A 268,479-nucleotide genomic window follows, 5' to 3' on the forward strand; every position below is an offset into this window, starting at 1 on the left:
AGGATTATCAGAGTGTTAGCTTGCTATAAACATCCTAGAAAAAATAGTCGCTGTATAGCTCTCACACCACGAGTCAAGGAAAGGTCAACCGCTCAAATGTGGAAGCTCAAAACAAACGTGTTATTCAAAGTCACAGCAAGATTTCTAGAAAACAGTCACATGATTTGATGTTGGTCATCAAGAATAAGCCTCATAATTCTCCTCATGCAAGAGCCATTCGTACTAAAAGATTTGTTGATGTACGTAGAGTTGTGCGAACAAGGTATTGGGGAGAACTTGCCGTTTTTACCAATTTTCTAATATTGTGAGTTTTTTTACAGGTACAAACAGAATGAATGGGAGTGAAGAACCTGTCGTAGGAATCCCATGAATTTTTGTTCTGTTATTTAAGTCTCTTTGGAACAAAAAAATAAATAAATATATACACACACACCATTTAATTATGTTGACTTGAATTATAATATGGTAAATGTTCTGTATTTAAAAATAGCTTCTCTAGTCTTGATTAACACTCAAAGTGCTGGACAGTACAGATTTTTGCCATTCACCCATTCACCAATTCACCCATTTATCTATGAGGGGCCATTATGGGTTCAGTTTCTTACCTAAGGACACTTTGGCATGTTGGCTAAGACTGGGATCGAACCCAAAACCTTCTGCTTGACTTCAGCTGACACTATATCAACACAGTTTTTTATATTTCCCCAGTGTTTGTCTAAAGCCAGTCCCTTAATTCCACTGCTGAACCAAATAAAGATGACCAACTTTTGTTTTTTGACTTCCAACAGCAGACTGTTGGCCTGTTGATTCCTGTGCAATCCTCAATCAAAAACAAACAGATGAGATTATTCATGTTCACGCAGGTAATTTTTTACGCACTTTTGTATACCAACTGACCATAGGAACAAATGTAATGTTTACAGAGAAATAATAATACAAACATGGTTCATGCTTGAGGCCCATTGCTTTTCACATATCATACCCTCCCCCCCATAGGCCAATCGTCTGCCTTGTTACAGCCACACAGAAAACATCATGTCATTTGTGTTGTTGCATAGGTGCAAGGGAAACCTGCACGTGTATTCAAAGTAAAAAGCTTTTTAAGCCGTATTTTGGAACAAACTTTTGAAGCATTTTGTAACTGATTCGACCGCTGATTCTATACATGCTGTTTTTATTTTCCAGTGACCATTGAAAGTGCACTTGCGGTTGTCTCCAGTCATTTAGACAGTAGCCTGGTCTCGTTAGTCGGAAATAACTGCCGAGTGGTGAGACTTGCCTGTGAGGACGTTGATGCATCTGACAGAGGAAAAGTGGACAGGATGATAGCTTGGCTGCTGCGTGAAAAGGGTGAGCCCTTTGTCCTCTGTGGTCAGCGATGATGGTGCCCTCTACTGCTATTTCTAGACACTGTGGGATTTGGCAGTGATCAGCTGTCACAACCATCAAAGACCGTCTATGCATTTAGTTTCAGCTAAATGAGGAAAGATTCACACAGAGGTTAATGGACTATGGAAAGCTATTTTTTCTGAACTAACTGCTTTTGTGGTTTGAACTGAAAAAGCAAAAATATTTCAGTGGTTTATGTAATAAACTGTTTAGACAGAGATAGACACATATAACCCATCAGAGGCTTCGGATTCATAAACTGTTGTGCTTTTCCCCACTCTCAATCCAAGCCGTCTCTCCACCCATGTCTGTTGCCCCTTTGCACTCATGAACGCAGTGGCACATCACATAAACAAAGGCCTTCCTCTCTGCTGAAGTGGAGCTGGGCTGAGCGAGGGGAGTGGGCAGCACCAGTTTCCTGAGTTCTGGCTGCAGGTGGTGGACAGAGCAGGACAGTCTGGTATCGAAAGTGTCTTGCAGCTAGAGTCCGGTTGCATTCATGAGATGGCTGACATATCATGATACCCATTCATCTAGGTGTCACTGCATTCCACTTTCATGTTGCAGGAGCATAAATAACAGCTGGTGTCAAAACAGTGGCCAATGCCCACCAAATTTACATGTGAAAAGAGGGCGGAAGTAATCAATTTAGTAACTTTTTTAAATTCAATGAAAATGATGATGGTAACTGCACTTGATATTTTTCTTAAAGGATTAGTGTGTAGAATCTAGTGACATCTAGTGGTGATGTTGCGTGTTGCAGTGGAACACCCCTTACCTCACCCTCCCCTTCCAATATATGATAGAGAACCTGTGGAAGCCTTACATTTTCAGAAAAACTCAAAAGGTGTTTAGTTTGTCCAGTCTGGGCTACTGTTAAAAACATGGCAGCCTCCATAGAGAGGACATGCCCCAGATTTGAACTTAATTTATTTAAATATAAACGTTCCATTCTATGGGAAAGAAAATAATTTGTACACTTAAGATGAAACAGACAGGGGTATACATTGCCAGGATTATTTGATATTCAATCTATTTCACCTAGATCTTACACACTGGACCTTTAAGTTGACATTGACATTGTGTACATGCGGCTCCGTCCCTTCTGGGCAAATTAATCCCCAACAGCTTGTACCAACAGCTTACTTTTGTCTGCAGTGGGAATGGATAAAATCAGCACTGACTCCCGGGTCAAATGACTCTGCAGTACACAAAATATTTGAATTGTGCTAATTTCTTCTTATTGTTCTTATTCTTCTCCCTCAATTTGGCAGTCTAGATGCTAATTTTGCACCTTTCTTAAGGCAACGTTAATGAGCGCATTAAACTCCCCTGCTAGCAATGGGAAGGAGGGAATCAACCTTATTCAGTGTGTTTAACCGTGTTTAAAATGTTCGCGTAAAAGAGGAGTAAAATATCCTCAAATGTATGAGTTCACTTCAGTGATGCTCATTATGTCTTAACTGTGTTAATGAGGAGGTTGCTCGTCTTCCCTCAGCAGCCCTGATCTGCTTCTTAAAGGAAGCCATTCCAACTGGATCGCCATCTTCACCTTTCAGCAATTTCCTCAAAGGTCCTGGTAAATGGTGACTTTCTATTTAAAGATGCTGTATGTAATACTTCTCAGTCCTGAGTTAATCTAATATGACTAATATGATCTGAGATGATGATGCATGTGAGAAATGGACATTTTGCTTTGAGCATCACCAAAGAGAGATATTCAGTCAGGTTCAATGTAGAGAATCACACTGAACAGAATTCTTACCAATAGGAACTCCAGCATAAAAACGTAACAAGGCCAATAGCATTGTAAACCATACATTTTAAAATGTATATACATTGGTTATTACAGACCATAAATTGTAAAAGAAAAAACTAAGTTATTGAGGATTGCAATCTATATATGATTCAATTTCATAGCCCCAAACCAACTTAGAAATATTATTTTTTTTTCTTTCCTTGCTGCAGCCAGTGGCTGTACTATGTTGTTGTCTTCTGCAGTTTGTCATGAAAAACGTACTGCTGACAGAGTAATTGACTGTGTACAACAATGGAATTCAATACTTACTTTCATATTTGCAGACTAACCTGTACTTAGTGCCACATGCCCACATTTGTGACTGCACATTTTACAATGGGTTTTGATGTGTGCTTGCAAACGCCCCGTCTTTTCACAGGAACAGGAAATAGTGCCGGTGGTATGGGTATGTTATGTGTTGCCAAGTTTAAATGCCAGCACTAAAAATACCCAGCAGGAATGCAGGACTTGGCAGCAGCGACAGATTGGTGGCCCCTGCTCTGTCGCCACTCTCAGAGCCTTTTTTGACATAAGAGGGTCGTCAGACTGAAACCTGACGCCAGCTCTTGGGTTCAGCTCCGCTTTAATCTTCTATTTTGTTCTTGGAGACTTTTCAGGGGATACTTGAAGAGAGTCCTAGAGTAGATGAAAGATGGATTTAGGGATAGTCCTTACGTAGGGTCTCTGAGAAGAGACCTGAGAGCTTTTCTTTTTTCTTCTTCTTTGTTGGACTTTCAGGGCTATCCACACATCTCAGCAGATCAAACTTAAGTGTGATGCCAACACTTTCTTGTAGGAGAAGGGCATCAGCAATTTACACAGCAAGGGAATGTTCTTTAACAACATACATTTGTCAAGTGACATAGTGCTCTGGCTGTAAAAAAAATGGTGTTGTCCTGCCGAAAGAGGCGGCAAATCAGAAAACACTTATGTGTTATTCATATATTTAAAATATAATGTTGAATTATGAGGACTGGTTGGTGATGACCTGGATGATTTCACAAGCAAACACTGTGATGAAGACCTGCTCAGTCAGACCTCTGTCATGAGATGCCCTGATGTTAAGCCCTGAGCTTCTCCAAACCAAGTCATCCACTGCTTGGTCCCTCTAGCAGGGGTGGATTTAGAGATTTAAGGGGCCTGGGCAGAGCAAAGCATGTGGCCTCCTTTTAACCTATTTTCATTCCTCCCCTAGTTGATAGGGCTTTAGGCAGCATTGATGCATGCAGGGGTTAACCTTGCTGCGGTAAGGTGTTTATAGGAAGCAAAAAGTGCTGCTTTGGAAAGATGTAAGACCAAAAAAGATTTTCTCTGCAGTTTAATATAGGTGATAATCGGACAGAGCACAATCCTGCACTGTCAGTTTGGGTAGTTATTCTTGACCTACTAAGCAAGGCCAATGTTGGCTGGCTGAAGTGATTTAAATGGTCTAAAATACACTGGCCTTCTCGTTTGATCTGACCTTTACTCTTTCCGATGCAAGGCAGATAGAAAGATAGATAGATAGATGGGAGGTGATGTGAGGGGTATAGTCAGCTGCAACATTCAACTTCCCAACTAGATGTCACTACATTCTACACACTGAACCTTTAAGATCTGGCACTATAATATTATCATAATCTAACATCCAGCCACAGGGATCTGATCAGCTCAGGTGTGAACACATCTAAGACGAGGACGAATAGGAGCTCTGATCACTCGGACCACATTCACAGGTGGTCTGGGACGCATGTGTCTGCATTCTTGTGTGGTTGCCAATCGGTCCTGGGCCACATATGAAGGACCACCTACTCAGCCGACATCCTCTGACCTGCAGTTTCACAATGAATCATAAGTAGTTTTACACCTCTCAGTTTCCAAACATTACATTTTTTGTGGTTACCGCCACAGTATTCAAAGTATTGTACATTAAATTGCCTCTTTTTCTCAAATGAACATATTGTTATTCATTATAAAGCAAATTGATTCACTATTTACTCAGCCCCTCCTGACACTGCTCCCTACCGCTTTGCCACACACACACACACACACACACACACACACACACACAAGTATATTTGGATATAAAGAGGGAAAGTCGTAAGCTTTGATCACAAGTTGTCACTGGAGGCACATTCAGGACTCATTCTAATAGCAGGTGTGAAAAGACGTACTTTAGAGTTGACCACTAGTGTTCAGATATCTCTGATGAGGACTGAAATGGGATTGACTGATGTTAATCCAAGCTCTGAACTGGGCCTCAGGTGTTTTCCACTGAGAACCATGGTCTGACCAACATCAGAGACGAATCAGCTCAAGGGTTTAACTTGTACTTTAAAAAGTACAGACTTCAGGCCTGGAGCTGTACAACTGTTAGTTTCTTAGTTAAACTTTGGGCCCAGGCTGAAATAATGCTTTGATCATTTTCAGAAGTAATTCACAGTAGGTTTTGCACATTACCTGAGTCATGGATGTATGGGGAAAGTGGAGCAAACAGACAGAGGATAAACAGACAGATAGCTTTTCCAGCTGTCTGTGAACTGTGCCACCTGACTGGGTTTTAGAAGATGACTTTTCAAGGGGCTCCTCTTCTGGGAACATGCTGCTCACATGCTGCTGCTGCCGCTGCTGCTGTTTATGGGTTTGTCACACGGTGCCGGGTTAACCCATCCTGTATTACTAAATGGCCTCCATATGACTTTAATTATGGCAAACTTCACAAAGCCACCGGATGTTAGGAAGATCAAAAACTGTGAATTGCCGTATGGCAGTAAATGTGACTACAGAGTTACAAAACAAGAAGAAACTGAGAATATTTGGACTTGTGGGTTTCTCCTGAATAAGTCAGAGGGATAGATATGTGTTTTACACCATTAACTCATGAGCCCAGTATTTGCTGCACACAGAGCAGACCTGACCAATGGTCTGGTTCCACATCATTATGGTTCCACAAGTGATTTGGCTGTTTGTTTGTTTAACCAGATAACAGAGTAGTGGAGGTTCCAGATGTCGATATGAATAAGTCTAGTGACACACACTTCTGGTTGGGGTGTGTACAATTCTCCAGATATACAATGGGCGATGTAGTGTGACAAAGGGATAAGATGTTATGAAAAATAGGTTTCAGCATTTCCTCAGCATTTCCTCTGCTAAACGTTTTCGAATGTAAAACAAAAATAATTTGCATATGTGTACATACTTGTGACTGGTGTCCTTTAAAACTTCATCCATTTATTTGATATCCTGTTGTACAGTATGTTATCTACATTTTAAATTATCTCTATATCAATGCTGACTGCCGACCTCACGCTAACATGACAATGCATTAAAATGACAATGCATTACATGTTTATTTTAAGTAGGTATAAACCTTACCTTAGTTTAGTGTGTAAGAATGCTAACATGAGGTAAATGACACTGGATAATCTTCAGCCTCTAAACTTTCATCATGAAGATATGTCTGAAAACACACTGGGTGTTATTTGTTTGTGCAACATGTTATTTGCATTTGTGTGTTATCTTCATAAATATATTATTTTCTTCTGTCTTGTTACAATTTATCCTGAGGGGGGCACACTGCACTACAGTAATTTTGTATTACAATTAAAATTCATTCATCCTCTGGGGAGCATCAATTGAAATCCATCCAGTACATATTCCCACCGGTGTTCCCTGTGTATCTCATCTGGTGGCTCTGATTTTTGTGACAGCCAAAATGTTACACAAATGAATCTCAAAAGAAACATATTATATGTTTTTAAACATCTTTTTCTCTTTCTTCTTTAGAGTGTGCTAACACATCACATCTGAATGGTAAATGAGCTGTACTGTTGTACGGCTGCATACAAACTGCAATGTTTCAACTTGACTTGAACTTACCTGGTCTGAATTTCTTCTCCTTGTTATCAGCTCATGTCTCTGCTTCCTCTTTGAAACAAACAGCGCGACGCCAGAGAGTGAGAGGCAACGTCCTTCTGGGACACCATTCAAAGGGCTTCGGGCAAGAAGGTATTTATTGTGAGAAACACAAAATGCTGCACTTACTGTACCACTTGTAAATCAGGTCCTTGCTGGAATACGCAGTGTGGTGCGTCTCTGTAATTACTGGCAAGAATTTGTAAGGACATCAGGTTAATGTTAAGCATTTTGACAAAGCAATAAATAAATACAAGGTTGAGCAAAGTTTAATGTTAATCAAGCACTAACAATGTTAATTTGTTGGATGCAACAACAAAAAAAAAAACCTGATCATTATGCTACTCTGAGACAGGGGCAAGTTTGTCCTGATGATGACCCTTGTGTGATTTCATGAAATCATAGTTAATGTCTTTGGTGGCAACAAATTCATTTAGACAATGCGGTGTCTTGTGTAAGGCAATTCGTTTTTCTTTGAGGAGCAATTCGGGATTCAGTATCTGGCATGTAGGTCGGGCAGACCAGGATCAAACTACAGACGTTCTGGTTAGAGGATTACCGCTCTACCCCCTCAGCCACAGCCGCCTGATAATGAAAACATAATTCTGAATATTACATTTCTGTGGATAGATCTCTTTAAATCCTGCACACTGGTCCTTTGAATTACTAAGTAAACAAAATGACCATTACCTGTGCAACCATTCATTTCAAGTAGCAGCTGCATAAATCATGATGTACACCAGATGATATACATATGTGCATAGTTCTTTCACATATATTGTTATTGCATACACAATAATAGCAGTTGCCGTTATACTCATCCATGTGAACATGAGCCTAACTCCATTCAGCATCATATAGATAAGTGGTGGATTAAATCATCCAGTCATATTGGTAGTTAATATTGTTAAACCTGTGCTAAAAAGTCTCCTTCCTTAACTGGACAGACATATCCATTAACATTATGTAGTCAAGCACTTCTTTATAATGAAAGGGTGAGAATTGGGTATGACTGAAATGAGCATGAGCCTGTTCATATAATTTCCATTACGTATAATAGGCCTCATTAAACCTAACAATGGTTGAAAAGATAGTTTAGTGAGCTTGTGTTTTAACCACACAATGTCTCTTATACCAATGAATGCAGGGGGGGAAGTCCATCTCATGCAAACACAATAAACACAAGGTGGCTGCAGAAGTCAACTGGAAGTTTCCCATTGTTTTTTTTTCTTTTCAGCCAGAACAATTAGAACAGGATTAGCTGTACTTGTGAGTTTACAAAACTGACAAGTCTGATGATATGTAGCAAGTGAAGCTAACAGTCTATATACAGAAAGGTTTCCTTTAGTTTGTTTGTAATAATTCAATATAGCTCAACAAGCAAGTTGTGGCTGTGCTAAGATACAGCAGTGGAAGGGAGCTGCTGGAAATATACTTCTACGTGTTTACGGTTTGTTGAACATATGATGTGATGAAGGACCAAAACACAGTAGAGAACATTCAGCTTTTTTCTGTTCATCTTGCTGCAGCCCAGTCTTTTAATGGTATTAAAACCCCTGTGTGAACGAAGGGTACATATACAAATTTACAACAATACAATTTAAATTTTCCGAGTAACCTATGCTGCATGTCTTTGGACTTGGGGGAAAGCCAGACTTCCCAGAGAAAACCTGAAGAAGTAAACTCCAAATAGAAAGGCTGCAGTCAGCTGGCAGGTTCATACATTTTATACGTTAGCAGTATCTCAATTCAGGGGCCACATCCTAGTAGAGTCACAGCATTGTGAATAAGCTGTCCCATTTCGACATGCCCTTCACATGTGGAGGGCAAATGCATCCTTCCATCTCCGAGACACAAGGGCTCCGATGGTTGGACCCTTCCCAACCCTACCTTTCCCAGGATTCATTGCGCTTCAGTGACAAACAGTTTCCAAAGAAGTTTATGGCGCCAGTAAGCAACAAGACTTCCAGTGCTTGAGAATCATGCAACAAAGTACACAATTGCATTTAGGGGTGGGATGATGATGATGGTGATCATGAAAAGCCTCAGTAGGCCAGACGGTTTTGGTTCGGCCACCGCTGTCTCAACTGCCCATGAAGGAGGTGGTATTCAGAGTAAGTAAATGCTTGAATACTTCTTTTACCACTAACAACAAGAGCAAATTGTCAGACGGTATCAGAAACTCAGATATAAAACAGCTCCTTTGTGTGTAGATGAGACTTTCTGAAAGTGTTTGTATCCCCATTCATACGATTCACCCCTCTCTAGTACCAGGATTTCTTTAACATAAAGATGTTGCCTTTAGATGTGCTTGGGCAACATATTGTACAACCTGCATGGTTTGTTTGAGGCTCTCGGAGGCCTCTAGAACCAACAAAAAAAAGGTCTTTGGCTGATCAGTACATGAATTCCTTGCTCAATACTTTGAAGGAATTTCTGTTTCTATACCTTCACTTCTGTACTTTCCCCATTGCCTGTCAGCAGAATAAGATATGTTGCACTGATAATAAAAATCCTTGTGCTAGATCCATGAGGACTATCATTTACCTTGTAGGACATGCATCCAGGGGCGGACTGGCCATCGGGAATACCGGGGACATCCCCGGTGGGCCGATGGCCGAAAATATAAATCCAACGGCCCATCACTATGATGTACCGGCCCACGCCCATCATCGCATCAGCCCTACAATGGTTGAAACAGCGGCACAAGCGTAATTTTCTCCAAGAGCTATACCTATCTATTCGCACTGACTGATTTTATACTGCTACTCGCAATCGGTCTTCACACTCATGGTGACTATTTTTCGATTTTTTTTTAAGTGTCTTTTAATATGTGTTTTACAGACTTCGGAAGTCCAAAGTAAGAAAAGATCTCCACCTTATTAATAAACACCTCTAAATTGGTTCTTACACAGCCGAAGTGTAGAGAATTTGGATTTGCATACATACACGCAACGCGGCACCCAGTTACACGCATGCGCACAACCCATGAGGCCCAGCTCTTCGTTGCCTTCGTTGTTTTGGAGAGTGCGAGAGCATGCCGTCGGCACCAAAACGAAAAGGTGGAGCTGAAAAGCTAAGAGATAAAAAGAAAAAATGTCTGGAGAAAGGTGCCTCAAAACATTTAAAAATATCAAATTTCTTTGGAAAACCACCGACTGGTGACAGTGAAAAGGTAAGATAACCCTAACCCCATAGACCGTTACCCTCTCTGTCACACAGGTAGCATGTGAGCGAAGCTTTTCAACCCTGAAATACATAAAAAACAGGCTCAGGAGCTCACTCTCTCAACAGCACCTGGAGGCTTTTATGTTGATGGCTACTCAAACAGATGTTTTGCAGATGCTGGACAGTGAGAAAATCATTGACGGTGTTGCAGAAAAGAGTGAGCTGCTGCAAAAACTACTCATGTAGTGGGCTTATAATAAAACTGTTATAGTATGGAGTATACTGATATTGTTTTTTATATCTATATATATATATATATATATATTTATTTATAACCATATATATATATTTATTTATTTATGACCTTAAAGAACCTGGGCTGCTAGTTTAGGTTCTGTTATGTAACTTACTGTTTTGTTATGCACCTTCAGCACCCCTACACACACAAACAATCACACACCCAGCATGCAACACTACTGATACCACTGATGTTCACACCCCATCGTATGTTCTGTTCTATTCATTTCTAATATATTGTTCATACAAATTCTACCCACTGATTCCAGTTTCTTTATTGTGTGGTCTTTCTCTGCTGACATTCATTCCTTAAGGCTTGGTAGTTATACTTGTATAACCATCTGATACTAGCAAAGAGTTAAGCATATTCATCTAGCAAACTATACCTACCTTGGAGTGTTACAATAGCCAATAATCATTTTATTCCATGTGTCCATCCAGGCAAATTGGTGGATCCAAATGTTATTAAAAAACAAACATACATATATGATGTAATTTCTTTGTAATCATCCAAAATAATGTTAAGTGTATGGGTATTTTTCCCAGAAGGCCACTGACTGTTCGATACGCGCGATCCATTGAGTGGGCAACGCGGCTACTTAGTGGGCCGCGCGCCGTGTATTGAGTGGGCCGGTCTGACAGAAACTCCCGGGCCACTTTTTTCCCCCAGTCCGCCCCTGCATGCATCTGTTGCCCCATACAAGCTAAGACTATCATACAGTCAGGGTTTATGTTCATGCTAAATGATTAGCCAGATACCCAAGTGGGCCATAGGATGACATGGGGCAATCCTCTGAGCCTGCCAGGAGAAAATCCTGTACAGACACAAACATGTTGGTTCTCGTTCTGTTCTCTCTTCAGCAGATGCTCGTTTGTCAAGCTGCCTTCGTCATGATGAGAAGCATTTGGCAGAATTCAAAAATATGGACAATCAAGGGAAATTGGATATCACTATCAGTGATGGGCTGGATTTAGATTTAGGGGGAAATAATCTGATTCTCATGAATGGGCTTCCCATAAGAAAGGTACACATCTTTTTCATTTATCATAATCATGTTGTGAATCCCCTCTGAAGGAATGATTGCTCTATTTCATTATTAATTCCTATAAAAAGTGTGCTATACAAGCAATGGTATGTGGCCCTTCAAAAACACTATGCGCTCATCCAAACATAACAGTAAGTGCTGGATCGATCATTCTGACACAATGCACATTAATCTGCTGCTGTAACACCCTTCACTCCTGTGGTTTCAGTCTTTCCACCAGAAGCTGGGTGCAGAGGATTCAATCCTATTCAGCCACAAAAGCATTGGCAAGGTCAAACACTTATGTTTGGTGATACGGCCTGGCTCACAGTTTGTGTTCCAGTGTTTTGGACGGGATCGAGGTCAGGGCTCAGTAACATTCTTCTATATAAAAGTAGAAAACCATATCTTCATTTGGATGGCTTATGAACTGCTGCCACAAAGCTGGAGGCACACATTGGTCTTAAATACCATTGTATACTGTAGCATCAAGACTCCCTTTAATTACATATATTTGCAAATATCTTGAAGCAATAGTGCTACAGTGGTTATATCAACAAACACGGTCCAATCCAGTTTCCTAGAAACTACTCATATATATATATACAGAGTATGTTACCAAATTGTTTTGCCTAATGACGTTGTCATGGCAAATATAATCATTGCCTGGATTACTTTGGGAGGGCATGTTTTTTCTCAACGCATGAAGTACTGCATGTATCTACTGCAGCGTTGTCGCAGTCATGGTGGATAATGGGCGTACAAAGTGTAGGACCGTGACACCAGAGTCCGCGGCTTGCATCCAGACTCTCATCTGTGGTTTGGTAGAGGGACCAAAAGCTCTTAATTAGGGTTGGTTGGTGGTTCCGGTTAAACATTGTAAACATGTTGTGTCTTGTGCTTTAAGTCATAGTGTGACACTGTGTTTTTCCTATACACTGTGTATATGCACAGTGTATATATAGTGGGGGGCAAAAGTCTTAGACCACACTCTTTAAGTCACTGTATTGAGGAAGGTTTAGGGTATGAGAGCACATGCACTGTGGAAATAATATTCACCATAAGTTTAAGACTAAACCTTTCTGTGGTTGTGTTGGGACATGGTGAGCTGTGAGATTAGAAAATGCTGCATTTCTTTCTTATTAATTGATGATTTACTTGTTATATTTTAAAATAACCATAGCTTGTCTTTAAAAAAAGAACTTTCCTAATACTGGAATTAAGAATCTAATCCAAGCCATGAAACAAAGTCGAGGGCCATGGGGTCTTCAGATACTTTTGGCCATTCACTCTAGTGTTTCTTTTTCACTTGTTCTGTTCTTTTTCATTCTGGTACTTTGACTATTCATTGTTATTTTTTCGTGAATATGAGAGCAGGTTACTTGATCCTGTCTCTGCTGATTCTCAGGATGAGTCAGAGATCACACATCATATCCAGTAAAGTCCTGTCAATCCTGACTCACTGCACACTCACACACACGCACGCGTGCGCACACACACACACACACTTCCTGCTCCTGCGGCACAGCCGAGTTGACCTGGTCCAGCATTTTCAACGTGAGGCATTGGGGTTTGTTTAGACTGCTTTTTGTATCCAGGTGTTTTCTCCATCCCATTGGATGTGTGGATTCACACAGTAGAGTGTCCATGCCCCTTAAGCCGAGGGGCTCGGGGGCCTCGTCCCTCCCTGAACAGCCTTTAGAAGTTCAGACAGAGAGGCTGGGGAAACCATCTGCCAGCCCCCATCTGAAGGAGGATGCTGAAGCAGGCAGCATCTGTTTCAGCACTAAGTCCAGCTCTCTTACTGTATCTATGAACAACTAAGGCAGCGTTGATCATATCCTGTAGGTTCAGGTCTTTTAAGTGGAGTCAGCATCCTGCAGAATCTCCCTCAGTGACCGAAACCTGCATGTTAACCGTCACTCAAGCACACAAGTGTCTGCTCTCAGTGATTCCTCTGACATCTGGAGATGAAGACTGCCATCACAGGAAGATACAAGAATAAATCTCCTCATCATAGCTGAGCACTCTCTGTATTTAAAGCTTTTTGTTCTATAGCTGTGCCCCATCCACTGCATATTCAGATCAAATCAGAAGGAGGAACTTTGCTGATTCCTCTTTCTGATCGGAAAAAAAACCTGAAAAAAAGTTGAAGAGGGCTAATTCAAGGATGTACATCTGTTTCTGTCATTTCCCTGAGGAGGTAGATCAGAAGTTTTTGAGAGTGATTAACTTTGGTCTTGAGCTACAACACAGACATCCTTGTACAGACCTGCCCTACTGACATAGACTGGAAAAAAGAAGAATTATGAGGTGTATGAAGTTTTACAGTCAGGAGATCTATAGAGTAGTTGGACCATTTTAGAAATTTTACAGCTCATTCTCCTTTGACTTTCAATTTCGTTCTTTTACCTTTATAACTGTAATTTCTGAGTCATTAGAATGAATTTATTTGTATTATATTGTATAATAACTCATCAGCGGTTTAATCATACCTTTGTTGAATATATGTTGTAACTTCGTGTTTTTATTTGGGTAAGAAATCATAAAAAAAAAAAACATTTCATTGTGTGTGTGTGTTTGTGTGTGTGTGTGTGTATGTGTGTGTGTGTGTGTGTGTGTGTGTGTGTGTGTGTGTGTATGTGTGTGTGTGTGGGTGTGTGCTCCTGTCCCCACTCTGCCTCTGTGGTCCAGTCCCAGTGTCCACCCTCAAGGAACATTTCTGGTATGTCTGTGAGAGATCACGTCTGTCCCGCTGAGCTATCATGAAGTGCATGAAGTCTCTCTTGCAGATCTCATGACCTCTTTCTGCAAACTCTGTCACAGGGAATTACCCACAGTTCATTGCATTGGGACATGGGTAAAGAAGCCGAATGGCAATGTGACAATAAACAAACAAAAATGAAAGCAGAGACATTGTGAAACAAGTGGTTTTAATGAAGGGACAAAGAAATGGATTTGTGTGGACTCATAGCCAGAGTGTGTGTAGTTACTTGTTCCATTGATTCATCATTTTTGCACTATGATGCCAGTTTACCAAAAATGAACAAATGATTATTTCTATATTACCTTTCATCCACTTTATAACTCAAGAACCTGGAACATGTTGATATCAGCTTAGTTCATCAAGCGTCTAAACAACTTTTTTTTTATAAAGCCCCAAACTCATCTAATTAAGGTCAATCAAGGGAACATAATGTGGTACAACATGCAGTCCCATTCCTATTTATTCCGCTTAAAGCTCTTGTTTCCTTTCACACACAATCATGTACCAGCTGATGTAAAATAAGTCTCGTTCAGCGTTTGAGTCCTTTTGAGGCAGAAAGTGTTTCTTGTAATCATTGTTCCAAATAATGTATTTCTGTCGCCTTGGTTTCCTTTTTGAAATTGTGCTTTTTGTCCCACAGTTCTTTATCCTTCCTACTTGTACTCGAACTCTGCTTTTCCTCAATCTCTCAGAATCACGTGCACTGTGGTTTGTCAGAGTCTGTGTTCATTTATTGAAAGGAACCAACATACTCTTGTTGTAAACAGGAAAATGTGTGTTGGTGGAGGAGGTCATTTCTGTGACCTCCCTGTATAAAATCTGATCCCTGATGGACAATAGTCATCATAACTACAGCTGCCGGAGCACAGTGTAACATTTATGTAAATATACTATATAAATATTATATATTAGGGCATTCACTGGGAGGAGAGTATTCACAGTTCCCAGCCTTTTTTATTAACCTTTTTTAATTCTCTTCTAAACAATATTTTTTCTTCCTCTGTAAAAAAATTAACATGGTCGGGTCATATTCCTGACACTGCACTGTAGGCCTTTGTCTAATAGACAGTGGTGTGTAAAAAACTAAACCCAAATGGAAAGAACAGCAGGGCTTAAAGTTTGACAGGTAGGGTGAAGTTTTCAGCAGGGCCATTGACGTGTTCTCAGAGCGCATGATTTACGCTAATCAAGACCACCTAACTCTATCCTGTTTGGATGAAATGAGCAGAAACTGATCCTGACCCCTGTCCTACAGCCAAAAACGCAACTCGCTGTCCTGCTGCTGCGCACCAGAGGATATACTGACATCTACCGGCTTTCTCTTAGAACAGAAAAAATAGTTTTGACAATAATTAATGCAATACATTTTCAGTAATTTGAGAAAAATTTTCATTAAGGAGAGCATCTTTCATGTTATTTTTCATTTCCAACCTTGATTGTTGCACCAGCCGCTTCATTAAACAGACCCTTGCTCCTAGTATGTTTTATAATTGACTCATATTAAAGACCTAATTTAAGGTTCCCTTTCACCATGAGTCGACCTTTTGGCCAGTGTGTGAGATTCCCCTACAACCTTTTGTTCCCAAAAATGTAAATTCCTTTTTCATATACCTCAAATGTATGATTTCAATAACTGACGGGTCACCAATTCATAAAGATGGATAATTATAATTCCAGACAATAATTGCTTTTATTTTTTCAATGTGTTCTAATTAAACTAGACTTTGTTTAAACCATTTTATTATGGTTGATCTGGCTGTAACTAGTTCTCCATTTAGTGTCACTTTGTAAAGTGGATTACACAAATTGACACTATACCAACAACAACAACAATTATTATTATTATGATTATGATGATGTTTATAATAATTATTATTATTATATTAACTGGCTGCTATCTTTAATAAATGACGACCATACAATTTATTCTTATCTCTTTTTTTTTTATTATAACAACAGTCTGACAGAGCTTAAATATTAAAGTTCCTGGTCTCTCTCCTATTTCTCCCCTTCTCTCTCTCTTATCTCCCTCTTTCCACCCACCTCTCCTCTTTTCCCCATTTTTCTCCCCCCTCCCAACCGGGCGAGGCAGATGGCCACACTGAGTCTGGTTCTAGTTTTTTCTCTCCACGATCGCCAAAGTGCTGCCCATCTTGACTTCAATATGTAAGGCCCCTTGAGATTATGTACGTTATGATTTTGGCTCTATACAAAAACTATTTATTTGAATATAAAAGCTGTCATGCAGATGTGGCTGTTCAAATATGTTTATCCTTTTATTTATTTCTAGTAATTTGGTGGCAAATGTGTTTTCCCAGCTGCTGTTTGGTTTGGTTGAAAGTGAACAAAGAGGTGTGTCCATGTCAGGTTCCTACAGAGGTGGTGTTCTGCTGCCCTCCACAGGCGAATGCTGCCTGCTGCGTGTAATAACATGTTGAAGTTACAATCAGAATCACACCAGATCGACTCAGACATGTGGCCTTTCTTTTAAACTGCTGTAAGAAAATGATTTTGCTGCTGGAGCAGATTCAAACACATCTTACTATCAGAACTTCATAATGCTCTATCACCTGAGCATAATAATAAAAGAGGTATTCATGAATACACACATAGTATTTTGAAGGACATTAGACAAGACCACATAATCTAACAACACCATACTTGATGTGTATTACAATTTTTCACCAGAATTGCAGGAAATACATTTTTTAAATCTTTACAAAGGATATAATATATTTATATTGTGGAAACAGGAAAAAATTATTTTAAGAAGACGTTTGTGTTTTAATCACTCAAATGCACAGCCACCATATTTGTACCATAGCATTGAGAAAACTTAGCTAATAAAGTAATATTTTCACCTTGGGAATGTCACTCAATGAAAGTATTGTTACACATAATTGTCAAATATAATTTGCAGTGCATACTGAAGAAAAACAGGCTCAGCCCACAGAAGAACTATGTTTCAATCTTTATATATTAGAATATATATTATCTTGATGGGAACATTAATTGTTTTTGAGTAAAACCTCGGAAGGCAGACACATCTCTACATTTAAGGTTAGACTTCAAATGTTCCCTTTTTGATAAAGCCTATAGTCAGGCACTTGCACAGACATTTTGGGGGGCAGGTGCTCAAACCCCCAAAAAAAGCCACCCATCCCCAAAATTATTTATTAAATTAAAAATAATAATAATAACTAAATAAAAAACACAGAAGGATATTTTTTTTGTGAGCGTCGCGGAGCATGTCGGGGAGAAATCCTCACAAGAACTCAAATAAATGCCCTGTCAGATATCAAAACACATTTGGGGGGAATTGATGACAGAGCGAGTAATTTTCATTCTTAAATATTGATGAATGAAGAAAAAATTGGGCTCCAGCCGTGGGGCACTTTTCTCATCCAGGGCAAAAGGGCCAGTGCTTGAGCACCAATAGGGGTCTATCTGTGCACAAGTGTTTCTGGCCTCTTTCTCCTTCTCTCCTCCTCTTCTCTCCACTCTTTTCCAGCCATCTCTCATCTCCTCCTCATTTTTCCCTGCTCACCAAAACCGGTCGAGGCAGATGCAGTCTGGTTCTGATAGAGGTTTCTTCCAGTTAATGAGGGAGTTTTTTCTCTAGTCACCAAAGTTTGGCTCTTTGTGGGAACTGTTGGGTTCCTCTATAAATTTAAGGTCTGGACCTTTTATGTAAAGTACCTTGAGATAATGTATATTAGGAATTGGAGCTATACAAATAATATTGAATTGAATCTTCAGAAACACCAAGGAACAATCATGTCTCGGAGTCACTGAGATCACAGTTTTTCTCCATTATGGTGTGAACATTAACCGAAGCTATTCTGACCTGTATCTGCAGAGATTTATTACTGCACTGTGCTGCCACTTGATTGGCGGACTGAATAATTGTATGAAAACGCAGCTGCACAGGAGTCCCTATAATAAAGGGCTTGGTGAGTGTCTTTAAAGTAAGGCTCGAATCCACTGCAGCAGAAAAGAAACAGAGTGTATGATTATTGTTCATGTTGAATATAGCTTATTACTAGGCATCATCAGCTGTCAGACCACAGTCGATTTTACAAAACATGTGCTTATCCCCGTGTTAATGTCCATTCATCTCTTTAGTAATGTCAAGGACGTTTCAAGTAAACTTTTGTCAGAGCAAAACGCATTTATTACACTGAGGTGTTGTCGTGATAAAACAGGAGACAGTCACTCACACGTTGTTGTAAAAAATGTTAAAATCAGCTTTGTTGGCCAAGTACACAAGGAACATGATTGTAGTTCTCTGGTCTAAAGACATGTAAGATTGCTTTTATCTACTGTACTGCTTCACATGAGAGATGCAAAGGTGTATATGAACTCTGGAGTCATTTAATGCAGATAGTATAAGTGCAGGTCATACAGAAGTGATTTACTGTGTTGAGAAATTAAACTGCTTGGTTTGATGTGTACATGTATGCTATAGTGTGTTAGCCGACAATATTTGTGCAATACAGCAGATTTGTCATGATATTACATGACTACCGTGTTATGATCACAAACTATTTACTGCTTACAACTGATTTATGATTAAAACAAATAAGTGTAAGATAGATTATTGAATACTCAAGCACTCCAGTACTTAGCAATGCAGCAGTGCTGTGAAATTAGATAGCATAAGTATGTGGGCCACTTGCTTCACTTCTCGTAAATGCATTAAAGTATTCATCCATCCAAGTATTTTATAACTGCTTATCCTTTGAGCGCCTCTGGGGATGGAGTCAATGAGTTGCAGTATACTACTGATTTTGGGGAAAGTTAGAATAACATACTGTGAACTAACATACTGTGCATGGCATCAGGTCTGAGAGTAAAATATACATTAGCCGAGGGCGAATATGGATTAATATCAATGAGTGCATCAGATTCAAAGCACTGCCAACCACTGTCATTGAGGACTAAAAACTCTTGACTCAGAAAAAAGGGCCAATATCACTCTCTGCCTGCATCAAGACTAATAGCTTAATTAATTTGCATTCTCAATCCAACCCCCTGTCACTTCATGTCTGTTTGTTCTATTATTACAGCGAGGTAACACAGCAGAATAGATGGATCTGACAGGTCTGTAATTATGGTTGCCAACTCCCTGAAAAATAAATAAGGGACACCTCATTGGCAGGGCCGGCCGACCCCATTGCCTTCTCCCTTCCTGGAGTGGTGAATTCTTTAGCCCCTTTTTTTGTGAGTGAAATGATTTTTTAAATATTTGACCCTGAATTGAATTAGATGTGCGCCGCAGGATGAAGTGCGCCACAAGATGATGTGCTCAGCACGATGATGTGCGCTTCAGGATGATGTGCGCTGCACGATGAGGTGCGCCACAGGATGATGTGCGCCCCACTATGATGTGGATGATGTGCGCTGCACGATGATGTGCGGTGATGATGATATGTGCCGCATGATGATGTGCACCGCAGGATGACAGGATGATGTGCGCAGCAGGACGATGATGTGCGCCACATGACGATGTGCAGCGCAGGATGATGTACGCTTCAGGATGATGTGTGCTGCAGGATGATGTGCACTGCAGGAAGATGTGGGCCGCAGGGCCAGCAGGATGATGTGCGCCACACGATGATGTGCGGTGCAGGATGATGTGCGCCGCCGGATGATCCGCACTATGATGTGGGTGATGATGATATGCGCAGCAGGATGATGCGCCTTAGGACGATGTGCGCTGCAGGATGATGTGCACCGCAGGATGATGTGCGCTGCAGGATAATGTACGCTGCAGGATTAAGTGCTCTGCAGGATGATGTGTGCAGCATGATGATGTGCGGTGCAGGATGATGTGCGCCACAGGATTAAGTGCGCTGCACGATGATGTGGGTGATGATGATATGCGCTGCAGGATGATGTGCGCTGCAGGAAGTTGTGCGCTGCAGGATGATGTGCGGTGCAGGATGATGTGCGCCACAGGATTAAGTGCGCTGCAGGATGATGTGCGCTATGATGTCAGAGATGATGATATGCACTGCAGGATGATGTGCGCCGCACGATGATCTGTGGTGCCAATGATGATGTGCGCCAAAGGATGATATGCGCAGCAGGATGATGTGCGCCGCAGGACGATGTGCGCTGCAGGAGGATGTGCAGTGCAGGATGATGTGCGCTGCAAGATGATGTGCGCCACAGGATGATGTGCGCCACAGGATGATGTGCGCCGAAGGATGATGTGCGGTGCAGAATGATGTGCGCCACAGGATTGAGTGCGGTGATGATGATATGTGCTGCAGGATGATGTGCACCTCACAATGATGTGCGGTGATGATGTGCGCCGCAGGATGATGTGCACCGCACGATGATGTGGGTGATGATGATATGAGCTGCAGGAAGATGTGCGGTGCAGGATGATGTGCTCCGCAGGGATTAAGTGCGCCGCAGGATGATGTGCGCTGCAGGACGATGATGTGCGCCACATGATGATGTGCAGCGCAGGACGATGTGCACCGCTGGATGATGTGCACCGCAGGATGATGTGGGTGATGATGATATGCCCCGCAGGATGATGTGCGCTACATGATGATGTGCCCCGCAGGATGACAGGAAGATGTGCGCCGCAGGACGACGATGTGCGCCACATGATGATTTGCAGCTCAGGATGATGTGCGCTGCAGGATGATGTGCACTGCAGGATGATGTGTGCTGCAGGATGATGTGCGCTGCACTATGATGTGCGGTGATGATGATATGTGCGGTGCAGGATGATGTGCGCCGCAGGATTAAGTGCACTGCAGGATGATGTGCGCAGCAGGATGATGTGGGTGATGATGTGCGCCTCAGGATGATGTGCGCTGCAAGATGATGTTCGCCACAGGATGATGTGCGATGCAGGATGATGTGAGCCGAAGGATGATGTGCAGTGAGGATATGCAGCAGGACGATGTTTGCAGTAGGAAGATGTGCCCCGCACGATCATGTGCGCTGCAGGATCATGTGCGCCGCACTGTTAAGTGGGGCGGCATTGCTAGCTCTACGTCCAACCCTCCTCCTTTATCCGGGCTTTTTTTTTACAAATCAGTAACTTGTCCATGGTTGTGTTTGTTTGCTGATAAAGTTGTAATTGCAACGTCGTGGTCTTGTGAGTGTGTTTGTATGTGTGGCTGGGAGCGACTTGCACACGAATAATTAATTAAGCTGTGTCTCTGAGAGAGTGAGCCGGGCGGGGGGCGGAGCCCCGGGACCGGTGAGCTATCTGGGAGCGCGCACGCACACACACACACACACACTCATCGCCCGCTCCTGGTACTTCATGACGGCCTTATACGATGATGTTTAAAACAATTATTGTGACTTAGTCAACCACCAACATTTTCGTCTCCTCTTGTCAACGAAAGTTAAAATAGATTTTGACCATTTTTTAAATCTCACAGTAATACAGGACAATGTGCGTCCCTTTTCAGCTCAATACGTGACGGGTGCTTTTGTTTCTAAATACGGGACGATTCTGTTTTTCAAGGGACGGTTGGCAACCCTATCTGTAATGGAATAGTGATGCAGGTGAGAACTGACGTGATGTTCAACGTGATAGACGACTAATCTCAAGGAAGTTTAGACTGCTGCTGAGATGAATGGAGGGATGAAGAACAAAAGCCAGTAGACTTGTAGGGTGGGAAGATGTGACAGTCAATAGAGGATTGGGGCTGTCGTCCCCCTTCTTTGATCTATCGGGTGAGGCATACAAAAGACAGATCAGCTGCCCTGATGGGATGCTTGGATTCAGTCCCCTGTGATTCCTCTTCTGATGAATCCGTCAGGCTGCGTGGATCAGCTGTCAGATTCACTTCACCTCTCCACAATCTGCATGTCCAACCTGTTAGAGCTGCAGGTTGCCTTCACATGAGGGGAAATATCGAGGTCATTTTAGGGCAACCATTTTGGATCTATCCATCCTCCATAGAGGACATTTCATTTAATGCAGGTTCTCTTTATCATGCTTTCAAACCCAGTGTCATGTTTGTGTGTGAGCACGTCGTGTTCCTTCCAAATAACATGTTTCCTCTTGTAGCCATGTTAAGGGGGCGTTTCACTGAATTCTCCCTCTATTGAATTTTCCCCTTTGCAGCATCAGTAGCACAGAGGCGGCCTCCGACCACACTACGTTGTTCCTGCTCTCCCCTCTGTGTATGTGCGTGTGTGTGTGTGCGTGTTTTCTAAGATTGGGAAGAAGCCAGGCTACGCACACGGACAGCAACTAAACACGAGCCAAACAAAACGCGCCGCCGGTCACCGGAGGGGACTCGTCCGTTTTCCGTGCAGCAGCATCTCGGGGGAGAAAACAGGTAGAAACTACTTGGGGAGGGTTCCTTCATTTTTCATGCCTGGGCTCATATCCGGAGTGACGGGGACGCTCCACTTCTCCACGTCTGGTGCGACTGCACACATGCAGGGGGCTGCTGGAGGGGACGTGGCGGAAAAAGACGGAGGGGGGCGGGCAGGGTTTGTGTGAATAGAACGGCCGTGCTTGTGGTTGATGTCGATGTCGTAGAGGAGCTAACTCAGTGAAGTCCATAATTGTGCAGCGCTAAGAGCTGTCCTAGCTAACATGTACTGTAGCGTCAGCCCCCCCTGCTGATTTAACGCTAACAGTCAGATACACCGCTCCGTGCGTGCGGGTGACGCCATGACAGGACTGTGTTTGATGTACAGAACATAACAATGTAGCTTAACGGTGCTCCGAGGTAATGACAGCCCGGGTACTGTAACGTTAGCCTGCGCGGCCCTGCTCGGTGCTCACGTCCCCGTGCACCGAACACCACACCGCACCGCACACATCGTCATATCCCTCCACCTTTCAGTGCCGGGCAGCAGTGGACTCCTGCGTTAATTGGTGCGCCCGGTCAGATGACAGGTCCGGTGGAGGCCGCAGCTCGGCTCCGCTCCGCCGCTCACTGCTGCGACCGGTCTGCACAGAGCCCTCCGCGACACAGCGCTCACCGCCCCCCGAACCTCCGCGGCCAGCGGCTGTTCAGGCCGTGGAGACCATCCGCGGACATAACGTGTCCTTCATAACACAACACTCCACTTTGTGTACAAACATGTCAGAGCACTTCCTCCGCAAACACCGTGTTAGCTTATCGCAGTGCAAACCGTTCTCAAAGTCTCTCACCACTGTTTATCTCCCGTTTAATCCAACACCCATCAATCATCTGCATCGTTAGAATGCACTTTATTCTGTAAATTATTTATTAACTGTCCATGCTGAAACTTTGATGGAGGAGGCAGTACATTTTCATGTTTTTTGGCAAACTAAAGCTCTCATAATTCCAGGGGTGAAACCACTTGATTGGCATCGATACTAAAATATAAGATATACAACATTAAAAGCGTCAGTTTATCTATAATAAAGTAAATGGCCAAAACAAAAAATGTGTTATTTGTCCGCATGAAATACCGTCTACCAGAGAAAATAGTCCACATGAAAAGTGTCCCCTGCTGTGGATTATCCTGGGTCACAGGAAGTTGTTCTGCCATTGAGAAGAACATGTAAAATTGTGTCAAAATAAAACGTAGAACTATCTGTGTGGGTTGATATGTGTATGATGAATGCTAAATGTATAACTATATATATATATAGCACTGTTCGAGACATTTTTCTAAGGTAAAGTATAGTACAAGTACATTAATTATGGTACAGACTTTTCTATCACCTATCATTTGTGCGTCAGGCATCTTGCCCAAGGACACTTTGGAATTCAGACTGAGGGTGTTGAGGATTAAACCAGTGACCTCCTGGTTAGTGAATGACTCTCCTCATCAGCCACAGCCAATGCTTGATTAGTTTAACTTTAAAGTACAGTTTCACCAGAAACTTACTCAAACATGTGCAGCACTTTGTATCACATGTCTCTTGTCAGATTCATGGCGAATGGAGGAGCAGGGGATCAAACCCCTGACGTTCTGTTCAGTGGATGACCCATTCTACCTCCTGAGCCACATGTATTTGTGTGTAGCTCTGTGCAGGTATTGATGTTAATCACTCATTGGGTTTGTACTCCCTGTGTCCAGAAAAAGATGTCAGCCAGAGGCGGAAAGAAGAAGGCCACCAAGCTGTCCCGCTCGTCCAGGGCGGGCGTCATCTTTCCTGTGGGGAGGATGATGAGGTACCTGCGCACTGGCACGCACAAATACCGCATCGGCATGGGGGCGCCTGTCTACATGGCAGCGGTCATCGAGTACCTGGCAGGTAGGTAGCGTATAAGGTAACACTGGGTTCATTCCTTTACATTGGAATAGTCATTTGACGGTTTAAAGTAAAGTTTGAAAGTATAAACTATGGTTCTAAAACTGAAAAATACAGTTTAAATATCTGAAATAAGTGTTTAGCTCTTTTCAGTGCTATCGATCTGTCTAAAGTATTTATTTGCTCTCAGAGTTTGAAAAAAAACAATAAGAGAGGGTAATAGTAAGCTCAATTAATATAATTACTCTGTGTAATACAGAGTGCAACAGTTTACACGGTATCAATAGCATATAATAGGTCACCATTATAGTGTTCAGTGTATATACATGTAGACTGTAATCATCAGGGACAAAGGGTATTTACAGGTGAAGCATCACATTCTGTCATTATATCATGAAACTTGTAATTATGACACGCAGCTCAGGATTTATTATCCTCTGCTTAAAAGATATTATACTAGGGAGTTTTGTGACATTATATATGATTATGTCCATGTTAATGTGATTGTGAATGCACTGGGAGTTCTAGCAACATGGCTCAGAACTGGACAGACACTTCATACCCATGTTGTATTGAGTGATGTCCAGTATGACCAATGGTTAACACAGATCATTGAGGCCATGTGACTCGTTGGACAACCGAGGAGCACCTGCCCAGCCTAGTCTGGTCTTCCTTTGCTTCCTGATTTTGGCCTCTGTTAAAATTTGCTTTGAAATCCCAGAATGCAAAGCTGAAAGTGCAGATATAAATCCCACCAAAGGGCTGTTGAGTACCTGAAAAAAAGTGTGTTGAAACTTTCATGTCTGTGAATAAACAGAGAATTGCAACTTTGAAAAGAGTGAAGCAATCATTTCAGACATTCAGTCCGATCCTATTGAAATTTTTGTCACAGAATATGAACCAAATTCCACCTGATGTATATATAAATATACTTGTGTCGGACTGAACCCAGCCACCGTCTCCTTTGGTGCTTTATAATCAATGTTTGTCATGTGTCCCATTATTGGGTTTTGCATGTACATTTATTAATGCAGTTATGATATAATAAATCAGTCCCTGATTGTGTTGTGTTTAACATTCTCAGATTTTTGTGTCCATAGTTTAAACGTTTGCTAGATGTCAACACACAACAAAAAGACAAAACATAGACAGTAACAAAGAAAACTAACATTCGATATATTATGCTTCGACAACTATCCCCAACTAGTTATAAACACTTTCATGGACTTTGTTAGAGCTGCTTAATGATACAAACAGGAACAGCGTTCATGATCCCTCAAGACCAATTCTTCTTCTCTAAAAATAACAATTGGAATATAGAAGTGTCCTGGCCTATAACACAAATTCAATCAGAAAAAAGACTATCTATTAGATGTTTGTTTGCTGTGTCCATGTACACCTCTCTGCTGCAGCGACCCGGTTTCCTCACTTGGGAGTTTGGTCTAATCTTCTTGGCTGTTGTGTTGGGCTAGAAACCTGGAACACACACTGCTTGTTTGATGGGTTTCCACACACTGTTCTTTCTCCTCTAAGCTGAAATCTTGGAGCTGGCAGGAAACGCAGCACGGGACAACAAGAAGGGACGAATAACTCCCAGGCACATCAAGCTGGCTGTGGCCAACGACGAGGAGCTCAACCAGGTAATATGCTGCAATGCGAGTGGAGCCAATTGCTCAGAAATTTTCACACTGTGTTGTTGCAGTGAACTTTGTCATTTTTTTGTGAATTAACAAAAAAAATGGCTCATTAAATTCAAAGACAGTTTACAATATGTTTCATTACTAGCAAGCAAATGAGCTGCTGGTGAGAGGACTTTTTTTAATTATTCATATTTTGTTGATACAATTCTTAATTTCTTTTTAATACATCAATACAAAACGACAGAATGATAGCATCGATAAATATGGAAGTTTAGTTGGATTAATAAATATATTATGACTGTAGAAAGTTGATATGGTGAATTGGTTGATAAACTGTTTCTTACTACATCTCTTTCGATCGCACACAATTCATACACTGTTGGAACAAAATGTGCTCAAAATGTGCCAACAGTGACGGGGTGAGTTTGGGATCAGTGTTTGTAAGTGTCGGGTATCTAACCATCAACCATCTGGTAAGCAGGTGACCCTCTCTACCTCCTGAGCCACAGCCGCCCCACATCTATATACATAAGTTCCATTAATCTTAATTAACAATTTGGACAATGTAAATAGTATAGAACAGTGAACAGTACAAACACTGGTTCTTGACGTGGGTCTGATGATCATCAAGGTGTGGAATCATCTTTTAAATAGAGAATCTAAAATCATACGAACAAGTTAAAAATAGGAAATGAAGTAGCAGGCTACAGACTGAATGTAGACTTTGATATGTAATGAGCTCAGTGTGTGAGACCAGAAAGTCGCAGACTTCTTTGTGTCTTCAAGCTAATCACAGTGGTACCAGGTTTGATGTAGTAGATATGAGCTTGAACAGCAACATCAACAAGTGTTGTTTTTTTTGTCAACAAAGTATTGTGTAAAATGAATAAAAACATGTCTCAGTTTGTGTAACAGTGTTTGTGTATTGGGACAGGAATGAGAACACTTCAGTACTTGCCATTCTGTTGTTGGTTGTACTATTATTACTTAATGGTACAGAGCAAAAATGTACTGTAACTGTAATTCAGTTTAATAAGTTTATCTGATCACACAAGTGAAGGCTTTTAAAATGCCCCTTTCCAAAATACCCACATGATTGAGTCGTGAATCTCATCTGCTCTTGTGTATGTTAACTCGTTCTCTGTCCTGAACTTCAACACCTCTTCAACATCTCCCACATATATTTGTTTCCTTTGGCAATTTTCTCTTGGCTATCATCTACTTTGGTGCCTCATACCAACAGAAAGGTTTAAAGGGTTCAAATTCAGTTCAGTCTTCTCTCTCCGTCCAGCTCGGTTTCGGTCTTGATCAGCCATCACATATCAGGCTGTTTGTGTTAATCAGCTGGGGTCCCATTCATGAAACAGTGCGTGGGATTCATACTAAAAGTGTACGTGCACACAGGTGTTTGTTAGTTAGTGGAGGTGAAGGGACAGCAGTGATGTCACTAATAAAGAAAATACACGGATGCTGCTGCTGTAGATAATACAATCTGTGAGAGTGAGTATGATAGAAAGAACGGAGCATGAAATAAAAAATGATCCAATTCAAAGGTGGAGGACAAAAAAAACAAACCTTGAAGGTTCGGTTCTTTCGGTCGATCTGTGTGAATCTGGACTCAGTTAGGCTCAGAGATCACAGATCACAGATCAGTCGAATCTATATCAGCTGATCAGACATCGCTGAACCTTCTCTTCCTCCTCATCCTTCCAGTCACGTGCACACATCAGGCAGAATCACGCAGCAGTGTCACAGCAGTATTTATTTATTTAGAGCATTGGACCGATTCCCTCACAGCAGTGGATCTTAATCTCCACTTTGGGCTATTATTTGGACAGTGAATAGTTTGTCTTCATTTCTTGTAAGTGATCTCAAGGTCGCTCTGTGCGCTCTGTGCGCCTGATGGCACAGTCCCGTTCACTGCAGTGATTTGATGATACACGCACAGTGTTAGAAGACATTATTAAAAACTCTTAATGACTCGGCTCTGTAACTATTCATTCTGTTTAATGGAATCTGAATGTAGTTTGCTGTAAAAAATTGTTATATATTTTTCAATTAAAAGGTTTGTGTGGAGCAGATGTGTTGTGTGAGCACAACAAAAGCTGTTGGTTTTAATGTAAATGAGGAAGTGGATCAATAATCTGCTTTAGTTCACCACCTCACGTCTGAGTCGCCATTTTCCCGTCTCCAAAACATTTTGTATGCATGGGTCAGAGTTTGCGTGGAAATGCGCAAATAGTTCCGTCAAGTTTGTTTTTATAAATCCCAACTTTTGCATGAGAAGGGGGTACGTACGTTTCAGGCCCAGTTTTGTGCGTAGACAACAGTTATAAATGAGACCCCTGATCTCTAACTGTGGCTGATAAAGGGATTTCACATGTGTTTTATATTTTGTGACTTTGAAGGAAATGGTGTATCCATAACAAATGATGATGGGGAATAGTTCTCATTATGTCATTATGTTTATATCACTATGAATGTAGTGTCCTCTCATGTTACTGTGAATAAAGCTTTCCCCTGGAGTGTGAGGCCAATGCATGGTGATAGTAACCGTTTCACCTGACAGACGTTGGAGCAGCTAAAATTCCTGAAGGTGGAAGTGTCCCAGCCCTTTGGTTAACAGTCATTTCACATCTGCAAGAGAAAACAATGTGAGTTGTTGGGAAATTACACCGTCCAACGCTTTCATTTTGACATATTTTTCTCCGTCAGCTTCTACGGGGGGTGACCATATCAAACGGAGGGGTGTTGCCTCGCATCCACCCGGAGCTGCTCTCAAAGAAGAGGGGGGCCAGGGTGAAAGTGGACCAGTCGTCCATCCCTGAGAAACAGGAAGAGCGCTCAAAGAGCAAGAAGCCCGTCAAAACCGTCAAGAAGGTCAAAGGCAAACGAGGCCGAAAGCCAAAGGTAAGTCAGCTCTACATGAAGGAATGGAACACACAGGGAGGTGGGAGGGCTACATCTTATATCTTTCTCAAATCTGTCCAGTCCAGCTTCTCGGTGATCAATGTCCTCTTAACGCAGGGAATTGCCAGGATCTCTGTGGTGAGAAAGAAGCCAGGATCTCACTGAATGTGTCACTGTCACTGTTTGTTCAGTTATTCAGAACAAGTAGAAACAGTCTTCAGGTGTTGCGTGTACAAGAGCAATGAGACCTGTACTGGACCCCGGTACAAACCCAGAGTGGACATGTCTATAACTTGTTTCAAACTTTTTTATGTTGCTGTGTTCACCACTGCTCAAACAAATCGCACCAAGCAGGAAACCAACCAACAGCCTGAGTCCTTTGCTCATCAGAGCTGCCTGATGATCTGATGTTTTTGATTATGGTGGAGTTTTAATGCAGATACAAATTACACTTTAGTTAGTGGCAGTGTTTTTGTACTTTTCTTGAGCTTTCTTCTAACTGAGCTTTTTTCGAGAGCACTTTAGTCCAACTAAGTCCTAGTTCAAGAAGCTTAGAGATCCAGCTGAGCTGAGGAGCTGGACTCGATGTACATACATGTGTGTAGATGAATAAATGTATTGGACTGTCCATCAAGAGCATTTTTATTAAGAGGACAAGATATATTGTTAAAAGTTTCAACTGATCTCATTGGAGGACCTTCATTTTGCTCTGACCAGGGTCAAGAATGAATGTTAAACATATTTCACCTTTTTCTGTTGAACAAAGTACACAGACACAGACAGTGTCCAATTCGTCTGCGTTAAATTAAAAGCTAAATGAAGAAAATTATCATGAAGCTAGAAAAGTGGAGAAACAGGACATTATGAAATATCAAATCAAAGTTGGACCAGAATATCCCCTGTTGATTCCAGTATCAGTTACCAGGTAGGGTTGGTTTAATGTTCATTACTTTGTGTACATCTGCCAAAGAGCACAGACAACGACAAAGAGTCTATACCAAACTCCACAGCTGAGGAGGGTCCTGGAGACGGATTCACCATCCTGTCAGCGAAGAGCCTCTTCCTTGGACAAAAGGTGTTGTGCATTACTTAAAGGCCAGTCGACACTAATCTTCAACATGTATAATGGAGACAGATCAAGAAAACTCACTGTGTGGTTAATGTCGTGAATCCACAGCTTTCACTAACAGAGAGTGAAATCAGTAAAATTGGAACAATCAAGGTGGAAGGGATAATCAACCCGACAAATGCAGAGATGGACCTCAAAGACGGAGTTGGTGAGGACGACATGTTCTTGTGGATTCTGATTTTTATTGAGGACGTTTCCCCCCCCCATCCTGGTTTTGTGCTCACCTGCTCCTGTGCTCCGTGTGTAGGCAACGCTCTGGAGAAGGCTGGAGGCCGGGAGTTCCTGGATGGAGTGAAGGAGCTGCGGAAAGCACAGGGGCCATTGGAGGTGGCATCAGGTAAAAAACATGTGCTCTGTGGCGTCTGCTTTTAATGAAGAGCCACAGCAGCTTGAGGAAGTATTCAGGCCTCTTCACCTTGTTAATAGACCTTTTGTACTGTTGTTGATTGGAACTTTTTTGCTAGATTTATAGAAATAGAAAAGTGAAACCTCTCATATACATAACTTTCGCAATCCTGTTTTATTGAAATAAAAATGGTGTTTGCTGACTATCTGAAAAACTGAACTGATTGGACGCACAGTAGTTTAGAAAGACTAACACCTGTTTATTTAAGGTCCTATGCATTTCAGAACAAATACTAAGCCTTGCAGTCCAGGATTCCTTTTTAGTCCTCTGTAATACAAATGCAACCATTTCCAACTGTGAAATGAAAGAAGTTTGGAACCGGCAGGACTTTTCAGCAGAGTTGACAAACTGAATACTGGACAAAGTAGGGCAGCTGTGGCTCAGGAGGTAGAGCGGGTTGCCTACCAACATGTTGAAGTGCCACTGGGCAAAATACTGACCCTGACGGCTGTGATGATTGAAGTGTGATAGAGGAAGTATTTAAGGACAAAACTGTCACGTTCAACAATTTTGAAAACTTTGATTTGTTAAATGCAAATCACTTTTAGGATTAAAGAGCATTCAGGACTAATGTAATAGAGCTGATGAATGAAATAGCTCTGATCTAAAAGTCGTTGTCAAACTTGAGTTTGTGTGTGTTCGCCCCCTGCAGTGGCAGTGAGCCAGGCCAACGGGATGGCAGCGCGCTTTGTCATCCACTGTAACGTCCCTCAGTGGGGCTCGGAGAAGTGTGAAGACCAGCTGGAGAAGACGGTGAAGAACTGTCTCTCAGCAGCAGAGGAGAAGAAGCTCAAGTCTGTAGCTTTCCCTTCACTTCCTGCTGGACGGTGAGCTTCACTCTGACACGCCTCACTCATCCAACTCACCTCCGACACCTCAACCCCTGTGTGTCTGATCAGCAGAGCTGTTGATGTGTACACTTCTATGTTTTCAAATAAGAAGAAGGTTCTCTTACACTAGGTGTCCAGACAACTCCTCATTGTTTGTCCAAGAAAAGAAATCCGTTGCCTTTCCTCTAACTGCAGAGTAGACTTGCTGTTGACCACAGCATGTGAAGAGTCTTGTGATATATGTTTTCAGTAGTGTTTGTATGGATGGGGATTATTTCTGATACGGAACAAAACTACTTGTCTGGACAGAGACTGTCTTGTTGCAAAATAAAAACACAGATCTGTTGGTGTAGCTGGACTCCCAGGATGAGGAGCTGCTTTCAGTCTGAACGTCCACTCGTTCACACAGGGATGTAAATCTGATAACTGGGACTGAGCAGATAGTTCCAGTCTTTTGGCCACTTTATGAAACTGCCTCCTGCAGCTGTGACCAGCGATTGTCATATGTAGTCACATAGTTGCAGATGCAGCTCCATCTGTTATCCGTCTGCTCACTGTGACACTTCACATCATTATCTCTGACAGTTGCTCTTCAGCTGCACATCCTCTTCATCGCTAATAAAACGTGTACTGTGTGTAACACCAGCTTCTACAGCTCCGCACACACTGACCTAACAGCTCTGTTGAATGTCTCCCGCAGGAACGGCTTCCCAAAGCAGACCGCCGCCCAGCTCATCCTCAAGGCCATCTCCAACCATTTTGTGTCGTCCACCAGCTCCTCCCTGAAAAACATTTACTTTGTTCTGTTTGACAGTGAGAGCATCGGAATATACCTTCAGGAAATGGCAAAGCTGGACGCCAAGTGAGGAGTCCTGTTTCAGGCATTTGTTTTTCTAAGTGTTGTTTGTTGCTGATGGTGTAGATAGGGGACAGTAGGGGTTTTGGTTCTGTCTTGGTTAATGCGGAATAAAAAAAAAATGTATTTGTGAGTGGAGTGTTGTTCACGTTTATGTTCCGCTGTCCCTTCAAGAGATTGCATTATTTCTAGATTAGATAATTTAAATCCGTACAGTTTGCTGTTATGGTTCCTTGTTTCACCGATGTTTTTACATTCCATGTACAAATATAACAGTTTTTTTTCCTGGCCTCTGTAGTTTCTGATACAGTTAGTTTACTAAAAAAATAAAAATAAAATGTGGTTCTCATTTTGCTTTGAAATAAAAACCCAAATGTTTTACACCAGAGATGTACTCAGACATCAAGACCTGCCTCACTTATAATATGCCGGCGACATCATTATCTTTTTCACTGTTTACTTTTCAATGTCCAGACCCAAGTCAACAACTCTCCCAAATTAGAGATCCATTAATTCAACTCATATCAAGCTTGGAAGTAATATCTCACAAACATGTCCTTTTACCTCGTAGAGAAATCGCTAAAGAAATGTAATCCTATGAATATCGCTGCCATGACGGAGATCAGCACCAGCAACACCCCAGAATGTGTCAGTCTGGTCAGCCATCAGATCCTCTGAATGACGGAGGAATTCAGGTCAATGAGAACCCTGAGTCTGTAGTGTGGTGGAGCCAGTCAGCTGTGAGATTTTAGGGTTATTCACAGATGACTGCTCTCCCCTCTGCCTAGAAAGAGCTTCATCTACAAAACTTACAGAGCCAATAAACACATTGGCTGCTACCTAACCTCAATTTCAATGGCCTGCTGTGGCCACAAGAGAGCAGCACATTGCAAAACAAAGGCAGAAGCCAACATCTCATCTTAAATGGGACAGACAGCTGTTAAGCGATGAGATGTCAGGAGCAGGGTTGCCAACCGTCCCTTGAAAAACGGAATCGTCCAGAATTTAGAAACAAAAGCACCCGTCCAGTATTGAGCTGTAAAGGGACGCACTTTGTCCTGTATTACTGTGAGATTAAAAAAATTGTCAAAATTATGACTAAATCTATTTTAACTTTGGTCCGAGAACCAAATAAAATAAAATGACAACAGAAATGAGAACGATAACAGAAATTTAAGTCGCAGGACCAACAGAAATTAAAATTGGTATAGCAACCACAAAGTAAATTAAATTGCATGGCAAACTTCACTCAAGGTCGCCGGACCAAGTTAAGCCATGGTGAGAGCAGGGCCTAGATGTGGAACTTAGTAAAAGGTCGCAGGGACCGAACTTAAATGAAAGGTCTATTGACCGAAAAGAAATTAAGGTCCGAGAACCAAATAAAGTAAAATGACAACAGAAATGAGAACAATAACAGAAATTTAAGTCGCAGGACCAACAGAAATTAAAATGGTGTAGCAACCACAAAGTAAATTAAATTGCATGGCAAACTTCACTAAAGGTCGCCGGACCAAGTTAAGCCATGGTGAGTGCAGGGTCCACTGGACCGAAAGTAAATAGAGTGCATGCGACCGTTGCTGCATGTGTGGGGTCCTTCCGACCTAGCAGGGTCAGCAAGACCGCGTAGCAATGCGCATAGAGATTGCCCGGGTGTGTTACATGAATAGTTTTCTGTATAGCTAGCATAACTCGCACGGAGTGAGCAGAACATACAAACCACCACCAGTTATATGCATGACTTACCAATATCAGGGTTTGAAAATTTGAGACGAAAGAGTGTGCGTTTGTTTGAAGACGGATATAGGAAGTGAAGGCAGAAAACATAATCTCCCAATTGCTCTGGCGGAACAAAAGAACATCTTGGCTGGCTGAAGAGTAGCACTAATATCCTAAATGCGTGAGCTGAGTAGAGTACAGCGATAGTTTGCTTTATTAAGACTCTTCCAGGCTGGTGATAGAGCCACGTTTTGCTTTGACAGAGCAAGTACCAGGATGAGGAATACGGGACAAATGCTAATAGAAGGCTTGTTTTGTAGAAGCCAGTTGCAACTTGGGAAAGAGGGGGCCGCCGCTTACTTTGAAAATCCCCCAAAAACTCACAAATGGAGTGCATTTGTGAATGACTGCAGATAACCAATTATGTTTTTTTTATTTTTATTCTTTTTTTTATTAATCTGTATATTTATTTAATATTTAATTTATATTAAACTTATATATATATATATTTTTTACACTTTATTCTATTTATTTTAATCTTTATATATATATATATATATATATATTTTTTTTTTATTTAAATATTTAAAGCAATTGCATTTAATCAAACCGTGCCCGAAAATATACACATACACACACACACATACACACATATATACATATATATATATATACACACACACATACATATATATCCTCAGGCACAATCCAATCAAACACAACCACTTGTATATCTAATTATATATACATACATATACATACACACATACATATATACACACATATATATATATATACACACACAGACAAATATACACATCTTTTTTTTTTTTTTTATTTATAATTAGATGTATTTTTTTTTTTCGTGAAATTACGCGTCCCATCGATGAATTATTTATTTATATTTTTTTATTAAATGGGCTTCATGAGGGATGATTGGCATCGGGAAGTGTTGTTGAAAGAAGCTGCTGCTGCTGCTTTATGACATCTTTAGCTGCAAGGGAGGATTTTGTGATGTCACGAATATGCTATACGATTTTATTTACTATTTCAATTCGGACCACGGGGCGCGGAGTGATTCAAGCGTTTAGTTGGAGAGGGATGCACCTGACCCTGGGGAACTACCTGGGAATCACCCAGCAGATGAACTGCAGGACCTCTCAGGTACATGCATCTGACAATTTAAAATTAAGTCAGCTGTTGCACTTGCACCTTGGTCCAGCCAAGCCGTGCCTACTATCTCGCCACTGGAGACCGTTTGTATATAATGCATAAGAGAATGGGTCCATTATTATTTATTTTATGTAAACGATAATGTTTTTAATTTTAGAATTATTATTATTTATCTATATATATTTATTTATTTTTGAAATCATAGTAGCAGACCATAAAGTGAAATACAAGGTACGCAAATGTGTTGACATGTGTTTGGTTTCTCTGGTCACGGCTGCTCGGCTCGGAGCAGAACCTGCACTTGGTTTGTGCCGAGAAGGAGTTTATATGTCCTCCTCCACTCTGCTCTCACTTGAACTAATAACCACTCATAGTTACCAGGACCTGATCAGAACGTGAAGTAACTTATGTTATTTGAACTCGTTCAAGAGTTTAAGCGGAGTCAGCCTTTGAACGTCATGAAATTTACTCGATAATTTGCACTCAATACAACACGTGACTCTCACGGTCAGTGAGAAAATGAGCAGAGTGACATGGATTCATGTATTTACCCATTAAACAGGAAACCCTAGCAACAATAACGAAATTGCTGAGAATTTGGCAACTTATTGGTGGTTGCACCTGAAGTCGGGAGCGTTATTCCCAGCGCCGCCAAGGATATATATATATATATGAACTGACCTTATGTCTGCTTAAGGAGGCTAAGTGCCTTGACCTGCAAGTTTATTCGTTAATTTGCTTTGTCGACCGCCTAGGTCTCATTATTCCTCGTGTTGGAGATACGAGACCGCAGACGGGTTGGAGATCAACGCTTGTCTGGCGTTCACCTAGCGTTAGTTTCTGAGTACGTGCACGACTGACTTCCAATGGACTCGGAATGTGCGAGACAGCCATCAGGTGCACGCGCACCTGTACTCAATTAGAAGATATGTAATTCGGGCCAGTTCAGGGAGGAACCCCTGACTGCAGCTCGCAGATCGAGGAGGAGCTTAATTTTCCCTAAATGTGGGCTGGTCTAAACGTTTAAGCAAAAGATCGTATTTCCGTCTGAGTCCATAATACTGCGAGCTTTTCTGCCTAGATGTAAGTTGCCGCTCTCTGTTCGTGTACATTGTAAACTAATGTATGGATAGACCAACAAGTTGATAAATAAAATATTCATGCAAATAACATGCATAGGCCTAATGTTTATGTCATGAGGTCGTTTGAATAATAGCATTTAGGCAGTGTTTTTCCAGCTTTTTTAACCCTTTTGTGCATGGCGTCCACATATGACGACAATTAAATAAACTCCAATATTTTGGGCTTATCATGGTAATATTCTCTAAAACCACATTGGTGAAATATATTTCGTGAAACATTGAAACCTGATTTAAATTTTGCTTTTCCCCTCCAGATTTGCCTACATTGTATCGCCATCCTACCACAGCTCTCACACGCACACTGCACAACCACATTGCACCACATAACACACACATTACAAAACCAACAGTTCTTTTAAGAACTACTGTCTGTCTGTCTGTCTGTCTGTCTGTCTGTCTGTCTGTCTGTCTGTCTGTCTGTCTGTCTGTCTGTCTGTCTGTCTGTCTGTCTGTCTGTCTGTCTGTCTGTCTGTCAGTCACTGTCAGTGTCCTGATTTTCTCTGGTCAGGTAGGTTCACTGCAATGCTTAAAAAAAAAATCATATTTCATATCCAGGTTTATAAAAACAGTAACTAATGCGCTATATTTGTGTGTGTTTCTACCCTATAGTATGTCTGAGAGAAATAAAGAAGGTAATCAATAAATCACTCACTGGAATTAGAGTATGATAAGGCATAATAACAGGATTCCAATATCAACATCTAATGCATAGCCTTATTCTTTGCATAGTGCATTACATTTTGAAATTGGAATTCTGCATTGACAATGGTCAAAATAAATGTAATGAAATACATTCCTTTATTCATTATGTGTGTCCATTTGTTACCCACAGCTACTTTGATTGACCTTGTGTTGCCTTCATACATGTGCGTGCGTGTGTGTGTGTATGTGCGTGACAGGTGTCCCACTGCGGTCCCCCCCGGTACATGGAGCCCCACATCCTGGGCTGGAGGCCTCTCATGCTCAAGCTCAGGCTCATTTGAAGTATCCTCTTCCTGAGACCACCCCGATGACGTCAATGTGGTAAAAAGGATAACAATTTCAGATGGTAAAAGTTATGTTTTAGCAGGGGTTTAAGTGATGCTGTGCCTTTTTAATGTTTATTCTTTTCCCCTCTTATATAAAGAGACACATTACTATACTTATGGATGGTGATACACCAAACTTTAATAAGATCACCAACAGTGAACTGTTCCACTGTCCCTTCTGTAAATACGTGGGTGGAAAATTTAAGGTCGACTACCATGTAAAAGGCCATTCGTCAGTGAAACACAAAAGGTGCTTATCTAAAATATTACACAAATGAATTCCTTTGTATTTTTTCACAAGTATGAATCTTACTCCCTCAATTCCTCTCTTACAGAGTTCACAATAATCAAGTGTGGATTAAGTTGTCGGACGGCAACACATTTTCATTGTTGCTATTGTGCAGCAACACTTAGAAATCGATCGCAATTGGTAAGGCACCTACAAATAAACCAGGAGGAGGTGCAAGCTGCAGCCCCTGTACAGCACTTTGAGGCCCCCACTCAACTCCCTCAGCTCGCCGTGGCCCTCCCTCAGCTCCCTGTGGCCCTCCCTCAGCTCCCCGTGGCCCTCGCTAAGGTCCCTCAGCTCCCTGTGGCCCTCGCTCAGCTCCCATTGGCTCCTGCAGAATGTTCCACTGCCACTAAAGCATGGGTCACGGAGCCGAAGAGAAGGTCTGAAGCTGGCAAGATGAAGCGATGTGTGAAGCCCAGCGAGGAGGAAGTCGGCCTCCCCGTGCGGACACGTCGGGTTCGCTCGGCGCAAGCTCCTGCACCGGCGAACAGCAGAATCGAACGATCTTTTGCTGATGGATCCGAACCTCTTCGGGAGTAATCTGTGTCAGGATCCGACGTCGGGATGAACGATGTGAATAAACTAGATGATCAACTACGCGCGTCACTGAGAGACGCTGACGGTTTCGTGAGACGCTGAATGATGGCAGGCTGAGGGAGAGAGGAAAGGGACTTTTAAAGTTTGACAGCTGCTAAATGACTGGCTGACAGAGCCCGCGCCCGACCTGATTGGATGATAATGCACGCCCCCAATCAGCTGATCACTAGGCAGGTTAAGTCCTCCATTGGGCGTTCCTATGTATAGGAACGCCCCTGATCAGCTGATCGTCTGCAGGTTAAGTCTACCTGACTGAACTTACGCTAGCTTCATTACTGCAAGCTAGACTAAAACTAAGAAGGATAAAAATGACTAAATGTGACTAAAACTACTATGCATTTTCGTCTAAAGACTAAAACTAAGACTAATTTTGTTTATTATTAAAGTGTATTGCTGGATAATAATTGTATAGCCCATATTCACAAATTACAATTCATCTCATAGGGCTTTAACAGGGTGTGACATCCTCTGTCCTTAACCCTCAGCAAGAGTAAGGAAAAACTACTAAAAACCCTTTTAACAGGGTAAAAATACGTAGAAACCTCAGGGAGAGCCACATGTGAGGGATCCCTCTCCCAGGACGGACAGAAGTGCAATAGATGCCACGTGCAGGAAAACATCATCATGATTAAAGTCTTCTAGATTAAAGATTAAAGTCTCTAGCAGCATTTGATGAGGGTAAGCATCCCGAAGGACAACCCCAACATGACATGGACTAGTTTTTCTGCATCTCTTTGCGAAAGGACATGTCTGATTTTCGAGATATTACGCAAGTGTAAAAAGGCGGTTCTAGAAATTTGTTTTAAGTGACTATTAAAGGATGTCATTAAAAAATATGCATCTAATTCAATTCAGGGTCAAATTGTTAAAAAATCGCTTCACTCACAAAAAATGGGGCTAAAAGAATTCACCTGTCCAGGGTGAAGCCCCTCTCTGACCCAACGTCAGCTGGGATCGGCTCCAGCTCCACATGCGACCCTCAAAGGATAAACAGCATATAATGGGCATTATTCTGATGTCAAGAAATGACTATCAATTATATAAGTTCCACAACAAGCAGTGGGGTGTTTAATGTCCACCGTGATCCTGGTTAGGTGTTTGTGTTTGTTACAGTTTTTTTCGATTGCTTAAGCACGATTTTCTAAAACACAACACAATTAGCACAACCACAAACCGAATCAGCAGAGCACCTCAGATCCTTTGCAAAATGAAACACTCTTGTAAAAACTATACACTTATTTAGCAAAACCATATTTTTTTTACCATATGAAACACACACACTTCATATGACTTAATTCTGTTTTAGCCAGTTACACACGGCTGTTCCTAACCTAAAACACTTTTAGCAATTCCAGTTCTCAGGGAGGATTTTTCTCAGCATCCATCTGTAAAACTCTAAGAAATACAGTGAAAGACAAGATTGTGTAGATCAGCATAGGTCTGGAATACAACATCACAGTACTAAAGTGAACAATACATACGTCCACTATGTTTCTAAACCTTCTCCTCCTCCGTGGATTCCCCCTCTCACCCTTACTCTTCCTCTTTTTTGAGCAAAAGCTCAATTTTGGTTGAAAACAGGTGAACTCAGCTGATGCATTTGTATAGTGCTTACACCTGATTGGTGTCTAAAAAGCAATCATGTGTTTGAACACCTGATGGCTGTGTTTAACCAATTGGCTCATAGGGGTGGTCATTTGACAGGCAGTGCTTAGGAATTGCAAGGAAGTGACATCTTGCTATACTTCTGTGTTTAATGTATACAAGTGTGTTTAATATTTTGCAGATCACTGTGTGTATTGTTTTGCAAAAAGTGTGGAGCTGACATTGTGCTTATAGTGGTGCAGATCTGGGCCATGTTTTGCTCCTTGAGTGTCAGGTTTGATAATTGTGTAATACTTTTGATTTTAGTGTTTATGCAATTGAAAAAAACTGTATAGCACATACTTCACATAATAACGTTTGTAGGATTATAATAACTGTAGCAGAGGTGAGGGTTTCCAGCTGATCCAGGGGTTTTACAAATCATTTATTTGGTTAACGAAATAGTTTTTGTTTTAAGGAGACGGATGTGATGAAGATGATGTAGATGATCCTTCAATGCAGGTTTAACAATGGCTCTCTTGGCCTGTGCCACTGACCAATCAGAGGCAGGCACTTAAGACTCTTAGTGAAACCTAAAGCTTAGCTTCAACTTTTAAGAGTGCTTGGAAAACAATCAACAAAAAAAACTAAATGAAGACTTTCTTTACATTTTATTTATTACATAATAAAAAGTACATTACCTTTCATTTATATATATATATTTATATATATATATATACACATTATATTCATGTAATTTCCTGTCAGCTGATATATCTAAGAATCCCATACAACAAATAAACCCACAGCTTTACAACATGTGTCACGTCAGTGGCGCTATAAGGCTGTAGTGTTACCTAGCTGACATACACACACTGCATCTACGTCAGCGGGAAACATCCCTCTCTCCTTCACCTACTTCAATAAATAACATTAACATGAAACATGAGTCCAGGGCCACTGTGAACGGAGGCTAGGCTCCACATCTACAGACTCACAGTCACACATTTGGTATTAAAACGGTAAGTTAGTCCCCACCGGTCTGTCAGGGTAGATGTCACTGTACACAAAACACAGTCAGCATGCAAGAGGGTCGACCCCTTTCAATGTAGAGAAACCGCACCAGGTAAAAAGCTGAAATGCAACAACTGAATCATCACTGTGGACATGTGAAGACCATTAGATGTACAGCACTTTGGACAACATCTATTTGAAGTGTGATTCCTTCAGAGTGCTGCTGCCAAAGAGTCCGGTTTTTTGTTCAGGAGGTAAATTGTGATTTAAAGATTCAACCAGATAAAAAGTGAAGAGGAAGTCGTATGGACTGAATGAAAAAAAAAGGAGGCAACATTACGAAGGAACAGCTACTGCAAAAAAAAGATGGAAAAGGGGGTTATATTCTACAACTGTGAATTGATTTGGAAAAATCCAGTAACATTGTGTTGATGGGAGTAAAAACTTCTGAACTCCACCACTAAGGTGCAGCGCAGCACCCAGACGTCATGCACATGCTGAGAGAGATTGAAGCTTGTTTATCTTCGTTGAATGGGTTAGGGTTAGCAGCAAAGCATTGTTGATTTACTGCAGAGTTAATGAACACGTCATATCCCGTCACCTACAGAGACCTACTGATAAACACACACTGCAGCACTGAATAAGCTCTGCTGGAGCTCACCTGCTTTCACACATGCACTGAACTCCGGATAAACTCCAGACATTCTCCAGAGTAAGAACCCAATACCGATTGAGAGGGTTCAGACTTTCTGCTGAGTTTCTCTGAGCTTCAACCTTGTACGACTGAATAGGCCAATGTGAGAAGGAGATCCTCTGGAGGTTTTACTGCGAGTGAGAGGGTGTGTTGATGTTTCCAACATGCGACAGATGCAAAACTCAGTAAGAAAACAAATGTCTGAGGTTAGAAAAGTGGTGTAGTGCTGTAAACAAAAACATGTAATTTAATTGATATGCTACGTCCTGCCTCTGCCTACTGCTCCACCCTCACCTCAACGCTTCCACACAGGGAGTTAAGTGTGGATGTGAAAGCGTCTGAGTGGACACGAAGCGTCACTGCTGACTCCACTCAGCAGTGACGTCTTACTGCTTCCCTTCACTTTGTTGTGGTGTGAACTCGTTGCATGAAAAGCTGCTGAGCTTCGTTCATGCTTCAAATCCACACGATCTACACCATGAAACATGAGTCTCAGCTCTGATTAAATATATGTTGGATTCATCATGAACCATAAAAGTTGCAGTGTAGCCCCTAACTGCTGTCTGCACAGTGGATCGGGTTCACCGCTCAATCAAGTATCTACACTGTGTAATGTTCCAGATGTGACTTCTCCCATCTGTCTGAGAAAGGCTGCACATGTACCCACGATAGTTTGTTTAGTGGAGGAGGAATTGTTTTTACATTTAGGGATAAATAGAAGATAGAATGAAGAATTGAAAAGTAGATATAAACATTGATTCTCTTTGGACTTTACAGGAGAACAGAATTTGGTCCCTGAAAAAACACCTGACTGATAAATAAATAACTTTGTTTTTTCTCTGTACAGATTTCAAACTGATGCTCGTCAGTGATGAGACAAGAGTGGGAGAATTATTGGTTCTGTTACGACCGAAGTCAAAGCTCTGGATAATCCAATCCTCCTCCATCAACTGCAGCACATAGCTCAAACACTGCCCCTGTCCCTGTGTGAAACTGATAAATCGTGATGGAGCTCAGGCTCACAGGGAAAACCACAAAGTCGTCTCTGTCTTATCAAGTTCAAGTTCAGTGGGTTCTTCCAAACTCACCAGCTTCACGAGATACCACGTTGAATCGGACCTGTGATGATCCCATGTCCACGAAGCCTGTGTTGATATTATAAACTGTTCCACCCTCATGTTTGAAAACTCAGTCAGGAGTCATGCTCAGGAGAAAGTACCTTCCTGCCAACACACCTCATTACAGAGTCAGAGCAACAGTCAATGTCTACTACGAACTGTGTGTGTGCGTGAGTGTGAGTGTGGAAGTGTGTGTGTGTGTGTGTGTGTGTGTGTGTGTGTGTGTGTGTGTGTGTTCAGAGCCTGATACATCTGATTCCTCTGTCACTGAGCTCCATTCTTGATCCAAAACTATTAAAAACAGTGAGTCACTGTTTTGCACAAACATGCACGCCACCCGCGCACACACACACACACACACACACACACACACATTATCTCTCGATTACTTAGACTCCAGATGAAGACAATTATTTTAAAGCCTTCTTCTTCTCACCAGAATCAAGCTGTGGTGGGATATTGTGATCATTTGTTTCAACCTTTGTGTTATTGGAGATATATAATGCAGTGAGTTGGGTTTAAAAATACTGGCATCAACCAGTCAAATTCTCACCATGTGCACAACAATGTAAACTCTCCGCTTGTTGCCTAACAGCCACGTTCGCCCACAGGACATCAGGGTTCTCAGCTTACGGCCCTGCTTGTACTTCACACTTTTAGTGAACTGCAACGTTACCCAAATCATTTTTATTGGAATTATTTTCCTTGAAAGAATTCTCTGAATGTCATAGTATGATGTCAATCTTTCTACGTTAGGTCATTTATCCACAGGAATTAAAAAAAAGTAGCAAACAGAAAATTGGCACGAACAACGTGTGGTGCAGCTGCAGGGTCAGCAACTAACCATTCAAATCAAACGTCATAAGACTGAGGTGTCACATGTCATCTGTCCTGTCACACTTTATATTTCATCACGTCAAAAAGCTGCTGGCGAGCAGATCCTGAAGTTGGAGTTGAAGTCTATTGGGTCCAGTTGTTCAGTGGGGGGTGGGGGGAGCTCTGTCTTACTTGACCTGGTCAGCAGGGCTCATGGGTCTAGGCGAGGTCAGCAACGGTACGGGAGAGCTGGCCTCGATGAGGGCAGGGTTCAGGATGATTGGCAGGGACATGGGCGGGACTCCCACCTGCAGGGCAGAGGCAAGGGGCTGCAGGATGAGCGGTGACTGGCTTAAGGGTGAGTGGGTCTGGGTCGGGGACGTAGTTAACGGCACTGGCATGGGGGGGTTGGAGGGTGGGACTGCAGATGATCGGTCTGCTCCTGAAAAAACAGAACACAGGATTGGAAAGAGGTCAGTAAGTGCTCGACTCGTCACTTCAACAATACAACCAGATCTGTATGTGTATAATTCTCTGTCCTCCTGAGCTTTGTCTCTGTCCAACAGGATGGACATGATACTGAGTACCTGGAGTAAACTATGAATTTGAGAGTTTGGACATATATCTTAATGTGTGTCTATGTGTCTGTGTGGGGCTGGTCGTACCGCCATGTTTCTCTCCAGCTCTTTCACTGGTTTCCTGTCAGCTGGTTTAGCAGCAACACTGTAGTGTATATACTAGCTTCATGTTTGCAGAGACGACCAGAAGCATCGTGAGCAAAGTTGTTAACATGCTTGCGGTGCACTGTACTACGCCTGTTACTAGAGTTTTCCACTAGAGGGCACACCAAATTCTCTGTGTGTTCAATTGAATTGCAATTTGTAAATAAAAACATGGTCAAAATTGTACTGGCCTTACAATGCCCCCTACCATTCCTGTGTGTACTGCATCTCACTGATGCATCATGTGCATGACCAAAGAAACCAAACGGACTGGGCTACGCAAAGCAGCATTGTTCAGTATGAGTAGTAGAATATTTACAGATTTATCTAATCTCCCTGGTCCTCAATTAGGAGAAATGTGTTTCATTTAACTCTCCTGAAACTTTACATCATCAGCCTGAGCAAATATCTCATAGGACTCGGGGTAATCTGGTCTAGGGAATCCACATAAAACTGTCTCTGCTCTTTCTTAAATCAGTCTCTGCAGATGTAACTCAATTTGTGGGAGTTTTAAGTTTAAAAGTGAAACACAAATAGTAGGGGGGCAGCTAAACATAAAATAAACCCTGTCAAACAACATGAAAGAGTGATGTCATGTCACTGGATTTACTGGTGGCACTGGTTGACTGAGACTCCTGGGGTGATGCTGGCCTGCTGGGTGTCTGTGTCTCTGCAGGGGACACTGGGACTGGGGAGGGAGGCTGTGCAGGTGGTAGAGACGTCTGAGGGGATGGAGGCCGACCTGCTGGAGATGAAGGTGGACTGGGTACTGGTTCTGAAAATGAAGAATATACTAGTTAATTCAACAAACTAACACAAACATGTTGTCACTTTGGTAACAGATAAACTAGTCTTATTCAAAGATGCTTGTGTGTCAGCTTTTTACCTGGTATGACAGTCTGTTTAAAGAGCTCCTCCCTCAGGTTAGGCAGGAAGCAGATGATACGTTCCCAGGTGATTTCCCACAGGTCGGAGTATCCTGTCCTGGAGTCAGCACTTTGAAAGATTCCTGCAGTATCCATCACCAGCAGCATGTTCTTCAGAGACTCAGGAATGGCCTCCTGCTGCATGTGCAAACGAAGAGAACATCAGCAAGCTCAGAGTAGCTCTTTCAACACCGGGCTCACGATAATTTAAAAAGTCAGTATTAACACCGTACTCACCAGTAAGTCACTGGAGCCTGCGTGCATGTACCTGTCCATGAAGTCCAGGATGGTGAGCCACAGGGCAGCAAAGGTAGGCAGGGACAGCAGAGGAGACAGGTGCTGGAGGAAAACCTGAGCAGAGGGAAAAAAGTTAAACATCAGCCACTGCCACAACAATTAACTCATTCATGTGAGCAAATGTTTCTGGAACGCTCAGAGGCAACATATTCAGCATCGTTCCTGGTCAAAGCTGGAGCGTTTAAGGGAGATCACTCTTTTTTAATTCTAGTTTGCCATTATGCATATTGTCTATATTAATTGCTAAGATATCATGATGAAGAAATGAAGGAACTTTAAGTGTTTTGTGGACTCAAACACTTCACCCACCCCTCCATCGTTTTAGTGGTGAGTAGATAATGAGTGGATTTTCATTTCTGGGTGAACTATCCCTTTAAGTTAATATAGTTATTATACTAGGAATTAAAAATTCATTATCCAACTGGTTATTGTCAATGTTCCAATTTGATTTTAAGAAGATAACTTCAGGCTCATTGACCTCCAGTACTTATTAAGCTCCTGAACTGAATCTGCAGGATATTAAACTGCTCTGCTGTGATATGTCGTGTATGGGATGCACGTGCTGGTTGTTGGTAGTGAACAATTTGTGAGTGTGTGTTGCTATAAACCTTTGACAGGAGAGTGCAGCCTCTCATTCTGGTCTCCTCCATACCACCCACATCTGCTGGGCTTATGTTGTCAAGCAGCTTAGTCAACAAGGGGAATAGCACCTGAAAACACACACGCAAATGCACATGCACAAACATCAGCAATCTCCTAAAATATGTGGAAATCTACTGACTGTAAATGAGCACAGCTGTAACACAGTAAGTGGTGAAACTTAAACAGAACACAGAAGCGAGTGCAGAAGACGAAATTATTTTGTTCATGTATAATATAAGAGGAGACAATGCAGACATGTAGCTCTCCTCTTTTCTAACCTTATTGAAGCAGGACTCCCACTCAGTGGCATCAAGTGTCTGAAGATCGTGAACAAGCAGCGCCCTCTGGAGGTAGGTGAGAGCCTGCATACGAACCTGTCGCCTGGCATCGCAGCACAGCCAAGCGATACCTAGTAGCAAAACACACATCAGCTGCAGTACAGACTCAAAGTGACTGGAACTTATACATATGTTGAATTCTGCACCTTTCATGAATTGTTTATCAAAAACATTTTTGCGGTTTTTCAAGGATATTATTGTGAACATGTGGGAGAATATGTGAGTGTTGCAGGCAAGAACAAACTGAAACTTAAAATCTTTTTGATATTTATGTTAAGGAAGTAGTATCTGCCTATAAATTATCCACCATTGGTTAATACTGAATAGCAATACTTTAATTTACAAGAAGAGTAGGCCAGGTTTAACGAGGTCCCAGACAGCATACTTACACAAATGTGTCTTATTATATTTTTATGATTTTAACTATTACTTAAAAAGATGAATCCCATATAAATTTATGAAAATACATTCCAACAAAAAGCACCACGATGTCAATAACTTTTGTAACAATTAGGATTGTATTCAAGCTGAGTCTTGTTTCTATATTAGCAATTTTATCATATCCTGCTAATGCACTTGTTCTCTAGCATATACCCTGAATTATTTTGTTGCTAATAATATAAGAATAATATAATGCTCTGCACAATGAAATATAAATGTGATGTAGATGTTTGCTACAGCAGCTAGTGCACTGCACCTCCTGCGTACCTTGCAGCAGCGGACACCAGCAGCTGGTCCACAGAGTCTGGGAGTCGGCCTCGATTTTCCTGCCCGCGGCCTGTAGGTGACGCTGTTCCTCGGCCCAGGAGCTGTAGATGCTGGCAGCCCGGGTGTGCAGCGTGTGCATCAGGTCTAACAGCTGCACGGTCACAAACAACAATAACAATGTCAACAATAACAAAACTCAATGTCACATGAGTTTTGTACACATTAAATTAAGTAGCTGATGAATGTCATAGTGTATCATATGATGTATTACTATAAGACAGCCCCCTTTCAGAAGTTGATCAAGTCGTGTAAACAGGTATTATGTTAGTTTACCATGAAGTGCAACTAACAGGAAGATGTTAAAGATTGTATTGAGAGAACATGCTTAACTTTCACCAGAGGAAAACAGACAGAGTATGTTTAATGGATCTCAAAAGAAAGACTGCTTGCAACCAAATAAAAAACTCTACAGATAAAAAAATTGTGAAGCTCTGACTGTAATTTTTAGGAGAAAAAGGAGTTTGCAGCACTGTCATGTTCCCCTGGATAAAAAATTAAAGGATAACACTGCTGTTATATTACTTTTTGCTGATGCCATCCAAGATACAATTCAAAGCTGTGTTACACCAATTTGGAACTCATTGACAAAAAGGCCAAATGTAATAATAAGAAGTAGAACTGTATTGCAGACTGGAACTGTATATAATTTAGGGAGATAGACTTGACACAATCACTAGATACTTACCAAAAGTTATCAATAAACTATAAATAAATCACTACATAATATATATAAAATTATGTATGATAAATATAAAAAGATAGCAATAAAACTGTTGAAATTGTCAGATATAATGTTTTCTATTGTTAATGTTACGTTCACAAAACTTTTTCTAAGATTTAAATTCATGGTGTGAAAGGGTCTGAATACTTTCTGAAGCCTCTGTACATTACTGGTGATAACTGTGTGTGACAAAAATGACAATTGATGGGACTATGTTTTTCCTTAAAACAGTTGGAAATTCTATATTATGACAAAAGCAACGGCATGAAAATACACTGGTTTTATCCTTTAATGTAGAATTCCCACAGAAAGTCCACATCACAGCAGAAACAAAGAAAAATTCGGATACCGTTAGGAAAGGTGTAATATTAGAACTAAATATTGTAAGCAGGTTTTTAATGTGCAACATTTTTTTATAATATCATATCAAGTTACACCATTCCTAAATGTTCCCTTAAGCGCCAAAGCCATGGATTCCCAAACACATCTTGACATACCAGTCACCCCTTGAAGCAGTGTTTACCCAGCCTCTGAAAAGCCTCGAGTTCTACCCACAAGAAACCTTTGTGAGTAAAACAAAGATGTGTTTGGGATTCTTGGCCTCAAATCAACACAAGGAAGAAGGGTGAAGAGGGCTGTTGTACTTACGTCCTGACTAACCTGTAATGACACCGTGTGGTAACTGGCTGGGACCCCCTCGTCCTCCTCCTCATCGCTGTGGGAACGGGATGGACGCTGGCTGGATGCTCGGCTGCCACCGCGCCTTGTGCCGCCTGCACCCTCCTTTTCCCTCCCGCCTGCCTTCTTCATCAGCCGCGACTTGGGGCCGTACTTGTGGCTCTTCTTTTTGTCGTGATTACGGTAACCTGAGGGAGAAAATTGTTGAAGAATTATTGATCTTAAGATGTAGAAGTTTATTTTATACATGAGGCATTGAGAGTCAAATGTAGTTAGTCAACTGGTAAATTTTTTACAATTCTTTCCAAAATGTTAAAATACCGTAGAGGTCCCTTGACTGAAGAGGGAATTAACTGTTGCCAGTGTGACTTCAAACCAACCTGTTTTAATGCACATTTAGGATATTGTTTATAGGAAGTTGAATTAACTTTAAATGTTGAAATGGATTATTCTGCTGCCCAGTATGTACTACTCCTTGAATAGTTGGTAGATGACAAACACCCCCAGCACCATGTATAACTGTTGGTTTTGGTCACTCTCCTTTCTGCATTTTACAAGAAATTTCTGAATGTGTGCTTAATATTAAGCTCCATGCTGCTTGCTTACTAATGCGTACCCACATTTTCTTGTAAATGTGGGTCTACAAAAAGTGGTAGCCAAAATTTTGTTGTAAAGTCAAAAAACAAAACAAAATGAACTGTTAAGTAATTGAACACTTCTCTTTATCTATCGTCTTACGATCATCTGAAAAACATGTTTAGAAACTATGAAAAGCAGAGTTGGTAGTTTTATTAGCCATTTGATAGTTGAATAAATAACATGGGTTAACTAAATAGTAAAAAACTAACTTCAACTTAAACTAAACACAACAGCTTCCTTACATTGGTTTGTGGTGTTTTTGTATTTGGTTAACTGTTTTCTCTCACAGAGGGAAGTAGTATGAGTTTGTTCTAACTGTTAGAACAACCTCATGTTAGAATCTAACATAACAAAACCTTTCGAGGAGGCAGTTGAAGTCTACAGCAGGGTAAACATTGTGTAAAGTAAGTTTGGTATATGAACTTCTGTTTCATCACAACTGCCAGTGTTGTGTGAACGATATTTAATACTTTTATTTGTTTACATTTATTAAAACCTTGGAGCAGATCAGAAGTCCATACAGCCAGAGAAACATTGGCAATGATACAAAATGTTGAAGTTTGTCTGGTTTGTTTGAACAGCAGTGAAGTACAGTAGAAATGTATTAGTTCACCTAAATGTCATTGTCTGTTGTTTTCGTGTGTTTCAGTGTAATTTGATGGGAGAAAGAAAACTGAGCAGAGGCCCATAGTTAAACTGAGCAGCTGTGGGAAGTTCATGAGAACCAGTGAGGAAGTGAGGCAGAGCAGTACTACTTAGCAAGATATTGCTTATCACAGGTGTAGCTACTGAAGCATTATCGCACGGTTTTACTGTTTGATATCATTTTACATTAACACAACTAAATTATTACATAATATGTGGCTGACCCAAGTAGAACTGAAAAAGACTAACCGCTAAGCCCAAGGACAAACATCAAACAGCGCTACAACTGATTATTGCAGCCCACCCCTGTGTTAAGTGGTACAGTCCATTATTTTGCCCAAAAAAGCAAAAACACCAAAGACATCCTAATCCTCTAAACAACCATGAAGCCGTTTCCAAAAGCTCTCTGTTTATCTCGGATCCTTCTTTAACGCCCTGAGATGAGGTCAGGGCACAAAAGCTCAATAGACTAATAACAGGTTTTACACTTTCTGTTCTTCTCTCACAGGTTAGAGCCATGAATCAGCCCACTGCTTTGATCGAACCATCATTGATGCTTTTGTTAGTAAGTGTAAAGCTCTGTTGACAGCATGGATCCAATGGCCTGAGGCACTAGGAGAAAATGAATAGGGGTTCAGCTGCCACTGCCATGTATCAGCCTTAATCACCTTGTTACTGTAGATCACAAACAGCACAAGGAGGGATGAATGGAAAAAGGGCATGAAGACATGTGATGGGCAGATGACAAGGAAGATAAAGGGCAGAGAGAGGAAGAGGGGAAAGAATGTAGGGAAGGACAGGGGTGGAAACATGGAGGACACAACAAAGAGCAGACTGAAGGTGGGGACAGAGTTACTCCTGAAAGAGGAACAATCAAACTACCTGTTAGTTATAAATAGAAATTAATTTTAGTTTAATTCTAAAGCTGCTGCAACTCTATATTCACAAATCTTTATTTCTTAAAATGTCATCTGGTCAGGAGTAAGTAAAAAAAAACATGGCAAAGATAATTCAAATTTGAGTGTGGTCGATGAATTATACATGCATTTTATTTGATCGGATTTCTGCTCCACTTTGCTCTGGAGGAGATCTGTCAAATAAGGCAATTTACCCCGATGATGTCATGAGTTATCTTTAATGGCATGTCTGAATTACTGAATTAAGTGTGGACATGTGGAGTCTGCCTCTCATTATGGTCAATATATTAATGAGTCTGTCATAAATCTACAGACTTTATAAAAGTGATATATCACAGGAAGACTCCATTAATGAGGTGAGCAGAAATGAGCATTTAATAGTGAACCAATCAAAACTCTAAATCGCAGTTAATGTAGAGTTGCCACAATAAAGTTTGCAGCTTACTTTACTACAAAACTATTTGTAATACTTTCCCCTTTTTGGTTAATATATTATCACTTTATATGTATCACTTGGTTCTTAGTAAATTAAGTTTTTCAGTGGCTCACCTCCATTGAGGCTGGCCTCCACAAACACTCGTATAGCTCGGACACACAGCTCAAAATTATCCGGGGTGACGTGGGCAGCATCTCGGACGATGAAGGACAGTGTTTCCACACATTTGAGGAGAGACTTTGTGTCGTGCTGGCCAAGGTCTTGACCCAGCGTCAGGCTGTACTGGTTGACCAGTGGGTGATTTAGCTGGGCTTTGGTGCTCAAAGGAGGGGTCTTACTTAAGTCCAGGTCATCTTTCCCAACCTGGTAAAAATACAATAATAATAATAGTTTACATAATAAACATAGTCCAATATTTTGTATTTTATTGTATAAAATACATACACATGTGAGATCTGTATCTATTCTGAACAGATATATTAACTTACTACAACCTAAAGTATTCTGTATATTTTGACTTTGACTCTAACACAAATAAACCCAATATAATGTATTTTTTAACATTAGAAGAATAAATGGACTTCTACGTGACACTACTCACGTGACTGAAGTTTACCTCTGTGTACTGGTATTCTGTATGTATGAGTACAAGTGTACACATGCACATGTGTGTATATACTGACCACAAGCCATCCACTGCTGGCTACATCCACATCAGTGGTGGAGCGAGACATCCTGGTCTTGCTGTGCTCAGTATAAACCTCAGAGTCAGACGTGTAGCCCCGGTCTAAACTCACTTCACTGGGATGATGAGAGGTCAGTTCACTATCTGACAGGGCGCCTGTGGACATACAGTAATCAAAAAGATTTCTTCAGTCATTTTACATTTTGTTCTTCCATGTTTACAATGCTTGACTATTTTGTATAAGGCTCGTAATGTGTGACTGTTTACTATGAATTGGATTTAAAAAACATTTGTTTGGCTACAATGCAATTTGTTATTTGATTATTTTTTGATCTTGAATAATCAACAGCTATTTTTTCTCCCGTTTAAAAAAAAAGTTTTATTAGGAACATTATCTTTAACTTTCTTCTCATAGCAATATTCTCAATCTATATATATTAAGTATTTTTTCGTATCCATTAAAACATAGACGAGGTAGTATTTTGCTTTCAAGTGAATGAAGGGAATACAAGAACCAACTAGGACTATGTTGTAGCACTGGCGGGCCCGAGCACACGCACGTTGAAGCCTGTTGCGGTCGGTGGGGAAAACGATCAATGACCAAGCGCACGTCTCCGCGTTGCATGCGTTTTGCGCACTGCGATTTTAAGTCATGATATCTGTGTAGATGTCATCAGGTTATGACTCTTTTCTTACATATCTAGTTTGGACTCGATTGGATCAAATATGTCCGAGATACAGAATCTTGTGTTTGATGGCGTTTAATCAAACTTTGACGCCACAATCACAGGGTGTGACGAATTATCGGTCCATCTTATTGTGATGACACTCATCTCAATTTGAAGTTGATCTGATGAAAGCCCTAAAACAAGTACGTCAAAGTAAAAATGTGGAATATGGCCAAAATGGGTACTAAATAGAAAATGGCGGGCTTCCTGTTGCGTTTTTCATAATGCCCCTGGAGACTTTTTTTCATGACTGGACATGATACAACTGTGTTCCAATTTTGGTGAGATCGGTCAAGGGGAAACCTAGGGGCTGGTTCTAGGGGGGTGCTGTTGAGCCATTTTGCCACACCCAACTCAAATTACTCCAGATTACAAAAATATCTGCAGACTTTGAATTCCCTGCAAAGTTTCATAACTTTTTCAGCATGTCTAGACCCTTAAAAAGCCCACCAAAGGGAAATAACAATAATAATAAAAATCCTAACAATTTCAATAGGGCCTCTCACCATTCGGTGCTCGGGCCCTAATAATAATAATAAGAAAAATCCTTACAATTTCAATAGGGCCTCCCACCGATTTCGGTGCTCGGGCCCTAATAATAAGAATAATCCTTACAATTTCAATAGGTCCTCTCACCATTCGGTGCTCGGGCCCTAAAAAGAGGCGACCCCTGAATTGTATGTGCTCATCTCCTGAATCTCAGACACAAAGTCCATGCTGAAAAAAATGTTTCACCTGTGTCGTTGTCAGTAGTGGTGGAGGAGAGCTGAAAGGAAGCCGGAGGTTTCACTCCAGCTCCGATGCACTCCAGCAAGGAGAAGAGCGTGTACCAGTCGTCTGTACAGTGGATGTTGGCTGCGTTGGTCTTCAGTAGCTCATGAAGGCCGTATGCCACCTCCCTGCTGACCCGGGACAGCACATGAGGTTTCATCATAAGCAGTAGACGCAGGGATTGGAGAACCTGTGGGTGAACAAGGAAAGAGACGATCAGGCTGGGATATAAGGAAGAGGATCTCACAGTAATTTTAATGGATCTTTACTTACTGATTATTAACAAAATAATGGACTCAAAAAATGGTTTCTTGACACAGTTTACCACTTCAGTTTAATTTGAACTTTTGCAAAGTTAATATCAAAATACTGATTTGAGATGCTTGTGAAATTATCCTTTGAGTACTTATTTGATTTCAAATGTTTTAATTTGATGGTTTGTTTCTAAGAGGCGAATAATCGTGTTTCAACATCAACTGGGTTACAAACATGAAAAAAAAACGGGGTACATATGAGGGTACATAGCAGGAGATTGAATGTCTGAAGGGGTATGGGACTGTAAAAAGTTTGGGAACCACTGCCTTAGATGATCATCTCAGCCATCAACTGTGCTGTAGTGATTGTGTCCAGGTACGTGTGTGTATGGTGTACCTGAGAGCTAATGTCTTCTCGTCGGAGCAGACGGATCGCTAGTCGCAAGAGTCCCACCACGGCCCTCTCCACTAGGAAGCAGCTCTCATTGGCGTGGACGCAGAGGTGGCAGAGGTGGTCACGCACAGTCTGCCACACACAGGACACCCGGTCCCTACATACACACAAACAGAAAGAGATGGTAATTTTGTCAAAAATGACTAAGACAAAAACAAATGACCACGCTCTGACTGTGCAGCATTACTGTAATATTTTCCTTCCTACCTATTCTCCAAAACAATACGAAGCAACATCTCCAGGCAGAAGGCTGCATCCTCTTCATCATAGGTCTCTTCATCTGGGGTGACTGATATCAGAGCCTGACGAGGATAATCTAGTTTATCTATTCAGTAATCACACCAATGCATCCACAAACCTCTGTGGTAATAAGAAATGCTAGTTAGATTAAAAAATAGTACCTTCATTAACTCCTGTAGTGACTCCAACTGTAGGAATTTACTCTCTGTGATCAGCTTTTCTGGGTCACATTGCTGCAAAGAGAGAAACCGAAAAATTGTATCAAGAGAAGACTATATTAAATGGTAGAAGAAAAAAAAGGTCAAGTATATATTACTGCATTAATATATACTATATACTATGCAATATACTGCCAACGATCATAAATTAATGAAATCTACAGAAACTGAATATTTAATTCATACATTTAAAATTGTAATACATACAGACAATGTTGAGGCACTATGCTTAATGTTCAGTACCTTTATGCAGAGGATGGAGGCCTGCTTAGCTTCCTGGTTTTCTGTGGAAGGGCCTCTGAGGCCTGACTGCTCGGCTCCACTCAGCGTCAGCCAGTTCACAAAGCTCAACACTGCAGACTCACCACTGATAAGTAACAGAGGAGGAACATTACTTATAAAACATTTGTCATTATATAAGATCAAACAAATTTAGGGTTAGGGTTAGTGACTTGTTTTTTAAGGCTCTGCTGGTCGTGATTGTTCACTAAAATATGTTTCTACAGAAAAAACCTTGCTGGAATGTTGAGCTAAACACACAACTGTAACCATTTCTGTAATAAATAGGCTGTGATAAGTGTCTTACTGTCTTGTAGTGTATAAATATGAGCCCCATGGTGGAAGGGATTTATGATTACCGATTGGATGGCGTTTCCTCTCTCTGAAGTGAAATTTTCCCGTTTGGCTCCAGAAAATCCTCCACCTGAGGCAACAAACACAGTGTCTAAGAACTAACCAGTAGGTGGCAGCAGAATATCTAGAATGCAGTCTCTCTCTCTCTCTCTCTATGACACAGAGGCAATAACACAGACTGTGTCTGCAGTGTTACCACGAAGCAGCCACAATCACTGAAAGAACTGAAAAGAGTGTTGAGAGTTTAAAGATGGAGTCCTGACCTCGACCATGGCTTTGGGCAGCAGCTCGGCTCTGAACAGCTGCAGCATGGAGTCCATGATGTTCTTCCAACCCTCCCTCAGGATGTTGCCGTGCCGATGGGCGAGGTCAAACACAGTCTTGGCTGCTGTCTGCGCCTTACTGTTGCTGCCAAACACTGTCGGGAGGTTTTCCACAGACTGCAGGAAGAGAGGGCATATCAACATGCATTCTTACAGTTAGTGTATTTATACGTCTCAAGGCCGAGCAGTGTCGAACTATGTCATAGATGAAGTATCTTTTTTTGTATTTTCCGAAATCACCTTGCCTGTTAAGCTTGGCAAAATTAAAGGTTCCAAACAATGTACTGTACTGGTTTTTGATATAGGTATTTTAAAGATCTTCTAATACCAAAAAGGATCAAATCAAACTTTTATGGTTATAACAGCTGAGGACAGATGGAAAAATTAATTTATTGACATTTGTATCATTATTTCTTCCATATGTCTTAGCTGCACATACATAAATCCTAGTAATACATTTTAATCATAATTAATCAATTAATGGGACCTGGATGGAGCATTAAAATTACTTGAACAGAGAAGACAACAGGAAACAAAAATGTTGATTTAATAAAGTGACTGGACAGAGTATGAGACTCATTGGGATTCTGGATTCTTTGCACCTGTCACCAAGACTTTATGGTGTTAAAGAGCTTTTCTGAAATCCAGAACTTTAATACCTTTGAATACATTATATGAGGGATCTAATTTCAATAGCTCTCAAAATCTACACATATTGATACTCTTGCACTTTGAACTGCAAGAATTTATTGACAATCTGAATGTCCACTTATAAGAACTCACTTAGCCTCCACATGGAAAATTCAGTTATCTGAGACCCTGCTATGAGCAATGACTTGTCTTTACATAACTTGGTTTTTTTCGTTTGGTGATATGTACATTGGTGTGCATTGATGAGAATGTGTTGCATGTTACCAAAGCATACCATGTTGTGATAATTGTTTGAGCTCCAGTAATCCTCAATAAGAGTAAGGAATCACATTTCTTATTATATTTTGCTTCTTAAAGGATCATCTAAATAAACTCTTGAATAATCCAAATAAATCTAAAGACAACATATCCACTATATCAGAGGGGGGTGTCATCATTACTAGATCACTAGGACCTCAAATTAAAATGTAATATTTAAATATTTATTTATTTAAATATTCACATTGGGCAGTGAGCTTTGTTTTCTAACTTGTCAATTAGCAGTTAAGGGCGGGATCCTGTTTTTTATTTAAAATGATAACATCATTTCACTGTAACATATTCAGGTGTGGAAAACATAAACTAACCAACTTTAACTGCAAACTCAAATCAAACTGAACCACATTAGCATATCAGGTTGCTGCGATTTTATGAACGCACCTCATTGGTCAGAGTAGTGAACTTGCACAGGGAGATGATCAAATTGTCAAAAACATCACTGAAGCCATAGTGAGCAGCGATCATTGCACATTTCCTGCAAAGAAAAAATATACACATAAATATTCATTTCAAAACACAAACACCTCACATGATGGATTCCTAAAGATTGCAGGTATTATGGGCTGGTCCACTGTTGAATATTAATAGGTAGACATTATTACAGTTCACCAACTATTTAGCAAATAAGGGGAAGGGATATAAATCATTTCAATTAAAGGGATAGTTCACCCAGAAATAAAAATCCACTCATTATCTACTCTGCACTATGCCAGGATGGATGGGTGAAGTGTTTGAGTCCACAGAACACTCTCAGAGGTTCAGTGGTAAACATCGATTCAGCAAAATCCATAAAGTTGAATAAATTAGTGAAGTATCTTTAGATCTCTTTAGGGGGGGGGGGGGGGGGTTCTGAGGGACAGCTGGCAAGTCAGGGCTGAAAAGTGCTATACAGTAGGCAATATCCATTATATTACATTACATTTCATTGAGCTGACGCCTGTATCCAAAGCGACTTACAATAAAGGCCGGGCGCATGGTTTTGCAACTGTTGCTGCAACTTTTCACGCAGTTGTGTCTATGGACTCGTTTTAATTTATGGTTCTCCAAGGGTTGCGCGTGTTGCAAAGCCATTCACCGCCAGAACACTAGGTGGAGTAACGTGTTTTTGTCAAAGACGGCTTTCTTTGTGTGTGGCAGTCGTCGTCGACTGTTTATTACTTTTTCTGGAGGACAAATTTATCCCTGATCTTTCTCCACAGCTTCGTACCTTCGTCGAACTGCAAACCGACGTTAGCCGAAATGTCCTTCCAGGAATTGCAGGCCATCTGCGTGTCCTTGTATTCCGTAAATGACTGGTTATACAAGTGGTCATACTTTTGGACCTCTTCTGCCAAACGCTCTTCTATTTGGTACATATTCGTTCTTCCAAATTTTCTGTGGTTTCTGCCGGTATTATGAGGCATGAAACCGGAAATGTGATTCCGGTTGTAGTTAGCGGACCAATATGTAGTTAGCGGACCAATAACAGCCTTGCGGGCCGTGTGAGTCTTGCGTAGCTTTGTCGTATAGTTAAAAAAATTGGGCAACGCATGCAAACAAGCAAGGGGCACGCAAGGGGCTCTTGAGCGTACCCCTTCTTGCATGTCTCTGAAATTGCAGAAGCATGCGCCGGCCTTTAGTGCATCAACCCCGAGGGTACAAACCCAGGACAACAAGAATCAAGAAAGTAAAATTTCTTCAAAAATAAAGCAAAACAAAGTGTTATAAGTAAGTGCCATTTAAGTGCTACTAAATTGTTAGCTTAAAGAAAAAAAAAAAGGGTTAGGTAAAAAATTTTTAACCTAACCAAGTTTGGACACCCCTGCTTTAAGGGCTGGTAAATTTATTACCACTGAATACTGGTATTAAGTCATTTTAAATGTGAGAGGTACCCAAACCTAATAATCCCCTTTAGAAACTCCTGAAATATTCAACCCAGCCATTTGAACTGAATAGATTTCTGTAGATATCTGAGATGAAACTCTCTTGACATCTTCATCACTGCCTTCTGCTCTCACACCGCTTTTTTCAACAGGAGATGAATTTTTTCTTTTGTTTGTTTTTCTTTTTGCCTCTGTCGTGCAATAGAATCTTCATTGAGTTTTGGTGCCTGTCTGAAAGCACCTTAAATGAAATACAGTATTTACATATTAAATAGTGTGCACTCATTTTGAAATGATGAATGTATGAATGAATTGTTACCTCTACCATCAGCGTGATGAGCAAACAGAAAATAATGAGGCACAGTAATCTCTCACTAAATCCAATGATATCATGTTCAAGAACAATACAAGTTAGAGTGACATCTCTGGCTGTACTTTGAAATCCTTATTCAAAGTACATATTGTGTACCTGAAGCCAGTGATGGCCTTCTGGATGATGCTGTCGTCCAGGCTCTTGTCAAAGACGTAGGAGAGGGCAGCAATGGTGGGACCCCAGGTCATGGTGAACAAGTCATGGTCGTAGCTGCCAGGTGGCAAGTGGAGGAAAAAACCCTCAGGTGTGGCACCGCGGTGTAGCAACACGCTCCACACGTAGTTCTCCTTCACTAAACCTGCCTGCTCATCTGGCATCACAATCTCTTCATTCCTGCAGAGGGAAAAACATCTCAGCTGTAAAGTCAGCTCAAGTTTACTTACAAGTAAAAGGCTTAGTGTCCAGAGAGCAACTGATGTTAGCAATTCCTTTATAGGAGGAAGTATGATTATGTATTTTTGGACTATAACAACGCCGCAATCCAACACTTATAAAATGCAATTCAATGTGGAAGTAATCCAAGTATTCAGAATACGTTACTCAGATTAGTTAATGTAACGGAATACGTCACATATTACATTTTTGGGCATGTATTCTATTCTCTAACGGAACACGTTTTGAAAGTATCCTTCCCAACACTGGAAATGTTACTGACTTGGGAGCAGTAAGACACCTATAATTTAAAAAATGTTTTTCTAAATGGTACATTTTGCAAACAGGTTATAAAAAGTTCATGCCTTGTGTTTATAATTACAATGACTTTGATTAAATTACGTAAATGCACACTGATTTATTGTTATTGTTTCTGTAATGAGCCGTTAAATTAAAATGTGGGAAGGATATTGTACAGTTAATGAAGCTAATATTGTGTTGGTCATATTTAAATCATTCATTATGTTTTTTTTGGAGGGATAAAGAGGGAAAAAAAAAAAAAACGCATATTAAATAGCCATCGCAATATTTGGGGGTAAAAAATCACAATTAGATTATTTCCCCAAATCGTTCAGCCCTAGCTTGAATGACAGATGCAGACTAACAAACATCAGGTGAGCTTACTTGATAGCATTGTAGATGTCCTCCAACATGTCCTGGTCAAAGTCTTTGTCTCCATTTACTCCCTTAAGATTTTTCTTGAATTGCTGTTTCGAAAAATAAACAAACAAAAAACACACTAGTTATTGGAACCATCAACTTTTGGGTCCTGGCAGAAAGTTGACTTGAACACCTAACGTGCCCGTCTCCACCATCAACATGTCAGTCAATGCATCTCAACATGGTAGCTTAGCTCAGGCAGCCAAGTCTCTGTCATTCAGTGCTTTGTTAACTGAGCAGCAAATCAACAATTAAAAGGGCCTTGGCTGAGAACACACTCATTATGTGTCACTTAATACACTTTAGTTAAAGCTTTAGGAAAACAAGGATTACTCCTATAAATAAACATAACCGGCTGGTGGTGACTGACTGACTCAAGGCTCAGTTTAATGTCTTGGCTTGGCAGGGTTTGTCCTGTTGGCAGGTATTCGAGATGCGAAACAGGAGCTCCTCAGCAGGAACACACTGAGGAGTCACACCGGCAGAGAAAGACAGAGGGAGCAGGAGGCTACTGAGATCACTCCTCTGTTCGTCATGCTTCTATCAGGGACACGCAGCGTCTCCAACTCGCTCTCTCTCTCTCTTTCTTAGACACACACATACACACACAGTCCCGCTGTCAGACACCAGCTCTCAGAACAGCTGCTGTTCTCGCCAACGCACAGGCAAATAGAGGAGCATGATGTATTTTATGGACACAATGAGCATTATACACCTGACCTCACCTATACCTCACTCATAACATGTCTTATTGTAAAATCCTTGGAGAAAAGGCCTGATTCAGACACAGTGATTGACACATGCTGTGTTGAACGCTATACATTTCAAGCTGCCGAGGAACTCAAGGGCTAGGTGACTATTTTTATTCGCCCTCTGAAAACTTTTGTGTAAGTCCTTGGCTGTTATGTCATCGTGAGCACAGTAATTGTGTCAACATTTTATTTTTAGACAAACTGCAACTGACGTATTGGGAATGTGAGTGTGAGAAAGAGAATGCAAGTGTTTGCGATAATTTGACGACCCACAATCTTTTCACAAGCTACAGCAGACGCTCTGTTTAGTCTTTAGCCCCTGTCAATCAAAGAGATAAATAACAGACTGGTAGACGGGGAGAGAGAGAGAGAGAGAGAGAGCGAGAGCGAGAGCGAGAGCGAGAGAGAGAGAGAGAGAGAGAGAGAGAGAGCTAGAGAGAGAGAGAGAGAGAGAGACCCCATGTCCTTCCCCTGCCCCCATGCCGCCAGACCACCTCTGGCTACAGTTGTTGGCTGCGGGTTTTCTGAGCCGCCAAGTCGCACCAGTGCAAATTCTAGCACTCACAGGGGAATGTCATACTATCAGACACAAATGGGGCCCTTGTCGCATTGAGAGGAAGAAAATAGATACAGTGCGGCCCAAAAGTCTGAGACCATGTATGCCTTTACGAGAATGGGAATGGGGTCTCAGACATGTGGGGCCCGCTGCATATAAATACAGTGCAGCTTATAGCTTCTCCTTTTGAGGAATATACAGAATAAATCTGCAAAGTAACAAGGTGCAAGTAATCTTTTTTACCATGTTGACATAGTAAAAAATTGTGAAGTAAAAAACGCTCGCCGGACAAGCAAGCCGAGCTCCGGGGCGGCGCGGCTCCAGAGCCCCCTGGTCACCTACATGCACATCTGCGAGACGGAGGTGTTACGCATGGGGGTGTTCCTGCTGAGGCCCGGCGCCTCCATACCGCTGCAAGTCCACCCGGACATGAACAGGAATCTACGAAGCTGCTGTTCCGCAAGCTGCCGCGGCCACAGAGCTTAGACAGCTGCTGCTACACCAACTATAACAACGCCGCATTCCTACACGTATAAAATGCAATTCAATGTAGAAGGAATCGAAGTATTCAGAATACGTTACTCAGACTAGTTAATGTACGTTACAGATTACATTTTTGGGCATGTATTTTGTATTCTGTACCGAAATACGTTTTGAAAGTATCCTTCCCAACACTGGAAAGACTTGGGAGCAGTAAGACACCTATAATTAAAAAAAAAAATTCTCAAGATGGTAAATTTTGCACAAAGGTTTAAAAAAACTTTACTTTATTGTACAAAAAATAATATTTTACAGTAAATGTATCTAATATTGTGTTGGTCATATTTAAATCATTCATAAAAATTTTTTTTGGGGGGGGGGGGGGGGAAATCGCAATTGGATTAATTTCCCAAATCGTTCAGCCCTATTGTATGGAGTTTCATTCATGCTGCTGTCAGGGTAATTTTGGACGGCAGCATGAATTAGAACTGTTAAAACTTTTTTAGTGGCGTACCTTTTCATTACAAAGGAGTTACACGGAAAGCTGTTGATGACACCAATCTGCATGGAGAGGGATGTGTTTAGTTAGCGTGAGTGATGCAAGGCCTAACCCTTTTTTTTTTCTTCTATTCCCATTATAATGGGTGTGGTCTTTAATTGTCAGAGAGATGTGGAGTTTTGACGTTATCTGCAATCGTCAATGGGGCTGGGGCTGTTTCTGTCAGATCGGTTGACGGGAGTCGGCTGCCATTTTTCCCCGTTGGAGGGGTGTGGTCAGCTGACCTGAAAGGGGTCGGGTGCTGACTATGGCTGCATCGGATGCATGACCCTCGATATGGCCTGTTGATGTAACAGGGGTCTTTTTTCTGGCAGAGGGGCTTGGTCTTTTTTGGGGGTCGGCTCGATGTCCAAGGACCACTTAAAGTTATTGATGAGTAAGTTGATTGATCAGCCAAATTATTAAAAGATGAGGAAAGAGACATGGAAATTGATGTGAAAAGTGATATTTGGATGGACGGAAGGATGGGGGGGCGAGAGAGAGAGAGAGAGAGAATGAGAGAGATTACAAATAGATATAACTCACCTCTACAGTCATGGGGATGTTCTGCTTGCGGACATTGTTATTATGCTGGTCAGTGTTCAACATTATGACGGCATAGGCCAAGGCAAAGCCTGCATCGTTGGTCATGAATGGAGAGCCGTTCACTTTCTATGAACACACAAATACAGGGGACAAATTATAATGCAGAATAAAGTATACACCATCTGCGGTTCCTTGTGTCTTAACCATAGACTACATATCCTGGATACAAATGCCGCCATCTTGCTCAGTTGGTGCCAGAGTTTAAACAATAGTAGTTCTAGGGATTGACATGGTGGAGGAGCGATTCATGACCTACACTGATGCCAGCCACCAGGTGGCTATTGAGACAATTTGGCTTCACTTTTGGGAGCAGTCATGTCATCCGTCTTAACATACAGTCTATAATCCAAACTGAATCTCTCCTTATACATCGTGCTGACATCAGAGTGACCCCATAGAGTGGAAATCACATTGACAGTGTCACTGTCTAAAATTACTCATCAACTTATTCAAGGCTTGTTTATGTGTGTATGTGGTCGGCCTAAGAAAAGACCTTTACTATGATTAGTTTCCAGGTCACATGGCTCCTACAGCTATTTTCAGAAGTCAGATGTTTTCCCCTGTAGTTTTTCCTTTGTCCACCACCATGTGTGTGTGTGTGTGTGTGTGAGTTTTAACACTTATGTCATCCTACTACAATAATTTAGAGGGTTAATCATGTGAGAGTGCTTGATTTATCACTTCAACACTTTTATTATAGCTAGAAGTATCTGATGATGGAAAAGACCATTTGAGCAGGCTTTATTAGATGGGAAAAAGGTTCTTGTTTGTGTGCAAGGTTTACATAGAAATAGAAAGATATGTGGGGGAGGAACAGTCCTGTAAAAACACACTGCCCACCTTACCAAGCTTCAAAAGTGATTAGATATATTAAGTGTTTCTTGTGCCGTTTGTAAGTTCATTCGCAACAATCTGTTGCACACATGGCTCGGAGTTGACGGGGAGTTACAGATAAGGTTGAGGTGAAACAATGTGTCAATAACAAGGGTGAAGAGGAGACTATGCAAGTGAAGAAGAGTTTGGGAAATTATCCAGACTCCTGCTCAACGTTTTTGCTTTCAAATTGACATACCATTCGGAGTGGCCATTTTGAAAAATGGCAGCCATTTTGAATTTCCAACAACTGCATGTATTATCCAAATGGCCATCACCAAGTATGGTTAATAAATTCGACTAATTGTGTTTTCAATATCATATAATATCCATTGCTGATAACGACATTGTTTTGACAAAAGCAGTTACTACCAGCCATTTTTAAAAATGCCTTAAATGGGATGCGTATAGAGAATTAGCCATGGCTCAATATCCATTTTATTGTGGTCTCTGCTGTTGAAGAGCATCCATCTCCGGGTTGGACGAGTTGTTAATGCTTCTCTTTTCAACACAGACAGTTGCAAAGAGCGGTTATCACAGTCTTTCTGTCAACTCTAGCCAGTCTGACCATTCTCCTCTGACCTCTCAACACAGGCTTTTATTTTTCTCCCAATCTGAAAAAAAACTAATTACAGACTGTTGTGTATGGAAATCTCAGGATATCTGAAGCTTCCGAGATATTCTAACCAACGATCCTGTCAAACTCAAAATCACTTACATCTTATTCTGAGGTTTGCTGTGAATATTAACAGAAGTTCCTTACCCGTATATGCAGGAGTTAATGTTTTGCACTGCTTCTATATGATAGGGCAATAGGATAATTTCTAGTTGGAAAGGTGTTCCTTATAAAGCACACAGTGACCGTATAACAGTCAATGCTGAGAAAATGTGTCTTACATGCCAGTTGTCTGTGAAGGTTTCCATGAGTCTATGGATGACTGGAGCCTCTCCAGGTAATCTAAAGGCCTCCAGGTAGAGACGCAGGGCCTCATCAATACGAAGTCCCTGGAAGGTGAACGTGCTGTGAAAAGGATTCATATTAGTTAAATAAGTCCTCCAAGCATTGTTTATTAGTCAATAAATTCAACAATGAACCTTGGAAATCAAACTCTCTGCACCCTTTATGAGGTGAGGGTACATCATCTTTTAAATGATCAACACATGCACATGCGCTGGAATTTCATCGTACTTCACAAAGCTGTCCAGGAGGTCCATGTTCTTGCGGTCACTGATGTACTCTCCAATCATCTTTTTGTCCAGTCGGGGGTTCTCTCTGAGCCACTGCGCCACCTGGTTGTTGTCCATGGGGCTACTGAGGAGGCCTTTCTCCTGCAGGAACTGAATTCCCTTCTTGGGCTTCTGGTTGAACTGCTCTGAGCCTGTGATCAGCAGCTGGACATACAGCAAGAAACTCATCATGAAGGTGCAGTTGTTGATTTCAGAACTGGCTGTGGATGTGAAATGTTACTACAAACCTTTTTTGGTCACAATCACTTACCTTTTTCTTTCTTCTAATTTCCATCAACTCTTGTGAATCAGGTAAAAATGATGAGAAACGCTGAGGCTTCTTTGGTGCTCTCTTCTCAGCTGCTTAAAGATGAAATAAGGTTCAACTTCCAATGGTGAGGAAGGTTTAAAGGTAAAAAAGTGACTCAGATCAAAGTCTCACCAGCATCATTGTCTCCTTGGTCCTGTCTGCCCAGTTTCATCGTCTCTGCCATCAGATGACCACTGGTTGGTGGACATACTGGTGCACTCGGAGCTTGTGGAACACTCAAACCATTGGTATTGTCAAGTCTGTTAAGATCTGAAAACAGAAAGAATTGTGTTTTTGTTAGAAAACTAAAGACTGGTATGTTTGCACTGAAGTTAGATATTTAAGACAGTTGTGACATTATATTATATCTTTATCTTTTAAGCATTGTAAAAGCCTTAGGAAAAAAACATTTATGCAACAGTCAGATGTCTGCAGGGGTGAGTATACCAGTTGTACTGTCTGGTCCACTATGGCATAAACTTTCTCCCTCTGCCAGCAGTGTTTCTGACTGCTCTTGTTGAGCAGTGTTGTTGAGCACTTTGGCCTGACAGTTAGCCTCAGTGCTGTCAATCACAGTGAGGAGAGCCTCCAGCGACAGGAGGTGCGTTGTGTAAAGCTGCCCTGACACTGGGAACGCATTCTGTAGAAAGAGTACGGAAAAACTGTTTTCATTTAAAATAACATATCATAATCCATTTGACATGTTACAATAGAATACAAATACAATACAATACAAATGAAAAGAAGGATAATAACTTTTCATTAAAGCCAGACTGATATAAGTCATTTGTCTGATTGATATTTGCACTTAGGAAAAACAATATTGTATAATAAATAAATAAAAAACAGCTTAAAATTTTAAATGATTAAATTTAACACTTTATGACCTGTTTAAAGATCGAATTTGGTATCTTTACCCAATAAGACAGTTACAACAGATTCCAATGAATATTGGAAAACACAAACTGTAGGGTCAATTATTTAAGATCCATTATGAACAAACTGTTTAAACAATATGAAACAATGCACTTGGATCAGTTTGTTCTATCTAAAAGGGATTCCTATAAGAATTTATGAGGTTTTCCTCATTACTATATGTATAAATGATCCAGTAAGGGAAGGCTACCTTGGACAGCAGTTTAGTGAGGTCTTCAAACAGATTGGAGCAGTAAAAGTCACAGTCATAGTTAATGTACAGCTCGGTGACAAAGCTGGGGATCCTCCACAGCTGCACCAGAGCCTCCAGAGCCATCTCCTTCATCTCATATGGCATCTTAACGTTCTCTGATGTGATGATGTCCATCATTTTCTTAAGGTACATCTGCCAGTTCAGAACAAAGGGTAATGATTAGGCATTCAGGATCAATTTGACCATATAGTGTGTCAATTGACAATTAAACATAAAGACATATTCATGAGAAAGAAGTACTGATAATAACGTGTTACCTCGAGCTGAAACTTGAGATGTAATCTCATGCTTTCGAAAAGCAAGAAGCAAACTCGTATGGAAGAAGCGTAGAGGTTCATACGGTCAACACTCAGCAACTAAAACATAGAAATCAACAATTTCTTTACAGTAAAGCAATGAATTACAAATGTGAAACAGACAATCAGTCAAGCTTTCTACAAATATTATTTTTGATTTGTTCTTGATGCTAACTCATTCATTTATTGTTACTTGATTTTTGTTGATACTTTGACTTGTAATAAAAAGATTTACAATCATCCTCTTTCAGTTTCTTCACAGACATTTAATGGATGGCACAAAACTAAGTTTAGAAGTGGCCAACATACACCTCAATATCTTGAAAATCTTACTCAAACCAAAGATTTGCAGAGATGATGAATTTAAACATATTTAAGATTCCATAGAAGTGTCAGCTATTTTACCTGGAAGAGATGTCTGCAGAGCTCATCTTTGACTAGACCTAGTAACGACTGGTAGTTAGCCATGTTTCCTGACTCAAGTGCAACAGTCAGCAGCTGCAGGCCCATGTGCATCATTGCATCAGTGTTGTGGCGGTCATGGGGGTTTGTAAGTGAGATCAGGAAGCGAAAAAGTTCCCTCAGACATGGGAGGCCATAAGGAATGAGGGATGCTCCTAAAAGAGGCAAACGGAGGATGGAGATTAAGGAAAAGAAGATCTGACACATAAAAAAACTAAACTATGCACATACTGTTTAGCTCTGTTGTAATGTTTGTGTAAACCTCTCATTCTAAGAAAGAGTGGTATGAAGATACAAGGAAAATATAAACATAAAAACCTTCAATATCCATACCATCTCTTTGTGTGGACTGTGTGAAACGGACTCCTCGGGGGTTGACATAGTCCATATCATGAACAGAGGAACTGTCGGACCGCTCTGTAATAGAGTCTTTGTCCTGAAGAACCTCAGGGATAGACTCCACTGAGGCCGACTGAGATCGTTCAACCCGACTGCCCTCCGACTAGACACAAATGGAAACATAACACAAATCATAGATCATCATCAGAGTTAAAGTCACATAGGGGAGAGCAGGGGTAATGTGAGACATCAGGTAATGTGAGACACCCTCTGTATCTAGGCAACTGTAAACATTTGTGGTCATGTGACCATTATGTTTTCAAGCCCCTCCCATTCCCCCCTTGCAATGAAGGAGAAGTTGGTGCTGGTGCTGTCGAAAGTATGTTTTTTCACAAAAATGTGTTTTTTGCATGTAAAAGTAAAAATATGTTGATGAACTTGCAATATATAAAACCATGTGATTGATGCTAGCTGGAGCTTAGCCTGAATTGCTAAGAGATGTTGTTTTTTCAAAATGTGGGCTGTGTGGTAAAGTGAGACAAATGCTGTGGGGTAAAGTGAGACATGACGCTCAGTTTAGTCTTAAACATATTTTAGTGTAATATTACATTACATATGTTTAATTTTTTATGTCATAAACATTGTGGAAAAGCCATCATGCCAAGAAACTACACCAGGAAGACAACTGGGGGCCAAACACCCCTTGCAGAGATGGAGAGTGCAGCCGCTGAGGTCATGCAAGGAAAGAAGTCCTTAAAAAAAACTGGAAGGGATAGAAATATTGACAAGACAACCCTCAAAAGATTCATAAAGAAAAAAGAGTAAAATTAGTAGCTGAGGCAAAGAGAATATTCACAGATGAGATGGAGGAGGAGCTTGCCAAACACTTGAAACAACTAGCTGAACAGTTCCATGGCCTTGCTCCAGTTAAGTGCCGTGAACTGGCATTTGAATATGCAGAGAAAAACAATATCCCTGTCCCTGCCAATTGGACAGAGAAACAATGTGCAGGTAAGCTAGGGTGTGCAAGATATCACATGAATCATAATAATCATAAATGTGCTTAATTGACCAATCCTCATGATTCTGTTACTAGTCCGATATTAGTTTTTTAATGTTTGGTTGTCAATCTAGCTGTCAGGATTTTAACTAATACAACATGTGTTGTTATGGTAGTTCTTCAGTGGAAAAAGTAAGTGGATATTTACCCCCTTGATTTCTCTGGTCTATCTCACTTTACCCCTAAGCTGGGGTAAAGTGAGACACAAGACTACTTTTTAAAAAACAATCATATTTTCACTGCCCTTTGTCATGAAGACATTCTGATCATTTCCATTGCTAGAAAACATCCTGAATTAATGGGAAATGTGTACATTTGACTGATATATAATTTTAGCTCGCATAGAGGTGAGTAATTGTAAAAAAAAAAAGGTCTCACGTTACCCTCCTCTCCCCTACCAGGGTCTCACTAGATGTCACTTGGGTTTACACACTGGTGTCAGTAACAATACATCATGAGTCATATTTGCAAAAAGAATGCACATCGCATGTCAGTCAGTCCTTCAGTGTTTTATTTCCATGGCATCAGTGCCATAAACCTCTTGGCTCCGTTTTAAAAGCATGCTAATGAAGAATCTGTCATTCGGATCAACTGTCAGAGCTCACTAAGTCTGTGTCCCGCTTAGAAGCCTTCTACCTGTTAGTTAAATACAGTACAGTGCTAATAAAAATAACAGTTAGAATGACACTGAGTGCAGTCCAGTGTTAATATACATTACAGTTATCATAAAGTAGAATACAGTACTAAATAACATTACTTAAAGTGCATGTCAAAAAAGTTAAATAGAGCAATTATATTAAGTTAAATAAAGTAGTGCAAAATAATGAAATAAAGTTAATTAGATTACTCTGTAATAAAGGAAAATTCTAATGGTCTATATTTTTATAGATCTTTTCTAGTGTTGATGACCAGTCCAGTTCATTGTCATTCACAGATACATTCATACAATGCATCTATTTTTTCTATTAGAGGCAACTAGGGGTTTAGTATCTTGATCAACGACACTTCTGCATGCAGATGGGAAAGGCCGGGATCGAACCACCGACCTTCTGGTTGGAAGGCGACCACTCTGCCCCTCAGCCAAACCCACAACATTAACCATATATGTAAAGCTAGTTAAATAAAGTTCACTTCTGATAAAGTTAAATTAAGTACTGTGATCAAGTAACAATGGTAAGTAACCTTGTAATCAATTCAAATAAAGTGAATTAAAGTAGTTAAATTGAATAGATTAATGTGAATGAAATAATTCAAAGAAGAACCACTGGCGCTATTATTATGCAGCCCCCGGGAAAGTAGCAGTTAGCTGTTAGTATTTTATGCAGGAAGTTGATCCGTTACCAGTTGACGCCACTGATACATTTGAGGATTTGTTCACTATAACAAACTGGCGGATTTCAGCCTCTTACTCTTCAACTGCCAGCTTCAACAGGCAAACGGCTATCTCCTGTGCTACCTGTTACTAAAAATCTGTAAAAAAAAAAAAAGAACTGTATATTCCAAATCTTACGTGTGCATCTGGAGAGCTGGGCTCAGGGCCCAGGTTGTTTGCAGACAAGCTGCACTGTTCCAGGTCAGACAAGTCTTCTCTGGAGGTGGCTTTGGAGCAGGTGTCTAGGCCACTGTCTGTGGTTGTAGGGCTGGAAATGGATGAGCCAGCACTGTCTGTGGCTGGTAAGCTAGACAGGCCCTGCTCAATGAAGGGAACGCCACCTTACAAAACAGATATATAAATATGATTTGATGGCGGGTCTCAACATATATCCGTGTTCACAAATGTACAGAATTTGGTTAAAGTGTGGATTATAACCTTCAAGTCTAAATACACATTTTCCATTAATAAGTTAAGTCTCTGTTTCAATAACTGCTGTTGAACCTTGATCTTTGAGGTCAGCTTGTATCTGTTTATAACCTTGATTCTTTGTCCACCTTTCAAAATTCCCTTCTGTTTAGTTTTTTTTCCTGTTGTTTTTCACGTCTGAAGATAGTTCCCGAGTTTCTTCAAATATATTGGATTTGACTGCAACACTGTAGACCCCTGAAGCTCCAAAAGTGTTTTGTGTAGTCAAACACTTCAACCACCCCTCTATCAGCATAGGGGTAGATAATGAGTACATTTTAATTTGTAGGTGAACCATCTAAACCTACACACATGCAGCAATTCTTCACTGTCTGATTTTTACTCGACCAGGATTATTAACAGAAGACAACTTTTTGACTACATCGGCCTCCACTAACCGTACCACTGATGATTGTTATTATATCATTAAAACGGAGGGTCTCTCACCTGAAAGGTTGTTGTTGCTGAGGGTGCTGGACTGGGCTGGGTCCATCTGACCAGAGGGACTTCGGACCATGTGTCGCGGCTGCTTTGGCGAGCGCTTCTGCTTCTTCCATTTGGACGACTCACTCATTCCACCGGCACGCATCTTCAACTACAGGAAACAAGAGCACGTCACTGAGCAAGTCCTGGGTTTAGCTGACCTCTGCAGCAATCTCCTTATCTCTCCACTACTGGCAGGCTGTGCCAAACACCACACCGATAAATGTTAACCGTCAAATTGCATTATAGGTATTGCAGTCAGGCTTTGATAAGGAACAATAGTGTTTGGACCAAAAACGCTGATGCCTCTAGTTCTGCTGCAAAACTAACGGTTCCAACTTTAGTTTTAAACTATCTATCATGAGCCACACAATGTTTATGGGAGTGCAATGTTAATAAGAGTGTTGTTTGAAATAAAGGACAAACTCATCTAAACGGATGCATCTTTTCCCTTCCAAAGCATTAACACTTCTACACACTGAACTGTCTCACGGAAATTTATTGCACTATACTAAACTCTATAGTTAATTATGGTCCTTGGTCTAATTGTCTTGTATAATATGCCTGGAACAGAAGACTAGATGCATATGATGAAATATAAAATAAAACCCCTCTGTTTAGTTGTTGTCTGAGAGATGATGTACTGTAAATGTGTGAAGATACTGAGTGAGGTTCAACAGATAGGAGCCTATTTGATCAAAGCCTGAAATAAACAAGGATTCATAAATTCACAATGCACAGAACAAAAACAGCATAGCATATACATGAACATTGTACACCTGGAAGAGCCTCAGCCACTTATTATGATTTGATGTGGGTTACTGTTAATGTAATTTAAAGGGTTCTGTTTCCTCATGGTGAGGGTTGTTTTTACTTATGCAAAACATTTACAGTTTCAGACACTCTCAAATCTATCTTGTGATGTAATCTATTCTTAAACAAAATACTGAGGCATGCTCGATTAAGCAAAAGATGAAAGGGCTTATGACTGGCATGAGAATGCAGAAGCTGATACATATGCATCACAAAAAATGACAAAATACAATAATATTACAAATGTAATGAGAGCACTCACAATCACAGACTTGTCATAGTGAACTGTGTTTAACATGATACAGACAATTCAGAATTAACTACATTAGACGCTAAGTTTATTTTTTTTTAGATGATTCACTTAAAGCACTTGTCAAGTTCCTGCTTTTAGCCACGTTTACAGTCTAACGGGGTGGAAAGTTAGTGAGTGGTCTTTAAAGATGGACAGGGGGAAGGTTACAGGAAGAGATTCTCCAGCCCTAATACTTGAAGTTATCTTCCTTACCTGCACTCGTTTGTTTTTCCACAAGATATTGTAAGCCTCAGAAGAGAAGGGGAGCGAGCAGTTGCCCGTGATTAGTGATGGGTAACATGTCAGCAGTGGGACCAACACACTCAGGCATACATGTTTACTCTTAATGGTGGGGGAGTGGGACTCAAACAGCTCACAGGGTTTTAAGTGCTCACAAACACACACACATGCAAACGCGCACACACACATATTTGCTCCAATCACTAAAGGATGGGCAGCAAGCTGATGAACAGGCAGAGTGAGTGGATGGAGAGACAGACCATGCAAAAAGCAGCAACTGCTGGAACTATTGATCTCAGCTCAACAACAATATAATATATTTAATGACAGCAATATGGCAGCCATTAAAAAGCAGCTAAACTGGACATTTTAGTCATATATATATATATATATAGTATGTAGCCTCTTTCATTAGTATTAGAGTTGAGTAATTAGTTTTAGTCATAGTCATAGAAACAACTGTTTTTTACTAGCCCTCTCCCTACAATTCGGACTTGTGCTTCTACTCAAATGAGATCCTGAGTGTCCAGGATACAGTGTTGGGCATGTGGGAAGGGAAACGCGCAGACATAGAAAGATGGACGACTTAAACCATACAGTAAATGTTCCAAAAAGCAAAACTGAACTGAAAGGGCAAAAATAAGACTGGAACGGTTGGAAATGGGTGACAGGGGAAAGAGAACCATAGGTTTATCCAGATGTTGATCTTCAAGGGTCATTTTAGATAAGTTGTTTTTAAGTAAATAGAATTCCAACGTGCAGGGATTAGTGCTCTTTAGGACATGTTCATATTTCTTAGTTTTTTAAGTGATGCTATCACATCATTAACTGTTTTTTACAGCCATATACAGAAACCTAAAGAAAAACAGCACAATGATAATGACAAAACCCAAGACTGTAAAAATGAGGGAGAAAAAACAATAACAATAAGCAGGCATATTCAATATCTCAGTCCTGTTACCTTTTTTATGTTGGCACCAACATAACTCTTGGCCTCTTCTTTGAACTGTGGGAGTCTGTAAGAAAAATAACATGCAACTTAGAAAAATTTAAGACAGTGTTGCAAACTGTGAATATTTCAAACAAACTATTTTATAATCTATATTTACTGGCACTCAGTTTAAACAATATCACAATTGTGTTGTGTATGTCATTTCGGCACCATAAGTTACTTAAAGACAGCAAATATCTGCCTTTGCTGCTTTGATTTAGAGTTTTACATCCTTTTGGTGTGAGTCTCGCGTCACTGAAGCGTGTGTCCTAAACTGCCTAAGTGGCAAAACCACAGTCATAATCTCAACATTTTCTACCTGAGCCACAAATAAACTTTTCTAGCATTTTACAAGCATTGCTGGCTGCTGTTCTCAGAGCACCACACAAAAGGTAGGATAGGATTCTGTGGAGTCTAAAGATTTGCTGGAAAATAAGATGTCACCCCATTCGCGAGCACGAGCACACAAACACAGACACACACAAAACCATTTACACACACGCACGCACGCACACACTAGGAGCCAGCAGCCCCCTTCTGACATCAACTCGGCGTTAATAGAGTGTTGTCTTGCGAGCATGATTATTGGATGATCTGTGGGTCCAACAGATTAACATGCCTGATACTTTCAGCAGGCAATCTAAGACTCCTCATGAGGAGCTGAAGAGCGCTGCTGCTCATTATTGTCTGTTGGGGGTGGAACGGGGGGAGGCCCATTCCCATTCAAAGGGTCTTTGTACAATTCAGGGGGCTGGGGGTTGAACATGAGCAAAATGAGATGAAGAGCGTGTGTGTGTGTTTGAGAGATAGAGAGAGAGAGAGAGAGAGAGAGAGAGAGAGAGAGAGAGAGAGAGAGAGAGAGAGAGAGAGAGAGAGAGAGAGAGAGAGAGAGAGAGAGAGACAGAGACAGAGACAGAGACAGAGACAGAGCAGTATCAGAAGGATGGAATAACAAGATGACATTACATTTATATGTAATTTTGCTATTCACATCCAGGGATGTCTCTATTTATGAGTTTGGCTGTCGGGCATTTCTGTTTTTATACATGCACATGCGCATAAGAGAGGAGGTGAATCACACCATAACTTTATTTTGAGCTATGTTTGTTCTCAAGGTCTGCTCCTTCATATTCAGATGAGCAGACAAGTTTTTCTTGTAGCTTATTTTCCTGATTGCTTCTGTCTGGCATCATTGGCAATGCTAGTTTGGTGTGTGTGTGTGTGTGTGTGTGTGTGTGTGTGTGTGTGTGTGTGTGTGTGTGTGTGTGTGTGTGTGTGTGTGTGTGTGTGTGTGTGTGTGTGTGTGTGTGTGTGTGTGTGTGTGTGTGTGTGTGTGTGTGTGTGTGTGTGTGTGTGTGTGCGCATATATATGCTTCTTAGTATTTATGGGGCTGGGAGCTTTGCTGTTGAAGCAGAGACCAAGTTCATCTATATGCAGATCATACGGTGTGCAGCTCTCTTGGATCATCCCTTTGTCTGCGACCGAATGTGACTGGCACTCTGATGCATCTGAATGGGGTTTGTGGAGATGGTGTGTTTATGTGGGTGCATGTGCGTGTGTCAGGCTCTTCTAAATGCCAAAGGAGAAATCATGTTATGACATTAGTAAATCTGTGGTCCATTGACCTTAAGCACAGAGCAAAATTAAATTCATGAGCTTTAAGGGGAATAATGAGGCCTAAGAGAGAAATATATGCAGGAAACCTCCAATCTGTGATGTATCAGTCCAGCCTGCTCTTGTTCTGTGGTGAAATATCTTTAGACTTATGAATGAAATTGCTCTTACAGAATTAATGAAACCGAATAATTAATCGGTGTGAGCAATGTAGAGACCTTCACATTTAAAAGCTAAACGATTGCTTTTTTGATGACGATCGGTTTACATCCATGACATGGCCTTAAATAGTTGATATTTGGCCATTACATGGTAAATTGATCCTTGCTGCTTGCGCTTTATGAGTAGATTAGATGGTTCACCGGAAAAAACAGTCGCTAAATAAACACAATGTTTTCATATATGAAAATAAACTTGGCTTTAAACCCCTCAGCAGTGAACACATTAAATTAGAACTAAACACATCTACCCAAAATCTTTATCCATCCTTCACTATGCTACTTATTTACCTGGAGTAAAGCAGCTGCACCATGTCAACCAGTGTATGTTCAGCTGATTTCCTGAGAAGGTCTGCAAACACGGGAGACACATATATGAGAACCAGGCAGAAGGAAATTAGGAGGCAAGAAACAGTCAAACTAAGAGTGAGAGACCCCCAGACACAGACATTTAGAAGAAACTAAATGGCAAACAATAAATATTAATATATAAATGATTGTGGCAAAACAAAATTTGTGTAAGCAGAGTTGAGAATTTGACTGTAAGTAAAGTGAAACATAGTCATGGAAATAGTGGTTCATGACCGTGTTGCATGCTACTCACCACTAAGGCGCATTTCAAAGCAAATCCTGAAGCAGGACTGCATGATCTCACAAACCGACTCGTTGGTCAGATGGGCCCCGACTGGTGTCAGCAGCAGAGTCCTCAGGACCTTAAACAGATCAATACAACTGTACAAAAATCTGCAGTTGACAACTAAGTTGATAACATTCTGTCTGTTTCAATATAAACACATCTAAGATTAAAATGCATTATTTTACTCCTCAAAATAACTTATTTTCACTATTTTCAAACAAATATTCTGCCAAAAACCTGTACTGTCTACACTGCATTAACTGAGAGAGCTCTAGAGGGCTGTCTGTCTAAAAATTAGACAGACAGACAGACCTCATTGATGAATATCGGGAACACAAGAGCTTGAAAATCATTATTTAATGGTGAGTTAATCTAAGTTGTTAAATTTGTTTAAAAAATCTATATCAATATCATAATGAGCATGATTTTGTGAAAAAATTGAAAAAAGAGAAACCATTTATTAGCCCTTTTACCCAGCTCTACTTGTTTATATTAATATGTATTCCTTACATCATCATAAACTTAAATAACCACACTCTCAAGAGAACTTCCACTAAGAATTTCATAATTTAATAGACACCATTGTAGAATACAGGTCAGAGCATGACCACTTTAATAACAACTATAAAACAAGCTGTGATGTACCTGTAGAATTTTCATGAGGACGACTTCATCACTGGCAGGGTCTGTTCCCACAAATCTAGCATGTGTGACGGCATCTGCCATGTTCTCAATGGCCTCTGCTGCCGCTTCATGGTTTGGATCTTCGAGTAAGCAAGAAAAACAATGTCTTTATCAAATGTCTGACTCCAATTTTCAAACTAACACATACAAGAGCAGTTTCAATAAATAAATTGATGATTTCCCTACACCTCAGTGTTTTTAAGTGTGGAATACATTAACAGGTCATATTTCAGAGCACAACATATTTGATGCAATCAAAAAGCCTATAATGGTCAGGTTGTGGTGACAATGTCACCGCTGTTTAAATTGAATGTTTTTCTCTGAGATTATACCTAACATGCGTTGGGGAGGGAGTGGAGGACTATTTTGGTAATTGTTTCAAGCTATACCCAAATTTGAATGATTTCTTCTATGATGAACCAAATACCTCTTGGTTTTGGACAATTGGTTTGACAAAACAAGATATTGTGAAGAAATTACTGGTCTATAATCAAAATAATTGTTATTTGCAGGCCTGTATTGAATTAAATTACATTTCACAACTGTACCTCATAAAGTGTCCGTTAAATCTACATATAAAGAGAAATGGATTATCTCGGGCAATAAGAAAAAGTGAGTGGCCCGCATCTACTTTACATTACATTACATTACATGTCATTTAGCTGGCGCTTTTGTCCAAAGCGACTTACATTTTTAGAACACTCAGCATTTCTGAGGGGCCATTTTAGGGGTTCAGTATCTTGCCAAGGACACTTAGGCATGCAGATTGGAAAGAGTGGGATTCGAACCGGCAACCTTCTTGTTGCTGAACACCCGCGCTATCCTCTAAGGCCACGCTCTACTTGTAGCCTAGATAGGAATGTGTAAATACTACTTCATGTGACCTCTCCATGAAAGGCTCATAGTACAACAGACAATTCTATATTAACATTACATTAAAAGCTCTATTAACAACTCTAGCATCCTGATCATATCTGCAGCTGCCATGTAGACGTCATCTGCTCAGAGACGACTCTGGATTCAGAGCAGAGTGGTGGGACTGCAGTGTGAAATCCCAGTGGAACAGGATGCCTTCAAGTATTGACAGACTACTTATTTCAACCATCCAGTTTCAGTAAAAATGCAGAGCAGTGTTTAACTAGCTCTACCTGTGCTGCATGTGGTGGAAACACAATCAAACGGAAATTAGCACTGAACATAGATAGTTATGGTGTGATCTGTAGGCTGATTGTAGGGATTGTTGGTCAACTAGGCAAGCACGAACAGCTCCAACAGCTCAACACATAAACACAACTAGACAAGCCTCGTGTGGTCCATCCACATTGTCTTCTCAAAGCCTGGGGTCTAATGACCAAATGTGGTCTTTTGTTTGAGGCCGGCTGGGACAAACTGGCTGTCAGAGCAACAGGAGCCAGTGTTTTTGAAACCTGAGCGGCTGGCCAGCTATCTGCCTGGAGCCAGCCTGTTTTACTTTCCCATAGCCCCCAGGAGCAGTAATCCATTAACTAATAAGCAAAGGGGGGAAGAGAGGGGAGAGGAAGAATGGAGAGAGAAGGAGTTGCAGATGAAGATTTTCCCAAGTAAAACAACAATGCAGCCTGCCAACAAACATTGATGTGTGGAAAAGTAGGTTAATGTAACACTGCAGCTTTCTGTTTGAGCATGTGCTTACGAGTTGACTTAAAATACTTTAAGTTACTTGACAAAACCTAGCAACTGTGGAGTCATTTTACTCATTGTGACAAACTGGAGTTCAAAGTACATCAGTAAAAAAATAGTCCAATGGCTGTGAACTAGTCTATACGTGGTTAAGGCTGTTGAGACACAGCAATGCCAGCATCCCTCTAGAGGCGCAGGCGACAACAAGCGTGGAAGTTGTGCTGAAAACATCCGATGGCCAGACACAGAAACTGGAGCCATGGGGGGACCCGGCAGAATGTCATAAGTGATATAAAACACTAATCCTTCTCTTGGCACAAAGTCTGCACAAGCAGTGTCCAGAGGAGGGGTTGGGTGGAGGGGGCCGCGGCTTGTTAAAATAACGCAGAGGAGAGGAGAGGCTCAACATGTGTGTACGTGCCTGAGGGTATGTGGGCAAAGTCAATAGGGGGTTGAACCAGCTGCCACATAAAGAAGTTTAAGTATATCAAACTCTGGTCGCAAAAATCAAAGACATGGTGTGATTGAGAGTTAAGTGAAAGAGAAAGAGCAGAGTGACTGTTTTTTAAGGAGGGCGACACACAAAAAGCTCTCAAGCTGCACACTGCATAAGGGCCAATACATCTTTAGAAATCAAACAAAGGGACTGACGCATTTTCCATGGTCAGAGAAGAAAATTAGTTTGTTCACCTGTTCATCTTGTGAATAGCACAAGATTATCTTTCAGGCAGGCTGCTCTGCTCCCAGTTTTAGCTGCACAGTAACGGTGTGCGGTGGTAAATACACTGTATGCATACACTTTAAAGTTTTGATTTTCTTGACTATCTGGAAGGGTTGCTGCTTTTCAAAGAGTGTTCCTTGTGGTTTGATTTTGAGCAACTCATTGTCTCGGGAGAATTATCAATTTAGAAATTGGATTGTGATCCCATTCTTCTTATGAAATAACTGTATCTTAAATAGGTAATCTCTATTGTATTTCTGTAAAGCTAAGGAGGGCACAAGGGGGAGATTAAATAAAGGCCAATATGACCCTGATGACAACATTGGATTACTTTCTCATACTTAAAAGAGCACCTCCAGAGCCACAAAATATATTATACCAGCATCTACAAAGGCAGAGCACTGCTCCCTCCCTCGTCATTATATCACAGGGCTGACACACATAAGCTGCTTTTGCAGATTGTCTGTATTTTCTCAGGAAAAATACGGAAGAAAAAATGAATATAAATATCAATACTAATTCTCCTGTCATGTCTGAAAATGACTACAGACTCCAATTCACACTCATATTAAAGGTGACACCAATACCGCAGCCAGCCAGCCCTTTCTTACCCTGGTCATTCTTGTTGTGAGGTTAACCACTGCACTACCGTGCCACCCCAGCCCTTGGTTTCAAAATCAATTGCTGATGCATTTTCTTTAACCATTGGGTGTTGCTTTTTTCTTGAGATAATAAAGATTATGACTGAAAACTGTGTTTTCCCCTGGATTTTTTGTCTGTGGAGGTTGTGTTGAAGGTATTGCTCTTTCCTTGTTAAACCGTTTTACTACTGATGTTAAATATGTTCTTTGGTATTTTATTATAACAGCCATTAAATTTAATGACAATTTATTCAACCTCAGAGTCACAGGCAGGCTACTGCTGCACTCTAAGCTCATCTTTTCTGGCAGTGGCTGCAGTTTAAGCCTCTGCTGAGCCTCGCTCTGAGCCATAGGTGGGCTAGTGACCCATGTGGCTGCTAGCAGCACAGTGAGGGGCTTTGCTGACTGTGCTGGGCAGCAGAAACAGAGGGAAAATGAAGGAGGAACGGGGGAGGAGTGATGAGCTGTGGGGAAAGAGAGGATAGAGCAGAGATGTGGATGTCTGTCAGCACTAAGGCTTAATTTGTCGCTCCTTCCATGCCAGTAGACCTCAGGCCACAGATTTTGAGGAATTACCTCACACTAATAGAAATGAGTGAGTGAAATAACTGTGTGTGTGGGGGGGGGGAAGAGAGAGAGAGACAGACCTATCCCTTCCTTTTAGACCGTACACAAGCCCCCCCCCCCCCCCCCCCCCCCCCCCCCCCCCCCCCCCAAAGAAAAAGGGAGGTAAAGTGGCTGCATTGGACATGTTGGCAGGACAAGGGGGAAAATGTTCAGGGTGACACCTTGAAGGGGAGGATCATATTTAACACAGCACCAAGGATGCAGAGGGACACAGCTGTTTTCTCATTCAAGACTTAGAGAGGCATAATGTGTGTAAACTTAAACTGAACCTCAATGTATACACGCTCCATAATTTGCTGAAAGATCACAAGACATAAACTGGTTACATGAATCATTTAGCGAGGATCACGATCCATGCAGTCATGTCCACTGAGAGAAGCACATCAAACAATGTCTGTCTTATTGCAGGTAATTAAAACAAACTGATTTGTGAAGATTTACACACAAACCTAAAGCTGAAGAAAATAATTTAAAAACATGTAAATCCAGAGGTTCAGGCCATAAAAGGTCTTAGGTGTTGTTAGGCTTTTGAAGTTCTTCTTAGCCAGGAGATGGCAGTACTTGACAACATCAGTGCTGTGCTTTCTGTCCATTTAACGCATCAACTCAACTATCCCCAAAGCAATATATACATATAGACACACACACACATATACAACTTTGAACAACAATTATAAGAATTCCTGCTTATAAATGTAAATAATATTTTATTTGTATAGTGCCAAGTCACAATATACATTATCTCTAGATATTTTACATCGTAAGATCAAGACATTAAATATCCAATATCAATACTAGTGCAATAAGTTGGAATAGGGTTGGAGCATCGTATTGTCCTAGTTAGTTAGAGATGATAGGCATTTAGCTTCCTCTGGAAGCTTCTGACACATTCTTCAGATTAGGTTTTAATTGTCTTTGAACTCGCATTCACTAAAGTTTGCTCATAGCTCCATCCCACCCCCACGAAAAATGGATACATAGCTAAAAAAAAAACACAATGAGAGGTAAGTGTGTTAACCGGCTGCTGGAGACTGATCTGTGATTTATCCTTATATTAACTGAGAGTGACGAGTAGGAGCCTTGTGAGTGTTAGAGTGCTACAGTTGGGCATCCCTTAGAGCAGTGCAGAGAAGTACTGAGTGCTAGTGGTGATGGTGCAATGGCGTCAGGATGGGGGTGGTGGGGATCAAGGGGGGCTGGTGTCAGGGCTGGACTGTCAGGGGCTCTGGGACTCAGACGGCGATTTGTGAGGTGACCTTGCAACAGATATTGCGTGTGCATGTGTGAGCCTGGGCAGACAGTCCTCTTAACTTGTACCTGGAGGAGCTTCAGTGTCAGTCTGAAAGCATCAAGTCCTGCTCTTCAGTTTGAATGAAATTCACAACATCCTCAGTCCTCATCTTTTGTAGAAAATGTCTAACATACACATGCATTATATTTTATCTGGTTTAACACTTAAATTGTAGAAATGAAATACCAAGATATGGAAGGTACTTTTCCTGCAGCTTTTTTAACACTGTACAAGATCCCTGCAATTTTAGGCTAGTATTTAGTTTAGTAATGGTTGCAGCTGTTTTGACACCACTGTAACACTGACTGCTATTTAGACTAACATCTGGTGATGCATTCTTATTTCACACATAACAAAACAACTGGCAGACACTGGGCCATATTTCCATGATGAGGCTAATGAGGACAGGCAGTGCTGTCCATATGCCAGCATAACTTCTCTGCACTTATGATGAGAAAAGACCATTCCTATTCCTGGCATTCCTGCACTGACCCAACATTGAATGAGCAAAAGAATAGGCCAAACTGTAGGTTCCCAATGAAAAACTCCAAACTTTTGAAAGTGCTTATCTTATACATCCTGCATATAAATCCGGATTCAGAGTATGTGCAAATAAATAAGTTGATCTATTAGTTTATGTACAAACACTATAAACTTCTCAAAGCCCCTGTCAAAACAAAAAAAGTAAAGTCTGAGCTACTTCATAGCAAAAAATATAATTGCTACAAAAAGAGTATTAGCTGCTGAGTAAACAGCAACTTTTGAGGAGTCGACATAACGGCCAGTCTAACACTGGTTTGTGCAGTGGTTAAGAAAAGAAGATATTTGTAGAATAATGGGGTAGTAGCACCTGCATACTATCCAGAGATGTAGCGACATCACCTAATATGAATGGACTTACAAGTATTATGCCTTCTTGTGTACCACAAATTAAGACAAGCAACACTAATGCAAGATCTTTGTATTAGACTACTAGGTATTCCTTTTACCTAATCGTATGCATACATGTAAAAAGATAAAATATACAGTACATGTGGGTACTTCCAGGGGAAAAATGTAGCCCAAAAAATGTAATAGACAATGCTAATATTGAGTTCTCTTACCGAGGAGGCCGTAGGAAAGGAACTTGTTGACAGAGGTAAGGGCAAGTCCTGTGATTGGTCCAGTGGTGTCCTCAGAGCGGACCACTTCCAGGAAAGGCCTCAGGAATATGTTGGGTTCAATATCTGACAGCTCTGAAGGAGAAAGATACACAAAACAGTTGGTTATGACTTTGGGCATCCTGGACCTGACTTTAAGTTCCCGAGTCTCAAGAGTTATTAACGAATTTCCATCTTTATTCAACTCAATACTATTTTATTTGTGTAGCGCCAAATCAATATATACACTTTACATAGAAGGTCAAGACCTTTAAAATTGTAAAGAAACCAAGCAGTTCTCACAATGAGCAGCACTTCGGCAAATGTTGAGATAAAAAACTCCCTCATTAGCTGGAAGACACCTCTAACAGAACCTAAGTCCGTGTGGGCGGGCCATCTGCCTCGACCGGCCATCTATATGAAATCTGTTTGTAGAGTTATCACTTGGGTATCCTTTAATTTTGTGTAAAGCCCCATGATCAGGTCATGGAGAAATTTGAACTGCTTTTGACTACATCATAAAAACTGTTTTGTTTAGAGGTGGAACCATTCTCCAGAGCTGGCTCAGCTTTGGTTCTGAGTTTTTCAGCCATTGTTCGATTAATACTTTGTGGTATTTGGGAAAAGGGATCTGCAATTACATGGTTATGCAGACGTGATCACTCAATCATAATTTGACAAAAGAATGTATGTGGCACGTACATTTGAAAGAATAAAATAGGTGTAATGTGTAATATTGAAAAAATCTACATCCAGCCCTAACGTAAATTACCTAATACTTCAACAAACTGTAGCTATGAGTTGAGGTATTGCAATTCTGTTGTCCCGTTTTGTGATACAAGTTTGTGGATGTTTTGTATCTTGGTCTAAATTTCAGAATCAGTAATTGCTAGATTTTGGTAAAAAGGAGCCTCTCATATCAAGAACAGCTTCTATAAAATAAATGGTAGAAAAAGTCCTTTAAAAACAATATATAAATAATCATACACTTCTATACTTTTAAACAAAACTTTAAATAATGAGCCATTATATAACAGACCACAGTGAAATATCAGCTATCGGAAGCAAACCATAATCATGAGCTAAGCCCTACCTATTGAATCCTAAACTTTATTAAACCCAGCTGGAGTTATCAGTTCACAGAGAAAGGCACTTTGCTAGGCCTTCCACTCTGAGAACCACCTTTGGCCAATCCACCCTGACTTCACTGGTCTTGCTTTCTTTCGAGAATTCAGAGAGAAAAAACGGGGTCAAGAAGGGGAAGCAAAAATACAAAACAGGTAAAACAACAATGGGGAAAATTAGTGGAGTCACGCACGTCGCTGGGAAATGTTGTGCCAGAGGAGCGCTCGCCGCAGCAATACCCTGAGGATTATGGCTTTCTTAAGAGAAACTCCACTCCAGACAAGAAAAAACAACTCGGACATCAAAAGCACGGAGGAGAGTGTCCAACCAGTTTCCAAGGTGTACATGTGATGGCTTGGAATTAGTGTGTGATATCCAATATCCCTGCGGCTTTGTTTAGAAATCATATACGATGAAGGGACTATGAAAATTGCCAGTATTTGGCAATTTTCACAGTCCCTTCATCGGCCGCCAGGTCACTCTTAGGCCTCGCTTTCAAAAGTAAAGGATCTCTTGCTTGCTGCTTGTTTTAATATTATGTTCATTTGGTGTTATATTTGAATAAGTGTCTGAGAGTGTGGAGCAGTTTTGGATGAAGGATGACACCAAGTCTAAATTTAGCAACGACGACCCCCCCCCCCCCCCCCCCCCCCCAAAAAAAAAAACAATAAACTTAGGATTTAACCAAAATAAGAATAAGAATCAGCATTAACTTCAGAGAGTGAAACAGCTCTGCTGCTTCAATCTGTCCATCAGCTGCCAGAAAACTTTTTAAATAGGGTTTTAGTGTCCCATTACTTTACAGTGTAAAAACAAAACATGTAGTAAGGGTGGAATGAGGGCGCTCAAATGAATCTGTCAATAGATCCTGATGAAGACTTCATCACAAGCGATCACCCTGTAAGTGCTGTGGCTGCATTCCCAAAGTCCACAGATTAGAAAACTCAATTGTGTTGTATTGATCCGGCCGGCCATCGGTGAACACAGGGCTGACTGGAGCAGTCTGTCGGTGGCCACAACCAATCTTCTTAAATAAAGTCTAAATACAGGCTCTGTACTTCAACTCAATCTCCAGGGCTTGGGGAGTGAAATGAAATAAATAACGACGGCTGCGGCCATGGTGAGGCAATCATTCTATAACCAGGTTGACCTCTGGCTGACATTGACCAAAAAAAAAAAAATGCAGGAGTAAGCAGCTCACTCAGCTGTGCATGTTGCCATCTGAGGGCTGGGCTTTTGGGGTAGCAGTCCTGATTCAAGAGTGTGTACAAGTCCAACTCAAGCTAGCTATAACTGGTTAAAAAAGGTGTGTCAAATGAGACCATTGCCATTCACCATGAGCCCAATCCTATCTACCTTCACCAAGCTAGAGCCCTGACTTTCTGCTTGAAGCTGAAGAGCAAGTATCCAGCCATGTGTGGATTACCTCTCCAAATGCCCCACCAAAGAGTCAGAGAGAGAGCGGGAAGGCGGGGGCGAACCTTTGCCCTGGGAGAACGCCTCAAGATGAGGCAGGCTAACCACAAAGCAGAGGCCATCTTTAACACATGCACATCTATTGGCAGTGGAGCAGAAAAGGCTTAGGACACTGGGAGCAACAACAGGAGATGTATCTGAGCTGCAGACGCACATTATTGTCCACACCACACAGGGGAAACACGCACAAATAACATCAAGAAATGAGACTCACACAAAAAATATCCACCCCAACCAACCACACCATCTCAATTTGTAAAAATATTTCAACGTGGCGTCTCTGCTAAGACCCTGCACTTTCTAAGTAAAGTCAAGAGTTATACAAACAGGCCTTTCTTCCACAGGATCACAGTGTTGCAGATCTGAGCATGAAGAAGCAAGAACATATTGAGTTTTCTTAATGGCCAACACATCACAGAAGAGAAGGATTATATTCTTGTAGTGTTGAAATTGAAACTGAGGAACTTTCTAGTCTTACAAAAAGCATGTACAACAGATAAAAACACAGATTTTATCTAAATAGTACTTAACATTTATAAGTGCCAAGAACTAAAACTTACATATAACATTCTAAAGTTAGACTACTATAATATACATATGTGGTTCAGGTTCTGTTAATAAATGTATCTTTAGAAACTATCTACATATGGCCAAATATATAGGGTCAAATATATATGCAATAGGGCTGTGCAATATTAGGAAAACATACGATATGCAATAATATTGTTGATTATTGCGATGAAAATATGACAAATAAACAGTCTTTCTGCTTTGGTTTCACTGCTAACATAGACCCCATACTGACCACATAGTAGTCTATGCAGATACTGAAAAAGAGTGGAGTCAGTGTGTGTGTCTGCGTTCCTTTCCCTTCAGGTTTTTGGACTATCATAAATAGGCTAAGCAAATATTTTATATAAACAAGTTTCCACAATTTTGTGGGGAGGGGGCTGCAAGAGATTTGACGGAGCCGCCTTGCTTCTCTGTTCTCTCTCTTTTAAGTAATGACGGAAAACCTGTCTATGATTTGAATATATTTAATTTATTATCTCCATCTGATTGATCAAATATATTGACATGCAGAGCGTAAATACATGGCACATGGAACATCATTTACAACAGTCTTTTGCAATATGTAGTGTATATCACGCATGTTGATATCGCGATGATATATCGTGCAGCCCTAATATGCACTGCAGTGTTTGTACAAAGCTTTTCCATTACAGATTAATAAGTTAAAGGACTTAAAAAGAATTGTGTTGTTTTATCCAACAGTACAAGACACTTTTCTACCTTCAACTTCAAGTTTACGATGTCCCCAGAGGGCTCCATGTAACTCACAAAAACTCTCCAATAATTGAGTATTGTGAAGAGGAAATTGACTACAATTAAAAGACATTCTTGTTGACCAGTATAATTTATAAGTATATATCATCAAAACATCTCTCGAGGTATTTTGGACTTCCTTTATTGATGATATTGCTAACAAGGGAGGGTAGAGAAAGCATGAACAACTTTGTAAATGACAGTAAAATGGCATTGTAGATCCATGGCTCTGTGACTGCTAAATATATACATCAATAATAGGGGTTCTGTCCTCGATGAACATAAAAATCAATGTGTCTGTATGTAGAAATCATAAGACGAAATCCACAAAGATACAAATCTGAGATGTCAGTGGAGTACACTGAGACATACTTCATAAGTTCTCAGTGAATACGGACCAAATGAAATGACATCTTCTGTACCGGTGCAAAAGAGGCAGGGAGAGGGGGGGCAGCAGATGAGGGGTGGGTGATCCCTCCCCTCCCCTTTGATCGACGCAGTGGCCCACAACCAAACACTGATGGTTATTGATCTGGGCTTCTTCAGCTACTAAAATTAAGAGTCAGGGTCCTTGGTTGCAATGCCAAGGCTCTTCCTGCTGAGGAGAGAGACAACGCTTTAACAAGACCAGCAAGGCTAAATGAAATCCAGGGAGAATTGGACTGTTCATCTGCTGAACAAAGTCCTGCATGACAGTGTTCTTATCCATCTGTCGGGAGAAGTTTGATGAATGTCAGCCTGCGTAGCTGTCGGCCCCCACCCTTCTTTCATTCATTTTTCTATTTTGCCCTCGGTCCCTATATTCTCCTGAATGAAATTGACACTTGTAGAAGGGGGCAATTAGGATTGAACAATGCTATGGAGCTCCATATGGTCATTTCAATAGGCCACAGTGGTATTTTAAAGATGCTTGGAGCAATGCTACTGCGCAAACTAAACAGGCAATTTGAAAGCCCTAGAGAAATTAAAACTTTTCCAAATGCTTGGGAGGATGGCTGTAATGGCTACTGCAAAAGAACATTTCCTGAAGGGCTACATGGAATATAGTTTGCATTTGTATTTACAAGTACACTCTAACTGGATTTTTCAAGGAGGAGGGAAAGATGAGGGAGCAGAGAACTAATAGCCCTACTGGCCCTTACAAGCTCCTGAAGCCTTATCAATTACCAAGTCAATCAAAAGATGTCTTCATATGCCTTCTTGAAAGAAATCACAGGTGTAACAGCTTAATCTGACTAAAGCGATTTTTTTCTTTCTTTAGATTGTTTACTGTTAACCATAACATTTTCTAATTTCTGACAACAGCATCCAGTTTATAGAGCCAACATTGAACCCAACTATGAAATGGGAAATGCATTATCATGTCAAACAAAGGAGAGATAATACTGCTTTGTTATTTGCTTTATGGGGGATCAGATGGGCATCCATTTACAAATATCCTCAGTAAAGATACACAGGAAAGACGTCCAGATGCCTTAATAATTTAGATTTGTGTTATGATCACCAGTTTTTCTTATTCCAACTCTGATTAGGAGAAATCATAGTTTTCCTGCAAGTTTTGTAAAGCAGATACCAATATTCAGCTCCCTCTCTGAAATATGTTCCTGTCAGGACAGAAAGCCTCTAAAACTACTTGCAGTGCCCAGATCTACAAAAATATCCAACAAAAACAATGATTCTACCTATTTACTTTGTTGGGTTGAAAGATAATTCCTTTTAGCAAAATTGTGTTTCAACAAAAAAAAAAACAGAGCCAGTAAAAATAAAGCAGGTGCCCTCAAACAGCATGACCTCATTGCCAAACCTTGCCTTGGCTGGAGCCTGCTAGCTTGCACCTGTTATCCTGTATATAAAATGTATTTTCTATGCTGCATATTGTGCACCAATGTCCACTTAATATGTTTCACATTAACAGCCTGCTGTCTCTTCTGTGATGGATGAACATACTTTACGGTCAGTCTATTTATGAATTATTGATGTTTTATCATGCTCAATTTAAACCTGTAAGAGTGCACTTGAACATTTGAGTATGAATGTGGTATATATATATATATATATATATATATAAAGCATAAACGTTTTCTTTTTAACTTCTTCCGATGATGCCGAATCATTCCGATTAATCTTGATTGATGTTTACTTATGACAGTTAAGTGCACATCATATTAAGTGATATCTCCTGTCATTACAGACAAACAAACGAAAGCTAAATCATTTGGATTCCATTCTTTAATGAGCAAGAAGGTTAATAAAGACAGGATCAGAGGGGGTAGGGTAGAGGGGTTGGGGGGATACAAGGGAGAAAATGACAAGGCACCTATTTTTAGCTTTCAATTAGTTAAATGTGCTGTTATTCATCAACTGATAATAATTCAGATACCAACTTTATTACAATTAACTTGTACAGATAAAACTTGACAATTGGTCGGACTCTACCACAGATACAAACAGAGCTATTGAGGGCTTTAAATTTTTTTTAAGAAATTCATCTTTCTCTGGAGGAAATAACATCCTGTTTAGAAGAAGACTTTTTCCAATAAAGTGCACCAAAGTGTAAAATGTCTGAATAAACATTTATCTTGGTTACAAAAAACTCTAAAGTAAAGGATGTCAATGAACACTGTTTCTGTGGAAAATTTACTATACGCTGGGAGTTGATGCGAGAAAGCTGGCAAAAATAAGTGAGATATGGAAAGAGAGAAAAAGACTGAGGCAAGGCAGCTAACACAGAAACAAAGCTCTGTGTGTGTGTGTGTGTGTGTGTGTGTGTGTGTGTGTGTGTGTGTGTGTGTGTGTGTGTGTTGTGTGCTTGTAGGAGTGGAGAGTTATCGTCCTTATTTGTTTCACCTGCTGCACTCCTTCAGCTCCCCACTAATGGCATTCCCCTGGGGTAGGAGAGATTCCAGAAACCATGCGCTACACAGACCAACTCTAGTGTGTGTTCACACAAGACACAATATACGACTGCCACAGAGGCTCAAAACACAACTGCACTCTACTGGGAATCACACAGCCACTGTTAGCACAGTGATTTGGTGTTTGAAAAACTGTAGTTGAATGGAATATGGTTTCTTCACATCAAGCACAACACAACCACAAAACGTTATTTATATTAACTGGATTTTTTTATTAAGAAATGTAGTTACAGTGTGACTAAAGCACAGGTACCGAGTCCACAGATTTCGGTACCTGTTATAGACAGTGGCATATTTCCTGGGGAGGAAAGGGTTAGGGTTAACTGTGTAGTTATGAGTATGGGGGGGGGGGACGAGTATGGAAAACACTTTATTTCTATTCTAGGAGACAGACCGTTCAGGGTGATTGAGAGTGGAGGAAGGGTCAGATCCAGGGAGAGAGCCAGGTGACAGGGGCCCAGCATATCATGAGGACCCTATTGCCCCTACCAGCCCAGAGGATAGGGCCAGAGGCAGCTAAGATAATGGGGACCCTTTTTTATATTCTGTAGAACCATGCTTGCCCCATCACCACTGTCAGCAGTCAGAACCAAGTTAGACTTCCCCTCTGCACCCAAGAACTAACCTAGAATTAGCTGTTATTAACAGCAATATGATACAAACAGAGACATTCACTTATTCATGATTTATGAAACTGTATAATAGACTAGAAATATAAAAAAAAATTAAGTCAACATCTGTTTTATTATTTTCATGTCATGAGATCAATATAGCACAACTCGTACAGATGTCATGACATTACAATACCCAGCCACCACCATCCTCATAGTACGAGGAAGACGCTGCAGATCCGATCTAGAATTCCATTACTCTGGCACTCCTCCAGCCCGAAATCCCTCCAGTACTACTACTGAACTGTTTCAGGGCCATGGTCAATTTTCATAACATTACAACCATAGCCTGCTGTACCGTCACTGCTGGCTTTTTAGCTGTCCTTGTGGCTGGGTGTTACAAAGCAGTAAATCAACACATAAGCCCTTAAGTTAAAATAGCCCCTGTGTGGTATTAAGTGAGAGACAATCCAAGTCCAGAAAATGGGTTTAGTGGTATTTTAAATTAAAATGTCCATTTAGTGAAGATCCAACATGAAAATATTGTTTCACTACACTTTTAAAAAGCACTAAACTATGGATTGGTGTGTAACTGAATTTGATATGCAATTTTTTTTACACAGGTCTATGTTATTGACATATAAGAGAGGTGTTCGCAAGATATGTGGAGGATTACGACAAACTTCAGGAAAGCAGGATTCAGTGGAGAAGCCGGTCTTCTCCTTTTATCCCTGTGTCAGTGTGAGGATTCCTCATTTAGATGTAACCACTGATATCATTCACAACACAGCTCATCAGGCCCATCAGTATTAATAGGCTGATACCACTGTATTCAGACAGGATGCTCACTTTATACCCTCCCAGCATTGACAGCAAATCATCTGTGTGTGTTTAATAAATCACAGCAGCTAGGTGGGACCGCTTACTTGCAAGTCACCTAATTATGAGAGACTACATTAAGAGGGATTAATATTAATCTTGGCTGTTTCAGTTTACCCTGAGCTGAAGGGGTGGGTGATCCAAGAGGAAAATGAGCAGTGCCTGTTCCCCTGGTCAAAAACTAGTCAGTTTCTTCCTGAACAGCAAAGTTTTTCTCATTTCACTAAAAGGACTTTAAAGTCAGATAAGCAATTTCTGTTTTGTCCCATCATTTAAGTTACTTTAGCTAGGTTATGGTAATCAAGGCAAATAAATAATGACAGTAACTGTGCTAAACAATACAGTTAATTTGATATTGGTAACTAAATGATACCTCGAAGACAGAAGAAAAAAACAATTCCCGGCTTTTTACTATAATCTTTAAACCTACCATTGGACACTGGATATACAGTTCCAAGAAAAAGTATTTGAAAAATTTGGAATTACCAGTATTGATAAACTTGTCTTACGAATCATTGCATTGTTCTTGTTGATATTGAGTACATAATTCAAACATTCACAGTGTAGAGTTAGGAAAAGTATGTGAACCCAAAGCCTAATAACTTCAGCAGAAGCTAATTGGAGTCAGTGGTGAGCAAACCTGGAGTCCATCGATAAAACAAATGAGTTGTTGTGGCTTTGAGCTACTTTTCATAAAAAAAACAAATGCACAAACATTTGGAGCTTGCTATTCACAAGAAGCATCCACTGATATCGTCCATGCCTTGCAAAACAGAGACCTCACGGGACCTATGATCAAGAGTAGTTGTTTTGCATAAAGCAGAAATGGGTACGAATAAATCTCAACGATTTTAGCTATCGATCAGGCACTGTTCGACAAAGGCTGTCCCTATAAGTACATGTTCAGCTACAATTACTCCACAAGACACAATGCAGAATTCTTAATAAGGTAGAACAGAACCCTAGAGTAACAGTTTTTGGGTTAAAGGGATCATTGGAACTGGTTAACATAAAAAAATGTATAAACAGCATACAATTTGAACAGTCTAAGAGAAACCATTGTAGGAATGTCTTTGCACAATGGAACAAGAGGTTGAAGCTTTCTAAATTTGGTACTACAAATTTTTCACATACTATAATACTAAATACCCAGTGTGGAGGGTCCAGGTTAAAAATTACTGCACTGATCTACCTGAATTATGGATATGACATGGCTTTATAACAACTCAATATCAGCATGGAGTTTTATTCTCCAGACTTACGCTTCCACTGGTAGCAAACATTATTTTGTCATAACTTTATTTAAGTAAACAGAACATCCTCTTTCACTATATTATTGGCAGTGTTGAACTTGATGACCATTTTATACTTCTCTGTTGGGTCATTACTCTCAACTTACGTGTGATGTATTGGACCTTACAGGTCTTGTATTTCTTAATCTGTGTGTGCTTCTTGTGCACATTCAGTTTTAAGATGAAATTCTGTTCCTCTGGAGTCAAGTTTGACTTGCATGTAATGGACAGACCTCAAACTGCAACCATTGGTACTGCGCAAGCCATTGAGTTTGAAAATAGGACTCTCTCTTTCTATACAGAAGATTTCTGCCCCTGAACTCCCATTACTATATGTTTCTCCCTTTTCACCTTTCTCTCCTTATTTTCAGCATTAATGTTTCATCTTTCGAACATCTTAAATGGAGTGCCTCAATCTCTTCATCATAATAAAAAGCAGGGAGAGACTGACTGAACTATGTGACCATTTTACCAGTTGGTTTTACCTGATCAGAGAAGCCCACTGAGCCCTTAATGAGAAAACAAATAAGTGTTCACATATGAGGCATGATTCTCAAAATGACGTTATAGGCAATGCACTGGATGTTATCTGATGTCACTTTCATAGAAGCTCTCCATATGCAACAGGTTGCCCTCTCCATGGCAACACATAGTGACTTTCACACAACAGAGGCCTGTGCGGGGGACATTTCTGACCGCTGATGCCACACAGGCTCCACAGCGGGGAAACATTAAAGCCGATCGGGTTTATCCCCAATGGGGCACTGAATTGCCCCGCTCAGAGTGGCTGGAGATGTCCCGTGCTAGCTTAGCAGACCAAGGCAACAACTGTCATAAATTACTCCCATGTGGGCTTGCATGTCTGCCACACAAGAAACAGCTTTAGGGAAACTTAGGGGCAACAGTGCGAGATTCAAGAGAGCATAGAGCCAGGGATCACCCCCCAATATACTGTAAATAAAGAGGAAGTCAACAAGAAGAGGGGAGTTCTTCGGCTTTTCTTATTTTTAGTTTGTGCAGATTTAAAAAAAAAAAACACATAAAAAACACATATCCCCAATGTTTATGCCTCTAATTAAAGTCACTTCAGAACAAGTTCTACAACAGTGCAACCTTCTCGTCTACTTCCATGACATACAATTTTCTTCATTTTTTTTTTTTAGCTTGTCAACTGGGGAAAGGGGCTGAGTGGTTGAGAAGGAGAAAAAAAAAAAGTCACTTCACTGCTGTTCACATGGCAGCTTGCTTCCACTGATGTATAAAGTGCACTTCCCTAGGGCTTGCTGTTTGTCATAAAACATCTCTCAGCACATAATTTAACCAAACTTGAGTCAGAATGGGAAAAAAAATGGAATACAAACATAATTTACTAAAGTCGTGTTTGAGTCTAATACTGAGGCTGTTTGCCAGGAGTGCAGTAATTCTAAACCATGCTGTAGTAAGTGGCTCCTAAAAAGATACTGTGGAGTAATGTCAGGCAGCTGAGCGAATGGGATGGGATCCAGGGAATGCATTATCTTTATGAATTCATGACAAAATGTTGTGCTGAAAGTGACATGTGAATGTGTTTGTAAACACATTGTCTAGTGGTGTGCTTTTACAAAAGAATGTTGAAGACCAAGTACAGTGCGCAGCAGGCTTTAATGGGCCTCTGTTTGTCCCGATCAACTTCTGCCTGTATTGTTGCTCGAGTGAAAAAAGAAGCTTGGCATTACAGTCACCGTACGCACAGCCCTTTCAGAATTAGCAGTTCCACAATAAAACATCAGGGGCAGAAAAACTGTATCGCATAAAAAAAATAAAAAAAAAAAGGAGCAAAATAACAGAAATGCAAACACTAACTTGCAAAATAATGTAGAAAAAAAGATTGGAAGATGTACACAGCTAAAAATAGTCCCCTTCTTTTTGTATGCTGTATGCTCTTTCAAACATGTAGACAAATTCTTTCCCATAAAGTTGATTTCTGCAGTGTAATGTGTCTCCCACTCACCAAGCTCGTTCTGCACACGCAAGGCTGCGCCTATCCAATCCGACCGGCATCACGGCCATGGAATGCTGAAGTCCACATTTTTCCCATTCAGCAAGGAAAAACGGCCTTTCAAAGCCAATCAGCTAGAAATGTTGCTTTGTTTTTATTTTCGACTGAACTTCCTGGAACCTATTATGGAGCTGTCAGGGATGTATATTTAGCTATGGCAACACAGGGCCTCCTCGCCCCCTTGCGCCACTGGTCATGTCACCTCTGATAAACAGAAAAACAATTGGTTATCCCTTTTGTCACCTTTAAAGAAGATAGCATGGGTCTGTGGGTGTTAAGTGACAGAAACTGTCTGAATTGCTGAATGCAACTTCCCTGTAAACAACAGTTGAGAGCTGCAGCATATGGATTAATCATATACATAAAATTATATCTACTTAATCTACTGGACTCTTCAAAAAGGACAGGGGAAAAAACCAAACACTTCTTCTCACTCACTTATACTGCAATAAAAGATCTATAATGGTTTTCCCTTTCAGTCTGTCCTGCATTGGTCATATAAATCTATTCAGTAATAGCCAATGTGGACTGGAGTTGTTTTTCTACAATTGTACGTCAAGAGTTCACAGGTCATACAGCGGTGTAAAATAAACACACTACCTTGTAGCCAAACAAACCTTACAAATAATATATATAGCCGTACAACACTGTGTACGGCTGCTACACTTTGTGTAATTAAACAAAAACATTAATACAAAGTACAAGTCAGACTAGTAGAAAGGTTATTATTGTAGTTATGTAGGTTTACAGAAACTTTAGACAGAGGATGAAGAGATCACCACAAGACCGAAAGAAAAGCTCTGGAGCAGAGAGGCAGTTTCAGCATTGTGTTCACAGACTGGCTGTATTAGCTCTCAGTATCTGTGTTCAACAAAGATCATTCGTGAGGTATGAACATCGACTTTGTGACACAACCATGCACAAAAGTGCAGTGAGCGATATATCTTTGTCCGATGGATCGGGTCATGTCAGTTTCAAACAAGCAACTTTCAATAGAACTAATGGGCTGCAATATTGGAATAGGCTATGCAGTTCATCCATGAATTAAACAGTTTATCCCAATTCATGTTGTGAAGAAAATAAATGTAGCAAATTATAAAACCATTCAATAGTGGTTGAGACATTTCACTCTAAACCAAAACTTCCAAACTGATGACAGCACTTGATGAAAAGTGATCAATGCCAGACAGATTAATTATTTGGGAACAAGGGACGCTAATACAACATTTTATGACAATCCATCAAATATTAGTTGGCATTCCTATTTCAAAACTAGACTGATTAGAAACAGAAAGATTCATTCTTCTAACAGTGGTGAGCACAACTCACTTTTCTATGTTGCCTCGTTGCCATGTTTCTTTTCTCAAACTGCAATCAAGAATTGAAGCTTGCTCCACAGAGAGTAACAGTGTTCTGCAACAATATTGGGTTTCAACGTATAATTCATATATTAGCAGTAGTGTAAAAATAAACCATGTATTTTAGTATAATCAAAATATGTTAAGTCCTTAATATGTGACAATCAATTAGCAAGCTGTTCTAACTAGTCATATAGACAGATTCAATTATTCTACAGGCTGATATCCTTTTCTCAACACTACAGCCCCTGTGAGAAAAAGTAAAAATATTACACTTGGCTTCCCTGTTTTCTCAGAGCTCATGCACCATAAGACTCAGGCCAATCCATCTGTGGTGTTGAGTTCAGAGGAATCTGTACTTTGAGTCCCGGATTAGTTTGACCTATACTTGACTTGAACAGCAACATTGATGTCCACTAGTTCACAAGTTCATTCTCCCTTGACCTCTGTGTCTGAGCCCCCCTACTACCCCACAGCACACCTCAAGTCTTCTCTGTCACCCAACCCAGAAGATGCCCTCTGTGACCTCTCACCACCCACCAAGTCCTTCCAGGTCATAAATTCAGCAACATTTCACCACTCATAACCTGCTCAGCTCCTGTCTGTTTAGCAGGAATTTTTACAGTTTAAAACTAAGATAGACATATCTGCATAGCTGGGATGGCTGCGAGCTGCCTTGTGCACACAGGCGCTGGTCAGACTGCGTAGAGCTAGACTACAGAGTGTAGCTCCTCTCACAAGGGATTATGAAGTACAATGGACAAATCCAGAGAGATATCTCCGACAGCTATTTATTACTTTATTACCACTTGCAGGGAAACCATAGCGGTATATTTAAACTTTGTAGAGGCAAAAACAGCCAGCACATGGATCTATCTTAAAGTAGAAAAAATACACAACACTATGAGTATAGTCCTCAGAATACATCCATATGATTTTAGTACAGAGTGTTAGTTGATCAACACGCACACACATCACTAAATTAGATTTAAAAAATATTACCTGGATTAACTTTACATAACCACTAATAATAATACATGTATTTCCTTCCATTTCCCGTCAGAGTGCTGTCATGCATTAAGTTTCTATTCGGTAGTGTAAATTGTGCTTAAGTATACTTTTAGGGATTTACATTGTGATACTGTGAAAGAAGATCAATACATAATGAATGAACATAGGAACCATAATTTGGCAGGGTGGGGGGGTGAGGGGGGGCGGGGCACTCAAAACAGGTCTATCTGAGGAGGGCTGTTAGCCTGACGTTGTCATACTCACAATTCTAGTGAGAATGTGAGTCTGATACCGCTCCATTGGGCTGTGATTATGGGGCTTGTTTCAGCCGAACCAGGAAATAAAATTCCTCTTCGCTCAATTGGATAGACCTACAACCAATCAGAGCAACGTAGTATTTGACGTATGTAAAGCGACGCATAGTTGTTGTCAACAGAACTCAGCTGCACACACGCTGGAAGATGTAGAAGATCAGTAAAAACATTTTTTGCCAGGGTAAAAATAATTTGAGGATACACGGAGAGCTTACCAACACGATCAGCATTTTTGAGAGAAACAGTTAATGTAACAGCCCCCCCCCCTCCCCAAACATGACGCAGAGTTTCTCTAATGATGGCACACGGCTCTTTATTGTTCACTTCATCGTAGCCGTAAATACACCGTAAAACTGGAATGACATTAAGTATACGATATTTTAATCCATAAAACCAAACACAAACGTTAAAATATAATAAACAAACAAATCACCACGAGACAAGTCTGATGCGTTAACGTGACATAGCAACTCCTGTTCCGCACTACCTGCAGCAAAATAAATGGGTCCAGCTTCCTTACCTCGTTCCACTGGCGAGGGGTGTTAAACTATAGTTTTTGAGAAATGCCGCACAGCCCGCGTCCGGTCGTTGTTCCTGCTCCTATCCTTGTGCCGGCACTGTACGGCAGGTGTCTTATTGCACTGGTCCGCAAGCGAAAGATCTGGTGCGTCTATTAACATGGTCCGCTCCTTAAACTGCAGGTATTTACGCGAGGGGAGTGGCTACGTGTAAAACTAAATAAACCCAACACAAAATAACAGAATAAAACAGTGTGCATAAAGTGGCAGGTGTAGCAGTCAGTTACAGTAAAGGTGAATGCACGTACGAAGGATTACAGCTCCACAACACATCAAACAAATCCAATCGCATTTGGCATGTTTGTGGAAAACAACGTCAACCTAAGTGCACTTTGATGACGTAGTTGATTACGTAACTGTTGATCATCTGTCCTTCATCGTATAAAGCCCGCCCTGACAATCTGATTGGTCCGGATGATTTAGAACCGGGCATAATTTCTCCCCAACGGAGCGACTCCAGACCGAACTTCCCGACCTCAAATGTTGTGGGCGGGGCTAAGTTCGTCTGGCATCCAGGCTACAGGGCGGTTTTAGACAGTGTAAAAAGGGTGCTGTTTTAAATGATCCAAAAAATGTTAGACATTTCATTAAGGCCCCAAGGAACCATATCAACTGTGGTAAAATGGGCATAATATGTCCCCTTTAAAGCTCGATCATGATTCTTAATTTTGGCTGGTAAATTTGTTTTGGTACATGACATTTTGTAGTGGCATAATTAATGCCCTACAAATAATAGGAGTCCACTAATCTTCTTCCCACATAATAAACCGAAATTATAATATTTTCAATGAGAAATCTTTTAACCCAAGTTCTTTACAGCCATGCAGTCCAAGACCGTGAGCAGTGTACTAGAGAGAAGGGAGGGAACATGGTTGTACATATTGGCAAGTCTATTTTGTTTTTAGAGTAGTCAACACCTTCTTGTTGTCCCAGGTTGTTAGCATGTCTTGTCGTCAGCTGCACTGGGCAACATTGGCCCGCTCGGCTCTGTCCCCTGTCAGCAGGGTGGCTTTTGTCAAAATGTGTTATCCGCAGCAATGATCCCACTCTATTTAAGAAGGGGTGCGTCAACAAGTTTAAAGCACCCCTGCTGCATGTGTCACCTCTTTTTGACTCAATATTTGCGCTATGAAACGTGACCAGTTGTTTAATCACCCCCCCTGAACATGCCTACCAGGCCGCCTGTCCTCCTCTTCCCACCAGTAACCCTCCCACCTTCCATCGAGAAGAAATTTTGACCCATGTCACCTTTACAGCACACACTCCTTCCAAGCTCCCAGCTGCAGCCCAGAAATAGGACAGCTTTTTCTAATTCTGGGTGTCCACTCAGAGGCACAAGGCTCTTGGCCAACAAGACAGGGATGACAACCATACGGATATTGTGGAGTTTGTCGTGAGACTTCACTGAAAGGAAATCAAGTTTCACTCTCATTCACTGATTAAGCTTGAATACTGCGCTCATTGTGTCAAAAAATTGTGATGAGCTTTTCTCATAATGAAAAGTACATATGAAGTTTTTTACCAAAAACATTGCAGTATACAATTCCTGCCAATGATTGAAACGTTAATAAGCTAAAAGACAAGCAAACTAATAAGTGTTTAAGACCACATAAAATCAAGTTCCTCAGTGTGAGTTGTAACCAACAGCTCAAAATGGAAAGTATTGATGACAGCTTGCTCTCAGTTGTCAAGGACTTTTCACCACCTATGGTGCCTATGCCTGTTGATTTAACTGATAAATTGGAGAGCATAGGTCCATGTGCACTGGTTGCTAACAGGCAGAATTTATAGTCATGAGGGAATTACAAATTCCATATAGCATTACCATTGGAAGCAAAAATTAGACAAGTCAAATAGTTGAAACCTGTGTATAGGAAGAATATGATGCTGATATGAGATGATGGTGATACTGTGATGTAAAAATACACTTATATTGTTTTTTGAAATATATTTGATTAGCAAGAGATTGGCAGATGATCGTTGATCGTAATGGTGGATTGTCGAGTGTGATGGTGGATCATGATTGTGATAGTGGATCATGATGGCGGCTGATCGTGCTGATGATTACAAATAGACTGCTTGATATACAATATGCCTACTCACATATTCTACAATCACTTGCAATAATACCTTCAAGTCAATTGTCAATCCTGCTCCCTTAATTTTATAAGACATTTTGTTATTTATTTATTATGTATAAATACGTATAAACATGAATACACCTTTTCATTATGGTAAAAACTGTTTCTTCTAATCAATGTTATTTTGTTGATGTGTTCAGGTACGAGTGGCGTCTATTGCACTTCTGTCCTTCCTGGCAGAGGGATCCTTCACATGTGGCTCTCTCTGAGTTTAAAAGTGTTTTTTTCCCCGGTTGGGGTTTTTGAGGTGTAGGTCTTCCTTACTCTTGTTGAGGTTTAAGAGCAGAGAATGCCGCACCATGATAAGCCCTATGACAAAAATGATTTGTGAATCTGGGCTATACAAATCAAATTTTCATTTCATATGGCTTCTAATTTCTAATCTTAAAACAATTTCCTAAAATAGCTTAGACTAAAAAATAGAGCTATCATTTTTTTACCTTTGACTTTTTTTTCTTATTACTGGTGATATAGATCTTGATGTGTTTTATCACAACATTAAACAACTTGCTGCAGTCTAGATATATCATCAGCCTTAACAGCACAGCAGAACAATAATATGATTCACTTTGACACCAGATAGTGACCAGATATCATGGAAGACAGTAAATTGTGCAATCTGCAAAGATGAATGACTTCTTGTTCTATGAGTGAAATCCTGCTTAAGATAAAAAGCAGTGCTTACTGACCCAAACCTAACAAGAAAATAATAGAATTTTCAGTAGAAGTGAGCATGTAGTATCTGTGAGAGTCCCTGCTTGAGACCAATGTGCGATGTTATGCTTAGCTAATTGGATATGTGTATTACAATCCGTGGTCACAGCACCCTTATGGGGCATGAAATAACAAGCAGCTGTGTGTGTCAAGAGACTTTATGTGTGTGTGCTCAGTTTGTCTGCATGTGCGTTTTTGTGTGTGTGGGAGGGATAGTAGCTGAGAGGTTTATTAACCCAGTCCATCAAGGCATTGTGGGATTCACACTGAGACACCAAAGGCTTAAGGATGTGAGCGCCACACAAGCAAGACAGCAAGTAAGTGTCTCTCCGAAATACTAATATGGGCCCTTATTTTCTACCACAACAACCCTCCCACAACCTCCGCACTCCTCCCCCACTCTGAAAGCCAACACCTCTATACCAGCACTGCCTTCACTTTTAGTGCTGGAGTCTACTTTGATTTGACCAGCTTTACTGTCCTACTGGGGAGATTATCAACAGCAGCCTCAGTTCTATACTGCTAACATGCTGTTTTGAGTCAACCTGTAGAAAATTGTATGATGATGATCAACAGGGCAGTGTGAAGCCTTGTTTACTAGGTTTCACACTGTAAACTAGGCGTCACACTATTACTGGGATCACTTTACCCTATATAACTGTCAATAGGGAGTTAGAGGACTCTGTCAAATGTGCTGCAGATTTGAAGGCCCTTCATAGTCAGTGTTCTCACAAACACCTTTTACAACCACCAGTGTAGCAACACAGCAGAAAATCGAAATAGTGGCGAAGCCATTAAGTAGCCGTGAAAACTACAGTTCTATGACATTGGCATGGTTAGATCCATTTAAAGTGCATTGTTTGTTTCTAACTATAAGTACACACACATAATACACTGTCTACTAACAGTAAAATGCTGTATACAGTGTTCTAACATTTAGTATATTGTATAGAGTTTACTCACTGGAATGGCTCATGAATTCTGACAGGAGAGCACGGTTTTTGTCAAAAATATTTGACTATTTATTGCGCCACCAATGCCGACAATGCATCTTCCTACCCTGGCCACCATTAGAAATGGTAGTCCCTCCCTGTCTGCTACGTAGCCAAGATGCCCACCTTTATTCAGTGTTTCACGCTCAGCTTTTTGATTATTTTGAGTGCACCATCTGGTAATTATATTGCACTTCTCCCCATACTTATTAATGCGAGTGAAATCGTCCACTGAAAATAGAAAGTGTGAACAAAGAGGGAGCCTGGAACTACGTGAACTGAGATGCCGAACAAATGTCACTTCAATGAAAATTGATAAGAGGCTGACATAATAGTCTTAACCCAAAGACTTTTTCCATTATTTTACTTTGGACCTTTCTTTTCTCTTCGGAATAAGTTTATTGAGCTAAATCAGTTCAAAATCCGCCCGTGCTCACCAGAGCCTTTTGTGTGAATGCAAAGCACAATTTTTGTTCAACTAGTCCAGACACCACTCCTCCTCCTCTCTTTTGGGACTTATGGGGGGCTAGTTTGTTTTGCTCACATCTTTCCCACTGTTCCTGTCAGCACATCCAGATTCTCTGCGGCATCGTCAAACCTTAGCTCCCTCTATGTCTGACCCCCCACACCACCAACACCCACCCACCCAACAGACACCCCTGGCGGCATGATTAATAGCTCTCTGCTGGGACTCTCCATCCACTCATCACATTGTTGAGAGGCTCTGAGACAGGACAACAGTTGCATCCCCTCTTCACACTGGGCCTAAGCCTCCCTGTCAGTTCCCTGTTAGGGCGCCGTTAACTGGCCAGATTTACAGCTACTAACCAGCACTAGGTGGCACCCTGTCTGGGACGGTGAGCCACAACGATTAATCGTAGTACACTTGATGGGGAGTTTTTGAACTGGTAGGCCAAAGGCTTGACACTGTATAACACCTGTATAATCCATGGCGCTAGTCAGTCAAGCAAACAATTTGTCACCTAGGGCTCCGTGAACTTGAGACAGCAATCTTTTCTATTTTTTAATACATTTCTGACAAGCTCAAATAATAAATCATAAAATCACTAGTCATGTTAATCATTAGTGGAAGAATATGTCATGTAAGAGGGACAATTATGTATAAGAATTAATATGAAACAACGTATGGTCCCTGTCAAATAAATAAATGGGTAAATGGATAGGATAGGACAACCCCTCAGACACTTGGATGAAGCATAACCTACTGCACATGAATCTAACATGACTAGAGTTACGGTAAAAGTAATATGAATTATGACAATAACTCTTCAAAAGCAACAGAACATGATTTTAAGATATGATTATACATTGTGTGAGTACAATGATAAAGAATAATGTACATATTTGTTGTGAATACCAAATGTCTGGTTTCTTTAACAATCACTGAGGGACTACTAGAAAGAAATACTTATTTGACATATATTAATGAAATCTGAGGTAACATTTTTGCTAATAAGGCCCATTTCGAGGTACTTTTGATCACAAGTGAGCAAAATCCCAAATATCCCAGCCATGACCTACAACAGCAGCAGACTAATAGACTCATTTGTTTGTGACTTCAGATCAAAATGTGTTTGTGATTAACTTCACATGTTTTGAAGTTACAGCAGAATTGGCAACATCGTAGGTAAAACATGAGATTCATAAAAGTATGCAGACTGCCAACTTCTTCACACTTGGTCAAATATATCTGTAAAATTGTAAAGATTAAAACATATTTTTCAGTATTTTCTATTGTTAAAATGTATAATTGGAAAAATGTTTAGTACCATGACATTACCTTTAACCATAGTTTAATTATCCAAGTAGTCACCTGACAAATAATCAGCAATTCTAAAAAATAAATCAATTATTTACATTCTCTTTCAGGTGAAAATATAAAAAAGACCCTCCAGCTTCTTACATATGAAAGCTGCCTTTTTTCCTTTTATGATAAAAAAATGGGATATTTTAGAGTTTTGTTGGAAGACAAAAAACATTTCTGATATAATTAATAGAAGATATGTAATAACATATTAACAAATGAATAAGTAAAATCTCTTCCTATGTGATTAAATACCCAAAGGTATTATTGGATTTATTTTTCCATTTAAAATAACCCAATGTCAAGCTTGACAATAATTAATGTAAGTGACAACTCCACCCACCTAGTTTATCGTCTTTTGAGCGTGTCATAAAAATAACACTGACAGGAGGGCTGAGAAACTGACCCGTGATCTCATACTAAAAGCTACGGGACACCGGGCACACGTGGCAGACGTGTTAAGAATTGCCCTGAGGCAGATTCTCCTTGCTCAGAATGCCTTCATGAGTAAACATATTTGCATAAGTGGCTGAGCGATATGAATTATGGTTCCACTTCCTCTGCAGCTGCCAGCTGCCTACTGCCACTCCAATTGGGGAGTGATATATGAGTGAAGATCAGGTGGCGGGGAAGAGGAAGGGATTGGTGAGAGAAGGAAGGAGGGTAAAAGGTCACAACAAGTTCCCAAGCGCTCAAGGTGCAACCCCTGGAGGCCGGCCAGCGCCTGCCTAACAACGACTAGGGACTGACACAGCACACGCGTGCTTGACCTTGAATAGAGCCTAAGAGGGACACAGCATATGTGCATTTGGTCTCGATGACTGACATGATTGTAAAATATGGTGAATTAGTGAAGTTGCCAGTAGCACATGGATTAGCCATGAGAAGGCACGAAGGCAACAAGAAAAAACCCAGATGACATTGTACTGGAGCCACTCACCACCTTATCTTTGATTTTATCAGATAAAATGAATGCATTGGTGCAATTTCGGGGTCTGAAAATTAGCTAATTAAATATATATATATACTTTTTGTCATAATTCCATTATTCTATGCCAAATTAGCTCTGTTTTGCTTAAGGGAAACCAGGATAATTATTGTAAAAGGTCAGCTGGAGAGAAATCAAATCATCCTCTACAATGTCCGTGCTGCAAATCCACTGCCATGCCCCCTGATATCTACCTCTGGTGCTGTGCTGGTGATTCAGGTCAATTAGAGGTGTGCTTGTGAATTTCGTTAGTGTTTGGATGAAAAGGAGAAAGCTGTCAGTCAAAGGGCCACTCTGGCTTTGTATCCGAGGGGCTGCGAGGGGCTCTAAACCTGTATTTGTATGAATAAAAATGAAGGGATTTAGGAGCAGACTTGTCAAAAGAAAAAAAAATCTGCCCTTTGCTGCAGCAGAGGGGGTTGTTGAGAGAGGAGGGTCGAAGGAGAGAATTGAAGATTTGAGAAGCTGAGGCTCAGTGACTTCTGCATAAAAAAGGCATAAATGCGAAGAAAAAGTGAGCTGGAGAGGAAAAAAAAATGTATGTCAGAATCAAGGGCTCTTCTCCGCCTTCTCTTCCCGTCTGAGGTATAGTCCAGCAATGAAATAAATCCACAGAATTTTTCATCGAGGGACTGCGTCTGATTGATGACAATCCTACACAGGAGAGAACCCCTGTCAATGTCAAGTAGGAGACAAAGACTCAAAAAGCAGCTCAAAACAATGCTACAGACGTTCAAACACCAACAAAAATAGATTCTCTGTTGATTCCTACAATGGCAGCGTCAATTTAAATCTTAGAGCCAATTTATCAATATTAGTGTCTTGTGTTAAATTCCAGTGTAGTGTCTGGATTATACTTAAACTCAAACCACAGGGATATTTATGTCAGTGAAAGAGCTACAACACTGTTAATAATAAATGTCATACCACAAAATGATAAAAAAAAAAAAAAAAGAATCTTCAAAAAAGGTTGAAAACCTCATTAAAATAATAATCAAACTAAGAGGGAATCCTTGATCAATGACCCATCATTATAACAGGACCAACCTTCCTCCCCCTTTGGTCATTGGAACATACCAAACGCAACTCCCTGTTTTAATTCCCAAAGATTTAGTCTGATTTGCCATACAATCTGATTTTTTTTACATTGTACAAATGTACATCTCCTTGCTCTAAATGTCCACCCAGTGGCTATCTGAAAAATGTGACCTTACATTGAAAGCTTTCTGTCCAGATCTATTTTTTTTTTTTATTAAAAGCACAATGTATTTGCCATGTGTCCTACAAGTTTAAGAAACTCTCCACAATTCTTCGCTACCCCATGCACATTTAAAGCCAGATGCTGGCCAGTAAAGTATTGAGAGCAGTCAATTACATGGGTAGAATGAGGTTAGGGATGGAGCATTAGATATCAGGCTCAATCCAAACTGCCCCATTTGAATCAGAGGACGGGCTCCTGCTTCCTGGGACGAATTTGCCTAGCTGACTGAGTGAGATGAAGCTGAGGCATCACGACACATGGTGCATCGTTGCCCTTCTTCAACTGTGCTCTCATTGTTTGGGAGTCGAGTGAGGACCATACATTTTCCAGAAGTTAAACGAAAGTTTTTTCCCTGCTTTCTGAAAAGAGAACACTTCCTTTCCCAGAACAATCTATCTCTCCGCTTGACAAGACTGCCTGCTATATTTACCCAACTAAAATTGCAGATGATATACTTCCAGCTGCACTACTCTCGAGCTCTATGGCACATGGTCCTGTCAATCAGCTTAGTTACAACAGAGCAAGACCGCCTGGGCAGAGAAACCATCGGCCAAACAGGGAAAGAGAGAGAGAGAGAGAGAGAGAGAGCGAGAGAGAGAGAGAGAGCGAGAGAGAGAGAGAGAGAGCTAAAGAGAGAGAGAGAGAGAGAGAGAGAGGCTGAGAAACCTTGTGGGGGCTAATTCATATTTCCTTAACTGGAGGGCTTTTGTTGTTAGCGGGAGCAGAGACCGGCACCAGAGTGAATGAAATTACTGTGCTTTCAGTAAGCAGACAGCTGGGCTGCTGCAAAGCCTCAAAGCAGCAGCCCAACACAGCCCACCCACAATATTTCCTTCCAAAAGAATGCTGTTTCTGAGACACAGCTATAGATCTATTAGATTGTTATGCTGCTGAAAAACAAAACAAATTGATCAGTCCGTCAAGCACAGAATTCAGCTCTACTGTGGTTATTTGAGCTCCATTTGGTCTCTCATCAGGGCATAGAGGTAACATGTGAGACGCTCGCTGTAGAGGGGATTAGGGCTTAAGGATGCAACCAGGCCTTCAAACGTCCTTGACATGGCCTCATTACTTCATGCAAATGCTCAAAAAAGAAAATTTTATATTTGAATTCTGGTCAAATACAATGGCTGTAATGGATTCAATTCAAAAGATGGTCACGGAGGAACACAAGCTTTTTGTGATTTGAGGCCAGAAGGGAAAGGGTTACTGGGAGAGGAAAAGGGTGGATTCCTCCTCAGCCAGCAGCGCCTGTCCGTCTTAGTGGCAGAGTAATTCCCTCGAGTAAGACAGCAGAGGTGGGGGCTCAGACTGCACAGCTCCATGTGTTGCATCTTTCCCATTGCTTACAACTTACACAGATCTAGAGTAGGACTGTGGGAGCTGCCTGGACTGTCATTGCAAAGGCATGACAACATACAGGATTGTCTTCAGAGCCAGCTTGGGCCTCTCAGGAGAGCAAAACACATGTGAGCCATTCTTTGGGAAAGGCAGATATTGTGGGATTTTTTTGTGTTTGTAGGCTCAAGCTCAATCAGATAACGCCATGTCCACCGAAGATGATGAGTCAGGATTATTATTACAATTCTTAACCAATAAGTAAATACATTTACTTTAAGTTACTTTTAATGGTTTGAGTAATTTTATTTTATGTTTCTCTTTCACTACACTATATTCCAGAGGAAAACTAGCTGGGGGGGTATTAGAAATTAGGAATGAGCCCCTTTTCACACAGTGGAGTTTTTCCAAGTATTTAAAGAATTCGTTACAATAGGATAATTCAACCAACCAGTGGTATAATAATAATATTTTTTATTTTTTATTTTACACCTGCAACGCATAAACTAGCATCACCAATCTTTTTTACAACTGCACGATGAAACAGAGGCAGGTGAACAGTGAAGATGAATTTTTATAATACAGGTGTAAAACCGACTGGTTTGCTTTATAGATGAACAACTGAAGACTTTGGCTTGGTTGTTCTCTGTTTAGTGTTTGTTTTTTTTGACAGCATCTGGCGGCAGCACCAAAAACAACATTTATTTCCCCCCTGGGACCTGAGTGTGATCGATCCGTCCTTTTAATGAATCAACATTGGACCATTCAAATTAAATTAAATTTGAATAAGCCCTGTGATCAACCAGCAATTCAGAAATAAGGAATTTTGGACGGGGCGAATGAAATAAACATGATTGGCAGATTCAAATTGCACAGAATAAAGTTGACCAATTGGGTGGGCAGAGTAGAAATATGGGTGGGCACTTCCAGCTGACAAGTGTTGTTTCTACACTCAACAAACTCTGCAGGATGGAAGATTTTTTTTCTGTATGTCAATGTCATTAAAAGCAGGGACTGCAGGCCCTTTTACTCTCTAGAAATAAAAGGATTCCAAAAATACACTAATATGGTATTAATTGTTGTCTTTTAACTAGTTTTGTGCCAATAATTGAGGTCTCTACCAAAAGAGTTTTCCTCCATGCAAAGACAAATACACATTTTAGTGGTATTTTAGCAAGGCCAGAAAAATGTCCATGTCAGGAGTAGATTTTCTTCTATCAGTATCTCGATAATTGAAGTTCAGTGTCATAGGAAATAAAAGACATGAAGGACAAAGATGTTTTCAGGATATTCACTGGAATAAAGGAAATTGTGTTTATCGTAGTGATGCACTGATCAAAGGTTTTTTATTAACCACAAGCTAACAAAAAGTACTTCTGTTTTAAAACATATCTCTGACTTAGTCCACCAATCTGGTTATAAATGGGCTAGCTTCATTTTTCTGAAAAGCAAATCAGTTTTAGTAGTAACTTACAAAAGAAACAAGAAATTGATAAAAAAAAAAGTGTAAATCGACAGATCTCTACAATAATGCATTTTCAATGAGATGTGTTATGCAGACAGCTTTAACAATAATTGAACAAATAGCTAAGAGGCTGAAACCTCATTCGAAGGAGGAATTTGTGAAGAAGTCTTGTTGTCACTTTAGAGCAGCTGGAACTGCACTCACTGAACTCTCCTACTCATCGAGAGCCTGTTGTGATCCGAATATAGTTTTGAGTTTTCAAATTCCCTCAGGCATTTGGCAAGAGATCTCAGGATATGAAAAGTAAACAAAAGGAAGTGAACATATTTGCTATGCTGTTTAACGTGAAACCAGCTGATGTGCCTTACAACCTACAACACAAAAACACCATGTGTTAATTTTCCCAAAGGCCAAGGTCACACAAGTTATGCTTTCCTTCTTGATCACACCGAGACAGGAGACACTGACACTGTACAAACCAAGAACTCCTTTTGCTCTGATCCTGAATCAGCAGCTCTAATAAGTTTGTATTAGAGGACCGTCATGGAAACCCTGTATTCAAAGTTTTAGTAGCCACTGTTTTACATTTACTACCTCGTTCACCGCCTTGTTCAACGCCTCTCCTCCTCTGCTTTAAGCCTGATGTAAGATACTCCGAGTCCGTTACACGCGGGGGGCAGACGGATCGGACGAACTTACGGTTCTCCAAAGGCTGTCATTGCTGAAAACAATTCACCGCCAGAACAGTAGGTGGCGCAGCGGAAGACAAGCTTAGAGGAACCTACCTCATGAGTTCTATATACTCAGAAGAAGCCTCCTCCTGGGTTCCCTCACACACAGTGAACGATGGCAACTACAGACAAAAGCTGTTGATGACGCGTAGAAAGGACAGTTTTTGCTGAAATAAAGTGACACCAAGCGGGTCAAAATGCTTATGTTATCGTTTCTTAGCGCAGCCATTCCCCGGACTTGTTTCCAAACTGCGATGCTAATTCCACGGCTTGAAGCTACACAGAGCTAGCTAGCTTCGCCTCCAGCTTCCACACACAGTCAGCATGGACTCCCGATGCTAACTACTACCAAGTGTTTGCTTTTAACCTGACGGTATTTGAGAAACAGTGTCATGATTGCTGTGAAATTAAAGTCGTGACAGATGTTTTTTGCGCTGTTACCACCGCAGTTAGCATGGTGGCTAGCCCGCTTGCGCCGTTGTGACAGGGCGTTATAACTGCATGTGACCATTAACACATGCTGATAGTGCTCTAACCAGCCACTGTCAGCTGGACAACTCCGCTGGCTTAACACATTTGTCACATTTGTCACATTAATCCTAGAGTCGTAGTTGTGTTTGGGAATTTCATAGGGAATGAAACAGGAAGTTTGAGAAAACTTTATTGACAGAGGGAGAACACATTTTCTACTTGTACTTTATTTACCTGGGCTGTAACTAGACACTGCAGAAAATAAAAGGAAAGGTACATTTCCTCTGCACAAAACTGACATGTCTCCAAATACAAGAAGTAAAGAAGGTGTCATCATTTTATATAAACTATATATATATATATATATATATATATATATATATATATATATATTCTAAATCCTGGGGTTTCTCTTACAGGACTTATTTTCCATTGAATGGAACTACCAGAGAACAACGGATGTTAAAAGTAATACTTCTTAAGCCTGAAACATGCTTCTGCGTTTTCACGGGCCCGTAAGCGCAAGAGCCCTTCCGGGTCCCTTACGTGCTTATGTATCCCTCCTTACGTGCTGACGGGTGTCGACCCCCTTTTCTAAAATTTACGGCAAAGCTCCGCAAGCTCACTCAGCCCGCAAGGCTGTGATTGGTCTGCTCTACATCCCTTCTGGAGCTGCATTTCCGGTTTCATGCCCCATAATACCGGCAGAAATCACAGAAGATTTAGAAGAACGAATATGGACCAAATAGAAGAGCGATTGGCAGAAGAGATCTGAAAGTATGATCACTTGTAAAACCTGTCACTGACTGGCGGATTTGTCCGCCAGAAAAAGGCTACGAGGAGCCGCAGTGGCTATGTAAATAAACAATCCACGAAGAAGAAAGAAGGCGTCTCTAAGGTCGTCTTCGACAAAAAGCATTACTCCGCCTAGTGTTCTGGCGCGGAATTGCTTTGTAAGACGCGCAACGGTTGGGGAAGCATGAATGAAAACGAGTCTTGCTCCACAGCGGCGTGAAAAGACGCAGACGCAGTCGCAGAAGCATGTTTCAGGCTTTAGTGTATCCCTGGTGGATATTGCTCCTCATCATTCACCGTGACGGACCTTTCCCTTGTTTTTGTAAATAAGCTTGAATTCAACCACCAGACAACAATTAACTTTATCGGTGTCTCAAATAAGTACATCTCATTGTTTTTAAGGAAAAAATTGGGATAATGGAAATCTTAAGAAAAGATCCAATGTTGCAAGATAATATTGACAAGTTTGAAAGGCTAAGACATTTCTTTGTTTTCTCAGAGGAAATCTACTGAGCTCACCTGATTACATATCACTTTTCAATTCAGACAAAAGGGTAAAACGAACTCACAGTGCTACCTACCTGAAGATTAGTCATGTAATGAGATAAAACATTGAAAAATTAAAGACAAAATACAGCTATCTTTGATGAATAGTCACATAATGAGAGTATTGACCTTAACTTGATAAGAATTTTGAGTGCTTTTCAATAAAAAATTAAAATACTGAACGGTTTGTTTCATTTACGGTGGTAAGAAGGCTGTCAGTCAGAAAGTTTGGTCGGCACAAACCAAACTGGTATAGATCCCATGCCCTTCCACCCAACGTACTTCATCCCGTTCCCACATACCTGTAATGCTGTTGAGGATTTCTTTGAGGTGTCCAAAGCTGTTGAGTAACGGGTCCTGTTCTTCATCCTGTGCAGAGAAACGTGAGAGAAAATGTTGAGAAGCAAGAAGTCATAGTTGCAATATAGAGTTAAAAACAACCCTTTCTAGAAATAAGTAGTGGGCCAATTATAGAGTCAACTTTATTAAGTATATTCTGCATAACAAATATGGCCCACTCAAAAATACATTCGTTAGACTTATTTTGATATTTTTGCCTCCAAAGAAATACCTAGGTTATTGACTGTGTACAGACAGAGCCCCTTGTTGTATTAAGAGTTTCACATTGAGGGTCAGCCGTTCCTGGCCCCAGCTCAAAGCATAAGACTTAAACTGTTTTATCATGCTGTTAGCAGGGTGATAATATTTATAATATAGAACCCGATGAGAATACTGAAATACAATTTGCCGGCGACAGTTCAATCACAAAGAGATTTCAAACTGGGTGAAAATAGGCCTGATCTGGATGTTGCAAATGAGGAACAAGTTTTTACCAAACGTTAAAAATAAGCGGAATTAATTGTAGCGATAAACTAATTAACTTAATTTTACAACTCAGATATGCCAGGCTTATATTCTTCTGATTTAAACCTGATTTAAAAATAATAAATTCCTTTCCACTTAACACACAACATCTCTTTTAAAATAAATTTGTCCTAACACAATGTAAAATGTAGTGACAGCAATGGAATGTCAAGGACTGTTTTGTACCGTCTACAAACACAGAGCTTCTCTGTTCACATCTGCTGAGAGATCAGCGGCTTCATGATCTGAGCAGAGGCTGCAGGTGGTTTGTACCGAGCTGGAGTTTCTGTTTCCTCCTTCTCCTCTCGGCTCGCTCCTTGTGCTCAGTAGAAAAAACGAGACGTGACGCTCACAGTCAGGACTACTGACACCTAAATCATCCCTTAAAAAATAACCTTAACCAACCCTCTAAACTTGAACTAGTTAATTTTAAGTGTGAACTGGCTCAACGCTGCAAACAGCTACTGGACACCAGTCAGCATTGAGAGGCAGACGTAGTAGGGCTGGATCATTACACTCCTGTGACCAATCCTGTATGAGACTGCGGTTAGGCCCGCCTTTCTCATTAGCATAAGGACACTGCAAATGAAAAGGAAATGTATCAGGGAAAAAATAAATGTTAAAATATATTTAAGACATTTCTTTTGACATTTCTTTTGGTATTAACATATTTATTTATTTATTTCTGTATTCATTTTTTTATTTTCTTTTTTATTTATTTCTATATTTATTTATTTATTTATTTTTACTTAAGTCATGTATGGTCCTCCATATGCCCATGCCCACCTTCTTTAGCAGCCCAAATCCCCCAAAAAAAAAAAAAAAAGTTAGTTCTGGAAGCGATGTCAGACATTGGTGTTTTCAAATAGCAAAACAATTATCAGAGCACATACATGAACGTATTTCGCAGGACTGCGAATGATCTTCAAAAGGATGCAGATGTTAGAGACTGGTCCACCCTCAATTGATTAGACTTAGCTACAGCTTTTGACACAGTGGATGTGGCATCTTGATACTTGATAGATAGAGACTTGAGCTGAAGGTTGGTGTATTTCATTTAGCCTGGCAGTCGAATTAATTGTCTCCTTCTTACGTCTTTAGAACATGTGGTGAGCTCTGGAGCTCAATTTTAGGACCTATATTTTTTAGATGTATATGCTTACCCTTGGTCACCTGGTAAAGACATATTGTTACATTCAATTGTTATACAGGTAACACCGTTGAAATGCATTGCATTATGCAGAGAGATGTGTATTATTTTTTCCAGCCCATTTATATCAATAGCAGTAAGTTAACAGACACAGACATTTTTTCAAAACTTTTGGACAGTGAAAAAGCCCCAACTAGAGATTCTAGCCCCGACACAGACATTAGTTCCTCTAATGAGTCACAGACTCTATTTTATTGCCTTTGAACGTATTTGCACTGTAACTACAGTGCAAGAAAAATAAAGTAAAGTAAGTGGGCCTGTAAATAAAGTGAAAAAAAAAGAAGATCTCACTCTCTTTGAAATAGAAAAAACTAAAGAAACAATTCATGGCAGGGAAGTTTGGAAATAAAAACAACATATTTTACATACATATAAGAAATATTTATGGCAAAGAAAACTCTGGCTCCAGCTCTGTTGGTGAGATTGCCAGAAACAAATGAATTTGCTATCTTAATATGAGCCTGATAAATCCTCATCAAGAGCAGGTCCTTCTCCAAAAAGTCCACCAGGATTCTACAGAAGCCCAAAATGGATCTACTAAACACTAGTTGTAGAGAGGGCCTTTTTCTAGCTCCTCATACTCCTATTACTTTGGACAGTGATGGGGGAAGGATATTCAGTTGGTTTCAATACGCAACTTTATTTCTAAATGCTACTAAATCCTACATTCTGAGCCTTTAACTTTAAATGGGAAGCAGCATTTTTTGTTTCAGACTTGATAAAGAGCTAAAAGCCTAATAGAGGTTCCATGTTGGCTACAATAGGGCTGCTCGATTAATCGAAATTTAATCGTGATTACGATTATGGGGTCAAACGATCTCCAAACTACTATAATCGAGTTGAAACGATTATCTGGCATTTTTTTCGAAAGATGCGCAATTCAGTCCTTCCCCCAAAGCATTCAGCGACACAGCTGACTGGCTCTCACTCTCAAGCAGCAGTAAAGTTAAGGAAGCAAGTTGTGTGTATGGTGATCGGCGGTGAAAAAACAGCTCGAGTGGAAAATCAGGGAGGGCAGCAGCACACCATGAAGCAGCCACTCCGCGCACCGCTATTCTCAAGCGCTCCCGCCTGGCTGTTCAGACCGGTCAGACCGGACTGGCATTTCTCCGCGCCGGTCAGGCGGTCATAGGGTGTTAGCGTTGCCATTATTAAGGGTTTGAATAACCGGGCACCGATATCCTGGTTTCACTGAGGAATAAGACACGCAGCCGTGTTTACCGGAACCGGAAGTGATTACAAAATAAAGCATAGACTTCAGAATAAGGGCACATATTAATAATCGTTTAAATAATCGTGATTTTGATATTGTCCAAAATAATCGTGATTATGATTTTTTCCATAATCGAGCAGCCCTAGGCTACAAACTAATAAGTAGGTTTGATGAAAGTAGATGAAGTGGTCCCTGTGTCTGAGGTGTCAGAAAAAACTGATTTGAACCCAAAGTCTGAGGATGGAACCAAGAACTATAATGGCAGTGCTTAAAAGAATCTTTGCATTGACCTGACACGGTTGTTGGGGTAACCATGCATAAATCTATACAATATCCAACAGGTTTTCTCTTTTCCAGCCATCAGTTATTGCTAAGTAGCTCCCTCGTCAGTACACCATGTTGATGCAAAGTGGATAACCAAATTAGCTTGTGAATTGTCACATTGTATTTCATATTGTACAGGGACAGCATACCCATAAATAAATGATCAGGGTTTCAAAAATGTAGTCAAAGATCTATTAAACATGTTTATCACATAATCATATGGCATGGGGATGTAGTTTTCAGTTTAGAAGACAAAGGATGTGTAAAACATCATTTTGAATATGATATACCACACGGTTGCTTTCGCAAACCTATATTTAATTTGTATCTTACTGAAACAGGTCCAAATTTCTCACTGAAAATCTGACGCAATTTTTCCATTTTAATTATATTTTCATATAAATCGATCTATCTATCCATCTACCCATGTAAATCAATCACATTTAGAGTCATTATAACATTTACAGCATTTATTTCTTGTATGGACTGAAATCTGATGTTGCTTTTTACTGTGTACCCAACACATTTGTCAATTCAGGTAATTTTCTGTGTTCCTCTTGATTCTGTCCCCGCTAAAGCTGAACCATTTTAACCCATGGGTTTCGACTGTGATGGACAGTTGAGAAAATCAGAGAACCAGTTCTATAAACTATGACTTGTCCCTCCAACAGGTTCCCTGACGATATTCGGCTCCTAAATGGTGGAATGAGCTCCCCATCGACATCCGGATATCTGAAAGTTTACACATCTTCCGCCAAAAACTAAAAACACACCTCTTCCGACTATACCTTGAAAAAAAAAAATAAAATACTAACAACTTTTGAAACAAACACATTAGTAGCACTTAAATGGCACTTACTTACAGCACTTTGTAATTTTGCTTTATTTTGAAGAAATTGTACTTTCTTGATTCTTGTCGTCCTGGGTCTGTATACCCTCGGGGTTGAATGCACCTATTGTGTCAGCTAAATGAAATGTAATGTAAATGTCAATTTTTAAAACCATGACAAAGTTCTTTCTACTTTAAGGCCACAGTATTTGACGACAAGATGTGTAGTACTCATCATCATTAGTCAAAGGGACCACTTGAAGTTTCACCAAACCCTCAAGTCCATCCTTTGCAAACACTGTCTTGAGTCTGTGATCCTTTTGTCCTGTTTACTGTCCATGAAGCTGCGCAGGGATCTTTTGGGTTCAGTTCCATTGAGTTACTTTTTGCCATAGCTGGATGACAGACCCTGCAGCTCTTTGAGAAACTGATTAGCCCTGGAAGGATACAAGAGTAAATCTTCAAAACGTTAAGCTCCCAATTATTATTCTATTCTCCAATTTAATAAGGCAGAATTTAGGATTAAGATTTTAGGTTGAATGTAGTATTATAACAATAGGAGAAAGAGGTGGTACTATTGTATGCACTCTTGTGGTTGTCAATTTGTGTTGTTTGTCTTTTTCCCTGCAGCTTCTTGGCTTGTATTTATTGGCCTTTTATATCTATTGCACTTAAAGAGTAAAGAACAGTTGTCGTCTACATGAGTTATTTTCACTTTACCTGTTCCACCCTAGCCTCTTTACTCTGCTCAACCTATAAGCGCATGTGTGTTTTGTCTTGTTTTCTCAGTCTCTCTCCTATGTGCTATCGTTTATTGTACATTTTCCCTTTCCCGACTGGTCAACGCATCAGGTCCACCCCCAGCTTCTTTAAAATGTCCAAATGGGACCCGGACACAGCCACAGACTCTGCTGTCCTACTACCCAGTCTCTGACAGACACATCTTTTGTAAAGCTTTCTAAAGCTGTGTTTGGTGTTCCCTCACTCTCTTTGTTGCCTGGAGAGTCACGCTGCGATTGAAAATTATTTTATTTTGGTAAATTGCCTGTCAAGTTCACTTTCAGTTATTGGGAGAAGAAATATGTGAGAATTGGAGGCCGTTCTTATATTCAAAAAGGTTGCGTAGACAGCTGATAAAGTGCAACCCAACAACAATATCTGAAAAGAGTGTTTTTTAAGTCATTGAACTTAATACCGTCATGGTCCAAAGCATTGGCACCCATGATTTGATGAGTTTCATTTTTCAAGATCTTGAGAAATAAATGCAAATTAAGTAATTTATACGATCGGATTATCCAGTCAATGTCTAGGGTGATATAGGGAATAATATAAATAATTATACATTATATATAATTTGCACCCTTTTGAAGAGTTTGAGTTGAAATTGCAGACATATAAGGCTCACCTGTGCACAATTATCAGTTTTCACAAAACTTGTATCAACCAATAAAATCGAATTCAACACATTTTAATGAAAGAATTTGTTAGTCACAAAACTGTTTATCGCTTCAAAGATGTTGTACTGAGAGGAAACTCAGAAGTCTGTAAAGCTTGGTGCATCTTGTGGAACAAACACCTCACAAGAGATATAAAGAGCTTCAGGCTGACCTGGAGCCATCTGGAGATGTGGTTTCAGTCAGTACCATACACCACACACTAAACAAAGGGCTCCATGGGCATAGTCCAAGTGGGACACCTCTATTGAATGAAAGGCACAAAAAGGCAAGACTAATGCTTGCAAAAAATCTATAATTACGCCACAGTCTTACTGGGATAATGTTCTGTGGATAGATGAGACTAAAGTAGAGTTAAAGTGTCTTTTAGAATATAGTGCATAAGTTTCTTTATGAGCAGCTAAATTAAGCCCATAAGAAAACAAATCACTGCAGAGAATGAAACATGGTGGAGGTTCTGCCATGCTGCAGGGCAGCTTTGCTGTCTCTGCTGGGGGCATTGAATGTGTCAAGGACATATTTGTAAAGGAACCTGTGTAACAAAGTGTCAGAAAACTAGGTATGTGGAAAACCCCCGAAATCACACTTTCTGCAGCTAAAAAGAATGGTTGAAGAAGAAAGGATGGATTGTTTTCACCTGGCCAGTGAGTTCTGACCTAAATTAGTCCCGAGCTAAATTCCAGTAAAAACCTTTCCAGGGCTGAAAACTGCCACTACCAGAAGGTAATGGAAGAGTAGCGAAGATTCAAGCAAACAAGCTTCTATATGGCTGCAAGAAACATTTAGAAGCAGTCACTGATACCAAAGTTTCTAAAACCAAATACTAATGAAGAATTGTTTAATTTAACTTACCAGGGGAGTATGAGTATTCCATCTGGAGTTCCTCTTGATAGCCCCAACAACAGTGCCAATTTCTCCCTGGACGGTGTAGATATTCTTGTCCACCATGCTGCTTTTCTGAGAGAGAAAGAGAAGTGGATATGGTTTTGGCTGAAATTCAAACCAGGGCTGTGCAGTAATTCAGTAATATCACGTATAGTCCCTTTATATTACTTATTTGCTCAAGATACACCTAAGATACATATTTTCAAATTCATGAATATGTTCTTTAGGGAAGTTCACACCAAATAGCTTATGTCTGTCACTCTCCCATCTCTTGAAACCAGAAATGCCCACATTCTTATTTCATTGACTATAGTATGTTGAGTCCACATTACTGGCGTAATTATTCCCTGCTTATAAAATTGTAAATCAAAACTATATTTTTTCTTCAGCAATTACTTATCTTAGGTATATGTGTGTAGAGCAGAGGAAAAGTGCAATGAAACAAGTGAGACCTTTATTATACTTAATGATTAATAATTTATGGCTGTGTGACAGATAACTCCCTGGTTCATTTCTACAATAAAGACTTCCGGAGATGCCAAGAACTTATTTCCATTCATAATGAAATTATTTTGAACATGTTGCAGCAGCCTTCAGAAACTACAGCTTGTTAAACTTTACTATCATGTTTTAGGCTGATCAGCTCTGGAGAACTCACTATAGATTGGTGTAAAAACCTTTGCTAGCTTCGAAACATAAAGGCTATACACAACCCATAATCCAACACTCAGTTAAAGGCCAAAGTTACACTGGTGTTGGCTCCACACAAAAAGAAAATATGTTGCTAGGAATGAGCATGTTGTTTAATTTGTCTAAATATTGTCTCCAACAGTTTCCTTTCTCTCCAGAGCAGCAGAGAACTCAGTTCATAAGTGCTGTCTTATAATGGTTGAGAAAACCCTGTATTCTAAAACATAGATGCTACCCTCAGCTTATATTATATAACACATGCTTGGACTCAGCTTAGTGTGCAAAATATGTATCACTCAAATCCTCTTGTAGAAACAATCTCTTTTCAGGTCATTCCTTGTCATATCATCACACTATTGGTCCACACCATCACAGATCTTCATGAAGTTTGGCATGTTGATTTGGTCATATGAGAAACCAATGAAACCACAGCTTTCTGTATGTGTCAAAGAGTATTGGTTTTCAATATAATGTTAAAGCTCTTTTAAACCAACATATGTATTTTAACAGTACCTTCCATGTAAAAATAACAGCATTAAGAGTGATGACAACAATTACAATAAAATAACTGACTTTACCATTATTAAAGACTACATTGAAGTTGCATATATGATAATAAAATAAGGGGTATTAGAACAAATAACTTACACTGTAATTACATGGTTAACATTAATCACCTTCAAAAATTGATGATTGCACACTCTAATTAAGTATAAGTAAATGGCTTTGGCTTTGTAATTATATAGCGCTTTTCTAGTCTTGATGACCACTCAAAGCGCTTTACAGTACAGGTTTACAATCACCCATTCACACACACATTCATGCAGTGCATCTATTCGCAGCACTTAGTTATTCTATGGGGGGGCCATTCGGGGATAAGCATCTTGTCCAAGGACACTTTGGCATGCAGGTTGGTCAGACTAGGATTCGAACTGGCGACCTTCAGGTTAGAGGACAACCACTTTACCCCTCAGCCACAGCCGCCCAAGTAATGGATACAAAATATTTTAGATATGATAGATCAAATATAAAAACACTGCAAAAGTATATGAAAATCAAGTTCCTAAGCTTAGAGTCAAACTAAAAACAACTACCTTCAAATGAATATAGAAAGACGAAAAAAAGCTAATTTCCATATCTACAATGCTTTAAACCAATACAGATAACCAAACAGAATCAAAATGACATGCTGTTCATATTTACTCTTCAAAATGGTTGGATTAACCTTTTCCTTGTGTCATGAATGGCATGCCAAATAATACTCTTATTATACAAGAAGACATGTGAACATAGCGACTAGTTGAGTGAGGCCACATTCTTTCCAATTCTTGGCAAGCAGCCTGTCCAGATTAACAAGAGGATGAAAGTTTTATAGGTAGAAGGCTCGAAGTAAGGACAGAGAGACGGGCTTATAGCTGTTAAGATGGTCAGATAAATGAGACTTCACTAGGGATGTAAAGATTATATGTTTTAAACCACCAATTCCAATCTGAATTGATGTTGAGCCCTGATCTGATATTACATTCTCCAACACAATTTACAGAGCACACAGACGTTTCCACCTTAACACACTCGGAGGAGAAGTGTGAAAAGGAGATTAAAAAAAAGTCCAAGTCAACAGCTCTGAAGCGGACAGTATTCAGGTGGATTCATCTGATATTCAACAGCTCTTTTATCATGGTGTGCTATTATTTGTTCCAACACAAATTCAGAAAACCATCGATCTCTAGTTCTCACAACTGTATGAAGGAGCAAACTATTTCAATGTACCATCAGGTTTGTCCAGCAGCATTACACTAGTGATGCCACCTAATCTAGTCAGATCAAGTTTAATCATTTAGCCTCAAAATCATCTCTCATAGGGTCTCATAGGGTTTTACAATGAATGCCTAATTTACTATTCAGACGTTCTCATTCTGACTTCTGAAGTAATTCTATTAACACTATATGTCCCCTCAAACAGCAGGCAAAGTAATTAAGAATCCTGCATGTTACGTCTCCCCACCAGGTCACTATCTAAAACTACATTTACCTTAAAGCTCAGGGGCAAAAATGGTTCATCACTATTTAGAGGATTCATCAGTGTTCATTAGTTTATTTTAGAAACAGATTTTCTTTTTTGCACCTGCCCTGGTCGAAGCTTCCCAATGCATAATTCATTGGCATCAATCTATTGGCAACCCCCCCTCCCTTCCCCTCATACTTGGATATCAGTGACAGCCAGCCATTCATGTTGGTTCAAGATAACAAACAGCTGAATGTCACTATACCACAGCTACTTCTGACAGATCTTCAGCTCCAGCTTTCAGTTTCAAGCATAGCTCCTCCATCCCCATAATGCCTTACCTAATAGGTGTTATTAAACTGCAACATAATTCATACAGCCAAACACCTACAAGGGAGACGAGCAAGCTCACTGGCTGACAATTAAGCTACGGAGGTGCTAGCTAGCTGATGAGATGGAGCCAAGAGCGTCCACTCTAAGATAAAGCTAAGAAGCTAACTCCCCGGCACATTGAGATGTCTAAAGAATAGACATAAACAACAAACACAAGGAGAGGACACGTCAATACTTTTTGATTAATCGATCAACGTACTGTGTCACAGTGTTTATAAAGCTGTTGCATTAGCAAGACCACTTACCTCCACAGAGACCTAACAGTCAACCACTTAGCCTAGCTCAACTAGCTAGCATGTCCACTGGCTAAGGGTAACAAGATGTGTCTCCAGTGTTTGCGCTTCGTGACAGCAGTGATGTATTTGTTTCATTTCATAAGCAAAATGCCTACTAACATACGCACCAAGAAGGTTATCTGGATTTACAAAAAACAAGTATATTACCTGTGTGTGTTGTTGCTATTTCAAAGACGGAGTCCTGCTGTAGCCAATGCTATCCTAGCCTGGCCAGCTCGCAGGCTAGTCGGCCAACAGTGAATGAAGATGAGCAAAGTTCAGTTCACTACGACAAACAGACAGAATGGAAACTACCGTCATTCCACTGCTTGATAACACAATACTTCCAAACACCGCTTCTTCGCTCACTCTTCAATTAAAAAGGCCCATAGGTGAATAAATGCAGCAGCTTCCTGCGGCTGTCAGTCTGGTAAACACACTGACGTGGAAAAACTCTGCGCTCTCAACCTAGCGTGATGACATGGGTATGATTGACAGGCCACAAAGTGATGCCTTTAAGCGTCATGCGCACCTCGACACTGTACGTAGATGCCAAATAATTATATTTAACGCTCTATACATATTTACAGTATCGTTTAAATAATATACAATAACTTTGGTTATTAAATAACAATATAAGTTTGAAAAAGAAGGCGGGACCAAAGTAGGATAGTGGAGTAAGTTTGGTTGCGACAGGGTTGATGACGAAAGCACAGTCTGCCTCTCCATTGGAGGGAACACACCCACTCTGACAACATGACAGTGTAATAGACTATGTACTTTCACCTGCCAGGCTCTGGATCTCTGTGAGATACTTCCTTATGGATGAGACTAGGGTTGCCAACTCTCCGAAAAATAAATAAGGGACACCTCATTGGCAGGGCCGGCCGACCCCATTGCCTCCTCCCTTCCTGGAGTGGTGAATTCTTTTAGCCCCTTTTTTTGTGAGTGAATCGATTTTTTAACTATTTGACCCTGAATTGAATTAAATGAATATTTTTGAATGACATGAACACGAGGAAAACAAATTATTATCCACCAATACACTTTAATAATAAACAAAATTAACTGAATAAAATAAGAATCTTTCTTAAACAGACACCTGTCTTGCTTAACTTAAAACTATATACATTAATATAAAACAATAGAGAGAAAACAGAACATCCATCCTGAAATAGTGCATATTTTTAGTGCAATAACAAAAGTGCAAACAGAATGTCTGTAGAAAAATGTAAACATAATTGTGCCTCAAAGGCCATGACTGTACAGTTGTAGTAATACAGGAACAAAAAAAATCATGAACTCAACAGATGTGTGGTGATGATGTGCGCTGCAGGATGATGTCTGCCACGATGATGTGCGCCACAGGGTGATAGGCGGGGATGATGTACGCCGCAGGATGATGTGCGCCGCAGGATGATGTGCTCCGCAGGATGATGTGCGGTGATGATGTGCGAGGCAGGATGATGTGCGCCGCAGGACGATGTGCGCCCCAGGATGATGTGCGCCGCAGGATTATGTGCGCTGCACGATGATGTGCGCAGCAGGATGACGTGCGCTGCATGATGATGTGCGCTGCAAGATGATGTGCGCTGCACGATGATATGGGTGATGATGATATAGGCCGCGGGATGACGTGCGCCACACGATGATATGGGCTGCAGGATGAAGTGCGCCACAGGATGATGTGCCCCCAGGATGATGTGCAATGATGATTATATGTGCTGCAGGATGATGTGCGCTGCATGATGATGTGCGGTGATGATGTGTGCAGCATGATGAGGTGCGCTGCAAGACGATGTGCGCCCAAGGATGATGTGCGCCGATGATGTGCGGTGATGATGATATGAGCAGCAGGATAATGTGTGCCGCACGATGAGGTGCGTGGCAGGATGAAGTGCCACGCAGGATGATGTGCGGGGATGATGTGTGCTGCAGGATGATGTGCGCCACAGGATGATGATGTGCGCCACAGGATGATGTGCGCCGCATGATGATGTGCAGTGATGTGTGCCGCAGGATGATGTGCGCTGCACGATGATGTGCGCAGCAGAACAATGTGCGCTGCAAGATGATGTGCGCTGCACGATGATATGGGTGATAGGACGAAGTGCGCCACAGGACGTTGCGCACCCCACGATGATGCCCAGCGCAGGACGATGTGCGCCGATGTGCGCCCCAGGATGATATGCGCTGCAAGATGATTATGTGCGCTGCAGGATCATGTGCGCCGCAGGATCATTTGTGCACCGCAGGATCATGTGCACTGTTAAGTGGGGCGGCATTGCTATCTCTACGTCCAACCCTCCTCCTTTATCCGGGCTTGGGACCAGCAAAATGAGCCAAAAGAGACTGAACTCAATGACTCATGAGGTGCTGTCATTTGCCTGCACCTCGGCACACAAAACACACTGAGGACGGTGATGGTGTGTGCTGCAGGATTATGTGCGGAGCAGGATGAGGTGCACTGCAGGACGATATGCGCTGATTTGCGCCTAAGGATGATGTGCGCCGATGATGTGCGGTGATGATGATATGCCCTGCAGGATGATGTGCGCTGATGATGATATGCCCTGCAGGATGATGTGCGCTGCAGGATGATGTGCAGTGATTATGACTGCCCCACGATGATGTGCACCGCACAATGATGTGCGCCGCAGGATGATGTGCGCTGCACGATGAGGTGCGCCGCAGGACGATGTGCTCCATGATGAAGTGCGCCGTAGGACTATGTGCACGGATGTGTGCCCCAGGATGATGTGCGCGGCAGGATGATGTGCGCAGCAGGATGATGTGCGCTGCACGATGATGTGCGCAGCAGGATGACGTGCGCTGCATGATGATGTGCCCCGCATGACAATGTGCGCTGCAAGATGATGTGCGCTGCACGATGATATGGGTGATGATGATATAAGCTGCAGGATGACTTGCGCCACACGATGATGTGGGCTGCAGGATGAAGTGCGCCACAGGACGTTGCGCACCCCACGATGATGCCCAGCGCAGGACGATGTGCGCCGATGTGCGCCCCAGGATGATATGCGCTGCAAGATGATTATGTGCGCTGCAGGATCATGTGCGCCGCAGGATCTTTTGTGCACCGCAGGATCATGTGCACTGTTAAGTGGGGCGGCATTGCTATCTCTACGTCCAACCCTCCTCCTTTATCTGGGCTTGGGACCAGCAAAATGAGCCAAAAGAGACTGAATTCAATGACTCATGAGGTGCTGTCATTTGCCTGCACCTCGGCACACAAAACACACTGAGGACGGTGATGGTGTGTGCTGCAGGATTATGTGCGGAGCAGGATGAGGTGCACTGCAGGACGATATGCACTGATTTGCGCCTAAGGATGATGTGCGCCGATGATGTGCGGTGATGATGATATGCCCTGCAGGATGATGTGCGCTGATGATGATATGCCCTGCAGGATGATGTGCGCTGCAGGATGATGTGCAGTGATTATGACTGCCCCACGATGATGTGCACCGCACAATGATGTGCACACTGAGGACGATGCTCAGTCGTGCCAGTGACGGTGAAACCAAACTGCAAATAGCTCTCGTCATATTTGCAAATTGGCTTCTTCGCAACTGGCACATCGGTTGCTGGACTTTTACGAATCAGAAACTTGTCCATGGTTGTGTCTGTTTGCTGATACAGTGTGTGTGATGTTAATAAGGTTGTAATGCAACGTCGTGGTCTTGTGAGTGTGTTTGTATGTGTGGCTGGGAGCGACTTGCACACGAATAATGAATAAGGCTGTGTCTCTGAGCGAGTGAGCGGGGCTCACTCGCGTTTATAACGTATATAAAAAAATATTTATATACGTTTGGGGCATATTGTTAATGATATGTATGCTATGACATATTGTCAGTATATATTGTGTCTACAGGCTACTCTTGAAAATCAGGATTTGACGATTTGGTGACACAAATGTACCAGGTTTGATTTTTGAGCATTAATGTTTATTCTTGACACACAGGGATAAGGCCAACAAGTGCATCAATGGGGTTGAGAATTTGTCGCTTAAACATGTTTTCTTTTTTATTGTTGCCTCTCTTTGTCTTAAACACATACTCTAGCAAAATGAACATACTTGGCCTCTGAACTGTTAACGGTCAAATAAAACTAGCAATTTAAAATGTAAGACTTAGATAAAAACACCACACACTGTTGTGTGGGGAAATCTCAGGAGATAAACTGTCAGATATCCCTCAAACCAGCCAGTCTGAAACCAATAGTTATATATAGTTATGGATGAATAAGCAGATGATAAGGTGTTCCTAATAAAGTACTTGATGAGTGTAATCTGGCTTCTGGACAGTAAATGACCAAATAAACATCCTAGTATTTCACAAAATGTATCCTGTTTATACAAGTAGATATATGAAGACTTCAATATTGTCTGAGTGCCTGATTCAATTGTATTGCCACTCATCTCAAGCATGTGTAAGAGATTTATCGTCACCTTCATAAAATAATGATCTAAGTAATTTTTACAATTTTTTTTTTAATTTCCGAAATCATCTCCTCATGATGTTGGCCACCTCTGGTAAAATTGCCTTCATCCTCAGTTTAACAGATCATGGTATTCTACCCCTGTAGAATTACGGCCCATGTCAAGAGTGTGACTTAGGGTGTTTTGTTTTGTCTAAGACAAAAGACAATGTAACTTAGGCAATTTTTCAAGCTTTTTATTCTGGCGGCTGCATCAAATAGAACAAAAATTTACCTAAAATTTACGAAATCTTCTGCACCCGTGGGTGCATGCACACCACTTTGGGAATCCCTGATGTGGCTTAATACAAGTGACCACGATGCAATTAATGTTTTTCAGAATAATCACACATTTGTGACTGTACACCTCAAAGGGCTGAAATGTTTTTCCTTTCTGGTTGGAGATGGACTTGACAATTCAGACGCCGATCAGGCCTCATCCATTGAGAATGACAATGAGGCTGTCGAAGAGATGAAGCAGCATGTACCAAGACTGTTTCAGATGGAGCAGACAATACCTTAAACATTCCCGTTGATGTTGTTGAAGATGCCAAGCAGACACATCCACACCATGAAGAGGACATATCTGATGTTGATGATGTTGTAAGCGATCCAGACTCCTGTTGCAGAGCACACACAAATGGATTGTGACAGCATGCATAGTACTATAGTACGGATAACTTCACCACGAAAGACTAAGTCATCATACTCCAGACTGCAAGAATCAGGTCATCACCTTACCATGTGAAGGTGCTCAAGCATGATGAGTTCCTGAAAAGGAATAGATCTTACTTCATAAGCATCAGACCAGGCAAATAAGCTGGAGATCCGACTGTGAATCACTTGCGGGCTCTTCAGTTTAGCAATGAATGTTTCAAGCTGTCCTTCTCTGAGGACTCTGCATGGGAAGCACTGCCACAAAGGATACAGGGGCCAAATTGAGAATGTTTCCATGTGCTCTGCCAATCAAGGAGAGAAAGTTCCAGGACCTCCAGACAATGAAACACGTAATTCCAAGTAGAGTGTCATCACTTCTTTGACAATTTGCCACATTAATAGGCATCAGTCAAGCACCCAGCAAAGAAGAGCCGGAGGGAGAACTAAGGAGATGCACATGCCTCCTCAGCATTATGTTTAGTTAGTTTGTTAATTACGCTTTATTGTTGACAGAGTTTAAGGTTTAAAATTGCTTGTCACAAACGCATGTTCAATAATGTACCTAAGTCATTTATTCCTCTTATATTCCATAATTGACAGACATTGTTAGTTGAATGTCAATGGTCATGTACTGTCATAAACTTTTTGAGTGAAACTATTAATAAATATCATAAATTCAATATCTGAAAAACCTGAAAAAATTACTTGGGCCATGGCAAAAATATTGCAAGTTGTAACTTACTTTATAGGTGTCCAATATATCTCCTGCTCATCATGTGTGAGAATCCTCCCTGATTCTTTTTCTGCCATCCGCTGACTCCTGGTTACTGACCTTTGACCGCTCCTCAGTGTACACTGTGAGAGGTTGTGGTCTGGTGTTCACAGACAGCTGATGTTGTCATGTTGGTGCAGTCTCTTGTTAACAGGGTTCTTTCTGCCTCACTGATGTAGTGTTCACCACAGCTGTTACATACTCAGCTGTGGTTGAAAGCTCTGGACAAAACTACTAAATGGCCCATAAATTCAGATTATTTCATCAAACTGCTATTTCCAATGTCAAGAATGAACTTTCAACCATCAGCATGAATGAATGAAAAGAGTGAATGAATTTGAAACATATACATTGGTGTTCATCTAAGCTTGTAAAGTGTCCTGCTTCATCTGGCTCTGAGCTGTCTTCACTGAGCCTGATCATGGATAACTGCTATTATGAAACTGGTTATGTTAAATGGATGAGTTTTTCAATCCAGCTACAAGCATGTTAATTTAAGAAAGGTAGGGTTTTGAATTAGGACTGGATTAAGAAACAAACAAAACCAACATCATTCCAAACCAAAGTTTGAAATTATGTTAGTTTTGTAACAGTAAAATAGAATGAAAAGTCAGTGAAGTGGAAAAGATATATTAATACATCTTGATTGTTGGTCTAACTTGTCTACAGATCTTGGAAATCTGAGCACCCCTCTTGTATATTGTGTACCCCACACACTGCCTTCATGTTGGTTAATAAGTGAAACCTCTACAGTAAGAAATTATGGATGTAATGTGTTCTCCCCTTTCTACTCTTTAGTTTACACAACATAAATTAGGTTGTTAAAAATTTTTTCTGTAAGTGTAATTATTCACAAACACTTATTTATTGATCTTTTCCTAAAATGTCCAGTTGTTGCTCCAATTTACTCCATGGTAGACTGTATTGTGAAGTCTTATGTGATACACATTATAAAGTTAAATAGTAATGGCTGCCACATTAATGAACAAAGTGTTGTATTTATAATCAAGGGTGGTATCAACAGTATGTGGGTTAGTTTGTAACCCACATACATAGTGCAAATGCACGCTCAACATTTTCCACGGCACCACAGTTTTCTGCGCTATTAGGCCACAACAACACTTTTCTTATACAGTTGACATGCTCTTGCATATACATTAACAATGCAATGGTATGAATAATGTCATGTGGGAAACAAAAATGGGATCCCATGGACTTTACTAACAGTCTTAACAGCAACTGTCTAAGAAATCATTGCTAATAACCAGGACTTTGTCCTACACATCCACTGTATCTCTGTCCCCATCTGGCTACATAAAAAATTGCTGGATTCTGGTTGATTACATTTCCTTCATCCAAAATGGAAATATTTATGTAAGCTAGTGTCTTGGACAAGAGTTTGTTCATCATTAATAACAGACATGATAATAAGAGCAGTGCCATCACTTTAATTTTTGCCAGCTCATGTATCCAAAATGTTTAGATCAAAACAGTAGAGTTACATACCGCTGTGTCAGGCTTCGGTGAGTGATGCCTATATGTCATATTGAGTTACTGCTTTGCCTTGTTGTATAGATGTCCGTTGCAAAGATTTCAGCATTTTGTCTTCAAAAGAACATGCAAACAAAACCAAGACAACACAATATAGAGCCTGCTTTGTGTTGTGGAATACTTACGTCATATTTGTGAGTATGCGCTTGTTTGAAAGATGCAGATGTTATAAATTGATTCTTGTTTATAACAAGTTGCTCTAACATTCCATAGATAATTTTAAGCAGTGCTTAATGCATGATCATGGCCATTCAAATGTGTGCATGACATAAGATAATAATAACAATAATTTCCCTTTGCAGTTTCAAAGTGGGAGGGGCAATCAGTCCTGTTTATAGTGTTTCCCATTTAGCGTTAGCATCTATGTTTTTGAATCCTGTACGTTACTGACATTAAAACACAGGAATCCATTGATTGGATGTTTCTTGGCATCTTTAAAACATATAAACTTTTCTCCACTAGTTCAAGTACCATCGATTGACTTTTTATAAAAGAAAACAGATATTTTCTAAAACAATTGTTCTTTTGTGATCATTCAAGTGAAATAGTTTTACTGGTGAAACACAGGGCTGTAAACAAGATTGATGGAATATCAAGGTTGAGTCTACAAATCCCCTAGTTCAGCCTCTTCTAATATGTATTATTAGAGACACTTTTATTTATTTATTTAACTTATATCATTGATTCATTTAGTTACCTACAGCCAATTAGCCTAGCTTATCATACAGAATTAAAAGCTGGGGAAACAGTTTTGCACTGTCCAGTTAAACAAAATGCTTATTTAATCTGTAAATAAATAGCAATGTTAAGATGTATCATCTCGGGCTGCAGCTTTTATAAGCTGTAAGGGGAGAGAGGTTCCCAAGCCCTTATTTCCAGATCAGTCCAAATACAGATTATTAACATGAACACACACATCTAAATTGTGGTTCATTTTGAAGGTTACGTAACCACATACATGGTCCAACTACAACTTTCAATCATCTGAGAGCATAGATATTGTTGGTTGTTAGTTGTGTGACATAAGCAACATAGGTGAAAAAGCACATGTGTACATGTGATTAGAAAACCTCTACATAATGACATTTACCATTGTGAAAGTAGCACAAGCTTAACAAGTTTAACATGTGTCTTTACAAATGAAAACATCTGCAGAGTGAATGATGAATGAAAGGACCTTTCCCTGGCATTTCATCCTTACTACTAACGTGAGATAATAAATTATAAAATGATTTAATTCACCGTGCAGCTAAAATTCTCCCAACAGCTATGAGGAACTTTTAAGGTGGACTGATTTCTTGCATGTTACTCAATGCATGAGTTGATGTTATGTTGTGACTAAATCAGTAAGTCAGAAAAACGATTACACCTGCATTTGAGTTTACCTCATTTTCATACATAGTGTGTCCTGATGGTTGATTACGCAACCCTCTGAGTTCCAGCATCACCAGCACAGGTCATTGAAAGATGACGAATGTGGGCGGTATGTACAACAGCATAATAAGTGGGACTTGTATCTTCTTTGAATCAGTGTAACAGTAAGACAATTACACTCTACCTACATTTAAATCAAACCCCTTTACAGTAAAATTTCCAAGTTTCCTTTTCATAAAATAATTGGCAAAATATTTTATGTTCAGCATTTCAATAAATACTTTACCGATTAATGGCAGTCACTTCACTGAGAAGTCTACAGCCAGTGCTAATACTTCATTGAGGCTGAACACATTGGGGCTGTGAGCTTTACGTCAGCATGTCAACACAGACGATGCTAACCTTAAAATTTGCCATGAGTTATTGTATCATTTGATATTCACTTGATACTGGCATATAAGCCTATGTGAGTGGGTCCTGCGCTCCTGTGGCATGAAAGATGTTCAACACCGCATCCTACAAAATGTCATCTTAATTAGTCAAATTACATTTAGTCTTCCCCTCCATATATACCGAAGGACATTGCGTCTCCAATTAGTCCCATTAAACCAAAAGCTAGAATATCCTGGATACAGATGCTGCCCTCTTTTTGACATCATTCAGAGCCTGAGCCTGTGTGGTATGCAATCGGGGATGGATCTGCAAGAACGAGGTCCTGCTGATACAAGCAATCACTCCTTACAGATGAGTAAACCTAACAACCTGCCGCACTCCATGGCTATTTCAGTATTTTAAGCAAGAAATATTTTGAGGGAAAATACATGATGCAAGTTTTCTATGCACCTGAATCTCATTCATCTTTCCCTTCACTGTGAGAATGCAAGTTTTTGGTCCACACACACAGGCATAACAACAGCTGTTTGTTTTATTTCAATCCATGTGCAACTAAAAAAACATGTTGATGTTTTTGATGAGAGGCGACCAAAATATCTAGTGCCCTGTATAGAGTTTGAATAAAAATACAGCAGATTTCGGGTAAACACTCCACACCAACCCGCACACCAAAGCCTGTCAGGTTGCGTGGGAGAGTCCAGGTACGCAGAGCTAGAGGTGGGGCTGAGGCCGATGACTGTTTTGTTGTGACATCACAAGATGTCCGGACAATTTGTTCTAATGCACTGTTCTCCACACACAGCAGCCATGTGCAGTTAGAGCAATCACAAAGATTTTATTTTTGTGCGGCTCATGAAACATAACATTGTGGTTATGTGCTATGTGGCTTTGACCTTTGGGCCACTGGATGCCCCAGCATCAAATCATTGAATGACAAAAGTCTCTGCACTCTTCATTAGTGAGATTCCACTATTCTGCTTTAAAATCATTAGTGCGACACCTCTTCACCGTGTTGACAATGTGTCAGATAACTATAAAAAACCTGTAAATTAACTCCTGTGCTGTTTCCTTTGCCGTAATAGTCATGGTTGCCATGGTCCCACACCTAGCTCTGTTGAAAAAGCAGAAGCATCTTGAACTCTAAGGTGCATTCACAAGCCGCTAGCAAGGTAACCAGACCGATCAGTGAGCTCATTCACTCTCTTAACCCTGAACCTGGCTTGGCCAATCACAACCCTTTAATTACACATGGGCAGGTTTAAAGTGATTACTGACTGGATTGTGGCTGTGGTATTTAGATAAGAATAGATAAGATCAGATAAGACTTAATTAATCCTGAAGGAAGTGTGCGTGCCAGCTTGCTCTAACATGACAGTAACTGCACAATATGAAAAATAATAAAATATAGTGAATAAAACCATAAAGAATTTATTCTTAAAGTATAAGTGACAAAAACATTAAGGAGAACCAAGATGGCTACCATTGGAGAGTCCTGCGAATCCATTATGGATATTAACAAACTGGACAGTTGTTTTACGTTTCTGTCTCACTTCAGTTGAGTGGAGTGCTGTCTGTGGACACCTGTATTTCAAAGAAGCCAAAGTCCAAGTGCAGCTGTTCCCATCTGAGCATATTTCTCTGTCTTTGTTTTCAGACAAAATATAAATATGATATTGTCTCACAAATACTACCTGGTAGCCAAAGGACAAAATACATAATAAAATGATCAATCCCCAATACAAATATGATACAGTGACAGGTGTAAAAGGCAGAAAAATAGACTTGGATGGTAAAACTAGTCTTTGGTGGTATAACAGGTGTACAGCACAGATGTGTGTAAAAAGCTGGACTGGTTAAAGTTATCAGACATGAGATATGACAACTGAAAAGCCCTCTGTGTAGACTCGCCATCAAGCCCTTCTCAAGAACAGACACAGATGTTCACATGCTTCTGTGTATACAATCAGATGGGTATCTCTCTCCACACATGTGCACTAGAAAACATGATGGTGACCTGGCAGCAGTGAGAAGTAAAATAAAATTAATCAACAAAATGAAATAGTGTATATCAAGGATGTGGGATCCAAAGCATACACAAGATGAACCAAACTATAGTGTCCAGTTTGCTCGCTGGATCCTGCTCAGCTAAAGCGCTCCAGACACTCTTAAATCTTGGGCTGCATTTTGACGTTCCCTTAACTCCTTCCCTCCTAATCGTCATCTCACCATCACAGGTATAGGCTACAAGCAGATTAAATATAAAGAGCATTATTTATAACTACTGCAGTCTGTCATCTTGACTTTTTGACTTTGAATGCACCATCCCCTTCCTAATCTAGTGCTTAGCGCCTCCTGAAACCTTCCAGTGGTGTTTAGGCCATGAGGATCCTTTTGGTCCGAGCATACTGGAGAGGAAACGCGACTGCAGCTCATGTAAGGGATTTCCCATGGTCAATATTGCACAAACCTGTGTGATCCATCCCTCAGTTAATCACTTTATGAGTGATCACAGGATAAAACCAAACCGAATGAAGGTGTGTTTCAGTCGGGGGATAGGCCTGCCTCCGTGGCAGCTGAGAGGGAGCTATCAGCAAAGCCTGAGTTAATAGAAACACAGCAAACTGTCAATATATACAATATAAAAAACACCCTACCAACCCCATTAATATTCATAAATTAGCAGAGTGCCTTGATGTAGCCAACCTCCACTAACAATTTAAAGGAACAGCAGCAGCTACAAATTGTACTGTTTTTTGTAAAGATTCATACTTTCCTATTCACTTTAAGCATATAACATAAAGGGTCAGAGCAATGGTCATTAGTGTTTTATAAATTTGAGTAAAATTAATTTATCAGACTAATACAATTTTTACATGCAAGCTGAAATATATCAAACATCTGTGTAACCCTAAGTGAAAGCAGTGCAGGTAACATAATAAAGAGCTTCACTGTGGAGGCTCGAGAGGGAAAGATGTGTGTGTGTGTGTGTGTGGGGGGGGGGGGGTGTAAATGGTCTGTTTATATAGCTCATCACGGTACAGGTTATTGTCAATTATAGAGTACATATATGGGCAGAACTTTGGGATTCAGTATCTTGCTCAAAGATACTTCAGCATGCAGATGGCGAGGACTGGGATCGCACCGCCGACTCTCTGGGTGGAGGATGTAACCGCTGTGCAAACACACAGAAAGAAAGAGAGACACAGAGAAAGAGAGACAGAGAGTGAGTAGGGGGCCGTCCTTTCAACAGTGGACCTGCACGCACAATATTTAGCATGAAGTCAACCCTCTCCTCCTCCCTCTCTCCCTCTCTCTCCCTCTCTCTCTCTCCCTCCCTCCCTCCCTCGCTATACCCTGCGTGGGGATCAAGCCTCACTCTTCCACAGCCTTCATGTCTGACAACACAGAGGGAAGAAGAAAAGGAAGAACAGGGGGTCTGACTGACTGACGCCTTTTTTTCTGACTCTCTGACGCACCGTGGAACTTTGTGTCCATGTCACTAGCAAACCTGAGGCCAGGACAGCCATCAGCCTGCAGCAGCGCTCTCTGCGTTTTCCACGGATTAATTTAACCAGAGCGGGACACGACGTAAGTGCAAATAACCCCACTCTCTCCTCTTCCACTCGCTGCCCTCTGTCTTATCTCTCAGTTAGTGTTTGCGCATCTGGAATCGATCCAGCAAGTTTTCTTTCGTTCGTTCGTTCGTGCGTAAAAGTTGATAAAACCTCGCTGCGATGTAAATAAGGCTCCTGGTTCCATGGAGGTTAAAATGACCAGCTTTTCACAACATCAGCAGAGCTGGGTTCGTTCTGTCAAAATGAAGGCACAGACACTGTTGAGTTTATAGACTGGAAAAAGAAAGAACGAGGAAAGCCAAAGCGAACAGCAGGAGTTTACTTAAGGGAGAGCGTTCCTCTCAATGAGCAGATAATGATGCTGATGAGAGGCGACACATCACACTAAATAAGTGGCTAGATTTTTTAAAGAATATTTCATCTTACATGCACACACACAAATCATCGTGCTGCTGTGAAACACGTTCCACCCGGCGGGTACAGGCTGCGTAAAGGCTCAAGTTCGCTCAAGATTTTACGCGTTTATCCTCGTTTGAGGCCTGTTGGTAGAAAACAGACCCTTTGCGACCTGCGTGGACCTTCCACGCCCATAATGAAAAATATTCGTCAGTGAATAATGATGTTTACGGTTTGGCTTGCCCCCCCCCCCCCAACAAAAAAAAGTTGGCAGAAACAGACATTTGGGGAAGTGGAGAAAATTGATTGGTGGCAGGTGGTTGTGCTGCGGCCACAGGAGACCACGCGGGGAAAAACAAAACTGTCCGACCTCTACAAGCACACACACACACGCACACAAACACAAATACATACAAACATCAACGCACACAAACACACAATAATCGTTTTTGTGTATAATATATATTATATGACTTTATCTCAATTAATAGTTTGATAACAACAATAATATCAATGACAGAATACCAACAAAACGACAATACTACTAGTGTCCATAATAATAAAACCATCAAAAACAACATCAACAACATTAATAATAATTATTATTATTAATATTATATTAATGCGCATCTCACTGAATAATTGTTTTTATTGCCTAAATATTTGATCCAACTATCAAACAAAAAAGGTATGGCTCAAGGCCCGTTGTAAACTTGCATATTTTTATGGTTTATTGAATTAAAATAAACATAATAAATACACACAAAAAAATGCTTTCGGTTTGGAATTTAAAAAGGATTTAACAGAAGCACTACAATGGACGAGCTGCAACCCAGATGGGCTGTGTTTGGTTTACAGAATTATATATATAGCCTACATTTTTGACACATAAACGGATCTAATTTTACATTGTAATGTAAGGCTTAATATTGTTCATTTTATTTATTTTCCTGAATTTTATTCAACACAATATATGATAAATAAATACAAATGAATCACTGGAGATTCACCTTGGAGGTTTCCTGCAGCAGGCTTTTACTTGCTCTTTTGCATGTGTTCCCAGGTTGGAACACATGAAAATTATAATTGTTTAGTTGAGGTTGACGTACAGTGAAATATAAACTCTTTTCTTTCACGTTTTTCACAGAGGTAATAAAGGCCCCGGCCTGCAGCCCCTGTCACAGCAGTCCAAACACAAAAACATGCTGAAATACTGATACTGTCTTTCAAACATACATTGATGTCATATATTTGCTTTTAACTGACAAAGTGGGATTGAACATTTACATACAATATATTTTAGCAAACCCTGTAAGATGATTAAAAAGAAAAACCTAGTTCGGGATGTGCAGACTTAAATATGCTTTATAATTTAATTCACCCTGATTTAGTTTCATTTAAAATAAATAACCACACAAGAGAAAACGACTGAAAACGAACTTAAATCCATGTTCCGTAATATATCGACGATGTATCAGTTAAAATAAGATCCATATTCACCATATCATCTACTTTTCTTTTATCAGCCTCTGCTGGATTTCCCTGGATTCATTTTTCCTGCTGAAACCATTTGCCGTGAATCCGATCCGTGTTTTTCGCACGCGTGAAATGGAGTAAGAGATGAGTGAAATATATTTTTGATGAAGTGTAATAAATTGTTGATGTGCAAATCGTGCGTATTCATCAGCGCCGAAGCGAATCATCATCTGTGCGGCGGCCGTGCGTCGGCAGCGCCTCGCGCCGGCCTCAGCCGGGCGCCCTCAATCATATGCAAATTTGTTTTATAGCAGGACAGAAATTAACATGTACAAACATTGGACTGAAATTCCATCTGCCGCCGGCTCGAGGAGGTCCTTAATAAGTTCTCAGACAGCAAAGTGACACACATCTTAATCAACTCTTAATCCCGGGAATTAATTCTCCAAGCGTTTATGAATAATTCCCAGGATAATGGCTGCGGCCCGTGGAAATGCAAGCAGTCTGTGTCGAGCCTCCGCCAGATGGACCCAACAATTCCTGAAAATTGAGAGGATCTTTGCAGCCATTATTATTATTGTCTACTATTATTACCAAATATATATTTTAATGAGATCTCTGCCATTGGGCGGCTGCCTATGCAAAGCGGGCTGGTTTATGCAAACCGGAGACTCCTCGTCTTGCTCTTCATTTTCGTCCATTTATGAACAGGAGGCGTAAACACGGGAGTCCCCCATCCCGGCAATGCGTTCTGGGCTTTGGTGCTCCACGAAATAGCCACGGCCCTCTGGTATCCACTGCGCTAAGAAGGCTCAGGTTAATCTTTGATTTCCCGGGGTTGCCTCGCACTGGGACGCGTGAGCGCGGAGGGAAATCAGCATCAACACATGCAGCGTGTGCGCAGCGGAGGGGCTCAGGGATCAGTCTGTCAGCCACTTGTTATCTCAGTGATCGCCTGCTGACCATATTGAGCTCAGGAGGGGAGAAGGGGGGACTGTTCCTTGATATGTATATTTTTTAAATGAAATATAATCATGCTGGTGTGCTGGAGTTCGAAGGCAGGGGCGGGGCGTGGGGTGGGGTCGGGGGGGGGGGGGCACTGACACCTTGTTCTGGGCAAAAAATGACTGGCTTGCATTGGCCGCACTGCCCTCGCTGTCAGGCCTGCCAACCTCTCAGCACCACATTGACACCGCCACCGTCTGTCCATCCATCACTGCCACTGGCGAATATAGCCGCCCAGGTCCTGGCTCACATTCATATTTCTGACCAAAATACTGGACCTTGCAGATACTAGACCAGGGCTCTGCTCTCACAAAAGGGACAGCTGTTGCTCTGTCGAACAGCCACCCTGAGCAGCCACTGTGGAACCATTTGTGGAGTGTCTTTGATTTTAACAAGGCTCGGCAGTCATCTACATCAAAGGTAACACTGATTTAAACAGAATTGTAAAAAATTGACTTTTCATTTTATCGATCTAAACGTAACATGTAAAATGCTTGTGTTGAACTCGTCTCCTTTTTTTGCTCTACATTTGTCCCTCAGTGGGAACCCTCTCTCAAAAGAACATGACGATCTAAACTTTATTTAAAAGACAAATCCTGCAGCAAAGGTGATAGCGTGATGGTTGCTCGTGTTTGCCTCTATGATAATTTGCCCATAACATTTCATCGTGGCAGGATATGAACATGGTGCTTCAGCGCTATCAGACGAGGCTCGCTGAAATGTCAGATCAGGAAGACTCAAACACACAATGAGACAAATGTGACGGCAAGTGTTCTCGTTCAAACATGCAAAACTCAGAGCTCGCAGGAAAGCCAACAAATCAGCTTTAATCGAAATGGTATAGGTCAAATTCTGTTGGCACCACTTTCGAAATCCAAACACAGACATTCATCCTTTGTTACTGAGTCATTCTGCAACAAAAAAAAGGGAACAAAAACTAGGATACATTTGTGTGGTTATGAATAAAGAGATAATTTCTGACCCATTAGTCAACTTTAACCCCCAAATCCATATCAGATTTGTATAACTCCAAACAACACAGAGGCAGTGTGCTTACCAAGGTAATCTCTCTGCTGGGAGACTTGACCTCATACTCAGTCTTGCATCTTTTATTCCAAGGGATGTTCTGCAGTCTGGCGATTTCATGTCTTCTAATCTTTGGTGAAATGCTGCATCATTCTCACGGACGCCAAACAAGGAGCAGATGCAAGTGGTTCTTTAGAGTCTCCAGCGAATGTCCCCTTGTGGCAGTGAACAAATTAAATGTCCTTTCACTTCTGAGAGCTGAGGCGTTGTGTGTCACGGCCAGAAATAAGACGGCAGATGTGTTCGATGGGAGAAAAGGGTGGATTCGCCTCTCAGATGTCACAGATATTCTGTGCTAATAAGGTGCTAAACCTTTAATCAGAATATGCAGGTCGGCTTCGGTGCAGCATTATGTTGCTTTGTCAGAGTGACTGACACAATGTTAAGTGAGGGTCGGAGGATGCTGATGACTTACAGTGATGACACTATCCATTTTTGTGTACTGCTGAAGCCAAATTGTAATCACTGTCATTGAACCCCTGAGAGACTAATCTATGTGGGAACTGGTTAAGTTTATAGTATCTTTTATGAATTTTAAAACCCAGTTTGACTGGATAATACTATTATAGGCCATCACTGTGAGTGTTTAAATTGATTTCGTCTTTTCTAACCCTCTAAAACTGGACCTTCTCACATTCATCAATCCACCCAGCCTCCACCAGGTTTTGAAGCTGTTTGGTCAGTGCACTTTTTCACTGGTTCCCTCCAATACAGATGGAAACACGACACACCCTCTGATGAAACAATACTTTCATTCATCTAAAAAATAAACATACTTTATAGTCTTTTTTTACCATGTGTATCGTGTCAGGCCTTGAACAGAGCAGAGTTCATATTCTACAGCTGTAATAAAATCAAAACACGTGGGGAATTTTGAAGCGTGTTTCTGATTATCTAAGTAATTGAAATTAGAAACTAATAAGAGTGAATAAAGAAGGTATGTATCCGTCCTGGATTGTACGTAAATAAAATTATATATCAATGGATAAAAATATAGTTTTCATGATAACAACGCAGTGTCCCATTGTTGCTGTATTTGAAAGACATTTAGAGGTTGAGTGGCTGACTGGGAAGTGTTTACTAACCTTCAGAGTGTAAATAACTCATATGGTCACAGTGACTCTGGTACAAGAGTTCAACAAAGTTGTACAATGTGTTGTTGTTGTTGTTGATGGTGTGGTGCTGGTGCTGGTGCTGGTCCGGGATTTGTCTGACGCCATGCCATACCCTGAACTGCACCCGCTCCACCCACAGCCACTCTCCCCATCACCGAGGCTTCAGACCTAACCCCATGCAGAAAGTCACATGTGACTGGCACACAAAGCACTGGCATGACGGCCAAAAGACCACAGGGAAACACAACAAGGGAGCTCATTCTCCATGGGGGTGGGAGAGAGGGAGGGATGGGAGGGAGGGGGGAGACAAACACGTAGCCTCTAAGTATAAAGCTCAAACCACAGTGCTGACTATACACACACAAACACACACACACACACACACACACACACACACACGCACACTAAACCCCCTACTGCTCAAACTCAGCGTTTGATTTTCAAGGTTGAGGTATTATCAAGCCTTTTTAAATCTTTGATGACATGGATCGGCTCCATCGTCATCTGCTGCAGCCTTTAGACTTTCCACTGAAGCTGTAAACTTACTCAGTGCTGCTGTGGGAAATGTAAACTAAACAGAGGATCAGGGTAAACAGTGACACCACGCTGAGTGTAGATCGGCCGAGCCTTCACTTTATACTTGCTTTATCCTTTTTATTCCTCTTAGTAAATACCTTTGACATTTTGTTTTTTTTTTATGTGTGTGTTTTCACTTTTATTACCTCTTGTGTATAATAATTTTATAAAAAGAATGTTTTCATGGGATTTTATATCATCACAGTTGAGGCACATGAGTGCATCTCAAGGCTGTGGTTTTTCTTTGGAGCAAAATCTCTGACCTTTAATCTGTGTTCATTCCCTGCTGGTGCCATCAATTGAAAACAATAACAGTATGGATTATTAATTGAATATTATGCTTCTTTGTAAAACAAAAAAAAGAACAGCGTTTTGTAAAAGTCATGCAATAACATCTCTCTCTCCCAGCTCGGACAGAATATACAGTATTTGTCCACCAAAGTTCTAATGATGTTAACTCTTCTCAGATAAATAAACATAGTTCTCCACTGTTTTACTCAACGTACCAGCTAGAATTTGGCCTGGAAATACTTTTTTTTACAACCATAACTCTGTTGGTCTCTCCTTGTATCCCAAAATAGTCTGTTCAGGCACAGGTCTAGTTATAGCTGCTTATGTCAGGCTCCTGTAAAGGGATCAGGATTTAGACCACATCCAGGGGTGAATGGAAAGATCGAGGAGAAAATAGCAACAGAGTACACCAACAGATTGGATGAATGCACACAAACCCATTTTGCATGTAGTCCGTACAGTTTTTCAAATGAAAAAGACTCCATCAAAACATCCTCACAAATAGAAACCAAACATATGGAGGAAAGAACAAGATGTAGATTTGAGAGGGAGTCAGTGAGGTCTGGTGTTCTTCAGAAAGAACCAAATATATTACAACAATCATGGTATACTTATTAAACTGGTAAAATACTGTGGATACTTAATACGTTATTGATTCAAACTTTATGATCGATCCTGTTGTTATTGCATACTTAGGAATAATTTCCTTTTATGCCTTATCTTTTTCAAGTCAGGAGAATATAAAATATTTTTTGTAACATAACATGTACATAGTGGCAAAACAAAAACAAATGTTTTTAGACCTGAGTATTGTCTTAGGTTATAGGAAATAAAACATATAAAAAAATAAGCACTTAGTAAATGACATTTCATTAATGTTATGTTAGATATATAAATATGATACAAATCGTAATTATTGAAATTTTATAAAATAAAATAATACAAAATATATACATTTGTAATGCAATAGTATTATTATTTTAATGTTGTGGGTGTGATTAAATGCATTAAATAGACGAAATCGGCAGCATGCAGAGTATTAAACGATGATGTCTGATGATGTTATAGGAGGCTTGCTCTTCACTGTGTCATTGTGAGGATGAAGCCTGACCCTTGTGTGTGTGTGTGTGTTTGTTTGTGTATGCAGAGCCTGGTTATGGATTTTAACCTGCTGACGGACAGTGAAGCCCGCAGCCCGGCGCTGTCGCTCTCCGACTCCGGGACCCCGCAGCACGACCAGGGATGCAAGGGACAGGACAACAGCGGTGAGTCCACACTCTGTCTCTGTGTGAGTGTGTGCGTGTGTGTGCGTGTGTGTGTGTGTGTGTGTGTGTGTGTGTGTGTGTGTGTGTGTGTGTGAGTGTGTTTGTGTGTGTGTGTGTGTGTGTGTGTGTGTGTCTGCAGAGAGGGTACCGCGGTCCGGCCGATGCGCGTTGATAGATGCGTGTGTCGCGCGCACCACTGGATCAACACCACTGATGTAGAGAACGAAAGAAAACGAGCAGGCGGAGGAAACGAAATGCTAAACTACCGAGGCCTCGACTATAATAATGAAAACAGCTCCATTGAGTAACTGTAATGAATGATGGACGCAGCGCAAACACAGTCATTATCTCTCGCTTTAACATCAGGTGGTCGAGCAGGAGCTCCTCTAATCAAAGACAGCAGTCTATTAACGAGCCTCACTGTCTCTGCTTGTAATCGACTTGAAGAGGAATTAAATGCGCACACAGAGACACTGATCCAGCACCAAAGCCTGTTTAATTCACTGGCTGCTGTGTGCCAGCCTCTCCCCCGGACTCTGATCACACACCACTCACTTGACTCTAAATGAAAATCTACTGCAAAAGAGCATAAGGGGCGTGTGACGCTCTCTGGAGAAAATCAGGTCCACAGAGAATCAAGAAAAAGGCTTAATCAGACTTAATCTTATTCTATAATTTATAGGCTCTTGGGTTGCTCTGTATATAAGAATAATAACATTATTTGTGTTTCATAATGACAAAAAGTCAATTAAGTGCAAAGTGCTGTGACATTTTCCAACTGGACTTTACTGTATAAAATGAATTTCTTCAGGGACATTCATTCACATCAGGGCTTCATCGGGACCGAGTGGATTGTGCTGATCTGTCACAGAGTTGGCTCATGTAGTTCAAGTTGACACCAGCCTTTTAATCACGTTCAGTAAATGCTGATTGGTGGATTGTCAGTGATAACTCCAGAGGAGGAACAGATGGAGGAGTAAGAGATTCACTCTCTGCTTCTGGTAACTCTTTCCTAAAGTGACCATCTGAGCTTACTTATACACAGACGTAATGTGACACGTGTCACTGTATATGACACAAATTCAGCTGGGTGGATTCTCTAACAACTTCTTCATGCAACATCTGAACCCTCATCTATCCGTCTATTCATATCTCTGAAGTGGTGTGTGTGTAACCCAGTCTAATTGATGTGGTTTAGAAATCCAGTCCTAACAAACTGACGAACGCAAACTATTCTAGAAAGAAATGTGGTGTGAAAATGTTTTCACACGTCTTCGACTGCACTATTCTTTATTAAGGAGGTCTTCATTTCGTCTTGAAGGGTTTTATTCTAACGAGAGATATATTTACTGCCTGTAAACTGTTTCTCTAATGGGCCTAACTGTCAAATTGATTTTATTAAAACACATCAAGATGGTGTCGGTTAGCAGTGAGAGAAAAAGAAAGACATGTAACATCAATGTTGCATTATTTATGTACCATTCAATAAAGCTGTATTAAAATATTAATAATATTTATTAAATACTTTACAACGTTTTTTTCTAATCTCATTTAATATAAATTAGGATTCACGTTTTCTCCCCAAATCGTATTGCTGCTCAATGGTGGGAAAGCTGAGGCTACAACCCTCCTCAACTTGCTCTTGCACAAAAGATTCCAGCAAATAGTCCAATCCCCTTAAGAAAATGTTGCAAAAGGACTTTTATTGATGAAGGACAATATGAATATGTCTTCTCCACCAAATTTTACTACAACATGCTGAGTAGAAACTAGTGCTGAAAGATGAGACTCGTCTTTAAAAATATTAACATAAATAGATCATGTTTTCATAAATTGTTGGCTTTTGTTAAGAACGAAAACAAAGCTTAAATCTGTATTCAGTTATACTGCAGTAGCTGTAATATGGATGCCACACCTAACCACACCAGGTCGACGCCCCTGCCACAGGCACGGACAAGTGAGCTACCTCACACCCATGAATGAATGACCTGAGTTTGTTTCCTCTCTCAGGGAAAAAAAAGTGCAGCTCCCATGAAAACTTGAGTTATTTACTCCTGAAAGCTCTGACCTGACCACAACATAGTGTGTATTTGATGCTCCCGCGGTCATTATTTTCATCAGTGCACTTTGATTCTGGACTTTGCCTCTTGTTGTCCTCTTCCAGATTAAAATCCTCTGAGAAGCTGACCTGGAACAACTCTGTCATGTCGACGCATTATCAGTCAGATTGCTCCTATTGTTGGTCAGTGCGTGGCTTTAAAAAGGTCTGCCCTTTCCTCTGTATTGCGTTATAGACTTTGGCCTTAAGTGACAGCTTACCCAGTGTCAGTTTACTGCCATATAACAGCCTCGGCCTGGCCCTTATTGGTTTTACTGGTGGCCCTGCGGAGCCTCTTTTTAAATCCTGCTGATCATTTTGAACTGCTCCCAGAGAGCTAAGCCCTCGCCAAACAGAGCCCAACCTGTCCCAGTCACAAAAGCTTGATCCAAAGGATTAGCTGGCAAACTAATTTCACTTCTCTCTGTGAGGTCCTCAACTGTGGGAGTCAGATGTGGCAGCGAAGAGCCCTGGCAGACATAACATAGTCCTTTAAAAAGCACTGCGCTGGGGGCCAAATGCAATCAGCTGCTGCTCCTGCACATCTCTGAACGGAACGCAGTGTTTGGATTTATACTCTCCTGGCAACACCCTGCTTGTTGTTTTCCAGCCTATGGTACGGTGGGGATTTCAGATGATGTTTGATCTAGTCACTCTCAGCAGGGATGGGCCAGTGTTGGTCCAGGGTGAAAGGTGTCAGAGTGATGTGCTGTCTAACAGATACTGGTACAGATCTGAGTATTGTTTCTGATCATGTTCATGTCTTTATAGTCACACTTTTCGTCCTCTAATGTCTAACAGCAGGATAATGCTCCATGTCACAAAGTTAAAGTCTCAATCTTAACATCAGTGGCCTCCACAGTCCCCAGGTGGGAATCCAGTCTGCTATACCCGACTGATGACATCAAACTGGACTTCCATCCAAACTTGGAGGAGAGACTGTGTTCTAAGAGTGGGAGGAGGTTGACATTAACCTGTTGTGGACAGATCCAGACATGAATACATAAATGTCCAATCTACACTGAGCCTTGAGACAAAGGGCTCAGTGATACGTGTTTCTGCTGGTATTTACCCTGGGTAAAATAGATATATTTATTTTACTCCAAAACAAGTAATATTTAAATGTAAATTTGTATGCAAAGCACCAAGTTCCAAATGTGCAAAATCATTTTCAGTTCAATATTAGAAATAAAGTAGCATGAAAGGACAACGACTCAGCAGTACAATTAGAAATCAACACTCACTCAGCTAACACTTTAAGAAATATGGAGAGTATTATTAAGTTTGTCAAATATTAAGCGGTTCAGCAATATTTTATTTTCTCCACTGGATAGAGGCAACTAGGATATTTAAACATATATTCACCATAGTTATATTATCAAAGACCATTTACTATAAACACCATAGTTAAGTGAACTTTATAGTTCCCTTTGATGGTAATTCATATTCATACTCTAGCACTTTTCAGAGTGAAATATTGTCAACAATAGTTAGGCCGGTTAAGAGCTTACATACTAAACAGACTGATGAGATCAATTATTTTATTGTGCAAATGCCACAATTTCTGTCTTAGAGCAGTTTGTTTAGCACAACATGTGTTGTTACTAAAAATACATGTTGGTGGCAAAAAATACACAAGATTACTTCCCCCTTTGAGTACTACAAAAAAAGAAATCACAGATTTTGTGGTAACATTTGTTATAATCCCAGTTCTGGTTTACTTGTTTAAGATGGACTGGTGGCAATTAGTATTCATCGGTTCAATTAATTGGTTTTTGTTTCATTATGTATTATTATTATGTATCAGTGAAAGACATTATACACTGAGAGTGATTAAGGTCCTAAGGCCAAATGTTCGTTACAAACTTGAACTATCTTAGTAATATTGTTGTTATGTCTAAAAATGTTAATAGAACTTGATAAATAATTCATTATTTTTAATATAACCTAGCACATTTTGCTACTGTAAAATATTTTAAATCACAACTGTGCTAGGATTAATAAATCTAACTATAACTTTCCTCCTACTGGTAGACCACTTGTCACCTAAGCATGGAAACTGTGGTCATAGCATTTATTTATGTTTATTTTGTTTGAAGTAAAAACAGCCCTTTTCAATCAATGAATCAAATTTATTTTGCTCATAGTCACAAATCACAATTTTCTTTTGTTCTCATGGATGTATCTTGCTTAACTGTCTACTCTTATCTACAACATGTTTCTACCTAAGTAGCCCCTCCTGATTTCACCATGAAATAAGTGTCCTCTCTGTGTTTTTTGACAGACACAGAGAAATCCAACCACAACCAGCTGGATGAGTCCAGCGCCGAGGACAGTTCTCTGAAGAAGAAGCAGCGGCGGCAGCGGACTCATTTCACCAGCCAGCAGCTCCAGGAGCTGGAGGCCACCTTCCAGAGGAACCGCTACCCCGACATGAGCACCAGGGAGGAGATTGCAGTGTGGACCAACCTCACCGAGGCACGGGTCAGGGTGGGTACATGCACTCTCCCATGGTCCCTCCCTCGGGAGCATACGACCCTGATCATGTTCTTATACAGCGGCGGATGTCAGTAATGAGGTTCTCCTAGCTGGAGGTGTTCTAATCAGGGAGATGTAATATTTGGTTAGAAAGAAAGCTTGCAGAATAATATTAACTTAATCACTCAGAGCTAATCATATCATATTAATAAAATATGAATAATAAAGGTGTACATTTTGTCAGCCTAATACATACTGTTGGTCGGATTTCCATGATGGTCACAATAGATATTTGTGGTGCCCTCCAGGTGAGCCTTTTAGTTGGGCCAAATCTTCCACTTCATCCAAAGCAATCCAAAAAATGCAGTGCAGATATGGAAAGATATTGAGGGGTGCACATAGAGGAAATCTTCCCCTCCAGTGCAAAGGTGACACATTTTCATAGCACCAAGCAAATTCAACTTCCGAAAAGGGTTACCCTCAAACTTAACATTTTGAGGCCTACTTCTGGTAAAGCAATGCTCACTCTGATTATAAACATGGATTTTTTTTAATGCAGCACTGTCAATCATTTAAATGGAGTCGGCCCATGTGTGCAGCAGGGTGCCAAAGCAAACGTTGTTACATAAAAGCTGCTCCTCTGCTGTTTACCTGATGATCGTTGTGATGGGAGATAAAATAGTTGTCACTGTCATAACTTTCCAGAGCTTTAAAATCCTATCTAGGATTATTACAAACCAGTGTTCTGGCTCTGACAAGCCTTTAATCGCATTAATCTGTCACTCCAACTGTACTTCCAGAATCAAGTTTCATTGTCTCAGTGGCACAGAACACCCCCACCCTCCCTCAGCAGCGCATGGATATGCTGCCAATTTGTTCAAAAATTGGCAGCATATCCATGTGGCATGAAAAACATATCTTATATCTATATCTGGGGATTTTTTCATTATGTTGGATTAAAGAGGATGACGACCACAAATTGCAAACTCAAAAAATCTTCCAATCTGTGTATTACCTTAAAGATAATGTAAAATTTGAAGAAATTACACTATAAAGAAATTGTAATGCTATGGCCACACCAACTAGAAACCATTGAAATATTATTGTCACTATACCCTAGTATATTATTTCTGTAAACATTTTGAAATATCAAAACTTTATCCATTGTACATTTTATGTAGTGAAAGACACAGACAAAGTGTTATTGAGCAAGGCAGGTATGAAAGGGATAAACTACAAAATTAAAATTACAAATATGTTAGAACAATAAAATCAACTAAATAAACCGACAAAAGAAAGACAATTAAACAAGGGGTGCAAGTCGGCGCTGAAATATGTTATGATCATTTCCAAAACATTCTGTCGTCACATAGTTACGTAAATGTAATTCCTACATGGTAAAAAACAATACATGGATGAAATATCTTTTAATGAGCTCAGTAAGATGTTTTATTACCTTCTATCACACACTAAAGCTAAATGTCAGAAGTGCAGGACAATGTGCCCACGCCCAGTGGTTTGGTCAGTGTAGCTATATGGAGCAGGAGGACACACATTCTGATGGATGACAATACAGTTGCTGGCCTGCCTGACAAGTAATGGATCAAATTAATGTTGGCTGGATGAAAGGTCACATAGCGCACACTCCTGGTTGTTATTTTGAAAGGACAACAGACTTTGCATTGTCTCTTTCCTAATGTCCATCAGTGGCCTTTGTAACCCCTGCATGTAGGCAAATTCTTACATGCCCAAAATACTTCACCTGTCGACCTGATTCATAGCTGTTGTTAATCATCACAGCTGCAGCCCGCCTCTGACCGAGGGTCTCGGGATAGGGGGGTGTAATTTTCTTTAAATGTGTGTGATTTCAGAGAATATACAGTATATTGTCTTTATTAATGGTAAATGCGCACTGCAAATTTGCAGCTTCTTGCATTTTTGACTTTGCATGTGACTGCATCTCATAAAAAATGTTCTTCACATTCATGCAAACTCATATCTACTTTGCTGCAGGACAGGTGACTTGAACACCATATGTGTCATGAATTCAGTATTTTCATAACCAGGTATCTTATGAAGAAAAGTTCGACTGGCTCTTCGGCCTGAAAGCTAACTGTTAGCATACTGACACTTAAACTGTGGGGTGACTGGACTGATATCAAGGGCCAAGTAAATGTATTTTTGCAAATGTTCAAGTTGATGTTGTGTAGAACACGATATACACGATATATATCCCTACGTCATTGATTGACCTTTAATTGCTTGATTAAGATTAATTAATGGTAAAGAGAAAGAAATGAATCTTAAAAAAGAGCCTCTATCAACCTGTTTTCTCCCACGTCTTTCTTCGGGTAACTCGGACACCATATTTTTTAATGTATTTATCCAGTATTATGATTAAGTTATTTATTTAGTCTTCATTCAATATTTAATAAATTAACAAAGTAGATGATGTGACCTGAACAGTCAATATTAAAGTTGAAAATTAAATGACGTAAAAACCATCAGTGGTAAGGGCTGTGGCTACAAATCGAGTCAAATCAGAGCTCTTAGTCAGCTGAATGTTCCCCTCATTCCAGAAACTATTTATCAATCCACCTCCAACAAAGATGTATCCATAATTAAAAACCAATCTTCCTTTAAAACTTTCCATATTGTATTTTCATATGCATAATTAATGAAGATATATTTTTTTCTAAAATCATAATTGTAGGCCTTACTTTCTCCCCCTCTTGCAACCACAGAGGTCATGTAAATGAGGCTGCAGATGAGCCACTGTATGACCTTGAGCTTCGGCCTTTTCCACAAACCTTCAGATAGCATTGACTCTGAGTCACGCTGAAAAAATTGGTTAGCTGCTGTTGGTCAGTGTGGGGCTTCCCCTGCCGTCACCGAGTTGAATGGAAAAGTCAGAGTCATGCACTTTACAGTCATATTAATGATCAACAGCATTCTGTTGCTATAATAACAGAGGATTAGATGATACACAGCATGTGTGCCGAGTGGATGGAGAGACGGATGAAATGCCTGTAAAAGTTTAATGAGGATTAATGACATTTGATACTAAACTATGTTAATATGAAAACTAACACACAAGTGTGAACAAATGACCAGGAGGCTTCTGGATGTATTTCCACAAATTAAAGACTTCTGTCTGATTTAGAGCAAAAGTTTGTCCAGAGTTTTACTCACAGAGGCAGTTTTCATTTCTAAAAACCCTCAATTTAGATTTTCCTCTAAAGCTTTAATTCGTTTCATATCCTCAAAATATAGGACCATAAAAAGACAAATGTGAAGATTGCCCTCCCCTGACATTTCTTTCACTGGGAACTCACTATTCAAATAAGTAAATGATTAGTTTTAATAAGCCTTGCTTAATATGACTGTTTGATGATACACTTCAATTGACTTTCATGGGATCATAATGTCAAAAATTCACACAAATATTACTGAGAGGAGTCAGGATACTCTGACTGGATGGGTTTTAAAATTTTAAACTTTATTGACCCCTGAATCTTCCTGGTTTCATTTGAAAATAACTTTTTAGTCTCTATTTCTAAGCTTGGTGTGGGAAAATATTATCAATCCAAAGTATAAGTGAAGCTTGGAAAGTGAAAATTATTCACTCCACCGACATTTGAGCATTTCTGATTTGCTGTGGGCAAACCAACTTAATTTTACACTGCCATTTTCAAACCAATTTAACTTCTTCATCTATGAGTTTCCAGCAGTTTGTGATGATGTGTGTACACTAAGTCTGTCTCCATAACAGCAGTCTAACACCTGATAGATACACTACTGCTTTCGTGATTGCAAATACATATTACACACAACACAAATATTAGCTTTATGCTAGAATTTTTAAAGTTTAAAGAGACTTAAAGGTTCAGTGTGTCGAATTTAGTGAGATCTAGTGGTGAACGTGCATGTTGCAGCTGAATACCCCCCACCTCACCCTCTCCTTCCAAACATGAAAGAGAACCTGTGGTAGCCTTCAGTTGTCATAAAAACCCATAAGGAGCTTAGTTTGTCCAGTTTGGACGACTGTAAAAAATATGGCGACTTCTATAGAAAGGAGCTGCTCCTGATTTTTAAATTTAAATAAAAATATTTAAATAAAAATGCCCCATTGTAGTATAATGAAAACAACAATTAAGATAAAACTCACTAGTGAAAACATCACTAGGATTATTTTATATACAATTTCTACCAATAGATCCCTTTCACCTTAATCTTACACACTTGACCTTACATCTTTCAAAATATAAAGATTTGCATAATCAATAAAGTCATAAAGAAACAAAAAAGATTTGTGGCACTGATGCCAAATAGAGTCACAGATACTTTTGAGCCTGAGGGCTGATGAATCGTCCTACTTTTTAGTGATTTGGATCCTGTATGAACACATAATAATCAGCTAAAGATGTTGTTCCAAATTAGCAATATCTATATTTCTTTTTTTTCAGAATAATTAACCAGACTGTTCCATATGTAGTCGTGCATATTTCATGTTATTGAGAAATCAAAGTGATAAACAGGTTTTCCCAGCTATAAAGGGAGTTACAATTTCCACTCAAAGTCTTTGTCTTCTTTTGTCTTCCATAGGTCTGGTTCAAGAACCGACGTGCCAAGTGGAGAAAGCGGGAGAGGAACCAGCAGGCAGAATTATGCAAAAATGGCTTTGGTGCCCAGTTCAATGGACTCATGCAGCCATACGATGACATGTACACAGGCTACTCCTATAATAACTGGGCCACAAAGAGCCTCGCAAACAGCCCGCTCTCTGCAAAGAGTTTTCCCTTCTTCAACTCAATGAATGTAAGCCCCCTATCATCCCAGCCAATGTTCTCCTCTCCCAGCTCCATCCCCTCCATGAACATGGCCTCCAGCATGGTGCCCTCAGCGGTCTCAGGAGTTCCCACCACTGGACTCAACAACCTGGGCAACCTCAACAACCTCAACAGCCCCGCAGCGCTCAACTCAGTAGCAGTGACGGCAGCCACTTGCCCCTACGCCACCACAGCCAGTCCCTATATGTACAGAGACACCTGCAACTCGAGCTTGGCCAGCCTGCGACTCAAGGCCAAACAGCACACCAACTTTGCGTATCCGGCAGTGCAGAACCCTGTGTCCAACCTGAGCCCCTGCCAATACGCAGTGGACCGGCCGGTATGAAGAAGTAGCTCCGACGTGACCCCTGACCCAGCCGAACAGCTGTAAGACCACTGTTACCCAACTTCACAACTCTTCAACTCCATCTCTAAGCTACAAGATGTGCTGCAGACTGGCAGATCAGATTTTGGTGGTGAGGACAATCGTCAAATGGACTTACTCAGATGGACCACCACTCCTCACAGGAATTATACCCCATGTGTGAGACTGACACTGAACTGACCAACTGCTTCAAAGGATTTCTAAAGATTATTATCCATTATCATTTTTTTCCTTCTTTTGAACTGCATGATTAGAGTAAACGTAGAAACCAAGGGTAAATAAATCATGGTGATTCACCTGGACTGGTGGTCAACATCTTGGCCCAAGAACATCATTGCCATTGTCACAGGAAAAGGGACCTGTGGCTCCAATGCAGGAGACTTGGAGGATGTATATATTGGACTTTTTCTGTTTTGTATGTGACAAAAAAAAAATATCTGAAAAATGTAGTACTTTTAAGATGAGAAAAAGCATGTTCTTCAAAAGCAAGGGCCCTAAGTCAATGTACTACGAGTACATCTGTCAGGAGCTAAAAACTTTGTTGTGAATTCCTCACCCCTTGGAAGGTCATAGGTCAAAGGTCAGCTTGGGTGGGTGAGAAGAGGGCATTACTGGAAAGTGAGCACACCCTCAAGCGGTTTAACACAAAACCCCCCAATTTACACTCATACACCAGAATATCAGCAAGATTTTTCAACTAAACCACTAAAAAGCCATCGAGTATATAGATTTGTGTGGTGTTATACTGTACAAAGGGAGTCCATGACTGTAAAAAATGTATGTAAGAGTGCAGTTGTTATAAGAAAAAAATCAAGCTTTTTTTCCTGGTGTAGCCTGCTTTGTCTCATTAAAGAACCAATTAAAAGATCCGTTTTTCTGAACTACAGATGGACTTTTACATTGAACCAAACACCTCATGTCCTGCAATATCTCTGATCTACAGCCCATCCATGTGACCCGGGCTAAAACACGATGTTCTCACAACAACGAGTGCAGCACCATGGAAACTACGTCTCACTTCCATGGCAACTCTTACGCAACGGTGAACAAGAGTAGTAGGTTGTCGGGAGAGCGGTGGGAGGAGATATAGATGTTCCCAATTAGCTGCTCGCTGATATCTTTGACCTACACTCCGAGTGGTAACTGCAGGGTATCCAGTAACGCAGCAGGAATTCACAGAGGCCGAGGCTGAAGCAGCACCAGGATTACATAAGGGCCTCAAGGAGCGAGGTGTCCCATCGGAGCCACAAATGAGGGGTTAGCAGCCCATCAATCCCTATCAGCCCCTGCAACTGTTTATTGCTCTGACATTTACACTGTGTGCTGGTGTGTGTAAGTGTGTTTGTGTGTGTGTGTAAGTGTGTTTTAAACTGGTTTCCTAGTTAATTTTACATTTTTAATCACAAAGTTCTCCCCTAAAAATCCTTTCATGACAGTGGAAACTAAAGGTCTCCACATTAAGACCAATCATCACTGAGATTCTACTACTTATGCAAGTATAGCTCCTGCTCATGAAATTTGTTTTATCCTTTGCTATAAAACACAGAAAACTAAACAATTGAGCAAGTATTTTCAAAATGTATGTAAAAAGGAATATTCATATTGTGATAAAAAAACTAAATGAACAAAAAATGGAATTTGACTATTAATTTTTAACTTGAAATCCACGTAAACTAATAACCTTCAAATTAAACCGCAGGGTCATGTAAACATTACTAAATTAACACATAAAAAAGTAATTTGGTGCTTCTACACAATCTGACTGATGAACTATACAAATTGAATACTTAAGCATAATATTCTAAACTCAGGGTCTGCTTGACAGTTTTTGCCCAATAGCTTTCAGGTAGAGTTCACATTTCACATTTCACTTTTTCTCCGTGAATAGAGTTAGTTTGTGGAAAGTAAGAGGTTGAAATCAAACCAATTAAAAAGACAAAACATTGTGCCTCGAAACCAAGAAAATCATAATCTATTAACGTTGTCTCAAATTGTTTCTTCAACTTAGTGCATAATTGCAAAATTCTCACCGTGGAGACTTTTTGAGGATTTATTCTAGAATTTTTATTAAATTACAGACTCATAAACCAGAGATTTCCAAACATGGAAGTCCTCCCCACACTGCAGTGGTTTGGGAATACAAATCCTATTGGAAGAATAACTGGTTTAAACATACTTAAACCAGCCTAATATTTTCTTTAAACCTTTTTATTGGAGGTTTCTTCAAAGGTAACAAAACTACACTACACACAATTCTGTAGTATACGATTAAAATCTGTGATTGGTGGAGCTCGCTGTTACCATGGCAATGTTTACCCCAGTTGTGAAAATCTTGTCAGCTCTGATAAGATCATTCAGCGTTACGTTATGTTAGCAGCAAAGCAACCATGATTTCCCTTTGTAACATGCTGTAATTTTGCTGTTGCTTTATGGGATATTTAGTTCCTCCACTCTTAAAATTATAATGTAAACAGTCTTTTACGTTTTTTTGTTTTGTTTTAATTTTTTTTTTTTTCTTGCTCTGAATCTGGTTGGCCAGTCTTCAAACTTTTGGGTTTCCGAAAATCCTTATCTTAATAAGGATACTATTATTATTTTAATAAGGATTTTGTGAAACACCAATTGAGTCAATTTCTTACAAAAATAAAGATTTTTCTGAAATGGAGAAATTTAATGGGAAATATACTTACAGAGCCATAGCTGTTGGCAGCCACTGTAACCACAAACAAAACCAATAGCTACAACCAAATACAAATGTCTTTTTAAATACATATACGATATTTGTGTGATGATGTTGATGTTCAAATTCAGTGAATGGCAGACTGGGGTGAGAGAGGAACTGGATGTGTAGGGAAGAGCGGGGTAATGTGAGACATCTTTTACATTTGCTCCCCTCTAGGCGTGCTAAAATGATATATCCGTCAAATGTACACATTTCCCATTAATTCAGGATGTTTTCCAGCAATGGAAATGATCAGAATGTCTTCAGGAAAAAGAGCAGTGAAAATATGATTGTTTTTTAAAAAGTGGTCTTGTGTCTCACTTAACCCCAGCTTAGGGGTAAAGTGAGACAGACCAGAGAAATCAAGGGGGTAAAGTGATCCACTTGGCAAGCTCCTCCTCCATCTCATCTGTGAATATTCTCTTTGCCTCAGCTACTGCACCCCAGGCTACTGATTTTACTTTCCCTTTCTCTTTTTTCTTTATGAATCTTTTGAGGGTTGTCTTGTCAATATTTCTATCCCTTCCAGCTTTTCTTAAGGACTTCTTTCCTTGCATGACCTCAGCGGCTGCACTCTCCATCTCTGCGAGGGGTGTTTGCCCCAGATTGTCTTCCTGGTGTAGTTTCTTGGCATGATGGCTTTTCTGCAATGTTTATGACATTACAAATAAAATATATGTAATGTAATATTACACTACAATATGTTTAAGACTAAACTTAACTTGTGCTTCATGTCTCACTTTACCCCACAGCCAACATTTTAGAAAAAAACACATCTCTTAGCAATTCAGGCTAATCTTCAGCTAACATCAATCACATGGTTTTATATGTTGGAAGTTCATAAACATATGTTTTACATGCAAAAAACACAACATAATTACCACAGCACCAGCTCCAACTTCTCCTTCATGGCAGGGGGGGAATGGGAGGGGCTTGAAAACATAATGATCACATGACCACAAATGTGTACCGTTGCCTGGATAGAGTGTCTCGCATTACCCCGCTCTCCCCTACCAACAGTGAAGCATGTAGCAACGTCCAGCGGGACAAGAGTGGACCAAAACCTCACAGTAAATAAATCAACATGGAGAAGTAACAGTTAAGTGTGTGTGTGTGTGTGTGAGTGTGTGTGTATGTGTATGTGTATGTGTATGTGTATGTGTATGTGTATGTGTATGTGTATGTGTATGTGTATGTGTATGTGTATGTGTATGTGTATGTGTATGTGTATGTGTATGTGTATGTGTATGTGTGTGTTTGTGTTTGTGTGAGAGAGAGAGAGAGAGAGAGACAGCACTTTGCAGTTATCTCTGCTGAAAACACAGTGTTATTAATGTCATGAAGCAGAACAGATCTCTATTCTCTGTAGTTGAAACTGACATAGTGAAGATTTCTCTTCTCTTGTTTTAAAACTTCAGAATTATAAAACACCAGGCCAAGTTCACAGCTTGAGGATCCAAGGTTTTAATTTTAAAATAACATCAGTGCAGGCTGGAGTGTGATCAAAGTACAGTGTGCTTGATACTGATCCATGTAATATGATATTCATCAGAAATATCCATCATCCAGAGAGGCCAAGTCTACTCTATTTATTAGCAGTTCCAACTGTTTCAGGATTGAGATTAAATGTGTGATGAATTCATCAGACATAGAGCAACAGTTTTTTATAATCTCACATCTCCCTCATCAAGAGAGGTACCGTCTCACTACAGACAGCTGAGAGCTTTCCAATTCGACTTCCTGATCTGACAGCAACTCCTCTCCCAGTGGCCCTGACACAAACCTACTTTGTGGAGTGAGGTGAGTGAAGCGGTCACAGTCTGTGCTCTTCACCACCACGCCATATCAAAGAATCAATATTCCACTGGAGGGGAGACGTGTGCCGGTCCCTTTTGTTTACTCACACTACAAAACTACAGTGAGCGAGGAGGGAGCACAGACCGTGGTCTGGAAAAGAAAATACAAAGCCTGTGGATGTTCTAACGATTACCTCAGAGAGTAGAGAGAGACAGAGAAGAGACAGACAAGAGAACGGATGAAGGAATTAGAGGTGGCAAGATTTGATTCAATGTCCATTGTTCTGTATGACACCTAAAGAATAATTACCATTCCATACTGCAAACCATAAATATGAAGTAAAAATAATTGGTATAAAATATTTAATTCAACAATTAATTGATAACATATGCATGTGTTTAAAAACAGAAACAATATTATAATGGAATACTCTGGGTCACAACAATAAACAGATATACATAAGATATAAGATTAAATGAGGCATTAATCTGTACAAGGTCTAACACAGATCCAATGGAGAACCTGCAGCCCCAGGGCTTATGTGTGAAGGAGAGCATGGCCTAGGAGATAGAGCGGGTGTTCTGCAACAAGAAGGTTGCTGGTTTTAAATTCCCATCTGCATGCCTAAGTGTCCTTGGCAAGATACTGATCCCCTAAATGCCCCTCATAAATGTTGAGTGTACTAAAAATGTAAATCGCTTTGGACAAAAGCGTCACCTAAATGACATGACATGTAATGTAATGTCTTGTTTCTTGGTCAGAGAGCTACTTCTAGTAAAACACAACCATTTCAACATGCACTGGAGTGTGCCAGTCTGCAGAAACATTTACAGGTAACACTGTGGTTACTGTTCCACGTCCGATGATGTCTCCACAACTGTGACCATGTCATCGGCGGCGTCCACATCCACGACCATTTGTCTGCTCAGAACTGAAGTGTTTGCTTCGGAGCCAGAACTCACTCATGGTGAAGTGGATGACGTTGGAGCAGTACACGGCTGGGCACCTGAAATGTAGTGTTCTGTGTCGTAATCAGATCTAAAACAAATAATATAACGTTATATTATTACAAGTAAGATATCATAAATATCATGATATGAGACGGTGAATACCACATTTATCAAAAGAATAACCTCTTACCATTCCTGTAATAAAAGCCTAAGATGCGTGCCTAACGCCGGGTTCACACCGGACGCGGAAGCGACGCCTAAGCGCAGCGCCAAGCCAGAAAAGCCAGCTTGCCCCCATCCACTCCCATGTTAAACCTTTGTGCGGTTCACACCTGACGCCTAGCGTCGTGCAGCGATTGTTTTGACTCATAAATCGCAGTTTGTCAGTGAATTTTTTTTTCCTGAGTCTGTAAATCAGCCGCCAAACTCTGACCCATAGCCGCCCATTTTGCGTTGAGTGCTTGCTAGTATAGTTAGCATGCTTTGTAGAAAAGTGACGGCTGATGTTGTACTCTTTGAAAACTGCGACAGTTTCTCGGCATATCAGGCATCAGGCACACAGCCTTCGATTGGACTTCAGTGAAAAAGTATTTTGTTGTCCAGTATGTGTTAAACACTCGGCACTCCTTGTCAACTTTTCGTTTCCTTGATCCGCTCATTTTACAGAAAGGCTCACAGGGCAAAGCGAAAACGTGAAGGGAGATCATGTGCCCTTTCGAGCCCTATACACCACACTCCTGGTCAAATTAAATTAGCTGACCCTTTTATCCAAAGCGACTCACAATAAGTGCATTCAACACTGAGGGTACAAACCCAGAACAACAAGAAGCAAAAAAGTACAATTTCCTCAAAAATGGAAAGTAAAACTAAAAAGTGTTATAAGTAAGTGCCATTTAAGTGCTAATAAATTGTTAGTTTCAAAACAATTTTTTTTTTTTTTTAATTTTATTTGAATATTTGAAGTACGGCGGGCCGGATTGAAAAGCCCAACGGGCCCTACTTTGCCCATGTCTGGTGTAGAACCAGAATCTTTTCTGTAAGTGTTAGTGACTTTAATTTCACTCTGGCCGCCATGAGGTTGGCAGTGGAGGTTGATGAGCAGCAGCGTGACAAGGGCCCCTTTAGGCTGATGGAAGGTTTTCGGTCAGAACATTGCCCACAGGCCTGACTTCTTCCCATAACACATAGTGTTGTCATCACTTCCGATGGTAAATGATGCCAATTCACCCAAATGTAATGTAAAAGAAAAACAGTTCACTGACACTCACATTGAAGCACTTTCGGTGGTGGATAGTGGTCAACACGGACACGGATATGGGATGCAGCCCCATAAACAGCAAGCTCCACCTTCTATCACAGCCACCATTAAGGCCTTTAGCTATTTGTGCAACTTTAGCTCATCTGTGGGATTAAACCACATGGGTGAACCTTCTCTGCCCATGCACATCAATGAGTCTCGGGTGCCTGGTTGTCCTTCCCTGGACAAGTTTGGTAAGTACTGACCTTGCTTTCTGGGAACACTCCACAAGATCTGCTGTTTTGGAGAAGCTATTACCCAGTTGTTGAGCCATCACAATATGACACTTGTTAAAATCACTCAGATCTCTGTGTTCGCCCTTTTTCCTGCTTCCATCTCATCAACTTCAAGATCACTGTTCCCTTGCTGCCTCATATATCGCACCCTGTCACAGATGCCAGTGTAACCAGATGATCAATGTTATCCACTTCACCTGTTAGTGGTTTTAACTTTGAGGCTGATCAGTGTATATCAGCTCAACTGAGCCATCAGAAACGTCTGGACATTTCCCTTGTGGATCATTTTGTACCAGACACTTCCAGAGTCCGTGCACAAGGATAAAATGAAATAACACTTTTATTACTTCCTTAGAACTTGATACAAACGTCGTCACCTCAGCACCAAGCCAAAACTCATAACTGACATGCTTCTGTGCAACTGGATCTGTCTGTAACCTGTCACTGCAGCTTCCTGGGGACCAATATCACTTTTACAGAAAACAGTGGATTTGTGTTAAAGCAGTTAACATTTACATCTGTTTCCAGTCTGTGATATACACCTCCACTGACATGGAGAGAGATTTAAGTCAATATTTGAAACTGTGTTTCACAGATATTTGAATGCACCAACATGTCACACCCCAGAGACATTAAATTAGCATTGCCTTGACAAAGCAGCTTTGACCTGCCATTTGTAAACAGCCTTTTTAAATCCCTGCAGTTACAAAAATCACATAGCTGATTTAGCTAAAAAACTGATTATATTATTCTTCGTAGATCTAACACTGAGGATATGTGTATTATTCAAAACGACTGGGTGTCATAGCCATAAGGGTCAGTTTACTGACTCATCTGTGCTTATCTGTGCCCATAAATATGATTGTTGCGTAAATTATCTGGTTATAATTCAAGGTGTACAGTCTATTTGCATTTCATTATTCCTCTTTGATGTGATGCAGATCATCGTCTTAAAGGAGGTGGATTACATGAATGGGAGGATTGTGATGAATATATTAAGACTCAAGCAGAAAACACATTCATGGTAATTACTGTTGAAAATACAGAGTGTAATTCAGCAGACTCTTCCTTTGTTCCTGGTAGGAGATTAGAACATTTTTAACCGGCTGATACAACCTTTTGAAAGTTATTAACTAAACAAAACGACTTCTGGTGATACTTTTGATGAGCTGTTTGCAAATCCTACTTAAAGGGGGATAAATCTCAGGAGTTAATTAAGAACATTGATTCAGGAAAAAGTTTTATGATGTGAAGAGAAGATAAACAAATTCATATTGTTGGCACCTCTGAACCGCAGGATCATAATCAATAAAACAGCATAAAAAAACTGATATAACTTTAATATCAAATAAATTTGTTAGGGTTTAACTATTTTACAACAGAGGAAAATAAATTAGGTAAATTGAAAAATGCTGCTGTGCTATTTCATACATTTCTTTAGAAATTAAACCACAAATGATTGGAAATTTAATACATATTGTTTCGTGTAAATATTTTGGTTATAATTTGTGGACCAACACGTTTCTGGTAAACAGGCTTTTCAGTTTAATCTGAGCCAATATTACAGGTGTAAAGGGTTCCTTGGACCATGGTCCTGGGCAATGACCAAAGTATAGTCCGACCTAAGGAGGTGCTCCCTTTCCGGATCAAACTGAACCATGGTTCTATTTGTCTGGTGTGTGAAACATTTTATATGGATAGATCAGACTTTTAGACCAATTGCAAGGAAGTTGAGACAGCATTAAACAATAGAAGAAGAAAAGGATCGGATCACAGGATTGGTTGTCAATATCAGGTTTGAATGATGAGGTCTTTCCTTTTGCTGGTAGTTTTATCACAATGATATTGCAATGGCATTGAGATGAGCAAAGTGAGCCTGTTCATTCAAGTATAGGTAGACACAGCACATGTAGATGACGATGACAGGACTTAAATGTGTCACATGTCTTTATTCCGCTTCCTACATTGCAATCGAAATCAACACTATCCAGGTCCAATGTAAATTAGACAAAGCAATAAAGACAGAGTAATAGCACTGTAAATAGCAATGGACCAAACTTTCCTCAGCACAAATGTGTTTTTGTTTTTATGTCATTATCTTTGACGTGCCAAAGAAGAAGTAGAACCTCACCAGCTTGTTTGCAGATGTAACAATAGCATTGAAATGTTTAGATAGCATAGAATACAGCTGGAAAGGGACATTCGCATATGACATGAGAACCAAGCATAGAGGGAAAACATTCATGTATACTCTCTGTAATTGGACACACAAATCAGTAGGAAAGCATAGTTTGTCTTTATTTTACCTTCTCAAAGTAACAAATTACTGTCGTAAGAAAAACTGGAAGAGGATCATGAAATCAGGGACGGTGCTCGTTGACAAAACAAATCAATGTGGAGTGTTGAAACAAAAGAAATGAGAAACACAATTTCTGGAAGACAAGTGGAACATCTTCAATGAGAGGAGCTTGTTTCTGTATCAGCCTTGTTTTACAGCCTATATTAGCCTCACTGTAATTTAGACAGTGCCCTTCACCTCCCAGCAGGTGTGAGCAGCTACACAATAGTGTTCCCTGCAGCTGACAGCCAGTGGTGCAGCAACACCTGTCGGGACGTAAGAAGCACACACCTTGTTTGGGGTTTAACCCAGAACAAGCCGCCTTTAATCAGTAACAGGACAGACAGTGTGCAGCAATATTTCAGACTGATATAAACAACAATATTTCTGACGACTGGGAGCAACAGAAAAAGAACTCCACAAACTTTAAAGGTCCATTTTTGAATAAATAAGAATTCAACAGTGACGTTGCACAAAACAGTGTCTCTGTTAAGTTGATCATTATACCAAAGAAATTGTCCCAGTTAAACTATGAACAGAGGGTTATTAGGAGTAACATAATGGAAGCTACTGTTTTGGGAGACATAACTTTTTTTTTTTTAAAGCAAGGCTTCGTCATTCAGGACAATATAGAATGTTAGTTTTCTTTTTCCAAACATGAAGATCTGTACCAGTTTCATAACAGTTTATTAAGGCCAGATCCACACTACGTTTTCATTAAACAAAATTGATTTCTAACATTTTAGCAAAAGTAATCTGAGTGCATACTAATACAGCCTCGTCATGTGTGTGCCAGAATCAACAGGAAGCTGACTGTCTGCTCTTTACCCGACGGAAATCTCTATGCTAAAAAAAAATGATATGCATTTTATGATATATAATAATAAATGTAAATATATATATTGATAATAATAATAATATGCTTAAATTCAATTTTTTAGAATTCGTGTAATTTTGCTTTTCAGCACAGACTTACTGTAATTGCATTCAGCTGTAAAGTAGTAATGTGGAAGCATGAATAGGTCGTGGAGATGAGCAAACATTTTTTTAGGGAATTTGTCATAATAGTCATAATAGAGACAGTGATGGGTGTGTATAGTGTGATTTGTTTTTTCCTGAGGGTGTCTGGACCACACACACACACACACACACACACACACACACACACAATGTGGTGAACTTGGGGAAGAGTAAACCGCCAATTTAGACTGATCTCAAAACTGAAAAAGGTTCTTTAGCTCAGTGTTGTTTTCAGGGATTTGGTGATATGTATTGTTCATAAACCAGGTGGCAGAACACACACATGTACTGACACATCAAACACATCAGTAACCATTTGGTTCTGCTGTGTACCTCTACACCTTTTCTTCATTTTTCTCCTCTTCACTTGGGCCCCTTTCTATGTTTTTGTCTTCTCCACTCTCACCCTCTCTTCTTTCTCCTCTTCTACTTATCTCCTTCCTCCTCCTCCTCTTCCTCCATTGGCTCTGAAAGCCTGGTTCAGCTTGTGGTCATGCTCTTCCTCCAACTGTAATATATTAGGAGGCTTAACATTCCTACAGTAAGCCACTGCAGTGCCGACCCAACCTACTGAGCTTTTCTGTCCCACTCCCCAGCCCTTCCAGCTTGCACCGTCTTGCATGTAATTTCCCGTTTGCCTTAGGACTCCCCCACCATCCTAATAATGGACTCTGACATGCATGCCACTCACACAGATTGCGGTTCTATTTGTGAGTGCGTAGCACAGGTATACACACAGGCACAGTGGTAACAGCCTGGATCCCACCTGATTTCTTTCATATGTGGGAAACCAACTCCTACAATTAGCAGGGGAAGTTTTTTCAATCGTATCAATATTTTATTATGTAACTATTATTTTATGTTCCACTGTAAAGAACAAAAATGTAAACGATTTAATCTTCTTCATTCTCATGTCCTTATTTTCTCCTAGATCATAAAAGCCATACAAATCAAGGATAAGACTACTGTTACTCCATATTATTTATCATTAATAAATCCAAAGAAAATCCCTGTCTGCAGCACTGAAGTCTTAGTCCACTGGTTCCTACTGTTGGTCAAAAGCTTCACTCCGTGCAATGTCTGTAATCAATATGTTTGACTCATTCATCAGCTGAAAGCACTCACTCTTGTTCTCTTTATAAAGGAAATGAAACAAAAAGAGTATGTCCCATCACTGTTACAGAAGTTCGTATTGTGTCCTGTTCATTTAAGCAGCTCTGGTTAAAAACTAATTTAATATACAAACCAAGCATCTCCCACTAATCTAAGTCCCCCATTTTTACTGCGATTTGCAGTGCAAAGCTCTTTTAGAGGTCGATAACACTGGAAAAGCCACTATGAATACAGACCATTACCATAAAAGAAGACAGGATAAGAAAATACAATTCACCTGGCGGCCATTTTCCTCTAGCACTACCCTTCAGGATGTGAAGCACATATTCTCCATCACTATCCTCCAGGCTGCAAGTCATATACATATACTGTCAGCATTTCACTGATTCTGGACTGATCAGGAGGTTTCACGTATTTAAATCGAAAATCATCTCACAGAGAGATGTCAAGTTGGTCTCTTTGGAGAAGCATCTTCTTCAGGACAACATGGCCGGCTGAAAGAAAGATGTTGTTTCCTTCCCAGCTGAAGTGCACTCCGTCAGGTAAAAAAGGTTTCGTTATAACCTCATACCTGGATGTACCATTTCAGTTAGACAGACATGTGTGGGGGACTCTGTGTGAGTGTGTGTCTGTGTGAGAGAGAGAGAGAAAGAGAGAGTTTAAGTGAAAGCAAATAATGATGTGCTTCCACAGTAATGACGAAACATGTCTAGCAGTGGAATAGTATGGCTCATCAATTTATTTTTATTTGCTTTTGAACAAGAGGAAGATATACAGTTCCAGGTTTTGGACACACACACACACACACGCATACAGACTCACACCGGCTGCAGCAGCAGCAGCAGCTTTTGTCTAAAACCTATTCCAGACACCTCTAATTGGCTGGTATTTATCCAGGAGCCCAGGAGAGCAAAGTGCACGCAGGGCTGTTTTCACATGGGATTAACCCAGGTCCAAATCCTAACACACTTCACAGAGAAAACCCCAACACTCGCACTGCATCCTCTGGCAAAGATCGGCCCCCATCGTCCTGTTTACCCAATCTAACCGGTGTGATCTGGCCCAGTGTTTCTCAGCTGCTGGTCTGCTGGCAAGCGATGGGTTGAAGTTGCTACATACATTATTTTATTAACAAAAAGACCTTGGGCAGGCAGTAGAAATTACATTTAACACAACATCACTGTGGGTAGGACATAAATGAATATGAAAATCAACTTACTATCAGAATAACAGAAAACTCAGGCAAATTTGGAGATTCCATTTAGAGAATCAGCTGCTCTAACACTGAACCCAAATCTAGACAGGGACCTGCTGAACATGGGTAAAGCTTGACAGTTGGAAGTAAAGACATGCTTATGTGTAGTGGTGTCCTTCAACATCACACTCATAACTGGAGTCAGCTCGTCAATATGGTGTAACCCTGTCTTGTAGACATGACCTCCTTATACTGAAGCCTAAACTCGGACATCCTTTTCATGGTAATAAATAACAATATGGTCTTAATCACATTTCCTTCAAAACGCAAAAACCTGTTGCAAATTAGTCGTGTGTTAAAGTCACGTCTTACTACAATAAATAAAATCCCTCTGGTCCCAATGTTACGAAGCGCTAAGACACACAACAACATCACAAGAGCAAAACACACACACTGATCATTGCTTGTTTACACAGATCATTTTGAACTTGTTTTGATGTCTTCGATGTTATGCTTTGCTAATTTAGTATGAATAGTGTAACACTGGATTGTAACAGTATCAGCCTTATGTCTTAGGTAGTTAGGCTGTAACAAGCACAATATGATATGACATGGTCTGCATGCATCAACACAAATTACCTCTGCACATTGGTACTAGTACACTTCACATGAGGTCTGTACAGAGGAAGGCTCAAAAATAAAAATGAGCTCACACAGCTGCATGCCTCAATTTACTTGCTCTCTACTGCCACCTATTGGACACACACACACACACACACACACACACACACACACACACACACACACACACACACACACTCACACACACAATATAAGACAAATGAGACATTACCGTGTTGACATTGACTTCTAAAAGTGGACTGCTCTGGGGGAGAAGACAATGGAGTCAGATTTTTTATTTTCCATATGCAGATATGCAGACACCATATGATGTGTATTCTGAAAAGACCTCCAGTTATGATTTTCAGATTAAGATTAAGAGTTTATTTAATTCCGTTCTCTAGATAAATTGATGGGTAATCTTTGTTACCTCTGCTACAATATCGTCACACATCATCATTTTGACAGCGATTATTGTTTTTCTGTGTGGTGTTTATATTCACACACTGTTCTGATAATTTACTGAAGAGTTGTGAATATCAGCAACTCTTAGGCTGCTGGTACAGAAAAGACCTGATATTATGAAATCCTGCTGAATCAAGACATCTACATAACAAATCACATTTATTATTACTACAATGATTATTATCTGGTTCTATCATCAATAACATCTTAACCTTGTGAGGTTATTGATGTAGAATTGACCATGTGCTCTCCCACACAAGGTGTAAGTGTAACAGAGTTAAACATTTACTGTACAAGCACTGTGGGAAGTTAAGGCGGCAGCTGATTATGGGTTATGATTTCACTAGATGATTAGATATACAATATGCCTATAGCCATATATTCTACTATTATTAGATAAACCTCTATTATTACACTCTTCATCACTGCCTCCTTCATCTCTGTCAGACATTTTCTTATGTGTCAATACATAAACATCGATACACCTCTTTTCTCATGAATGCTGTAAATATCGTGATTTTGTTTACATGCTCTGATCTGACATACAAACTGATTATTGCATGTTTTCACAGATCATTGTGAACTTGTGAACAAATAAGATTGAATTGAATTGAATGAAACTAAAGTCGTCCACATATTGTTCTAAAAACCTCACACACATAAAGTGAATACTTTCACAAACACAACTAAAGGGCTTCCACATACAATGTGCTCTTATGCACACATATTCAATGATATACTACAGCCTACTGAAAACCTCACACAGGTAAAGGTACAAAGCATTGAAGAATGCAACTGGAAATCCGTTCTGATAAACATAAATCCGTACAAGGATTTCACTTTTATCGTTTTCTTGGAGACAGAAGAGACCATATTAGTACGAGAAGGTGGAGCTGAAAAGGAACAAGGGGTGCATACGTGTCCACATATGGCAAATATTACATATATGAAGAGCAACCTTGTGAGGTTATTGAAGTAGAATTGACCATGTGCTCTCCCACACAAGGTGTAAGTTTAACAGAGTTAAACATTTACTGTACAAGCACTGTGGGAAGTTAAGGCGGCAGCTGATTATGGGTTATGATTTCACTAGATGATTAGATATACAATATGCCTATAGCCATATATTCTACTATTATTAGATAAACCTCTATCATTACACTCTTCATCACTGCCTCCATCTCTGTCAGACATTTTCTTATGTGTCAATACATAAACATCGATACACCTCTTTTCTCATGAATGCTGTAAATATTGTGATTTTGTTGACATGCTCTGATCTGACATACAAACTGATTATTGCATGTTTACACAGATCATTGTGAACTTGTGAACAAATAAGATTGAATTGAATTGAATGAAACTAAAGTCGTCCACATATTGTTCTAAAAACCTCACACACATAAAGTGAATACTTTCATGTACACGACTAAAGAGCTTCCACATACAATGTGCTCATATGCACACATATTCAATGATATACTACAGCCTACTGAAAACCTCACACAGGTTAAGGTACAAAGCATTGAAGAATGCAACTGGAAATCGGTTCTGATAAACATCAATCCGTCCAAGGATTTCACTTTTATCGTTTTCATGGAGACAGAAGAGACCATATTAGTACGAGAAGGTGGAGCTGAATAGGAACTAGGGGTGCATACGTGTCCACATATGGCAAATATTACATATATGAAGAACAACCTTGTGACGTTATTGAAGCAGAATTGACCATCTGCTCGCTCACACACGGTGTAAGTGTAACAGAGTTAAACATTTACTGTACAAGCACTGTGGGAAGTTAAGGCGGCAGCTGATTATGGGTTATGATTTCACTAGATGATTAGATATACAATATGCCTATAGTCATATATTCTACTATTATTAGATATACCTCTATTATTACACTCTTCATCACTGCCTCCTTCATCTCTGTCAAACATTTTCTTATGTAACAATTCATAAACATTGATACACCTCTTTTCTCATGAATGCTGTAAATATTGTGATCTTGTTGACGTGCTCTGATCTGCCTTGTCAGTCAGCTGTGGCTTTCCCACACCTACATGGCCATAAAAGCATCTGGGTTTCAAGCAGTGAAGGATCACTACCTACTTGTCCTGCCTGAAGGTAAGTACACGCCATGTTTCCATTAATATATCTGTATCATTTCTCTTCAACTAAGACTTTTTGTTGAACAGATGTTACAGATGTGGGGTTTGGGTCTGTTCTGCTTCCTCGTTGGATCATCATATGGTAAGTTTAAATCCTCCAGTCAGTTTTTTTCAAGCAACAAACTCATTGAGCAATATATTTAAGTTTCATTGTTGATTTCAGGCTCCTGCATTTTAAAAGCTCTAAACATGAAGATTTCTGCTTTTGTTTTCTCTTTAATCAGATTATTCCACCCTAATTATAATAGCCTGCCCTAGCTTTCCATTAAATATACAAAGTGGAATATTGAGAAGACTCCACGTCTGTTACGGCTGCAGCACAAGTCAATCATAAATATCCGAATTGTTAGGGCTTTATTTATCAACCCACATTTAAAAAAAACGTGAGACATCTGGTATTATTCACAGGAGTTTGCAATAGCTGGCCACTAATCAGGCTGCTTCTTGAGCCAGGTAATGTTTCTGGACAATAATCAACCCTTTTTTCAGAAGATGGGGCGGCTTTTAGATGACGTTATTGTTTGATTACTAGTTTGACTAGCACAGTTATTATCAAACTTGCTCGAGTCCTCTGATAGCAACATTAATTAATTATTACTTAGCGAGTCCACCCAAATTAAAAGATGTGGATGATAGAATTGTTTAAACAGGGATATGAATGACATGGTCAAACATGCTCCATTCTCTAATTTGTCATGTTAAAAGTCAAAGCCTAAATTCAAAAACAGAGTGTGCATGTCAATTATAGATAACCAAAACAGGAAACTTTATCTAATAGTTATATGGAATAAATCTAACTTTCATTTCATTTCATGATCTGATTTGTTTTAATTAATTTGGAGACAAAACTTGCTTTTCAAGAAAACTTGAATCAAATAAAATGGAGATAGTTCTTTCCTTGGCAGGAAAATCATTTTAAGTCCTTTCCAAAACGCTTTTGCAGGAACATTTCTACCCAAGAAAGGTCAAATATATATAAAGTATGAAATTAAAGTATAACGATATGTTATATCAGAATCTTGTCTTGACAAAAGCTTTGGTTCTCACTGGGTCCCTAAATCAATAATCAAATAAATCTTTAGATTTAGACAAATTAAGTAGATAACACGTTTCTCTGGATTTACAGTCTTCAATCGCCAAGATACACTGACTGAAATTATTATCTAAGGTTCAGCTGTCATTTCATTCTCAAAAGTATTTGCATCTCCAGCCATCCCTCTGTCAAACTCCTGAAGTTTGCTGACGACACAACCCTGATTGGATTAATTTCCAATGGGGACGAGGCCGCCTACAGAGAGGAAGTTAACACCCTGGCTTCCTGGTGTGCAGCCAGAACCACCTGGAGCTGAACGCTTTAAAAACTGTAGAGATGGTAGCAGACTTCAGGAGGAGCCCAGCCCAAACCGCCCCCCTCACCATGTGTGAATCCCCAGTTAAAACAGTGGAGTCTTTCCGATTCCTGGGGACTGTCATTTCACAGGACCTGAGATGGGCGGAGAACATCACCTCTATCATCAAGAAGGCCCAGCAGAGGATGTTCTTCCTGCGGCAACTGAGGAAATTCAACATGCTGCTGAAATTGATGGTTGAGTTCTACACAGCCATCATTGAGTCCATCCTCACCTCATCCATCACCGTCTGGTTTGCTGCCTCCACTGCCAAGGACAAGGGCAGACTGCAGCGGATCATTCGGTCAGCTGAGAGGGTCATCGGCTGTGACCTGCCGGCTCTCCTAGACCTGTTCCACTCCAGAACCAGTAGGAGAGCAGGCAAGATCATTGCTGATCCTTCCCATCCCGGTCACCACCTGTTCCAGAGACTCCCGTCCAGAAAAACGTTCCGGGCTACCAGGACTAAAACCTTGCGTCATCTGAACAGTTTTTTCCCCATGGCAGTGGGGCTCACAAACAAGCCCCCTGCATCACACTGACTCTGCTGCCCCCCCCCCCCGCACATAATTTATAACTCTATATTATTGCCATTATCACCAATCTCTGCCCCTTAGAACCGCACGTAACTCTCTTACTGTATATATTGTTGTTCAATATTGTTGTTGTTTTTATATTGTTGTTTTTATATTGTTGTTTGTACAGTGCATCAACCACACCAAGGCAATTTCCTGTATGTGCAAATATTCATGGCAATAAAAAGAATTCTGATTCTGATTCTGATTGTACTGTATGTATATGTTCACATGTATATATCCGAACTGTACCTGATGTGCTCCTGGTGATGTGTTCACAGCAGCAGAGATATGTTTTGATGAGCTGGGCTGCTTTGCTGACCTGCCTCCCTGGGGGGGCACTATCGAGAGACCAGCCTCCATCCTGCCCTGGAACCCTGAACAGATCGGCACCCGCTTCCTGCTCTTCACCAAGAAGAACCGGTACTTCCAGGTAAGAAGGACGATTATTTATGAACTCATTTATTATTACAGATTCTCACTTTGCTAATTTCACTTTTGATGAAACTCCTTTGTTGTTAAAAAGAAGAGCCGAACTTTGAATATCTGGTTTATTTTTTCAACCCTGAAGGCTAAAGCCTCATGTTACCATCAGCTACATTCTTTTTTGCATAAAACAAGACTTTTATCTTGCCCCTCATTACTTACTTATAATGTATCAATGTACATTATAAGCAATGTTTTGAGGTGGACCTGTGATGTGATGAATGTGAATCTTAATCTGAGTGTCTTCATCACTGCTTTCTTATTACAATCGTCAGGAGATCCGGGAAGACAGAACCGTCCATTCCTCCAACTACAACGGAGTGAGAAAGACACGATTCATCATTCCTGGCTATTTGACAGCAGAAGATGAGAACTGGCCACAGGAAACGTGTAAGGTAGGAAGGAAACATTATGGGATGTTCTTTGAAGAGATACTAAACTATAATTTTTGTAAGAGCATCATTTAACCTTAACATTGATGTTGGCTTCAGTAGATGAACACACAAATGTGGGCATCAATGACCTGAGATAAAATAACATGTGATGAAGCCACTGAATTTATATCTGAATAACTGTGAACATGTTATAATTCTGAACATTTCTATCAAGAGTTGTTTTTGCTCTTTGGTTGATGTTATTTATTGTTAGTTTTGTTTTTCAAATGGGCTCTATGTATGAATATGAAGTACAAAACGTTTTTTGTGAAACTTTTAAACCTTATATTCATCTGATCTTTGTCAACTAACATTTGCTCTGTGCAGGATATGGTGAAGTGGGAGAGTGTGAACTGTGTTGCTGTGGAGTGGACGACAGGTGTGAAGACAAATTACGCCCAGGCTGCCAATAATGCCAGGGTGGTGGCTGCCCAGGTGGCCTCCATGATCAAGTTCCTCATGGTAATGTAACCCATAGTCCAATACGTGCACAAAACAGAGGATGGTCAAAATTGTGGGGATCATTAGATGTAGATGTTTGTTTTATTGTCTGTGAAACTGGGTTAGATCAGAAGTTCCAAATAGCTTAGGGTCCTCCTCCTCCTCCTCCTCCTCCTCCTGACACTCTGCACCAGTGTCTCCAAGGAATAAGCGATCAGCCCGTTGTTGTTCTCCCTGTTGACCCACAACTGCATGGCCACGAAGAGATCCATTACCCTGCTCCCTCTACCTGGCCTCTTAGGGTTAGGGTTAGCTGAGTGTGGGCTGCAGGAGGCTGCAGGAGGCTGCAGGTCTCTGAGGCTGTGGAGACGGTCAGATGATTCAGATGATTCAGATTCTTTGAGATCCACCTGGTCAATCTGCACAGGTGAGGCAATGAAAGCGGTTAGACAGCAGCTCTTTTACAGGTGTAGAGCATCCTGACTCTCAGCATCACGGCCTGGTCCAGCAACTGCTCCTCTCCCGACAACTTATGACACACCTAGAGGACTGAGCTGACCTCCAGTCTGCATCCAACTCTGCAGGAGGAAAACACAACAGATCCTCTCCGACCTCAGCTACAGGTCTTTCATGCTTTAGGCCTTAGTTCATGTTGTCGAGTAAATGACAACAAACTTAAAGCCCCAAATTAAGTGAAAATTACTCAACAGAGGTGGAAAGGGCACAGACAAATAAGATTGGGAGCAGAGAAGTTATTCTCATACACACAGTAGTGCATAATGTATGTTGGACGAATGGTTTTTAATATTCATGTTGCATCACACAGCTCAACTACAAGCAGAAGGCTGATAAATTCCACATCATCGGCCACAGCCTCGGGGCTCACGCTGCAGGGGACGCTGGGAGCCGGCTCACTGGACTTGCACGCATCACAGGTACATGTGCTGGAGCAGCCACACTTGAAAATGGACTGTTAGCTGGTTGGAGGGGGAGCTATCAGCAGTAATGGATTATAATGCTCAGTACTATGTTTTTATCAGTGTATAATTAGGTGAGCAGCTGTGTTTGCATCACCTCGGAATGAGCTCTGGGTATCCATAGGAGGAGCGAGTTCTTTTCCCCATATAAGATGTGGCAAACTATAATGAGTACAGAAGATGTAGGGTGAGCAGTGCGGCTGCTGTGAACAAGATTGCTGTTGTACATTTTTGGGACAACTTTCAGACATGTGAGAAAAATCCTTTATCATTCTAGTAATTGTGTTAGGGGCGGCTGTGGCTGAGGGGTAGTGTGGTAGTCCTCCAACCTAAAGGTCGGCAGTTTGATCCTCAGTCTGACCCATCTGCATGCCTTAGTGTCCTTGGGCAAGATGCTGACGACTGCAGGGCCCCCCATAGAATAACTAAGTGCAGCGAATAGATGCACTGTATGAATGTGTTTGTGAATGGGTGAATGTAAAACTGTACTGTAAAGCGCTTTGAGTGGTCATCAAGACTATATAAATACAAAACCATTTACCATTATTATTATTACATTTTGTGAAGCTGTGTTTTAACTAATGTTTAATTTTAGGGACCAAGATTAAAGTAGATGAAATGTTGGTACAGATCTGAAACAGTTTTCTCTAACATTGCGAGATACGGCCTTGTTTCTCATTTTCACAGATTTCCCAGGGAATCATTCATGGATCCTGATGAAAACAAATCTGCCATAATTAGAGGACAGATATTTATTTTTCTCCTTTTTAATTCTCACTTTTTATAGAGCAAAGAATTATCCTTGTCCGACACAAGGGTTTTGGTTTTGGTATTTTGCGAACAGGTGAATCTTAATGTCATCTTAACTTGGGGAAACAATGCTGGTCTTTGTTGCAGTCCATCTTGTGATTTGGTTGCCGAGACAGCTGAGCTGGTATAACTTTAGCCGCAGAGCCTTCGTCTGATCTTTCTGTAATTCAATACCACTCTTTGTCTGCGTAGGACTGGACCCAACTGAACCTTACTTCCAGGACACTGATGCGTCTGTGCGTCTGGACACCAGTGATGCTGCCTTTGTGGATGTCATTCACACCGATGGACTTCCTTTCAGTTCCAAACTTGGTACATATCACCACTGATCACGATGGTGTTCTCACTGTACTTTGAAACACTACAGCACAGATTAGTAGTTAACTGAGCCTGGAAGGAGCAGTAGGTACAGAATCTGAATGTAGTTAATGTGAAAAGTGTAAAATATATATGTTCTGCGCTCTTATCTTTTATGGTAGGCCCACTAATAAGCACAAAAATAAGGGAAATAAAGTATGATCATCTTCTTTTGTCAAATATGAAAAATTAAATTAGTGTTGCCCTCCTCCTCTTAGGTCTTGGGATGTCACAGGCTATGGGCCACATCGACTTTTATCCCAATGGAGGAGAACTGATGCCCGGCTGCTCCGCCAACAGAGGCAAACCCACTGATCTGGATGCTATCTGGGAAGGTGAGAGGATTTAAGACACATAAACTCATCTTAATTGAAAAAGTGAAAATCAGTCCAATTATGTTGATGATTTTGTTGCTACTTTTTTGACAACTTCCCTCTCTGTCAACTCTGTCAAGTATTACATTTATGACCATGTTGAAAAGAATCTGAACTGAAAAGTGCAGGTGAGCGCATCTCTATATTGATCACATCATGGAGTCTGTCTCTTATTTATACAGAACAGTAGTAATTGATGACTTGAGTATATTCAGTGGCATTGCGTTTGCAAGAGGTGGAATGTTTTTATCCTGTAGGATGAAGGTACGTCGATGAGTCTCTCTCTTTGCTGTTCTCCTCGTATCCCTTGTCTCACAGGGGTATCCAAAGGCAATGGTGTCCTCTCATGGTGGTCATTAGAACTGCGTTATTTTGTCCATCTGGAATATCACCTCAGACTGTGAGTCACTGCCGCAAATTGATTAGCAAGCCTCATTGGGCAGCAAGACTGTAAAAAAAAAAGTAATGAAATCTCAATAAAATGTCTCAATATGTGTTCTGATTGGTCTCAATCAGCTACGGTTGTTAACTCACAGTTTTACTTAGAGAGTAGAAACAGGGCTCATAATGGTGTGATCCCATTTGACACTGCTTGCATGTGCTCTACACACTCAAGACAACAGGCTCCATCACAACCGCTCCTCCTATACATAACACAATGAGTCATGCATCCTTATTTTCTCAACCACGCAACTTACAATGCGGAGCCCCCCTGTGGAATATTGGAGCCGTCCCAACGGAAAAATCGTAAAGAAACTGCAGGCAGGGTTATTCCTGCTGGTCCCATCTGAGCAAACATTTTCTAAAATGAATGACGACGGCTTTCTTTTGAAATGTGCTGCTGAGTAGCGAGGCTCAAGTGGCAGCATTGGTGCCATGCCTGGGTCCGGGGTGGGGGGTAGGGGGGTGTTGGCACAGCTGAATATGCCACTTTTGATCCTACAGATAAGAGAGGGAGAGTTGGAGCCAGGGCTGCATAGCTGGAGTTCTCGGAGCGCCTGGTGTTTGCCCTGCACTGGAGGAGAAAACAACAGAAGCCATGACCTCTCTCTATGTCTGTCTCCAACCAGCAGCGCTCCTCTGTCTCTCCGTCTCACATTCTTACTCTGAACATTCTCCTTATTGTTTCACTGGTGCTGAGTCTGACTCATGAACAACGGAATTTAATCCTGTTTTCTGTGATTCTCATCTAAATCACAGCAAAGCGATACTCTGATCACTTTAAATATGCACTGATCAGCCGCATTATTAGAACCAGTCACTATTTCTAATGTTGATTTTGTAAAGTCGGTGCATAAACAACATTTAAACATCACATTATACGTGAGAAAACATTAAAACTGGGAACTGTTTATAATGTTGCGGCTGATCAGCGTAATCCTCCCCTTCAGTTGACAGCTTCTCACTGGCTTTACTCAAAAGGTCAGAAGTTTGTATTTAGCCATCTGAGAATCAGGACTATAATAAGCAATCAGGTCTCTTCTCTTATTCCTCCTTACCTCTTTTAACACCACGTCCCTCTCACTTCTTGTCCTCTCCCCTGTCATCACCTGATCCAACCTTTGCCAGGTACGAAGAAGTTTGACGGCTGTAACCACGTCAGGGCCTACCAGTACTACACTGAGAGCATGGTTAAACCCCAGGGCTTTTTGGGATACCCCTGCCCCAATAAGGACAGTTTTGCAGAAGTAAGTCTTCAAGGTTCTACAGAACCATGTGATGATACCTGCTTCAATGGTGCTGATATAAATGCAAAAATAAATGTTTAGATCAGATTTTTGCGAAAAATGTATTTAACATGTAGCCGAATTAGTTTCTTTAGTTTATTCCATGTCATATTTATTAACATGGAGGAGAGAGGATTTATGACCTATACTTCAGCCAGCCACTAGACGGCGATTGAGAAGATTCGGCCTCATTCTTGGAGAGAGGTCATGACCTCCATCTAACAGTCTATGGTACTGTGCCAGCTTGCTAACTGGATCGGTCGATGAGAGATGACTACATCAGCTCAACAGAACAGGTTACATAGAATTAGATGATGCAGCACAGCTAAAATGAGAAATTCCCTTTTGGACTCTGGTAACAAAAGTCAGCTGCTCAAAAAATGTCAATGCTCTTGGTCCCAATGGGTGGCGGGCTCCACTGACGTGGGGTCTTGGAGGCATCCCCTCTTATTCCCTGTAAAAAGTGACATGGAGCTATAAGATTGACTCAGACAAGAGAAGTGCTGGAGAATATCTCCAACATCCCAGCATGAGTACGGGGATGCCACCTGTTGCTGCTGCATGACACTGATATGGCTGTGAACCATTTCTCTGGTTTCAGAAGTCAGTTCGGCAACACTGCATTTGAGTTGAGGCGGACGTGAATGGGCTTCCCTCATGTGTTCCATGGGGAGGGCTTGTATCTGCAGCTGTTGGTGTTAATGACAGTTTATCCCTGCTTTGGACACATGTCCCGATCAAAGGAGGCCCGGGGAGCTCCAGGCATGACCTCATACGACTATGCTCTTGTTGAGAGATGACAGCACCTCCTTGCCGCTCACCTCGTAAAAGCTCTCTGGTGTTATTCCTGCGGCCATAGCTGACAGCCACAAAGTCGCCATGCTCCCACGCTGTAACTTACTGCACAACCACTATCACTCTCTGCCTTCATATTTTTAAAGTGGCAATCTGCAACAAGGTCTACGGGGTTGTTACTTTCCCTTGACTCTTTATTGACAGGCGAGGACTCTCGCACTCCATCACACGATGAGCTCAGTGTTCACACCTCACCATGTCTCCGCAGGGAAAGTGTTTCCCATGTGGAGACGGCAAATGTCCTCTGATGGGCCACAACGCTGACAGGTTCACTGTGACTGATGGTGTTTCAAAGACAAACTACTTCCTCAACACTGGCGATTCACAGCCCTTTGGTCGTAAGTATCCTGTCCTCACAACACATTCACTCTCACATTGAAACTTTTCATTTTGATATTCATTTCAATTTGATTTGTATCGCTCCAAATCACAATTTACATCATCAAGGCAGTTTACATAGTAAGGGGGAAAGGATAGAGAAACCCAATAGATCAGAAAATACAGTGCATTTAGGTTACATAATCTGAAACAATAGCATGGTACCAGTCAGCTTTTCCCCCTGTGTTTTTCAATCAACCCCACCCATGAAAAAGTATGCAAGTAACAAGGTATGATGACACTTTGCCATAATTGGTGAATAAAAAGTGGTTTTCTACTATTTCTTTCCACTTCTAGGTTACAGCTACAATGTGTCAGTAACCCTCGATGCTCCGAGCTGGTCCACAACAGGCAGCATGTATGTGGCACTCATCGGAGACAGCGCCAGCACCGAGGAGCACAGGCTCAATAGGTAAGAACATTATGTATCGTCTGTGGAACACACTGAGGGGACATTTGAGTTCTTCGTTTAGGATGCTGTGCTTCTTGCTTCCAAGTGTAATCAGGGTTAGAAAAGCTGCAATGCAAGTTGTGGGATTGGATATTTATTTTTTATATCTGCTTGAAGAAGAGTCAAATCCATTTTTTTTTTTTACATTATTCTGTTTTATGTAGAGTATAAATAAGGACAACACATCAGAGCCCTTTGTCCATCAGCCGCTCCTTCCCACTCCTGTCACATCTGGTGCCATCTCGAGGTTGCCAACCCTCAGCCCTTAAAGAAAACTACATTAAACTCCATTGAGAAGAATTGCAGCAAAACAAGAATATTTTGAAGCTGGGTGAATTACCCCTTGCCACTGCCTTGGCTCACCCCCTAAACAAACATCTGATTAAGAGGAGGGAAGCAGGCGAGAGATCAAGCAAATCAGCAGATACTGTACTTCTGTTTAAACCCTCTTACAAGGTCTGAGGTTTTCTTGACGGCCTATCTCGGGGCTCTTACTCCAGTACCTGTCATAGCAAGTAGAGACGCTGAGGAGATGAGAAATAAATGAGAAATAGACCAGTGGCTAGGCTGACAGAAACGACAGAGATCAGTGAGTATCCACAATTGACCAAGTCTGTGAATTAGACACCAGTGAGTTAGCTGAGCAGACGAGAGGAGGAGGGATCACTCAGGCCTGGCCTGTCAGAGTAAGTGATCACACAGTCACTGTGTATGTGTGTATGGTAACTGCAACTAAAGTCTGTAAAAGTATTGAAGCTCAGATTGCAATGTCAAAGTGAAGCTGAACGGTGGTTTTATACTGTGTGTGGTTGAGCATTTAATTTCACTGGGAACTGTGATGTTTCTCCAGGGGGTCAATGGTGTCTGGGCGGACCTACGAGATGCTGCTGGACGCTGAGGTGGCTCTGGGAGATGTGACAGAGGTGACGTTTAGATGGAACAACTACATCATCAACCCATTGAACCCCAAGTACGGAGCATCTAGAGTGGAGCTGCAGAGTGGACAGGACAACAAGATGTAAGTTGATTTTTGCTCTCTGAGGGTTACGGCCAGGTGGCGAATCGACAACTATCATTTTAATAATCAGCCAGTTCCAATAGAGAAGACAAATACATTCAGTCTGAGTCATATCACTGCAGCTGCTTCACCATGATTAGTATTTGAACCAAAACTTAATTATAAATTGTTATTGTGATGTATGGGTGTTACATTAGGATGATTCTAACTGATTCAAACTGATTATGAGTTCACAAAGAACAACACACCCTGGTCACTGAGAGCAATGAACTTCAGGGTCTTTAATCTAACAATAGAAAACGAAACCAAGAAACAATTTAAAAAAGCTCAACTTAAAATACCATCTGTTACTTAGCTTTGACTGACATTTAACATTCAGTTAGACAAATTATAGAAATAGTAGAATGTTTTACCATTATTCATATTTATGTATTATTAATTATAAATTACCAGAGACTGATGTTACTTCCCCACTGTAAATGTCTCTGTCCTCTATCTTCCAAGTTTGTGTTTTATTTGTGCTTCATGTTATACACCTCTGGAAAATCAACAATCACCACATTAAACATATTTCTCTTTTTTCGTTTGACAATGAAAACTAAACATGTGGAAACAACTGAAGTGCGAATCTTCATATAGTTTGTGAACAGATTCACTGGTGACTAAAGAAATTGTGGTGCATCAAATAGGGAAATATTTGTTTCACATGTTGTGTATAAATGGGTCACATGGGTGTCAGTAAATGTAAAATGTATCTTTTGTTTGGAAATCTAAATGGGACCCGTACGAGGTCCAGGACCCAGACAAACCATCTGGGTGGAGCATTTTACCACAGTGCATGGACTAACTTTAGCCACTAGATGGCAGCATGGGACTGGTGCCATCTAGAGGTGAGGGGTTCAGGGAGCTGCTGAAGTAGAGAACATTCTGAAGATTCCTCTATTATATGATATGATATATTATATATTTTGTCAAACTTTTTTTACAACATAAATAGAAGCTCGTGATCAGAACCAGATTTTTCCGCTCCTGACACAAATACAGAATTAATTGTTGTTTGGGGATTTTTTTGTACTGATATATATTCTTCAGTACTAACATGGAGCAGTTTAAACCAATATGTTCATCTGGAATGTCTCCCTCAGTCTTTAATCTCCTCTTCCTCCTTCACAGAGTCGTCTTCTGTGGAACATATAGCGTGGAGGAGAACAAAGTCCAGTCTGTGCTTCCATGTTAACTTTAAAGACCAAGTCTTTCAATAAAGATTTTGAATTCTCACAAATTTGTTTCTAATTATTGATATGATAAAAGGGCATCTATCACACCTTATCAGCAACTTTGTAGAGAACACTAAAGAGTTCAAATATTCCAAAAGATGACCTTTCACACTCAGATTAAGGAGGAAATATTTAATAAATTATGAATTTGTTCTCTAAAATCTCAGAAAAATAAAGTCCATCATAATTTCCAAAGAGTCGAAAGTAATGTCTTCAACAATCTTGTTTTGTTGAATCGATAGAATCATAGGAGACTCAGGTAATCAGGAAATATTTGAAAAAATGCAGTAGATTATAATTTAATAATTTGATTTATCAAAACATGGTTACAAAGAGCTTAACAAAATACATAGAAATAAACCAAATATATATTTTTTTATATTTAAGGTCTTTCCTAAAAACATATGTTTATATGTTTAAAGAGCTGAAGAGTTTAAATCCAGAGCCTCTGGACCTTGATGGCAAAAGCCCGGTCACCCCTGGTTACCAGCCTTGATTTAGGAACTAGTTCAAAAAGTGTTGGTTTAAAGATCTTACAGCTTGGACCATGGGGAGTTTGTAGTTCTGTAATGAACCAGACGACCAGACTATGCTGATCTTTAAAAGTTAAAAGATCTTAAAATCAATCCTGAACACAACATGCAGCGTTCTGAATCAGCTGAAGCCCAGACCCTGAGGATTGACTGGTTCATTTGAATAGTGCATTGCAGTAGTGCAGCAATGACAGAAGAAGGAACAAGCACGAATAAGCTTGTCTAGGTCAGGAAAGGTAATTTGATTTCATATTTCTTAGGTGAAAATCACACGGTTTCATATTGACGTGGCGTCAGGAGCCTGGAGTATCCTAAAAAACACACAATGTGTAATATCATCTGTGACTCTATCAGTTTTTCTGATGGAAGTAAGGTGGATAATGCAGCTTTAAAACCCGAAAACAACAATTGTACTCACTCAAGTTAGCAAAGTGTGAGAGGGAGCACTGCAAAACTCTTTACCTGCACGTTTACAATCTTTAGTCGTTATTTATCAGTCATTACACCCTAAGGGAATTCACATAAATGTACATAAAACCTAACTACAAAGTTATTAACCCCCCACTTTAAAGGGCTAAACAAATGCAAGGGATACTTCCGAGTCTGTGAAGACAACTGCTCCTGTCTGTCTCTTCAAAGCCAACTGTTCCTTACTGTCAGGAGCAGGAGAGAGGATAAATGTTACCCACATTAATATTGAGAGACATCAGGCTTCCTCTGTGCAAACACAAATCAACAGTAAATTACATGGGGAGCTCGCTACTTTCTCCTGCTCATTTGGATATGGAATGGTCCCGGACCAAATCTTGTCTAACGTGTCACATATATCTGTAATTCCAAGAGGCTGCTGCATGTACGTATGTGTGTGTGACCGTGTGTGTCTGCAAAGCTCTCATTAATCTGTCCCTGGCCTTTCGTTGGCTTATGAAGTCCTGATTGTGCGTCATTGTTTGGCTTCATTTATTTGAACACACACCCTGTAATCACGCTTGTAAATACACGGCTTTAAAAAGGCGAGCTGCCATTTTCATCATGGCGCTAACAAAGTGCATTTGAAATCATTCTTCCCTTGAGCTGAGCCATCAGTGCTCACACAATACCAATCAGAAGGGGAAAAAAAACAAGCTTGACTACATTAATAATATTAATAAAACAGGAAATTGAATGTGTGGGCTAAGAGGTGGGGGGAGAAAGTGTCTTGAAATCCTCTAAAGACGTCTGTCTTTGTCTCTGACTAGTTTCTCTTTTCATTATTGGCTCATTGAAAGTGAAGGCTAATGACAAAATAGCAGGCTAATTCCTGTAATTATGTGAGTTTGTCAGAGGAAATTTTGCAAATGACAGCGCCTCTTTTTCAGATCTTCGAGCAAGTAGCTTTGGGGGTGGCATTGTTTCTAACAAAGCATCTGCAGACAGGTCATGAATTAGTGAGGTATACATGTAGGTGGCAAGAGAAAAATAGCTCCCCTGGGGAATGCTTGCACAACAAACTTAACCCCTGGCCGTGAGGTAGGCCTATTGTATGCTGTCATGAACAGAGAGGTAAAGAATTCACATGCATATTGTTGCAAAGTTGGAGCAAACGCAAGAAATGAATGTCATTTAATCAACATTTAGCTTTATCCTTAAGTTTATTTGTGTTGCACATTTCATCAACAAGGCAATTCAAAGTGCTCTACGTAAAATATACAAGGCAATAGGACAAATTGTAAAAGCAACATGAGACAATACAAAAATAAGCCTTTGAAAAAAAAAATTAAGAGTTAAATTCAGAATAAATAAGATAAATGAATCAAATAAAAGAGTGAAAATAAAGGTGCATTGATTATGATTAGTAGTTATATGATTGAATAAAAGGCAGTGGCAAACAGGAAAGTCTTCAGCATATATCTAAAAGAATTAAGATGAGCTGGAGTGATGTCATCCATTGTTAGGTTTAGTGATGACACGAGCAGCCGCATATTATAGTAAGGATAGCATTTAATATAAAATAGTAACCTTATTAGTAAGGTGCCTTGCTCATGGGCACTTAGATACTGGGATAGGGAGAGGAGTGTCCTTTTATAACCTATCTTGGACAGATCCCTTTTCTGGTCCATCCTCTGGTCCAATGTCTCTCTTCTCTAACCACTAGTCCACCACCGCTCAGAATGAAACTGTTTTGAACAATGCTACATTTTTCAACCTTCATTATATTTCATAAATGGCTACAGCAGTAATATTAGAATAGACAAAGGAATGTCTTATAATGCGCAGGGGGAGGTTGAATAGAGGCAAGTGGTTCAAACAGGAGTCAGTATGGTATTTGCAAGGCTGCTGACTTATTAAAGCTGAAGTAGGTCTGCATACAACTGTTGAGGTGTTTCTAAGTTTGTGACTCTGTAAATGTTTACTTTGTTCAGTTTGAGGCAAGGCCTCATTCTCACGACTTGCACAGATCCACACAGGGTTTAACACCTAAAACTTGCCATTAGTCAGTTAGAGAGGAAGAAGCCTTTTTGGATGAAAGGTTAAACTGTGCTTGAGTTGTTGATGTACATTTGTACAACTCCTGAAGATTCCACAACCTAAATCTTCACAGATACATTGCCACCACTTCAGATTAACAAGGCTGTTGGATCATGATTAGCAATCAGGAGATAGAGCGGGTCATCCCCTAACCAGAGGGATGGTAGTTTGATGCCAGCTAGCGTGCCTTAGTGTCCCGGGTTCAAAATAATGACACCAAATTGGCCCTTACGGCTGAGACGGCAGAGTGTGATGAAGTGCTGCACATAGTTAGACTGTATGAATATGTGTGAAGGTCTGAATGGGTCAGAATCTATACCGTAAAGACCGTTGAGTGTTCATCAAGAGTAAGGGGTATTATGAATGCAATCTATTTCCCATGTGATGTGTCATTGTATCTATATTTATTGAAAGAGTAGAATGTCTTTTGGTTTGACAACAGAATTTGTGGAAATATGTTAGTTGCCTAAAGGACAGTCCTGGAGTTTTAAACTCAAGGTTTCAAAATGCAGCTCACAAACCAATGGGTGATGTCACCGTGGGTCATGGCCACGTGATGAGAGCACAAACATTTGTTTGCCACATTACCGCCGTGTGTGTGTGTGTGTGTTCAAGTGTTCAGGCCGACCTTTACACCTGAACGCTTGAGCGGGTTAAATAAATATTCCACTCAAACAAACAAACATGTGAACTTACATTCTGCCTGTTTTCAACCAAGTGAAGCTTGAACAAGCACAGAGTGTATCGAGCTCCCTGTTACTATCCCATGATTTCATTGGTTAGTCATGTAGCTCTGAACCCTGCCATTAGCGCTAAGAGAGCCTGTATGTGGGAGGGCAGCAGAGCCAGTCGCTGAAGGGCCACTTGGGGAATGCGAGTCCCTCCAGATTGCCGTAGCAACTACTCTATTATAGCTATTTGAGGTAAATCTGCCACACCTACCCCACCTTCTCAACCCATCTCTTCAGTCCCCTTCCCCTACCCCCCCCCCAACACACACACACACACAGACGCACACACACACACACACACACACACACACACACACTCACACACACACCGCATCCAAGCTAAAAACAACCTTGCCCTATAAAGGGTTGAGTGGCTCTCTACCACCACTTGTGTGAGAATAATACACTCATTGTGTAAAAGTATTCTGGTAACTGAATAAGTGCTTGTGTTTAGTTTCATATTCCCCTGTGTGAATCACCACTGTTTTTTTTTGTAGAAATTTGTTCAAGTATGTTTGTTTTTATGACCAAGTAGCGATAGAATAGTTTTTTCTCCAGAGGGAATGTTTGTTAAAGTTTAAATTGCTGCTACATGTTGTTTCCTAAGATGTAGTGGGGTAAAGGCATCCTTAGCAGAGGATGAAGGCCAAGTGTGACTCTTTGTTATTATTTACAGTTGTTCTGGAGTTCATATTTCATGCCCTATATGGTGGAGTCTTTGTTTCCCACAATGCATGGTGAAAGTATAGTACAGTCGATGGTCACTAACATATAAGTATGTGTAGCGGGAACATCACTTCAATACATGTGAGGCAGTTTCTCTCCAGTCACCAAAAGGTTGCATATAGCGGGAAACGGTCGTCCTCTAACCAGAAGGTCAGCGGTTTGATCCCAATCTTGCCATCTGCATGCCGAAGTGTCTTTGGGCAAGACACTGAACCTGAATGGCCCCTCATAGAAAAAGTGCTGTCCATAGATGCACTGTATGAATGTGTGCGTGAATGGCAACAGGCTGTCTTGTAAAGTGCTTTAAGTGCTCATAAGGAACACAAAAGTGCAAATATAAATACTGACCATTTAACATTTTCACCTTTATAACACACACATGCAAAACATATTTGTGGAATGTCTCAGATTTATTCTAATCCCACTATTCTAATCACATTATCATCCTAGAGATGTCTTCACAACTAAACCTAGAAAGCTCTTCTCCATACAAAAACAGAATGTTCTTTTAAACATCTCTCAGAAAGAGAGTTAAGATCCATTTCAGAGTACCAAGATCTCTAGCTCTGCATTCCCAGCTTTTATACGACGCCTACACATTTCCTGGGTCCTTGCCTGCCTGCCTTGTTTCTGTGTTAGTGAACTAACAACAACATAATGATAATAATAATACATTGTATTTTATATATAGGAGGCTTTAACAGCACTCCAGGTCACCTTACAAGGCAGAGATCAAAACAGAACAAAAAACTATGTATCAAAAATATCAATCAAATGAAGTCAATGGAAAACAGTCAACCTGAATAGGCCAGTTTGAAAAATGGATAGGTCTGCCTTGTAGACACCTGAGTCAGAGAGTTGCTGGCTTGTTATAAACTTGATTCAAAGTGTTGCACTTTTTTCAGAGGAAGCTTCTCAGTTTGGCGTTGGATGTTGTTTCACATCCCACTTCAGAGAACGTTGTGGTGTCTGAATGAATCTTTATAGTGTGAAAATTCTGTCAGGGTGATAATTTTGATGACAGAATTTAACTCCAAGTTGACTACTGATACTGGACCACAACCATTAACACTGAATGTAATAAAAATGTATATATATTAAATAAAGTAATACTATATATAGTATTACTTTATTTACATTATTGAAACTTTTACACTGGAGGAAACTATTAAAAAAACTATTTGATCTGAGAATCTGAAACTGTGGAGGTTTCAGCTAAGTGATAACACTTCAATAAAGTGTGTTTTTATGAACATAGAAGTGTGATTCAATAACACCAACATTTTCACGACCTTGTTTTTGACGACACACACACACATCGATTATGCAGCATCAGGAGCAGTCAGGGGTTCAGTGTCTTGCTCGAGGACACTGACTGGAGGGGATCAAACCACAAACAGTCGTCTTGTTTAGGATCCATGCTGTCCCACTGCTGGATGACGTTGGTGCCGTCCTTGACTCACTGTGAAAGTGCAGGAGTCTCCTTGCTGCAACCTGAGTTCTGCTTCATACTGACTCTGTGCCAACACTGAAAATCCAATTGTTCCTATATAGTCACGATGTACTGAAAACAGAAGCTGATATGTGACTTGTTTCATCATCATCCACAGTGTTAAATACAAGATCAGAGCAGAGCAGAGCAGATTGGATGGTGATTCATGGTTTTCCATGTCAAAGATGACACATTTCAAAAAGATGCATAGCTCATGATTTTGAAATGTTTGCTCTTAATTATCTTTTTAATTATTATATTATGAATTTAAAATGTCTTCTCCTGCAACTGGGTGGGAAAAAGCTGTCGTCAATCAACTTGTGCTGGAGCTCTTGGCTGCTGTGCACGTTTCTTGCCACTAGATGAAGCCGTCGCTCCTCCATTAGCCAGTCAGGGTTTTTAAAGCAGATTTATTCTTCTCAACACAACACCAAACAGTTATTGTGCACATAAATAATACGCTATTTTATAATTGGCATCAATGCTAACAGTGTCGTGGAGATGACATTAAGTCAGAAAAGCTTTTTTAGTGAGAGCTGTGACTGGTTGTCAAGCTGCAGCAGTTTGTCCTAGGATACGTCCTTGAACCTGATTGGTGAGTCAAAGAGGTCCCGCCTCAGGAAGAAGCAGTACTAATCAAACATGTGAAACTGTGTATCCTCGTCTTTTGATGTTCAAGAACAACAACAATGTGGAGCTGATGAGTTAACTGATGATATACAGCTGTAAATGATGTTGTGTAAGGTGAGTGTGATATCCGGACACTTCTCACATTGACAAGGAGCATGGCGATGACAAATCAGAAGAACAGATGTGGAACCTCAGAGTTCAATCGTGCAGAATTGAAGTGTTCAGATGTATAAAAACAGATGGATTTGTATAATACAAAGTGAAGAATCCTCCTGTGTTCTTCTGTTTGCCAGTGTTCTGTTCTGTTCTTTTATTTAATTGTTTAATTTGTGATATTTTTTAAAGCTTTGACGGAAAGTTTCTTCCTCGCTACCTTTGAAGTAGAACTGACCGACTACGCTACTGAATAACAACACACGCACATTTTAAACTGTAACACTTTGACTTATATTAAACTGGAGGTGCCACTGATTTTGTGGATGCCTGATTATTCAAGGAGCCTCTGCAGGGGAAAGCTGTTTCCACTCCTCTGCAGGAGATCCAATCTGTCAGGAGTAAACATGTGTTGTGCCTCAGCCCTCGTGAAATGCAGGAGCAGAAGTGGCCTGGCCTTTGCCAGATGGTAAAGTAGAGCAAGAGCTCTTACTGCGGCCCTTACTATGAAGGTCAATGGTATTAAATAGTCAATACAATGATACAGTCTTCTAGGGCAGAGGACTTCACACCTTGTTAATGCCCTAGGAGACAAATAGTGATTTGTGAATATGGGCTATATAAAGATAATTTGATTGATTGTCGGATTGATTCTAATCTATGTTGTAAATATTTTGATTTTGATGATATGAGGCATCTATTGCACGTCTGTTCATCCTGGGAGAGTGATCCCTCACAGGTGGCTCAGGTTTCTACGTTTTATTCCCCTGTTAAAAGGTATTTTTGGTAAATTTTCCTGACTCTTGTTGATGGTTGAGGACAGAGGATGTCACATCTCGTTAAGTGTGTGTGTGTGCATGTGCAAGGGTGTGTTTATGTGCACAATCCAGAACTGAAAGACATACATATTCATAGCAGAGCAGCTTGGTGCTGAGTGGGATTGGATAGCCCCTGAAGGTGAACCCCGGCTCAGAGGACACAAACAACATGCTGGAGGATGTGGACTGATCTAACTGAGGATGCAGCTCTCACTGAGCCACACATGTTCATTCTTGCTCATGTTTTTCTCTTCTGATTAGCTGCGACTCTCTCTCTTTGATTAGGTGTGTAGCTCTGTTGCTCTGTGGGAGATCCTGCTGCACTATGATGAGCAGAGTTTTTTTTTGCCGCCAGACACCAGAGTCAGCTGATTAAAGGGAAGTTCAGCTTTCCTATAAGAGGCAGGAGTTCCTCCCAGTGCCCAGATGGCTACCACCTGAATGAGAACATTTCTGTCAGGCTCTGTGATCCACTTCAAACCCAAGAGGAGGGAGACTGGCACATTGTTCAGATGGAATGTTATTTTTGATCTGAAAAATCTGAAAATCTGACAAATCTGTTCATTACACCACCCTACCCAACCATTCTTTGAGATGCAGAGTGGGTGAGGCAGGAATCGAACCATTGTCCCTCAAATTAGTGGACGACCTGCTGTGTGTTGTATGTTTTGTTCTAATCTACATTACAATACTCATATTACCAAAAATTATACGCTCAGAAAATGTGTGGCAGTAAGGCCTTAGTATATGTGTTTAGGTCAGGGTCATTCTGAGCATGAAGGTGCGAACCCAAGCAGTTTAAAAATAAATGATCTACAAACACGAAACTGGTATAAGGTAAGTCAAAGTCAAGGCCTAACATGACAAAGTAGATTTTTTATTTATATACATATACATACACACAGATTATATAATATAATATTAAATTACCAGAAACTATTGGTGCTTGAACAGCAACCTCAGAAAAATTAATGTTTAGCCGTTAAATCAAAAAAATTGATGACCTCTAAAACCATCTTTTCTTTTTGTGGAGTAAAGGATTGGGAGTCATGACCAGCATTTGTCAAATCCTTCCTATGCTCATGCACAACAGGATCACTAAATGTTCCTTGTTGCCTCTGTCTGTTTAGTTGGACTTCCATCCATCCATCCATCCATCCATTATATCTACAGATTGTCCCCTGAAGGTAGCAGTGGAGGTGAAACCATCCCAGATGACCTTATAGGCGAGTGGCAGGGTCCACACTGGGCAGGTCTCCAGCGTATTCCTGGGCTGACACACAGAGACAAACTACCATTCATGCTCACATTCACAATGATTCACACCTAAAGGCAGTCTGTGGTCTCCAGTTAACCTGCAACCTGCTGGATTGTGAAAGGAAGTGGAGTAACTGGAGAAGACTCTCAGAAAGAAACTGGTCTGGCTTACTACTCAAACTTTTCCAGTTTGAGCAGAGACCATGTTAGGTGGGCAGAAGACTATCAGGAAACACAACAAAGACAGAGTGTTGTTTGAAATAATCATACATTTTATTGGTGACAGTCTGACAGTGAATACCTGGCATTTATCAAGAAAAATATCCATTACATTGTGAAGATTGAAAGAGAACAACACATTTAAGTAACTGAAGATAAAAAAAAAAAACACAAATAAAACTCCTTTGCATCATCAGTAAAGGCCAAAAGAACAAAGTTTACATTGTGTTAAGTTCCACAGTGGCTGAGAGGATCCTAACTACAAGCTCAATCAGTTTAAATGCCATTTTTTTTAACCTATTTGCTATTATATTTGTCTAGATAGTGTAAAGCAGATACTTGTACATGATGCAAGCTGCTACCTCAAATCACACCCACTCAAATACTCCACCTCTGGCATCAGCTGCCTTATGTGCCAGCAACAGAAAGCTAATACATGTCTTCATATCATTTTATCATAGCTTTACTTATAAAGCTGCTACAAAATTGCGTCCTGTGCATCGTGTAATACTCAAAGCCAAACAAAATACAATAATGTCATTATCTATCCAAGGACGCAAACAGACCGTGGTGTTATAATAGCTTTCCACTTGAGATCCATCAATAGTCAGAGCAGTGAAGTGTAGTAGGAATCAAAGGTTATAAGGTTAGTCATCATCAGTACAGTATGTGTGGCCCTGCTATGGGCGTTAGGAGCTGCCATCAGTAACATTATCTACAACAGCTCAGAAAGCAGCCGGGTTTTACACACAACCAAGACCGCAGTTTCCATCTTCATCACCATCTTCATCGTCAGTAGTAACCCTAACTTTGTGTACTAGTAAAAGCGACGTGTTGTGTAGTCATTCCTGTGTGACACATGCGAAACATGCATTGCAGACAGTGCCGGTAGGAGTGAAGAGCATTGAAGCTTGTGCATAATTGTGCACAGACACTGAGCGAGACAACTTTCCATTCACAGTTAAAATAAGGAATCAAAGGAAATGGCTTTAAAAGTGGTTATAATCCAGAACACTGCAGCATATAATTACTAATATATCTGTGTGGGTTGTTGATCAATACCAACGACTCAGTGATTACTTGGTTTATTGTTCTTTAAGTATTCATCATGGTGATATGTTGCCTCTTTATGTTTCATGTCCAGCTCTGCAACATTTCACCAGCTAAGAGTCTGTGTGACACGTGATTCCCCACTGATCTGTGTTGGGCTGTGGGGACACATGGTCATGCATTGAACTGGATGCACAGTCTCCCTCTGGATCTGCTGAACCAGGAAGGAAAACCAAATGCAACTTTCAGACCAAGGTCCTCGGACACCGCAGCATTTATCACAGGAATGTTTTTGAATGAAATCTGTGTATTTAACTGCAACCGGTGCAAATCTTTTACTGGATTATGGAGGCAAAGTACATATGGACATATGGGCATATTTTTCTACTTTTCAAGACAGATAACCTGCCAATCAAACCCACTTTACAAAGCAACTGGTGCATCACATCTACTTTGGTCACACCAGGAAAGAAAGACGGCCGGACAGGACACTCCCCTGAAAGTACTCATTTAGTCAGTTTTGACCTTTAAAGAATCAAACCCCCCTTAGAGGCACAACAGAGGACGCTTCCATGCTAGCTGTCACACCTTCCAGTCGTTAAGTAATCCTGCTCTGCCGAATGAGAAACAAACCATCCGCCACCAGCCGCTACATGATGTATTACGTTATTACATCACTGAGCTTGAACAAGGTTTTCCACCAGGGTTCCTTCTCCTTGCTGCCAGCAGGGTTAGGGTTAGAAGATCAGAGAGAACTCAGTAATGGCCCTTTAACTCAACCTACACACGTACTTTCACGAGGACGTTAGATGAGCGTGTTGATGTTTGGATCAGTGTGATTCTCAGTGATTAAGTCTGAGCTCACACGTATATAAAGCTTCAGTATATCGTCAAGAGGGTGAAGGAACACACCGCATGTTCCGATTGGATGAGTGACTCCCGACATCACAATTTCTTCACACTAGGCACTCTTTCAATTAAGACTTGAAATGTTAACCTTCCATAGCCATGTGGAACTGTGGCTTTTGGCTCGTGTGACTATGCCTCAGCTGTAAAACACAAACAAACATGTTTAATATATTTGACAGCTCTAGTTTTTATTTCTTGGAAATAATTAGTTGCTGAATTTGCAATGAATCACAATGAAATCCCTGCAGAAGCTGTGCTGCAGGGTGGATGGGAAGGGGGACTGGACACATTCAGATCCTGCTCTTTTCAAAACTAACAGCAGACCTGTTCACTCAAAGGACAGAGGTATTCAAGTTTCTTCATGTTTGCAAAAAAAAAAAAAAACTGGCAACACATTAAATCTCTCATTCTGAATGAACAAGGCAATCAAACCTGCCTGGGCCTCTCATGCTTATGGCTGGTGTGGAAATAAATGTTGAGATGTTCATGAGAAAGCACACGCACTCACACACACACACCAACACACACAAACTCAAGCACACACACACGCTCTTGGTTCTAAAGCTGCTGAAACAAGGCTATAAATCTGTACAATATTTAAATACTGTATTTACAGAAATAAACACACTTCATTCTCTCGACTGGAGTCACACATGGCTTCAAAATATTCAAGTGAGCAAGTGGTGTTTAGTCCACATCTATTAGTCACAAGCAAAAAGAAATAAAGGCAACAATTAAGCACATCTGATGGCTGCACTTGATTTTCAGACTGAGCTCACAGCACATTCCTTTAGAACCAGACTGGTGGCTTTGCATGATTGAAAAGTTTTACTGGTTGGTTTGAGTTTTAAACGCTGTACCTTTGTGGTAATATGTGATTTTCTTCAGTACCTAGTCATTTAGGAGGGTGAATAAGAACCTGAATCTATAAAGTTGGCATTTTCCTCTTGAGCTGTTGTGTATTTAACAGCTCTAACTGGACTAAAACAAATACTTCCTGTATGTAACTGTTAACCCTCGTTAAGCCAAGTATCTTCATTATCATTATTTCCCTGTTAACAAAAAGGTTATTTGTCAATAAGCTGCAGTTTCTCCTCAGCTCTACAGATTTTAGCATCTTTAAGCGAACTGTTTTGGTTTTACTATTTTACAGGTTGTTTCAGTCTCACTGTCTTCATCACTCGTCTGATAAACCCACAGACCAGCAGCAAACAGGAAACAGGTAGCTGGTGGACAGACTTAAATAGGAGAGGAAGCATTGATGCTAATGTCTCCATACAGGTCTCATGTCCTCCACATGTGAATAGTGGGGTATTTGCTAACACGTTAACCATTTCATCTTTATTAGGTGAGAACATGACACCCACAGTTAGCCTTTGCAACAGCACTACAGCTAAGGTAACTAAGAACCTGTTCAGAGGATTTCTATCGATATGCTGTGTGTAGCTGTGTTACGTGTTAATGGTTTACAGAACGTTCAAAGGAATAATGAAAACCACTGGAATGGCCCTAAGAACTGCTGTGAAGTACAGTGGAAATCAGAATCATTGATGAAATACGATGACCTGCTGCGGCAATAAAGAAACTGAAGCATACAAAGACGTGTTCTGAATGTTTCCACCATGGTTGTGTTGGATTATTATCAGGTTTGACTCATTTTGATAACAAGCTCCTAAATCTGACCCTGTGCAGATGCATCTGTGTCCTAAGGGGGTAATTGGGTTTGTTATGAGTGTGTGAACACTGTGGATCTTGTCAGCAAATTAACTACTGGGACGGACGTGAATAAACAGACCTTAAAAGGCATGTTTTCTTTTCAGATTCTACAGTTGACTGTAATCCCGCGTTTAAGTTTAAGAATGTTCATGGGCCTTGAGATTGAATATCCTTAAACACTTTCAAGTAAATATCCCCAGCTTGTTGGCTCTGTATGTGAATGTGTGTGTATATATGTGTATGTATGTCTATGTGTGTATGTGAGTAAGCTGTATTTTCCATTTCGTATACTTCCAATAATTCTGTTACATTAGCTCTCACGGTCTACTTAGTGGCTGAGGAAGTCAATGCTAGCTTTGACAGTGCGTCCAGTGGACACATCCACTGCCATGGCCCGAATCTCTGTGTCTCCAAACTGCATGAGCGTCTGGATCTCACGGCGTGGCGCTGTGCTTTCCGTTCCACTCACATCCAAACGAAGTGTTCCGCACTTCCTGACCCCGGGCTCGCTGATGAACCCAGCCCTCTCCTTCTCCGAGCAATAGACGTGGATGACGATAACCTGCTGGGAAGGCTTGGCCGGCGTGTAGCTCCGTTTCACCATCTCACCCAGTGCCACGGACTGGTCTGCAGCGATGAAGGTGTCAAAAACGTCAGTGCACCATCGGGTGCCATCCTTCACCAGCAGCTTCTCTGGTGGATGCTTGCCCTCAACAAAGCGGTTGAGGACGCCCACACCATATGTGAGGGGCGAGCGGCGGACTTTGATAATGCTGGGGTCCAGGCCGAACAGCACAGCACCTTTCAGAATAGTGAGGCCCACGTCATGTGGGATGATGATGCGGCTGCGGCCCTGGAGCATGTTCTGGACGGCATGCTGTAGCAAGGGCGACTCAGCAAAACCTCCCACTAGGAACAGGAACTTAATGTCGCTCACCTCTGGCTTCTCAAATAGCTCGGCTGGAAGAGAGACACAGAGAATCTCAATGAACACAACCCTTATTACTATAACTTGACGAATGAATGAATGAAATACCTCCGGCAAGGAGGTAGAATTTTCGTCTGTGTTTGTTAGGTAGTTAGTTAGTCGGATTATTCAAAAACTAGTCAACCCATTTCTATGATAGCTGGAGGAGGGTCGGGCATGAACCAAATAAGAACCCATACATATAAACAATTTCGTCATTTTCATGAGACTAAATTCATGGAGTTTATCATATCTGGATTGATATTTATGTACGCAATTTGCTGCAAATCTAAAAAGAAATCAGAATTTAGTTTTAGTAAATGTGATTTCATAAGGGGACTGTAGGGCCTTGGCAGATGTTTGCATGCTGCTGAGCGCCTTTCTGGTTGGTAGTATTTTAAAGTTGTTCATAGATAAAAAGTGATTGCTAAAAATCAAGGGCAAAAAGTACAAACTAAAAATCGAAATATAGCAACCACCAGCAACAATCTGAGCGGAACAATTCATGCTAAAGTAATGTGACCTATTTTCCACTGGTTAAGGTGGTTATGAATAATGTAGGTTTACTGATTTTAGGAGGAGACCAACCCAGAAACACATCCCTTACAATCTCATAAACTTCTATAGAGTGTATTGTATATTGTATAGTATACAGAGTGAAACATATAGTTATGCGTGTCTGAGGTGTGTGAGTTATGGGTGTAGCTTACTGAGATGCTGGATGATGTGATCTATGGTGGGTTTGAAGAGGGAGTTCATAGCGTCTGGACTCATCCTCAGCATCCCTTGAGACGACCATTTAACAAAATCCACACTGGAGAGGAGACGAGAGAAGATCGGTTACATGTAGTCGACTAAGTTCTGTTAATGTAAAGTCATCTGAAACTAGAGCTGGGAGATATGAGTCAAACTAACACGACAAGGTTATCAATATATAAATCACTTTAGCTCAGTACTCTATACTCGGTTTCACTTTCAATCTGCTAAGAATCTTTTACATAATTTTGTAAAACGATATAAAAGTATTACTAAATATAGCTCAGCACTATCTGCAACACTACTGAGGTCCGGACATATGATGTTTGTTACAAATGGGATAAAAATCCTTGATATGGGTCACGTTTTTCAATACACATTAATTTGATACATTGTGAGTATTAGGGCCATGTTGAAGAAAACAAAGAAAAAACATTGTAGGAAATAAGCAGGTAAGAAAACCAATGTTGAACTCTTTCTGGATCCAAATCTTTTATCGATCTCATTGTGAAAATATGAAACCTCTTTGAATATCACATGAATTAACAAACAATATACAGTCGACCTCTGCAATTCCCCTCAAGTCTATGAGGTTTATTCTTCAGAATAAACTCAGTTAATAAGACACATATATTAAAGTAGAACTTAACAAGATCCTCCACATTCCTCATTTAAACGCAGGCAACAGATTGATCTTCTGACCCCCCCCCCCCCTTCAATGACACCTACTCTAAAATTATGATAAACTTTACAACTTTTTCCTGTAATATTATGAATTTATTCACAAAAGCTCAGTACTTTCTCAGTACTTTTTTAATAAAGAAATATTCGTCAACTGGATTATTTTAAAGGGATGATAAACCAGGCTCCCCCACTGTGAACCAGCCTCTTCTACAAACTGTTGTGTCTATTCACTACATTGACCATAGCTTGGAACATTGTGTTGGAATATTTCCCTTTCAGCCATTTTTTCCAGTGTGAAACCCAGTAGCACAGACCAGTGACAGCCCAGGCTCTGTGTGGAGCTCTGTCATTGATTTATTTTGAAACTGTCTCGCTCAGTCCTGCCTGTATCTGCTGCCGTCTGCCATACCTAGACATCTGCAAGAATCCATAGTATCCATCTGACTGGTTCCCATGAGTGTGATCAGTTGTGATGTGCACATGCGAGGGTGTGATGTCTACATACTGTGTGTGGGATAGTGTTAATGTTGGCCCCACCCAAGGCTTTCCAGCAAATTGAGGCAGGCTGAGCACTTCCAGTCAGTCTTCAGAGGAGCCTGGAGGCCACTAAGGGCTCCAATTTCAGCCATGGAAATCTTTTTTAATGTCACACACCGGGATTATTAAAATCCAGACAAAACAGAGCGACTAAAGTGTAGTCTCCATAGTGATCCCAGAAGTCAGTTGTTGTAGAGTTCTAATGGCCAACATTGAAAGGATATGTCACTATTCATATTTTCTCTGTCTACCACTGATTTCTGATGCTGTGTTTAGTATTTTTCTTCCCTCAGTTCAAGTGTGTCTGCTTTAACTGGAAACTAAGAACCTGTCCATACCAGGTATTAACATCTGTCCTGAGACATCGAAAGAGTAGACAGCTCAAAATATGATGTTCAAAAACTTGATTCGATCTCAATTCCCCATTCTATACGCAAATAATAAGGTATATCATTTCTGTACGTGAAGACCAAATAATGTTGATTTATCCAGTCTGAGTTAGCGAAAGTGTTGGTCGTCAATGTGTGTGACACAAAAGTAACTGATGGGTACACAATCTATTGTTTGCCAAGAAATAGTCCAAAGATATTGTTACTTAATTTCTGTTTCTGCAGGTTGTAAAGAGATACAGCGTGTTACTATTTGATCTTCAGATATGCTGATCGATGTTCTTTTTGACTTTGGACAGACTAACCAGCTTTACCAGCTCAACCTTCTTCAATGCTAGGCTAGGCTAACCAGACCCGCATACAACTTATCATTTCACTATAAAAATATAATATAATAATACTAAACTATTACTGTGTCAACTCTTAAAAACTATATTTATAATTATAAATTTTAAAAAGAGCGGCAATCACTCTTTCCAGTATTTTTATTGTGTATTTTCTTTTCTCTCTTGGTGTTTTATTATTTTTTCACAGCTGAAAGTTGAAATAAAAGTAATGCAGCTGTTAAATATAATCTTCTTTCCAGTTCAGGGTTCGGCCCCTGGTTTTCTGGTTGCACTTACTTGCTCTTGCGTAGGGCATGTTCCACGGTGTGGCCCCTGAACTTCTTGTAGTAGTCGATGAAGGAGAAAGGCAGATTAATATTGAGGGGGTTGGTACGTTCCGGGGCCGCTGCTCTCTTCCGAGACTCGAACGCAATCATCAGGTCCACCCAGGCGGCCGGCCTCTTGATCTTAAATTGGTCGATGAAATCCTGACCAAAGATCTTACACAGCAGCTTCTCAAATTCGTAGTCAATACCGATAGAGCCGTAGGGGCCACCTGGGAAAAGAGGGGATTGTGACTGATCAGAACAATTCGTCAAGGTAAGACCGTGTGCAGGAAACAGAGCAAAGCCACCTTGTGTTACACTGTGGGTCTTTTTACCTGAGGCCTTATAGAGCTCCTTCAGATGTCCCTCTGGAAGACGGATCTGATGAACAGTCAGGTCCACTGTTCCTCCACCACAGTCCACCACTACATAACGATCTCCTGCACAGAAAACACACAAGAACAGAATAAAGAGTTTGCATGAGCTCAGGCACCGGGCACCTGGAATGCAACTTATCTTGCAGCATCTTTCCTGACAGGACTCATTGCCTTGTATTATATATATCTACATCTGCTGCTTTCAGATTCTCAGGGGAGGATTGACTTGACTCCTCAGCTTCCCAAACGGAGAGAGGACTGCTGACAAACATTTCTGTGGCTGTAGTGTCAGCAAGCTCACTCGAAGAAGTGATGATAGGAGATTAACTGGACATGGTAAATAGTGAAACTCATGGACAACAGACGACAGTTTTGACATCAGACGATGTGCAAATTAAAAGATATTCAAGGTCACATTTTAAGCAACTACATGCAACAGGAAATATTAACTAGAGATTCTTCCTTTACGGGGTAGTGAAATAAAGAAGGACACCGGGCCTCGGATTTACAGAGCAGAAGCTTTCAGCTGGACTTAGATTTCTCAACACGGACACGCATCAGGTTTCTTCAGGTTCAAACCAAGTCAATGATTCATTTTGTGTATTTGTACATTTGATTATAATGCACTGAGGGACAATATTGTGACCTGAGTGTGTCCATTATTTCTGTCAGTTATAATAACATTGGATTCAGAGTTTCAAAGCTGAAATCTGAGAGATTAATGATAAGACAACAGTGAAGTCAGGCAATCAGCCTGGTTGTAGAATATCCAACCTCCTTTTTTCCAAGTAAAAAAGGTCTCTCATCAAACTGCGTGTGCATGACTAAAGTAAGTACGGTAGGAAACACAACATCAGTCTGTGTAGTGGGATGGATGTTTACAACAGATGTTCATAACAGTTAATTGTACCAGGAAGTTTGTTGCCGACCTATCTGATCCTCTGCCTGCTCCATTTGAGTCCACTGTCTAAAGCAGGGGTGTCCAAACTACTGCCCCTGCATCAATGTCTTAAAATATAATATATAAAAAAATTAAGAAAAAATAAACTTTTTGAAACTAACAATTTAGTAGCACTTAAATGGCAATGACTTATAAAACTTTGTTTTGCTTTATTTTTCAGGAGATGTTACTTTCTTGATTCTTGTTGTGCTGGGTTTGTACCCTCGGGGTTAATGCACTTAAGGCATTTTTAGAGACATACAAGAAGGGGTATGCACGCACGCAAGAGCCCCTTGCCTGTACCTAATATGACAGATTTGCAGCATAGCAAACAGCAAGAGCAGTTACCCTCTAAAGCAGTGATTCTCAAATGGGGGTACGCGTACCCCTGGGGGTACTTGAAGGTACTCCAGGGGGTACTTGAGATTTTTTTTTAATATATTTAAAATTAGCATCCATTCAAAAATCTTTGAAAAATTGTTATTTAACAAATATACAATAAAATATAAGTGTAAGTTCATAACTAAATTGTATGTTCAGTAGGCTCTGAGACTCTGTTTTTTAATTATCCTAAAAAAACAGAGTCTCCCCCATACCGATGGTTTGACCCAACCTGGCACACGCCACCTGTCATCGCCTGTCATCGGTAATCACCTGCCTTGAAAACTTCAACAATGGAGTCGAGTTGAAGTGCAGGAGCAATGCTGCTGAAACACGGAGGGACAAGTACTATAGAAGGCGAAACCAGAGCAGAGAGCCTTCCCTAAACAACACCGTGAGAGTTTGTGCCTCTTCGGAGGGGCCCTAAAACGTAAAAGTTTTCCGTTGTGAAATTAATGATTCATAACAAGAAGTCCGCGTCTCTACCGGTACCCTTTCAAAATAAAAGCATGTAATACAAAAGCGGAAACGAAATTGTATGACCTTAAAGCGAGCAAATATTTCACAATAAAATAACAGAAAGACACTTCAATAATATTAACAATAACATAGATTGGGTTATTTACACTTTTTGTTTTTTTCTGTGGGGAGAGATTAGCCAACAGTGGCATTAAGCCACCATATCTTCAGCGGTATCTCCAGACAAAACATGAAATTCATATTGGTAAGCCACCTGAGTTTTTTAAGAGGAAACTTTCTGAATTCAGGTCCTCTCAAGACACGATGCGAAAAGCCTCCCCAAAGCAAACGGAAACAAGCTACCTGTCAGTATTCTTTTCGATCTTTAAAGAAGATATTTTAAGATGATAAATATTAAAAAAATATGTTTTGAGCTAATCTTTTATTTAAAATTAAGTTAATGATTTATTTTTTGTGAAGAAGTGTTTAGCTATAATTAAGCTCATGAGTTCAGTTTGAGAACATATCTTTATTATGATCCCAAAAGAGGTCACTTTAAGTTGATAATTATTTTGAGGTGCACAAATCTTTATTTATATTGAGATAATAATTATAATAGTTATTTTTATATCTTTTTATTTCGAAATAGTTCAAGAGAGACCACTAAAAATGAGCAATGTTATGGACATTGATGGAGTTTTAAATTTGAATGTGTCTAGTTACAAGGCTTAATAAATCACATTACATCTTTCTTTCAACCAAAAATGCTTTGCGCTGGTTAGGGGGTACTCGGCAGAATTTTTTCTTCGAAGGGGGTACGTCACTGAAAAAAGGTTGAGAACCACTGCTCTAAAGAAGGAAAGAAAATCACAACAGATGAGTAAAAGAAGTTACTCTACCTTCTTCCAGCTCCGACCAAAGCTCCCCTATGACATTTTCCACCAAAAAGGTGCGGCTCTGCCGGTTGCGCCGAACATGCTCCTTGGCTGGTTGTTAACAGAGAAAGAATGTTCTGGTGAGCGTGATGAAGGCGTGAAGCTCTGCTGTGTGTGTGTGTGTGTGTGTGTGTGTGTGTGTGTGTGTCCGTGTGTGTGTGTCTGTGTGTCCGTGTGTGTGTGTGTGTGTCCGTGTGTGTGTGTGTGTGTGTGAGAGGCAGCAAGCAGCAGGCTGAGATGCACTTGTATCATGTGAGCAAAAGCTGATTCCTATAGAATTAGGCATGGATCATTTAAGTTATTAATAATTAGAGAATACACACACACACGTACGAACACAGACACATGCACACACAAATAATGTTCCTCACAGAGTGAACATGCAGTAAAAGAAGAGAACAAGACACTGCCAAGCAATGGCACATAAATAGGGTTTACAAAAAATAAGATTTTAGAAATAAATGCACACACGTGACTTTCTAAAGAAAACATGCCAAGGAGGCAGTATGACAGACCATGAAATAAAAGATGAATAAAAGTAACTATCTGCACTATAACTGAACCCTTAGTCCAGATCAGCTCATCCAACATCGACTCAGCAGTTCTTTTGTATTCATTTACTTCCTCTTACAAGCACAGTCTACTACAGGGTGTTTAACCTGCATGACAGTCAGGCCATGTGAACTGAGTTTGACTGGCTAATAGCAGGAAGACCTAACCATGTTAATAAATCTTAATCTTTATAAAATAAAGATTTAGGTTAAACTGTTGTCTCTAATAAATTATACAGACCAGTTGAATCTGAGTCAATGATTATCTTCACATATAATAGTATAAACCAAAAGCTCCCTTGTGAACCTGTCTTTTTGTTGATGATGAACAAAAACATTTGCACAAATAAAGGTGGAAGAAGGAGGGAGAGGTGGGTATATGCTGTTGCTGCTTGACATGCTGCTAAATACCAGCTGTCCCTCTGAGGTTTTACCTTTCCAAAAATTGTATCTATATCTTTATAATTGCATGTGTTCTAAACGTTTGCATCAAAATTTGTAAAAATGTGAAAAAGAGACGGGAATAAAGACCAAAGACTTGTAACAATTATGTTATAGTTAGAAATGTAATGATTTTCCTTAATGTATCTTGGTTTTAAATGTTTTATTTAAGAAGAGGTAATAAGCTGGAACTGGTCAAATGAATAGTCCCGTGTTACCTATAGTTTAGATACTGCACTGACTCTCTCCTGTCGGTTTGTTGTATTGTTAGATTTCAAAGTAGGTCACTTTTTGAAATTTGAAAACAGTGTGCCTATATTAACCATAAGTTTTTGATAATGCTCCATGGTGGATGTGGAAAGCGGACACAATATAATCAGGGAGCTGCAGACACATGCACATTACACACGTGCCTACTAACGACAATAATGGTGACCTGACAAGAAGAAGGAGAAGAAGAAGAAAAGCTATTTTTTTTGTTGTGTTTGGCTGAACAACATGAAAACAGTATGTGTGCAACTGCTTAATGACCATACAGGATATTCAAGCATCCGAAGGAGCTTCCAGTTCAGTTGGTGCACATGCAGGGTGGACAGTGCACACTGATCCAAATTTAAGGCTGCATACAGAGTCAATCTTTCAAAGCTCATGCTGAGAAATGCTAAATCTGTGACTGCTTTTAAATTCCTCCTTAAAGAGCTTTCATTTCTTTTTGTCAATTTATTTTATTATTTTTTGTTGCAAAATGTTGGCCATGAGATGTGCTGCGGATCTCTACAGGGTGTCTATATGTGTACATAATGGATGGATTGTTCTATTGTTGTTTGACTCTTGATTTTATCGTTTTGTGAAGCACCTTGTAATGTTGTTAAGAAAGGTGCAACACAAATAAAGGTTATCACTAGTTAGGGTTGGTTAGTCACTGTATTAATCAGTGTATAGGCTGACAATGTAAAATTCACACTCCCATCAGCACTGAGCTGTGAGGAGGTCTGATCCCTGCAGTAAAACCACAGACACGAATTATCGATTAATGATATTTTGTTGTTGTATAGAAGTGAATCTCAGAAAAAGAGGCCAGAGCAACAGGAAATGTGATGATTGGAAAGAAATAAAAATTCAATGTGCTTTTAAACCCTCATGCACTTTGTATTTGAATGTAGAAATAAGGCTTGTTTACCATGATCTGAAGAAAATATGGAAGACATGACATTCATCAGGAGGCAATAAATACACACACATTAATAAAGATAATCAGTATGGTGGCATGCATGATTAGTTATAGACGAAGCATGGTGAGAATTGTTGAGTGGAAACATCATCACTGTATCAAATGAAACAGCACCACTTGATGTCAGTGTTGATGGGACATACCTTGGTTTGTTGCACTCCCTGCATTGTCAGTGGGGCTGAAGCCATTCTGGGTGGTCTGGGTGCCCAGGTCCACCATCTGGTGGAGGCGGAGCTTGCGGCAGTAGATTGATGCTGCCTCGGGTTCTAAAGAGATGATCAGCTGCTCTGGGTTTTCACGGCACACCAGACCAGACTACACAAGGGCAGAAATCAGAAAGGAAAACACATGGTTTAACTTTTAACATAAACTATTGTTCTTCTCAATTATCAACACCCCCCCCCCCCCCCCCCCCCCCACACACACACACACAATTAAAACAGCTGTATGACAGGCGACTGGTTTCCATCTCAACATGTTGTCCAAGCAACTGATTTCCTGAGGTCTAAACTAGCAGGCAGATAATGTACTAATCCTACTAAGTGCAACAATACAAACATGTGAGAAAGCCAGGTACACTTAAACATGAAACTAAGTCATTATACAACATACAATAATACTGTCTTCATGAATATCTGCAATTGAAAAGCTTTGGCAGGAAGAAAACTAGTGATTGTGGTTAAAGCTGGAGCCTATATACATTTTTTTTATGTTTCTAAAAGTCAGTGACAGTGTTGGTTATACACTAACGAAGTAAAAACCCTCTAACGTCTGGATTAGTCTTCAGTGTAAAGAGTGCAAACAGCACTCTGTCATGGTCAGATGACACTGCATTAGTCACAAGTATTTACTTGCACCGGCTCTGGTCATCGATGATGGAAACGACAATTTTCCACCGTAAACATAATCACTGTCCTCCAAGCTACTTTCTTGTTTACTAACCCTATTTTCTGGTGTGTTCGTAGCACTGAACATGAAACACAAGCAGAATAGAAGAAGGGCAACTGAGGATAGAAAAGGGGTCAGTCTCCTTTTCTTTATCAATGTTTAAAAACCTGTATACACACTTATTTTAGTGCAAAAGGCCTCTGGGAATTGGCCTCCTACTAATGAAGTTACTAGCTTCTGTTCATACAGTAAATGGCTGAATTATATAAAGCTTGTTATATGATTATGTTTATCACTACAGCCATGACATGTTCATATAAGGCTGCTGTTGATCATGTGTTGCAGCATAAGTCACAATAGCCAATGAGAACCTGTCTAAATGTGTGAGATGAACCTTAACTAAATTAATCAAACTTACTATGATGGAACTATTGATGTTAACATTATATGCAGAGTTTCATGTAAAAATATAAGTTAATCACAGTACAGTATGGGTGAAATATGATGTGTATTTTCCTTGGTGATAGCAGTTTAAAAATGTCTGTGACAAACATGAAATCTAGATCCAAGCCTGAATGAATAACAAGGTTTGTTTGAGTACCACAGCTAACAGCAGTTATAAATGACACTGTGTCACTATAAACAACAAATCCCTGCAGTGATCATATTTCAGATGTGGTGTGTGTTTCAGATTTACTTCAGTCTCTATGGTTCCCTTTAACTCATATTTCTCAGATGACTTGCCTTGTTTTGCACCTGAATAAAGATCATGCCTGAAGAAGCAGTGCTGCTTTTATAGTGAGTCAAAAGCAGCCAGAGAAGAAATAGTGCTGGGTGTGAGGGATGCCTCAGAGACGTGGGTTGTGTCATGGCTCCTGGAGAACTACTCTATGACGTGAAGAGAAAAGGTGTGGTAACAGTGTACTGGCAATCGCTTGGTTCCTCCATAGCCAATCCAATGATCTACACTTAATGCTGAGTCACTGCAGATGCCCGGCTCCTCTTTTGCTCACATTCTCTCCACCTCTGTGATTTATTACATCTTCTCCCTTTCAGCTCATCCCTCCAGCCCCACTGCAGATAAGAGCTAAAGTCCCCTCCCCCTCCTTCCTCCTGTAGCATGCACACCAGGGATGTGACCGGGGCAAAAACAATTACATCACTGGAGGAGCCAGCAGGGAGCCAGGAATCTGAATCTGTCCAAAGGCATTGTTCAAAAACTCAATGTATTAATTTGGCTCCCGATTTGAGACGTATTAGGATTTCTGAAAACAGCAAATTTCCTCTCTGTCCAGTCAAATGAGAGGACTTATGTTGAATCATTTCTTCCATCAATACTTCTACATGATCAATGGATCATATAACAATGCAAGCATGAAGAGCTACAAGTTTATGCCAGGAGTTGGTGGAGACTGAAACAAAACTTTCAGTCTGAGTATTACTGGATCTCAATTCGAAAGTTGACCAGAATAAGCTGTATTACCGGACCAACTGGAAAATACAATGGAACTTAATGGCACCATATTAAACTGTTTTTATCCCACTTAAAGGATGACAATGAAACCTATGTGAGTAATACTCTTCCAAGCACATCAACTTGTTTTTAGGACTTGTCAGGATTTCCTTGCCCCTTCCCCTTGTTTTCCTGCTGTTTTCTCCTTTCCTGGTGTGTGTGGCTTTTCCTCATTTTGCTTGTATTTCTGTGTTTTTGTCACAGTTTTCTGTGCCCCTCGTCCTCTCTCCTCTCCTTTTTCCCGCAGGTGCTGCTCGTCTCACTAGATGACCCGGCTCACCAGGCGCACCTGCACTCATCAACTGCTCCCTATATCTGCCCTGGCTGAGCACGGAGTCATCGCAAGTTCGTCCTTGTCACTACAGTGGTAGTTTCGCGTTCTCGGCTCATAGTCATATCCTCCTGTGATTATTCTCCCAGTTAATCCTCGTGTCTGTTCTCCTGTCCTCCAGTTATCCCGTCATCCTGCTCACCTGATTCTCCTTCCCGCTGACGAACTCCCGGAGCCATCAGCTACCCCGTCATCCTGCTCACCTGCTTCTCCATTTCTGCTGAAGAACTCCCGGAGCCATCAGCACTCCCTCGTCCTGCCCTCCTGCCTCTCCCCTGCGCTGAAGAACTCCCGGAGCCATCAGCACCCCGTCTATCCACCTTGTCCCACGTTAAATAAACGTCATTGAACGCACCACCTCAGTGCTCTGTGTTTTGCCTCCGCTCTGGGGTCCATCCGTCTCGTATCGTAACAGTTTTTTCTGTAAGAGCATGATTTCCTGTTTCCTGCTGATGCACATGTACACCTGAGTAGGTCTGAACGATTTGGGGAAATAATCTAATTGAGATTTTTTTCCCCCAAAATTGCGATTGCGATGTGATCGCGAACACAATATTAGATACATTTACTGTACAATACTCTGTCCCACATTTTTATTTAACTGCTCATTACAGCAACAAGAAAAACAAATCAGTGTGCATTTAAGTAATTTAATCAAAGTCATTGTAAGTATAAACACAAGGATTGCAGTTTTTTTTTTATTGTAGGTGGTTTACTGCTCCCAAGTCAGTAACATTTCCAGTGTTGGGAAGGATACTTTGAAAACGTATTCCGTTACAGAATACATGCCCAACCAATTTGAGTAACGTATTCTGAATACTTCCACATTGAATTCATTTTTATAAGTGTTGGAAAGCGGCGTTGTTATAATCAGTGGAGCAGAAGCAGTTTAAGCTCTGTGTCCGCGGATGCCGCGGGCCAGCTCGATGCGCTGGAAGGGCAGTTTGCGGATCAGCAGCTCCGTAGATTCCCGTTCATGTCCGGGTGGTCATGCAGCGGTATGGAGGCGCCGGGCCTCAGCAGGAACACCCCCATGCTGAACACCTCCGTCTCGCAGATGTGCATGTATGTGACCGGGGGGCTCTGGAGCCCCGCCGCCCCGGAGCACGGCTTGCTTTTCCGCGGAGTGATTTTCAGGTCCGCCGCCCGCACCGCGGTCAGCAGCGGCATGCGCTCGCTCTGTGAGTCCGCCAAGTCGGCCGAAGACTTTAGAACCCTGTAGGTGATGCAGGCTTGCTTCGCTATCTTCTGGATCAGAGGAGTTTTGTGGTCCCGCGGCACTCTTGCTGCGGGTGAGGACAGCAGCCCAGTGCCCTACTCTCTTTCGCATGTTTTAATCGCGCACGCTGCGATTAGAAAAACGCGTTTTATCAAATCGCGATTTTATCGCAAATGCAATTAATCGTTCAGCCCTACACCTGAGCTACATTCTGCCATCAACACAACAATCCTGCCTTTGTATTTGAGCACCATTTGATCCCACCAGACTTCAGCAGATCATACATTCACATAAAAAGTGGTAATTATGCTATGCAAGTAGGGGTGGGCTATAAAAGGATAACGATAATTATCGCGATATAACTTTTCCTCGATAGAAATTGAAGACATGTCGATATAACTTGGATAGGACTCATTCCTTCCATGTTTTGACAGACAACGCGAACACCCAATGATAATGAGAATAGCACAGCGCCGAACCAATCACCTGGCTGGAATAGAGTTACAGCCACGTCAGGTTAGGTTGACACACACAGCACAGAGTGTAGGAGGAGTAGCAGCACACAGGCAAATGTTTCGGCTCCTGCATAGAGGTGGACGACTGGACATTTTCATGTTTTTTGCTACGATCAATGTTTCATCAGGTTTCCACCGCTGCTTCAGGACCAGGACAGCGCTCAATAAAGGTCCTGTCGTCCTGTGCCAGAGTCTCTGTCAGAGTCTGCATCCTCCTTACTCCCCCACTGACCTGTGCTCACTTTACACTTTAACAATAAACACCATCAATGATCACAAGTTATTAGGACACATGCAGGAATGACGTTAACTTTCTGTTTGTTTGATTCGCTGCTAGAGTTTGAGACAAAAGTTTAAACCTGCTACACAATACAAGATGTAACGTGACGGCACACAGTCAGGAGATCAGGGTTAAAGTGACAGGAACGATCAGGAGTCATGATCTGACATCATTGATTAATAACTATTTTAGAATATAGGACTAATATGTGAACATCCCATGTGACTATCAGATGATTGAAATATAAGACAACAGAATTAAAGAAATCAACTCAACTGAAAATGCAGTATGCACATTGTAATACACTATTTTACTGTAGTGGTTTGTATGAAATTATCTAAGTAAAGTGAAGTGGCACAGGGTGATTGTAGGAGCAAGTAAAAATCGGGTTTGTTCATAAGAAAAACCTTTGTACATAAGACGAACATTATAAATATATACACATAAATGTCAAAGAAGTTGTTTGATTTATATCAAGATATATATCGATATCGATTGATATGAAAAAAGAGTATTTTTATCATATCGCCCAGCCAAAGTATTTGGTTTCTGCTTGTTTGGATGTTAATATTGATAATGTACATTTTTGTAAACTCTTCAGCCTGCACAACAGAAGTCTATACTTGTAAATACTGCTGAATTTATGTTAAAACACAAATGTATTACTTTATGGGACCATGTAGCGTTTCACCAGCCCATCATCAATATGGTGTCACATCTCTTCCCACCTTACTCTCCATCAGCAGATTATTGATGTAGAAGAAGATAATGAAAAAGCACTGACAGACATGAATCAACAAATATAACAAACACCAGCCAACAGCACATGTTTGTCTGTGTGATTACTTCAGAATTTGAAAGGAGGGCAGAGTTACTGTCTCTGTAAGCCTTGCATAGCACTACCAGAGGTGAGAATTAGTTTGAGCTAATTGGTTTTGCTAAAATCAGCTGTAAGTAGCATCATCATCATCATCATCATCATCTGCCACAAGATGTTTCTCCAAAGAGAGGCAGATCCAGTCATCACACTAGAGAAGTTAGTGATATTGATTTTCAATTGAGTATGATCCTCAGAGGCTGTAATAATAATGTTTTATGGCCCTTGATAGGAGGAGAGTTCTGCTCCTCTGTGTGAGTCTTGATTTACGCTAAATATATAAATAAAAGGTAACCATCCGGTTTAAATGTGAAGCTTTCCTGTCAATTGCCAAAGATATTTATCAGTGAACATTTGACAGACCACACATGCATACAGTGGTGTCAGTGAGGCCATGACACACTGTAACACTTTTAGAGAACCTTATGCTGCTGTACTTAAACAATTCTGTATGTTTACTTAGTATTAGGAAATGTCTTGTGTTATCTGTTGTGCCTGTGCACTTTATATGTTTCACTGTGGGAGAGTGGGAAACGTCGTATCGATTCCTTGTATGTTCTGAACATGTTAAGAAATTGACAATAAAGCTACTTTAACGTTTAACTTTAACTTTAAATGCCATGGGTTGTCTATTGATTATATAGCTTATATAGCTTATTATTAATGTCAGTACTTGAATGCGATGAATCTGCAAAAAGTCCTTAGTCATGTTAGTACTTCATCAGAGATAATTTCCTACATATCAGCAATTATTATTATGAATCTTGCCGGTTTATAATTTAAAAAAACGCAGCCGAGTTCACCAGTCTCCTGCCTAAAAAAATTGACATCACTATCTCTCTCTCATACACACACTCTCACACACACACAGCTTTCCTCTGTCTCTCTTCCTCAGGCCACTTCTCCACTGCAGGCAGCCACACCCAGTGACCACATACACTGATGGTCCTTAGAGACTCATACGTTCAAGATTTAAAATTCCTACTGGCAGGGACTCTCCTTGCACAAGACTGCAAAAATAAATGTAACACACAACCACCAAAGTCATTGTTACCAGAGGCTACAACATGACTGCTTTTGTTTTAACTTTTGTAATTCGGTGTGTGTAAGGGGTGTGTGTATGTGTGTGTGTAGGGGGAACAACAATAACTTTGGACATTTCAATGTTTGCTATGAGACTGTCCAGTTACGGTTTTCTGCAGTAACTGGACAGTCAAATGAGGAAGTCCTCTGTCTCTGCAGTCAATGCAATTCTTCTTCATCTGTTTAAATCATGTACAGTCAATCATGTCATCAATGTGCTTGAAAGGAAGCCAAATAAACACCACCATTGTTATTGCTTGAGAAAACATAATTTACTGAGCTGAAAAATTATCAGACTCTTGTCTTGTGTACAAGGTTCTTCACAGAGTGGCTCCTCCTACTCTTGGTGCTTTTATCTAGGTCATTGGTAAGAGGGGATTGTATAACGCCAATGAGGAGGACGAACTTTGGCTAGTCAGCCTTCTAAATTAGAGAAGCTCACACATTTACAGTCTGCCAAAATCCATCAGAGACTGTGCTACATCTCGTTCATTTAAAGTTAATTTATTATGGTGAGTCTACGATGGAATAAATAACTTCAGTCAAAATATTTCCTTAAATTCTTAACTTGCGTCCACAGCACAGCACAACAGTAAGCCAGATGGTTTATTAAACATGAATGTGAACACCTCAACATGAACAGTGACTAGACCCGATCAGACACCACACCTCATAATCATGGTGGATGCATTTATCAGTAAACTTAACTCAACTTAAAACTATCCCAAACACAGACATAAAAACCATATGAACCAAGTCAGAACACCAACACAACAATACCAAAATAGCTGTGTAGCTGTAACGGCTCATCAGCTGCAACAGCATTGTATTTGTCCTTTGTAGCTATTTTCACGTCTGCCCAGGGACTACAGTTGAAAATTAGGAAGGCTAAACTAGATTTTCTTGTTCATCTGAGCCATTCTGATTGCTTGATGAGGAGCATGACTGCAAACCACAGGTGCAAACTGGATGTAGTGAAATCATTTGACTGGAGCTACTCAGCCTACCTTATAGGCAGCTTCCCTCATGAACTGCTTCGCCGGCATTTTCCAAATGGCAGGAACTGTGATCACCCATCTCACATCGTTGTTGTCAAAGTCACCACCTGTCTGGTCACTCAGCTCCTGTAGGATGAACATTCCAACACACTCCCTTTAATACACAACTCACTGGCATGGATATAGTGACACTGTATTTTATTAAAGTGATTTTAGAGTCAGAATATGTAATTACTAGGTCAGTGTGAAAGATTTGTCAGTGCTATCAATATTTGATGAGAAGTTCAAAATGGCACAACCTGCTCTAGTCAGATGACATATTTTACTGAGCTAAATTAAAACTGTCTAATTATGTCAGCTAAAATATTTTACAGAGTAGTTTAAAGAATATCAACCAGAAAATAAAACATATTTCATATGCAATACAGCAGAAAATGTAGTGCTGAGAGATGTCTGTTACCTTTAGTGCTTGCTCCTTGAAGAAGGCCAATGCATATGCAAAGATATCCAGAGCTTTCACTCGCTTCCCGTTGGCTGCATGGAGGTCTGTTTCAGTGGACAGATTCTGGTTGCAGAAATAAAACATATAAATTAGATCTTTCAGTAATATTGATAAGATAAGATATATGCTATTTTTTCAAAAAGGACAAATGTAAGTGTTTCTGCAATTATTAGTACTATAACATGTTGATTATGGTTGGATGAAAACTCGGATTGCCCTGAGAGTTAATGACAAACCAGCAAAACCAACCAACAGGCTAAAATGGTGTTCTCATAATGCTGTGAGTCTTATTGAACACAGCACACTGCTGATGGTAACAGCAGATCATGTTCAGCACTGAATTGTGGGAAGTAAAGGACATTGGGTCGACAGCTAGTGGCAGAAATGCCTCCCAATGACAAGAAAAAGGAAAGAGTCAGCGAAGTGCTGAAGTATCATTTCAGACTGACAAAGCTGCAACACAATATTTCTCATCAGCTGAGGTGGGACGATCATTGAGTGCTGCGGAAGGAGTGAGTCAGCAATGCTACTTTGCATACATGCTAGTAGAATAAGCAGCAGAACTGTGATGCGTTTATTATCTGTGTTAACAGTGTGTATGTTGGTGTCCTTACAGCAGTGGTGTGGAGCTTCATTTTGAATTTTTCTAGGTAGAGCCATTGTTTTGACTCGCTGGGGTCAAGGTCATGGTAGAAGTCGCGAGCAGCATAGCCAAAACTGTGGAACTTCCTGTCTGGAGTCAGCAGGATTGTGGTTGGAGTCTTCTGATTGGACACACCAGGGTCTCCGCCTTCCCAACGTCTAAAAAAGGTATTCAAATAAAAGAGAACAGACAGAAGTGAGCTTTAGCTGGCAATTAAGTATAAAAGCTGCAACAATTTAATTTAATTCTCAATGATTTATCAGTTATAGATCCAGGTCCGGTTCATGACTGTGATGCCCCCTCATATTGGCCCTTGGCCTAAGAGAAGGCAAGTCAGTTATCAACACATGTAGAATCCACGATTTCTGCTTTTGTAGTCATCATATCTAGACATGTGGGAATGTTAAATAATTAAAGTTATTAATTTCCCATGTTAAGCACTATTCAAACATACTTTCATCAGTTGCATCTTTTACAGGCTAGAGTGTATGCAAAAATGTGCACGATAGATACAATACAGAGATGAGGTTATTATACGTCATTATATACTGTGAGAAAATCTATCTGAACTCTTCTAGGTTAATTGTGCTCCCACAGTATTTCTGGACAAATGGAGGGCAGCTATTATTGGAGTTGCCTCTGCTCCTTGGGAGAAGTGATGGGATTACAGTGGCCACCAGACTAGGAGTACCTGGTGTGAGGAGCCACTAATTTTGGAAATATGGGAGAAAAGGATGGAACCGTCTTTAGCTGGTAAGAATAATGGAATTTCATCTAATTCCATTCTAAAATCATCATGTGGAGATTTTTTTCCAACAATTGTTCTGATTCTGACAATTGTTGGCTCAATGTGTGTTTTGTAGGATTCATGTAGGTATATTCTGTATTATGTTATGACAATTATAATGCCAGGTTTGTCTTTAAAGTCAGAACATAAGCCAGACCGTGCTATTTAGACTGGAGAGTAGATTACTGGAGCCTGGCCTCAAATCATCCTGAATAGTCTGCTCCAAATCATTCAAGCGAGCACAGACTGGTGCTGGCCTATCAATAATGAAAGCATTTTACTGTGAGAATATTTGGAAGCTGCATCTCTGTGTGCGATCGTTCCGGTCCTGAGCAGTAAGGCTCCAGCTCCATTTGTGTGAGGAGAGCTGGGTAATGTTCAGTCTGCAGGGCGAGGAATGTCTCTACACCAGAAACACCCCCAGCTCTCTGATGAAGCTATTCAAGAATCCCCTGCTAAAAAATCCTGTGTCCAGGCTGTGTTTCAGTACAGAGTTCAGCACAGAATGTTCTCAAGTAACCAAACAATCTGGAAGATGTGGATCTGTTTTCACTGCAAATCTAGTAGGACTGAGTGAAAGTATTTAAACCATTTTATCTGATTGTTAGAGTTAATGACAGTTGAGACAACGCCCGCCCAAAGACACGTTTTTATGGTCTGAGTTTTTTCAGGCAAAAATCCAGCTCTGCTCTCCAGGGATTGTGAGACACACCACAATTCCTCTTGAGTTCTCTAATACTAAACATTTAAACCAATCAGATCACTGCTGTTACAATACTGATGGTTAGGTCAGTACTTAACAATGACTTCAAACCCCTATTTGGTTAGGTGACTGGTCATTTGGTAAAGTACAGTAACTTCCACACCACGATCAGTTGATTGTCTGTTTTCTTTGCAACTACTGAATAATTAATCAATAATAATGAAAAAAGTGTTGTAAAGAGTTAAGATAGACATTGGATTGATGTTCACAGGTGTTAGGGTGGAGGAGCCCATTGTGAGGATTGAGTTTAGGATTTATCTAAAAAATGTGGAGTCATACACAGGGAAAGTCGCTGATCTTGACGTGTTAGTAAACACACTAGTTACAAAGGAAACCATGCATTCTGTTGCCCTGGTGACAAACATACAGTTAGTGAAGATTGGTTCAGAGAGGGAATCTGTCAGTTCCAGAGAAATTCCGCAGACCAAATGATTTGTTTGAAGAACCTGGTTCAAGGTCATGTTACTGATGCTCATGACATATGCAAGTTTTAACATATGCACTGTCAAAGCGGAGGACACAGATGTCAGAGAAAAGCTCAAGGTCTGTTTGAGAGTCTTTCAATAATTAAATAAGATTAGGATTAGGGTTGACTTAAAAAATATGTTTTAACTGTGCTATAAAAAGCAATAATAACAGTAATTCAAATATGATCATTACTCTGCCCTCCTGGATGTGAATGAGTAGATTAAAGGATTTAAGGACACACATTGATTTGAGCACACTCAAAACTAGTGGAGCAGCTTTAAACAGCAATGCCAGGAATGTGAAGCGTCACGCATAAACTGGTCAACTTAAACACCTGTCAGCCTGTGATGGGATGGAAGCTGTTAACCCCTGTGGAGCCTGGCACTTAGGACCACAGAGTTGACCTGAGGGGTCGCAGGACTTTCAGGGCTGGACTAATGCCTCTTAGTGTAACATATCGGGAGTAGTGGAGAGCAGGGTAATGTGAGACATCGGGTAATGTGAGACACCCCCTGTATCTAGGCAACGGAACACATTTGTGGTCATGTGACCATTATGTTTTCAAGCCCCTCCCATTCCCCTCTTGCCATGATGGAGAAGTTGGTGCTGGTGCTGTGGTAAAGATGTTTTTCACAAAAATGTGTTTATTGCAGGTAAAAGTAAATTGTCTTGCTTTGAACTTAATCAACTGTTGTGTCAAAACAAATTGATTCAGGTAGAACAAATGCTGGTGGGTAAGTGAGACATGAGGCACAAGTTAAGTTTAGTCTTAAACATATTTTAGTGTTAGATTACATTATATATGTATTCTTTTTAATGTCATAAACATTGTAGAAAAGCCATCATGCCAAGAAACTCCACCAGGAAGACAACCTGGAGCCAAATACCACTCGCAGAGATGGAGAGTGCAGCCGCTGAGGTCATGCAAGGAAAGAAGTCCTTAAGAAAAGCTGGAAGGGATAGAAATATTGATAAGACAACCCTCAAAAGATTCATAAAGAAAAAAGAGAAAGGGGAAGTAAAATCAGTAGCCTGGGGTGCAGTAGCTGAGGCAAAGAGAATATTCACAGATGAAATGGAGGAGGAGCTTGCCAAACACTTGAAACGACTAGCTGACCAGTTCCATGGCCTTGCTACAGTTAAGTGCCGTGATTTATCTGGTCCCCCGCTTATGGGTAAAGTGAGAAACAAGACCACTTTTTAAAAAACAATCATATTTTCACTGCCCTATGTCCTGAAGACATTCTGATCATTTCCCTTGCTAGGAAACATCCTGAATTAATGGGAAATGTGTACATTTACTGATATATCATTTTAACTCGCCTAGAGGGGAGCAAATGTAAAAAATGTCTCACATTACCCCGCTTTCCCCTACCCTAAAGACTAAAGACAGTAGACGATCAACCCACTTCTTCCATGCAAATCAAAAATAATGCATGTTTTGTTATGATACTAATTTTTAACCATATTGACATGATTTATCAACAAACCACATTTATATCCAAGAAAGGTTTCTTCAAATGTACAATTTTGTATGTAGAAAAATTTGCAAAATTACTGTTTGAGCTAAGGACTGTGCTGTAGGAGATGATTGGACTGGGAGCAGGTAATTAAGAGCTGACCTGGATGTTGACAGTTCAAACTGTGCTCAGTCAGTCATGGAGGCACTACTTAGTCAACATCAAACAGCTGTAACAATGACAGAGGCTACTATACCTAAGTGAACCGATTGGAATCTTCTCTATTTACGTAAAACTTTGTCTATGCTCTTCATCTAAGTTACAATACTGAACAAATTTTTTTTTACAGATATTATTGTGTTGACCTTATTTGTACAAATAGGTTATCAAATCTCGGATGGACCTCTTTCTATGTTGGAGCTTTGTTGCTAGGGTTATTTACAGAACCTTAACACCACAGCTCCAAATAGACCACAATGGTTGGATTACGTAAATGATTCTGTTAACAACAAGAAGACTTGACACTCATCAGACAGTATATTTAAAGCTGTTAATTAAATTGCATAATGTGTGTTTTAAAACAAATAATTGTTACCAGTGGCAAGAAAACAGATTTTCCTGTTTTCTTGCCACTGGTGGTGGTCGCTCTGCGAATTAGCTCCGCTGCTAAACACAACTGTTTCCCTGTAGCACTACGGCTAAAATCACCGGTCTGTAGTTAAACACTCGCACATACCAACGCTTATTCTATCGTGCTTAGTGATTCTGTGTTCTGTCTGAGCTCACCTTCGTAGCTATATAGCAGCGATGTCTTCTCTCTCTCCCTGTTGCTCTACTGCTCTCTCTTGCTCCGAGTGTCTAATGTTTACCTACTCCTCTGCCTCCCTTAACAGTAGTGGTACATGTAATAAATGTAGTGTGTTGATAGCGATGGAGGCGAGGCTTAGCGACTTAGAAGCTCGGCTCAGCAGCTTAGAAACTCCGTTAGCTGTAGTTAGCCGGCTCCCGCTAGCCGCGGAGCCACCTAGCTTAGCACGTAGCTTAGCCTTAACGAGCAGTCCCCAGACTAGTCCCGTGCAGCCGGGAGCCCAGGGCAGATGGGTGACGTTCCAGAGGGGGCATAGTGCTAGACTTAGAAAGCCCTTGATTAAAGAGCCACCAGCTCACGTTTCAAATAGATTCTCTCCACTCAGCGAGGCACCCGCTGATAAACAAACTCTGATTATTGGCGACTCGGTTCTGAGAAACGTCAGGTTAGCGACACCAGCGACCATAGTTAATTGTATCCCAGGGGCCAGAGCCGGCGACATCGAATCTAAACTTAAGTTAATGGCTAAATCTAAAAAAGGTAAATACAATAAAATCGTAATTCACGTCGGCAGCAACGACTCCCGGCTTCGTATGTCGGAGGTCACTAAATTGAATGTTGAGTCGGTGTGTGCTTTTGCTAAAACGATGTCGGACACAGTAGTTTTCTCTGGCCCGCTCCCTAACACAACAGGTGATGACATGTTTAGCCGCATGTTGTCTTTTAACCGCTGGCTGTCGAGGTGGTGTCCTGTAAACGGCGTGGGCTTTATAGATAATTGGCTAACTTTTTTGAGAAAACCTGGTCTTGTTAGGAGAGACGGCGTTCATCCCACTTGGGATGGAGCAGCTCTCTTATCTAGGAATATTACTAAGTCTATAACATGACAACCCATAGTTGGGACCAGGAAGCAGAGCTGCAGTGCTAAACACTTCTCTGCGCTCCCTCTGGATCAGTCACAAAACCCCATAGAGATTGTGTCTGTTCACCGTCCGATTAAATTATTGAAATTAAACAATAATAGAACGAGAACTCCACACAAAAATTTAATACAAATTAAAACAACCTCTGAAACAATACAGGAAACCCAGACTTTTAAATGTGGTCTTTTAAACATTAGATCACTGGAAAAAAAGGCTCTTTTAGTTAATGAAATAGTCTCTGATTACAACATAGATTTATTGTCCCTCACTGAGACGTGGCTGCATCCTGATGATTATGTCAGTCTAAATGAATCTACTCCCCCCAGTCATATCAATTCACAGGTTCCTAGAGAAATTGGGCGAGGAGGTGGAGTTGCTGCTATTTTTAACTCCAGTCTATCAATTAATCCTAAACCTAAACTCAGCTACAAGTCATTTGAATGTCTGGTTCTTAGTCTTCCACGCCAATCAAGGAACCACCAACAGCCAATCATATTTGCCGTAGTTTACCGTGCTCCCAGGGCTTATACTGAATTTTTAAAGGAATTCCCTGAGTTTTTATCAAACTTAGTCCTAAAGACCGATAAAATTATTATTGTTGGTGACTTTAATATTCATGTTGATAATAATAAAGATTGCCTTAGCGTAGCATTTATTTCAATACTAGACTCTATTGGTTTCAGTCAGTGTGTGCACAAACCTACTCATTGTGGTAACCACACACTTGACCTTGTATTATCGTACGGTGTCGCAATTGAAAATTTAACAGTACTTCCGCGCAATCCAGTTCTATCAGACCATAATTTAATAACCTTTGATTTTTCAATAACTGAATATATGCCACTAATAAAAAATTCATTTTCTAGATGTCTACCTGATAGTGCTGTAGCTAAATTTAAGGAAATAATCCCAATTACATTTAAACCCGTATTAGCAGTAGATATAAACAACAAATTCTTTAAAACCCTGAGCTCCATTGAGATCGACCACCTCGTCGATAGCTCTGCAGACTCATTACGATTAACATTAGACTCAATAGCGCCTCTAAAAAAGAACAATGTCAAACATAGTAAATTAGCTCCGTGGTATAATTCCCAGACAAATGAGTTAAAACAATTATCAAGAAAACTAGAAAGGAAGTGGCGCTCCAGCAACAATGTTGAAAACCTCATAGACTGGAAGAATAGTGTTAAAGAATATAAAAAGGCTCTCCACAAAGTAAGAGCCGCCTACTATTCAAAACTAATAGAAGAGAATAAAAATAACCCCAGGTTTCTCTTCTGCACTGTAGCCAGGCTGACAGAGAGTCACACCTCCACCGAACCCAGTATTCCTCCATCCCTAAATAGCAATATCTTTATGACCTTTTTTAATGATAAAATTCAAACTATTAGAAATAAAATCAACCATCTCCTGCCCTCAATTGGCACTAATACCCTCCCAACAACAGAGATCTCAGAAACGGCTGAGAATCCTACCCATTACTTAGACAGCTTCTCTCTGATCACCCGTGATCAGTTTACCAAATTAATCTCAGGTTCTAAACCAACAACCTGTATCTTAGATCCCATTCCTACCAACTTACTTAAAGACATTCTGCCCCTAATTGATAGTTCGTTACTTAACATTATCAATCTGTCATTATCATCAGGTTATGTACCACAGTCTTTTAAAATAGCTGTCATCAAACCCCTACTCAAAAAACCCACCCTAGACCCAGAGGTTTTAGCCAATTACAGACCAATATCTAACCTCTCCTTCATTTCTAAAATCTTAGAAAAAGTGGTAGCCAATCAGCTGTGTGAGTTTCTCCAGGAAAATAATATATATGAAGACTTTCAATCGGGGTTTAGAGCCAATCACAGTACAGAGACAGCCTTGGCAAAAGTCACTAATGACCTTTTAATAGCCTCAGATCAGGGACTTGTGTCTGTCCTCGTTCTGTTAGATCTCAGTGCAGCATTCGACACAATTGACCATCAAATTTTATTACAAAGACTAAAACAGTTAATTAACATTAATGGAACCGCCCTTAACTGGTTTAAATCGTATTTTTCTGATCGCTCCCAATTTGTGCAAATTAATGATGAGTCATCTGTGCGCACCAAAGTTAATCATGGTGTTCCACAGGGCTCTGTGCTCGGCCCAATTTTATTCTCATTATATATGCTTCCACTAGGAAACATTATCAGGACACACTCGATAAATTTCCACTGCTATGCGGATGACACCCAGTTATATTTGTCAATAAAACCTGAACAAAGTAATCAATTAACTAAACTTCGAACATGTCTCAAGGACATAAAAACCTGGATGACCCGCAATTTTCTCTTATTAAACTCAGACAAAACAGAGGTTATAATACTTGGCCCCAAACACCTTAGAGATGCATTATCTAATGATATAGCTGCGCTAGACGACATTGCCCTTGCTTCCAATGAAACAGTCAGGAACTTGGGAGTGATCTTCGATCCTGATTTATCCTTTAATAGTCACTTAAAACAAATTTCTAGGACTTTTTTCCACTTGCGTAATATTTCAAAAATTAGACATGTCCTTTCACAAAAAGATGCAGAAAAACTAGTCCACGCCTTTGTTACATCGAGACTGGACTATTGTAATTCATTATTATCAGGCTCCAGCAGGAAGTCGTTAAAGACTCTACAGCTTGTCCAAAATGCTGCAGCACGTGTCCTGACGAGAACAAAGAGAAGAGAGCACATTTCTCCAATATTAGCATCGCTACACTGGCTTCCAGTTAAATCTAGAATAGAATTTAAAATTCTCCTCCTCACCTTCAAGGCCCTTAATAATATAGCGCCTTTATACCTTAAAGAGCTGTTAATACCTTATAAACCCACTAGAGCACTCCGCTCCCAGAATTCAAGCCTACTTGTCGTCCCTAAATTCTCCAAAAGTAGAGTAGGAGCCAGAGCTTTTAGCCATCAAGCCCCTCGGCTGTGGAATAATCTACCACTTTCAGTTCGGGAGGCAGTCACCATCTGTTCGTTTAAAAGTAGGCTCAAAACCTTTCTTTTTGATAAAGCTTATAGTTAGAGCTAATTAGTGCGCTCTAACACATGACACACGGAGCTTCTCTTTCCAGCTTCTCCTTCCTCTTCTCCATCCCTATCCCCCTTCCCCGGAATCCCTTTGCTTTATCACCCGCAGATCCAGGGCCTCTGTGGCCGCACCATGGATTACGGTTTGTGGATCGCGCACCGGGGGTCGCGGTGTTGGATCCAGTGTGGCGGATTCTGAGTCATGTGGGCTGATCGTGGTGCTGGTGGCGGACCCTGTGTCGCGTTGGCATTGGGCACGGGCGGTGGACCAGGACCGCAGTGGTGGCTTGTGATGGGTCCTCCTGGTGGGCGGCGGTGGACGGTGACTGAGGACTGAAGTGGCGTCTGGTCTGGATGGTGGATCGTGGTCTAGATGGTTGCTGAGCATGGACTGTGCTTCATCAATGCTGCTAGAGACTTTGATTATTGATGATGTTCTCCTGCACGTGGCATCTATTGCACTTCTGTCCGTCCTGGGAGAGGGATCCCTCACATGTGGCTCTCTCTGAGGTTTCTACATATTTTTACCCTGTTAAAAGGGTTTTTTGTAGTTTTTCCTTACTCTTGCTGAGGGTTAAGGACAGAGGATGTCACACCCTGTTAAAGCCCTATGAGATGAATTGTAATTTGTGAATATGGGCTATACAAATAAAATTTGATTGATTTGATTGATTGATTGATACTTCTTTGAAGAAACTTTAGTTCCATACGTGTGTTTTGCCGTAAATATAATTTATATATAATGCATAATTTACAATACTGCACATGTAGCTATAACCATGTGCACCAGGGGCAGCCTGAGTCCACTCTGTTTGCGAAACTCCAGGTGCCATTTTATCATAAATACATCCATCATGTCATATTTGACACAAGGCCAATTCAATTCTGTACAGTTCCGGAAAATCAGAAACAGCAGTTGTCTGATTACTTTATAGATTGTTCGAACTGAGGTCAACAGTGATTGGTTGGGCCACAAAGGTCAGTACGGCTTGGGTCAAAGTTCACTTTCATGTTGGGTAAGGCATGTCTAGTACATTTTCATCCAATGAAGAGACTTGAGAAAGAACATTTTAAGAGTAACTTAGTCTGTTTTTTGCACTTTCCACACTACTACCATGTATAAATTGACATAGCTGATGCCCTATTGGTTGAAACATGAGGCTATCTCATCCACTTCACTTGTGACCATAGTCAATTCAAATAAATGTTAACCGAGAGGTCGAAGTTGAGAAGAATTTGACAAATTTTTCCACTTGCCCCCATTTATCCAGATTTTTCCTTCAGTATCTTACCTTCAAACCAGCAGCAAACTGTTTATTTAGGTTAGTTAATAATAAATCTAATGCCTTTTCATTTGAGCAGGTTACTGTTATATTTTATTTTTTATGTTTTTTTTTTGAAATATTAAAATAATATCCTGGATATTTGTATTCTGCATATGTGAGCAGCATAACACTGTGTTGACTCTGAGCATCTGCATTGCAGTGCAGCCTTACCTCATGGTGTGAATGCACTCTGGCTCCTTGGTGAATGCGTAAGCATAACCGCTGGATGTGGTGCCAAAGTCAATGGCAACCACCACCACAAAGGAGAGCTGTGTCTGAACCTGGTCGGTGTCGTTCTGCTGTACAGAGACAATGTGACAGGGTTAGTGGCGAGATTCACAAAACACAGACACACACCAATGAATTTGAGTTGTAACAAACCAATTCACAATCAGAGCCGCAACAAAAGTGAGCACAGAAGAACAACAATGGATTCAGAGTTTCAGGAAACACAAGCAAGTTCAGTTGCATGTGCACATGTAAAACTGAAATTTGAAGACGCTATGACCTGGGTGACTGAGAATCGTCGGCGTTATACAGCTAAACACAGAAATATAACTACACAGCAGCACAGAAATAACATGGACGACAAATATCAGCAGAGAACACATATACTGCACTTTATTATAGACAAAGAGAGCACAACAGATACAGAAAAGTACGAGTGTGTGTATACGAGAGAGCTAAGTCACCTGAGTGTGTGTAGGAGACAGTGGAGTGATTCCAGGGTCGCCCATGCTCTTTGCTGGGGAAGGATTAGCCATGGTATCTGTAGAGAAAGACAAAAATATGCATGTCTCAGTTAAGCACCGCACTTTTTATTTGTTAAGGTTCATTATGGGGGCTCAAATTAAGCTCAGAAAGGTTTTTGAGCTTGAAAAGCAATGCTTGCAGATTGTAGATATGATTGTAGATATAGATCACTCTTTGTAGGTCAGTTAAAAATTCGGCAGAACCAGCAGAAAAGAGAGACAGTCTGTGTCTCAAATAAGAGCTGCCTCCTTCATAGGCTGAATTTGAAGACCAATTGCACCACAGTGGCCGACAAGACTGTCCCATCTGATCCTTCAAATGAAGCCAGTAAATGTGTCGTTCCTTCCCCAAGAAATAAAGGCTCCATCGAGTGGATCTTTCGCCGCCTGAAGCATGTGGTCCGGACTTTACCCAGTTTGCTTTTCACACATGCTCAGGGCAGCTGGAGGTTCTGTGCACAGACGCATTCACAACAGCAGCAAATCCGCATTAATTCAGCATAAAGGATTTTTTGGCAAAACACACCAGTATGATCTTTGTTTGTTTTCTTTTTTTCATTCTTGCCTCTGATACACGTTAACAACCCCCCCTCCACAGGCTTGCGGGATCTGGGATCTTTATATTCAGGGGGCAGGCGGAGATAATCCAGAGGCTCTCACTGGGACATTTGCGTTCACACATGCACATCCTCCAGAGAAAGGGCGGAAAATCTTCAGAGTTCAGTGCATGCCTTGAAGCAGCTTAAGGTTCAGTGTCCTTCGGAGGATTCGGTCTACCTGTACCCAAACACCACCTCCTTCACAGGCTGCTAAGACCACGTCCTCTGAAGGATACAGCCCCTGAATTCAGAGACAGCGAGTGTGAACATTGTTGACGCTACAAAGAGAAGAGGCAAAGGTCAAAGGTTCACCAGATTGACCAGAAGTCAGTAGGCGGCTGCAGACAATCCCATTTGAACAGAGCTGGGATCTGCACACATAAACCACAGATAACTATGAACTATGGTTGAAAGCCTGTTGTGGTTTGTTGTATACAGCTCATTTGTTTTGATCACAATGTGTTCGCCCCTCAGATCGATAGATAGATAGATAGATTACTTTATTCATCCCCGAAGGGAAATTAAGTTGTCATAGCAGCCGGTACATTTGAATAAAATAAAATAAAATAAAATAAAATAAAATAAAATAAAATAAAATAAAATAAAATAAAATATAAAATATTGCGGTAGAAACAATAAAAACAGAAACACAAGATAAATGTGTAGATAAGGTGCAGTGGCAGATGATGGTAAGTACTGATGATATGATAATATGATAATGTTGTTGTCAGACAGTATATAAAAATAGTACAGTATATATAGTATATAATATATATTTATATATGAAGGTAATTATACCAATATAATAATAGCAGTATATAGTAATAATAGCAGCAACAGTATATATAATAATAATAATAGTAAAATATAATAATAATAACAACAACATGTACACATGTATAAATATGTGTATATAGACTTATCTATGCAAAGAATATATAAAGAGTATGATATAATATATGATATATAGTACGGGTATAAATATAAGTATTTGGCGATACAATAGATAATATAATATACTATGAGTGTAAGAATATGTAAACAGAGTGTGCAAAAGACAATATTATTGTATAAAGTGATGAATTGAGACAGGTATATTTAGTGCAGTTGTGTGATGGTGGCTCTGACAGAGGTATATGCGTTGTACAGTCTTATTGCGGTTGGGAGGAACGATTTCCTGTATCGTTCCTTAGAGCAGCGGGGTTGAATGAGTCTGTGGCTGAAGCTGCTCCTTAGCTTGTCCAGTGTTTTGTGGAGGGGGTGAGATGGATTGTCCATGATTGCCAGCAGTTTTGCCAGCATCCTGTCCTCCACCACCTCCTCCAGGGTGACAAGCTTAGAGCCAACCACAGACTCTGCCTTCCTAATCAGTTTTTTCAGTTTGTTGGCGTCCTTAGCCTTGATGCCCGCACCCCAGGACACCACAGCAAAGAAGATGGTGCTCGCCACAACAGACTTATAGAACATCTGCAGCATCTTGTTGCAGACATTGAAGGTCAGTTCAGTTTTAGTGTGCATATCTACCGCTGGTGTGTGTGATACAGTTCTCAGTGTGATGAGCGTGTGTGTGTATATGTGTATGATATGAATGTAATATGTTTAAGTTTATTGATTATTTATGAAAATTTCTGAATATTTTTTTCCACAGCCTGATGTGGTCCCTGTTCATGAGTCCAAAACCCCTGAATTAACCCCTGAACTGCTACAGAAAAGAAAAGCAGCAGGTCCTCATAAGTCTGAGTGTGAAAAAAGATAATATTTGACATGTTTGAACAATGATTTAATCAACTATGAAAATAAATGCAGGCGCCTATCGAAGTTGACTGGTCGAGTGGATGCAGATGTTCTTTGTGCTCGCTTCGTAATGAGTCTTCTGCAACTAGCAGTCACTGCATCGAAGGAGACGCAGACCAGAAGCATAAGTGCCCCAGAACCAGGTGCTGAACAAATCACCGAGAGGTCCTGCCCCTAAACCATAAGAACAGATTTTTTGGCCTGTAAATACCAGAGAGGAGAAAAGATTCCTCCTTTCTTGGTCCAGAACCGCACATTGACAACATCTAGTGGATTCAAAGAGCAGAAGACGTCTGTTGCACCTGTCTTTAAAGCACAATCACTCTTCAATTGAATCGGAGATTATCACTCCATTTGCGACCATCATTTTCATTAGTTTGGCTTAATAGCGTTCACAGAAAATGTTCTTTGAATCCACACAATAACAATACTCCCTCGACGTATTGTAAGTGTCTGGCAGAATTGTCTCGCGACGGGACATCATGTTATCCATCCGTTTTTTCCGCCTCACTCATCCTTCTTTCTTGTCCACCCCTACAGAGTCGATGAGTGGTCCGAAGACCCATAATACACTATTCCAGGCAATTATGGTGCAGAATTACAGACCACCTGTGGCTAGGCTTCATCCAGCCACCACCCGGCCCGTCTTTCCATTGCCCCCAGCAGCCCACTCCCTAAATCACCTTTCCAACCTGGAGTTTTTATTCCCCACAATGGCCATTAAAATCTCATCACGTAAAGTAATTACTACTGTGCTAAATAATATCTAAAGTGCTGTATTACTCAGGTTTGGCTGCGCCATTATCTGTCATTTTGCTAGCACACTTTGTGTACCTCCATGCCATAAGAAATTTCATAACCAGATTTCTAGACAGGCCGTTGTGTATGTGAGCGACAACTGTGTTTCTACAACATTGATTCCTTCAATCCTGCTTCTGAATCAGTGCAGAAAGTATCAACAGATGTGACGATCATGTGTAAAGTATGTTCTATAGAGGCCAGAAACCATTATACAAGGGAACTAAAATCTACATGTCAGTTGATCATGGTGAGCAAGTTACTGATGCAGGTTAATTTAGTGCTATGGGTTATTAATAAAAGGGATGATTCCTGCTTGACTTACTGTCCTTACTTTCATTTGAAACAGTTCTAGATATTGTGGCATATATTTTCATCCAATCATTTTGCTCGCACAGCAACATAAAAAATTACTGAAGTCTCACAGAGGGTGTTTTGAGTTTTGGAATTGTTTTCTCAAATTTCTTTAATTTCAAAATACTTGAGGTTGTACTCATCAGCACTTCTGTTGATGAAACACCCCCCCCCAATGTGCAGTTAAAGGCAACACATACGTTTTTGAGTGTAAGTCGAGACATAGGCAGACTCCGATTGATTTACTGTAGTGGTTATATGAAAGTCATAAATCTGTGGGATGTGAAGACTGGAACAATCATACAATGTCACACAACATCCACGTAACTTCCAATAATGTAAACGGCTATGCACACGTGTTTGGTCTAATCTTCAATATCTGACACTGATGGTGGCGTGGCCATCTGGACTCTTACCCCATGAGCCACTACACAAATTGGGCTGTCGGATCTACATTTGGTTTGCTCCTGCCGCTTCCCTGCTTGCTTACTGTTCATATGTTTGTGTCTTTATCATCAATTGAACACTGAGCCAGCCATTAGCAGCCCTCAACTAATTTTACAACAAAAACGAATTTCTCAGCTTTATGTTGTTAATTTCTTTCTTATTCCCTATCTTTTCATCTGACACAGTATTCTATAAATCAAAAAAATTTACTTAAAATCCAGAAAAATCTAAATGCTTTAGTTCTTTTCTAAATCTATGGATCAGCAGTGACTGTGCAGACAGCAGAGCAGCACAGTGGGACCCAAGGAGTCAGTACAGACCCCGGTCAAGTTTTACAGCAACAAGAAACCAGTCTTGAGTTTATTAAGCAGGATAGTATGGCTGTAGTTTACGAAATGATCCAGTGTCTAGTGCTGTAATTGCAGCTCTACAGTCTTATCTCACTATATAACTACTTACTTGCAGTCAGAGTCTAAAAAAAAATAGTAATAGCAGACTGAGCAGTAGTGGTCCACCCTGTGATAGGCTGCTAAACTAACCAGGACGTAACACGCATCTCGCCCAATGTAAGCTGGGGCTGGCTCCAGAATCTCAAGGATTAGGTGTATAGATAATGTATGAATTCTTGTTGTCTAGTCATTTCTTGTAGCACTTAAACTGCTTTACAGAGCATTAACAGAACTGATGAGAGAATTCTGAGTCATTGTCCACCGCTTGAGAAGGATGAGCAGAATGAAAACAGGACATTTTCTATTTGATTGAAAAGTCTGCTGAACCCATGACGTCATAGCAGTGTTTACTATGCAGCTGAAAAGGATGTGAAGTCTCTTGCTATTCTCTCGTCTCTCAAAGAGCAGTGACTTCCTCTTGGCCTCACATTCCATCTATTCCCCAGTAGACTTACTCAGACGTCTGAGCCAGAAGAGTTCAATGACCAGACACTTAAATAAACCATATAGTCTACTAAAAACATTTAAAAAGATGTATATCAATGAATAAGGGAAGTCTTTTTATCACACATTATTGTGAGCTTTGATCTGCTGAACTAAGGTCAGTTTCAAAGAGGGCTGTCTGATGATTAATAATAATAATCCAATACATGTTTTTAACAAACAGTTAACAACACCAGGAACAATTCAACCACAGTGACCCAGGAAACAGCTGTCACAACACAAGAGAAAAAGGTTACCAGAAAAAAAGTCTGTGTAAAAAGTCACTTGTAAGTTAAAAAAACTCTCATATTACAGTATTTATAATATTGATCTTGGCTGAGTGAAGCTCACTCCACATCTTTTCTGACAAAGCAGTAAAATGAGCAGGTTTGGAGCAAATAACAGAAATATTCGAAAAAATGGTCTGTTTTATATGGAGCTTCTCTAGTCTTGATGACCAGTGACCACTCAATGCGCTTTACGGTACAGTTTTGTTGCCATTCACACACACATTCATACAGTGCATCTATGTGGAAATAAATGTTACAGAGGCAGTTCAGGGTTCAGTATCTTGCCCAGGGATCCTTTTGCAGGCAGATGGGGATGATTGGGATAGGACCTCAGACCTTCTGGTAAGAGGACACACACAGACACATGCGTCGGCTCTTAACAACCCCCCCTCCACATCATTGTCTGTGTCTTTTCTTATTGTCTGTCGAGCATTAATAGGGCCATCGCTGCAGAGCATCCCGGACATTGTGCTTACACATGATGCACGCGCCCGGAGGAAATACAGAGGAACAGCAGAGTTCAGTGCATGTCTGAAAGCAGGTTAAGAAAAGCATCTTGACAGAAACCCTACTTCCTTTCTCATCTTATAAACACAGATCGACAACATCGTTCTCCTTATACGACACTTTGTATGTACACATACAGCTGCAAATGGATGTCGACAATAGTGTCTGTGTTGGAAATGTCAATGTAACTGTGAAGTCAACTTGGAAAATCCCCGCTGGATATGAAGGGGTTAATATGCAGCGCCGACTGACAGCTGGGGGAATCCCTCCTCAGAGCGTTACCTGGGAAATCCGCGTCATTGCGTCACCTGACCGGTAAGGACAGAAAGGGGAAGAGAGACTATTTCAGGAAACGCCAGGGGCAAACAAATCAGACAGCGTTCTGTCCATCAGCAGCAAAGCTGCGCTAGAAAACGTGGAAAAAGCGGCGCTGGTACAGCCATAAAAAGTCTGGAGAAACGGCCGGTAAGAGAAAGATTTTGTTAGCGTAAGGATTGTAAAGTTGCGCAATCGCTTGTAGCGCACGTTAAAACGTGCGTTTAAGTGTGGACAATTGTTTGGTGTTTGATACCACATGATTGTTTGACTGCAAATTGTTTGAAAACAAATGGGGTTTATATTTTGATCTGTAGATGGATAGAAATGATCTGAATACTGCTAAAGTTATTTCTATTTGACTTTATTGATCTATTTATATTTACATTTCAAATGAGTGATTATATATATATAAAAAAAAACCCAGTTAAGATGAATTTGTGCATTTAAAAATGAATTGATATTTAAAGCAGTTAAAAATGGTTTCATATATTTAGAACAGAATTCATGAAAATATGCTCAGACATTGAAAAGTATTAATAATATTTATATTTATATATTTATATTTATAAGTATTTAAATGCATATATGAAAAACATGTTTGTATTGACTATTTCATTCTGCACTGCATTTACTGTAGTTATTTTTGGTTTCTTTAAAGGTTTTTTACCTTGCAGTATACCTAGCAGTTTACCACTTGCAACCCACTTACAACTGTACCCACAATACCTACCTGCTGCAACTTACCTGTACCTGTGAAAATACAAAAAGAAAAGTAAAGAGGAGTTAAAGAAGGAAAACGGTGTGGTCATTGCATGAGTGGAACCCAGTTAAACCTCCTATGGTCTGTACCAATCCCTTTCAAGCAGGGAAGCTGCACAAACACTAGATAGCTTGACACCTCCCATGCAGAAGTTCTTGGATACATGAATTTACCAGCTTGGGCGATGGAGAATGGGGGACGTGAAAAATGGAAAATGGATTTTCTAAACATTTGTACCTCATTTGCCTGCATGTACAATGTGTTTTTTGATTAGTTGTCCATTGTATCCTAGAGCCTTTTACGTCTCGAACTGTTCTTCATGAAAATGAATAAAATCCAATAAAAAGGACATTCTACGAGTTGACTACAATTTTGCCCCAAGGCCTGGCGGCTACAAACTAAGTTATAATTAAGTCTGAATGCTGTATCTAGTTTGAATATTTAAAATGCAACATGTTCATGAACTTGTTTAAAGACCTACAGAGAATCTTAGGACATCTTGATTGACAGAAGAGGTATTTTTCAGAGTACAGCGGCATCTAAGACTTTGATGAAACATAGAGACAGATACAAAGCATGGCACAGACTGTTACCTACAATAGCACAAGAGGAGCCTCATTAAATTCACTGCAGAAAACTGTGAGGCATAAACACAAAAAAATCAACTATCAAAGAGCCACATTCATAAGGCCGACAGCAAAATGAGTTTGGGGAGAGAGGGGCTGTTTCTTCTGCCCATCTGAGGTCCCATTCATTCATGCTGAGAGGGGGGGGGGGGGTGAGACCCTCTCCTCTCTCTCCCCTGGCTGACGCATCCACTTGGCTGTCAGCCCAGACAGACAGTGCAGAGAACAGCCTGATAACAGCTGCAGCCACTACGCACACATAAATCCACACAAGCTGAGTCCCATCTAAGGCGCACTTAAATCTGCACACACACACAATTTAATACTCACGTATTTCCATGGGTGATTGACAACATATTATAGAACGAAGATGCCAGTCACCTGCCGATATCAGTGTTTCCCGCAGGATTTTTTTCAGCAGCGGTGGTGTGGTCCCCGAGCCCTCTAGGGGGGTCCGGGGGCATGAACATTTTTTTTACCCTTTACATTGGAATGCATGAATCTGGTGCACTTTGAGAGGAGAATATGCACTTAAATCCTATTCAAACAGTCCTGTGTATTACTGTAGATGGGATTATTGGTGTTGTAACTTTGCCTTTTGTGTCTTCATTTACAGATTTTTATATTTTTGTATAGTAATATTTAAACAAAAAATGCCACAACGCAAATATAATCAGGTCCAAGAACTGGCTAAACAGCTGCCCTTCCTTATCAGTGTATCTGATAAAGACAGATGACAAAATCAATTCAAACGTGTCACCTTTTACATTTATTTAATTAAATAATTTGTACTTTTATCGAACAAACTTGCCTAACATGCAGATCAAGTTGACGATTTATGGCAACAGAAGAAGACAACAAAAGAGGACAACAGACGGAGAACTGTGTAGTTTTTGCTCATCCACAAAGGCTACATCCAGCCTGGGAGCATTTAATTCTCCTTGGCTTTTTAAAGAAGAGCTCCAGTGCTCTTCTGTAGGGGAATTTGGTGGTGGGTTAGGCAAATTGATTAAGCTTGTTATTGCTTAAAACACTTCTTCTTAGTCTTGGGCGTCAAAAAGTGATGAGAAAATTATAAAATAAATATAAGTTATAAATAATAGAAACTATTCATGATCTTTTAAGAAGTCCTTAGGTTTTTTCCCTGCATTTATGCTAATGACCACATGCTTACAGGCGATTAGCATAAATCCCTAACTAAAATACGCGATGAAAACGTATTTTATATGGCAATAAAGAACAACATCGGATCTAACAGTATGGATTCATATTTCAAAGTTCCCGAAAATACCTAGGCTATAAATTCCTGACTGGATATAAGCTCCTGTAAAGGCTATGAGTGATCCCAAAAAGAGCGACAACACCCACACACACACACGGACGGAGCGGACGGACCCTTTTTGATTTATAGTTCAACGAGCCTTTTTGTTGTGAAAACAATTCACCGCCAGAACAGTAGGTGGCGCAACTGAAGTCGAGCTTAGAGAAGCCTACCTCATGAGGTATATAGAAGAAGTCCAAGCTGGTTTATTTACGTCCTCCCGGCTCCTCACACACAGTGAACGATGGCAGCTAACAGAAAAAGGATGTTGATGACGCGACAGTTTTTGCTGAATAAAGTGACACCTAGTGGGTCATAATGCTTATGTTATCGTGTCTTAACGCAGCGGTTCCCCGGTCTTGTTTCCAAACTGCGTTTCTAATTCAACAGCTGCAACAGCTTGAAGCTACACGGAGGCAGCTAGCTTCCCCCCAGCTTCCACACACAGTCAGCAGGGACACCCGATACTAACTACTACCGTTAGTTAGTATCGATCTAAAGTGTTTGCTTCTAACCTGACGGTGTTTGAGAAACAGTGTCATGAGCCGTGGGATTAAAGTCAGCGGGGTTTTGCGCTGTTCCCACCGCAGTTAGCATGGTGGTTAGCCCGCTAGCCACGTTATGAAAGTTCATTATAACAGTATGTGACCGTACACACATGCCGTAAGTGCTCTAACTAGCCACCGTCAGCCAGACAACGCCGCTGGCTTAACACACTTGTCACATTAATCATAGAGTCGTAGTTGTGATTTTGGTTTATTGTGATGTAGGGAATGGAACAGGAAAGGCCAAATTATACTCGTGTTGCACGGACGCACGCACGCACGCAAGACACGCAACACGCCCCTTTCGAGCCCTCTGGCGGCTTGCGTGCGTCCGCCAATTTTTCTAACTATACGACAAAACGACACGAGCCTCACGCAGCCCGCAAGGCTTGTGATTGGTCGGGTTACTACATCCTGTCCGGAGTCTAGTTTCCGGTTTCATGCCCCACAATACGCGGAAATCACGGAAGATTTAGAAGAACGAATATGGACCAAATAGAAGAGCACTTGGCAGAAGAGATCCGAAAGTATGACCACTTGTATAACCCGTCACTGCCGATTTGTCCGCCAGAAATAAGCTATGAGGAGCCGGAGTGGCGATGTAAATAAACATTCGACGAAGAAGAAGACGTCTCTTCTTTGTGTGTTTTGTTTTCGAAAAAAAAAGTTACTCCGCCTAGTGTTCTGGCGGTGAATTGCGTTGCAACACGCGCAACACGTTTAGGAAGCATAAACCAAAACGGATCCGTCGATGCAGCTGCGTGGCCTTCCGTGGTTGCAGTCGCAGGACTATAATTAGGCCTGAAGTTTCCATTCCGAAATGCTGGCGTTAGCGGACCAATCACAGCCAAGGGCTATCCTTGGCAGGCACGGAGAGGGCGTTCCACGTTGGAGAAGGCGGTCCTCTCTGTCCGTGTGCGTCAAAACGGAGAAGCATACATTGGCCTAAAGCCTGAAACATGCTTCTGCGACTGCGTCTGCGTCTTTTCACGCCGCTGTGGCGCAAGACTCGTTTTCATTCATGCTTCCCCAACCGTTGCGCGTCTTACAAAGCAATTCCGCGCCAGAACACTAGGCGGAGTAATGCTTTTTGTCGAGACGACCTTAGAGACGCCTTCTTTCTTCTTCGTCGATTGTTTATTTAATTAGCCACTGCGGCTCCTCGTAGCCTTTTTCTGGCGGAAAAATCCGCCAGTCAGTGACAGGTTATACAAGTGATCATACTATCGGATATCTTCTGCCAAGTGCTCTTCTATTTTTAGTCCATATTCGTTCTTCTAAATCTTCCGTGATTTCTGCCGGTATTATGGGGCATGAAACCGGAAATGCAGCTCCAGAAGGGATGTAGCGCAGACCAATCACAGCCTTGCGGGCTGAGTGAGCTTGCGGAGCTTTGCCGTAAATTTTAGAAAAGGGGGTCGACACCTGTCAGCACGTAAAGCCTGAAACATGCTTCTGCGACTGCGTCTGCGTCTTTTCACGCCGCTGTGGCGCAAGACTCGTTTTCATTCATGCTTCCCCAACCGTTGCGCGTCTTACAAAGCAATTCCGCGCCAGAACACTAGGCGGAGTAATGCTTTTTGTCGAGACGACCTTAGAGACGCCTTCTTTCTTCTTCGTCGATTGTTTATTTACATAGCCACTGCGGCTCCTCGTAGCCTTTTTCTGGCGGACAAATCCGCCAGTCAGTGACAGGTTATACAAGTGATCATACTATCGGATATCTTCTGCCAAGTGCTCTTCTATTTGGTCCATATTCGTTCTTCTAAATCTTCCGTGATTTCTGCCGGTATTATGGGGCATGAAACCGGAAATGCAGCTCCAGAAGGGATGTAGAGCAGACCAATCACAGCCTTGCGGGCTGAGTGAGCTTGCGGAAATATGCCGTAAATTTTAGAAAAGGGGGTCGACACCCGTCAGCACGTAAGGAGGGATACATAAGCACGTAAGGGACCCGGAAGGGCTCTTGCGCTTACGGGCCCGTGAAAACGCAGAAGCATGTTTCAGGCTTAAGGAGGGATACATAAGCACGTAAGGGACCCGGAAGGGCTCTTGCGCTTACGGGCCCGTGAAAACGCAGAAGCATGTTTCAGGCTTAACTTTGCATCCGTGTAGGGTAGCCTCTTCTTTGATGTTGGTTACGTGACGATGTGCCGCGTGCTGCGCAATTGACGTTACGCGCTGTATATTTTCTAAAAGGAGCTACGTAAAAAAAAAAAAAAAAAAATTAGGAGGAGGATTTTTATTGCAGCGGCGGAGAAATTTCAGCAGCGGCGGCGCGCCGCTGCTGTGTGAACGTGGGGGAAACACTGGATATTCAAAAGCTTTATATCAAATAATTTTTATGGAAAACCACCTTTATTGTTTCCATGGAGGATAAATCCCCTGAAAAATCCTGGGATAATTAAACTCATACGTGTCTAACTGTGCCATAGAAATGAGTTTCTCTCACAGGTCATAACATACCTGCAGTATGAGTATAACTTTGACTCTTTGGGAAATTGTATTATTTGCTTTCTAGTGACAACTGGTACTTCTGTCAAGTCTGGATATTAAATAGAAGGTGTTTCCAAGGCAGAGCTAAGCTGACACTAAATGTGCAGGGGGGTGAGTTTGTATTTTGTCTTGTATGTTTGAGAACCTCATCAGACTTTGGTATAAGCTTGTTACTTGTGTTTCCACTGTAATTTGCACACTTACTTCTTTATCAAGACTCCAACAGAGACTTCTTGTTTATGTGCGCGATAGTAAAATAGAGCAGATTTGTGAACAGGTGGTTGATTTGGGGCAGATACTGTTACTATTCTAATTCTTGCAAACATTTTCTTAAAATATGAGTTTATTAACAGACGGAGATTAACAGGTACTGCTGGGTTGCAACAGGGTCCAAGTCCTAATCCTAACCTTTTCTTCTTTTGAATGACCTCCACGCCCTTAAGCCTGAAACATGCTTCTGCGTTTTCACGGGCCCGTAAGCGCAAGAGCCCTTCCGGGTCCCTTACGTGCTTATGTATCCCTCCTTACGTGCTGACGGGTGTCGACCCCCTTTTCTAAAATTTACGGCAAAGCTCCGCAAGCTCACTCAGCCCGCAAGGCTGTGATTGGTCTGCGCTACATCCCTTCTGGAGCTGCATTTCCGGTTTCATGCCCCATAATACCGGCAGAAATCACGGAAGATTTAGAAGAACGAATATGGACCAAATAGAAGAGCACTTGGCAGAAGATATCCGATAGTATGATCACTTGTATAACCTGTCACTGACTGGCGGATTTGTCCGCCAGAAAAAGGCTACGAGGAGCCGCAGTGGCTATGTAAATAGACAATCGACGAAGAAGAAAGAAGGCGTCTCTAAGGTCGTCTCGACAAAAAGCATTACTCCGCCTAGTGTTCTGGCGCGGAATTGCTTTGTAAGACGCGCAACGGTTGGGGAAGCATGAATGAAAACGAGTCTTGCGCCACAGCGGCGTGAAAAGACGCAGACGCAGTCGCAGAAGCATGTTTCAGGCTTTAGCGCTAATTGACATCTTTGCTTGCCCAACGAGCTTATTTTATTGTGAACTGGTCTACCTCCATTCATTCTGAAGCACTGGTAGTCCTATTCCAATGCAGTAGTAAAGTGTTCTGTTGTGTGGGTTGCAGTCATGCTTTTTGTCATGTCACGCAATATGATATATGGGATGATGGTAAAAAGCCTATCTTATCATGTCCTGCTTTTATCGTTTATTTGGTTGCATCACAGGTATACTCATGCAAACATGTAGATGCAGCTTTATGTTTTTTCACTCAACACTGATGTAGCATGAAGGCAACATAAACAAACAATGAGTAGAATTAAAGTGAAAAAAAAGATAAGAAACTCCAACCAGCCAAGACAAAAAGGTTTGTTCCTCACAATGGGGCTACTTCTTGAAATTAATCCATTTTAAGACAAACGGATCGTAAGTAAGGTGGTGAGTAATCATCATCATTCACCCTTATCTGGAAATGGAAAAACCTCTAACAGGATATGAAATGAGTTCCCTCTTTGTGATGTAATGACACATCTGTTTGACAAATCGAAAGTGGCATTACTGCTGCTAACCTCTTAAAGTACCTGGAACTTACATTTAGTGCAACTCTCTGAACCATGCTGGTATTTAATTTCTGGGAATCTGCCCTCTGCCACTGGAAAAAAACTGAAATCAAAAGCAGAAGGCTCTTTGCATTCAGAAACCCAGTAGCTTTTTAAATCACCATCACTTAAACCTTCATAAGTGTTTTAACATCAAAGTTTCCAGAAGGATCTTTAGCTTTTAGCGAGACAGATGTTTAAAAGGCCAAAGGGATGCAGAGTTCTTACAACAAGGAAACAAAAGACTTTTATACGAAACAATGAACGGAGACGTCTGCAACAAAGAAAGAGCGGGAAGGGTTCCTGAAGAGGGTAGAGCGATTTAGCTGCATACTGAGGAAATGCCTTGAAACTCCGTGCAGAACAATGGCTTTTCCTTCCTGCCTGTCTGTAATGGAAATAGTGATGACGACAAAAGCAGAGCTGAAATAGTCCCTGATTACTGCAAACAGTTAACAAGACAGACCAGTCAACAACCGACATCCACTTCAACACATCAGTATGTGTCGTAATCTTTGACAACAGCACACATTTGTATTAACAACTGAATTTTGACAACAAACACGAGTTATTAAGATATTTGATTTGTTATTCTATTTTATACTATTTCTCTTATTTTATTGTATAGTGTGTAATTACTTGAGCATTGTTAGAAGAGAGCCTGAGACTCAAGCATTTCACTGCCAGCGACTGCCTAGTGTTATTGTTGTGCATTTTACAAATTAAAAATCTTGAATCTTGAATCTTGAATCTTGGCCAGTGGAGCACTCCTCCTTTCAGTTCTGAGTATGATAGCTACACAATGAATTGATTATTGCAATTTGATTTTGCACCAGTGGTCTCCCATTGTGTCACACACACCTTCATGTTTCAGATCTGACGCTCTGCTTCTCTGGGGTTGTGCATTTTTTTAAAGATTCCCTATGAAATATTGAGTGTAGACGTATTCACAGTTTAGCAGAGCAGCTTCTCCTTTTAAGGAGACAGTTCTGTCTCCAAGAACTTGCAGTAAACTAAAATGGCATTTAATTCGGCTTCATACTCACTAATAACTCATCAAGATGCTGCTGCTCTTCCCAGTGCTGTCATCTCCATTGGATTAAGATCTGGGCTCTGACTCCAGAAGGCTAATGTCCCTGTTTTAAATAATTCTGTAGAACACTTACTTCTGTAATTTGGGTCAATCTGCTGCTACATCTCCCAACTACAGCCCAGACAGCTTCACTGATATTATCCTGTGATATTGCTTAATTAACTTGAATTCTCCCCTAACATAATGCTCCCTTGCCTTTTGGAAGTATTGATTTCATGTTGGTATGTAGTGGCCTTTTTAAACCATGCATTTTGTTGCATGTGCTTCACAAACAATTCAACATCGGCTTCATCCGTTCACAAACATATTTTCACCGTAGCATAGGGGAGATTCAAAATGCTTTTTGGCAAACGTGAGGGTTATGACCATCTTCAAAGACCCATTTCTAAGCAGATTGCTCAAAAGATTCACATACTTAGTGTTACCACTGTACATAGCTGACATGCTACAGTACCATATGAAACCAATTACTCTCACTTGAGCCTCAGCATATTGTTCCTTAACTCATGGAGCTTATGGGAAGCATTTAACATCATAAACTGTGCAGTAAGTAGTAAGAGAGCGCTCAAAAGATCCAATGGGCAAACGGAGGGAAAGATTGCGGCATGATAATTGCAGAGAGAAAATAATGCGTCACAGTTCAGGCTTCCTAACAATGTTTGTTTTTCAAATGAGCACTGTTTCCTCCCTCTCTCTCTCCCAGCTCCTATCTGAAAGCCTGTAAGCCCCTCCCCCATCCTGTAATTCCCACTCCTCCACACATACTACCTCCACATGGCTCCTATCAGAGACATGACAGAATGCTGAAAATGGCCTCCTGCTCCCATTTTCTCTGCAATGTTTTCTTAGGGAGCAATTTATATATCCTGGGTGTTAGCATCTTCATTTAACATAAAAAATACACAAATAAGGTGATACAATACAATCATATCTCTTTAGTTTGCCCTGTGGCTTCATGTGATAAAGAAATAGCAGTTCTAGAGACCATCATGAGTACTAATAATACATTTGAGGAGTTCAATCTTTTAACTACAGCTTTTTTTTATTAAACTTCAAGAATCATCATTACACTTTTTTGTATTTGGAACAACAGAAATTAAATCCCACATTTGAAATGATAATTGCATAAATGACCAACTTGTATTCAAGCTGGCTTGTAGTAATTCAAGTTGACAGTGGTTCTTCTCAGACAAATACAATTACTGAATCATTTTGTGGTTATAAAATTGATGGGTGTAGTTATTAGAAATTAATATTATTGCAAGCTGCTCCAGTCGGTGCAAAATGTTTTAATGCAGCACATGGACACAAGCTTTCTCCCAGTGGCTCTTCTGGAGTTTCTGCGGATTTTATACCGAAGGGGCAGATAATCTGACATATATGTGTTCACACATACAGCGGAGGATCTCTGGAGTTCAGTGCATGCCTGATAAATACCTGGTACACCATGTATTTATTGCTGTTCTCAACTACAAATGATAAAACTATAATAAAGGAATGGTTTCTGTTAAATTAAATTAGTGTTGTAAATCCCAAAAGGACTGTGACCCTTTATTATCATTACGTCTGAAAATGTACATATAATAGAATGCATATTCTATAATGACCAGGTTTATCTATCCGCGTGTGGTATATCTGAGCACAGTCAAATCTTTTTAGCTTTTAAGACAATCCAAGCACCACCAGTATCTTTCTCTAATGATTAAAGGACCCAGCATAAAAGGAGAGAAAAGACCCTGATATACTCCACAACATGTGGCAACTAGGAGAGAGGATAACCTTCGTTCCAATAATGCAGAGAGCGGTCACAACCAGCTGTGCGCATTACAACACAAAATTACCACACACACAACCATCACAAATACTATTTAACATGTTTGCTTTCCACCATCACTGTGTTCAAAACAGGCAGCAACCACATGATTCAGAGGGAGAGTGATGTGGTAAGACTGCATCTTTTTTCTTCTCTTGTATAACTGCACAATATCAGTAGGTACCACACCGTAAAACTCCCTGTAAAGCTTCCCCAGTTTGCAAAGACACTTTTGTCATGAAACAAAGAAGTTGAACCTGGCACCACTTTTGCTGCAAAACAACGTGAGGTCATCTGGCAAGGTGAGGTGTTACTGTTGGCCAATCACATAGGAAAGCCCGCTCCTCCAGCAGGACTCCGACATGGTCAAGAAACAACACACCAACAACCGGCCAGCCCTTTCCTTGGCAAATGTCGGGTCAGTCTGACTGCCACTGTTATGTAAATGAGGGACCATTTGTTTTCTTCAGGCCGGAAGCTTTTAAACTCTTTTAGCTACAAATGAGCCTGATTTGCAGAAGCTTCCAGTAAACCAGATGTTTCCCTCAAATAAAGTTTGACATGGAAAAAAGGGAGGGACGCTCTGCGCTTCACACAGGAGCCTCTAATTTACACTCAACTTCAACTTCAGAGACAGCCAGTGCGGTAAAATCATCACCTGGCAGACTCTGGGCTACTCCCTGCCTGTGAGCTTAAACTACAATATGCACTTTTGAATCTTTTGGTTAGCAGTCGGTCCAAAATGGAGGGGTTACAGGAATCAGGACATCCTGGTTAAAATCAAACAGTTAGAACAGCGACTAGAAAACAGTAATTCTGGTAAATAAGGAAGGGCCACATACGAACGAGTTTTGGAAACGTAGTTCAGGATCCCGAAAAGAAGTTGGAGAAAACAGCCAACTCCAGAGAAGGAGAAGCGGTCGTCTAGTACTTTGTTACTGACATGGCAATATTACATTATGATAATATACATATTTCTATATTCCCATTCATGACTAGGTTTGCACAGGCACTGCTTGTGATTGTGTATTTGATACCTGGCGGTGCTATGGGAGTATAGGCTACAGTTATTACATCTGACCTGCTCTTTGTTGTAGTAGTGGGGGGGAAAGTTAAGGCCAATGAATGCTTCTCCGTTTTGACGGACACGGACCGATAGGACCGCCTTCTTTGCTGTGGAACGCCCTCTCCGGGCCTCTCCGGGGCTCCTCGGAGAGCTTTTCGTGCAGCTCTGATTTTGATGGATGTGTGTGAGGAGCTGGGGGGACGTAAATAAACCAGCGGGGTCTTCTTCTATATACCTCATGAGGTAGGCTTCTCTAAGCTCGACTTCCGTTGCGCCAACTACTGTTCTGGCGGTGAATTGTTTTCAGAACAAAAAGGCTCGTAAAACTATAAATCAAAAAGTGTCCGTCCGCTCCGTCCGTCCGCAACGGACTCGGAGAGTCATACAAAGGCCTTTAGCCGGTATGGTCCTGTACTCTGTACCACTTCATGCTGTATTGTCATGCATCAAGGGAGCATTACAAGCAGTTGCTTCACTTATCACTTACTGCATTTACCAAAGTCACAGACTGTCAGACGGTTCAGCTGGTTTGAATGTCTCAGAAAGCTGTCAAGCCATGAGGTTAAGTGTGGAAAACATCAAGACTGTTTTACTTAAAACTGATTCTTCTCTGAACTAATATTATGGACAGCCGCATCTCGCAGCTAAAGGGTCAGAATTCCCCACGCCAACAAAGGACAATCAAAAGGTCTATATTGTACCTCAATGTGGAATAAGTATCAACCTAGCTGTGTAACACTCCTGAAACTGAGAATGAAGAACGATACAAATGTCCATAATTGGATATTGTGATACAGGACGTGTGATGTAAATACTTGTTTCACTGTGATAATCACAATGCGAGAATCACAGGGACCTTGGGGTTTCAGAATCAGGATATCATTTTTTATGACTTTGAAGTAAAAAATAGAAAACCCTCAATGAAATCAGAAGCCAAGGTTGCACTGTTAAAAGGACATCTCAAACGGTTTACAAGGATATCAAGAGTTCTTGACGTTTAAGAAGAGCGTTTGAGATATCCTGCCACTACTGTTACATCCTACTGTATTTCCTAATCTGACACCTTTCAATCCTTTTAGTGGACAGTTCCTTTTTGACCTAGTGAGATACGGAAATCTACAGCTGTCTGTAGTTTTAGCTGTGCTGTATTTGGATGTTTCTATATCTGTGAGGTAAAACCAGGACACTTGATAAAATGCTTGATTGGCCCATAATGACTTCTCAGGTCCAGAATGTCCTTTATTGATCAGGTTAAGAGCTAAGAGGTGTTCTGAATGATGTCAATTGGCTGCATGAACTCCCTGAACTGGTCTGTACAGCAGTCCTGGATAACATAAAAGGAAAATGTAAACCTAGTCAATGGACAATCTGGACAGCTGTCTGGGAGGATGATGTTGCAGTTTCACTCTGCAGTGCAGATACAGCATTGGAAAGACAAGCATGATTCAGCCAAAATTATCTCTGTTCACTTTACTCAAATGATCACAAAATTAGCAAGTACTGTATGTAGGATACATATTGTATGAGATGGTATTGTCTTAGTTTTCTGTCTCATTTAGGAACATAAAAGAAAGGTGTGGAATGTTTGTGAACCTGCAGCATAATATTCATGCGGACATACATTATTTCTATCAAAAGACAACTGCAGAAGTTATGAGCCATACTGGGATGGAAGTATTCACAGTTAAAAAGCTTCAAAGGTCACTCATAAGTGAATAGTGCAATTTAAAAAGAACAAGTACTTTTTAAATTGCATTTTTTTTGCTTGCATTTGTATGTTGAGCATCTAAAAACATGGCTGATCTCTGTTCATTCTGATATGAATGGACCCAATGGAAGGTCCGAAAGCATGTCCACATAAACAAATCCAAAACAAAAGGCCAATGTCATCCCCAAAAAGCTGCAGTACAAATGCAAGATAAACATAAATCAAGCAGCTGAGAGTCCAAGTAAATAATATTAGACACACAGGCATGTAGCCAGACATGATTTCTTGACTGACAAACAATGTATTCAATGAGCTCAGTGTCAGACCCAATAACATATGACTTTTGGCTGTTAGTGTTGTCATTCATCATGACTGTGCAACAACCTGCCACCACTTAATGCAGTTTCATCAGACTGCTGGGGGAGATCTAAGGAGGCGGGTCAGCAGTGATGCTGCATTTGTGCCTTGCAGTAATCACAGTCACTCTTCTCAAGCTTGATTGTCTTTTTAAATTCTTTAACAAAGGCATTCCACAAATTACTGTTGGAATAAAGCACTTCATCCACAGATATTTTACTTACATTAAAAAACTCACACACTAAGCAGGAGATGGTAGTTTCAAGGGTTTCACAAGAAATCTCTGAAGTTAGAAGTTTACCTTTCAACAACACAAGCAACCTGCTCTAGCTTTAGGAGTCTCACCGAGTCTGGTATTCAGCCCTAGCCTGGATGCCAGACGAACTTAGCCCCGCCCACAACATTTGAGGTCGGGAAGTTCGGTCTGGAGTCGATCCGTTGGGGAGAAATTATGCCCGACCGGGCCAATCAGATTGTCAGGGCGGGCTTTATACGATGATGGACAGATGATCAACGGTAACGTAATCAACCACGTCATCAAAGTGCCCTTGGGGTGAATTCGTTTTCAACAAACATGCCTGCCGCTGGAGAGCTGAGATGTGTAGATGCTGCCATTGAGTCTGTTTTAGAAGACATCAACAGCGCATTCATTTTGAAAGAGGAACAGAACGTGGAGGCGACGCCAAAGCCCCGCGCTAATCCCTATCACGCCGGTGCTTGGCTGTTCACACCGGACACTGAAGCGACGCTGAACCGCCGGGCAGCGCTAATAATATCCCCCGTTGATCCAGTAGATTAAAAGCATATACTTACTTGTTGCTCCAACATTAAGCAACAGCGTCCCAACATTTGTCTTTCTTGGTGTTGTCTTTATACAACATGTTCCGAGGATCATACAACTCACTGTACTTCTCCACTTCAATTATTAATTTAATGTCATCTATGTTGAAGAACTTCGCTGTTTGCTCCGTTAAATGTTGGTTGTTGGGGGTAAATTACGTATTCTCCACTCAAGCCTATGTGGAGAATACGTAGCCCCCTCTCTCTCTCTTTTTATCTGTATCACTGCTTGTATGGCTGTAGTGGATGGGCAGAGGGGGACATTTAATAATGTCATTGGTCAAATTAAAACTCCAGGACAACAGAAGGGGACTTCAAAGTATGGGATGCATATTTGATTATTTATATCATATAAAATATGTCATCAATATAGTTTAAGATCGTTTTTCAGTGTGTTTCCTGGTGCGATACACTCGCGTCAAGCGCAAAAAATAGACTCTACGCCGAAACGATCGCTGCATGGCGCGAGGCAGCCTTGGCGCAGTGCGGTGCTTCAGCCTCCGGTGTGACCCGCACAAAGTTTTAACATGGGAGTGGATGGGAGCCAGCTGTTATTTAAGGCTTGGCGCTGCGCTGAAGCGTCGCTTCGGCATCGCTTCAGCGTCCGGTGTGAACCCGGCATTAGTAAATAACTCACAATGCGTTGCTTAACATACGTCACATACGACGTTGCTCTGATTGGTTGTAGGTCTATCCAATTGAGCGAAGAGGAATTTTATTTCCTGGTCAGTTGAAACACTCCCCATAATCACAGCCCAATGGAGCGGTCTCAGACTCACATTCTGACTAGAATTGTGAGTCTGACAACGTCAGGCTAAAGCCTGAAACATGCTTCTGCAACTGCGTCTGCGTCTTTTCACGCCGCTGTGGCGCAAGACTCGTTTTCATTCATGCTTCCCCAACCGTTGCGCGTCTTACAAAGCAATTCCGCGCCAGAACACTAGGCGGAGTAATAATTTTTGTCGAGACGACCTTAGAGACGCCTTCTTTCTTCTTCGTCGATTGTTTATTTACATAGCCACTGTGGCTCCTCGTAGCCTTTTTCTGGCGGACAAATCCGCCAGTCAATGACAGGTTATACAAGTGATCATACTATCGGATATCTTCTGCCAAGTGCTCTTCTATTTGGTCCATATTCGTTCTTCTAAATCTTCCGTGATTTCTGCCGGTATTATGGGGCATGAAACCGGAAATGCAGCTCCAGAAAGGATGTAGAGCAGACCAATCACAGCCTTGCGGGCTGAGTGAGCTTGCGGAGCTTTGCCGTAAATTTTAGAAAAGGGGGTCGACACCCGTCAGCACGTAAGGAGGGATACATAAGCACGTAAGGGACCCGGAAGGGCTCTTGCGCTTACGGGCCCGTGAAAACGCAGAAGCATGTTTCAGGCTTAAAGCCTGAAACATGCTTCTGCGTTGTTTCAGGCTTTAAGCCGTTAGAAGAACGAATATAGACCAAATAGAAGAGCACTTGGCAGAAGATATCCGATAGTATGATCACTTGTATAACCTGTCACTGACTGGCGGATTTGTCCGCCAGAAAAAGGCTACGAGGAGCCGCAGTGGCTATGTAAATAAACAATCGACGAAGAAGAAAGAAGGCGTCTCTAAGGTCGTCTCAACAAAAAGCATTACTCCGCCTAGTGTTCTGGCGCGGAATTGCTTTGTAAGACGCGCAACGGTTGGGGAAGCATGAATGAAAACGAGTCTTGCGCCACAGCGGCGTGAAAAGACGCAGACGCAGTCGCAGAAGCATGTTTCAGGCTTAAGTCAGCCCCCATCCCAGCAGGACATCACTGGCCTGCAGCCTCTGTGGTAGTCAGTCAGTTACCTTACATAACACTTGTGTGTTGCCAAGCCATATGAAATGTTCACCCCAATATATGAGAACTTCAAATCGACCCAACTGCACTTCATTTAATGCCTAATTTAAGGAAAGAAATGTGATGTCCTGCACATTAGCAGAAGCTACAGAAACATGCTAATCACATTTTCAACTTCCTACCTTTAAGGAATAACATAAACAAACATGGCTCAATGTGTCCCTCAGCAGCGAATTATGATGGGAAATCTAGATGGCGAAGCCTAAAAGTTTCAATATGTGCACAATAATCGCTGCTTTGTGTTTTGAGTGAATGCCGAATTGTAGAGCATGGGTGTCTCCAAAGGCTCTTATAAAAAGGTCTGTGTTTCCTTTGTGTTTTTGCTTTGAGACAAACGAGCAATAATGAAATGGGATAAATTCCAGTGGAGTTCGTGTGGCTGTCATCCCAGCACGTCATGTCCCCAAGATAACAGAATGATATCAGGGAGGACATTGAGCGGGCGGTGGTCTCCAGCTAATGGAGACATTTGGAAAGGTCCAGTCAGAGCAGAGCCCGGCGAATGTGTTACCGGGGGGACACAGTGTTACCTGAGGCCCTGGGGCTGGTGTGGACTCGGATTTTGCTGCATTGACTCAGAACTCTGGTGGGACGGGCCGTGTGACCAAACTCTGCGGAGAAACAAGCTGCGCAGGTCCGGGCCGGGTTCTCCTCACACTGCGACCGAGTTGAAGCACTCCACCCCGAAGTAACTTTTAAAAATCGGGGTTCTTGTACGGGGAGTGCCGCTGTGGTTGTGTTTGTGTGTGTGGGGGCGGCCGGGCGAGGTCCTGTGCACTGCGACTGCCCTTGGACTGCCGGGGCAGGGCTCCGCGGTCCTCTCAGCCTCCCCGCACTGCGATGGAGGACATTACTCACTGAATCACACCGTCATGAAAAGCAACGGAGTCAGCAGCCTCCACTTTGACTGGGTCCCGCACACGACCACGCTAAAGCACGAGCGGCGTGCGCATCCATTCCCCCCCGATCACCCACCGCTGAAACCCCCCCCAAAAAAAAATAAACCCGCACGGCCGGGTTATCTTACCTGGTACTATCTCCTCTGTCGCCGCTTGTTTGTCAGTCATCACGTCCCGCAGTGTCTCCTCCTCCAGAGCCTTCTCCCCGATGCAGCTGCACCAAGCAATTTTCCTGCTGTACCGATAAAACCGAGCGAAGAAGAAGAAACCCCTCAGCGACAAAAACCACACGTGAAGCTTCCCGCGCTGCTAAATCCACGGAAACTTCCCTCCGCCTCGCCGCTTCCTGTTTCACGGAGGAGCTTTAACACGCACACACGGGGGTCCCAAGTGCTGTGGAAGTGGAGGAGGGGGGTGGGGGGAGCTTCGTGGATGTTGGACCCCAGTCTACACTGCTGCTGCTGCTATGTCCGCCCCTCCCATCACACTCTGTCCTGCTGAGGAATCCTGCTGCTGCTGCTGGGACACCAGAGATGCTGAGCTCTGCTCCTCATGAGCATCATCACATGTCAAGGAGGGATAACTTCATCAATGATAGGAGAAGTGTATGGTAACTGGACATGAGGGGGGGAGGGGGGGGGGGGCTCATTTCTTGTTTTGTCTTTGTGTCTTCAGTCACATAATGATGACATAGTAACCATTTGGGCTGAATATGGTCCCAGGCTTGTCAGGGGCAGGCCTCATCCATCCACCCGTCAAGCCTTTCATTCATCTATCCATCTATCCATATATCCATCTATCCATCTATCCATCTGTCCATTTATCCATCACACCATCTATCCATCTATCCATCTATCCATCTATCCATCTGTCCATCTATCCATCACACCATCTATCCATCTATCCATCTATCCATCTATCCATCTATCCATCTAACCATCTAACCATCTATCCACCCATTCATCCATCCATCCATCCATCCATCCATCCATCCATCCATCCATCCATTCATCCATTCATCCATTCATCCATCCATCAATCCATTCATCAATCCATACATACATACATTCATTAATTATCTCATTCATTCATTCATCCATCACTTTCTCTATCACACATCGTTCACACGCTGCCGGCACATCCTTCATGGGCAATCTGGGGTTCAGTGTCTTGCATAGGAATTCTGGATCTCTTCAGTGAATTTGATCAAATGGTCTGCTTTAAACCAACACTGCTGTGGATTCTACGACTTACCTCAAAATTTAAATATAGTTATATGCTCATTGAGTTGCTTCTTTCAGGGCGGGACCAAGCCTTCATTGGGCCATAAGCTGAATGTTATTGTGGGGCGTTTATTACAAATCTGTTAATTGTCAGTGTTTGATTATTCACCCATGTTATATGAATCATCATCAGTGTTGTACTGGTTGCACTGATAGAGGAAGTGGACTGATGTAGAATTAGCTAGGTATCTTTTTTACATAACATTGCATTGTGTATGATTACATTTAAAGCACTCTTTTGGGGCCCACTGATGGCCACAGGGGCCCTGAACAGGCTCTTAGTTTGCTTCTATTTTCTATAAAGCCTGTTGAGTGTTTTCTATTTGTTTAAAATGTGCATATATAATCCAACTGGTGGCTGATAAGTGTTACTGTCCACTCAAGGGATTGATGTTTCAGTGACCCACATGATCTACATGAATGTCATGGATGAATTAACATGACTACAATCAAGGCTGGATAACCAGCGGGGCAAGCAGGCAGCTTCTGGTATTGAACTCCCACTGTATAACATCGGACTTGATGTGTATAAATAGAGAATGTTTTTAGTCAAACATAAAACAGCACACAAATATGCAGCAAAAAAAGGTTTATGTCGGTACACACAGAGAATAGTACAGTACTGTAAACCGGCCTGCTCACCCCCCCACCCCCACCCCACCCCCCTTCACAAAAATTACAGTTTTTCTCAGTTGTTAACAGACAAAAAGCGAAAATTCGGCACAATTTGCACAACCATCACTTCATGTACCAATCACTCGACCCAATTTGGCACTACTTCACACTCCCTTAACTGCATTAGACTCTGACTTTCATTCTTTACACTCTGATGTCAATTACACATCACATTGTTGTCAAAACACTGCACACAATGTTCAGTTGTTGCACACACTTCTCAAGACTTTGATTATTGATGATGTTCTCCTGCAAGTGGCATCTATTGCACTTCTGTCCGTCCTGGGAGAGGGATCCCTCACATGTGGCTCTCTCTGAGGTTTCTACATATTTTTACCCTGTTAAAAGGTTTTTTTGTAGTTTTTCCTTACTCTTGCTGAGGGTTAAGGACAGAGGATGTCACACCCTGTTAAAGCCCTATGAGATGAATTGTAATTTGTGAATATGGGCTATACAAATAAAATTTGATTGATTGAAGTAAAATCTCAAAGCATCAACCTACAACACACAAATACTCAAATCTCTAAACATTCAGGTCTGTTGAGCAATTTCACCTCATTTACACAGCTGAACAGGAGACTGGAATTGTAGATATGGTTCATGTGAACAACTCTATCACACCTAGACAAATAAAAACTAGGATCCTGGCTGACCATGCTACATTTAGAAACGTCCAGACCGTCAGCCCCTCTACATTGGACAGTATTCTTCATAGGACTGCCAAGTGTTCAGGGTCCCATTTGAACGGAACACAGGCATGAAGGAGTTCCGGCTAGAGTTTGTGCTTGTAATTACCATCCATTCAGCACTGACACATGCATGTATTGTACCTGTAATCTAATATTGTTAATTTTCTACAGTGTCTCACTGTAGCCCACTGTGTTGACCTCTCTGTGTCCATACTGTAACTTGCATTCTCATGCTGTCTGTGTCAGCAGATTTACAATTCATTACATTACATTTCATTTAGCTGACGCTTTTATCCAACACGACTTACAATAAGTGCATTCAACCCTAAGGGAACAAACCCAGGACGTATCCAGGAGCATGACACAGCCAATGTGCTGTACCAGTACATCTCTATTGATGAGGTGGGACTCAACCTGGTGAAGAGGAGGCAACGGGGCAGAAACGTCATTGGCCAGCGGGCCATTGTTGAGGCCCATGGCCAGCATGGTGGGAACATCACAATGTGTGCTACAATGAATCACCATAATGCCCACCTAGGGGCCTATAACGCTGCCCGTCTCCTCTTCTTCCTGGATGGCCTGCATGACCTGCTGGTACCACCTGGCCAGATAGATGACCCACAGCGGATCGTTCACGTTATCATCTGGGACAATGAGCTTTCAAGTGCGTGAGTGGTTCCAGGACCACCCACATTTTTCCGTTCTATACCTTCCACCTTATTCTCCTTTCCTGAATCCTATTGAGGAATTATTTTCAGCTTGGAGGTGGAAGGTATATGAACGGAACCCACAGGACCGGGTCCCACTGAAATGCTTAGTTGTGTCTTCTCAATGAATGGTATGTGTGTGTCATTTGAAAATATGGCTGTGTGTACCAAATGAAAACACGAGTTCCTTTTTGTGAACAGGTAAGAGATTTGATAGCAAAGAGTCATCTTGCAAAGGGAGTGTCAGGTTTAGCATTTTGTGTGTGCAGTTTTCAGTTTTCTGTGTGCAGTTTTGAGAAAGCCGTTATTGTTTTGATAAACGTGTTTTAACAATTGTGAAAAACTGTAACAACTGAGAAAAACTGTAAAATCTTAAGTGCATGACCGACAGTTTGAGCAATATTTGTTTCCATCAGACACACAGACCGGTCTGCAAACACACATGCATACATTCTGCTTGCTTCAGTTTTAGAAGTGACTCAGCAACAAATCCTGCCTCACTTCCAGCTAATGTGGGGGAAAACAGGAGCAAAGTGAGACATGGATGCATCTGTTCTTTCTCTGCAGGTAACAATAACAGCCCATTCAGAAATTAGATTTGAACAAGTTATACTGAACTGATATTATGATGATATCTCAAGGAAAGAAAAAAACAAAAAGAAATTGGCACTGATGATGTTATTTAACATTAAGAAGCTTATAAATAACGTAACTACTGTATTTCATGGGTCGTTAGAGAGAATGTTAAAATTCTGGACAATTGCATTGCGTTAATCTGTCCAAAAAAGAATAAATCTAAGATGGAAAAGAATGAAAAACGAAATCCAACCAGCCAACCGCGACTGTGGAGAATTTACCAAATGCTTTGAAAATGGGCCAGATATCTGAATATCTAACAACCAACTGTTTCATCTCAAATGAAACTGGACCAAGGTGACAGTTCTGTGGACGCTGTACTAATCTGCTTAACAGATATGGAAAGTCATGACGACAGCCTGCTCTCTGTTGTCCAGGACTTCTCGCCTCTACCGACATCTGGAGATTTAACCGAGGACCCTGTGTGTGATGCTTGCTAACAGGCAAAATTTATAGTCATGGGAAGGGGGGGATTGTTATAAAATCTAGAAAGCTTTATCATTGGATGCAAAATTAATAAACCTGAGTGCATGGTGAGTCATCACACAGTGGAAACTGTTTTACAGGAAGAGAAAAGACAGATTTAGATGTAAAATGTGGATTTTATAATAAGATATGGATGAACAGTTAACAGAGGATTAAAACAGGGGGAATGGTCTTTTCATGTAATGAAATGAGCCTGCCTCGTGTCCTGCTGCTGGTTGACTTTACAGTTTTTTGTTTTGTTGCAGGAGTCAGTCACAGAAAGGTGTTACTTTGCACTTCCTGCTGGGCTGTTGTCTCCCTCTGCTGCAGCATCTGTACCGTGTGAATCCTCATGGTTAACACAAGAATGGTTTTGGTGCTGTTACTTTTCTCACACTGAATTCTATATCTAGACTCAAAACACATCATGATTTTTTGTTATAGAAATAACAACAATGAATGGAAATATCTTTGATTTTACAGTATTTAACAAATTCCATCCTGATATGGGAACCATGGAACTTTAATGCTTTCTCTCAACAACCAGATAAATGCTAGATCATTATGTAATGCAAGTATTGTAAATGGCAAAAAGTGAAAGTTTAGAGAAAATGAGCTGTATCCTCACACTGGATTGTGAGAATAAAACATAGATGTGACCTTATCGCCACCCAGCTGTGAGCGGGTCAGCCTCCCACTGTGCTTCACAGTGTCAACTATGTGTTGAGAGACTCTTCACACTGTTACTGCTTTTTGTGTATTTACAGTGAAATTAAATCATACATTTTTTTTACAAGGTTCAGGTTGTCTGAATCCCTTCATTGTTTCAACCTGGTGGACAAATGCATAACATTTTGTGCCAACACCAAACCAAACATAGATTATCTATTAGTATCCAGTATATAACGGTTACTTAACATGTTAATGTCATAAGCACTTCTCGTGTTCAACCCCCCCCCCAAAAAAACCTTTGTAATGAATAGATTTTTTTGCATTAATTGATCATAAATTGTGACCTGCACTTGATCACAATCAATCAATCAATCAATCAAATTTTATTTGTATAGCCCATTTCACAAATTACAATTCATCTCATAGGGCTTTAACAGGGTGTGACATCCTCTGTCTTTAACCCTCAGCAAGAGTAAGGAAAAACTACTAAAAACCCTTTTAACAGGGTAAAAATATGTAGAAACCTCAGAGAGCCACATGTGAGGGATCCCTCTCCCAGGACGGACAGAAGTGCAATAGATGCCACGTGCAGGAGAACATCATCAATAATCAAAGTCTCTAGCAGCATTTGATGAGGGTAGACAATCCCGAAGGACAACCCCAACATGACATGCCAAGCAGTCCCGCTGCAAGCACAGTCCATGCTCAGCAACCATCTAGACCACGATCCACCATCCAGAACAGACGCCACTCCAGTCCTCCGTCCACCGCCGCCCACCAGGACCCATCACAAGCCACCACCGCGGTCCTGGTCCACCGCCCGTGCCCAATGCCAACGCGACACAGGGTCCGCCACCAGCACCACGAACAGCCCACATGACTCAGAATCCGCCACACTGGATCCAACACCACGACCCCCGGTGCGCGATCCACAAACCGCAATCTATGGTGCGGCCACAGAGGCCCTGGATCTGCGGGTGATAAAGCAAAGGGATTCCGGGGAAGGGGGATAGGGATGGAGAAGAGGAAGGAGAAGCTGAAAGAGAAGCTCTGTGTGTCATGTGTCATAAAATAGAACAAGTAACGTTCTGGCGCACTAATTTAGCTCTAACTATAAGCTTTATCAAAAGGGAAGGTTTTGAGCCTACTTTTAAACGAAAAGATGGTGACTGCCTCCCGAACTGAAAGTGGTGGATTATTCCACAGCCGAGGGGCTTGATGGCTAAAAGCTCTGGCTCCTACTCTACTTTTAAAGAATTAAGGGACGACAAGTAGGCTTGAATTCTGGGAACGGAGTGCTCTAGCGGGTTTATAAGGTACTAACAGCTCTTTAAGGTAAAAAGGCGCTATATTATTAAGGGCCTTGAAGGTGAGGAGGAGAATTTTAAATTCTATTCTAGATTTAACTGGAAGCCAGTGTAGCGATGCTAATATTGGAGAAATGTGCTCTCTTCTCTTTGTTCTCGTAAGGACACGTGCTGCAGCATTTTGGACAAGCTGTAGAGTCTTTAACGACTTACTGCTGTGGCCTGATAATAATGAATTACAATAGTCCAGTCTCGATGTAACAAAGGCGTGGACTAGTTTTTCTGCATCTTTTTGTGAAAGGACATGTCTAATTTTTGAAATATTACGCAAGTGGAAAAAAGCGGTCCTAGAAATTTGTTTTAAGTGACTATTAAAGGATAAATCAGGATCGAAGATCACTCCCAAGTTCCTGACTGTTTCATTGGAAGCAAGGGCAATGTCGTCTAGCGCAGCTATATCATTAGATAATGCATCTCTAAGGTGTTTGGGGCCAAGTATTATAACCTCTGTTTTGTCTGAGTTTAATAAGAGAAAATTGCGGGTCATCCAGGTTTTTATGTTCGAAGTTTAGTTAATTGATTACTTTGTTCAGGTTTTATTGACAAATATAACTGGGTGTCATCCGCATAGCAGTGGAAATTTACAGAGTGTGTCCTGATAATGTTTCCTAGTGGAAGCATATATAATGAGAATAAAATTGGGCCGAGCACAGAGCCGTGTGGAACACCATGGTTAACACTGGTGCGCACAGATGACTCATCATTAATTTGCACAAATTGGGAGCGATCAGAAAAATACAATTTAAACCAGTTAAGGGCGGTTCCATTAATGTTAATTGACAACATAGGAAAGTCTGTGTGACAGCTTGGAGAGACAGCTGACCGGAGGGAACAGACCCCACTGGGGCTGTCATGGGCTAGCTACCCATGTTGGCAGTCTCCGACGCTGCTTCAGTATGTTGGAGACACCCGCTTAGTGCTACTGAAAGTCAACAAAGGAACATACCCCTAGAGCCTGCAAGAGCTGGGGCGCAAGATGGCTCAACGACTGATCACACGGTTACGGACCCAGGAATGGAAACGACTACGAATAGGAACACAGCACATGAGACAACCATAATAACAGCAGCAGGACACACACTTCAGGTGTGCAGCTGTGGTTTGGAGAGAGTAACATCGGCAAGGGGGTTAAGGATCCATCAAGGGAGGAAAAGGTGCTTGGGAGAGCAGAGACAGGGACCTCGCATTGACCAGTACTTCTTACGAAGCAGCCAGTCAAATCAGTCGAATGAAGCACAGCGACGGGACGCAAACCAAAGTTCGCAGAGCATCAGCACCCCTGTAACGGAAGAGGATAACACAAGCACAGAAATGCCGGTGGATGAACTCACCCAACCACAGAGACCTCTAAAAGAGAAAAAGATCAAAGGGCACAGACCGAATGTGAAGTGGCCCAAAGCTGTTGAAAAGAGAGAGTGGGAAACAATCAACAACGACCTGACAAAAATCTTGGAACAACAGGTAGGAACAGCAGAGAAAAAGCTTGAAAGGATGGGAGACATTATCTACCACTACGGAGAAGAGCGCTTTGGAGTAAACAAAAGGATAAGTGGCAAGACACCACCCGCGCCAGCCAAATCTAGGAGGCAGCAAGAGATCGAGATATTGGTCAGAGAGAGAAGGCAGCTGAGAAAGCAGTGGAAGAAGGCCTCTGATGCAGAGAGAGAAGGGCTCATGCTACTCCAAGCAGACATTAAATGTCGGCTGGCAACCTTGCGAAGAGCAGAAAACTTAAGGAAACTTTGTAGGAAGAAGGAACACTCAAGAACACGTTTCTATAAAAACCCCTTTAAGTTTGTCAAAGACCTCTTCGCAAAGGAAAAGTGCGGAATCCTAAAAACTCCAAAAGCAGAACTGGAAGAACATCTGGAAAAGGTCCACCAGGACACGAAAAGGCATGAGCAGATAATCATCCCACATGACATCCCACCTATTCAACCACCAGAATTCAATCTGGACACTGACCCTCCAAAATGGAAGGAAGTAGAGAACGTTGTCCGACGAGCAAGAGCGGCCTCGGCTCCTGGGCCTAATGGAGTACTATACAAGCTCTACAAGAACACCCCGGATGTTCTACGCTTTCTTTGGAGGCTTATGAGGATAGTTTGGCAGAAGGAAATAATACCAAAGGCATGGCGAAGGGCTGGTGGTGTGCTAATCCCGAAAGAGAAGGATGCGACAGACATCAGTCAATTCCGACCAATCTCCCTTCTCAATGTTGAAGGGAAGATCTTTTTCAGTATAATAGCACAGAGGCTGTCCACTTACCTAGAAAGGAACAAGTACATTGATACATCTGTACAGAAAGCAGGTATTCCTGGTTTCTCTGGTTGCCTGGAACATACTAGTATGATCTGGCACCAGATCCAAACAGCTAAGAAGGACAAGAAAGACCTCTATGTCATCTTCCTGGACCTGGCCAATGCCTTTGGCTCAGTTCCCCATGAACTCCTCTGGGAATTCTTCAACTTTTTCAACATACCAGAACCCATCACTACACTGGTAAAGGCATATTTTCAAGACCTGCAATTGTGTTTCACAACACCTGACTTCACAACAACATGGCAGCGCTTGGAAGTAGGCATAATGGCAGGCTGTACAATTTCACCTCTGGCCTTCACTATGGCCATGGAAGTCATCATCAGGGCATCGAGATGGGTGGTCGGCGGTGAGAGAACTAAGGAAGGGCTCCGTCTCCCACCTATCCGAGCATACATGGATGACATGACTACACTGTCCACCACTGCAGCATGCACCAGGCGGCTACTTGCAAAACTGCAGGATAACATCAAGTGGGCCCGGATGAAAATTAAGCCAAGCAAATCTCGAAGCATCTCCATAGTTAAGGGTCAGCTTAAAGATGTGAGGTTCTGCATTGGAGATGACCCGATACCAACGGTGTCTGAGCAACCCGTCAAGAGCCTGGGTAGATGGTACAACGAAAGCCTTCGGGATAAAGATCAAGTGCAGCGAGTAAGGCAGGACATCGCCGACGGTCTTGAGAACATCAACAAGACCCTACTGCCTGGGAAGCTCAAGCTTTGGTGCCTACAGTTTGGACTTCTCCCCCGGGTAATGTGGCCACTCACCATCTACGAGGTCCCAATAACAACAGTGGAGATGATGGAACGAACCATTACCTCATACGTGAAGAAATGGCTGGGTGTCCCACGATGTCTGAGTAACATCGGCCTCTATGGCAAAGGGGTCCTTGAACTACCTCTTACAAGTCTGACGGAGGAGTACAAGTGTTCTAAAGTAAGACTTCAGATGACATTGAAGGACTCCAAAGACCAGACCATTAGCAAGGCTGCTCCTCCCTACAAACTGGACGGAAATGGACATCATCCAAGGCTGTGCAGCAAGCAACATCAGCCCTGAGACACCAAGACATTGTGGGGACTATCCAGCGTGGAAGAGGAGGCTTTGGCCTGGCAGCAAGAAAACCAACGTTCCATAAGGCAACAACATCTGAACGCAAAAAGCTGGTGGTCGAGGAGGTGCGCAGACAGGAGGAGAGTGCAAGAAGTGCAAAGGCTGTCTCTCTTGTTAAACAAGGGCAATGGACGCGGTGGGAAGGCCTGGAGAGGAGAAAGATCAACTGGAGTGAGCTTTGGCAAATGGAGGCAAGCAACATCAGCTTCATCATAAGAGCTGTTTATGATGTGCTTCCATCACCAAAAAACCTACATCAATGGTATGGCGAGGACCCAACCTGCCACCTCTGCCCAGCTCCAGCGACTCTCAGGCATATAATGACAGGTTGCAAGACCAGCCTCTCACAAGGCCGCTACACCTGGAGGCACAATCAGGTCCTCATGAGCCTGGCTGCAGCACTTGAGACCAAGAGGAGTGCAACCAATGCATTACCTCCAAAAACAAGCAATCCTGTCAAAACAACAACATTCATTCTGGAGGGACAGAAAAGGCCCAAGCATCCTCCTACGAAGCCAGAAACTGGACACCTAGCCATGGCCAGGGACTGGAAGATGCTTGTCGATATTGGCCAGCAACTCATTTTTCCACCCGAGATTGCTTCTACCAACCTTAGGCCTGACATGGTACTCTGGTCTGCTTCATGAAAGGCTGTGTACATTATAGAGCTTACAGTCCCATGGGAAAACTCTGTTGAAGAGGCCTACGAACGTAAGAAACTGCGTTACACAGAGTTGGCAGCAGACGCAACTCAGCGTGGCTGGAATGCAAAAGTCTGGCCAGTTGAAGTGGGATGCAGAGGATTCATGGCTTCTTCCACCATCAGGTTGCTGAAAGAAACTGGAATCCATGGACAGGCTCTGCGACAGACTGTCAGAGCAGTTTCTCAAGCAGCTGAAAGAGGCAGCCAGTGGATCTGGATCAAACGGAAGGACCCTGGCTGGGCTATAACTTCATGACCCCCCCATCCCCACCTGAGAACTCAATTCAGATCCCTCCAACTTGAGGAGGGAATATGAGGTATGTGGTCAGCTGTAGGGCTGGCTCAGGGAAGAGGACCCCCCTGCCTTGCATAGTCCCGTGGGAAATCTTAATTGGGCATTGGACACAAGCTAAGGCTTGATCACCCTTTAGCTGGCCACCTTTGATGAGAGTGTTTAGTGATTTAAAGGCCGAAACACCCACTGATTCGAAGGCACACTACTGAGGATGTGTCCCAAAATTGACATCTTATCCCAGTTTAAGAAATACAACTCCCATGCCACTCTGTCAACATCATGGCAAATCATGTGAGAGCATACCATCTATTGGCACAATGAACAGTTTTAACATCTCGTCCCGTGTTTTATGATTCTGTTTGAGTCTTTGTAATAAAATTTGATGGTCAATTGTGTCAAATGCTGCACTGAGATCTAACAGAATGAGGACATGTGTCTTAGTGGATACTCTCCGGACCAACATTTCCCAGGATTCATTGCGATCCAGGTGACTGTTTCACAAAGAGGTAATGGTGGCAGCAGGCAAGCAGAACACGACAAAACACTTCATTTTAAAATCCACCTCAACTGAACAGCTGAGGTGGACATGTTGACATGTTGTGAAAGTATCTTTTTAGCATTTTTAATCAGCTGAAGAATGTTCTTGTCCGAGCTCTGTTACAAGACAATGCCTTAAAGGGAGGGACAAGCTGGTAATGCAATAATTAGACTAGACAATCTCATTTCAGTCTACGCATATGACGAAGGATGCATCTGACCTTGACTAGACTGTGTCCTTCACAGGATTTGGCCTCTGAATTGAGACACAGCTTCTATTTTTTGGTAGTCAGTGTTACACCGGAACATTTGTTCCGGTGTAACCATTACAGTTTTTCTCAGTTGTTAACACACAAAAAGCGAAAATTCGGCACAATTTGCACAACCTTCACTTCAAGTACCAATCACTCGACCCAATTTGGCACTACTTCACACTCCCTTGTCTGCATTAGACTCTGACTTTCATTCTTTACACTCTGATGTCAACTACACATCACCTTGTTGTCAAAACACTACACACAGTGTTCAGTTGTTGCACACACTTCTCAAGTAAAATCTCAAAGCATCAACCTACAACACATAAATACTCAAATCTCTAAACATTCAGGTCTGTTGAGCAATTTCACCTCATTTACACAGCTGAACAGGAGACTGAAATTCTAGATATGGTTCGTGAGAACAACGCTCTCACACTCAGACAAATAAAAACTAGGATCCTGGCTGACCATGCTACATTTAGAAACGTCCAGACCGTCAGCCTCTTTACATTGGACCGTATTCTTCATAGGAATGCCATGTGGATGAAACAAGTGTTCAGGGTCCCATTTGAACATAACATAGACCGCATCAAGGAGTTATGGCGAGAGTTTGTGCTTGTAAGTACCAACATTCAGCACTGACACATTAAGAAGATTAAGATATGTTTATTCATACATTACATGTCATTTAGCTGACGCTTTTATCCAAAGCGACTTACATTTTTAGAACATTCAGCATTTATGAGGGGCCATTTAGGGTTCAGTATCTTGCCAAGGACACTTAGGCATGCAGATGGGATAGAGTGGGATTCAAACCGGCAACCTTCTTGTTGCAGAGCACCCGCTCTATCCCCTAGGCCACGCTCTCCCGAACATACCAAACACATGCACAGACATGCAAAACACACCCATGCAATGGCAGGCAAATTCAACCTCTGCATTTAACCCATCTGTGTGCAGGACACACAGAGCAGTGAGCGACCATGTACGGCGCTCGGGGAGCAGATGTTGGGGGAGTAAGGTGCCTTGCTCAGGGGCACTAGACAAGGTAGGGAGACTCTTGGATTTTTGGACAGATCAATCCAGGTTCGTCTTTTGTTGTCTCTCCGTGGAGTTCAACCAGAGACGAACCAGAGACCTTCTCTGCCAATCTTGTTCCTTTTCTACAGTGTCTCACTGTAGCCCACTGTGTTGACCTCTCTGTGTCCATACTGTAACTTGCATTCTCATGCTGTCTGTCAGCGGATTTACACTACATTACATTACATTTCATTTAGCTGACGCTTTTATAAAATAAGTCTTACAATAAGTGCATTCAACCCCAAGGGAACAAACCCAGGACGTATCCAGGAGCATGACACAGCTGATGAGTTGTACCGCTACATCTTTATTGATGAGGTGGGATTCAACCTAGTGAAGAGGAGGCGACGTGGCAGAAACGTCATTGGCCAGCAGGGCCATTGTTGAGGTCCCCGGCCAGCGTGGCGGGAACATCACAATGTGTGCTACAATGAATCACCATGGGATCTTGCAATGCCATGCCCACCTAGGGGCCTATAACACTGCCCATCTCCTTGTCTTCCTGGATGGTCTGCATGACCTGCTGGTACCACCTGGCCAGGTAGATGACCCACAGCGGATTGATCACGTTGTCATCTGGGACAATGTGAGCTTCCACCGGGCTGCTCAAGTGCGTGAGTGGTTTCAGGACCACCCCCATTTTTCCGTGCTATACCTTCCACCTTATTCTCCTTTCCTGAATCCTATTGAGGAATTATTTTCAGCTTTGAGGTGGAAGGTATATGAATGAAAACCAGTGGGACCGGGTCCCACTGCTCCAGGCCATGGAGGAGGCTTGTAGCGACGTGAGTGTTGAGGCCGGTCAGGGCTTCATGCGCCACACAAGGTGTTTCTTCCAACGCTGCTTGGACAGGGAGAACATTTCCTGTGATGTAGATGAGGCCCTCTGGCCAGATAGGAACCGGAGGCCTGATGCCTAAATAATTTTTGTGAATGGGGGGGGGGGGGGGGGGGGGGTAACAGTACTGTACTGTTCTCTGTGTGTACCGAAATACAAAATAAACCTTTTTTGTGTGCATATTTGTGTGCTGTTATATATTTGACTATGAAAAAAGTAGGCCTACACTGAGACATTTTACAAAAAGATAAATGGCTCATTCTCCAGAATCCCTGTCATTCATATGGTGTGTTCCATTTTGATGAATGTGTTTTCAGTTTTTCACTTCAGTGTGCTGTAAATGCTTGGTAGTGTGCAAGCAAATGCTTTGTTGTGTGTACTCAATGAATGGTATGTGTGTGTCATTTGAAAATGTGGCTGTGTGTACCAAATGAAAACACGAGTTCCATTTTGTGAACAGGTAAGAGATTTGATGGCAAAGAGTCATCTTGCAAAGGGAGTGTCAGGTTTAGCATTTTGTGTGTGAGGTTTTCAGTTTTCTGTGTGCAGTTTTGAGAAAACCGTTATTGTTTTGAAAAACCTGTTTTAACAATTGTGAAAAACTGTAACATGGTTTTTGTGATCTGATCAGAAATGGACAACTGTGACAACTGGCATTAAAATGTGGCCCCATTTACCAATGTAAATGGGGCCACATGACATGGGGCCACAGTGTAGATCAGTGTAGATGTTGTGGTGTTGGTCACAAACAAATCTACAAGAAGAGAAAAATACTGTTAAACTGCAGCGGATCAGAGAAAGTCAGCTGAGTAGGCAGAGGTCCTTCATATGTGGCCCAGGATGGATTTGGGTTCAAACTGCTAAAAGACTGTGGTCTGGCGTGTTCAGATCTATATCTGATCTGAATTTGCTCACACCTGTACTCAGTGCTGTCCACTTGAGATCGCATCACAAAAACCACATGTTAATACCAGGTGTGTATGGTTGGGATTAGCTTCTCTGTGTTTGTGTGTGTCTGTGAAGATGTTTATGGAACTGTACTCTAAACAAGTGAAAGGAGGGTGGGGGCAGGAGCAGTTTGTGCCAGATATATGGTCTTCACAATGACTTATAATAACCGTTGCTGCTTGGTGTTAATCTTAAAGTATGTGTGTGCGTCACATCGCTGGTCACTCTCACACCTGTCTTGATAAAGAGGTCTGATAAGAGCCGCTGCCTGCTGTGGGATAAATCTGTGGCATACTGTACTTTAACTTGTTCTCATAATTAACTTTTTATATTAAAGCATAGCTCCCTTAGATTTATTCAACATCACACATAGATCAAGCAGCTGGAGGGCAGATAGAGAGGCGTTGTTTTGGAATGTTTACACAAACAGAACATACAGCTGATAGAGCAGGAACACAATATTCTTTACTCCAATGAACAACAACATCGACCCGTAAGGCGTCAGCTGAGTCAAGGCTTGTTTGTACCTTTACAATGTTATGTTATATGTTATGTTACATAGTATGTTATTTTTTTTCATTTTGTAAAGTCGCCTACTGCGTAGATGTTTGCCTGCCATGTCATAAGCATTTCACGCTGTCATTGGTGCATGTGACAATAAACTTTGATTTGATTTGATTTGATTTGATTTGAGTATTTAGTTACCTGAGGTCAGTTCCCTGCTTGTCCAACTTCCCACTGGTAAGCCTGGTCTTCATAATTTATTCTAACGTGAATTACCAGGACCAGCCTTCCTGTGTGTCCCTGTGTCTTACTTCCAACCTTCACAACTTCCACTGATATAGTGAGAGACCCAGTGACTCCATACACATCTAACATCTTAACATGTTCATTAATGTGGCTGTTCTCTCTACTACTCCTTTTGGGAAGACCAGAGAGCTCTATGTGTGGTGTAAAAGGCCCTGTACTGTCGTTGATTGTTTGTTTATCCTAAATATGAGAAGAGCCGTTCTTGGTTTGGTTTAATTAAGTATTTATTAAGAAGCAATGAAAAGGTATGAAAAGTAACAGCAAAGCAATGGACACCCAAAGCACATGTCACGGCCCTCTAGTGGCATCGGACTCTTTTTCATTTATGGTTCTGCGAGCTGTTTGTGCTGAAAATAATTCACCGCCGGAACAGTAAGTGGCGCAACAGAAGAAGAGCTTAGAGAAGCCTACCTCATGAGGTATGTAGAAGAAGTCCACGCTTGTTTATTTACGTCCGGCTTTCCTCCAACGCAGTGAACGATGGCAACTAACAGACAAAGGCTGTTGATGACGTGGTGAAAGATATAGATAGATAGATAGATAGATAGATTACTTTATTCATCCCCGAAGGGAAATTAAGTCGTCATAGCAGCTGGTACATTTGAATACAATAAAATACAATTCAATAGAATAAAATATAAAATATAAAATATTGCGGTAGAAAGAATAAAAACAGAAACACAAGATAAATAGGTTGATAAGGTGCAGTGGCAGATGATGGTAATACTACTGATGATATGATGGTAATGTTATTGTTAGACAGTATATAAAAATAGTACAGTATATATAGTATATAATATATATTTATATATGATAGTAATTATACCAATATAATAGCAGTATATAGTAATAATAGCAGCAACAGTATATATAATAGTAATAATAGTAAAATATGATAATAATAACATGAACACATGTATAAATAAAATATGTGTATATAGACTTATATATACAAAGAATATACAAAGAGTATGATTTAATATATGATATATAGTACGGGTATAAATATAAGTATTTGGCGATACAATAGATAATATAATATTCTGTGAGTGTAAGAATATGTAGACAGAGTGTGCAAAAGTCAATATTATTGTATAAAATGATGAATTGAGGTATATTTAGTGCAGTTCTGTGATGGTGGCTCTGACAGAGGTAGATGAGTTTACAGTCTTTTTATTTTACTTTATTTGCCTTTATTTAACCAGGTCGGTCCCGTTGAGATACAATGACCTCTTTTGCAAGGGAAGCCTGGCCAAGACAGCAGCATACAAAATGTCAAACAGTCACAAGACACACACAAATCACATAACACAGATCAAACAAGATAAGTTCCCTGTTCCCTTAAGATAAGGCAACAGGACTAAAGCTCCGGATTCCCACCAAAACAAGAACAAGTGTGGTATGAAGCCGCTCCAATTTCTCTCACACGAGTCTTCAAAGTGTCAAGGTTTATGAGCTCCTTTAACTTTAGGGTTTTTTGCAGTACATTCCAAGCAGCAGGTGCAGCGAACTTAAAACAGTGCTTACCAAATTCAGTGTGTACTTTGGGCATAATTAATAAATAAAGCTCATTTGAACGTAAGCAGTAATTGCTCTGGGATTTAAAGATGTACTTACATAAGTAGTGGGGGAGCAGACCCAAGATAGCTTTATAAATAAAAATATGCCAATGTATAAGGCGGCGTGCTGCCAGAGATGGCCACTCAACTCGAGCATATAAGATGCAGCGGTGAGTGAGGGCTTTACAACCAGTGACAAACCTTAAGGCACCATGATATACAGTGTCTAGAGAACGCAGACAGTTTGCTGGGGCATTCATATATAAGAGATCACTGTAATCAAGTACAGGGAGGAAAGTGGTAGCAATCAACTTTTTTCTGGTAAAAAAAGAAAAACAAGATTTGTGACGGAAGAAGAATCCCAGTTTCACTCTTAATATTTTTACCAGATTTTCTACATGTGGTTTAAAAGAAAGTCGATCATCAATTAAAATGCCGAGATACTTGTAACAGTTCACAAGTTCAATTTCATACCCTTGCAATGACAAAATGCTGGGTGGAGACACAGGCAGGTCTTATTGCGGTTGGGAGGAACGATTTCCTGTATCGTTCCTTAGAGCAGCGGGGTTGAATGAGTCTGTGGCTGAAGCTGCTCCTTAGCTTGTCCAGTGTTTTGTGGAGGGGGTGAGATGGATTGTCCATGATTGCCAGCAGTTTTGCCAGCATCCTGTCCTCCACCACCTCCTCCAGGGTGACAAGCTTAGAGCCAACCACAGACTCTGCCTTCCTAATGAGTTTTTACAGTCTGTTGGCGTCCTTAGCCTTGATGCCCGCACCCCAGGACACCACAGCAAAGAAGATGGTGCTCGCCACAACAGACTTATAGAACATCTGCAGCATCTTGTTGCAGACATTGAAGGACCTGAGCCTCCTCAGGAAATAAAGCCGGCACAGGCCCTTCTTGTAGACGGCCTCTGTGTTGGTGGACCAGTCCAGTTTATTGTCCAGTGTGACACCCAGGTACTTGTATGCAGGGACCACCTCCACAGCCGTCCCACCGATGCAGACAGGAGAGGGCTGGGGCTTGGTCCTCCTGAAATCCACCACCACCAAGCTTTCTGTCCGCTGGTGGGAGTGTGCTCACCTGTGTGTGTGCGCATCGGGATGGAACTCCGCCGTGAGCGATACAGAGAGCAGATGAGAAATCTAAATGCGCGACCATGTGGCGGGGCGTGGGGGGGCGGAATAAAGAAAAAGAGCTGTTACGAGCGCCGGAGCGTCCTCATGACTGCCTCTTGTCCAGTGCGATCGACCCACACTTCCTTCGCTGTCGACCGGTAGATCGCGATCGAGGTAAGGCGAGTAACGAACTCATTTAAATTTCAGAAATTGTAACTGCGTTACTTGATTTAAAAAAATACCTCGTTACATGCTCGTTACCACTAAAAGTAGTGGAATTACAGTAGCACGTTACTTTGTACTGCGTTAATCCCAACACTGTCAGACACACAGTTCTGTAATCTCACAGACTGCGGTCTGCCCGTCAGATAGTCATTGACCCAAGCGATGAGGGGAGCACTCACCTGCGTGCCCTCCAGTTTGGCCTTCAGCAGTCTGGGCTGGATGGTGTTGAAGGCGCTGGAGAAGTCGAAAAACATGATCCGGACTAAGGTGTTGGGTCTGTCCAGGGAGGAGTAAGCCTTCTGCAGCAGGTAGATGATTGCATCATCAACCCCAACATGGGGCTGATATGGGGGGCTGTGGGTGATGTGAGGATGTCCTGGGGTCGGGAGGTGTGAAAAGGTCTGTGGTAAAAGCCAGGGGGGGGGTGGGGGGAGATGGTGACGGGGTGGTGGGGGGCAGGGGGTGATGGGGGGAGGTGGGGGGGTTGTTGCTCAGAGAAGCAGTAGAGGCAGTCGTAGAGGCAGTGGAGGGTCCGCTGGGTGTGGGGGGGGTTGGAGTTGAACCTATTGAAGAACGTGTTCAGCTCGTTCGCACGTCGTTCATCCCCAGATGCTCCCCCGTCTCTCCTCTTGAAACAGGTGATCTCCTTCATACCACTCCAGACGTCCCTGGTGTTGTTTTCCTCTAGTTTGTGCTCCAGTCTTCTTCTGAAGTTGTCCTTACTCCCCCTGATGCTGCGCTTGAGCTCCCTTTGAACCCGTTTGAGTTCTGCTCTGTCCCGTGATCTAAAGGCCGTCTTCTTCTCGTTGAGAAGGGCCAACGCGTCAGCTGCTGCCCAGCTGATCGCTGACACAACACACAAACTGGACGAAATTTGCCCCGACGCACCCAAATTCATCCTGGGGGATTTTAATAAATGTGACTTGGGTAGAACTTTGAGAACATATGAACAATATGTAACTTGCAGCACAACACAGAAAAACACCACTATTGACCTTTGCTATGGGTCAATAGGTGGAGCTTACCGTTCCATACCCATGCCTGCCCTAGGGGCCTCTTATCACAACAGTGTTTACCTCATGCCAGTGTATAAACCGTCCTTCATGCGCTTAGAACACAAGGAGAGAACGGTGACAATGTGGTCGGAGGACAGTATCTCCTCTCTCCAAGCATGTTTTGAGTGCACTGACTGGGACTCTTTTCAGGATAGCACAGATAATATTGACGAACTAGCAGATACTGTTTCATCATATATTACATTCTGTGTCGACTCAGTCATCCCAACCAGGATCTCTGTCCATTACCCAAATAATAAACCATGGGTTACTAAAGAACTTAAATCAGTGATAAATAAGAAAAAGAGGACATTTTACACTGGGGACCCTTGGGAGAAAAAAGCTGTCTCCAAGGAAGTGAAAAAAGAGATTAGGAAGGCCAAAATGAAATATAGAGAGAAGGTTGAAGAACGGTATAGTGGGGGGATCTTAGAGCTGCATGGAGGGGAATTAAGTCAATGGCATCCATAAATCAGTGTTCTAGTGAATCCAGGCAGCCAATAACTGTTAAAGGTATTGATGTCCCTGATTTGTCAAATGCTTTTAATATGTTTTACTCACGTTTCGAATCATCTGATTTCTCTGAGAACATTTCTATGTGGAGGGACTCTCTTGTCCCTCACAATGACATTGTGATAGCCCAGGAAGTAGTAACAACTCTGTGTAAGAGAGTTAATATTATGAAAGCTGCAGGCCCTGATGACCAGCTCAGTGTGGTATTCACTCCACTCTTTAATATGTGTGCTAAGAAAGGCCAGATACCTCAGATATGGAAGAGGTCCACTATAATACCACTAGCGAAATCAAAAAATCCCCAAGAGCTAAAAGACTTCAGACCAGTAGCACTTACATCCTTAGTAATGAAGATTTTTGAGAAAATTGTTAAGGATGAAATCATGTCCCTGGTCAGTGGTAAACTTGACCCATTGCAGTTTGCTTATCAAACTGGAAAAGGTGTAGATGATGCAAAACTCTTCCTTTTAGACACAATGTATAAACATTTAGAAAAGCCTGGATCTCATGCTAGATTGTTATTTGCAGACTTTTCTTCTGCTTTCAATAAGATGCAGCCACATATTTTAATTGAGAGACTAGCTGCTGAGTTTGAGTTACCCCATCAGATACTGTTGTTGCTTTTAAACTTCTTAACAGACAGAACTCAGAGGGTCTCGGTGAATGGACACTTGTCCCAGGCCATTACCTCGAATACTGGTTCACCTCAAGGGTGCGTACTCGCACCCCTGTTGTTCATTTTGTACACAGATAGCTGTAGGTCCTCTCAACAGGGAAGTTATCTAGCTAAATTCTCGGACGACACTGCGTTGCTGTCCCTTTTCCAAGGTCCACATTGCAGCCATGGCCTTGCTTTGACATCGTTTGTTAATTGGTGTGATAACAACTTCTTAGATCTAAATATAGAAAAAACAAAGGAGCTAGTCATAGATTTTGGGAAAGTGAAGGGAGCGCTCAAACCAAGTATCATCCATGGGGAGGAAGTCCAACTTGTGGACACCTACAAATATCTAGGCACAGTATTTGATAACCAGCTTAAATTCCATACAAATACAGAGGTAATTGTTAAAAAGGGACAACAAAGAGTTCACCTGTTGAGAATGCTGAACTCTTTCAGTGTCTCAAGTTCAAGTTATTTTGAGAATTTTTTACCAATCTTTCATTGAGAGTCTTTTTACTTTTTCCTTTATATGCTGGACTAACAGTCTGTCAGTTAAAGACATGAATAGTTTAAATAAAATTGTGAAGATCTGCTCTAAGATCACTGGCATCCAGCTCAAGAGCATAAGTTCATTGTGGAACAAACAAGCAGTCCAGAAAGCCAAATGCATTATCAGTCAGCCTGACCATGTCCTCAGTAAAGAATTTAAACTAATGCCTTCAGGGCGGCGCTACTGTTCAATCAGGACAAGAACAATGAGGTACTCCCACTCTTTTATCCCTGCAACCATCAGGTTACTAAATGATGATAAAAGTAAGGAGTAGGTGGAGAGCACACCAGTGTTGCTGGGTGTTTCCGGGGGCAGGGTGGTTGTTACTGACGGGCTGAAATGAATTGTGAGTTAAATGTGTGTGTTGGACTGCCTTTGATATATGTTTTTGTCTACCTCCTATTGCTATTTATTGTATTTATTAAGTAATCTATTATGTGAGACTGGAAACTGTGAACGAAATTGCCCATGTTGGGATAAATAAAGTTTTCTAATCTAATCTAATCTTCAGGTCGCTTGTAACCCACGGCTTGTTATTTGGGTAACAGCGGACCTCTTTAGTGGGGATAGTGATGTCTATGCAGAACCCAATGTACTCAGAGACACAGTCAGTCAGGCCATCAATGTCCTCACCATGTGGCTCATACAGAGCATCCCAGTCTGTGGCCTCCAGCGCCCCACACAGTGTTTCCATGGCCTCATGAGACCATTTCTTCACTGTCCTCACTGTGACTGGGTGCTGCTGAATCACAGGCTTGTATGATGGTGAGAGCAGGACTAGGTCGTGGTCTGACCTGCCCAGTGGTGGCAGGGCAGTGGAGCTGTATGCATCCTTAACATTTGCATACAGCAGGTCCAAAGTCTTATTTTCAAGGGTGGCACATTTGACAAACTGGAAGAAGGTTGGGAGTGTGGATGAGAGGGAAGCATTATTAAAGTCACCTGCGATGATGATGAACGCCCCGGGGTGTTGTGTCTGTAATCCTGCAGTCACAGTGTGGATGATGTCACACGCTGCTTCTGCGTTCCCTGATGGCGAAAACACTGGTAAACTCCCTCAGCAAATAATATGGACGAAGTCCGAAGGCGACGAGCTCGATGTCCGGGCTGCAGACACGCTGTTTAACGGTGACGTGCCCGGGGTGACACCACCTGTTGTTCACGTTTCCGTGAGACACACAATACTGGACTCTCTGTACTCCCTCTGTGTCCTGATGAGCGCTTCCATTTCGTCCACTTTATTTGCCAGCGACCTCACGTTTCCAGTGATGACTGCAGGGATGAAGGGCTTAAACTTCCTCTTCTCCATTCTCCGTTTAAGCCCCGCTCTGCAGCCCCGCCGTCTCCTCTTTAGTTCCTCCGGGATGGTGGGTCTCTCCCCGGCCAAGAGGGTAGTGTGCCTCAGGGCGATCAGCTGGTCGCGGGTGTAAACAATGCCGGCGTGTGTTGCAGGCATTCTTCCAGTGATCCGAAGAGACCGAAGTGCGGTTAAAAGTTATAAAAAGTGTCCAATAAATTTCAAAAGCATCTCGTCATTGTGCGGTACGAAGAAGCACAGAGCAGTGCAAAAATAAATATAAAAAACAAACAGCAAATGTTATAAAAAAAAACAAAACCGACATTAATACCAGGAGCTGCTACGACAGGCACCCGTTAGTACGGCGCCATTTTGTTCAAAGGACAGTTTTTGCTGAATAAAAGTGACACCCAGCGGGTCAAAATGCTTATGTTATCGTTTCCCGGTCTTGTCTCCAAACTGCGTTAGTGCTCTAACCAGCCACCGTCAGCTGGACAACTCCGCTGGCTTAACACACTTGTCACATTTATCCTAGAGTCGTAGTTATGTTTTGGGTTTATTGTGCTAAAGGGAATGAAACAGGAAGTTTGAGGTCCGGAAAAGATATCATTCCGAAATGCTGGCGTTAGCGGACCAATCACAGCCAAGGGCTATCCGTAGGCTCTCCGCCATGCTGACGTGTAGTTAGAAAAATCAGAGCTGCACGAAAAGCTCTCGCGGAGCCCGGAGAGGAGGTTCCACGGCGAAGAAGGTGGTCCTATCTGTCCGTGTCCGTCAAAACAGAGAAGCATACATAGGCGTTAAGGCTGCATTATAGTCTGGATGGGCAGAAACTGAGATGTTTGGAAATGTACATTCAGTAGACACTAACAACTACTTGCTGTTAGACTTTTTAGGTCAAGAGGCAGTTTTCGCTGATTCGTCAGGCTTTTTTGCCATTTTCAAACCTAAATGTAGTCTGGATATAGCTTAGGTTTTCTGTACTTACTTAAAATTTATGAAATAATGTTCATTGTGACACATTATTGCTGTTTACTCCTTGCAAAATTTACTCAGAACACGTATCAACGTTCTCTGTAGGAGATACACTTGTGGTGGGTAAGGTCTCGTTCACTGTCAAGTTCCTCTCTGCAGTGGTGTATAAAGTACTTGAAAGCCATACTTGAGTAAAAGTACAGGTATCTTACCTGAAAGTGACTTTGGTAAACGTAAAGTCACCCGTCAGAAAATGTCTTGAGTAAAAGTCTTAAAGTAGCTCGTATTAAATGTACTTAAGTTTCAAAAGTATCTGGTGTTGAAATGTACTTAAGTATCAAAAGTAAAAGTACAAGTACCAAAATTAAAGTGCTTTTTATAGTAGGCCTATACAGACACAAAACAACCCAAAAGGTTTCTCCTCCAGATTTATTTCAACTGACTGACAAATTATAGCAACAATATGCATATGATGTATTATGTGTAATTTTACACATTTTGAACCATAGATGCTGAGGTTCAAATAGTAATGGACCAGTGCATCTGAACTTCTAGAGACATCAAAGAATCAACACAACAGAATAAACATAAACATCTTATTATGTGTCTGCCTAAGAACATTAATAAACCACAGTATACCACTAATAAATATCACTAGACATAGTGAAGACATAGTGAAGCAAGATCTAGGCACACAAAATAAGATGTACCTCACCTGTACCTTGTTTGTAATTAAGCTGACCCTATTTATACCCTGTGTTTCCACGTGCCCTTTTTCAGATGGTCCCCGTCTCCTTAGCTCAAGCCTGAATGGCCCTGTGTTTGCTTGCCTGGTTTTTGTCGCTGAATGGACTTGGTTGCTTCTTTGATTGCCTACCCGTGTATGACCTCTGGATTATTAAAGTAAAGTTTTATTTTGAACTTAATTTTTACTCTTCGTTGCTTCCTTTTGCATCTGAGTCACAATTAGGGTCAGTAACCATCTTTGTTTTGTTTTATTCACAACTAACTGCATCAGCAAAGAGTGAAAGATATCATTGTTTTACGCAGCACTTAAGTTTAATTATGAAGCAAATTTACGTATTCTTAGCAAGCTAACATTAATGGTGTCTCATTTTGTCACTTCCTTTTGTTTTATGGTGGCAGTCGAATTACATTAAGTAAGAATGTGTAGTGTTAGTTTTGCTACTGCAAAGTTAAGAATATAAATGTTTGACTGCATTTTAAGTTAACACATGTGTGTGTGTCAACACACAGTGTTGACACATAGTCATGTTCACATGGAGAATAATCCAAAAGCCCATGGAAAAATCCACTTCACTTTTTGAGGTAGAGCCAGGACGATGCTAACATTGTTAACATAGTTTGTGTTGCTCTTGTTTTTAAATATGATGACTTAAAACACCATATTTTTTCTGACCTATTTATGCCGGAATGGTGAAGTGCAGGCTACCGGTGAGGTGATGAAGATTCTCGTAACCGAAGGTACCCTTATGTCTGACACAGCGGATAGAGATCGAGGGACCTAAATGTACCAAGAGCCTGTGCATTGCTAATTGGGCTGATATACAAGATACAAGATACATTTATTAATCCCACACACATGCACAGACACACTCATGCAAATGGGGGGAAATTTGTCCTCTGCTTTTGAACAATCTGGTGAACACAGCAGGACAAACACAGAACAGTGGGCAGCCATGCACTGCGCCCGGGGAGCAGATGTTGGGGGAGTAAGGTGCCTTGCTCAGGAGCACCTAGACAGTGGGTAGGGAGAGTCCTTTTTTGGACAGATCCAAGTGTTGTCCATCCAGGTATGTTTTTTTTTTTTTGGTTGTCGTTCCGTGGAGTCAAACCAGAGACCATCCAGTCTGATTTTCTGCCCATAGTCCAACTTTTCTGCCACTAGTCCACGTGCTACACCTTAGCTGTCCTAAAGAACTGATCAAAACATTTGAGGTATTTCAAAAGATATTCCTTGGACTAAATAGTCTGAAGGCGAGCCCGAAGGCAATGTCTCTGAAAAATGAGCTGCTGTCCTGAAAAAACAGGAAACATTGCGCTGTTAATTTTAAAGATTACTATGTTACATTACTATATTACAGTGTTTTGTACAATTGTGTTTCTACTTTTTGACTGTGATAAAACGGGATTAAGTTCAGAATATTATCTAAAATATTTGGTTTGTCTTGTTTGAGGGCAACTTCGTTGTGAAAGCCTGAAAATATTTTGCTCTTTGTTCATTTGAAGCACTTAAATGTTAGTTTGGTTTTCACTGCAGCCATTTTGACACATTGCAGGGTAAACTCAGGGGTAATTTTATAAAATGAACTATGGTCCTGTTCTGTTTAGTGAGACATACTCCAGTGATTATGAGCAACACCAGGTCCCTGGCCCATCTAAATGGAACAAAACCATAATTTACATTGTTAATCACAACATTACAACTGTGTTTACCTTTCAATGACTTGTTAAAATGGCTGCTAAAGTGCCTACTATGAAGACTATCCCATTTGAGGACGAAGAAATAGCTTAATCTTGCCATCATTGTATTTTTCCCCCAGTATTGTATGAAATATCTGATAATACTGCTCCAACAGTGCATGTGCCTAATCGCCAGTGGTGGGAAGTGACTAAGTACAAATACTTTGATACTGTACTTAAGCAGCTTCTTCACATATCTTTATATCTTTTACTTGCTACATTTGAACACGAATTTCTGTACTTTCTACTTCTTATATTCTCAAATCTGGCTTGATACTTCAGCAGGAGGCCTCATGCCGCA

General features: G+C 41.0%; 5 protein-coding genes across 15 annotated transcripts; 3 read left to right on the top strand and 2 right to left on the bottom strand.

Moving 5' to 3' along the window:
- Positions 1-22,451: 22,451 nt before the first annotated feature.
- On the top strand, positions 22,452-32,683 carry LOC133966399 (core histone macro-H2A.2). Its single transcript, XM_062401321.1, has 9 exons — positions 22,452-22,662; positions 24,389-24,566; positions 26,097-26,203; positions 28,919-29,113; positions 30,084-30,188; positions 30,291-30,390; positions 30,490-30,579; positions 31,301-31,475; positions 32,179-32,683. The coding sequence occupies exons 2-9, from the start codon at positions 24,395-24,397 to the stop codon at positions 32,342-32,344; spliced, it is 1,110 nt and encodes a 369-aa protein (XP_062257305.1). The 5' UTR covers positions 22,452-22,662; positions 24,389-24,394; the 3' UTR covers positions 32,345-32,683.
- A 7,839-nt stretch (positions 32,684-40,522) lies between these two features.
- On the bottom strand, positions 40,523-121,192 carry gbf1 (golgi brefeldin A resistant guanine nucleotide exchange factor 1). 6 transcript variants are annotated; one of them, XM_062400544.1, is made up of 40 exons: positions 120,919-121,192; positions 117,355-117,459; positions 110,911-110,977; positions 82,383-82,514; positions 76,302-76,420; positions 75,624-75,732; positions 75,311-75,371; positions 73,157-73,211; positions 70,815-70,962; positions 70,038-70,240; positions 67,462-67,630; positions 67,072-67,283; positions 66,628-66,726; positions 66,308-66,502; positions 65,629-65,821; positions 65,314-65,451; positions 65,143-65,231; positions 64,834-65,036; positions 64,542-64,665; positions 62,712-62,837; positions 59,804-59,886; positions 58,844-59,080; positions 56,894-56,987; positions 55,484-55,660; positions 55,226-55,290; positions 54,831-54,954; positions 54,531-54,602; positions 54,337-54,431; positions 54,073-54,226; positions 53,386-53,611; positions 51,921-52,078; positions 51,351-51,600; positions 48,571-48,788; positions 47,142-47,292; positions 46,374-46,504; positions 46,062-46,163; positions 45,394-45,507; positions 45,117-45,294; positions 44,841-45,005; positions 40,523-43,950 (listed from the first exon to the last, which is right to left on the bottom strand). In XM_062400544.1, exons 2-40 carry the CDS (start codon positions 117,448-117,450, stop codon positions 43,697-43,699), a joined length of 5,586 nt encoding a protein of 1,861 aa, XP_062256528.1. In that variant the 5' UTR covers positions 117,451-117,459; positions 120,919-121,192; the 3' UTR covers positions 40,523-43,696. The 6 variants fall into 6 exon arrangements, with proteins under 6 accessions (XP_062256528.1, XP_062256529.1, XP_062256526.1 ...); XM_062400545.1 differs by having other exon boundaries at positions 48,583-48,788; positions 65,143-65,234; XM_062400542.1 differs by having other exon boundaries at positions 65,143-65,234.
- Positions 121,193-133,389: 12,197 nt separating this feature from the next.
- On the top strand, positions 133,390-151,458 carry pitx3 (paired-like homeodomain 3). 2 transcript variants are annotated; one of them, XM_062400434.1, is made up of 4 exons: positions 133,390-133,585; positions 140,665-140,782; positions 145,165-145,370; positions 149,964-151,458. In XM_062400434.1, the coding sequence occupies exons 2-4, from the start codon at positions 140,674-140,676 to the stop codon at positions 150,531-150,533; spliced, it is 885 nt and encodes a 294-aa protein (XP_062256418.1). In that variant the 5' UTR covers positions 133,390-133,585; positions 140,665-140,673; the 3' UTR covers positions 150,534-151,458. The 2 variants fall into 2 exon arrangements, with proteins under 2 accessions (XP_062256418.1, XP_062256419.1); XM_062400435.1 differs by lacking the exon at positions 133,390-133,585 and adding an exon at positions 136,766-136,869.
- A 14,927-nt stretch (positions 151,459-166,385) lies between these two features.
- LOC133966224 (inactive pancreatic lipase-related protein 1-like) lies at positions 166,386-178,050 on the top strand. 2 transcript variants are annotated; one of them, XM_062401037.1, is made up of 13 exons: positions 166,386-166,453; positions 166,525-166,579; positions 168,745-168,893; positions 169,222-169,341; positions 169,708-169,842; positions 170,648-170,756; positions 171,801-171,920; positions 172,184-172,300; positions 173,909-174,027; positions 175,130-175,259; positions 175,597-175,711; positions 176,601-176,768; positions 177,942-178,050. In XM_062401037.1, exons 2-13 carry the CDS (start codon positions 166,525-166,527, stop codon positions 178,003-178,005), a joined length of 1,401 nt encoding a protein of 466 aa, XP_062257021.1. In that variant the 5' UTR covers positions 166,386-166,453; the 3' UTR covers positions 178,006-178,050. The 2 variants fall into 2 exon arrangements, with proteins under 2 accessions (XP_062257021.1, XP_062257020.1); XM_062401036.1 differs by having other exon boundaries at positions 166,387-166,453; positions 168,742-168,893.
- A 9,092-nt stretch (positions 178,051-187,142) lies between these two features.
- On the bottom strand, positions 187,143-242,787 carry hspa12a (heat shock protein 12A). Of its 4 annotated transcripts, none has more exons than XM_062401409.1 (12): positions 242,472-242,786; positions 219,225-219,301; positions 218,704-218,828; positions 208,908-209,094; positions 208,252-208,356; positions 207,801-207,917; positions 200,231-200,402; positions 197,829-197,915; positions 195,108-195,212; positions 194,744-195,002; positions 192,465-192,568; positions 187,143-191,747 (listed from the first exon to the last, which is right to left on the bottom strand). In XM_062401409.1, the coding sequence occupies exons 1-12, from the start codon at positions 242,509-242,511 to the stop codon at positions 191,116-191,118; spliced, it is 2,010 nt and encodes a 669-aa protein (XP_062257393.1). In that variant the 5' UTR covers positions 242,512-242,786; the 3' UTR covers positions 187,143-191,115. The 4 variants fall into 4 exon arrangements, with proteins under 4 accessions (XP_062257393.1, XP_062257392.1, XP_062257391.1 ...); XM_062401408.1 differs by having other exon boundaries at positions 218,704-218,831; XM_062401407.1 differs by having other exon boundaries at positions 194,744-195,212; positions 242,472-242,787.
- Positions 242,788-268,479: the final 25,692 nt, after the last annotated feature.

The sequence above is a fragment of the Platichthys flesus genome, chromosome 12, assembly GCF_949316205.1.
Source record: "Platichthys flesus chromosome 12, fPlaFle2.1, whole genome shotgun sequence".
Taxonomy (NCBI): domain Eukaryota; kingdom Metazoa; phylum Chordata; class Actinopteri; order Pleuronectiformes; family Pleuronectidae; genus Platichthys; species Platichthys flesus.

Bases quoted from the DNA above. Each gene is read 5' to 3' on its own strand.
- LOC133966224 (XM_062401036.1), top strand. From the start codon at position 166,525: ATGTTACAGATGTGGGGTTTGGGTCTGTTCTGCTTCCTCGTTGGATCA. The intron at 174,028-175,129 runs GTAAGTCTTCAA...ATGTCTCCGCAG, and splicing joins ATAAGGACAGTTTTGCAGAA to GGAAAGTGTTTCCCATGTGG. The intron at 175,712-176,600 runs GTAAGAACATTA...ATGTTTCTCCAG, and splicing joins GAGGAGCACAGGCTCAATAG to GGGGTCAATGGTGTCTGGGC.
- pitx3 (XM_062400434.1), top strand. From the start codon at position 140,674: ATGGATTTTAACCTGCTGACGGACAGTGAAGCCCGCAGCCCGGCGCTG. The intron at 140,783-145,164 runs GTGAGTCCACAC...GTTTTTTGACAG, and splicing joins CAAGGGACAGGACAACAGCG to ACACAGAGAAATCCAACCAC. The intron at 145,371-149,963 runs GTGGGTACATGC...TGTCTTCCATAG, and splicing joins TCACCGAGGCACGGGTCAGG to GTCTGGTTCAAGAACCGACG.
- hspa12a (XM_062401406.1), bottom strand. From the start codon at position 242,511: ATGACTGACAAACAAGCGGCGACAGAGGAGATAGTACCAG. The intron at 209,095-218,703 runs GTAAGGCTGCAC...TACCTTTTTTAG, and splicing joins GAGTGCATTCACACCATGAG to ACGTTGGGAAGGCGGAGACC. The intron at 195,213-197,828 runs GTAGAGTAACTT...TTTTCTGTGCAG, and splicing joins TTGGTCGGAGCTGGAAGAAG to GAGATCGTTATGTAGTGGTG.
- gbf1 (XM_062400539.1), bottom strand. From the start codon at position 117,450: ATGGTGGACAAGAATATCTACACCGTCCAGGGAGAAATTGGCACTGTT. The intron at 75,372-75,623 runs GTGAGTAGCATG...CCGTGTTTGCAG, and splicing joins CTTTGAAATGCGCCTTAGTG to ACCTTCTCAGGAAATCAGCT. The intron at 45,508-46,061 runs GTTTATAGCAAC...CCCTCTGCTCAG, and splicing joins GCTGCACTCTCCTGTCAAAG to GTTTTCCTCCAGCACCTGTC.
- LOC133966399 (XM_062401321.1), top strand. From the start codon at position 24,395: ATGTCAGCCAGAGGCGGAAAGAAGAAGGCCACCAAGCTGTCCCGCTCG. The intron at 26,204-28,918 runs GTAATATGCTGC...TTTCTCCGTCAG, and splicing joins ACGACGAGGAGCTCAACCAG to CTTCTACGGGGGGTGACCAT. The intron at 30,189-30,290 runs GTGTTGTGCATT...GTGAATCCACAG, and splicing joins GCCTCTTCCTTGGACAAAAG to CTTTCACTAACAGAGAGTGA.